General features: G+C 38.5%; 6 protein-coding genes across 11 annotated transcripts; 4 read left to right on the top strand and 2 right to left on the bottom strand.

The window, feature by feature from the left end:
* The first annotated feature begins 83,569 nt into the window (after nucleotides 1-83,569).
* Nucleotides 83,570-227,573, top strand: LOC143358837 (neurotrimin). The gene is made up of 10 exons (XM_076796312.1): nucleotides 83,570-83,573; nucleotides 83,720-83,814; nucleotides 155,459-155,666; nucleotides 202,702-202,860; nucleotides 202,996-203,124; nucleotides 203,405-203,542; nucleotides 211,422-211,571; nucleotides 212,404-212,451; nucleotides 225,983-226,048; nucleotides 227,407-227,573. The coding sequence occupies exons 1-10, from the start codon at nucleotides 83,570-83,572 to the stop codon at nucleotides 227,571-227,573; spliced, it is 1,164 nt and encodes a 387-aa protein (XP_076652427.1).
* Nucleotides 227,574-252,224: 24,651 nt separating this feature from the next.
* Nucleotides 252,225-257,981, top strand: LOC143358745 (uncharacterized). Its single transcript, XM_076796116.1, has 3 exons — nucleotides 252,225-252,251; nucleotides 253,795-253,864; nucleotides 256,627-257,981. Exons 2-3 carry the CDS (start codon nucleotides 253,804-253,806, stop codon nucleotides 257,172-257,174), a joined length of 609 nt encoding a protein of 202 aa, XP_076652231.1. The 5' UTR covers nucleotides 252,225-252,251; nucleotides 253,795-253,803; the 3' UTR covers nucleotides 257,175-257,981.
* An 8,961-nt stretch (nucleotides 257,982-266,942) lies between these two features.
* On the bottom strand, nucleotides 266,943-271,060 carry LOC143359273 (ATP-binding cassette sub-family F member 3). Of its 2 annotated transcripts, none has more exons than XM_076797118.1 (9): nucleotides 270,916-271,060; nucleotides 270,731-270,831; nucleotides 270,179-270,365; nucleotides 269,762-270,096; nucleotides 269,177-269,675; nucleotides 268,845-269,068; nucleotides 268,396-268,757; nucleotides 268,091-268,311; nucleotides 266,943-267,802 (listed from the first exon to the last, which is right to left on the bottom strand). In XM_076797118.1, exons 2-9 carry the CDS (start codon nucleotides 270,796-270,798, stop codon nucleotides 267,656-267,658), a joined length of 2,043 nt encoding a protein of 680 aa, XP_076653233.1. In that variant the 5' UTR covers nucleotides 270,799-270,831; nucleotides 270,916-271,060; the 3' UTR covers nucleotides 266,943-267,655. The 2 variants fall into 2 exon arrangements, with proteins under 2 accessions (XP_076653233.1, XP_076653232.1); XM_076797117.1 differs by having other exon boundaries at nucleotides 266,944-267,802; nucleotides 270,726-270,831; nucleotides 270,916-271,046.
* Nucleotides 271,061-271,215: 155 nt separating this feature from the next.
* On the top strand, nucleotides 271,216-273,288 carry LOC143359294 (uncharacterized). The gene is made up of 3 exons (XM_076797181.1): nucleotides 271,216-271,371; nucleotides 271,499-271,790; nucleotides 271,935-273,288. Exons 2-3 carry the CDS (start codon nucleotides 271,683-271,685, stop codon nucleotides 272,460-272,462), a joined length of 636 nt encoding a protein of 211 aa, XP_076653296.1. The 5' UTR covers nucleotides 271,216-271,371; nucleotides 271,499-271,682; the 3' UTR covers nucleotides 272,463-273,288.
* Nucleotides 273,289-274,960: 1,672 nt separating this feature from the next.
* Nucleotides 274,961-285,543, top strand: Mi-2 (chromodomain-helicase-DNA-binding protein Mi-2 homolog). Of its 4 annotated transcripts, none has more exons than XM_076797090.1 (19): nucleotides 274,961-275,278; nucleotides 277,232-277,323; nucleotides 277,391-277,513; nucleotides 277,606-277,899; nucleotides 277,984-278,277; nucleotides 278,494-278,748; nucleotides 278,844-279,006; nucleotides 279,149-279,898; nucleotides 279,997-280,166; nucleotides 280,265-280,490; nucleotides 280,807-282,351; nucleotides 282,452-282,720; nucleotides 282,816-282,907; nucleotides 282,965-283,169; nucleotides 283,236-283,505; nucleotides 283,632-284,155; nucleotides 284,238-284,523; nucleotides 284,632-284,941; nucleotides 285,095-285,543. In XM_076797090.1, the coding sequence occupies exons 1-19, from the start codon at nucleotides 275,242-275,244 to the stop codon at nucleotides 285,097-285,099; spliced, it is 5,910 nt and encodes a 1,969-aa protein (XP_076653205.1). In that variant the 5' UTR covers nucleotides 274,961-275,241; the 3' UTR covers nucleotides 285,100-285,543. The 4 variants fall into 4 exon arrangements, with proteins under 4 accessions (XP_076653205.1, XP_076653206.1, XP_076653208.1 ...); XM_076797091.1 differs by having other exon boundaries at nucleotides 278,844-278,997; XM_076797093.1 differs by having other exon boundaries at nucleotides 274,962-275,278; nucleotides 282,983-283,169.
* A 1,170-nt stretch (nucleotides 285,544-286,713) lies between these two features.
* On the bottom strand, nucleotides 286,714-287,644 carry Pfdn1 (prefoldin subunit 1). Of its 2 annotated transcripts, none has more exons than XM_076797189.1 (2): nucleotides 287,506-287,644; nucleotides 286,714-287,260 (listed from the first exon to the last, which is right to left on the bottom strand). In XM_076797189.1, the coding sequence occupies exon 2, from the start codon at nucleotides 287,246-287,248 to the stop codon at nucleotides 286,868-286,870; it is 381 nt and encodes a 126-aa protein (XP_076653304.1). In that variant the 5' UTR covers nucleotides 287,249-287,260; nucleotides 287,506-287,644; the 3' UTR covers nucleotides 286,714-286,867. The 2 variants fall into 2 exon arrangements, with proteins under 2 accessions (XP_076653304.1, XP_076653303.1); XM_076797188.1 differs by having other exon boundaries at nucleotides 287,448-287,552.
* Nucleotides 287,645-288,358: the final 714 nt, after the last annotated feature.

A 288,358-nucleotide genomic window follows, 5' to 3' on the forward strand; every position in this document is an offset into this window, starting at 1 on the left:
ATCTAGTATCCAGTTTTATTAGTTGTCCCAGCTCCTTCGTATATGTGACATAACCAAATATTTGCATTCTTGATTAGCTTGATTTCCTCTTATTCCAGTTTTCAAGCGGCGTTTTTTTTTCTTGACGTAGGGGTTCTGTTGATTAAATAATTTGCCATGTACACTGCAGTGCGTCACTCCATATTTCTTTTTCCATTTCAGAATCGAATAAAAGAGCCCTTGTTTTTTTCCATCAGAGTCCTATTCATTCTTTCTGCACTTTCGTTTAACTGGGGCGTATAGGGCACTGTGCAATCCAAGTCAATACCTTTGGCTTTTACCCATTCAAGTGTTTTATTATTTATGTATTCATGACCGTTTTCGCACCTTAATTTTGATACTGGTTTGCACCAACGAGCCTGAGCCCTTTGTACGAATTCCATCAACAGTTCGTGTACCTACGGTTTGTACTTCATCAGCTTATATTTCATTCAATGTGTATTACCGCCCAAAAATCTGACGAAATACCTTTTTCCATCCCAGGTGGATTTTTCAATCGGTCTACACATATCCGTGTGTATTATTTGGAATGGTCTGTTGGCTTTTGCTCTGGTTTTTCGGAAACTAAATCTTGTTTGCCTAGCCTTTATGCACACTTCGAAAATTGTTTCACCGTTTTTCAACTGATTTTTATCTATTTTAAGTTCAGTACATTCCTCAACAATTTTTAGCACATTCTTGTTACTCATGTGCCCTAGTTTTTATGCAATTTCTCTATTGGGTTATATTTATTTATTATTACATTTGACTCACATTTGTTTTCTGGTCTCAGCTTTATTTTCAACAATCCTTCAGGTGATTTCTATCCTTCAAGCGATTGAGTGTTATTTGTATTGACGTTTACACCATTTTTCCAAAAGTTACTGATCCACCAATAGTTGTTCCAAAAGTTACTGATCCACCATTTTGTTTACATGAGCTTGTGTAGCAACACATTCTATGTTAAGTGTATTAATATTCGATTATCTACCGCCATAGTTATTATCTTCTGTATATCATTTAGTATATCGCATTTTCCTTTCACTTTCACTGATGTCTTTATTTGTTACCAGATCAAATAGATGAATATATATAGATCGAACCTGAAACTTCCACATTCGAATATTTTCATGAGCGAAAAATTTCTCCACTTGTCGTCACTCAAGATCGTTTATTTAGAGTCTTATTACTTGAGCGTTCGTATTGACCAGCGTTGAATAAGCATTTGTGAATATTTCAATGCAAAACAATCAGTCTAATTCATGTGTCGTTTTTGTAGTTTTCAACTACCGAACTATCGCGTTTGTCCAATTGCCAAATATTAATTTGGTCGACCAAACCTACAATCATATAATTTACGATCACAGATGGATTTAGAAGAAAATCCGCATGATTAATCGTGACAATGCGTTACACATAGTTTGCCCTTGCAACTCGTAAACTGAGTACCGTTACGATACTTACGAGTTTGTCAACATAGTATTACTTCGTTGTACTTTAAAAGTAGGGGGGTAAATTAACTAAGTAGAGAATAATTTACTTTGTATAATAATTAATTGCGTAATTTAATTTAGTTGGAAATAGTAAAATAAAACAAATTTTATTTTAAGGAGAAATATATTTTGAGGAAATTTTTACGAAGTAATTAACAAAATTGTAAATATACAGGAATACCATTTAGGTAACTTTTCGGCATCTTATAAAATGTGTAATTTACCTTTGAAATGAATATTAATATTTCATACGAAGAATATATAAGTAATATATAATATAGGAGATTTTATCAATATAAAAGGAAATGTAATTAATGTATTTTTAAAAATTGCGTTGCATATTGTTAGTATCCACATAATTCATAAAAGTTACATCAGTTGTACCTCATTAATAGTAACTTCCCGTATAATGCGATCAAAAAATTATTTGGAAGGATGAATTTTTTCATCTCATCACGTTTCACATTTGAATGAAATTTTCAGCATGTGTATAACTAACATAGATCTACAAAACGCATATTTTAAAGTTTCATTACGGCTCAAATAAAAATGTTTTGGAAAGTGTCTTTTTTATTTGTTCTTATAATTGCTAGTAATTGCAATTTTTCGAAATCTTTTTTGCTTGCCATTCGGTAAGCCAATTCTTTTAATTACTGAAAAACAAATCAGGTTATGGGTTTGGTCCAATTTAAAAAAAGTTATACTGTTTTAAAGGACATTTGAATCCTTTTGTGAACCTGTGTATGTATGTCGTGTTGTAGGTCAGAAAGGGGACTCTGTGCAGTAGCAACAGTTTTTTGCAAATATCTCGGAAATGAAGCTCGTCCGGCGGTAGTACGTATGAAAAAGTTGTTCAGAATGATGCCGGCAACGACATATTTCAAGGTCATTGAAATCGGTGAGGAGTGTACCAGTTTACATTGTCGAGAACTAGCAAGTATCTCTACAGAATTATCAAAAATATTCCTGTGGAGTTATCGAATCAAGGGTCTGTCGTACTCTCATGAAATGATCGATTTGTCGTGTAGTAGTCGTGAAAATGGCGACCGGAACAGGAAAATTTTGAACGATGATTGGTCAAGATTTTGCAGAATGTGAAAATCAACGATTCCTTCAGAACGAACTCAATCTAATGAACGGACTGGACTGATTTCGAAGACCAATCGTGCCGATCATGAAGGGAGTGTTGCATGGGTCTCCGTTTATGACGGTATTGTTCAAGGACTCGTAAAGTCGTCAACTGTCTAACGGTACAACGAAACCGACGCACGCGTTAATTAATTCCCGCTCAGATGTTTTGTTCCTAAAACAATATGTTGGACTTTCTGAAACGTGAATAGGAACTGCGAAAGAATGCCAGTTGTTCCTTAGAACAGAACAACCCTGGTTACATCGGTTGCGTAACCGAACAATAAGTCCTCGGTCAAGAATGCATCGGAAGCATAGAAGGGAACGACTTTATACGACGCTTTTTGTGAAAAGTCGACTTTGCAATTTCATTCAATCCACACATATCCAAATTTGCAATTACTGTTAGGTTGACCAAAAATATACGTCTTGGTAAAAACAAAAGAGCAGGACCAGTCAAAATAGTAAGTGCTCACAGTATAACGGCAAACTTAATTTTCTTGAAAACATTGAAAGGGGTAGTTCGACATGAAAAAACAAATCGAAAATAAAGAATAAAATTTTTTCATTTGAGGCTTTGTTTTCGAGAACATCGGGTTTAAAGATTCGTCGGGTTCCCGAGCTTTAGAATATGCATGCAGGAAGTAGAATTGGTTGGTCATGATCAGACGCGTCTGGTGATTCCTATAGAATAACATGTGTATTCGCTGAATATTCAAAGTCGATTTTCTCGAGAACGAAGCCTCAAATGTAAAAATTTCATTCTTTATTTTCGATTTATTTTTCATGTGGAATTACCCCCATTTCGGTTGTACCACCGATGATGGTACACCCTATATACTAGTATATGTAGAACACTCACAATCTGTGTAGATTTAACATAATTAATTCAATCCAATATTCCCTGTATTCTTTTATGACTTAATTTTTAATCAAAAAGCAACATTTTATATTTATTATGAACATCTCAACTATCACTACCGGATTAATAATGATTAAATAATATTTAATAATATTAAAAGAGAAATTATCATCGTCGTAATATTATTGTGACTTATGTTTGTGAAATTGTATACATTTAAAATCGCTGAAGTCTGACACTGTAAAGATAACTGTGGTAACTATTATATTAGCACTATTGTATTAGTATTATTATATTGGTAACTTTTATGTGATATGGTATGAACACAACACTTGAGTTTGATGATGAAAATCATATATTTTTCAATATTTCGGAAACTACTCGTCCAAGAAAAAAAAAACACTTAAGCAAAAGTATAAATATATTATGAATAAGAAATTTAATTATCAGGTGGTTTTAAAAAATACCATGTTCTTCAAATTCATAACTTTCTAATTTTTCATATATTTCATTGTTTTAAACTATTGTTACTTAATTCACAACAGTTTCAATACATATTCCATATTTTTTTCAATTGTTTATCATTTTTCACACGAAAAGTGGGTCACGCGTGAAACGAACAGCTGATCGTAATAGTCGAGTGTATTGCTCACTTACCTAAAATGGGACACGACTTGAATATGTTATTATTACAACGTTAATTTTAGATACGCCATTCTGAGACTACATACTCTCGTTTTGTAGTTAATGCTTTGAGAAATATGTTCAAATTGTTTTTAGTTCTTATTGTTAGATCTCAGTTCTTTAACATTTTATAATATTTAGGAAACAAGAATTTGTTTGTAGTTCTCAACATCAAAAAATTAATTTTTTAACTAAAAACAAAATCATTACAACAGACTACAACTTCCAAATTAATGTCAAAATAAATTGAATTCAGTAAATGGTAAGCAAAACAAACTTTCAAAATATAGCATGTTTTCATATAAATAGGCAAGAATTGTTTAGTTCAAAGATCTACATTTTATAAACAAAGTTGAAATCATAAACAAACATGAATAAAAACAGACTTATTGTCTAATGACTATACATATATAGATTCTAACTTAATTGAAGAGGATGATACTAAAAATTCCACAGCACTTCGTATTGATCGGTAGTTTGTACTGACAAATGTTCACAAATATGGAACAACATTTTGTATGAAAATCATAAAATTAATGGAGAATATTTCATATATATTTTTACACAAGAAGACATTCTGTGAACTGTTTTCGAAATTAAATTGATTAAAAAACAAACGACTGTTGTATCAACAATTTTGGTAAATCAACATTGGTACTAAATATCCGCTTTCTATTAATAACGTACGAATACCATCTGTGAACAATTAAACTTTAATACTCTTGGAATCGTGTATTCTCAAAGGAATATGCTCTGTAATTGTACAGGATTATCCAGCTGGAAAGTAATGACAACCAGTACGGGTAAGTGACAGACGTTTCCACTTTTTTGACACTTCTATATTATCGATTGGCTGCTCGTTAACAACGTACACGCTATTGGGTTTGACCCACTTACTTAATTTGCTCGATTACTCTCACCAACGTTCATGTATTTCTTAGCTTTTTCAAGAAACAAATTCATGTGTTGCATTTAAGTCTATTTTTTGACCGTTCTATTTCTGTTGCAGGTGAGTTGAAATTCGTGATACAATTAGCGGATGAAGCCTGGATCTCAAAAGGTATCAGAGTGTTATTATGGAATAGAATTTTTAATTAGATACTTGAATTTAAAATGAGGAATTTGCAAATAGAATTTATTTGAAAAGTCGAAAGCAACTGAAATTTATCTATGAAATTCAAAATCCAAAATCAAAACCACGAACGGCGTACAATAATAAAAAAAACTTTCCTAAAAGGCCAATTATACACTGAACAATGAATCCCTTTAATGTAAACATATACTAAGTAGATAGCCGCTATGATTTTAAAAAATGAATTTTTTGTATCACTTCTTATAGTTCGTCCTGCACATCTTATACTTTTTTCTATATCTATAGGTCTTATTATTGTTGTCGTTACGAGGTTGAAGTTTAATATTGTATGCAGATATAATATAAAAAGTGTTTTATTATAATGTGTAATTCAATAAAGTTACGAATTGATTTTTAAGGGATGACGCGCGCCAGTTGCTTCAGTAATTTTGTTTAATGTGTTAAGCGAACCATATCGTAATGTAAATGCTGGCATCATATCAATTGCTTCCATTATGTCTAGAATGTAGATAATGCATAAATATTAATATTTTATTTACTTTGTATTTATCATAGATATATACCAAATAATTAACGTCACTCCACGTGAGATCTAATTAATGTACAAAGCACTAATTTGGGAGTTTATATGTTTGACATAGTCAATACCGAAACGATTTATAAATCCAAACATTTTTACGGTATTATTGGCAATAGTACAGAAATATTTTGCCCAAATCAAATGAGACGTAAAATAAACTTTCAAATCGCAAACGGTTTCCTACTGACTCATTTACAACTAAAAGTAAATGAATTCTGTTTACATGTTACTATCATAGTATAATACTTTGACGTTTGAGGTGTTACTGTAGTGTTGGATTGTTAAAGGCAATGGTTTGATGAAAAGCCTAGTATTTTTTACAGTTATGACTATGAAGGATTTTTCTCATAAATACAAAAGTAGTGCGTATAATTATCTGCGTATAATTGATTATCAAACTATAACAAGCACTTACAACTATTAAAAGGTACAGAAAAATATAATTGTTTACATGGATATATAGAGGAAAGTCCCCTCTATCTTTTGACTCAAATCCGAAGTTTCTCGCACGTTTACTATTCACGTAATACCTCATTTTTTGCTAAAAGCCAATACGAATTTTAATAAAAACCGTATATACATATTTCCAAAACTGTGCGTGATAGAGAAATTCTGCTTTCGGATTTGATTTTAGAATGAGGAACTCTATAAGAGTCATCTGGTGAATATTGCAAAATACGAAAAAAATTTTTATTTGTAGGATTGTGTTATTCGTGCTGTAGTTGTAACGCTATTCGGAGAGGGGGGCCAATAGTTCTCCCCATTGGCCTAGGGCGGGTCACCGGGGTGGATTTTGTGGGTATACCTGGGCCCCAGGATCGCCCCACAGTGAGACAAAGTGACGAAGTTTGTGCCAAAAACAAAGAACGTTTGATAGAAATGAGATAGAGCGATGATATTTTTTTTTAGATTAAAGTTAAAATATTGCAGAATAAGGGAAAAATAGAGAAATTATGGTACGAACGTTTTTTAACTTTGCGAATCTGTGTTAAACTTGGAATATAAACTCAGGATTTTGGAAAAGCCGATTTATGTAAAAAGAAACTAATGAAATCACAAATTTTCCGTTGAAATAATTTTATAACCCATTGGTTTGAAGGCACGTTGCATTCCTATATAAATATAGAACACAATGAAAATAAAAATAATGAAATATTTGAACGTTTCAAGTTACTTTGAAAGCAGAAACACTTCACATCTCGTGATCACTTGACGTATCGCTGTCATTATCGCTGGCACTCTATAGGTTGTACGTGGCTGTAATGCAATTTAAATTGGATATCTATTTTCCATGATTATATTTTCATTTATACAGGAAGTAAGGTAAGTATTTAATCTTTTTAACTTACTTCTCATCAACGATTTTTTAAATTTCTGGTGATACATTATTTTCTTTGTACAAATTTAATATCGATTTTGTTATTAATATCATTGAAATTTTCGGATCGGTTAATTCTTTCGGCTATTTAGTCGTGAATGCAGTATGATATTTTTCCTGTACAGTTCACGCTACGGTTCATTTGCATCTGCAGAATAGTAAGCTATCAATAATTGGCACTGTGATTCTTCATTGACGACAAAATAGTCGAAAAAGTGGAATGTTAGACGTTTTTAATCGGGCAATACACTTAACCGATCAGAAAATTTCAATGATATTAATAAAAAAATCGATATCAAATTTATACAAACAAAATAATGTATCACCAGAAATTAAAAAATTTGTTGATGAGAAGTAAGTTAAAAAGATTAACCTCACTTCCTGTGTAAATGAAAATATAATGATGGAAAACATATATCCAATTTAAATTGCATTACAGCCATGCACACTCTACAGAGAGTGCCAGCGATACGTCAAGTGTCCACGAGATGTGAAGTGTTTCATGCTTTTGTTTTTGTTTTCATTGTGTTCTATGTATAGGAATACAATGTACCTTCAAACCAGTGGGTTATCAAATCATTTCAACGGAAAAATTGTGGTTTCATTAGTTTCTTTTCACATAAATTGATTTTTTCCAAAATCCTGATGTGGTAGACAAATTTTGCGACCGAATTTGAAATCAGCGCGATGAAATCTACGGGAAATGATGAAAGAAAGAAAGAAATCAAGAAAGAAATCTAACCGTACATGGTATTGGATAAATCACAATTTTAATGAAATATTCCAAGTTTAACACAGATAAAGTTAAACAACGTTCCTACCATAATCTCTCTATTTTTCCCTTATTCTGCAATATTTTAACTTTAGTCTAAAAAAAAATTATCACTCTATCTCATTATTATCAAAATTTCTTTGATTTTGACACAAACTTCGTCACTTTGTCCCACTGTGTTCCCTTTCGGGGTGTCCGAAGACTGGGAAAGCCCCACATATCCCCTCCTTTCCCCCAGGGGTCGCTGGGAATCCGTAACTTGGATTACCACCTCGCCAAAAAACAAGAAAAAATTGTAACGTTAGCGGTTTGATTCACAATGCAGCATTTCCATAACACATTACATACACCGTACAAATGTTTTATTAGGTACACGGCTTAAAGAAAACTGTAGAAAGGATCAAAAAGAGGGAAAGAGAACAAGAGTTGTGGTATGTGTCATGGAACACTATGCTTAAAAATTAGGATGCTACTTTTCATAATTATGTGTGAGAAGATAGAAATAGGGTAGACGACTGTTTTGTTCAGTGGTTCCATGTTGCTTTCCACCTTGTCCACAATGCTGAGAAGTCGTTAATTATGATGGGAGGGTAGGCTGATATAGTGGGTGGTCGTCAAAGTAATTACTCACAGTTGGTTGGATGCTTCGGTCAAACCCTCGACAGGGAAAATGAACCGGTTTATTGAGAATGAGTGAAATAGAACAAGAAGAAGCACTCGTTTGACATACGACAATGCACCTACACTAAACAAGCAAATCATTGAAATTGTATAATCTTTGTCTTACAATCTTTTCATAGTGTACAATAGAAGTAAGTATACATACGTACAGGGTGTTTGTTTTATCTCAATACAGTGAAATATCTTTTAAGAGAATGATGCTATGAGAAAAAACGTTTCAACGAAGGCATGGAGGTGCACTTTATGTCATATACATATTTTTTTTATATCTGTTATGGTGAGGGAGATTTTAAAATCAATTTAATATTTTCATTTAGAGTACTATACTTTTGTCTAATTAATGTAATAGTACGTTTTTAGATGAATTCAACGAGGTGCCGACAAAGTCATTTTCTTTCGTGGAAAGTCATAAAATTATTAAGAAACATCGAGCGTCGGAACACTAATTGTCAGCCAACGGGTGCTTTTAAAAACATACTAAATAATCAATTACGAAACATTAACTATAAAAATTTACAACTTTAGGAAAATTTTTGCAATAAAAATTAAGAAAAGTAAAAAACATTTAAAAAGTTGTTTAGCCAGAACTTATGCGAAAATTCTAGTCACATAAGATTTCCACCATAAAATTGCAAAGATATATTCTTACTTTAATGGAATTATTATAAAAAATATCAAATTATACAAAAAAGCATATTAACAAAGGCATTACTTTCTGAAACACAGTTATATTTTTTTATAAAAGCGAATTTAGTGCTATTAATTTGGACGAACGTAATTATGTCTAAGAAGTTCCAATATGCAAATTGAAATACATATAGTGTTCATATTCGACGGTGAACATATCTATCAGATATTGTCGTGATGTGGAGTTGGATTTTATAAAGATACAAGTAGTTACGCAATATTAACAAAATAATCTTATCATAACATTTTAACTTTGAATAGGATAATGACCCGCTGAATACTATTCGTATCGAAAAGGAATTGTAATTACAATATATAATAGGTCCCTCACTCTGAATACTTTCACTGAACCATAATACAAATATGGACTAGTAGTATTAAGGAGTAGGAGTAGGAGTAGTAGTATTAATGTAGGTAAATGTACCTCGAAGGTAGTGAATATTATAATACATTAATATAGGGTAGTTATTGCAGGCAAAAGCAGCGAAATATAGATAATTACAAGTATCTAATACAACATAATGAACAGAAATAACACAGGCAATTATGTAGAAGTTTACGAACCTATAAATATTACGAACCTAAAGTTTACGAATTTATCATCCTGGACAACGTTCTTCTATACATAGAATCGCCATTTACAATTAGTCAGTTTTCGAGATATTAATATTTCCTATGTAAATTATCATGCCTGTAAAACATCTATTGTAAGACGTAGTTAATAGTCTACCTGACACAAATTTAACTTAATTTTCGATATAATCTAACCCAGACCTTTATATTATCATGAATTACTTTTCCCTCGCTTTGCAAAATTTTAATATTATTTTCGATTGAGATAACATTTTTCTTCGGTCACAAAACATACAGTCTGATCTTAAATAGTTCTGGACTAGTAAAGTGAATTCTCGATATTAGTCCCTACAAGCCTAACGTTTAAATGTCCCTGAACTACCCACACCACCGCGGGGTTTACTCCGTGAGGGGCCACGAAGCTCGAAAACCGCCACCGCCGAGGAGTGTAACATAACACGGTTGGGTATATCGGTGTGAGACCAGAAGACCACTACTAATCCAATAACAATACGTCTTTAGTTTTCATTATTTTTTTATGGGACTTTCACCAACATATTCGTGGCATTTTTGTAATTAAAATGATATCAAACGCGATATAACTCGGATCATATTTACACTAATTTTCCGTTAATATAATTATAATGGAAAGCAACTGTCATCGCTCATTACAGAAGCAAACATCATCGGAATTATATCATATTTGGTACCATTTTCATTAGAAAAATGCCATGAACATATTGGAGAAAGTCCCATGAAAAAATAATGAAAAATAAAGAAGTTTTGTAATTGGATTAGGAGTGGTCTTCTGATCTCGCACCGATATACCCGATCGTGTTATCTTACGCTCCTCGGCAGCGACGGCTTTCGAGCTTCGCTGTCCTTTTCTACGTGCAACATTGTATCAGAGAAAGACATTTTCTCAGCCTTTTTATCCCTGGCCGTGTATATATCCCATTTTTGGGATATTCATCGAGTAGGATCATTTACGAATCCAGCGTGCAGTGTGTAATTCATATGCAACGTTCGACGCGAATCAAAGATGTCCGCTATATGACCTTCGCCAGAACCGTGCAGTGGACTTATATCGAGAATTCATTGTAATTCGTAGTACCGCGAAGGTTTAGCTTATGTCTAGATTAGATTTAAATAAGGTCTAGGTTAAGTTTGAATTAGAGCGGAGAGTTTGAATTGGGCGTGGTTTACAATGTATCGTGACATGATTTGCTTTTTGACAAAAGACTATTCAAATGAACGTGTATTAATTATTGAAACATGGCAGAAACCATATCTCTTGTGCGAAGCAGAAAACGATGAGAATATCAATCGTAAATTATTAAGACCGATTATTTAACACTAAACCTACCACCGGCGGTCAAAATGACCGGTTCTGAATTTTTTATTTTACAATTACTGAAATTATAAAAATCATTTCGTGGAAATGATTAAATGGATACATTTAATAAATTCAATCTCATCATTTTTATAAAACAACATGTATTAGTTACTTTTAAAGCTCGGTAGGTTTAGTGTTAAGACCGAGCTGTGGTAAGAAGAAAAGAGAAAAATTGTTCAGGAACGGTAACCTTAACAATATACTGTGAAGTCATTGAAATCAGTGAAGGGGGCCGCAACGCTTCTAAATAATTGCCACAATAAATAATAATACATGCATTCAAATATATTTGCGACCCACGAATGAAAGATGCGTTCTTGCATTGGATGTATTACAAAAGGCGTACATGTACACTGCTTAATTATATTCTCATTGTAGTAATACAATTTTAAAACATCCATTTTGAAGATTCAATTTGTACTTTTACGTTTCTATTATTAACAATTGTGAATATAACCATTTGGATACTTTGTACGCGTGTACACTGTAAATGTATATGTGCATCCCTTTAGAAATGCAATCAACTCTCATGTAACACGGTTAAATAGTTCCGTGTTGTATTGAAACCTTGTTAAACGAAACGTAGAAATAATGCGAATAATGGGAATGTGTTCCGTGTTATATTAAAACTGTGTTTTAGAGTATTGCATATTAAACGAATTCTAAAAATAATATGAATGAGGAAAATGCGTTCCGTTTTATTTCGAAACCGTGTCCTCAGAATGCGTTGCTATGATTATATTAATGCACCTGGATTTGGTTTTTAGTAAGAACAGCCACGCACATAATCTGTATTATTAGCAGTGTCGCCAGATTAAGAATTGTCTCCCCACTCTAACTTCCCCTTCTACCGCGCTATTCTCCACGCTTCCGACGCGGCCCGTTCAGGTGACGCGTTTTGTCGCTGTCGTGCACTTAGACCATATATGTGACGTCACAGGTTCCAAAGACGTATAAGCTATGCTCATCGACCCACGGATCATAAGGACAGTGCATACACTTGGCTTATGATGGGGGGGGGGGTCAGATACACACGAAAAGAATGCACAGGATAATTTCAAAGGATTTTGCAATTTATCATAAAATAATCAATATATAAAGTATATTTAAGATACAAATGTTTATTCTATACGTGTTATTAAGGTATTACAATGAAGTATGAAATAACAATTCTATTATGTATTAACTATTTTAGGAATCGATATTTGATTCTGAAGATTGCGGATTCATCAGGATGGTTACCCTACTCATTATTCAAGAATAGCAAGGGATACATTAAATCGAATGTTCCCAAATCGTTAGATAGGGCGAGGTGGCCCCATTTATTTTCCGGCAAGATCACCAGATCTAACGCCCATCGACTTTTTCTTGTGGGGCTACTTAAAAAATAAAGTGTACAATGGCCAATATGAGGGATCGTATCATCAATGAGTGTAACAAAATAACATCAGATACACTACGCAATGTTAGTGAGTCATTAAATTCTCGATTCAGAAAGTGTTCTGATGCAAATGGTCGCCACATTGAACCTTTTCTGTAAAGAGACATTACAATTCAAATATTTCCTAAACTAATGATTTTTTTACACAAATAGATTAATACTTTTTTCTAAAGAATATGAAGGAGCATCAGCTGATGCAATAAAAAGTATATGATTCCATTTAAAAAAAACATTAATGACCTTCATATGTCCTTTACACGTCCACCTACAAAAAAATGTACCATCAGAATGTGCCCCTCTCAAAACCATTCAACTTCATCTGAAGCATTGTTTGCTATGCGTAATAATAATGACGTAAATCTAGATTGCAAAATGTGGCGACCTACCCTGTATATGGTCTAAGGTTGTGCATGTGTCGCAATGTTATGTGACTAATCCGGTACTGGCAGAGAGAGAGGGCGAGAGAGAGAGTGAGGGGGGGGGGGGAACTTTTTCCACCGAATTCCACCATCTGGCGACACTGATTATTAGATGTACAAGGTGAACTTTCTGCTAAATTAGAGGGTTGCCGTAGCCAATTTAATATTCTACACAAAAGGAGGACTACAGAATATGTCCGTAATCAAAAGTAAATGTTGGAAGATTATATTTGAGGTGAACAAGAAGCAGGTAGACTATGAAAGTAACAACTACGGAAAACGTTGATACGGCGAAAGTGAGATGGGTTGAATGAGAGTGGCCGGTGAGGAGGTTCAAGGGGGGTAAAGAAGGCACGAGTTCTCAACGAAATTAAAGCTTAATGCTTCTAACGAATACCACGACTGACGGCGATATAAATCCAGTATGGGCGGAGAATTTGAGAGGGTCGAACGGTAAGAAGGTAGAGGAGAAATAGGGTAGGAAGGATAACGAGGCAGCGAAAGGCAGAAAAAGAGAAGGGAATGAGCGTCGAACGAAAATACTCGTCGAACGTGAAAGAAGTGCGTTTAATTAAACCGGCAAGTAAGTGCGGCTCCGGTATTACCGGCCGTCGCTTCCACATTTTCTGCAGCTGCAGATGCTTTGTGTTTACCGATCCGCTGTCAGGAAGGGGATATAAGTCCGCGCGCTTAAACTACGTTTGAGTTCTCATATTCTCATCGCAATTCCCGATTCCAGGCTAATGAAATTTTCAGCTAATATTCCAGTCGTAACACAAAATCTCAGTAATCTACTACCATGTTTGCCGAAAATGTCTGCAGCACGACTTCGAGGAAACGTACTTGTGTTGAATAGTTTTCGAAATGATGAAAACTTATAGGATGTCAAGATTATTTCTATATATGATTTTACTACACGTGAAGTAATAATGTATATCACCAGCACATTATATTTTATGAAATTACAATGCGAAGTACATGAATTACGTCATAACGTAGTGTAACACGAAACACGGACTTTCTCATTATGTTTACGTACGAATTTAAATAATCGTACACGCATATTCAATTCGTGTACTCGGACCGAGCGTTGAAGACGTCGGAAAAAATAAATGTTATCAGATTTTTATCTTTGTGTATTAAAATATTCGTAGAGAAATTCGTAAAGTGTTGTAGACCTTTAGTAATTATCGTAGAAACCAGGATCATAACTCCTATAACCAAATGAAAAAAGTCATAGGAGAAGAATTATATTTTCGATGAAAATGTTTTTGATTATAAACAATAATTACAATAATACAAGTGACCCCAAATAATCTGTATTGTTGCTGATAGCTATTATCGACGAGAGAAATTGATTTCGGTTTCTCGTAACAGTTATTGGCGAGGGCAATTTATTTCAATTGATCATAACAGTTATCAATGAGAGTAATTGTATTTCGATCGTATACAATGGTTATCGACAAAAATATTGTTCTGATTGCATTTGACCATCTGAATTTTCGGCTTTGTAATTTATGTTATATTGCTGACAAAGGCATCATTTTGGTGTGTATGCAGAGATTTGTTTCGGTCGAATGCAATACAGTACTTTACACTACTATGTTTGTCTGAAATACAATTTTTCCCATCAATAACTTTTATGCGCAACCGAAATAAATTTCTATCGCTGATAACTGTCATGAACAACTGAAATAAAATTCCCTTTATTGATAATGGGTATCGGCAACGACAAAAATGTTCAGTCATTTATAATCGTTATTTATAACCGAAACGCTTAAAAATTGAGATTTATTGAAATATTTCTTTTATACTTTGTGATTGTTAACCTTAACTTAAATAATGAACAAATTTATATTACTAATTTTTTTCTTGAAAATTTCTGGGACAAGTAATTCTTATTGGTAGAAATTATTCGTTTACAAACTAGGAAAAAAATTACTCTGTAATACGATTTCATTTTGCCATATGATTTCAAACTTGTGACCAGTAATATAATTTTGTAATATATTCATCTCAAATCGAGATGTTAAGTTGTAATTAGTAATTTAAATAACTAGTATGTTCCATTTAATAATATGCGACAAAAATCTTATATGGAAACGTTAAATAATTCTTCAAGCCCTTCAAATGTGTATGTAACTAATGACCATCGCAGTCGAGACCGAGCTCAATTAGTTCGCTTTTCTAAATATACCTTCCTTAAGAACATCTCACGGGTCAGGTGACATTATTCTCACCAGAAACAATAATAGAGTTGTATCGTCAGTGCACTTCTAAATTATTAAATACAAATACTTTTATTATTTGTATAAGGTAACACATGCCAGTCATTCTTAGTATTCGGTAGGTATAATGTTAGATGGGACAAAGAGGCCAATTGTTTTACGTGTAAGGAACTTTTCAAAGTGGCCGTGAAGAAGCAGACAGAGCCCTCTCAATTTTTCTTATTGGAATAACATATCAATTGTTTTATAACTCTTACCAAACTGAATAACGATTACTTGAAGTATTTTCTATTATCATGTATAGTTATGATGAGAGGAAGTTCTGTATTCACAAGGAAACAGTACGAAAGGATAATTATCAGAGGTAAACTTAGTTACGCGTGATAAGCCTTCTTTGGATTAAAAATAAAATGAATTTATCAAAACAGTAAGTTTTTACCTTACAATACACCTTTTTTCGCAACTCTTATTCCTTCGAAATATTTTAAATATTATTTTTGAAATACAAAATACAATTTCGATTTGAATAAAATATTTCTAATTATTCAAATATTACTGTTATCAAAATTGTTAGAGACATTCAATTTCATATTTTTAATGCTTTATTCTGATATTGATAACACTCACTGTATTCCTTTTTGTTTATACTTACACGATTCTTATTCTTCTTACACACACCCGTACGGTTACCGTTCGAAGTGTAAATACGCCGTACAATGGTGCCTAACTGCGAAAAATCCATTTTATAAATATTCGATTTTTATAAAAAAAAATTATTTTTGTATGTCCTAATAGTGAGTCATAATGTGCCAAAGTCTGATTTTTTAAAAAATATTTTTTTACGGAGATATACGCATAGTAAATAACCTTCTCTTCTCTCGTGAGAGTTCATCAGTTTTCAGTGATATAGTTACGTAATTATTGCGCCTATAATTGAATACCTCGGGGTGTACAAGTTATATGCGTTATTACAAATAGCTGAAATTATTAGCTGGCAAAAAGATTGTTCAAAAAAGTTGTTTAACATTAAGGAATATGGACTAACCGGAAACCTCTTTACGTTACGCTCATTTTTTATTTATGGAGGAATACAAAAAATCCTTCAAAAGACTTCGATGTGGCACTAATCGTTTTGGCAAGGTGTAAAATTGATCTAACTTTGTGTAAAAAATCTCGAGACAATTCGAGACCTCTTGGCCGCAATTTAAGTTTAAATATCAACTTTAAAAGTGCCAGACTAAAGTCTATTAAAGGTTTTGTTGCATGCTTCCATAAATAAAAAGTGAGCAGAAAACAGAAATTTCCGATTTGACCATATTACTTAATGTTTAATAACTTTTGTAAAAAATTATTTTTGCTAAATAAGCGTTGTACATGTGGCAATTTTTCCACAAATTTTCTAAGAAATTCATTGAATAGTTTTGACCATTTGGCACCACAATGCGCCACGCATTAATTTAATATTATGTTTAATATATTATTAAAATACAGCCCGGTGTGTTTACTTAATGTTTAGAAAGGTTCTCCCTCTCATAAAAATCTATCAAGCAGTCATTTTCTGTACTTTTTTTTTTAAATAATTGTTCGAGATTTTTTATTGAATTCTCATAAAACTAATTTCTTGAATCAACTTTTCCATCTTGAACACTAAAGAAATTTCCAAAATCTAACTTTATGATAATTAAGTGATTGGTAAATTTAATAATACAGCGTGTTCGACTGCAGGTGGGAGAAAATTTAAGGGGTGGTTCTCCATGACAATATAAGACGAAAATAGAGAATAAAAAAATTACGATTTCAGCTTCGTTTTTAGTTATTAACCATTAAATATCCGCCTGAAATGCTGCAACGCGACCAACATACGTTGCCCTATGAGCGGTTACAACAACCACCACAATTTACAATCAGGCCCGCATAAATAATTTACACGTGAGCACTATATAATTGTTTCCATATATTCACTGTGTCCGTAAATATTAAATGAAATTTTCACCAGTGCAAGCATTAACAAAATATGTATTCACGTGAGAGAAAAATTTAAATTGCTCGTGTATTAGCGTGGTAGATGACTTTCCAGGAATTTGTTCAAAACGTTGTGTCAATGCAGGTCTCACGCGAACGCTTCCAAAATGGGGGGATAACTCATGGCCATATATCCGGACAGAAATATGGCCATACATCCGGACAACATTATGGCGCTTTTGATAAAAAGCGTTAGGTTGCTTGTGGAATAACAAATTCGTGTTGAATGATGTGTAGTTTAACGTACCCGGTTATCAATGATGACATTAGCAATAATAAATTAAGTATGCTAAAGAGACTGCAAGAAGTCATTCGAATTTGTGGCTATTAAACTTCTTTTTAAAATCATTTTATGTATATATTAACCAGTCAGCTGTGGCGACCTCTTTCCAGAGCGCGCACCTATGTATGTATGTGTGTCGCGAGAATCAAGCTATGACGGGTATAGTCGTCATGACACAAAATACTGCCATTTCTCCATGACGGACATAGTCGCCAAACACAGCTGACTGGTTAAACAATCAACATATTATACTTTTACCTATCTACCTTAAATTAATTGATTATCAATTTTTGTAGTAGCGATTATTTATTTATCTGCTTCTTAAAACTTTAAAATATATTTTACTAAAACGTGATTAGGACTTCCTTTTCCGGGTGTGTGAGAGGTGGATGTGTGTAAGGTGAGAGAAGGAAAGTTGTGACGGAAAAGTGTGTGAGAGAGGGTGTGAGAAGTGGGAAAGTGGTGGAGGGGTGAGAGAAGGGGATGAGTGAAGGTGTAGAGAAAGGGTGAAGGAATAGAGGAGGTATAGAGGGATTTGGGAGGGAAAGAAGCGCTGGAAAGAGGTTAGGAAACGGGAGGAAGAGAAGTGAGAGCGGGAGAGTAAGGCAGGTGGCGCGGTGAAAGTAGGTTGGGTGGCGCTTTCTGGCGGGAGAAGGAGTAGGTGAGGAAGTGGATAAGGCGGGAAACTTGAAGGAGTTTAAAGAGAAGGGAAGGTGATGATGAGTGGGGAGGATGAAAGGGGAGGGAAAGGGGGGGGGAGAGAAAGTGGAGGGAGAGAGAGGGAAGGAGAAATGGGTAAGGATGGGAGGGGAGAGTGAGGGGAGCAGTGTAGAGGGTATAGGGGGGAAGAGAGGGAGAGAGGAGCTTGGGCAGTGGGTAGAGGGGGACGACGAGGGTGAGAATGAGGAGAAAAGGGTGTACAAGATATTTAGGAGAAGTGTGAAAACAAGGAGGTCTCCGGGGGAGAAGGAGGAGGGTATCAGAAAGGGGGAAAAAGTTAAAGGGGAAGGAGGAAAGGAAGGGTGGGAGGGAATGATAGGGGAGTTGATAAGAGAGGTAAGGGAAATGAAGGTAGTGATGGAGAGGGAGAGGGAGGAGAGGAGAGAGGAGAGTGTGAAATGGGAAGAGGTAAGAAGGGAGGAAAGGGAGGAAAGGAGAAGGGAGAGAGAGAGATGGGAGAAGGAGAGGAGAGAAGATAAGGAGGAGAGGAAAAGGGAGAGAGAGAGGTGGGAGATAGAAAGGAGGGAGAGTAGGGAAGTGAGGGACAGGTTGGGAGAAAGAATGGAGCGGCTGGAAGAAAGGATGGGGAAGGTGGAGAAGGAAGGATGGGGGGAGGGAGGCAAGGACAGGATGGGTGGGTTAGGAGATGAGATATTAGAAGAGAATAGAAGGAGGATAAGGAGGATGGAGATAAAGCAGGATAGGAAGGAGAGGGAGGAAAAAAGGAATAATGTTGTGGTAAGGGGGATAAAGGTGGAGGGAAAGAGCATAGAAGAGGAGGTAGGAGAATTATGGGAGCAGATGGGACTAAAGAAAGAGGGTGTAAAGGATATAAAAAAGCTAGGAGGGGCAGGGAAGGACGGAAGGGGGATGGTGCTGATAAGGTTATCGGATAGGGAGCAAAAGAGGAAGGTGATGGTGGGGAGGAGTAAGTTGAGGGGGAAAAGGGAGAGGATAGATGATGACTTGACGGAGGAGGAGAGGAGGGCGAAATGGAAGATAGAGAGGGAAGCGGAAAAGGAGAGGGGAGAGGGAAAATATGTGCAGGTTGGTTACATGAAAATGTGGGTGAATGGGAGGATGAGAAGGTGGGATGAAGTGGAGGAGAAGTGGGCAGAGGAGCAGGGAAACGGGCAAGGGAGGTAAGGGGAGGGAGGGGAGAGGGAGAAAGGGCGGAGGGGAGGATCAGGGGTATGAAAGTAGTATTCTGGAATGTAGCGGGTATGAAGAACAAGGATGAGGAGTTCTGGAAGGCGTTGGAAGAGTGGGATGTTTTAGTATTGATGGAGACGTGGATAGAGGAGAAAGGGTGGATGCAGGTGAGAAGAAGGTTGCCGAGGGGGTATGTGTGGGAAACACAATGGGCAAGGAGAGAGGAAAGGATGGGGAGGGCGAGAGGTGGAATGGTAATAGGGGTGAGGAAGGAGATAGAGATGGAGGGGGAGAAGCTAGGAGAGAGGGAGGGACTGATGGCGGTGAAAATAAGGTCAGAGGAGGGCTGGTGGTGGGTGGTAGGGGTGTATGTCAATGGGGACATGCAGGATAAGTTGGAGGCGTTGGGGGAGTGGATGGAGGAGAGGGAAAAAGAGGTTAAAGTCATCATAGGGGGAGATTTCAATGCGAGGACAGGGGGAGAAGGGGGAGAAGTGGTGGAGGACGAAGAGGTGGATAGGAAGGGGAGTAGGATATCTAAAGATGGGAAAGTAAACGCGGAGGGGAGGAGATTGTGTAGGTACTTGGAGGAGAGAGGGTGGGGTATATTGAATGGGAATGTAAAGGGTGATGAGGAGGGGGAATGGACGTTCGTAGGGAAGAGGGGAAACTCCGTGATTGACTATATACTGGGGAATGAGGACACGAGGGAAGGGGTAGAGAGGATGGAGGTGGGGGAAAGGGTAGACTCAGACCACATGCCCCTGACGGTGTGGCTGAAGGGGGGGAGAAAGGAGGGAGAGGGGAGAGGTAGGAGGTTGAAGAGGAGAGGGGTAGGGATATGGACGGAAGAGGTAGGAAAGGAGTTCAGGGAGAAATTCGGAAGGAAAGGGGAGGGAGGAAAGGGGGTGGAGGAGGACTGGAGGGAGCTGAGAGAAAGGGTGACAGAGGTGTTAGGGAAAATGGAGAAAAAGAAAAGGGAGGAGAGGAAGGGTTGGTGGGATGAGGAATGTAGGGAAGAAAAAAGGAAAGTGAGGGAGGAGCTGAGGAGATGGAGAAGGTGGGGGGGGGGAGGGGGAGGAGGTTAAGGAGAAGAGAAGAGCATATAGGGAAATGTGTGAGGAGAAGAAGAAAAAAGAGAGGGAAAGATGGGAAAAGGAGATAGAAGCCATAAGGACGGAGGGACAGGTTTGGAGGGTAATAAAAAGGGAGAGGAAGAAAGGTTCTCAATTAAATGAAAAAATAAAGATGGAGGAGTGGGGTGAGTATTTTAGGGATTTACTGGGAGGAGTAGAATGGAGGGTGAAAAAAGGAGGGGTAAAAGATAGGGTGGGGGATGGGGAAGGGGAAATAGAAAGGGGAGAGGTGTGTAAAGTGATAAAAGATCTGAAAGCGGGGAAAGCGGCAGGAGGTGATGGAATCCCCAACGAGGTGTGGAAATATGGTGGGGAGGAAGTGGGGGAGTGGTTACTGAGGATATGCAGGAGGGTATGGAGGGGGGAAGGGTGGCCGGAGGACTGGACGGAGGGGGTGGTGGTGCCAGTAGCCAAAAAAAGGGAGAGCAAAAAGGTAGGGGACTACAGAGGGGTGACACTGACTCAAACGGCATATAAAGTATATGCGGCAGTGCTGACAGAGAGGTTGAGGAAGGAGGTGGAGGAGAATGGTATGTTGCCACCGAGTCAAGTGGGTTTCAGGAAGGGGTTGGGGTGTATAGATAACATATATGTGTTAAACTATCTGATTAACAGGAGAGTGAGAGGGAAAGGGAAAAAGCTGGTTATATTTTTTGTAGATTTGAAGGCGGCTTTTGACTCGGTGGACAGGGAGGTGTTGTTAGAGGCGATGAGGGAAAGGGGGGTGAGAGAGGGGTTGGTGAGGAGGTGTGGGGAGGTGCTGGGGGAGACGAGGGGTAGGGTTAGGGTGGGGGAGGAGGAAGGGGAAAAGTTCTGGACGGCAAGAGGGGTGAGACAGGGGTGTCCGTTGAGCCCGCTCCTGTTCACACTATTGCTGGCGGATGTAGATGAGGTCTTGGAAAGAGGGGGATGGGGAGGGGTAAGGGTGGGGGGGAGGAAAGTGTACACACTGGCTTACGCAGACGATATTGCGATGCTGGCGGAGGATGAAATGGGGATGAAAGGGATGATGAGGGTGTTGGAGAGATATTTGGAGGAGAAGAGGTTGGTGTTGAATGCTGAGAAGTCTAAGGTGATGAGGTGCAGGAGGGGAGGGGGAAGATGGAAGAAGGCGACGTGGAGGTGGAAGGGCAGGATTGTGGAGGAGGTGGGACAGTATAGATATTTAGGGTACGTAATTAAGAGGGATGGAGGGCAAGAAGGGCAGGTGGCGGAGAGGGTGAGTAGGGGTGCGGCGATAATGGGTCAAGTGTGGGGAATAGGGAAGAGGAGGTTTGGGAAAGACTGGGGAAGAAGAATTTGGATGTTTGACAGGTTGGTATGGCCGGTATTGAGCTATGGAGTGGAAATATGGGGATGGAAGGAGAGGGAAGGGTTGGAGAGGGTTCAAGAGAGATTTTTAAGGTGGGTGCTGGGGGTGGAGAGATGTACGCCGGGATACATGGTGAGGGAGGAGGTGCAAAGGGAGCTGTTGAGGGGCAGGGCGGGGTTGAGGGCGTGGGGTTTCGAGAAAAGGCTAGGGGAGGGCAGAGGAGGGGAATTAGCTAGGGTGTGTTGGGAGGAGATGCGGGAGAGAGATAGGAGGGGTGGAGAGGTGGATGGATGGGAGAAGGAAAGAAGGGATTTCTTCCGAGGGAGGGGATGGGGAGTGGAGGAGGTGGAAAGGATGATAGAAAGTGGGGGGGAGAGAGTGAGTGAAGAGTTAGTGAAGAGAGAGAAAGAAAGGCAGAGAGGGGAAAGAAGAGAGAAGTTGAGTGCTTCTAGGTATAACAGATGGTATGGAATGGTGAAGGGAGAGGGGGTGCCGGGATATTTGATGAAAGGGTGGGGGGAGAGTAGGTGGCAGAGGGTAGCTAGGTTTAGATTAGGAAGTGAGATGAGGGGGGGGAAATATTGGATGGAAGAAGAGAAAAGGAAATGCAGAGTGTGTGGTTGGAGGGATGAGAGCTGGGAACATGTATGGGAGGAGTGTATGCGGGTGGATGAGGAAAGAGGATGGCAGGAGAAGATGGGGGAGGTGCTGGATGATGATGGGGGAGGGGAGGAATGGATGAGGAGGGTGGAAGAGTGGAGAATAAAGATGGGAGAGGGAAAGGTGTGAATGGATAGAAAAGTGGAAAAAGGAAAGGAAGTCCATAGGGGAGGTAGAGGAGGAAGGAGGAGAGGAGAGGTGCCTGAATGAAGGAGTGAGAGAGAATGCTGAGAGTGTGAAAGCGTGAATGTATGGTTTTATTTACGTGTTTCTCTGCTTTAGTTATTAACTTTTAATAACGAGAGCTTAGACCGCAGGATTTAGGTCAACTGTAGTGTAATGTTTTGTCTTAGTTTATTTTATTTTATTTTATTTTTATTTTTATTTGTATTTTTATTTTTATTTTTATTGTTTATTTTATTTTTATTTTTATTATTTTATTTTATTTTATATTTTATTTTTTATTTTACTTTGTTTTATTTTAGCTTATTTTATTTTATTTTATTTTATTTTATTTTATTTTATTTTATTTGTTGTTCCGTATTATGGTTATACGGAATTTCTATTTTATTTCTATGGTTTAAGAAATTGTATTAGGGAGGGTATACTTTTATATATATTTATGTTCTGTATATATTTTATATGCTATGCGACCGCTGCGTTTTGTTTTGTGCTTTTTAAGAGATAATGTATGCGTTTTTATTTTAGTTTTAAGTAATTGTAAGGGGACGTTGCGAATTAAACTCTCTCTTTCTCTCTTGCGTGCGGTAGTTTTAGGCTAGTGTTAAGAAATATGTAGAGTTGGGTATAGGATTGTAAACCTAAGGGGAACAAATAAAGATATATAATACTAAAACGTGATTAATACCCACTGTTACTCACGCTTTTGAATATTTGAAAAATACAAACACAGTTTTAGTAATTCTGTAGTAATTGATAAAAGAATATTTTGTTTATGTTTTTTCCTGAACTCTGTAGCTTTGAAATGCTGTGTAAACATCGCTTAGTACGTAGTAGATTTTTAAACTTTATTTTTTCTTATTTTTTGTTTTATAAGGAATTACCTTATACCCATTCGACATATTATTCGGCCGCACCCTGTATTCACTTAGGTAAATATTGCAGAATCGTACAAAATCATTTCCTTTTATGTGTATTATAAGTGAAGTAAAATGTAAATGAAACAGATGAGTGTGGAGAAGAAGAATAAACATTCTTTCATAATGAATTCATTCTTAATGTTTTACACAAATTTTACAATCTACTAAAAGAAAGACGTAAAGTATGAAGTGAGGTACATAGTGAAAGCACAGTGCAGAAAATGAAGTTTACCTGGTAGGATGTTCCTTATTTACCAGAGAACGTATTTCTGCGCTAATAATAAATATAAAGAAAAATACAGGATTTAGAGGATGCGATTGTGTTCCTATTTCCTACTTCCTATTTAGAGGTTTAAAGCGGTTCGAATGTGGCAAGCATTTCGAGACAGCCATAGAACGAAAAAGGCCGGAAGAAATTAGTGTGAAACGAGGTTCCTTTCATTTAGTTTGTATTTAAAACTGGGGATAACTATGCAACTAAATTTCGACAAATCCAGGCCATCCAATCCATTTTGCTATTTCGGCAAAATATTCTGTAGAATTTTAGTCATAATGATATGTGTTGTCGGGATATATTGATCACTGAGCAGTTGCATTTCCTTCGTGGCTCGTAGAATACGATACGCCGCGTCGGAAGGAAGCCAAAGTAATTGCGACCACAAGATAATCTTCTCCATTTTTTACCAGCACTGTCCCTTCAAGTATCACTACAGAAACTGCGTTCATTATTGTATTGCACTTGTGTGTACGTACTTATACATATATGGATTATGATTATATTTCGTGACCACATCCTTTTCGTACAATGCTATAAAAAATTTGTGCGTATTTGTGCTATCTTATAAGATTTCAACTACTTCGATAAATGAGTGGAATTGGTACTAAATAATTTATTTCTATGCACCCGTGTGCTAACCAACGTGACTAGAGCACGATTAATGTTAAAATAAACACACTTTTCATTAGATTTAACAAATACTTCTCGATAATACAAAATTTACATTTCTTTTCTTAAATCTGCACCCTTTTTTATTTTTACAATCAAATTATTTTATTTACAAACGCTTATGATTTACATATTTGTGTATGTTATGAAAATGAGGCTAAGTGAAATTTGATTTCCTGTAGTAATGGTTCTATTAAATTAATGTTGATTTCAAATAATATGTGTCATTTATTTTTGTAAGATTTTGAGTAACATATAGGTAAATGAAAATTCAATATCGATTAATGATTAAGAGCATCTTTTAGTATTTAAATGCTTGATAAACATCACCAACCAAAATCCAAGGTCAGGGTGCATAACCAATGAAAGGAAATAATACCTTTTCTTAATTTAGCACTGCATACAGACACACATATAGGTCATCAGCAGCATTTTCTATTGTTTAACATATTACTTACCTGCGATTATACCATAATTTCGTAGATAATTTGATTTTTTAACGAATTTTTTAATAACAGTGGCAATTTTACTCCTGAACCAACAGGTTTCTCTCAGCAACGTGATCTCTTATGAGATTAATATTTAAAAGTAGATTTTTAAACATCCAGTAGATAAACTGTTAATGATGTTTAAATTAAATGATATCAGTGTTGAATACTTTGGATAAATTCTAGGAGATTGCCAACAATTTTAGTGCTTTGGAAGGCTTCCTTTAGAGCAGGTCCGGGCAACTTCTTCCCCGCTGTTACTTCACGACTCCCACTACCAGTGTACCGGTTCCCCCACTATCTGCGAATATGTATACAGGGTGTCCCACGTAACAGCTTTCACGATTTTTTAAGTACTTGCGATAAACTGACAAAAAATATGTTCAACAAAAGTTGATCAGTTTTCGATTGGCTATATATTGCAATAAAAAGAAGTTCGAAAAACATTTTTTTTTATAGTATTGTCAAGGTCACCATCATTTTTTTAAATGGCACTTTGTATTTTTGACTTAACAGTATTATAGCCTGTGTCAAGACGAATTCAACGACCTAGTATACGATGACCTTGGGATGACATTGAAGGCGAAGAAATGAAAATTTCAACAAAACATGACATAAAAAGTCGTGAAAGCTGTTACGTGGGACACCATGTATATCGTGTATATCTTCACTCCACGGGAATTTGATGGTGGGACCCAGGAGTAGGGAGAAGAGTCATTTGTGGCTCGTGAGCCGCAAGTTGCCCAGGCCCAGTGTCGCCAGATCAAAACTCTTGTTCCACACCATAATTTCCCCTTCTACCGCGCTACTCCCCACGCTTCCTCCACGGCCCGGTCACATGACATGTTCCGTCTCTGTCGTACATATTCCGGTACTGGCAGAGAGAGGGTAACTTTTTCTCCTCAATTCGTGCTCCCTTCCTTCATCTGTCGACACTGCTCAGACCTGCTTTGGAGCCTTGCGGTGAGCAAGGGCGCCCGCTGATGTCCGCGGGCATAGCTGACGTTAGCTGGAAAAAAATAACTATGGTTGGGTGAAGATCTGATTGCCGAAAATAAAGCCCTCGTCACTTCTATCCATAGTGTGTTTAAGATTAGAGAAAGTGATCTTGAACAGGAATGAGTAATCCAGATCCATAAACAGAGCCGTACCACCACACTGGCCGCGGCCACTTGTTTACTGCACACAGTTTACAGTTTCGAGAAAACGGACGAAGTATGTTTGTGTAGGTTACACTACGACTGAAGAAAATCTACAGGGTGTGTCAGCAAAATGTAACCACTTACATGGAAAAGCTTCTCAGAACAAAGTTGTATTATTTCAAGCGGTACATGTAAGGGTGGAAAGAGTATTTTCTCAAAGTCACTGTTTAAAAAAATATCTTCCTCTCAACATCCTTACAAATCGTAAAAAAAACAAATCTAATGATGTTCATAATTGTTATTCTGACAATTTAATCTCGAGATACTTTCGTCACTGGAAACGAACGTCCTAAATACCACACTTTTCAGACCTAACTGTCTTGGGATCAAATAATCGAAAGGGTGTCATTATTAAGGTCACTAAATCTGTGGTTGTAAGGAAGAACACATACTTTCACTTTCCAGATATTGCCGTTTAAAATTATGATCACTAACTCTTTGTACTAGAAATGTTTCCTTGGTGCATTATTTTTTTGACCCTATCGAATTTGTTTTCATGACGTTTTTCTTGTGAATACGTAAATTCTATATATTATGAAGCTCAATTAGTGCACAAACTTGAATTTTTTGAAATTGTGACATGCGGCGTTTTTCCTTGCAGCCACAGAAATTTAGTTGTACATGCTCTACAGCAGAGCTACGGACACGTGACTTAGGGGGGTGGGGGTAGGCCGCAGCACACCCGTAGCTGGCCACAAAGCTGTGACAATGCGTGTGACAAATCCATGCAACCTTGCCCGCATGGGCGTGGCTTCGCGCCTCTGCTCTGTTATGCCCAGGGCAAGAAAATTACTGCCTATTCAGGTAGACACTGAAAAACTCTACTCTACAGGGACATCAAAAGAAAAACACAAGGTTCCATTTAAAAAACACCTATGACCTTTGAATCTTGTCAGAAGCACGAGCTTGATAAGAAAGTCTGCCCGCTAGTATAAGTATCTCTTGAAATAGTACAACTTTGTCCTGAACAGTTTGTTTACACAACAATAAATAAGTCTGATATTTAGGTCATCCGATTTAGCTGAGACACCCTGTAGATTACGTCTAGAACACAAGCCGATACAAACGTTACGACCACTCAAGCCGAACTGAAATTCCATGTTGAAAAACACGTAATTGCCAAAGTTACAAATTTTTATTGTCTCGGGTGACCTGTCTGAAGAGAGCCATTTCCGCGAACAACTGCACTTGGACCATTAGACTTTTGTTAGTTTGTTTGGAAAAACTAATTCAACTAAGAAATTGTAACTAATAAATTTCTGTTCATAACTAGTTAGTCAAAGAAAAAGTAGATTTCGCGGTTGTAGTTATAAACTACAAGGTAATAAAACTATTCGTTTTGTTATAAAGGAAAACGAAGATCAAGACACACAAAATCTTTCTTTGCTCGTTCCAAGACTGATAGAACCAATTTTAAAATATACACTGTTGAAAAATATGTCTTATGTCTTCTATAATACTTGGTTACATTTCAATAATAAGTATTTCGTCACTATCTGAAAAACAAGAATTATCATATTAAAGCCGCGAGTTCGGAGTGTCCACCGCACAGCACCGGAGGGTTAATAGAAATGCAAACGAGTGGTCTGGAACCAGTTTTGCATTCTTCTTTTTCTTATATCGTTATGAAGAATCACTCGTTAAATGTTCTTGCACCTGTTGCCGTATACGCCGTAGATGTATGAAATTGTATAATTTATAATATACATGTGATGTAGGAGTGCAGGAAATTTTGGGAACTTGGGAATTAATATTAATGTTACAATAAAGTCAGTTGCGTTAATGTAACTTTTATAGCACTGGAAAAGTTTACCAAGTTCATTGTGCAAGACAGTAGATTTTCACTTATCTTATTTGCCGATACTGATGAATCTATCTGTTGAACTGTAACGGAACCGTTCGCAGTATAAATTCTCTGCGTCGTGTCGCGTCGCGCTGGTACTTCTTTTTCTCGACAACGATTCTCTACCTTTCCCTTTAAAGGTTATCGTATTACGTAAGTATGTAATGGGATTTGAAGGTATCAATTGCCGTAATCTATCGTCAATATCGTCAAAGTCTATCAAGCGAACAAGTCAATTCTTTCATCTGCGACGATAACGTTATAATGTATGCAAGTTAAACTTTGCTACACTAAATCAATCTACTTCAAGCGTACAACAGGCACTGTATCACGTTGATGCATGATTCGTATTAATTCAATAGACCTATTCCTTGTTTAAAAATAACAATTAACAATTTTAGTTGGTGCTGGAATGCTATAAAGATTAATGATAAATTAAAATTTACCAATAATACTTGTTTTGAAATGCTAGTAGTGAATGAAAGTGTTGAATAATTAAGAGTTGATTATTAAGTGTTTAATAGTCAAATTCTGCGTAAAAATATATTGACCTTCCTATGTCCAAAACCTAATGGTTAACGAGATATTATCGAAATAATTTTCAATGCGTACCTACTACCTGGAAGCTGAGGCGAGTACATATGGTGAGTACATATGGAAAATTATTTCGATAATATCTCGTTAACTATTGGATCTAGAACATACGGTCAATGTGTATTGAAAAATGTAAAAATGTTTTTACGCAGAATTCGATACTCTATCGATTCATGATAAAAAAAGTAGATCTTTCCATTTAAAGATATCAAGATGACCTTGAAATCTCCGAAATGCCAACGCGCATATAAAAGTGTTTACATCACAATATTTCCCCCTCTATACCATGCAACTTTTGTATACAGGTTGAGTCACCTAAGTCTTTCACCGAAAAGATCTCCGTTCTTTTTAGTAATACGAGAAAATGTTTCAGGAAGAAAATGTTTGCTTCAGTGGGTCAACTATTGTGTCGAAGCAGAGGTTCACAGAAGTTCAAGGTCATCGTCGTTTTTCTGAAAGGGACGACGTATTTTCATTAGTGTAACGTTATAGCTAATAAAAAGAAAAGCATTCAACTATGTGTAATATGTTGCCCTTCAAATGACCTTTGAAGAAATTATTCTTCAAAAAGCATAACTTAATGCATGAAGACCATTTTCATACTTACCGTACTCTACTATGGTTGCGTTGATGTTTTTTTGTCACCTGACGAAACGATGAATCAATTTTTTTCGCTGAGGCGCTTCCGTTGCAAGTGCGCGCATTTTAATAAGTACCCATGCATTAAAAATGTGAAGCACATTTAAAAAAAAACATCAATCTTCTCACCATGCAGTAAAAAAAAACAGTTCGCGCTTTGTTTTGCAATTAGTAATACTATGTATGTTTACTTTAGTCATACAAGAAGTCCAATTATATATTTGTGCTTACTTGATAGTTCATTATCATCAAGAGAAAGAAATATTCAATTTTGCATTTAAAAGTATAGATATTGCTGTAGAATTCTAAATAAATCCCTCCAGACTTTCAAATTTATATCCTAGTAAAATAATGGCAAAGTAAAATATAGCTTCCTCCCTCATATTTTCAAAACTTTTCACTATTTATATATTTGCAATCCGTGTCTTGTATACTTTATGTTCTTTCCTCCTCCGATGAATAAAAACACGACTATGGGTCTTCAAATATAGATTAACACAAACACAAAGCAAACTATTTGTTAAATTCCAAATTTTGTATTCTTTTACCGAAGTACCAAACATCTTTAAGTACAAATTATTTTTTAATATAGATGAAATTTTGACTATTTGTTATCAACAAATCGACGAACAAATTTCTTTCGCCTCGAACGTTTCGATTCGAGAACATTTACATTTTTTCCTCAACTTAGTACTGAAAATAGACATGAACAAACATGAAAAAATAAAAACAATTTTTATTCACATATCTTATCTGATAAATCGCAGAAAATTTTTAAATAATATAAACTATTTATCTATAATAAATAAGAAGTGTAAAAATATACATACTTTAATGCTACAAAATTGGGTATACCCGTACAGTTCATTAATATTTACACAAACGTATTAAATGATTTAATTTCCCAATATTTTGTGACACACCCTTTAACACTAATTATTACAACGTAATTATAAATAACGTGTCATAAAATGAATTAAATTTTTAATGAAAGAGGATGAAATATGTAGCGCTTTTATAATTAACTCGTGGGGGCAAGGTTGGAGAAAAATGTTGCACAAGTTCCAATGAATATGGAATATAATTATACAATATGAAAACACGGCTATACATACGGCACGTCCGATAGCTTTCACAGCTCTCCATAAAAGGAAATATCCAGGTTTTGTGGTTAAATAATAGAACGATGAACATGGTGCACAAAAGATATTCATATAAGACGTCTGCACGTATCTATCATAATATGACTATATTATGTCGATTCAACAGTTTTCGACAAAATATTTTGCCACTTTTCTTTCAAGTTTTCTTTAAAATTGATGGACTTAATAATTTTGATTAACTATATTGTACTTTATTATTAATATTATTGGAATATTATACAACAACCACAAATGTACAATATACAATGCTTGAAGTAAATAATATATAGGCATCATCTGTTTTGATCGATCTTCCGCTGAAAGGTCAATGAACTGAAAATAAAGCCGTTCTCGTAAAATTGTCATGCTTGATTTTGATCTTGTTAGATTAGTTTGTAGATCACTTCATAAAATTTTTGAGAGACGTAATCAAGCACTCTGCATATAATCTTGATGTAAACAATAAACCCACGACATTTTTAATTTCTGAGCTGTCTGTTTTAAATTTTTTTGCGAAATTAAAAAATTTTCCATTTTATCTATTATGCCGTGCACATGTTCCATATGTTCAGTTCCATTTTTATTTATGCAGACCCATAACAGTACGGATCCTCCTCCATATTTCATTGGTGGAATTGTATTTCTAATGGTATATTCAGTATTTGGTTGTCCCCAAACAATTTTTTTTCGATCCCAGCCAAAAAGTTTTATTTTGGTTCCGTCAGAGAATATAACATTTTCTGTTGCGGGGAAGACTTCTTGTGATGAGCCCTCTGATAGTAAGCGCAAAAGATACCATTATAAGTTTGAAAAAATTATCCTTCGCGAAGGTTGTCCTTCAGTAGCATATCTTGGTGTAAAATACGGAATTGTGTGTACGCAACGTTAGTCAGAATTATTTTTCATCGCTTAGCGGGTGACCATTATATTTGTTACTTGCAAAACTCATTATTAATAGCATTTAAATATTCGATATCTCAACGAAAACTATTTTGGTAATTATTTAATAATTTAATAATAAGAAATATGTTATTAAGGTCATCATTCTGAACAACTTTTTCCTATACATGTTACTGCAGGACGACCTTGGTTTGCGAGATCTTTGGCGAAATCTATTGGGATGACTATAGCAAACTCTACCTTTTCACTAAACTTCCTCTTTAGGGCAGGGGAGAGGCTCCCCTGACTCCCCCCCCAACCTAACCCAGACCTAACCAAAATTCGTTCCAACTAACTATACAAACTTTAGTTAGGTTTAGTATTTTTATTTTTCTTGGAGTTGCCAAAGACCATGGAGTGTTAGTTTTCTATAACTATTTGAAAAGAATCTTGGTTAGGTCTGGGTTAGGCTTGGCTTTGACTTTTCGGATATCTAAAAATTCGAATAGCGTAATTGCCAATGATCCACCTTAAATATTAAAGAGACAAAGTAATTTTGCTTCTTGCTGACCAGTGTGAATATGTGGTTGACACCTTTTCAAGCGGAATAACTTTTTTAAAATTGGTCCAAATGACTTGATTCTTTTTTAGATGTTAGACCAACTAGTTTGCTAGAGAATGACTAAACAACCATTTTTTTAGATTGCAATTGGTTGGAATGATAAAAAAATGAAAAAATGATGATTTTTCAACTTTTTTATCTGAGCCTATAACGATAATTTAAAAAATGCGTTTTGTTGATTACTGTAACTTACATGCATACTGAAAATTGCATCGAAATCGGTCAACGTTGCAATGAGCTACAAACGTTTCAAGATGAGAGTTTAAGGGTGAAAGTCGCAGATTTTCGACCTTGCCAGGGAATTTCGCCCTTATGTGATCATTTTGAAACGTTTGTAGCCCATTGCAACATTGACCGATTTTTATGAAATTTTTTATTTTTATGAAATTATGAAAGTTTCAGCGAAATCGATCAACTTTGCTATAAAATATAGCTGATTAAAAATAGCAAAAATTGTAAAAAACTGCGATTTAAATCAATCGGAAACCACAAATTCAATGATTTTTACATTTTAATATATGTACAGCTTCTTTATGCGTTAACCGATTCCGATGAAACTTTGTACGTGTGTATAACTTACGTAGATTTAGAAAAGGCATGTTTTAAATTTTCATTATCGACACAGATGAAAAACTTAAACACACGACCTAATAAACTAATTCTTCTAATATCTCAAAAAAATGCAAGTAGTTTGGTCCAGTTTTAAATAAGCTTATTTGTTTTTACAGGTTGTACGAATATTGTTCATACTGACTGTAGTTAGTTCTTGTTAATTTATTAACCAATTAAATAAGATAAACTGAGATTAAAATTCTATGGTATAGGTATACAACAATTGAACGGTTGATTGTGCCGAAAATATCTCGACAGACACACAGTGGGACAAATTATGAGCAATATAGGTCGACAAGAGTCGTGTCAGAAAATAAATATATCTTCTACTTATTCTTGCCCCGTAATGTTTATTGAGACAAATGAGACCCATACAAATTTATTTAGTAAGTCTATAAACATAGAAATTGCACAAACACTTCGAATCGTAACATGATGAAATTATATATTTATTTGTGTTATGAAGCATGTTATAGGAGAACAATTAGTAATTGTCTTTGAACTTTTATCGATTCTGGACTATACTATGCACGAGTAGATAAGTTCTGCAGGCTTGTTTAAATATCGATTTTTTGTGCCGCTAAGTTTTCATTTTAGAAGTGAAGAACTAAAAGATACCAAGAAACGCTACCTTGAAATCTGTATGGTATTAAGTTTAAACTATATGATACACATTTTAGCAAAATTTACTTGCTATTTAATATCTGAAATTCCACCAAATATTGTCATAAATGCGTGCGCATATTTAAACTTTTTTTTTTAAATAATCGTTGCGTAAATGATTTATACACCAATTATAGTTAGGTTTTGTTGAGTAAACCGTAATCTCTTAACACGTTCGTCGCCCAGCATGAATCGGTTGAGTTTCTCGCGAGGCCCAAATCCGATAGTTGGAGTGCAAGAGCGTAAACAGAGTGATTAGTACTGCATTAGTATAGCAAATTAGTTGGAGTTGTGAGTATTCGTGGTGAGACCGTCTCCCGCCATCTAAGTAATACTGTCTTAAATCTTCAAAGATGATTATTAACATTCGTAATACCGCCATCGGCAACGTGTCTTCGTACATTAGCAGCAAATGTGAATATCGAATTAGAGCGGCTTTACACAGCAAATACATTGTTGATATGTTTCGCGTCTACGAGAAATTTATGAACATTACATATTCCAGAGCCATACATATTCCTGTGAAAAGTGTAATATATCTAGGACAGAATTGTATACATTGGGGATGTACGAAATTGGAATGTACGCATATACAGGATGATCACTAGGGTGGACCTTATTTTTATACCAAAAAGTTTTTTTAGTCTCACCCCCCCCCCCCCCTCCCACAGAATTGTGACACTTGGTGAGAAAATGATCTGGAAGAAATTTGGGGTCGATTCGATCATGGGAACCCGAAGCGCATCAAATTTGAAAATTTAGAATTATTTAAATCTTGACATAAATGTAAGTCATGATATATCGTTCATTTTCTCTTCTTTTATCTTTAAGGATATATACATAGCATAGTATGTAAAAAGAAAAGTAAAAAGTTGTAAAAAGACAAAAAATCAATGGTCTTGAAAACTTGAAAAAATGACCTTGAAACAATTTTTTCCTGTCATTATATTCGTTTCCTTATATAATACAACTTTTGTTTGAAGAGTTTTTTCCTATACATATAACTAACGTATATATTAAATAAATTCATTAATACGCTCCAATCTACAAAAGAAAAACAGTTCTAAGATCTAAAAAAAGAAATTATGAATATTATGTAAATTACGAAAAGAGGTGATATCAAACTATTTCGTCTCAGATTTGTTGACGGTTCGTCAGTAGGACCCAGCAGATTCTGTTTCAATTCTTAATACAACATCTTAAAATGCTTGCCTGGAATTTACGGTATCATATAAACTTTTAAATTATGCATACAAATTTCGTAAACGTTTCGTCCCAAATGTGCTTGTGAACGTTCAGTAAGACCAACCAGATCCTGCCCTACACGGGACTGTATTAACCCTTCGGAAGAAATCGTTAGACAAATTCTGTTTTGTGACGTTAAGACACTGATTTCGATATTTCATCACATTTTATAATATGAATTTTTTCTCCTGTTCGTTTCTTGATAATATTATATCTAGGGCAAGATCTGCTTGGTCGTACTGAACGTCCACAAGCAGATCTGGCAGGAAACGTTTACGAAATTTGTATACATAATTTAAAAGTTTATATGATACCGTAAATTCCAGGCAAGCATTTTAAGATGTTGTATTAAGAATTGAGGCAGGATCTGCTGTATATATGAAAAAACTCTTCAAACAAAAGTTGTGGTCTACAGGGTGTTCGACTACAGGTGGGAGAAAATTTAGGGGGTGGTTCTCCATGACAATATAAGGCGATAGTGAAGAATAAAAAATTTGTGATTTCGGCTTCGTCTCTTAGTTATTGATAATTAAAAATCCGCCTAAAATCTGGCAATCCAACCAACAGAGGTGTCCGTCGTGTACGTCATAGAAGCCCGGCAAGTTTTCAAATTCATGGATGTTCTCTCTCGTAACAACTGTTTATGCTATGTTTGTATCCTTAAAGAGAAAAAAGACAAATTCAATGATATAGCATAACGTACATTTATGTCAAGATTCAAAAAAATTAAAAATTTTCAAATTTCGATCGATCCCAAATTGTTTTCCAGATCATTTTCTCAACAAGTGTCACAATCCTAGGGGCAGAGACTAAAAAAAAACTTGAAAATAATTTTCGTCGAGTATAGCTAAGGTCTACTCTAATGATGAAGAATGTCCTCGATGGTTGTAAAAGGGGTATTAATTCGTAATAGTGAATATTATACACTGCGTTTTAGTGTCGTGAGAACAAGCAGCTCATGGAGTTGTTAGTTTGACCGCCACTGTACGTTTCGTTGTGGTAAAATGGCGGTAAACTCGTAATAATGTAGCGGGTGCATTGTGGAATTTAAAAAATAAACAGGGTTATGACTGTGTAATAAACCTTCAGGAAAAATAAACCCACTGTAATTAAACACCATTACATTATCTAAGTAAGCGACATAATATGTAATCTTTTACTTATCCTTAAAGAATCAAACTATATTTGTTTAATTTGCAACTATCGTTACGAGTGTATAACAAGTAGGTATGCTAACTAGCAATACTCAATTGGAATCACAAATCATGTTGATCTCGATCCTCGAATACCTTTATTGTTTTTTTTTATTTTATAAAAACGTTTTGTAAATTATAGTTTGATCACTGAAAGCCATGAATTCTCGAATGATATTACTCAATCTGTTTTAAAATACGTGTTATTTTAACATCCCGGCGTATGCAAACATTTATTTTTGACGTCCGTGTCAGCGTTTCATTATAATATGTCAGTAATCTACATGTTATAGTACTCATTAATTGGTGCGCTGTGTCGTAGAAAGTTCACCGTTCACAACAAGGATAAGCAATGCATAACACAAAAGTCATACATCCGAAATAACTCGAGGACTGTTGTGCCACACAAGGCGACGGTAACCTGCTTCGTGATTTTCTTGAATATTCATCCGCTTCACGCTATACTAAACTAGGTATGAATCTTCGATGAATATTTTAATAAATGCTTACATGCTGATATTTGATGCGCATTCTACAATGCTACAATGAAGAATGTTGTTGTTTATGATATAATTAGTCAAATTATACGTTGTTATTATATATTGTTGCTCGAGATATAATTAGTAAAATCAGAACATAAAAAATTAGTCAGATTGTATCCTAAGTATCTTTACTAGTTGATATAAAATTTTATAATGTTCGCAAATAGGGAAGAAAATTTACTTTAATCTCTACTGAAGTTTGCTTTTTCTATTGTATACTGTCTTGTAATTTGACATTTAACAGAAACGTTTACTGTTATTTCGAATCTTCTCAATTGTGAAATAGTTTGTGTCGAATTAGGGTATATGCATTTATTTAGCATTCATAAAGTGTTGTAGTAAGACGCCACCTAATCAATTCGCAAAACGAGAATGCATTGCTATACTTATTTTATTAATTAACATGTTAACTGAAATTCATTAACCGCTGACAGAACATAACTATCTGGACTAATTAAAATAGCCAGATTACTTTGACAAGCTTTGATTCTAATTGCTCGTGAGAGGCAAATCCTAATTGTTTGAAACTGCCTTGCTTGGAAGAGACTCAAATTCTCACTAAGAGCTCATGGTCCCTGTCTAATGCGCCTTCAGAGGAAGATGAAATAACCGTTTGGTATGGGATTGACGGCAGAACGACAAGCTTGTGGACTTTCCCTAATATTCTCCCCCTCCGGGTTGCAACGGTTGCAGAGAACTGTTATGACCAGTTTCAAAATTATTGCTCCCAAACTTTACGATTTGTGATATGTTTATAGTCACTCAGTACCTGGCATAACTGTATGCAATACTTTGTATTGTATAAGTCGACGTTTCCATTAAATACTAAGGAAATAAATGTAAACATCCATAGTTAAGGGATACACTCGATTTGACTATACTGTATTCTGGATACGAAGGAATTCAATGCTTTCCACTGAAGTCTGCGATTTCTTGTAAGAGTGTTGGTGTCAAAGTGTTTTTACTGTTGGAATTTGTCTTATAGTGGGACAAATGTCCATTCTAGGTGACGAAAAATCAGAAATTGTCTTATATTGTTTAAAGTACGTCGAAATATTATTATAAAACGTGAAACGATGTTTATGTAATTGCCACACAATAAGTGAAAATACAGTGACTCCCATAAATGATCGAACACACTTTAAATGAGAATAACTTTCTTACAAATGCACCAAACGACATCAGTCTTTCAGTAAAACTAGAAGGATTAGCTAAGTAGATGTGTCGGAATCTCGAGAACTTTTTTATCTGAGCCTGTATGGAAAATTTAAGAAGTGTTTTTTATAGGCTCAAATGAATCATACATATATGTACATGCTGAGAATTTCATCGATATTCATTAGTTGGTTTACGGGTTATGAATGGGTTTCATGATTTCCGACTTATAACTGCGATTTTCACCACGTTTAATCGTTTATAACTATATAGTCATAAAGATAAGCTAGAAGTAGATACATACATATGTATCCGTTCCTCCATATGAATTTTATCCGTCGAAAATGCACGCTTTCGTTTCATGGCGTTTCATAGTCTTAGAAAACTTGAAAAAAATATGAAAGCAGAGCAGCAGATATTAAACAGCAGCTAAATTGAGTTAAAATTTGTACCATATGGATTAAACTTAATAGCATATAGATTTCAAGGCGGTATTCCTTTATATTTTTTAGTTCTTCACTTCTAAAGTGAAAACTTAGCGGCACAAAAAATCGACATTTAAATAAGCCTCCAGAACTTATTGTAAAAGGTATCGAGAAACTAATTTTTATACCGGTTTCGAAACATCTACTCGTGTATAATATAAGCATAATCGATAAAAGTTCAAAGACGATTACGTATAATATAGACGTATAATTTCATCATGTTACGATTCGAAGTGTTTGTGGAATTTCAATGTTTATAGACTTACTAAATAAATTCTTATTGGTGTAAGTAAACATTGCGGATCAAGAATGAGTGGAAGATATATCTATTTCCTGACATGACTTTTTCCACCTAAATTTCTTATTTGTCCCACTGTGCAGCGTACCTCTCAAAAAATACACTCACTATGTACCCCTTAAGACCATGCGTTCCTGAAGGTGCGAGGATATGATTTATTTGTGCTCGTTGACAGTTATTTGTCAGAACAGAATTTGTTAAATGTCATCTTGGCGGAGACGTGGGGGCGATATTTTGGATACTTGATTGACCTTGTCGGTCGTACGTTGTATTCACAACTGTTCGCACAGCTGATCTTCAGTAGTCGTATGGTCGAGCAAGAAAGGGTATACAGTGTTTAGACAAAGCAAACTATTGACAAAGCAACGTACTATAGTACGCTATTTACTTATATATTGTCGCTGGATGTAAAAAATTTACAAATAAAGAAGCTGCAAAAATTATAAGAAATGCAATATCATTTTTGACCCATGGTTTCTTTCACAAAGTTGATTCTTATGACCAGTAGAACACGATTAAACAAAAAAAAGTTTGTTTTTTGACCTTGATTTTCAAAGTGAAGGTCAATTTTGCGGGGAGTTTTTTATGTCAATTTCCACCAAATCGTAGGTGTAGAATCACGCTATGGTAGCCGTGACATATAATTTTGTGACACCCTGTACATGTTTGTATCGTTCTGCCCAGGTTAGGGTCTAACATTCTCATCATTAGCTTGTAGAAATCAAAGAAAGAGTTTCAGCTTTATTCTTGACGTTGACGTTGTGTATAAATTGTGTAGGTCCTAGTGAAACAGAAGATACAAACTTTGATTACACATTTGTAAATTTTGATCTATTTCCGAGTTTATGCTAAAATATTTCTGACATTATTCAGAATTTTAGGCTTCTTGTCAATTCAAATGACCTTAAAATATGTTCCAAGATCACTATTTTGAACAACTTCTTTCTACATATGTTACTGCTTACTGTATACAGCACGTGGACACAAAGTTCGCAGAATGATGTTTTTTCTACTACATTGGCAACAACAGCGCAGCTATATCTTCGATTGGAATGTGTAACAGATAGTCTCATCTATCACGAGGTCAAGTTTCAGGACGATACGACTCGTGGTTCGTGTGCAGTAAGAGTTTTAGTACGCCCGTGTTATTAGCCAACGTCATAACTGATACCAGGGAATTCTCTACCACAATAACGCACCGTTCTACACTTCTCTCACCGTTCACGAGTTTTTAGCGCGGTTTCATGTTACAGTACTTGATCATCCGCCCTATTCCCCGGAACTAGCTCCGTGCGACTCCTTTTTATTCTTCGGAATAAAAAATATCATATAGGGCCGCAATTTTGGGATGTAAACACGATAAAATAAGAGAAGTCTATGGCACTAAAGAGCACTTAAAGCAGTGAACTGCAGCATTATTTCATACAATGGAAACGGCGCTGAATTAAATGATCAGGGTGACAGGGTGATTCTACATGAAAAAACAAATCGAAAATAAAGAATAACATTTTTTCCTTTTAGGCTTTGTTTTCAAGAAAATCGAGTTTAAGTGCAGGAAGTAGAATAGGTTGGTCATGATCAAACGCGCAGACGTTTCCTATCGAATAACATGCGTATTCGCTGAGTATTCAGAGTCGATTTTCTCGAGAACGACGCCTCAAAGGAAAAAATTTAATTCTTTATTTTTTATTCGTTTTTTTTTCATGTTGAATCACATCCCCTTCTCGGTTGTACCACTGATTCTCGGACATCCTATATAAGTATACTAAAAGGTAGTAGTTTGAAAGCGATAATGTAAATTTTGACGAAGATACAAATAAATTATTGTGGGATAACAAGCCACAGGATTCCGTGGGTGAGCTCATGAGCTACGAATCGCGAGGTCCGGATTCGAAAATCCCACATTATTTTCATTAATACTTAGTAGACTTAAATGAAAGTGCACGTCCTCTTGTAATAATTTCGATAAGTTCAATAACGTCTAATGTCTTCACAATTTTGTATTTAACTAATTAATCTTTGTCATAAATGCACAAAAACCATAGTCTAGTAATTAAAGTGCACTTTTAGCCCACTCCTCGTATACATATACGTACGAGATCGGAGAGATACACCGATTTGTAAATAATTACCATAATGTCTTTCAAAAATAGTGTAATTGCGTTATTTACACATCACAAAATTACTTTTAGGTGCCTTTTTTTTTTAATTTTAGAGTTGATGCATTAGTGTCGCTAGTATAATGAATAATAACTCATGCAATCGACCATTTTCGGGAAGAGAAGTGGGAGTAAATTTTTGCAGGTTTCGAGTATATCTATAAAATAGGAACCTTCAACATGGAAATTGTAATAATTTTGTTTATAATAGAGAAATGAATGTTGTATCATTAAGAATAATAATCAAATTCTTATTTTATAAATTTTACTTGGGAACTGAGGGTTCCATCATTTTCTTAGAAAATACGGCAACATTAAAACTAAAAGAGATGCTTCCTTCTAAAAAGCTACAAGCGATTATTGAAAAGAGATATCGAAGAGGGGTGGAGGTATTTACTTAAATATTTTGATTTTAAAAATGATGATGTGTTGTAGAAATTTTATTAAATTCAATTTGTGCTGCTAATCCAGAAAGATTTAAAAACGCTGGCATAGACAATACAATATTTTCCTATTGAAACATACGACTTGGTGGCGTGAGTTTGAGCACTGATCGTCAATTTTTCGTTGATCGTAGATTGGACTGCCCACGATCTTCGAAAATATACACATATAAGTGAATAAGAGTGTTCCTCATATAGCTTGGTACATATTTAGTGAATATAGAATACAAGCATGTTTTGTCTCTATTGGCGAAACCATTATGAAATACAGGCGTATTTTTTATTTTCTGAAGCAACTGAATAAAAGTATTTGATAGTTACATAATAATCAAATCAAATATCGAAATACATTTAATAATGTATTCGAATATTTTTTGAAATGCATCTTGTCCATCACAGATTATGATAAATGTCGAAGGATAGGTACACTATGAGCACATGCAGAAAAAAAAATCTTCCAGAGTATTATGTAGTCCGAAATACAAATTGATTCTGAGTAAAGAGCTATAACCTCATGTTTAGCGATTTTTGACTTTCACTGAAAGGCTATTAATTAAGTTCGTATAAGCATGAGCGAACAACTATATTCTTTGAAATGAGTACGCAACTTTTTAAATGGTTGTTTACAAGCTTTTGAAAAATAAAAAGTGACAAGTGTAACAGAAGTTGCACTACAAGCATATTATGTAAACTACATTATATGGAAATGAAGTTATGTATTGGAGTGACCAAAAAGTTCGTTCGATCTCTCCTATAAAATAATTCTGGAAAACTACTTTTTTAGAACCAACCTAATATATTGCTTGTGAAGTACTTTTTATCGAAACAATATTGTGTTTATACTGATATTAAAGAAAAAAATTGTAGATGTAACAACAGAAAACATATTAAGCAGTTCAAGTTTCCCGTAGAAGCTTTTATTACATCTTAAAGTTATTGTCTTTCAGTGGCAAAATAACGAACATAATGAAACAAGTATAATTATCTTGTTTCTAAAAATGTTTAAACTTATAAACACATTTAGGTCTCCAAGAAACCATTAATTGAACGTTAATAAAGATCCTTCTCCTTTGAGGTTCAATATTATTTCTTTGACTCGATTAAGAAGTCTCTGTGTTTTATGAAGACAGATGGCCACTGCAGCATCTTTGAAAGTCAGAATTTTTTAGTCTAATGAATCGCGTTTCAATCAATCTTTCCAGAACAATGAAAAATTATATTAATGTACGCATCTTCTACAACTAGTCGTATGTAAGTATGTCGATGATTATAGAGTAAAATATAAGTTGAACATATAAAAGATTCGTTGAAAATGTATAGAAATGTTAATGTATATAAAAATTTTAATTGTCCGTCAGTAAATCAAGGAGGTCTTTCACAAAAATACTCTAGACTAGCAGAAGTTCTACAACTGTTGCACGCAGCAGAGACGATACAGTATACAGGGTGTCTCATTTCAAGTTTTGCACGCAGCTGTTTCCCAAACTATAGCTCGTTGTTTGGAGGGGGGCATTCTTATGCTGGTCACAAATCCATGCTTCTATTTAAAAACAGCATGCTTTTATTTAGATAAGCGTGTAGCCTGTACTGAAATTCTGACACTTTCGTCTTCCAAGGTCACTCAAGGCCATTTAGTGCCGTTCAAAATTTAGCTTAGCTAGACGGAAGCACGTCCGCCTAGAGAAGATGTGTGACCATCATAAAATGTCTCCCCCGAAACAGAGTAAGTTTTATTTGAAATGTTTTTTACAATGAGCTATAGTTTGGGAAATAATCGAATAAACTTAGAATAACAACATACCTGCTACGAGAAATAATTTTATTTCATCCGCCAAGATTTAAAACATTACTTATTTTATTTACTATAATCTATGTATAAGTCCATAAGCGACCGAAACTGAATCAATGCAATGTTTTAGTGATGCCAATTAATATTTAAAAATCTGATTCCTTTATATCAACTTCATGTGGAAACCAATAGCATTCTGATTTGGTTAGAGACATTAATTGAGCCAAATCTGATTCCTTTATACTGGATTTCATGCAGAAACCAAAATACCATTCTGATTTGATTAAAGACCGATTTGATTGGGCATACCGTGTTACAGATCCATAAATCTTCTATTCCAGTTAGGCAGACGGACAGTAGATGTGTATAAATAGACACTGTGGCCGAAATTAATGCTTGAACACTTTTTACAATACTAAGAGTTCTATTGTGGAGCTAGAAGGATTTGTTTACTAGATGATGCATAAAAGAAATTTTCGTGAATCGTGAAGAAAAGTGTAATAGTTGTTTTTTACAACTTTTTATCTCAGCTTATAATGAGTAATGTAAAACATTAAAAAAAAACGTTGATCACCTTCAGGTGACCTCTACGTGTCTATCTACAGAAAAAAGATTTAGACCAGATTCTGGCCCCCTTGAAACCAATCACTTTTTATCTGAACTATTTTTTTTTATGTAATACACAGTGTACGAGTAATTTACATTTATACGTTGATACCGGTCACCCTCTATATAGATATTATTTTTTTAATGATGACCTCCAAGTTTTTGAAAATTTTTTAAATCATTTGTTTTTGTAGTATACAATAACAATAATGATTAACATCTTTAATAATGGACGGCAGTATCTACATATATTAAGAATCTAAAAATTCGCATTTATTTTATTTTCTTATTATTAATGATATGCTCATACTGACAATGCAACTGAAATTCAAAATATACTCATTGTAATATTGACAATTTTTTAGCATTTTTGTAGCATTTCCACAATCACTTTCGTCAATTTCAAACAATTGATAATACCTACCTTGAAAAAAATTTGTAAGCGATACGTAGAAAGAAAGTTTGAGAACCACGTTACAGGACAAATGAAATAAAACATGTACTGTCAAGTAAAACATTTAGTTATTTTAAAAAAAAATGTTATTATTGTTTGAATACTTTCCAGACTGACTATATTATACATTAAATTATTAAAAATTGTACAGTGTTCATATTAAAAAACGCTTACCGTACAGCTAAAGAACTAAAATGTATGTATAAGAAGTTACTTTGAAAAAAGTAGGTTACTTTGTCAAGTTGTGAAATACCATGTAAAAAATTTAGGTTATCCGTAATTACAATTATGTGAAAATTGGGTTGTTCATTATTAAATGAATCAATATTACGTGTACTTAAACATGCTTATATCTATAGAATTTGTTGTTTTGATTTATGATATTCCACGTTAAGCTTGTATGAAAACTTTTTCGATGTTGCCAACTAAATTCTACGGAAACCTACATAAGTTTGACTTTTACCGTAATTTAGATTCTTTTAGTTACACGGACAGGAGCCGAGCATTATAGTAGGTTTCGTAGAAAATTCTTAATATAATGGAAGGCCATATTTTACTAGTACGATACGAGATAATACTTTGTATACAACGTAGGTGTAATAACCTGTCAACTACTAGGAGGATGGTACAAAGTATAACGTTCAGCATAGCAGGTGCTCGACGAGCTGTGTTATAGCTCTTTAACAGTAATGCCCAACGCACGTGTTATAACTTCTCAAAACTTTATAGCCTTACGTTTCAAATTTTTCATATATCCGCACTGTTTCTTTTACGGATATTCGAATACGATGCCATACATTTTCGCAACATACAGCCTTTAGCTGTAGTAAATCTAAAAATTCTTATATTTTTCAATGCCCTTCACTTGTTTTGATGGAGTTGTGATCACGTATAGAACTGACGTAATCTCACAAAATGTATTGTTTACCTTTGTTACAGGCTTATTGTTACATGAAAAAATTTTAAAACCAATTGCAATTTTTTACCAAACTTCTTTTATACGTCGTCTACAGAACTAATTTATTTGTATATCTTCTCAAAAGAGTCATGTCTTTTGATACAATTATAAAAAGTTAGTAGATTATTACACTTAAGCATTAAATGCATTTTTATTATGCAAACTTTATACAGCTGAGAGTACGCTTAAAAATAACTTATGAATGAAATGTCTGCTTTTTGAATTACAAAGAGTAATATGTTCTACATATTTTATTTGACTATATTTCTTTCAAAATGTACAGTCTTATGTAATGTAAACAACGTGCGTTAGTAATAGCATTCTATTAGCACGTTATACATATTGGTTATCGGCGATCTGGTGATAAAACCCGAAATACGTCAATCTATGTACAGTGTTTACAGAGGAGGACGTTATGTGGTATAACTATTTTTTGATATTTCTTATAGTGACGGAAATTTCAAAATCAATTTAATTTTTCAAATTAGATGTTATTCGACGAGGTGCTAACAAAATATTTCTTTCATAGAAGGTCGTAAAATTGTAAAAAAAAATCAGGTTCGGAACGCAGCATGCAATGACAAAAATCTTATACACAAATGAGATAACGACTTACGTTTCTCACTACGAAAATGGTCTTTCTTTAATCAAATAATTTCAGGTTATTAAATTTTTGTTTGAAACAATCGTAGCTTATCGCGATCTATAAAGAGCTCCCTATGTTGAAATGTACGTTTCTCCTTTGTTATTTACGTGAGAAATATAAATGTGTATTCTCCGTAACTATACGATCCTCTCCAACCTCGCTTACCAGGCAAAGGATAATTTATGAATAAAAATTGCTGTTTCAACTTAATTCTATACGTTTAAGGAATAAAAAATATACTGAATTCGTGAATCGATTACAAGTGTTAAAGATCGATTACAATGTCTAAGCTTTTCTAGCAGTCTGAAGTGAACAATTGTCATAGCATTTTATTACAAATCCAATTTCGCTCTCGACGTTTAAACGATGGGTAGTACTTCATTTATACATATACAGGGTGCTCACGCTATTACTAGCCAGCGTTTTTCTTGTAAATAGTAAAGATTAGAAAAGAATGAAAGAGGAAAAAGTAGTAGTTTTTTTACGCAACACAATGGCGTATGTAATTTTTGGGTTTATATTAATTTGTTAGACATGAAGATGACCTTCAATTTTTTCAATGGAATGCTGTATATTTTTTTATATCACATGAAAGCGTGTGTCTAAACGAATTCATCCGTATACTGCACAGTGACCTTCGAGGTCATGCAAGGTCGGAAATGGAAGAAACATTTGTGTTTACAAGTATTCCATTTTCATACGAATCAGATGATGTTGTCGTTGACTATCAGGGTGTTTACTTTTAGTTTCTACTATGACGAGACAATTTCAGTATTACTTCCGAAACTGATTTGTATCGTTATTCGGTGGACGAGAAGGCGGGTATGGTGTACGCATTCATTACCAGTAAAATGGAAATAAAAGACGAAGTAAATTGAAATACCTAGAAGAATATCCAGAGACAGAGTGCAACCAAATGATAATCAGTTTGCTTTGTTTGCCAAACGTTTGAAGGAAACAAGGTCTATGCAAAATAAGTATCATAATTGGAAATGTCTTCTTTCTGAAGATAAAAAGTTAGAAGTCCTCTTACATTTTGAAGAAAATCCGACAACTTCGGTTTCGAAAGTAATACTGAAATTGTCTCGTCGTAGTAGAAACTAAAAGTAAACACTCTGATAGTGAACGACAGCATCATCTGATTCGTACGAATAAGGAATACTTGTAAACACATTGGTATGAAATATTCAAAATGTATCTTCCATTTCTGACCTTGCATGACCTCGAAGGTCACTGTGCAGTATACTGATGAATTCGTCTAGAAATATGCTTTCATGTGATATAAAAAAATATACAGCATTCCTTTGCAAAAATTGTAGGTCACCTTCATATCTAACAAATTAGTATAAACCCAAAAATTACATACGCCATTGTGTGGTGTGTAAAAAACAATACTACTTCTCCTCTTCTCTCTTCTCTTCTCTTTTCAAATATTTACTATTTACGAGAAAAACGCTGGCTAGTAATAGCGTGAACACCCTGTATATTACTTAGTAAAAGTAGAAATAGAATCCACGCACTTTGTGGATACACACTATTACACGGGGTTTTACGGACCAAGTGGCTGGGCTACGAATCGCGAATTTACCGATTGTTCGGGCGTCAGGCACCGTAGAGATGCAGAATGTCAAATTTGCGCCAAATAACGATGCGACAATGTCCCCAATATCGGACCCCCTAGGAAACAGGAGATGATTGGGAAGCTCATAGGCCAGGAATCGTACGCGGCAGGAGGAGACGAAGATGTCTTCGCGGCAGGACGGACAGTGCGGTTGTAAAGAATACACGGATTTGTTGGGTACGTGTCGTTTTAATGAAGGGGACGGCAACGGCGATTTATAATTCACTGGGGACTACGGTGACGGTTACCCGGTATATGAAGCGGCTAGATGGCGAGATCGTGATCGCCGTGACTTGCTTCGATATTCGACCGCGGGGTTTTCCTCGGCTCGCCGGATGGGCGGGTGCTTGTTACAAAGGTGTCATGCAAAGTCGAGACGAAAGACCAATGGAGAAAGCGGTAGAAACAACGTGCTCAGCGCAGACTAGCGTTGCCAGTACAAGATGTTAATGCTAATGATCTCAATATAACGCGCTATTCTGCGCTCAGAACCAAAGCGTCGCAATGCGAAATCATCTGTGTTGGGGTGTTCTGTCAGTTCATCAAACAACGATCGAATCAGGTAACGCAAATAGCTACTATGAACGATTTACTATGGTCGTGACTTCGTCGACGGCATTTTCGGTACGAAATACTTTAATTCTACTTCGCATGCACTATCTAGCCAAGCGATCAACGTAATAGTGACCTATAGTGCGGGCATCCTCCACTCTTTTTTTTTCTCTCAATTCCACGCGAATCCTAGCCTAATTGCGCACTAAGGACCTCGTTTCCCAGGAATTCCGGATTTCTTTCGGCCATCTTTCGGCGAGATTTGATTGCGGTCGGGATTAACGTTGCCAGAAAAAGTCTGTACGCATCCCTTCTCACCATCAGATTCCCCTCTCGCGACTATCTGCACAAGGCACATACCAGTGACAAGAGGGGATATGTGACGTCATATCATTTCCACTACAAGAAGAATCGAGCCACATTTAGTGGTAGAGTGGAATACACACCGTCTGGTAACGCTGGTTAGGGCGACGACGGAACGATATATTTGGTGGAGGGTTCGCGAAGATGTCCGCTGTCGTTGTCCTCCTACTGCTGCCACCGCAGGACGACGCCATGGGTCGCGGACGGTGATTTGGAGGAAAAGCCCTGGATCCCCATCGAGGTCAGAAATGGTAACCTATAACTGTCGGTCACGCAATTGCGTAACGATTCAACCCAGTAAGTAGTGGTTGTACGGCACTTTAAGGGTTTCCTTAGTGAGAACAGCGCGGTACAGCGGACTGTGCGGACAAATGGCCTATTATTCGGCACGTCTCTAAATTTGATGATTAATGTATATACGTATAGGTAATTCTCCACAGAAAATGAAATTTACCAATATAATTCATAAATTTAACAAAAAATTAACAATTTCTATAAAAAAAATTTATTTTTAAAAACTGACAAATTTAAAATGAAATTAATAATAAATGAACCATATGTAACATTAATAATAGTGAACTTAAACAAATTATAAAAGCAATAAACACAATTAACAAACTTAACAAATCGCTATTCTCTATATGACTCATTCTCCCATTCAATTTCTTTCAAACAATCTTGATCAATCCTTACATTCACATTACTTTTCCAATAGGTATAAAACATATATCAAAAACAAATTAAGAATACATAAAAATGATTGATATATATCATAATTATTGCAGAAATTGTATTATGCATAAAAATGATTATTAATAACAGTTTCTGCACTGTTGTAAATTTCGCACTGTGACTGTGGCGGACAAATGGCAAAATTTTTGACAAAAATCCAAATTTGTTTACGAATGTACACGTATTGTTAATTATTCACAGAAAATGAAATTTAACAATACCCTGGTCGTTCGGCTGAAAACTTGGCACGCTACCGTCGCGCCACACCGATTCTTGAAATTTAACAATACAACTAATATCTTTAAAAAGAAATTAACAAATTTTCCACAATAGATCCTAAAGGAAAGGCATGGGCACTTCTTAAAAAGTTCATAAAATTAAGAGTAGCAGTTATAATAGTTGTAAACAGAACTATAAAATTCTTTAACTATAATAAGTAATATATCCGAATATGTATGAATCTCAGGATATATTTTGCCGTTTTTGTAATATATTGCTTTGAAGTTATATGTATATGCAATTAACAAATAAAACCACCGTTGAAAATATATATAAAAAATAAATCTACTTTATTAAATATAAAAAGAATGCGTATACCTTGATGAGCACTTGCCATTATACAGAATTATTATTGCAACACTCATCTACAATTATCTTACACGTTGAATTTTATTTATTCCATTTTCCTGGGTTGAAGGTCATTTGTAGGTCATATTGTGTTACGTGGATGAATTCGTTATTTTGTCAACTACAACATTACGTTAACGAAGATATATCATTCCATTTAAAAAAACATCGATGACTTTGAAATCTCATTAAAAAATGACCTTGAAAATTTTTTCCCTTACACCGTTACATGTGGCCCTTCAAACAGTGTAACTTTGTCCTAAGAAGTTTTTTTCTACAACGAAAAGTAACGGAGATATTTAGGTGTTCTGTTTCTTCGGACTCACCCTGTATACAGAGTGTCTTAGCTAACTTGATTACCCTGGATAACTATTAAACAATACGTTTTATTACATTTGTAAAACATGGAATTTAAATGACTTCGAGGGCCCACCTCATGCAGTACTTGATTTTTGGTGGGTGAAGGCGTTTTAGAAATTTCAAGATCACCTTTTTTTATGGAATGACCTACTTTTTGTAACGTAAGTCAATAAAGTATCAAATTGTGAGATAAAATGTATTGACCTTAATATGTCGTAAACGTAATATTACTATAGCAATTTTTTTTAACAAACAATTTGAAAATGCAGTGGTTATTCATTGCCTAAAGGTAAATGCATACATTTCATAAATAAGATTTTTGCTATTTTTAAAATTTTTGCAGAATAGTAGAAATAAAACAGAAAATATTCGAATTTAGAACACAATATAAATGAAACATTCAAAATTGACTAGTGCATTCGAGATACTGAATTTAAAAATAATGTAATGCTTGAACGTGGCGAACTGAAGACATCTTGAAATGATACGATGGGAATAAATAAACATTTTTCCGCTTCAAATTTTTCAGTAATGTAGCATCGTAGAAAATAACAGTCTCTCATAACACAGAAATAATCCACTCTGTAGCAGTGTCAGTCGGTCGTTCAAAAGCAGTTACGTTGCTCCTCTTCTTCTCGAACTTTATTTCTTCCCTTCTTCATTGCGTCATCTTACGTTTCATTTTCCTCCCGTTCCATTAAAGTCTGCAAAGCACCAATGACCATTCCTACCTTTTGAACACAACTACCGGTAACATACGTCAACGCTAACACTGACCGCGTCCACAAAACAGACGCTAACGTCACTAATGATGCTAACGGAACTAACACTGACGAAAAAAGGAGCACGAACGCCCACTGGCGCCGATGAAGACGTGTAACTGAATACCCAGAGGTCGTCCGCCTTGCACGTTTTATTACTTTACGTGCTTTGTTTTCTATTTGTGTAACCTGGAATCCCCTTATTGTTACCGATGCTACACTTTTATATTTTCTTGGGATTCTAATCACCTCATCTCTTTATTGGTTACAGGATGTTGTTTAGCCGATGTTGCAGCCTTATAACGTCATTGAAAATTACTATTGTTTACCAATACAACTTATACGTATACATATAGTCAGATATACTCTGCTTTATTGGAATCGGAATGAAGTGATATTATCAAATCACTTACAATCTGAAATACATAAAGCCTAGGACCTAGTCATATATACAGGATTTTGTGTTGCATGTGGGAAGTGCAACATCGGTGAATTCAACGTACACAAATAAACGAAATATCTTATATAAACATATGGTTTACGCGGCTTCATTTCCGAATTAATTTTATATCGCAACAATCTTCTCGACATGTAGCAATTGATATAACGAGGTGGTTGAAAAAGTTAGAGGAAAATATAGAATAAAATATCTTTATCCAAGGCATAGCTTTCGAAAATATCAAGTTTGAAAATTGATTGCTTACGTATGTTATTGCGATTAAGGTACGTTTTGTCGATCAATGTATAACGTGTAATGTATTTGTATCATGCTTTCAATACTTTGCCTAGAAAAGAAGGCAGGATGATGTGTGTGATCTAGATTCTAGATTATTTATATACTTTAAGATTTGTTGACATTGATTTTCTTGAAAACGAATACTTAAACGAAGCAATGTTATTCGTTGTTATAAACGTACGTTGGCTGTATAATCAACCCCAAGTCGTTCGCACTGTAATTTTGGACGTATACAGGATTTTTACGAAATTGCGGAACGAGCACCCGGGTGGTGATTCGACGTGCAAAAACGAGTCGAGTAGAAGGTATAACAATTTTTTGTTAGACTTCGCGTTTCGAGAAAAACGAGTTTGAAAGTCCGTCGAGTTCCTGTGCTATACTATTTACAGAAAGTAGAACCAGTAGGTTATGAAAACGAAGCATCAAACCAAAAAATGGTTCAATTTTTCGAGTTATTTCTGTTTGTAGAATCACCACCCGGCCGCTTATACTATGATTTCGGAAACGTCTAGGATTACAAATAAAGTCAGTTTTTTAAATTATACAAACTTTAACATTGTTTTACAAGAGGACGGTTGAAATTTGACTTCTGGGCTTTTAAAGCTTGTTATCCCTACGACGAGTATAATATGATGCAACACAAAAGTTGAACCTTGAAATTTCAGAACAAGGACAATTTTGCGGTAACCTATTTTTATCGAACCAACACCGGTCGAAAGATATACATTCACGCTGTGGTGTAATTTTCTTCCACCTTCTGCGTGACATTTTACATAGAGAATGATGATAGAAGTCCCCCTAGATCTTTGCCCTATCATGTACCGTTCAGGAGTTATACCAAACGGCACTTACCGTGGGACACCTTGTATAATTGCTTAATAATTTTGTTTTTTTTTTTCATCTCAGGCACGAATTTTTGCAATCATCTAATATATTAACGATAAGACCTGTGCTGAACTAGGGTAGATTAATAATTTTTCTGTTTCTTTTTCTGTTCCGTGTCACACATTTTGAAAAATGTAATCACGGTCTTCGAAAGAAATGGTAGATTTTCTAAACGTTACATTCTATAAACCATGAGAAATCCGGATATTTATTGATTACTGCATTAAAAGATATAACTAGATAGTAAGGATTCAGACAGAACTAGACAGTTGTAGATACTGTCTGATGTATTTGTCACGCAAACAATAATTACCGCATGCAATTAAGAGGATCCTTACTAGTCGAAGATGTACGTAGTAAGGATGGGGATAGTCTGAGAACTTCTGGTTGCATATACATACTACTAAAGCATCGAAACGGAAGGTTTGGTAACGCGTGTCGCCGGATGAAGAGATTTCGACTTGCTTACACTCGATCTTGTTACTGTGTGCCGGAATTACGAGCTTCCTGTAAAATCTGTGTTAGCCTTGATATTCAGTGAACAAATTTTAGCCCATAGAAATGTATCGTGTGATCGACATAATAATCAAAAACTCAATTTTTCAGTTAAGCAATAACATCCTATTAGTATATCCTACGTTTTTTTTTTCAATTTCAACATTACAATATTTTATAACAGTATTTAGTATTCAATATTTTGTAGCGCTCAATACGTTTATATGCAATCGATTTGGTATCTAGTTGACCGTTACCACATCATGTTACAGTAGTGCACGGTTAAATTTACATAAGTTCAGAAGTCAGCAGTGAAAGAACTGACCGGAGCACGGCTCGATGAAATGAAAGAATCAGTATAACGAGCGGAAGCGAAATAAACATAGTACGTCGAAAATCGGCGGTTGAGACTCAGCATTCCAAAGGGGGTGCGGCGGTTGAAAAAAAGTAGCAATAAAGAAAATTTCATTTTCAGTAATTGTTGCCTTACCTTTATAATTGTTGTAACAATGAATAGCCGAGATTCTTTCGATTAAAACAAATCCAAACACGATGTAAATCGGACTATTTCTTGTATAATGAAAACGTAGATTGTTCCATATTAAATTGATAAAATAAGTCCTACTGACCCCATATTTGATCTCATTTTAATCGGAAGAATCTCAACCATATATTGGTGCTACATTTATAAAGGGTAGACGACAATTACTGAAAATGAAATTTTCTTTGTCCCATGTTTAATTTTTTCAGTTGTGGTATTGCATATATTGTATTCATTCTTCCTCCTTGTCTCCTGAGGTAGCTTCGCTGAGCACAAACATATAACATGGTTGGAAGAAGAGTGGGGCTGACTGATGTAAATTTAACCGTGCACTACTGTACATCATTCGTACAATAACTTAATCCCTTAAGTGATCCGCGAAAATCAAGAACGTGGTCCAAAATGTAGATATTATTCGTAAATAACATTTTAAGTATTAAAAATTTGCCTTCATGCGTTACGCAAGCGCATAACTGTCAGGGACTAGTCACTTAAAGGATTAAATGATTCTGCAAAAAACTTCTTAGATACTACAATGCTTGAAAATACTTTGTTTAAAATACGATATTAATTTATTATTATTGTATAATAATTATTTAAATATCAGCATCTATAACTTATGCTTGAAGCTAGTGGACTTATCACACGTAATAAGATATGTTAAAAATATACCAAATGCGTGATCGTTTTACTGTTTGTGCATGTAGTGGTTTAAACAAAATATAAGTATTATAGACTTCGTACACTGAAAAACATTAAAAAGAAATGATTGTATTTATCAATCCGGTTTTTTTAAATGGTGTGGTAGATATTTTTATCTATATTTTGAAAAGGCGTTTCACAATGAATACAGTGACATACTTATGAAGGTCATCAAGGTCGACTATGGTCAACCACAATGGAAAATGAATTGTTTCAAATTGCTCGTTGTAATATTCCTGGTTGTCAGTATAACCTAGGGATGAGCATTTTTGTTTCAATTGAGGCAAAACCGTCCCCACCATAGCGCCCACTGTCCCCTTCCAGTAAGCGCTGTTATGGTAGGACAACAAAGACGCGTGACATTAGCGAACGCGACGAAGGGTTGCGCTGCTTGAAAGAGAAGTTGTAGGGAGAGAGACAAGCGTTTGAGGGGCCCCTATCGTGCCCATCACTAGTATAACCAGAAGGTTTGTACGAAGTTTTATAATCACTACTAAGGGTCATGGAACATAAATATTCAATCACATTGTACGCTTGTCTCTATTCACGAATGCTGTTATTAGTTAAACTAGTGACGGAAGTGCAACTTTGTAGTTTTGAAAATGTGCTGGTTATTACAAATTATTTGTGTCCGGTAAGTAGGACCATCGGATCAAAATTTAGTTAATATTTCTTTCACTTTTTAACACAATCGTCCAAGAAAATGTTACGATACAGATAAAAGGTTGATCATCAACTGTTTATCACAAACAATGCAAAATAAATTACAGAATATCTTCAAATTAACAAAAAGCTTCCAAGTTGTCACTAAATATCTGGTAACTGGTACCTCTACCCTATGCGACGAAACTCCAACTTCTTCTCTCCGTATATTTGCGTATGTACTTCCATCAGGCTCCACAATTAGTTCTACGCTACGGACCGTTAAAGCTTCCAGTCGAAACATTTAAAACATAAACATCAACGGTTGCAGACGCGACGCGACGTTGAGACGTCAACGTACTCAAATTGAGTACTGTGGTATTTTACGTCTAATATTCTGTGTATTTTAAAAAATGTGTCAAATATTCTTGGAACTGCTCAAAAATTGCAAAAACAATTAGCATACAAACAAGTATACGAGTACGTAACGTACAACCTATAAGTCACATTGAATTCGTATTGAAATCGCATACGAAATTAAGCAGTCAAATACACATAGTGCCATTTTAAAAAGTCAAAGTGTCCTTGACTATTCATTGAAGTGATACTTTTTTTAAATTCCTGTGGTGCAATTTGTAGACCATTGAAAACTGATTCATGCTTGTTAAAAACGTTTGTGATCAGACTATCGTAAGTGCCTCAAAAACGACAAAGCCAACAACATCTCGTCATCTCGTCGTCTTGCCAGCGTCGTGTATCGTCCAGGAGACATATCCGAGCCGTGTTATGTTTACACTCCTCGGCGTCCGAGGCCTCTCGAGCTTCGTGGCCCCTTACGGGGTATACCCCGTAGAACTGGGGATAATTCCGCGACGTTTATCGTCCAGGCCTTGGCGACATATACAGAGAATATCGTTTAACCTAATGCCGTTTATTTACTGGCCCATAATTATCGAAAGGATCTTCGCCTTGCGGTAAATTTAGTTATGTACTGTCACGTCGTTTACTGTTTCGTTCCCGTCCGAAGAACGGAAACCTTAGCGACACCAGGGTACTTACAGGCCAAGAGGCCAAGCCGTGCGGTACGTGGTACACCCGGGACCAACGGTTTCTCGCAGGCTCTTCCTCTCGCGAAGAATTGCGAATTTCCTCACCGAATTAGGCGCCAGACACCTGAGGGTGTCATGCAAATGGTAATTCTAATTATAAACGGTAATTATCAAACGGTAATCTTTCTTTAAGAGATCCTATAAATGCTTCGCTATAATTGAAAATTCCCCAATAAACTCGCGAAAATGTGAACAGAGGCCTAAAAAGCTTTATACATTACATATATTCTTATGCTTTGAAAAATTTAACACAGATTTAATAACTCTATCCGTAAGGCGTATATGTAGCCCCCTTTGTAACTAAATATGCAGAAGATTATACCTATAAATCGCGACGGATAATGACCAAGTCATGGGCCGTAGAAGCCTTAAGAAACTCATATCTGCCAGTCAGCCAAACCTAACAATGGCAGAAAATCATCAGAGTCTGCTAGGAGACGCAGGCAGCAGATTTGCAGCGGACGGTTGGTACAGTGCCCCATACGCCATCAAATATCTGTTACATCATCTAGCGACGATTTTGGTAACTGCAACTTCTGTTATTTCAGTTACGATAGAGGGCACGCATATACAATCATACATTTATATGTTTAAGCAGCACTAAAAGCAACTATTTTTCATTACTTTATAGAAAAAACAGAAATGTTCTTATTTAGATTTTTAGAAATTTTTACTACAATGTATGTATTATAATTAAAATAGTCGTCTTTAGTCTTCTTTAAACCTAGATCTCATTTAAATGTATAATTCTACATGCGCGTCCTCTATCATAGAAATTGAAAGTATAGAAATTGCAGATTGACTACCGAGTCACTAAAATGTCGCTAGATGGTGGCATCTGATAAAAATCAGACAGAGAAACAGACTGGTTTGGTCATTTACAGTAACTCAAAGGACGAGATTAGGCTAGGTTAGATTAGCTTAAATTTAGATGAGATCTAGGACTTTGCATATCTTACACTTCATACAATTTATCGTGGTGTGAAATAGTTTTTGAATATCAGCTTATTGCGAATGATGAAATAATAGTGGAAATTCATATACAATATGTCCAGTACGATTAAATTTTTAGCTTTCTAATGCATTAGCTTTCTTTTATTCATTTTTTGCTTTTTTAGCTTTTTAACAGTTTGGCTACACATCCGTTTGTTTGAAACCTGCTCCTAAAACCTGATCATAAATGTTAACAAAATACCAATCATAATCTGAAGTTTAACAAAACTTTGCCCTGATTATCTCAGAATGTAAGCCTGAGTAGTTGTAACACATACAGTACTGTGCAGAAGTTTCAGGCCACCCATGTCAGTGATGCATACTTGTAACGATGATGTAGATTCTAATGTTTCGTTAAGCCGTACATGGTCTATAAAAAACACGTATTTAATGGAAAATATAGTGAAAGAATTATGAGCTGACCACCTCAGAACACAAAGAAAAAGTGAACCAAGAAATGCAGATATAACTGTTTGAGGTGTTATGAACAGAATGGTAATAATAAATTATATGAAAGCTATACGAGAAGATTCGACGCTGTAATTAATTGTAAGATAAAAGGTGGCCATACAAAATATCATATTATATTATTTTATTTATATCATTTTTAATAGTATAGTATAGTATACAATCTAGTATAGTAAAATATACTGAATCAAGTTATTATTTCATGGTAGAGTATAATTTACCTAATAATATTTACCTGAGTGTAAATACTCAAGTAAAATATACTTATACATATACTATACTAGTTCACAAAGAATGAAGCTTCCAATACATAAAAAAAATCTATTTTTTGAAGCTTAAATACTGCTATTCTCCTTTAACGATAAACTAATAAGTATCTACCTAATCTAAATCTAAGATAGTTTGTTTACTTTGTTGCCAAATCATTTTAAGATATCCTCTATATACAATCCGAGTTTCCGGACATTCGTTTATGTGCAAAGCGAGTATTGGAGAAGTGCTTGTACACGACGGAACAGTTTTGTTGCGTCGGAAAAAGGTAATTGTAAACATTTCTAAACTCTTTATGCAGCGTCACGAAATCAGGAAATAAGGAAATCCTTGAATAAACGATGCGGTGTATGTAATCAATTAAAAATCGTTGTCTAGAAATATTGTTCAATAAACTGGTAGTGACTTTGGTTGCTATCCGTTAAACTATGAAATGCCTATGGCTCGGAATAAAGGAATCAAAGAGGAAACGATTTCTCTCGATATGGAGACCGTTCAACCGAATTTAAGTCGTTGGGAGGAAGATATGATGTATTGTAATACTATACGCAGGGGCGCGGGGTATATAACAGATTGTACGTAATATTCGGTATGTATAGATGCAAAGATATAACCAAATCGATTGACATACGTGTTATAGCAGTATCAGTGCACAAGATGTCACGGAAACCATGGTACCATTCAGAGAATTCGTGTAATCTCATTCCTCAAAATTTCAAGCAAACTTCAGTGCAGTTTAAATTCAAATGGTACTGCTGCCATTGAAATTATTAATTTTAGTTGTTGCTGATTAATATTTCTGTCTAATATTCATCACTGCACACCATTTATTTACGAATTTATGAACTTTATGAATGTTTCCAGTGCACATTCGACTGTCTAAACTGTAAAATATGATTTGCAACCGTGCTATTATATCATATTATTGTAGATGAATTGTAGCTTATTAAAACTTTAGTATTCATTTGCATTCCAGATTTGCTAAGAAAGCTACGACACTATTAATCAAATATGTAACTAAACATTTTTAAATAAAACCATGGTTAAGCATAGAATAATTTTACTAAATACATATGTGAACGCATAATTTTTCTGTGAATATCCACTTTTTATCGTTGGTATCGCATGACAACTGCTGTTTATAAACACTGAAGTATTCAACCTAATCATGCAAAAGAACTATATTATATTTTATTGTCTGTAACATCTATATCCTTCTTTTCAGTTTTTGTAATAGATTCAGATTTTGTAATAGAAATCCAGAAATTTTGCTGTTTATAAGGTAAAGGGATATGAAACCATATTTTAAACAAAAGTCGCGTAGTATCAAAGTAGGGTAGTTATGCGGAAATAGATACTTTTATCTGGTACAGAATAACAAAATTATTAAAAGATCGTGTTATTTTTAATTGGTAACATTGGAAAGTTCAATTACTTGACTACATTAATATATGTTAATGATAAGCATTTTTGTATATACAGGATGTTCACGCTATTACTGGTCAGCGTTTTTCTTTCAAATAATAGATATTAGAAAAAAAAAAAATGAAAGAGAAATCTTCAAAATGTTCCTTCCATTTCTGACTTTGTATAACCTTATAGGTCATTGTGTCGTATACAAATGAATTTGTCTTGACGCTTTTATATGATATAAAAAAAATATATAGTATTCGATTTTTAAAAAGTTAAAACTCATTGAAAGTCAGTCATTTTCAAAAAAAATAGTGCAAACAGAAAAAAATGACATACGCCATTACGTTGCTTGCAAAAAACTGTATTTCTTTTTGGTCTTCCAGAATTTTTCTAATATTTATTATTTGCAAGAAAAACGCTGGCTAGTAATAACGTGAACACCCTGCATATCTGTTTTATCTTTTACGTTTTAGAAAAGTGGGTTGTGTACTTTTCCTTATGTAGCTAAGCTGCATTAATTGGGGTACAGATATTTGTGAATAATATTGTACAATGATTAATATTGATATTATTTTGTTAATTACTATTTCTGTAAACTATGGAATAAATAATGTACTAATTTGTTATTCTGAAATTGTTATAACGTCTAATTAGAAAAGATCGATCAATTTTAAATATGAATTGAAAGAGTCTGCATTTAAAAAATGTGGAAAATATCATGACATTATACGTGCAATTAATCAATAATATTATAGTGTACATATAAAGGAAAGTGTTGCATTGTATTGTACTGTGCGTAAATACTTGTAAAGTCATGTATTTAACGAATTTAATTAACAAACTGTCTGGAATTTGTTTCCTCTTTCAAGAAAATAAGAAGTGAGATCTTTTTCACACTCTACGTAAATCCTATATTATAAAACAAATCATCGCTACTGTTGCTTGATGGAATCATTGACGGAATTGTGCATGACATTTTTTCTCGTGTCTATTCTGCAAGCAACTCTCGTTTTACCTGTACTTTATTTTGTATACTTCTTTTGTCAATATATTTATCACATTCTTTGCAAACAACTTATTACATTCCGAAGGTTCTGAAAAAGCATACTTTGTTATTCTTTTATTCCGTAGTTTTAGGAGAACACGGTCAATTTAAAGATTTGTGATGCCCGCTACCTATTTTAAATTATGATTATTTCGCGAGGATTACAAGTTATTCGGATATTCATAACTATTCTGTAACGGACCGTAAATGGATCGAAAAAATGACATTCAGAGACTGCAGACGGCGCGGCGCAGGTGACAGAAACGTAAGGACAATAATGAAAAATTCTCTGACATAAGTGACAGAATTGATGCAGAATATTTACACAATAACTAGTAACAAATGTATTTATGGAACAAATATGAATTCAAACAAGGTTTCATGAAGACAATAATAACAACAACATTCATTGCGCTGCACACATCGATCATACATTATACATAGCATACGTCACTGCTTACATTGATCACACACTTCAGCCAAAAATAAGTAGTATAAGTAGTATAGCATTGAGATACATATACAGGGTGCCCGTCTATAAATGTCAGATCAAATATTTCGTAACTGGTGAAGTTACAAGAAAATTTAATAAGACAAATTTAAACGGTTTTAAGTCTGCTATAAAGTGCATGTAAAACGTTCTTTTTTACTCGTGACTTTTGCGAGTTACGAAGGTCACCATCGTTTTTTTTTAATTCATATCCCCATTTTTTTACTCATTTATGAAGTAGGAGTCATTTGCAGTCAAAATCATATTTGGTAAAAAATTGATATTATGCATTGTTTACGAGATAATCGGCATCTGAGGTATCGAAGAAGTAAACTGGATTGTCAGTATTTTTGAATTTTATTTGGAATGTCAAAGATGTTGAGAAAGTATACAAATAATTTTTTGATGAAAAATTCATACAGGAAGATACAGGAAGACTATCGTTCAAAAAGCTAACCATAGCATGCGTATTGTGTGCTGAAGCAATATCCTGTCAGAAAATATTGTTTTAAATTGATAATGCAGAAGATCGCATAAGTATCTTTGAAAAATTGTGTGCAATTTTCGTATCGATGATCATCGGATTAAGTATGCGTGTTTGTATGTCGACTTTCCATACCATAATTTGGAAAACGAGACTTATTTATGAGATATTGTTTTGATTTGATTTATCAGACATTATTTGTATACTATCTCAACCTCTTTGACATTTCACATCAAAATCAAAAATACTCACAATCCAGTTTACTTCTTCGATACCTCAGATGTATTACCAAATATGATTTTGACTGCAAATGACTCCTACTTCATAAATGTGTAAAACATAGGAGTATAAATTAAAAAAAAAGATAGTGACTTTCATAACCTACAAAGGTCATGAGTAAAAAAATATTTTGCATACAGTTTATAGCAGACTTAAAACCGTGTAAATTTATCTTATTAAACTTTCTTGTAACTTCAATCAGTTACGAAACATTTGCTCTGACATTTATAGACGGACTCCCTGTATATTGTATAATTATCATGGAATACCAAATCGAGAACTTCACTTTTCATTGTTCACAAAATGCTGAAGTTTTCAAACAATAGTATTTACCGTGTTGTGTGCAGTTTTATGTGTTAGCTCAGGAACATTAGCTTTCGAATATTTTAGCTCTTTGTATTTTAGCCCTTTGGCGCACGGTTCCTGTCGCGAAGTCGATCACTTTATTACAAACGTCCTAGCTAAGCTGAAACAGGTTTATTTCGGGCTAGGACTCTGAAAAGTGATTTTACTGCTTGCGCGCAGTTGGCGATCACGTGCATGTTCAATGTCCCAACCTTCAACCGTATAAAACAATTAAAATATAGAGCGCCAGGTCACCAGCAGCACCTCGTCGTGTCCGTTCGCGAGCCTCCCTAACGGGGCTCCCTCCGCAAAAATCCCTCAAGGAAAATTCCGCAATTTTCCATTCGCCTTGGGCCCGTCTGTAGCGAGGGTCCAGTGTCGCCAGATCAAGACTTGTGTCCCCACTCTACTTCCCCTTCTACCGCGCTATTCCCCACGCTTCCACCGCGACCCGTTCACGTGACGCGTTTCGTCTCTGCCGTGCATACTCTGGTACTGGCAGAGAGAGGATAACTTTTTCCCCTCAATTCGTGCTCCCTTCCCTCATCTGGCGACACTAAGTAAGCGTGCCATCTTCTACCGCCACAAGCTTCGTAGTGGGCGGTGGCAACTTCACCAAAAACGACACTACTCAAAAACAATAAAAACACAATTGGACAATTGTAAGTCCTACTTTCGTAATTTTGTTTGTAAGCGCTGTATGTTAAGGACTAAAACGTCCGATTAAACGTAGTGAATATTTTTAGTAATATAAGCATAATCGTCCTTCTTCGTAAAATTCTATTATCTTGAGTTGAGCGTAGTCTAATAGGAAAATGCTTTAAGGAGTAGATATATAGTTAAAAAATAGTCCTTGTACCTAAAACACAGTAGTTCGAACGCACTAATTTACGACAGCCTCAAGTATCTCGCTCGCTTTTCCTTCCTGGGTTTCGCGGTAACGAAAACCAAACGATCATTCAGAACGTTCGAGGCAATATATTTCTCTTACGCCAATTTATTTGTTTTTTTCTTGCAATGATCTGTAGTTTTACACGCATAGATTTACACAAAATCTACCCAGTCATGATTTTACAAGAAACATTTTTTAAAAGCCTACTTTTTTTTATAACATTGCTTAAATAAATTACTTTCTTAATCTTTTACGCAAATCGATCTGTTGTCCAAAGACATACAATTTTGCACTTTAAATGTTTGTACCTTTATTTCCAACAAATGTTTTACATGTTTTCACCTGTAAGTACATATCGGTGTTCTATCTGTGTGCAAAATGTTCGCCAGTTACATAATTGTTCTACGATTAACTTGTTTTCCATAGTTTCTAGACAGTGTACTTCGACCGTTCGCATCTCTAGAGTTAGTCGCCCAAGTGAACTTCGAACTATGACGTGTTGTAGTGGTCAAACCGCCAAAACTGGAAGATTGCAGTTTTAACCACCAAACCAGAACTTGGAGTCGGTCACTGTCAATGTGGTCATGAAAATCACCAAACCAAAACTTTCAAAGTTGTAAGCAAAGTTTACGAGATGCATTACACTCGATGAACTTGTTTATTCGAGAAGAACTAATTTTTTTCTTTGTCTGAAAAAGAAAAATTCTAGCAAAATTCTCATGAAAGTCGTTAGCCGATGTTTCTAGAGGATTATTTTCAAAGTGTATATACGTTGTAACGATTGATTATAACAAAATTCAGGAGGAAAGAAAATTAATTGTTTTGATGGGGCAATTATTTTGATGAATTTCTGTCAAGATTATATTTTTGAAGATTTCAAGATCATCGATGCTTTTTAAATAGTAGCGTACATTTTTATCATCATGGCTTTCCATGGCAATCCAATAGCTTTTACATCTAGGAAAAACAGGAAACCTAGGAAAAATTGTTACACAATTAACTGATCATAAAATATGTGTAAATTGGTCTTTATTTCACAATCATCCATTACACTATGATGATAAAAATATGTACTCATTAAAAAAAACATCAATGATCATAAAATCTTGAAAAATATGACCTTGACAAAAATGGTTGATCGTCATAATAATTTCCCGGTCGAAATATCTTTCCTTCTACAAATTCTTTTCTGTTATCAAAAATAAGAAACATTTTAAGTGATTCAGTTATGTTGTTCACCCTGTATATTGTCAATTTGACTGTTAAGAATGGTGACAAATCGCGCGATGTGGTATGTTTGAGAAATTGTTCAGTATACAAACGGATCTCTTATTTCGTAATTTTTTGACATTCTATTGTACTAGGTATCAAGAAATAATGTGTTCAAACCGTTACAGCGTGATTCTACAACTTACAGTAGAGTCGGCGAAGATCTGTTAAAAATGTTTGGTAAAATTGGCCTTGACCGACTTTTTCAAGGTCAACATTTTTTTATTGCATTCTATAGTACTTGTCGCGAAGAACAAAAGTCTTACAGGAACTATAGGTCGCAAGTCGACTGCTCTCGTAAAAAACAACTTTAAAGTTTCATAAACTATTTCATTCCATGCGTCTACAGGGTGTTCTAAAATGGTACTTGAAATGTTTCGAAAATAAGTTAAAAATATGGTATACATTTTTTCATTTGATGCGTCATTTTTTAGAAAATCGACTTTAAGAATCCCTCAAGTCGTGTTCTTAATTATTATTTCATAACATAATTATAACCATATTTATAAACATAATTATTTTTCTCTTCTCTGAGAGTCGTTGTATGAACTTGACTTTAATACGTACTCTACTTGACACCATGAAAATTTAAGTATTCTGTCTTATGTGTTTCACCCTGTAGGTGACCCATAACCTTTTCAAAGTGACCAAATGTTTTCGAAATTTATAATAAAAAATGAGTAACCTATTGTACTTGATATATTGACGAGTATATTATATATATGCACGCTCTGATTGCTAATATTGCAGCACGTATTTACATTAGTGTCGTTTACTATTTCATTAAGTAATCATTAAATTCGCACGTATATTTAGGACCCACTTACGTAATTTTCAAAGTTGTGACAGTTTCATACTATTTTGTATATATTATTTTGTTATTGTGTAAGCAACAAATTAATGGTATCAACTGTAGACAAATACAAATATACAGGGTGTCTGACCTGATTTTATCATCTTTATTTTCTTGCTATTATTACTTGTAGTTAGTTACTTAAAATTAACTGGTATGCGAAGAAATATACAGGGTGCCCCGCATACCGTCGAAAATCGATTGGGAAGTATTATAATTCCACCAGCAAAAGTGAAGAAAGTATAAAGAAAGAAAGAAAGATAAGTCAAGAACTTTTCTTGATAAGTCAAGAAAGAATAAAAATTTTTTTGTTTGACGCCTCGTTTTCAAGAAAAACGAATTTGAAGATCCGTCGAGTTCGTGTGATTTAGTAATTAGTATATGCAAGAAGTAGAATTGGTAGGCCATGATCGGACGCATCAACCAATTCCTATCTAATAGCATGCGTATTTGCTGAATTTTTCAACTCAATTTACTCGAAAACGAAGCATCGAATGAAAAAATTTTATTTTTTTATTGTATTCTATCTTTTCAGAATTACTTCCCAATCAATTGTCCACGGTGTGCGGTACACCCTGTATTCTAGGGTTACTAGTTCTTTTATCGGTGGATACGTAACGGTTGCATGAATGTCAACCATGTTTTCGTTTTTAATAGAATTGTGTATTTTTACATACACCAATTGATGCAGTCGGACATTCGCTACAAAAAAGTATTAATCTATATATGCCGAAAAGTTAATAGTTTAGAAGATATTCCAATTTTAACAATTCCGACCCATTATTACTCTTGTACGAACAAACAAAAATTCTAAACACTTGACAAATATTTGATCGCAACATTTATTCTTCACTTTGAGATTTGAAAGTCTATAACATGAAATACATAAAACAGGAACAAGTAGACATGGGATCAATTGAGAATTTAAATTACATTGTGAAAGTACTTCTCTTTAATCTGACCTAAGGCGCTCAACCATTTCTTATCAGATGAACGCATGTTCGCAAATAAGCAGAATGTGTTCTTGTGAATCCTTCGACAATCAGTTTGAACACAAAATCTTGTATTATTCTACGACAAAAAATTTGTTCAATTTTTTTCCAAAAATTAAGTTTGGTGCATAATTATGTATAGCTCATTATAACGATAAAATGTAATTCGTATTGTCGGTTATTCGACTTTGGCGAAGTCGCTCGAAGCTAAATACCTGAAAAATAGAAATCGAAGTAATAAGAATATACATATGTATGCCGAATGGCTATTTTCTAACGCTTTTCGAGTCAGATTACTGAACTTGAAAAGAGCCTCTGTCACGAACGAGGTGACAGCGCCTTGAAAACCCAAGTGGCCAAAATAAATAGACCGACACGGACCGGGAAACGTGAGGTCGTTTCTGGTGCATGAAAGTGTAAACCCAGGTAACAAAGTGTGTCTAGGCACGAAATGCAATCTGTTACAAGTATCACATGCTGCTTCTTTGCCAACACATTCTGCCAGCAATAAACAAGGAACGTGGCGACAAGTGATATCGCTTATACGCATGTTCTTTTGCATACGACGTGGTACTCCGGATAATTGATCGACACGACGTTTAACATTCTTCTTGGTAACCGCTTCGGATTCATGTTCCATGCTTTTCAACAATCAATGGCATTTCTTCTGCATGGTAATGCCTTTTTCATTGCCATAGATTTTCAACGCAAATTTTCATTTATAATTATTGTAATTTCTGTAATTTTCATTCAAGTTCGTTGCTTACCATTAATCGAAAATAAACCGAAATATATTACCTCTTTACAGATTACAACTGAATACTTAAAAATATATGTATACAAAACGGCACAAATGAAAATATGTTATCTTTGTTAAATCAAAGTATATCATTTTTACCCATTACGAGGTAAATTGATACTATCGAGGCATATCAGTGATGTAAAACACGTTGGTGTAACATTGTATAACTGATCTTCTTAATTAAAATATATCATTTTAATTCTATAAATATTACAATTTGCACTATTTTTCTGAAGTAGTCGAATAGAATATAGCTTGAAAACATTTCTAAAGTAACCGTGTAGTAAAATCACTTTAATCATTCCTCTTAGTGACAATGAATTTTCCTTTATCAAGACATGGTATTTTTCTGAAATAACTTATGATATTTACTTATCTGTAGTATGAAGTGACATAAATGTAAAATATACATAAAATTAAAGCAATTCATAGGTTTGTTAATATATAATATGTTCTTGTATACGAGCACTCTGCTACATTAGAAATTGAACAAACACTCTTCTATACCTCGTATTAATGGGACAAAATTTCTTTGTGTCAATCTATTCCTATCGAACTAGTCTCCGTTTTATTTACTTCGCGAGTGACATTACATTTTTTCGATATTAATCATCATAAATGTTGCGTCCAAATATATATACATATGTGTTCTACACAGTAAATTTGAAAAGTTACGAGCACACCAATTTGGACTTGGGTGAGGTTAGGGTCGTGACGGAGCGGAACAAACCGTCCGTGAAGCCTACATACAAAAATCCATGCGAAATGTGGAACATTGCAAGCCTAGTTGGGCCAGCCTTCACCGGTCCTTTGTCACGGTAACCCTCACTAATTTCAACTACAGTGAATTTTTGATATATGTCAACAATACGGGTTCTGCCAGCGTCGTGTATCATCCAGGAGACATATTCGAGTCGTGTTATGTTTATACTCCTCAGCGTCCGAGGCCTCTCGAGCTTCCTGTCCCCACAACGGGGTATACCCTGTGGCAGTGGGGATAATTCCGCGACTTTTATCATCTTGGCCTTAGCGACATATATAGAGAAATCACTGTATACCTTGTTTTTGAGATCCTCTATATTCGTTAATAACAAAGTAACTTTCATATGAAGATCATACCTTTTCGACACTGGGTATAATGCCGCCTCTCCCACAAACCCCCTCCCCGCCAAGAAAATTCCAATCACTCATTTAATCATTATTCGGTGACAGCTTGTTCCAAAATAAAGGGTACTTGTAACGTCATCAAAAGTTACTCGGTATGAGAGGGGGCATAACGCGATAAAAACAGTTTTCTTGTCGGTGAAAAAATGGTGGAGATTTCAAGGTCACGTTAGTTTTTTTTAATAAAATGCTGTATTTATGTGTACACGGCATTATAGTACAATTTAATACGAATCCAATGAGGTGCAGTCAAAGTCTTTTCTGTCGACAGAAACGTGAAAATTGGCACGATTAAACGACGATTTTTCGCGGTTCTGTAGACAGAAATTATCATGTTATGTTCCTTTTCATACCAAATAACTTTTGATTAAATATTTTTTTCACTATCTTTCGCAGTTTTTGAAATAGTTTGGATTTCCAGATAAATGGCACACCCTGTGTAGGGAAAAGTTGTACAGAATATGTCACGGTCAAGGTCATTGGAGGTAGATCCTCGGAACGTCATATTTATCATAATATTAATAATAATAGTAACAACCAGAAATCTTAAAATGACAAAAACCACATTTGTTGAAATTTAACATTTTATACAATAGTTTACTTACTAATCGGAAGCATGTTTGCTAGTTGTATTAGTACTTACTAAAATCTATAGAAAGAAATTAATTCACGTATTAATACTTTCTCAGAGATGTAAAAGTCTTTGAATTTTTCCAAAGTTTTACAACACGTTGTCATTATGATACGTATAATGACTTAGACAACGGACATTGCTACGTAATATGCTTGATTACAATCGATGAAGCATTCTCATCCAAGGGACAGTAATAGAATATTATCATATATCTCAAATCAATCTGACATCTGTTAACTGAGTTGCCAATCACATTGTAATAAATTGTATAATATACGAGTGCATGCCACGATGCTCTCGAGCTGATCGCAGGACGTGCACAGAATTCTACACGGAAACGTGCCTGAGTGCATGTTCAAATGAATAGAGGACACATTGGACACGTTCCTTTCAGTGATATTACTGGCAACTTACTCTGTACTGCGAACATCCCAAAAATTGACCGTCCAGGTTTTTTGTAAGTAATTGTTGAAATAACTCTTTTCTTAAAAAAATAATACACATAAACACTTTCAAATCCACTAGACTGCGGACGTTCACGGAAATTTATATTTGTGTGATTGTGTTGTTGAAAATAACTCAAGACTCAATTTTACAACTTCAGTCTTTTCTCGATATATGTCCCAAATGTCTACCCGATAATTGTCCCAGAACTAACCCCACTGCTGCGAGATATACCCCGTGAGGGGCCAAGAAGGTCGAGAGACCTCGGTCGCCAAGGAGTGTAACATAATACAGGTCGGGTATAACCCAATTACTGTGAAACCAATTTAATATCTCTTTTTTAATATTCATTCTGCTTTAAAAAAGTATAATTAATATAGGCACAGTAATTGGTATCCCTACAGTAATTGGATCCCTTACCCTAGTCTTTTATCGTTAATTCTAACTGTATAGGTATAGGAATATGATTGTGATGATTGCCCAAGGACCTGATGTCTCTGTTTTGACACTTCGAAATGTTGTATGAACGAGTCACAAAAAGAAAGTATGTTATTCTACCGTCCTTTTCCGCCTTCTGAAATCTTTGTCAAGACCTGATTTCGCCATAGATTCTTTCCTAGCGTCCTTATCCCTAATCAAAATTCCGCCCATGATATACACACAATATATTATGTTAATGATAATTAACAAAATTTAGATTATTAACGTAACGTAACCGTAACGTAACCGAAAACGATTCTCGTTGTCAATAACAGTTATTTGTAAGCAAAAATGAATTCCGTCATCGATAATAGTTATTAATGATCGGAAAAAATTTTACGTCGTTCAGAATGGTTATTTGTAACCATAACCGATAAATCTTGAAATTTTTTAATCACTTCATTCCTCGAAAAATTTTTGCAATATTTGCTAACACCTGACTTCCATTTGCATAAAAATTGAGATTTTTAAAATGATTTTCTCGGAAAACATTCATAAATAGCTGTTATTTTTGGTCTCTGGTTTAAACAGATCAAATCTTCTTTTTGAGATGAAAAATACTGAAAACTTAGAAATTTGAAAGAACTGCATTTACTTTGGAAGAGAATAGAGATACAGTGATATACCTCGCTATGCGAAAACGTAGCTAGAAATACGGCAGCGAACGTTGCGTCCACTCCGCAGCACGCGACCAACGCTATTCTACATCTCTCACAATTGAATAGTGAAATTCGAAAAGGGCTTAACTCTGAAATTTTTAAATTTGAGGAGCTAAAAAGGAGCTTCATTTTATCCAAAATACTTAAGGATAAAATTGAGATGTTGTAATATTAAATTTAACAATTAACAATTTTAAAAATGAGTCCAACTCCGGTATTTTTTTTTATTTTTTCTGAGATGAGCACTTTCCGAAATGCACGAGACTGTTGAAGGTAATTCAAATAAGTAATTCAAATTGAACAACAAGAAAATTAAATCTTTTATTTATGTTGGATTTCCAACTTGTACATAATAGAATTGGAATAAAAATAAAAAATGTGTTAAGTTTAAAAGTGGAAAACTGAGAGTTCAGTAGTCTTCTTCTGGAGGTTCTGGTATGATGATTGTTGGCCACATCAAGATTTCTCTGAAAAATTCCTGATGCTCTGTGAGGTATTGCTCTAATTTTTTAAAAATCTTCTATTTTTAAATTGTTAATCGAAATCTTTCCTGTGCAGCACTGAAAATAACTAGAATTTGGTATTTCCGTGCAGACTCCTTCCACTTTGGAAAATCCGAAAACTTCTTTCGTCATATTGTTGTCTAGGATCAAGCTCAAATTCATAGAATTTGGAGATTTGGAAAGTGATTTTTTAATTCCTATTTGATAGTGGATTTTTTAAAAGCTTTCTGTGGACCACTTCTTAAAATCAATGATTCCACCATTTCCACCTTTTGTACGTTGAATTTTGCATTTTTTGTCATGATTGCTTGCAAAAACGAACAACAGGAAATGCATAATAAAAATTTAGGTAGTTAGAGAGATATTATCAATGTTACGGCTCACATTCAGGCAGAGGTAAGATCCAAGCCTTTCCCACTTGATACGAATGAAATGGCCCTGAAACATTCCAGTTCCGTAAAAAACGTGAAAATGGCCAAAAATCCGAAGTGAGGCTTTTTCGAATTTCACTATTTAATTAGAGGCCTTCGTTCGATAATCGTAGTGGTAATTCGATAGCACATTATATCTACGAAATGCTCTTGTACAGCCTGTATTAATTGTTAGTTTGTAACTTTTCACGGGTGTTACAGTAGCGAATTAAAGGGATAGTCTGTATTCGTATCTCCCGGATGATTTGGCAAACTATTTTCTGGAACGAGTTTCGAATGAGTTAGCAGTGTACGCATTCGCACGAAGCCGGTCAGAAATGCAGGAGTGTGAAGAGATGGTGGAAAACTAGAGGAAGGGGGTGACTAGAGAAGCTAGGGGTGGGGGTGGGGGCAAGTTACTGGAACCAAGTGCGAAGTGATTTCAGAGGGTCGAGATATTTCAAGCTCGAGGAATGGTGAAATAAAGCGGCCGCGTGTTGTGCTGTTTATGGCTCATTATTATGCTATATGGCGTGTCCTCGGAGGTACTGAGGTTCTTGTCGTAATGGAAATGTGAAGAGGGACAACGCAGCAATGTTACGAGGAAGAAAGATAAATGTTCGGATGAAAAGCACAGCGCTGTTGCGATAGTGAGAAGCAAACGAAGGTTTAACGGCGACGAAGGAAACTGACAATGTGGACTAAGTTTATCTCAGAAGGAATTGAATGAAACGATCGAACGGACAAATGTACGTGACGTGGATATTGGATGAAGCACGAATCTGCAAGGAATTCCCCATAGAATGACAAGTTTATTCTGAAATATATGTACACAAGAGCACAATACGACAGATGGAGAATGATCGACATTCTAGTTATATTAACAATAATATTCTCGTTATTCATATATTATCGTTTTTCTATCAGAATTTCCTATGACAAACTAAACAAAATATGAATTTGGGAGCATGTAAATATATCTAAATGAAATTTATGGTATAACAATGAATCTCTTGTTGTTCTGGCATTAAGTTGTAGAATTAATTGCAATGATTTATGACCTTTTTCTATATAATGTTTGTAGCGTCGTGTAATATTATTGCCAGATTTATTTTGTAGCATGGCGTACAATTTCTTGGTCTAATAAGGAACTTAATACTTTTGAATGTTTCCAGACCACCAGAAAAAGCAAGTTTCTGGCCGTAAATTAGCACAAAACAATAACACAGATTTCTATCAATAGAGGAATTGTACATATCAATAAAAATTCATACAATCGTTTGTATTCGTGTTTCTTTTGTTCATTACAAACACATTTTTTCAAATACCATTCATCTATTCTGTAATTCACACTATACATTGTCTTTGTTATAGTTACATTTACTCGGAATTGCATAGTATGTATATTATGTTGGTTATATTCTCTACGGTCTCTATCGTTCTGTCTCGGATATTTCTTTACTGTGCGCAGAGCAAAAACGTGAAGCAGAATAGTTGAATAAGCCATCAGCTACTGTAAGGCAATCATGGTATTTCGATTTATTGCTTGTGCTACTGTATATCGATACACGTCCCAATGTATCGAACAATAGACTGCGAGGCACCATTGATTGTTGATGTCGTCAAAAAACCAACAATCGTCGATTCGCCGCGCAGCAAACGCATTGTGAAGCTGTCTCAGATGCGAGGCGTGTCCAGACATCGCGAGACAGTTTTGATACGCGTCACGTTTGGCATTTTTATTACCACTTTCAATCTATCACTTATGGCATGTATATAACTGTATCTGGCCTCAAGGTATTAATTCGTTGTTCGGCTTATTTGTATACAAATATTTAAGTTAAAAACTGCAGTACTTCATGATTAAAAATATAATATCAATAATGCTTTAAAATGTTCCTATTTTACCTCTTTATTACTTATCTTGCAATTAATAGTATAGAGCGCATTTTAAGTAGTTTCGTGGAATTATAATGTAACAAGTCTACGTAAACAAATAATAAATACACGAATCCTTTTTATTAGATTTGAACATGTTCATGTTAGTAATGTTCATATTATAAAAATGAGTGTTTCAGTTTGTAGTTTTCATGGTATTATTTCACTTATTAACCATACATGCATACGTTGGGTGAGTCAGTAAAAATTACAACCAGAAATAACTCATTATTTATTGACTTTATCAAAAATGTTTAAAATGAAACTCATTGTATCCGAGGGGGCTCATTAGAAAAACACAATTCTTTTTTTTAAGGCCTTATATTTTCTGAGATATCAAGGTGACCTTGAGTTACTTAAATGACACTGTATATTTTTTATTGCTACAATGTAGTCCTTAAAAAAACGAATTCAACGACCTATAACAAAGAACCTTCAATTGACCTTGAAGCTCAACACAAAACATTGAAAATAAGTAATGCAGTTACATACTCTCCACACCTTTCCGCTTCGTTTTGAAGGTTAAGTAACTCGCCGATGAGTTGTTTATACGAACAATGTTGGAGAACTGGATGTACATAATATGAAGCATACATTACTCTTTTGATTTTTATTGAATTCGTGTATTTATAGAATCACGAAAAAAATAAATACTGCACAAATCTGACATTGGAAACCTTATTTCGAAAAATATTAATTAGAGAACAAATTTTAATGTAGATACAATTTATGCGTTTTAGAGTTGTAAACTTGAACAGATTTATTCAAACTATTTTGTTGAAAAATATGTAGACAGTAGCACATAATGTTTTGTGCCTTATAGGTATACATAAGTGAAACTTATGTAGAAGCCACGTTTAATTAGATATTATAATTATATTTAAATCATTTTCTTTTGACAGAACAGGGTATGGTTGGAAGTCGCCAAAAATAATGATACGCACAATTGCATTCGCGCTGAGAAAAATATTTTAATATTATAGAAAAATTACGGGATAACACAACTGTTAAAAACATCGTTCCCCAAAAAAGGGCGTTGATTGCAGACTCCATGAATTCCATCATCTTGAAATACTTTTTTAATCTTGAAAGCAGTGCTATTTCTTAATCATTTAAAAAAGGAATGGTCCAAGCGATTCCCACTTCACGCTTATATCGTAACTAAGTCGAAATTGAAAGAATGAATGCGCGAAGGCGTGGATGCGTAACTTTTCTTCCATTACCGTCCCACCACCGCAAGATTGGGCAAAGAGAGCTGAAGAAGAAAATACTTCGCGACTCGAGGATCGAGCCATGCATATTTGCCAGCAGCTGGCGTAAAAAGTTCAAGATACTGTCGTCATAAATAGGGATGTAAGTACCCGCGGGACTAAGTAGACGAAACTCTTATTATTTTGCAGCATTATAAAGGGGGAAGACGCCCGACGTCGGCGACGCCACACTGGTGATTTCAATCTATTCCGGCGAAAATAATCTTACGAAAGCACGTAAATCTGATTTTCACACATTTTGTTCCGTAAGACTTTTGCATTTTAAGTTACATATTTTATAAGTTATTTTTTCCACCGTTGTATCCACAGTTATCATATTAATAGATCAATACGCATGAAATTTCATCTTTTTCTTTACGAAATTGTTTAAAACTTTTCGTTATTAACCTCTGATAAATAGTTACAAATATTTAAATTTATTAGGAAAATAATATTTCTATCCTCACGAGACATCAGTTATTTTAGGATAATTCAGATCCCAATAGTAATTTCAATATTCATATTGACAAAATACATTCGACAGATTAAATAATAAATTACCTTTGAAACAACAAAAACCAAAATATGTTTTATGAGGAATTCAGTGTTATTCAGTGATTGCTATGAATTCGCTATGCTTCGGTGCAGATATGAAACAGTTCTGTGCATTTACCATAGCTATATCAATAATAACAGGAAAACAATACAACAATAGTCCATTTTGTTACACAACCCTTGCTACGCATACTGCTGGCAGAAACTTTGAAATGAGATCAGTAACGAACACTGCAAGTTTCTTTAAAATTATATATAGTTAGAACTTTTCATTTTTACATAAGACAAAAATATTGTGGTATGGTCCTCGTAATGCAGCATTTAGTTGTATAAAGTTATTCTTATTATTTCCCCTTATATGAAAATGTAATTTGTATGGTCTTCCAAAAGAATATAATAGAGTTTATAATAAGTAAATCACGTTAATATATCTAACAAATTAAATAAAGTACAAAAGGAAGTCTGATTATTAAAAAGTGAATTAAAAATAAAGAATAATTTTTGAATGAAATTGAGAGAAATGACTGGAAAGGATTAAAAATAAATAGTAATGAAAGTAAGTTTAATATTTTCCACCCACATCAAGGTCTGTCCGTAATTGTACAAATGTATTCAATTGTACGGCATGTAGGGTGAGAACGTTGAGGATATCTTTCCGCGTATTTACTAAACCTGGCAATGATAAATAAACGCTTCAGGACGATATCGCAGGACATCAATAATAAGAATGGTAAGATTAGTATCATCGTATCATTCGTATCAAGCGATTGTAAACGATATTGTATTCTTTCGAAGAACAAACCGATATGCTTCTCATTTACGGAGAATGCCATCAAAATTCAGTGAGAGCTACAAATTTATACGCTGAATACGTTCTCACCCTACACGCCGTACAATTGAATTTGTACAATAAATTGTTCCAACATGTGCTTCGATAAGTGCCGAAGTGATAAGAAATACTACTCAATCCGTGATAAGAAGATTGCAGCATTGCTTTGATACCAATGACAATCGCTTTGAACACCTTCTGTAAATGCAAGTTTATTTCGACTTTTTTGTCATAAATGACCTTTAAGGTCTTTGAAGATCAGCAATGTTGCACCTCGTTGGATTCGTCTCAATAGCCGCTATCAGAAGACAGGAAACAAAACGTAGCATTCCATTTAAAAAAACAAAGGTGACCTTCACATTTCTGAAGCGACTCCACCTAGGAAAAAAAGATTAACGCCATATTACAGCCCCTGTTGTCCCATACATCTTTTGTTCCGAAAACTTTTCTGCTACTATCATACCTCGGAGTTATTGTAGGTGGCAATAGTGCCTCACCCTGTAATATACGAAAAACTGCGTGTTCCACAGCCGGCATTAGATAATAGACGTGGTGTATTATTGCTTCACAATAATGCTAGGCCACATATTGCAAAACAAACTGTAAAGAAATTAGTAGAGTTGAAGTGTGAAGTTCTCCGTCACGCTCCTTATTCGCGTGACCTGTCACTTACTGATTACCATTTTTCTAGATGGTTTTTTGAATGGAAAAATATTCAAAGAAGAATGTGCTGTAAAAACCGCGTTTGATGAATTTATTGCCTCACGTTTATTAGATTTCTACGAGAAAGGCATTGTGGCACTTGTATCACGATGGAAGAAGTGCATTGATGTCGATGGAAATTATTTCAATTAATGGAATATGAATAAAGTTCGTAAAATAAAAGTTTATGTTAAAGATTCAAAAACGGCCATTTCATTTGCAATAACCTAATACATAGCGTGACTTTATGCTGCACTGAGTGGTCTACTATCACTGTCACGGTTCGACATTGTTCAGTCGCAACGATACTGCTCAACAACGTGCGAGTATTGAAATGTTTTCCAAAAAATGTTCATCAAAGAATACATTTACATTCGATAAATATTGAAATAAGTTTCGCAGTTCTTCGCAATTTGTATACGAACGATGACGTTGCAGTTTAATGCTTCTTAACAAATTCCCTATATCTTTTTTTATTGTATGTACGTGTACATGTAGTTTATTGTACAATTGACTGAGGTTTATAAATGTAGGGCAGGAAACCAATCTGCAATTTTCGAGCATTAATATTTTGGGAATGAGGTTTCAATTTGAAAAACAGTAAAAAATTGTTCGTTTTCAATGTGCATCATAAATATGTATGTTTCGACTGGTTCCATATTTTTTCGACAACCTAAATAAAAAGAAAAATGGATTCTAACAATGTATGATTGCAACAAAAAAGAATTTATATTTACAAGTACAAAATTTCTGTAGATAAAAATTCTAGATGTGAAGGCAAAAATGTTTAGAGTTTGTCAGTTGTGAAGATTAGTTAAACAATTTCAAAGTTAACAAACTCCTAATTCAGTCCTTACCTCTTTTATTTACGCATGAGTTACAAAGGAAGTGCATAGTAACGCCTCTATTTGTTCTATATGCACAGTGCTGGATAAACGAATGGAACACTTTATATATTTATATATTTTGTACATTTAAGGGTAAGAAATGTGCATTTTGTACACACTGCATTTTGCTCAGTATTTCCAGAGTAAATACACAATATCTCGGATTTTTATGACGTGTAACAGAAAAGTTATAGAAAGGATAGAAAGAACTTTATAAGAAAGGAAACACACTAAACGTAAAAGATGAAAGCAAAGGCTTTCCATAACTGAGAACCCTAAAGCAGCACGATTGAAGTTCGCCGGGGAACAGGTTTACAGGGAACAAAATAGAGAAACGTCATTTTTTGTGATGAAGAAAATTCAATTTGGATGGTCCTGATGGATGGAATTCCCTTTCCCTTTTTGCATGATTTGAGTAAACAAGAATTGCATCTAACAATAAGCCGTCGTCAAATGGATGGCGATAACATTATGGTATGGGGGTAATACATATAAGTATGCAGATCGTGTTACAGACGGGGACTATTTTTTTTTTTCAACGCGATAATACTACAAACTGAGAAGCAAAACCTTTGCAGCAATTATTTTATTTAAAAAATATCGAAGTTTTAGAATAGATCCGACCTAAACTATATTGAGAATGTTTGGAAAAAGTCCAGACAAGTTTACACAAATAAAAGACAATAGAATAATGTGAACGATTTAAAGAACAGTAAGAATTAAAATTGGAGACATTTTAGCCAAACATCGAACAAACAAATTATTTAAATCGATCTGAAAATATTTACTATATGTAATACAATTAAAACGAAATATAACAAAATACTGATACAATATTTTATATTGTGTTTCCATTAAATAAATGAAATTTTTGTGCTACTGTCTTATACTTTTGTCCAACCGATATTCGTTCATTTTTACAGTTCTTTATGTAATTGTTTTGTTACATATAAAAACCCAAGACTTTTTGTATTTTCTTTGGAGATGATATGCGATATACATACAGAGTGTATAAAGTACACCTTTCTTACTTGTGAATATACGAGAAATATAGATATGTAAAGTGTCCTATTATTTTGTGCAACACTGTATATGTATTGTATACATACAATAAACTTAGCGTGAATACATCGATAGGGTCGTAGGATGCAAACCATTAAGATCCGTTGAGATCGAGTAAGTAGATCGAAAAACCTCATCGGTCAAAGGCCATTGGTGTCCCTCACGAATGTACGGTTAGTTGCACAGAAATAATTTGCGGAGAACATAAAATGGCGAAGGGTGTCGTTAAGGGCGCGGAAAGAAGGAAAGGTGCGGCAGATATAACACAGAACATAGATGGCTTAGTAATGGGAGCATAGGGGAACCATAATTCCATCGTACGTGCCTATCCATCGAGAGCGCGTACGGGTAAGGGGTAGCTCTCGCGGGAAATGCGAACGTATTAAGAGTCTCGATCTAGGCGGATTTGATGGAGCGGCTGCTTCGAAATGGTTGCCGACTCCAGTGTCATTTTAAGTTGCAATTCTCAGAAATATATCTCGGAATCTATCTGTATTCAGCGTTTTCCTTTCCAATTATATCTATTATATAATCATTGAATTCATACTTCGTGTTAAATTGAATTCGGTAAAACATTTTTTAACACCTGTTCAGTTTTCGTTGTTATTAAATTGTCATCAAACTTTGTACACTCCTACATCTCCAAATGTAAGTGAACAAAATAAATAACTTTTGGGGAAATGTATTTTATTACATTTGAAGCATTTCTATTATAGAAATCAAATTTGCAAAGTTGAGTAACATGTTTGAAATATTGTAGCATAGCTTAAGTTTTTATTTTCTTAATGTTTACAGTATTTACAGAAGGCGTAAATAAAAATACTAAAAACTACCTTATGCTATCGGGGTTATATGAAGTTAGAGCTGTGTTGGGTTCGTCGCTTCATATCACTATTCTTGATTGTATTGCATTAAGAGTTATTCGATGATTGTTTTAATGTCAGTCTTGTCGTTCGATTATGTTTGGTAACAGGTAAAGAAAAGAAAAAAGAACCGGTTGAATATTTATTGTGTACGGGGGGAAGTATGTGTGTGTGCCTGTGTGCGTGCGCGCGCGCGTGTGTGTGTATGTATGTATGTATGCGGATGAGGAGGGGGGACTGCTCCTGTAATTATTATTAATAATATGGGACTATTATTGTAGATTAATCTTATTGCACTATTTTTAACGACTGGTGTTATACAAACTTATACTTAATGGAACAATGGTACGGCGCACTTATTCTATATTATATGTATATTGCACAGGTTATTGCACTCTTTTGCGTCTCCTTAACTCGTCTATGAATTTAGCATCATCTGTTAGCTACCAGTATTTCTCGTCTAGTCGGTGGAAATCGGTTAATGTCGGGAGGTTTGTGGAATAGTTGTACTTGATCGTTTTATCTGCTCTGTGTCTGGCTACGTTTTAGATTATTGGTTGGTTTGTGTTGTCTTGTATTAGTTCTAGTTTATCAAGATATAGAAATGCTTGTGGCGCTGTGTATCCTGCTATTAGGTTAAGTTCTATGCTGTTTGTGCTCGCGTCTACTAGGTCTATCATTAAGCTGTTTTCAGTATTCGGGATATTGGCAAAATAGTCACGAGTTAATTTAATTAGGTGGTTGTCAATGCGGGGGACGTCAGCCATGTTGTAGAGTGTTTTGTTGCTTATGTAGTATTAAAAAAATCAACATAATTAGAAAGGTTCCAATCTTTTGCTTCGCCTACATTAGTGTGAGCGTACTTACCGTTTGTTTGGTTCCAAGAGAATCGTCTCACAGTGGTGGGAATAACATTTTGACAGTTGAAATAGACATCTCTGCGACAGTTACGACGATAATACTGTATTTTGTTAACAAATTTCATTCAGTTTGAAACGAAGTATTTTTCCAAGCCTCTTGGAAGACAGGCGAAAAGGTACCCAGTTTAGCCGGGCTCACGACTCATGTTTCACATGAGAAATTATAACAATTTGCGAAAGCAATGTTCAATGAAATGAACCTTCGATAAGCACAAGATGGATTGAATAACTCGAACTATACACTGTAGTTACGTAAGAGGGCGGAGGACGTTCCCCACGGCGGAAGAGGTCTGAGTTAGATCGAATGAAGGTATCGAACTTCGATTGGCTTCAAGGTGTTTAATCAATGATATAAAATCAAGTGAGCTACCGCAGATGGTAGCACTCTAGCCAAAGCGCAACGGTCTAAACGTCTTAACGATTGGCAACGAGAGGACGGAGTCGCTGCTGGCGCGCTACAATTTCATTACTTCAAATCGCGCGAACGTTAGTGCGTGAACGACGAAAACGCATTCTTTTGCGCGACACGCGAACGTCATTGTCGGATGCAAAGCGCAATGTATTTCCTTCGTGCGTGCTTTGTAACGATCGTGCTCGATCTTTGTAACGAAGTGCTCTTCGGGTTAATTGTGATTTTCGATATATTCCCCAAATCACAAGAAACACTCGTTTAATGATATTCTAATCACCATGACATGTCAACAGACAATTTTTATCAAGCACATTCCATATATAATTGACAAACTGCATCGGAGGGTTTTAGATCATGAACCCTACAATCGAAAAGTTTCAAAAGGATTCAATCGTATAAAATGATGCAGTGTAGACCTAATCGTTTTTTCTGCACTTCATGGAAATATAAGAATTTTAATGAATATTTTTCGTATTGCACGACCATTTATTTATAGTTAGTAGTATGTTTTTAACCGAATCAAGTCGTTATCTGCAGATCCAATTGCGAACCTTGGTAGCCTAGTTAGTCACTACAGAAAATCATCCCTGTCCCCATTGTATTTTCTACAGCATATATAAGTTTTCCCGAAAAAAGTAAAAAAGAGATTGAAGTTTCAATCATCGGGACATCATCATTTCTAAATTCAAGTCACTAGTTATTAAATGTTCATAAAATTTAAACCGAAAATTTACGAAAGATGACAAATAAAACATATCTGTAGTGATAGGTACTTTATTCGTTTCCGCTCCGATTCTAACATTTGCATAGAATAAAAAGTGAAGAAATGTTATATCTGTAGAAGTTTCATTGGAACTTGCTCCCGCAGTAACATTAAAAATTTCGAAATTCAGGACTTCAAAGGTTACGATTGTTTCTGAATAAAAATAATGGTACAAAATTACTAAAAATGATTCAAAATTAAATTTCGATATTTTTTACAAATTTCTTATATCTGCTTTAATTGATTTCTATCGATTGATATGTATAATTAATGAGATATTGCACATATACAATTATTTTCAATGTGTAATGAAATTAGGAAACCCAGTATTTGGGAAAAGGGTGTCCAAAATCATTTTCCATAGCATTATTATTTTGTAATGGTATTAAAACAAACTCTATTGAAACAGTCTTTATTGATACCATTTAATTCTATATAAACTATAGAAGTTATGTTCTATTGACTTTACAGACTTTTCATAAACGAAGTAAGGCTTCAATTCTGAATATCTCGAAACACGATTTTGGCAGATACACCGTCGTTTCAAATAACTCCTTAATTTTAGTAATCCTGGAGATGTATAATTGAACACGGGTGTTCGAAGATACGACTATTACGATCTACGTTACAATCGAATTTCGCCTTATTACGGTACGATCGTATCCTACGTCGACACCCCCCTCCCCCGCCACCCTATCAAGGCAATTTGTACGTCCACCATGGTGTAGAGTGTAGAGAAACGCATTCTTTTCCACAAATGGGGCTAGAAACATCAAATGTGAAACGGTGAACGTGAAATTTTGATAGAAGAATTACAAACTCTACTCGAACCGCCAAAAAAATGAGTAGTTAATGTTAATATTGATGACCTACTATCACATATTCGGAAAAAGATGTTGTTCGTATCTCAAGCTATGTTCAAACTAAAGCAACATCGAACGACTTTTTGTCGCCTCCATTTGCTTTCTTCTTCTTTTATCCGACAAAAGCGGCGACTTTATCAAGATGAATACTCTACACCAGTGATAGGCACGGTAGGGGCCCCTCAAACCCCTGCTTCTCCCACCAACCTCTCTTTCATGCAGCGCGCACCTTCGTCATCTTGGCTGGTGTCTACTAGACACTGTCTAGTGTTCCTTCTCGAGAATTCCTCGAGAAATTTTATAATTGATTATTTCTCGAGAAATTTAAATCTAGGAAAATTCTTATGAATCTCATTTATTTTATAACATATAAATTCTTAAATTCTCTTAAATTCTTATTTAAAACTTTAGAAAAACTGAATACTGAATTGAGTAATGAGTTTCTTGTTGTTATTACAGAAGAAATATCTAAAAGAAGAGACAAGATTGTTGTATCCCTTATAAAGTATCTGCATAATCCAGAATCTCTGCAAAAAGATTCAGAAGATACATTTTTTTATTTAACATCCAAGGCAGATATGTATAAAATGGCAAAAAAAATTCTAAGCAGACTTTTTGGAAAATATTACAATGATTCTTATGAAAATAGTGAAAAACTTTCAGATTCTCAGAACGAGAAACTATCACTGGAAAAACAGTTAGAATTAGAAATTGCAGATAGCCTTCAAGAATTTAGTGTCAAGAGTTTAGCGGCAGAAGAAAATAAATTCCGGACTCTAACAAAGGAATTCCAAATTTTTGAGTCCACTGAAAAAAAGACACCCAATCTTCAGCAACTTTGGGATGTTCTGTATACGATGAAGCCAACATCCACACAAAATGAAAAAACTTTTTCTACGGCTACAAATTTTGTTAAAAAAAAGAAGGAAGTAGATTGTCTGATTCTACATTAGACGCATTATGCTTCTTAAGCGAAGTCATTTCAAAACAAAACCGTAATGTTTCACTTTATAAAAATTTGGTAAAAGTTTCCCAATATTTTTTTATTTCATTAAAAAATTCTCGAGAATTCTCGACCATTTTCGTATGTATAGTATGAAAAAATATATATAGAAGCGAAATATTCTAGGTCGGAAGAAATGTTTCGTTTTAGAGTTAAAATGGCTTCGACTACAAAGGGTTAATACGTGCTGACTCTTGCGCTTTCTTTGTTAGTTATACAAATTATATTAGTTATGCAAATCAAAAGTCGATGTAAATGGGTTCTATATCGGCCCCTCGTCGGCGTCTCTGGGTTGTTTGGCCCGTGTGTAGTCAGCTCCTTTTTATTTCCCTACAGGGAATTTTGGCGAGCAGCAAACGCGACAAGATGGTCCCTGAATCATGGCAGCAGTACTTAAATGTTCCGAAAGAAGGTGACCGGACTCTTTCGACTGGGTACAATTCTGATCAGTTTCGTGCGGTTTCGCGTAACGCGTAATTTTGTTAGTTTCTACCCCAGTTAGTCTGAAGTTCCTTAGAACCAATAGTAGTAAGTAGAAATTGTATCATTTATTTTTCTTGCTATTTGATGTGTCCCTGGAAAATTATTTTAAAGCAGACACGTAAAAAATGCTTTTAATAATTAAAAAATCAAAATGTAACTGCAATCGCGATTTTTTAATTTTTTACTTTTGTCTTATTATCTTGAAGAATCGTTGCTTAGATGTAGTGTACTAAATATATAGAAATATATTCTTAATAATGTATATTGTATTGTAAAATGTTCCGTTCAAGGTAAAAGGCAGTGGAGCATCCTCTAATGATCGTAAATTACCAATGAAAATCAAAGTTGATGGAATTGAGTTGGAGGCTTCGTTTTCGAGAAAAATACATTTCAAAATCAGTCGCATACTAATAATCGAACTAATAATAATTACCGATACTAATTGCACTGCAGATTGCTGCTGTGACTGTCGTCGTATCCGATACGATGTCTATGTTTATTTACATTTATTTACGTTTATATTTTTCTATCTATTATATGGGTTTGAACTATTGCTTTATTAGCCGTCACATTTATAATTAGCTAATCTTAGGAATCTACATGATGGGTTTGCACTAATCAAGATGTTTCGAAGGGTGTGTTAACGCGACAGCATGGATAAAATGTAATCAGTAATTGAAGTTATTTAAAGTAAACTTGATGTGAATTATCAGTTCCGAGAAAATTATACAATCGCATTTGTATTCTTTTCAGATCCTAATTTCAAGGAGCCCATTGCCAATGTAACAGCATCAGTAGGAAGGGAAGCAATTTTAACCTGTGTTGTTCAAGATTTGGCTGGATACAGGGTAAGTAATTAAGAGTAAAGAACCTATAATAACGTTAAAATTTGAATAACATAACGGTACCCCTAATAAATTTTTATACTTACTATTTACGTTTCTCTGTAGTCCGATGCGTGTAAAGTGGTGTAACAAATCCATTCTACTAGATAGATGTATACAGTAACGTCGCCAATAAGTTTGGTACAAAGTTAAGGGAACCTAAAAACAGATAGGTACATATGCGCGGAACCAATGCTACACCTACTTTTTTTAAGTACGTCTTAACATTTTTTAAATGTTGTGACTATCATCTTCTGCTGCAACATTTGTCATTCCTTTATCTCATATCAAATCTCCTAATCAATTAACGACTTTGACCATACCTCGTAAACTTTAAAATCAACGAATCATGAACTACAGCTAAATGATGTACTACATTTAAGCCTACGTTATAACTGGGATCATTTTGCCATTCTGAAGGTTCCTTATTTATCAAATCTAGGGAAATTGAAAATCTTTTTAAAAAATTTAAAATTTTTTTATAAATAAAAGCTGCAATGTTGCTTGCAACGTACTCATTTACATTATTGGAATTAACTACTAATCTTTTTACATCATTATCATTAAAGGTATCTAAAGCTACAACCATTTGTTTTTTATATGATGAGGAATATTGAGGTCAAAAAAGGCTAGCGTTACTGTTTCGAGTGATACAAAATCATTAGAACAAATGATTACAAAATTTCCGTAGTGCTACACGACTTAGGTACATGGTCATTGATGGCACTATACGCGTATTGATTTTATAAAAACTCATGGTATTGGAGCTTCTGCGGAAATTAGAGCTTGATACTGACAAAAATACAAATCTGACGTATTCTATTTTCTTCAAAGAATATTTGTAAAAATATGCAATAGCCTTAGCCATCCATCGAGCATGATGAAATGCTCCTTGTGCTCGAAAAGAAAATTATGGAACGTTTTTTTTTTAAACAATGATTACTACTTCAAGAAACTCTCGATAGTCTTCGTGTGGTTGTTTCACTTCCAAACTGTACGATGCAAACTGTATTATTTCGAGTAACCTTTAACTACTTAATTTTCAACTTCCGATTTAAAATTAAGTTTATTTATTTGAGTCCAGAATCCTTGAAACCATTTAAATATAGAAATGTTAGGTCCAGAAGATTTAAACATGTGGTGTAGTTGTAAATGGGAGGTCACAATCTTTAAGTTTATGGTATTTTTGATCGCGAATATAATGTCTGAAAAAATTTCTGAAAAAGATATTTGTATTACATGTAATTTTTTAAAAATAAAGTAACATCAACTTACCACTCGACTGTTAATATAAAGGAATTATTAAGAAAAATGAACTTAAGAGCGCAATTTGAATGCCCTGTGACATTTAATCCAGTAGCGTCTTAGAACTATTGTAAAATTTGAGACAAATGTTGATTTTCAGTATTTTGTAATTCATTTTGTAAATAAGTTACAAGAATTTGCCGATTTTTTGTCGTAGTTGACTGTATTATTCCTAATTTTTGCAGGAGAAGTACCATATCGCATCGTGTTATGGCAGTTTCACGATCTACCAAAAAAATTATTTCCCATAAAATGGCAACTAAAGACAAAAAATTTTCGAATTTATATCAAGTATAAGAATGTTACTATCGCCTAAAAATAGTTTCAATTAGTAACATTTGGTAACTTGGGCTTCGTACTCTACAAAACCTGAAATAGCTTACAAGAAACGAACACTATGAATGTCAAGATTTCCCGAAATATAAACAATAATCTGAACAACCAAAATCAAATAAATCTGCAGTACTCACTTTCAACTGCTGAATTCATGTTATTATGAATATAAACATCTTTTATAACAGCCAGATAATCACAACACACGTTCTGACACTTAATACTTCGCAGCAAACGTTCGAGAAACGTAAAACAATAACGCGACGCAGCATTTGCCTTCATCATTTGTATCATTGTTGATAATGCTAATACCAGAGGTCATTTTACGTCTCATTTATAGTACATAAAACATTCACCAATATTTACATTTGTTTACCTTCAATTTCGGACTTTTTTCCTCCTAATTATACAATCTGGCCCCCTGTGCGTCGTTCTCACTAGTATTACGCTCCGCGAAAACGGACTTGTTAGCGGGAAGGTAGCGCACAGAAATTAGACAAGTCAATTAATGTGAAATAATCTTTATTCGTACAAAGTAAATTTTCAGTGTACTCTTTACATTTAGCGTGCTGTTATTTCTATTTCAAAACTTCACACTCAACATGCCACGTCTTCTCGACGTCCAATTGATCTCAAACTTTGTACATATCATTTTTTCATAAAACGGAACAAGTTTAGGGCGCGACGTGTTCAAAAGTTCATAGTTGAAAAATAAAGCACACCCTAGTATACACATAACATATTGATTTTTAATTACATATTTCTCGAAAGCGAAATAGTCAACGTGATTTCGTTACTCTTGATTTTTGTCCTATTTTGATTCACACTATCTCCCAGCTGCATTTGTGCCCTGAATTTTGGGCTTGTATAAACGTTCATCTGCATGTGAAAGCTGTGTTCAGTTGCAAACAATGAATGTGTGTGTATATGTTTGGACGCATGCATTCGAATGCAATCAAGCTAGACGTGCGACTATCGATGCAGTTATCGATATGTTACCAATACTTTGATATATCAATAATATCGTTAAAATTTCGTAAAAGCGAATAGACAGGCGTATTTTATCATTTAAATTTATCATTTATCATTTAAATTTATTTATTTTTGTTTGAACTGATTACACACAACGTGTTTACTTTCGGCTGTAATCTGGCTCTACTGTCCAGCTGTTTGTAATATCGTGTGGATTGCTTCCAAAAAGTATAGCATGTATATGTTTGCATTATATTGATATTCACATGCAATATATTGTACGAAAAATATGTGATGATTTTAATAATTAATTTAATATGAGCCCCTCTTTAATTTACTTTAATTAAAAACTATCTATGAATTAGGAAATATCTACGTTTTTTCGTCATTTGAAAATACCCTGATCAGGGTCCTACGTGGAGCGAAACGTGTACGAATGTGTGATTTCAACTATGTGCATGTTATTTTCTCGAAAAAATGTCTAGACTGCGATATGTTTCTACCTGTCTGAAATGTCAGGTATGAGCGTTTCACTGTTTGTATAGTCGCAAGCCCCTTTCAAAAATCTTTGCGCAAACATGTGGATGCTCTAAAGCAGTGCTCCGCAACCTTTTATCTTCCACGGCACACCAACATTTTTTCGACAGTTCCGCGGCACACCACAAGTAAAAGCTTGCAAGTACATAAATTACAATAATACGTATATGTTTTTATTAGATAAGAATCACAATAAAATAGCACTATGTATATAGATCAGCTCTAAAGTCACTGTCTATTAGACCATGATTGAAAGAAACATTTTCTCCATTCGTTTTTATTGCAATTGTCACTAACGTAATACTATTCTATAATTTCCTAATCTTTTTCCTTACAACGGAAAACGTCTTATACCGATTCCATTGCTTGTAGAAAAGCTGACTATGCTCCAGCTGAATGCAGTCGATGCAAAGCATGATTCAGTAAATTTTCAGATTCAGAGACTAATTCCGTAAGATTCCCTTATATGGAAATTTTAAAAAAGCATTCCTACTCACTTTTTATAGTATAGATATATAAACCCTTGAATTCAAACTGCCTTTGGACAGCACGAGAAGTACAAGCGGACAATATACTGTGTTACGTATGGATAAGTTTCTCCGCGTTTATTTCGATTAGAATTTTTCTAATCTCTTTTCTGAGAACGAAAAACGTCCCAACCGACCCCTTTGTTTTTAGAAACGATGACTACGCTTCGGCTGGGCGCAGCCGGCACGAGGCATGATTCAGTAACAATACCGTACGATTTCCTAATATGGAAATCTTGAACACATTCCCTTCAGGAATCTGTCACGATTATCTTTGACAGGAAGCATCCTGGCTAACCCTTCGTCTAACCCTATAAACAGAGATCCAGTTCCAAACCTTCAACTCATTGGAAATAACAAATACGAGTACGCGACCCTAGATTAAAAACAGATAGCCCTTCTCCAAAGTCCCTAAAGTTTCCCTAAAGTCCCCTTCGAATCAAGTTAACCTTATAGATTCCCTTTTTCGCTAATAATTATATTTTAGTGCGCCAACATCGTGAACCTTAGGTAACAATATTTTTACTGTACACTTACGCTCAATTCAATCGCGACATCAACACTTGTAATACACATTCAAATCAGAATATATCTGTGTTGTTTGGTAGATCGTGCATTCTATAAAACCCTCAATTATTGTCCAATATCCTAATCTAGTAATTGAACTTACGATTCAATCTCACCACTCGGATTGTATCAATTAAATTATAAAATTTACAAGGCCTATTAACTATCCTAGCGACTCCCTGATTTCGCATCAGGTTTGTTCGCGACATACATACCACAGTCCAAACAGAGATTTCTCCAACCTAGTGGCTCCCCAATTTCTCATTGGGTTTGTCCACGAAAACTATACCATCCTAGCGGCTCCCTGATGTCGCATCAGGTTCGTCCGCACCCTACAGCTCCTTGATTTTGCATCAGATTCGTCTGTGAGTCATCCAACCTCCCAGAGGCTACCCAATGTCGCATTGAGTTCGTCCGCACTGTTATGCAATCTCTTAGAAGCTCCCCGGTTTCGCACTGGATTCGTCCGCGTACCTAACTAACAAATTGAAACTATATTCCTGGGGTAATAACCCTCCGCCGGTCTCTCGCGGTGCTCGCGGCCCTGGCTCGTAACAACTACATACGTCGTGACAATGTTAAGGTTCGTGTTAGGGCGGTTGTATTTAGTGAGATTGAGATCGGGCCAAGTTTCCCTTTCGAATCAAGTATGCTGATAAGTTTATAAGTTTCGCAAGTTCAGTTATTATTCTTTTTCATAAACTCATGAATCGCTTTGAGTCCCGCATTATCAGTGCATCACCGAACAGGCAGTAGTACACTGCGTCCATCAGAAGATGGTAATGAGAAACTTGTAGGTACCACGTAATATCCCTACTTTGCGCTACACATCTTCCGCTATTGACCGAATCGCTTGACGAAGGCAGCAAAGCACGCTTTTGATTGGATTGTGTCTGGAACAGAGCGATGTAGTGACGCTGAAAATCTATATCGACCGCTCCCGTCGAAGCCTAAGAGTAAGAGACGGGTTCGTCACCTGACGTCGAGAATGGGGTCTCGCAAATCCTCCTGCGCCCCACTGTCGAAATCACTGCCATCTCCTGATGGACGATCAATAGTTACATAGATAATTACAAAATACTCCGTACACAAATTCTGACCACGACACTACAATCGTAACAATGTCTTGTACACACAATTTAGTCAATGGTAATTTGAGGGTTCAACTTTAACTTAGAGGACCACAAATTTTGGACCTTTTTTTTGTAATCCTGTAGATTTTAACAAAAAATGCCAAAAATCCCAGTTGTAACGTTAGGAATTCACTGGTTCACAAGTTATGCGTGTTTAAACCTGATTGGTTTCAAGCATTTTTGACAGGTAAGGGCGCCGCCATGTTGATATGTACTCAACGTCGCGCATGGTCTAGTGAGCGGAGTCGTTATATGGTACCATGTAGGGTGTATGGCGCCACCATCACCATTCCCCTGTTTTGCCTAGGCCGTTCCGATTGCCCGAGATGGCAGTCTTGCTCCCGCCATGCGATCATTGTACGGGCAAGACACAACTCGTTCTCTTTTCGGTTTGTTTTCCGCTGCGATCGGACGTATCCTCAGTAACCGGTATTTCTAGTCTGTGTATTTCGAGTTATCCTCGGACGTATTCAATAAACTGTGCTAACGGGTTCTCATAGAACCGAAATTGGGAGTTTTCTCTTCGGTACCTAACCACGTGGTTCCCTAACCTTAAACATTATACATAGAGTAGGCTACGTGCCTCGCGATCCCTCCCGAGGCTTGGGATATCCTCCGCGGGTGTTCCTACACATTAACCTACAACCACAAGCGCGCTGTGATGTCGATAACGTAGATTTGCAAACGTAGTCTGGCCTTCTCCATCCCCTTATGCGAACCAAACTCCAACCGACTTTCTCGCGGCACCGCTCATTGAACGATGTCTGAGCACATACCAATATGGCGGTGCCTTAACTGTCAAAAAAACTTCAAATCGCTCGACTTTAAACACGCATAACTTTTGAACTAGTGAATTCCTAACGTTAAAACTTGAATTTTTGGCATTTTCTCGCCAAAATCTACCGGATTATATAAAAAAATCTGAAATTTGTTGTCCCTAAGTGAAAGTTTAGCCAAACCTTTTTTCTATATTTCGAGATGCCAGCCTTAGGAGATTAACATGAGACAGTCCGTAAAAAAATACTCGATAATAAGTATCCAATGAGATGTAATATATGGGTAATTATTTACAATAGGGGACACCTCACCGATTTCAATGGCCTTTAAATATGTTGTTAGGTGCATAAATCTAAATAACTTTTTCCGTTTCTCGTTTCCGAGATATTTGCAAAACACTTGCTACTACATAGAGTCTGTTTTCTAACCTACAACACGACATATGTACACATCTCTCGTATACGTTATATTACTCTCTTTCCTGTCATCGCGAGTTATGGTCTTATACTAATTGTGGTTTCTACGCGATGATATGGCTGAATTGGGATGGGAGGACAAGAAGGACAATATATTAGTTTAAATAATTACCTACATTTAACTAGAACGATCTAATAGCTGGCGCACCGTAGTTCATACTATCCCGATCATTGCAAGGAAATTAGTCGAATGTATGCCCAAGTGCCTTTTAAGGGGGGCGGACCGACCGAACCTGACTCCGAAAAATAATGATTGTCACGCTATGAAAGAACGGCCGCTAGAAGAAGCTAAATAGTAACATTTCTGTCCAGTAGGGGAGCTAGGAATGTTTTCCACAGTTCAGTATCAATAAAATAAAACAAAAAGTTCAGTATCGAGCAACATACTGTATTGGTAAAACAGAAAGGCCAAAGCCAAACCTAACCCACACCTAAGATTCTAAGATTCCATACCTAACTAAAATCTAACTCTCTGTGGTCTTTGGCAAGACCAACAAAAATTAAAATACTTAACGTAACCAAAGTTTGGATAATCATATTGAAGGAATTTTGGTAAGGTCTGGATAGGTTTGGGGTTCGGGGGGAGGGGGTCCGCCCCTACCTTGCCCTAAAGAAGAGAATTAGTCATTGGAAAAGATTGTTTTCTATAGTCATCCCAGCGGTTTTTCGCAAACATCTCACAAACCAAGGTCGTCCGACGGTAACATGTATAAGAAAAAGTTGTTCACAATGATGACCTTAATAACATATCTCAAGGTCGTTAACTCGGTGAGGAATCCCCTATTGTAAATAATTTCCAATAAGTGTTCTAGTCATATAATCTAAACATGTTTTAATGAATGGGATCTAATAAATATTATCGCGAAACCTGTTTTATAGTATAGCGTAAAAAGTATATCGCAATGAAAAACTGCTTTGTGATGAACAGTCCCTATGGAATAGTAACAGAAAGAAATTGCCGAGAAACTAAATTATACTAACTGACAATCGATCCCTGAGTGTTGTTAGGGAAGAACCCGGTACACGTACATATACTACGGAACAATTGTAAATGAATGTAAATAAATAACCGAATAAGTGAACAAAGTGTTCATTGAAACATGAAACGAAAATTGGCAAACAATATTATACAGGATTTCTCGGGACAAATGATATAAACATACGTGGGGCGAGTCTACATGCAAAAAATGGAAAAAATACTAATAACATTTTTTCGTTTCGAGTTTGAAATTAGTGATTGTAAAGTGCACAGCAAAGAAATTTTCTTTATGTTAAAATACTTATTTACTATTTATTAATTTCGTTGGCTGAGGTGAAGTGTGTGATCAATATAAGCAATGACGTACGCTAAGTATGATGTATGATCAATGTGTGCAGCGCAATGAATGTAGTAATGTATGTATAATTGAAATATCGTTATTTTCTCTTATTTTATTCCTTTCTTCGTCTTCATGAAACCTTGTTCGCATTTATATTTGTTCTATAAATATATTTGTTATAAGTAGACATCGGATGTTTATGCAAATGCATATTTCGATAGAAAGTAAGTAAAGTTATTGGACCCGGACAGAAATTTACGTTGTTTATAGAGGATTTTAGAAATATAGTTTTTATTTTGCACATTCTGCATATTGCATATATTTTACACATTGCATATTTTTCGCATATATTGCATATTTTTCGCATATATTGCATATTTTTTACATATTTTGTATTTAATGCTACATATATGTGTGCGTGTATATATAATGGTAAAGAACCGTTACGCGATATGAATTATATCGTATCATTTGATTCTCGGACGAAACAGCAGTTGCCTTGAGGTGTGTAAACACCGACTTGATGTATCAATATCACAACTCAGACAGTTTCGTTCTAACGTTTCTGCTGGAAAGTTGAAATCGCGGAAAGATGCCGAAATTAGCTAAGCAAAACTCTATGGTGGAGAAATGGATATCTGAAGTTGCAGATAAGCATTTTATTATCAGTGGGGATAAAGTTATTTGCAACGTATGTCATAAGCAGGTATGTTCTAGAAATGTAGATTAGTTTCTTACCTCATTTTTTATAATCTTTTTTATTTATGCATTAGTTATATCAATTACCAATGATAATTTATTATATTCTCTGATTATACTGTACTTTAGATTATTTGTGAACGAAAATCGCAGTTAACGCAGCATAAAAATACTGCTTCGCATAAACCATAAATAAATATAAGAAATATATTTATGCATAAATAAATATGAGAAATAGTGAAGAAAATTTGACAGTCGCATCTGATGATGTACGATGTAATACTGTTTCGAAGAAGAGTAATTTTTATGCTGACATGTGTAAAGCAATGGTGGCTGCAAATATACCATGGAAATGTTTAGATAATTTCGTATTTAAAAGTTTTATTAAAAAATATACTGGTGAAACTATTCCCGATGAATCTACGCTTAGGAAAAATTATTTACCAGTCTGTTACAATGAAGTCATACGAGATATCCGCATTGACATTGGTGAAAATAATATTTGGGTGTCAGTAGATGAAACCACAGATAAAGTTGGTCGTTGTATAGCCAACATGGTTATCGGTAAAATGTGTGAAAGAGGAACAATGAAACCGCGTTTACTTTCATGTCAACAATTAGAGAAAACTAATCACGCCACAATTGCACGATTCTGGAATACAGGAATAAGAAAATTATGGCCGAATGGTGGTGATGACAGGGTATTGTTACTTGTAACAGATGCTGCCCCTTATATGCTGAAAGCTGGTAGGCATTTACGATTATTTTATCCGAACATGTTACATGTAACATGTTTAGCACATGGCTTGCACAGGGTAGCAGAGGAAATACGATTGCACTTTCCAATAGTTAACCAATTAATAGCTTCCATAAAACAAGTATTGTTGAAAAGCTACCAAATGTTCCATTGCCATCGGAACCTATTCTAACAAGATGGGGGACATGGCCAGAAGCGGCAATATTGTGTTAATAAACTGCGTCAATTCTGTCAGATTATGGGCCCAGGTCACATTATAAATCGTGATTTGTAATTGAATAATTAAATATATGGAAACGAAAAGAAATTTTGTTAGGAAAAATGGTTAGGATTTATGGTCACTGGTTGATGGTTCTGTAGAAAGACCACAAGATAGAATTTGAACGTAAAGCAGAACTATTAGAGGCGGTTGGCATCAAACTACCGGATAATTTATTGTCAATCATGTTATTAGCTTCATTGCCATCGGAATATGAAAATTTCAGCGTTGCGATCGAATCTCGAGATGATGTACGTACTGACACTCGAATACCTTAAAACAAAAAGAAGGAAGAAGAAGCGAGGCAGAGTGAATGAGACGCAAGAAAGCATGATTGTATCGTGTGATTGTTGTTTTCGATCGCGAGAGCTTTTCGCGTCGGATCTGCGGTTGTTGGTGATCCGGCTTTGAAAAGACTTGGAACTGAATGTTTCACGTCTGAGTAAAACTCGAGAGTGAGTTTGATTTTTAGTTCTTCCGTCTCGTGAGGCTCCTCTATGTATTGAGAGGGCGGTCCTCATGGAAGAGGAAGTGCACTGATTGGTTCTGCTGAATGTTGCGTTACCCAATCAGCGCATCCTTGACTGATTGTCACCCTGTTTAGGTGAGCTGAATGGGCCTTGCCCTGGAGATCGTAAGCTGATGCCGGTCGCTCAACAAGGCTGTCCCTCGACACTTTTGAACAGTGCCTTTTTGTTTGGTTAATTTATGACGTCCCTTAACCGTAGGAAGTGAAAACAAACGAAAGGCAGGCTGTGACTTGAATGGTCGTCACATGTTGCGCCATGCCTAATCGTTGAAAGTGATCACTTACTCACGGGCGTATCATAAATAATTGTCTGAAGGCAAGCACCACTTGAATCGTTCCTTGCGACGGAACATTGCGAATGCTAGATATTGAAGGGCAATATCTGGCCAGATATTGCATTTGCTACGGGCTCCGGGAGAGATTGGCTTGTAGTCAGCTGCCACCTCGTCGATGGTTCAGAGGCCTTCCTCGACGTCGAGGTACTGGGGGTCTTTCTTGGCTGGCGGGGGCGGTGGGTGTGGCGGACGTCGTCCTTCCTGGGACGTCGTGGGAGGTTGGTGGAGGCGCGGTCTTTTGCGCTGGTGGTCGGGCCAGAGGATTTGCTCCTTTGTTGCAGATCCGGGTGATCCGAGCAATACGCGATCAGGGTCCGTGTGGCTCCTTGGACGTCTGTGGGAGATATGGCTTCTCGGTGGAATTGGCATCGGTCGGGTCCTTTCCTCTCGACGGTGGCCGGAGTCGATTCGGTGGTCCGCGTCGGATGGGCGGTACGGTTGTTGGCGGGGGGCGGCGGCCCGAAATTGGTGAGATTATGCTTCCATCGGCTAGACGATTCCGTGCCTGTGCTTCCAGCGGCCGGCGAGTCGGGTTTCCTCGTAGGGTAATCGTTGCGGCACTGCTGGCAGACGGAGATCGATCTTCGCTCCTCGGCACCGTGATCAGAAGTGCCTTCTCTAGCGGGTTCGTCGCCTTTTATCATGCTCTTGTCGCACCTCGTACCTCAGCGCAGTTCGTGAATTTGTACCGCAAGCGCGATATCCCTGGCTGGTTCGGGGAAGAAAAACATCTGCCCGGCCGATGCTGCATGGTTGCTTGTACTACAGGGAGCTGAGGCAGTGCTACATGTAGTGGGAGACGTCGCGGTGCATCCTGGGCCAAAAGTATCATTGGCCGAGGTGGCCAGCGGTGGAGTTGTCGTGCATCTGTTGTAAGATATCGGCACGTACGGCGCGGCGGTCGAGATATAGCGCTTCGATTTCCACTGGGGCTAGAATCCGACGTCGTCGGGAATGTGTCGGTAGAGCTGGCCTTGGTGAAATTGGTACACGGGGTACTTCTTGGTGTATATCTCGATGGCAGTTCGGAAGCGCTTATACCAGGGCTCCTTCGGCTGCTCAAGGAGCCCGTCTTCTTCCGGCCAGCGCGAAAGCCACCAGGTGCTGTAGGATTTATGGCTAGGAAATCACTAGGCTGCGGCCTACTACCGTTGGGAAACCAGAAACAGTGTGGAAATCACCACTAAGTGTACATACCAGATACAAATTTTATTTAACGTGTTGCTTTAACCAAGGCTTCTACAGAATTGCTAAAAGGCGGGAAATCCGCCTGGACTCTTCGACTACGCAGAGTCTAGAGAGGCGACACTCTCTTGCCGCTCGAATGCGGCTAATGCCGGCAGCACTAGCGCCACGGTAAGGCGCGGAAGCACATGTAGCCCCTACAGTTCTGCTCGCTTCCGAAATAGCGTACGTCGAAATTGTAAGGTAAACGTCCCAGTGGCTGACCATGTTCGAGAATCCGGACAGTAATACAAATTTAATTAATTTTTTACCTTACTTCTCAATATAATTGAAAACAAAAATTAGTAGCATAAAGTAGAAACAGTCATTAATATAAAGTAAAATAATACATTATACAATAATAAAACTTATTAGTTAAAAATTATTATTTTGAAACATGTGTCATATCTGTAACAGATCTTGAAGAATTTCTTAAGCTCTTACTAAGAAATCTCGCTAATTTATGTAAGGGAATATTTCACTATGTCTGTTATTTTATGTTACGAGAATGCATTAATGTAATAATATGTACTTTACCTTAATCAACCTTAATCAACAGTGAAATAATAGATAATATGCCAATCATAACAGAAGAAGATTACAAATAGTTGAGATACAAGATTTTATACAAGTTACAGAGATACAAAATAATATCTTCCATCTTGTATGTAATGAAGATAGTTGTAAGGTCCTTAAAACAGCAATAGAATAGAAATTAATAATATAATTAATAATGATCCTCCAGGTAAGTACCTTAGTTTATTGAAAAATCTACAGATCAAAATAATAATGAGAAAGTATATCTTCTAGTCGAAGAGAGAATATCTTCAGCTTTTACAAATTGCCATTTTGGAAAAAAAGTACTAAAAAACTACTAACAAATCAAATTTAAGAAAAAAGAGAACAGAGAAAGTTCCTTTCGTGGCCACTTCTGATGAATGGATAGAACATTTTACAAAAAAAAGATGACGAAAGAGTTAAACTTGAGCAGGGAAAGGTCAAAAGAAAGGGGAAAGATCCCAAAATTATTATAATTTCAATTTTCTGTATATACATTTAATTAAAAATTCTATTACAATTATGAGATATTTAATAAATAACGGAATAGTTCTGATTTCTCATAACTTTTTAATTTTTGTATAACAATTTAATTCTATCTTTAAGCAATTTTAAAATTGTAATTTTTGTAATGAAAAATATATTCAAATTTAGAAATTTATTCTCAAATACACTCCTCAAAAAAATTAATGGATCACCTCTACAAACCCGAGAAATTGGGTCAATTTCAAGTGATCATAACTCCGACAAAAATTGTTGTATCGATATCGTTAATAAATCATTCGAAAGTTTGACGTCTCTACTTTCACATGCTTTTTTAAATTTTCAGCTACATTGCTTTTTAACACAGTTATAGCGTTATAAACAAGACTTTGACAGTTACAAAAAATTGTGTTCAACTTCCAGACATCACATGGGGAGAGATACATTTTTTTTATAAATTGCGTTACCGTCATTTGAAAGCGCCTGTATTCCTATGCAAAAAACCTGGTTGTCGAATATAGAGCGATTTTTTTTTGTTCGAGTTGTACAACATTGAAGCTGAAATGGTCTTTTTAACTTTAACTGGCTCTAGAAAGCGAAAAAATCATCGTAGAATCTTGTGCAAAAAAGCACTAGAAAGAGCATTTCTTTCTCTTGAAGGTATTTCTTTTGTTTTTGCAATTTAATTAACATTTCGATATATCAGATCTTTCTGAAAATATCTCAGCAAGAAATGATTGCAATACCCACATCTTAAGGTCAAATTGAAGCTGAAATTCTGCCGATTCGATTGAGCACCTGATGAACCCGCTACGACAATTTTCACGGTTCGTATAATATGCTGCTAATAGCACTAGTTTGTCACGTTAACGTTCGGCTCAAGCGTGCTCTCTCATTCGCATTCGCACCTACCGACGGAAGTGACGAAAACACCCGAAGACGAACCGAGGCTTATAGCAAACAGCAATGGGCGTACCTCGCCTCGCCTTAGTGTTATTACTGAGTTTTAATATTGATTCTTGCTTCCTTTATGGCTTTTTTCACTACACCTAAATGAGGTACCATTTTCACGTCTAGACATCATACAGGTCCTATGCATGTGTCCTTTTTCTACATTTGTAGTGCATACATAGTTCACTTGTGATGTATACGTATGCAGTTAATACCATACTTAATTACAATTTCAAATCATTGCGATCCTGATTGGTTGTATCGATAACATACATACGTACTTACTTATTCTATTATTCCGTCTTCATTAAATGATTCAATGTTTCCAAAAATGATGTTTTTGTAGAAATAGTATACTCGATTCTTTATCAGGCTGTCACATTTTTTCTAAATTGCTTTCGAAGTATCAGTTTACTTTGTCAATAGTCCAATAATTAGCACATTTGAAGCACAGTTTGATTTAAGATCATTTCAAAATGTTCAGAGCGAAAATTATGCTAGGCAAGTATCTTGCCTTTTAGACGAGTTCCAATCAATATTTTCGCCACGTCGGCATTTACTGGTACGATGAAACTAATAATTTCACTTGCTGTTCTCAATTTCGAAATGAACCAGCCCGTCTGATCCATCAGCATTGTCTAAAACATTCCAGACTGCTTTTAACCAGTTAAGCGCGTTCGACGTGTATACACGTCAATCCGAAACTCTATTGCGGTGCAGTTAACGTTAATGAATTGTTAATTTCTTCTCAAATAAAAACGTAATTCTTTCTCATTTTGTTTTACTGTTTTGTAAAATATATAATAGTGTAAAATATATAATAGAGGCATTTGGCTTGCGTTCGACGTATATACATTCCTCATTGCTTGATTTTAATTCCGCGCCGTGAGGGATTTTTCAAATTAAACTTCACAGTTAAGTGGTTAAACTAATTTTGGATTGTGCTTTGGCAACATAGTAGTAGTGAACTTATTAAATGTTCCTTATTTTATATATGGGTAACCGTGTGAAACAAACATCTAATTTGTATATTACTGTACGGTTAAATACGGGGTGTTCCTTTTAAACCGAACGCTGTTAATATGAAAAGTAAGAAAGAAAATGACAAAGGTGGGTTTGATGGTTTGAATCTGCAAAAAAAATGTGGATGACCTTGAAAAGACCTTCAATATGACCTTCCGAGAATTTTTTTGATCTGTACTGAATGCATTGATAGCCTTGAAACAAAAACCATTGAAACCCATCTTTGTCATTCTTTCTTACCTTCAATAGTCTTAACGCGTGTACCGATGGTCGCCTTGCCGACACCTCAATACCAGTAGTGTCAAACAATAAAAATCCATTCAAATTCTTTGCGCGACTGTGAACAATAGCAGACATCATCACACATCAACAGACCGACCAATCGGCCCAAACCGTTACCGTAAGAACTTGCCGTTTATAACACTTGCTTCGAAATGTCCATGTTCATCCATATTCTATGGCAGGGGTGTCGAACTGGCTCACGAGCGAAATGCGTAGGAGGACTCGTAGGTGGATGACTTCCTACGTTCACTGTAGCCGCGCTCTAATTGGTCCATGATTTTCGTTAATAATTCGAAAATAAAGCGTTTCAGCGGGAATTAAGACAAAGGATGCTTAGAATCACCCCTGGAATCACCTCTTTCTTTTTCCGACACTATTTCTGGGACACCCTGCATAGTCGGTCTAAGGAGAGCAGTTAGAGTAGATAGATAAACATCGACGTACTTCTTTGGTTAACTATGTGCAAAATATGATTCTTACTCTGTCGTACTCAAGTGGTTACCACGTGTGCTTGTTCAACCTTACTAATTCGGCTCGTTGGAATATAGTTTATTGTTTTGCTGGTGTTAACACCATTACCTACTACTTGGCTGTATGATTCGCTTTGCGACAGCTGCTTTTGTTGATGTTTTTAGCCTTACTTTCTAATTGCTTGATAATTTCGTAATCATTAAAAACTCCAGGCCAAGACCTGATAAGATCCCAAATGATTTGAGTACATACCAATATGGCGGCGCCCTTACCTATCAAAAACTCTGAAAATCGCCCATTTTTACACGCGAACAACTACTGATCTCCTAAAATTAAAACTTCGATTTTCGACATTTTATTTCCAAAATTTACAGTATTACCTAAAAAAAAAAGGTACAAAATTTGTGGTTTCTTGAAGTAAAGTTTAATCGCCTATGTTATATTTTTTGACCATCCTGCGCAAAGGAAGGTGGTCCTTTTAGTTCAGTAGTAATTGGTAATCATAAATTTATTCGGCACACGACGCACGACATAAAGACGGCCAAAATCTGAAGGATTAAAAATTCTGTCACGGACTGCAACACTGATTATTTTAGAACAGATGAAGACCTTTTAATTTGATGTTAGAATGTTCAATTAATAACTGTTATGGCTAATTGTTTTCAGTTCTTTGTACGTCGGGTTGGATCGTGTCGATTGACACTGTAGGATAGTGATTTGTTAGTATCTAAGCAATACCTAAATACTGTCTATGATATGATGCAAAATGCTTACACATGATATTTTCCTGCATACTTGCAGGCATTTCTTTTCCTTTTTTTACACAAGCATAGTTTTGAAATTTAACTATTCTTTTTATATCCACAGTAAAATTAACCTCTTACACACTCTTGAACACGTTTTAATATTCGTTTTAATGTACAGTAAAAAGAAATGAATGCTATCCTGCGAGGAAATGTCCTCATGTATAATGATACGTTTCCTTTCATTTTTACGTGTGTCGGGCAGATATTTTAAAGTTTTTCTAAAATCCTGTTAGATTCTGCGGGTAGAATTCGATCGGAAACACACTTTCGATAAGGAGGAATCGAGATTGAAACGCACATAGAAATTTACGGGAACTGCAATTCCATTGAAGTGAACACTCTGGCCATTTGCGTTAACGATGAAGATATTCAAAGATCTGCAATTTATAGATCGCCATAAATCCGGATTGGCAAGATCATCCGATTGGAGTTAGGAAGATCGACGCGCCTTGTTTTCAAAAGGGCAAACACTTGAAGCTTATCGGATTCCATTGAGACCGCATTCTTACTCTCCCTATCTCATTCCCTAATTAGCGGCTTCTAAGGAAACACTGCAACGGAACATTTTCGTTAAAGTCACTCCGTCTGATTCGTCAGGTTCACAGTACTACATATATAGACACAATAAAATTGACCAGTCCACTTCAGACAAATATACGTTTCTTCTGTGTTCGTGTAATTTTGCTAATTAATTAACTGATTCGGTCACGGACGCAGGAGACTCTTGAAACTCGAGATACTAGGATATAAGAGACAGAGAGAGAGAGAGAGAGAGAGAGAGAGAGAGAGAGAGAGAGAGAGAGAGAGAGAGACCAGTGTAGTGAGAGGGGAGGGGGTAGAAATGGGATGAAACAGAGAGAAATTCACTTAACTTTTTCGTGAGCGGTTAACGAGGTCAACGGGTTAAACAACCTTACTGGATGTCCATGCTCTAGATTTCTTTTTGCTCCTCAGTACTTTCAGTAATATCTATCTGCGCTGAGGAAGCTTCAGTTACGTTTTAAAATATCAGTAGCTGGTTTTAAGTAATGGACTTCAATTAAAGCGAGATAAAATGTCAAGAAACCGTGGAAATCTATCAAAGAGACTCATTTCTTGCCCCCGAACAATAAGATTCTTTTACCTGATGGAGAACACTAGACCGACGGGAAAAATTACTCACCGTAAGCCGTTCTCGTTAAAAAATGACAGCGCTTTTTAGTGTAAAACGTTAATTGCCTTTATTTTAAAACAGGGGCAATTTCTTTTAAGAAAACCTCGTCGCAGAAGAAAAACTGCAACGAAAGATTATGAAAGCTTGACCTCCTTGGAAGACGTTAAACAGAACAATGAAAACGTTGTAAGAGAAATTAAATGAATTTAAAGGAAATATTCTCCTGTGAAATACGATCTCAATTATGTATCTTATCAGAAAATTGCGCTTCTAATGAGTTCTGATCGCAGAATTTTGTTATTATAAAAATCCGGTTTTAATGCACCACGACGAAATTACACGATTCCTATTCGTGTTTGCTTTATACAGCTTAATTCCAAGCTCATCAAAATACTATAAACCTAATAAACTTGTATTTTATAAAGCGATTACTGAGATACAAATAACGAAGTTTTATTAACAAATGTTTATTACAATGTTACGCCGCTTCTCTTAAGAAATTAAATCAACGCTTTGTAAATAATGCTATTTAAGATTTAAAATTTTTAATAAACGGAAAACCTTATTATATTCAACTCGAAACGAACAGTTTCCAAAATGTTCGAGCGAATTACTTTTCGACAAATGTAGCCTTTTATTATAACAGACGTACCTTTTGCACCAGATGCTTTGAAGCTGACTAATATGATCTCCAGCTGTTTCAGCTAATTTCACATATCCTACGGAATCTCCACCTCCTCATTCCACATTCATACGTAAGACCGTTAAATTCGTGGTAAATGAATAACGAGGGTGTGGTGAGCTGAAAACATATCAACTGACATACGAATATTAGATAACAATTTTACAGATTTCAAATCAGAAGCGTTAAATGTAACACAATGAAAGCAATCGAACGAATTTATAATCATGGATTTTTATTAAAATTGGATGCAAGCATGTCAAAAGTGATCTGTGCATTACACAAATATTTTTATTTCTTTTAATAATACGGTTTTCTACTTAAACCGTCTGTACAAATGTCAAGAATTCTGTTTCGGTAAAGGTTATTGGAATAAAATAAGATACACTTCTATATTTTTGTTATAGTGGATTAAACATATTTAATACGTAAAAAGAATACGGTTGAATTGTACATGTAGCGAGTAGAATGCAGAACTTCTATTTTACAAATTATATATCCCAGAATTTTATAAAAGACTTACTTTGATTTTCGTATTTATTCCATACGTATAAATATAATGATTATTGTACGTTTCATATGAATATATGAATATTGATATGAATATTGAAAGAAACACATATGAATATTGTTTTACAATACATTTTTCATATGTATGATCATGTAACATATTAATACTTCATCTGAATTACAAGTTTTAATGAAGAATTTCAATTTAATTGAATTATTATAGCTTATTGTCCATAAATGTTTTAATGAAGAGACTTGGTCTATTGTAAAAATATCTCTTGTAATAACCAAATCTTACTTTGTAAGCTTCTCTTTACAAGGTACGTGTTCGAATATTTTAAAAAGTAATGTATATAATGCTAATAAGCCACTAACACCAGAGTTTATGTAATGATTGTATATAATTTTTTGTCAAAGAAACTCATTTTTTTCATTTTTTATTGAAAAAACTGTTATTAGCCGATACGAAAGAGGTGTATAGTGCACACCACGCGTTGTCGGTGTGGTGTAGTTAAATTATGGCTCAGACTTTTACTTTTAAAATACAGATTAAAAAGTGTTTGGAAAGAATTTTTGCGTTCACGGTGCACCACTTGGTTCAACCATTGTTTAAAAATATCTAAATGTTTAAAATGTTTGAAATATACAAATATTTCGGAGAAAATCTTGCAGTCATTCTACTTACACGGAAACATACCAAACCTATTAAGACACATTGATTTTGATAATTTTTTTGTTTTCTCGGGGAAATATTTAACACATTTTCTTTTATCGATAAAAACAGCCTTTAAAGAGTAACAAAGAGTAACAAGTACATTTTGTGAAATAACTCCAGAACTGGATGGTACAAAACGAATTTCTTTTTATATTACGTGGTATCAAATCTCAAATCCAGCTATGTAAAAAAAGTTTTTTAATGTCATCTGTTCAAAAAATGTACTTAAGAATTTATCTTTTTGCAGTTTTTGTTACTAAGTAATCTATTTTCATGGAAACTCGTAAGTATGTTCTACGAATCAAAATAACGGATAAGGAGAGTTCTCCTAGCACCGGACACCTAAGGTTTTTTCTTAAATAAGTGAGAAAAAAGATATGCAATACTTTGCTTTGCGCCATCTATGTTTTATTCTGAGTTATTTATAAATTAACAATATCTGAAACCAAATTAAAGTGAAAAATAATCAACATTTCCGTAATAATTAACTTTAATTAACATTGTATTTTGGTTATATGATTTCAAGAAATCATGAAGTCTCTCCTAATACTAGATACAGTAAAAGTTACTAATAATAATTTGCAACGATCGCAAATATAATGGTGAAAACATTTTGGGGTATTGTCACAAGGCTCGTGGACCAATTTTTGGCAGCTGAATGTCTCCTGGTTTGAGTCAACTGTTCTCTTAAAAAACAACTTAAAAGTTTTGTAAACTATTTTGTTCCATATGTCTATAGGGTGTCCCAAAATGGTATGAACGTGGAGGGGATGATTTTACATAAAAAAAGGTCGAAAATATAGAATCAATTTTTTTCATTAGACTTCATTTGATTTCATTTACTTCGTGTTACTACAATTTTGCATGGTTTTAGTGTCATGTAAATGTTATGAAATATTCTGAAGTGATTGGAGTAATTGTTTGAAAACTACGTTCAGTGAGGAAAGATTATTCCATATTTCTGATAGTATGCTGTGTCTTGAAAATGAGTCACTCCAGCTGCGAATTAGCTGGCATGCATCTTACCTATCGACTTGCAGAATGTAATTCTGTAGGAGCTAGAGAACTGCTAGCTCCTATCATTTCATAGTAAGCAGGTACTTCATTATATTTGCATGACACCCGAACCATGCTGAAAAACAGTCTATTAACGTCCAATTCTGTCGTATCTACGCGAGAGATTGTTGAACACAAAAATAACCTGTAATTCGAAAACGGGGTCATATCGGAATTACGTTTATAGGAACTTCTCTCTTTGTTTGAATTTACTGATTCAGCACCTGCTGTACTTCCCACATGTTTTGACATACCTTGTACAACTTGTTAGCATTCTTTTTCAGACATTTTAAGATATCTGTATACATTCATATATATGTACATATCCTTTTAATAAAATGCAAATTATCGCGTCCTGGCACCGATATGTTTCGCACACCATAAGCAATTTCATTGTAAAAACGATATTTTCTGTATGCAACTTGGCACTTCTTCTAACCTGTAATTCATTCACTTGATCTGCAAATATTCCGTTATTCCGAATTCCAAATAGTCCGTTTCCAAAAAAAAAACAAGAATACTTATTTTATACAAATTCTACCCTTGTGATCTTGTTTTTCACGCTAATTTTCTATGTGACAAAAATCTTGTTTGAATTATTTTTGACATTTAACAGTTTTCTTAAAATTTTCTTTGATGCAGAATATAGTTGTTACTTTCCTTGGTTTGTCTAAAATGCTTGTTTCATTTTTTATTTAAATGCTCTTTTGTTGTTATATTGGAATGATTAAAAACACATTTCTTAGTTTAATAGACAGTCAAACATTAAAGATGGACAATTTTTGGCCTAATCTGCTGTTCATGAATGTCACTAAATATACGATATTTCATCACCGTAATATTTTGGAGGAGTGTTTCTGCGTTTGTTATGAATGTAGCACGTGTACGTTGTTTTTGTACGTTGATTTTTAGCGCGAGCTAATATATATGACCCTTGGTTGACAGCATAAGTCCAAAATTCGAAAATGTTATTTGCTATTGAATAGAAAGCCTTGTGAATGCTTAATTTATTTATTAACTCAACTTACTTATATTTCGTGTTTTTGTTCATAAAAAGTAAAGTTCAATTTTAGAAATAGTGGCTTAAATCCAATGTTTTGGACTTGTGCGATTTTTATTTCAAATTACACTATCATAAATACTACATTTTCAATTTATTTTCTTACAATACAGCTACATTCTGCTCCTAATTTTTGGTAATGTTATTACATAAAAGTGCCTATATTACGAAAGTGGACTCAGTTCACTTGTCAGCTACGAGGCTTCTATGCATCTGTTTAAAATCAGCGCATTCCAAAAAGGTTAGAAGGGTTAAGAAAAAGAAAGGAATTGGAAAATATTCTAGCAGTCGAATCGAGTCGAGTCGCGTCGCGCGTCGTATGAAATTCAAATAGACGTATTTACAGAGGCCAGTAGGCTAACCAGCAGCCAACATTACCCTCTTCTGAACGAAGGAGATACCGTAGCATAGCTAAGGGAGGAGACATTGGAAAGGGGCAGATAGGTCAGGTTAGAATAATCGCGCCGTTTATAAGCTGCTGGTGCGTCGCTCAGTCTTCCGGTTATGCATTAAGATGACGAACAACGGCTGCTACTATGCCGGAAAACTGCCAGCATCACAATCCAGAGATAAAACAATGCCTCTTTAACCCTGTTTCATCGGGTTAAACGCGCTACATAATGAACGTGTTAAGAGCGCGTTTATTATACATACAAAAAAATGTACTTTCATAACGTGGTACACAATCAACGACAGATTCAATTTCCTTTAATTTCGTATTAAAAACATAGTAATATTAATTAACAAAATATTAACGTAATATTAATTACTATTTATTTTTTAACGTGTTTACTAGTTATTTTTTTAACGTAATATTAATTAACAAAAATCCTCCAAAAAGGTAGCTACGTTTCATAACGCATTGCTATGGTTTAAAGTAAAACAATTATTGCTCTTTGCTTCTACTTTTTTTAGTTCTACATAGCTTCAATTAACCGCGATTTTGTTCTATTTCTAAGCAAACTAACTAAGCGTGAAATATATAATATTCAATCCTGTACTTAAAGGGCTAATTAGGCTTCAATTATTTCTATGAACCTACTTATAAATTAATTTCTAAGGAAATGGAGATACGTAAACGATTTCAGTATATGATAGATGTTCTCATATTAAAATTATTTCTCATATCATCTAACGAAACATGATCTAACGTGATCAATGTAATTGGAAAATTGAAGTAGTAATTAAGTTGGCAGAAAGTTCGAAAGTAACTTGATAACGGGATAAAAAAAATGCTACATTTTAAATGTCAAAAATTTCACATACTTGAGGCTCTTATTTACGTCGTTTAATTTATTTGAATGGACAACGAGGTGAATACATACATGAATCAATGTGTAAGATATTCAAATAAATTTTAGATCGGATGATTATTAAAATTAATCTTTCATTTGACAATAATTTGTTTTAAGAGGGGACTATGGATTTCTATATGATTTATAATAGAGATGAATATTGGAATTAGGAAAAGACGGAGACTGTCGCTGTTACAAACTATAATGGTCACTCTGCTGGTCATAGCTTTTCTCGAGGTTTACGGCTGCGTCTGAGAGGTATCATCGTGTTTTGAATTTTAATTACAAAGTTCAGGAGTACCTTTGGGCCCAAGCTTTCAGTGAATAGAGAGTGTTGACTATGGTTTCGCTTAATTCGGCAATACGTTATACATGACTTAGAAGTTAGTTTCTTGGTTATCGTTTGCCCACCAACTGTTATATCGAACGTTTCACAAAATGAGGACACAACTGCATATAGACATGAACGTAGTGTCTACCACATCGAATTGGAGGAAGAATTTAATCCCTTAATATGAACTTTGATTATTACACACGCATGTATTACACACAAAATAAATTCATAAAATAAAATAAATAAAAAAAATAAATTTGGCCAAGGAGATGAAATTCACTATATGATAATTGTCGGAATAGAATAGCCCGCAAACAGATTGTATATACTGTCATAACAACACTACAGAATATTAACTTTTCTATACCTAGCTCATTTTACGTTAAACTTTTCGACTATCGTTATTAGTACATCATGTCAGACTTAAACAATTAAAGCTAATTTGAATAATTTTTAGGTAACAATTGTAAACTAAATAGAAAGGTTGTATGAAATCCTTTTGTGTAATGTTTTAAAAAACGTTGTGTTGTGATGCAACAGTTTTGTGATGGCTAGTTTTGAGGGTGTGAACTAAACAAAAAGTAAAAAGTTTCCATTTCTATATGAGACTAATTAATAAAATGTATAAAGGTTGTTAAGGACTGAGTTAATTATTATGTTCTGTGTTAATTCTTATATAAGTTAATTTCTATGTTCGAGTTGAGAGTTAATTGGAAGATGGAAAGTATACTCTGTTAGTGTGGAACCCCGCGACAAATATGCAGGGGTAGGGGTAGATTAAATAGAAGAAACCACGAGAAAACGGGAGAGTCGTGCTAGTAGAAGGCAAATGGAATGGTCGCTTTCTGTGAGTAGTCACCGACTTCCGTCAATATCGTCAGGTATGAAAGAGTTCCAAGAGATCGTGGGTCGGACCATCACTCAGTGATCACCTTGGGTCATAAAAGGAGTATGGTCGACATTTGGGAAACTAAATGTGTAGTGAGCGACCCATGATGGGGAACTATTACCTGAGCCCGAACAGGTAGAATAATACACCGTCAACAATAGTGAGCCGGACCGTCACTCAGTGACCACCTTGGGTCACAAAAGGAGTACGGTTGCCATATGGGAAACTGTATGTGCGGTAGGCGGCTCACAATAGTTGGCGATACCTGAGTCGGACCGTCACTCAGTGATCACCTTGGATCATGAAAGGAGTACGGTTAACATATGGGAAACCATATGTACCCCAGACGACTCAGGAAGGTTGCTGCTACCTGAGCTTGCGAAAGGGAAACGATATACGGTGACTCGGGAAAGTGACCTGCCTATAATTAGCAACAAAGGTACTTAAAGATTGGGATTCTTTTTTAAATTACGAATATTTGAAACACATTTTGCCATTTTGTAAATTAAAAGAAAAATACTATTAAGACTTTTCTTTGGGCAGCCTTACTGTAATAGGTCGAATCTGTAATATGCGTGTAGTATGTATTTCTTTTTTGGCACACATTTTTAGAATACCATATAGAATCAATATGTGTATTATAGGAAGAGGATAACAAATACTCTTTACTAAACCTTATTTTGTTCTGAACACGCGCATTATTGGCGGCTCAATCACGGACTTTGCTTTTATTCTGTTTCTAATAGCACTGGTACCTTTTGTTTATTTACAAATGGTTTTTCTTTGAAATATTACGAATAATAAGTAGCACCTCATTCTTGGTTTAGTCTCGTTTGCAATTAAAGGGTATAGCCGGATAAGGTAGTCAAAGATGTCTTCGGAAAACAGATTGTGTAAAATTTAAACCTTACCATATATCTCGACCGAAGGCTAGTTACGAAGTACTCTTACTACATTCCTGTTACGGGGTATTTTTACATTTCATGTATTTTATAAGTATATTAGTAGTGTTTAACATTCTAAAGATTTTAATTTTACATAAGTTTTTCGCGGGATAATCATCGAAAAAAACGTGTTTCATTTCCTATTTACCACGGCGTATCTCACCAAAAAATGTGGAAAAATTCACTAACAATAGTTATACTACGAAAGTATAAATGATGTTTTTAAATTTCAAGGTGAAATCTGCATTTTTCCGATTGTTTTAAGATTTTTCATTTTTTACAACCAAGATTTTGAACTTAAAAATCTTAAATAACTGCATGTATCTGGGTATTTGGCATCTGTTCGATTTTTTCAGAATTTTGCATCTGACTAAATAGGGAAAGTAGACCAGAAACGAATTCTTTCAAAGCATGTGCGTTGAAAATGTTGTTCTATAATTATCTTTTCTTTTATAGCATTTGCATTAATTAATTAAAGACAAGAGCATTATTTTCATAGTGGAGCGACGCTTCAATCCAAGCAGAATACATTTTCTCTGTCTGTGACCTTAAATGACCTTGAGTAATTACAATCACTGGATTCCTAATGAAAGGGACTATCACCGTAGGTGTTTAAAAAGTGGTGGTCCCGTTTAAAAAATCAAGGTGACCTTGAGATCTTCGAGCCCTTCGAGAATCGCGACACGGTAACGGAGACGCGAACGGACCCAAGGTTCGGACACGGGAATGACGGGGACAGCCCTCACGGCAGGGCGGATATCGCAGGTCAAACTAAGATTCACGATATTGGCTCTAGTTCTTTAATCTGTGAGTCAAAGGGTTTACAAAGCGCGCGGCCACGTGACCGCACCCGAGAGCTCACGCTCTTCATACAAGATTGGCGAATAGGTGGAATTTCGCAGCGCGTGGTTATCGGGAAGTAAAACTCCGCACTCGTACGGTAGTTCGGTACGTTACAAAGCTCTCATCGAGACGAGATTTCGCGGAACACAGATGGAAGCTTCCTCTCGGCAGTACGCTATTACTTGATCGCATTTGCAACTCATGGCTGCGCCAGGCCTGTTACTATCCGTGATCGCCGCCGAACCCGAACTCCCCCGACCACGACCGACGGATACCGAGATCCGCCGGTACCCGCGAACGTCCTCCGCGACCCCCGCGTTGCCGAACCGATCTTGGCGGTAAACGGAAACCGCCATGATGCAAAACCGCCCCGCCGGATGCGCGACGCCGCCGGAAAATCCGCCGCGAACCACCTCGCGCCGCACCCCCTCGCCCAGCGAAGAGGTAAGGACGAGCAGGCCGTCGGCTCTCTTCGTTTTCCGACCTCACGGTACGCGGATGTGCCGAACGCGCCAGAGTACGCAGCCGAATAGTTTTCTTTACTACCGCCCGCCGAACGAGCCCCGGGAAGTACGCGTGCGTTTTCGGGTGCCACTGCCGCGCAGTTTCCACGCCGTCGCGATCCGCGAAATCCGCGTCCGCCGCCGAGAACACTGCTGAGGCCATGGACCCCGCCGTGATACGTTCCCCCGCGTGGGACCTGGGCCGAAAAACCGCGATCCGCGAATGACCATGAACAAACAGTGAGCCGCATGCAAAACACGTGTTGTTGACCGCCCGTTCCCCGCCGCGAACCTCGCGTTATCCCGCCGCGAGGACCCGTTGTACGAGATCCGCGGTAATCGGACTCGTTACATGGCGCCCGAACAAGGACCTGTTTAACCACGTGGGACCGGCAGGATTTCGCCCACGTGGAATTTTCGAGGTTAAGTGTGCCGTGAAGTGAAGTGAGACGCGCGTGCGCCACCCAGTGCCGATACACGCGCGCCGCCTGCCGCCGCCGCGACGAAGCAGGACCGCTGACCGAACGTCGGGCGGGCGCGAAAGTTTGAATCGCCGCCCGGAGGAAACCCACGTGGATGCCCCGAGGGACACTCACGAAGAGCCGCACCAGAAGAACCGCCGACGGACCACCATCCCCCGAGACACCGGACAAGCGGAGACGACGGTGGGCCGAATGCATTAGCCGCCTGACGAATGATCTGTACGCGATGACGGAGCCCGGCGTACAGACGAGAAAGATGTTGTCCGCCGCCGCGACGGCTGAGAGACCGGACCCGATTCGTAACGTTGACCGGATCCGGAAAACGGGATGTACCACCGACGGGAAGGATCCGCACGCGTTCCTGGAACGCGTGGCGGAGATCCAAGCGTCCTATGCAATTCCGGACGAGGACGTGCTCCGAGCCGCGCCTAAGATGCTTCGTGGAAGAGCACACGCCTGGTACCGTAACGAGCGGGAGGAGATCTCGACCTGGGACGAATTTAAGCGGGCCTTCCTCGGAGCACATACGTCGTCGCAGTCCCGATACCAGCACGAGCGCGCCGCCCGCGACCGACGGCAACGACGCGACGAGAAATTCGCGGAGTTCGTGACCGATATCACTACGCTCATGCGGCGAGCGCAGATCCCTCCGACCGAACGGCTCGATCTGCTCCATGAGAACATGAGGACGAAATTCCGGTACCTCATCCCCCGAGGATTCGTGCCCGATGTGAAGACCCTCCGCGAGAGAGTCCAGGAGCTGGAGCGCGTCGAGGAGCAGGAGGAACGACCGCGCCGAACCCCGACCTATGCCGCCGAACCGGCCATAACGACCGCGGACCGCGCTCCGCCGACGGAAACATACGATGCCGACACGCACTGCTGGAGATGCAAACAGCGTGGGCACACCCGGTTCGAGTGCCGGAACGCGTACCGGAAATTCTGCTCGCGCTGCGGTCGCGACGGAGTGTTGACACGGGAGTGTCACCCGCCGGGAAACGGAGCACGGGCCCCGCCACCGAAGAACGAACGCCGGGCCCGTTAAATAACCTAACGAATAAAATCCGTTACACGCCGCGTCCCGTGATACCGATCCGAATACTCGGTCGGAAACTCGAAGCCCTCCTCGATACGGGCTCGCAGCTCTCCTGCGTCAACGAGGAAGTACTTGCGTGGGCGCACGAGCAGGGTAGACTCCCCTCGACGAGCACCGACCTCGTCAATCTAGCCGACGGAACCGACATGCGCCCGACGGGCCGCATTTACCTGCCATTCCGAGCCGGGAAATGGGAAAAAACCGTGGAATTCACCGTGCTGCCGAGGATGGGCACGCCGGTGCTCCTGGGCATACACGCCATCGCCGCCCTGCGCCTGGAAATTAAACCGCCCCCCGAAATCGCCGCCCGGACCAAGGAATACCACGCCGAGCCGTGCCTCCAACTCGGATTACGACCGTTGCCGGAAGACGAGCGAGAAGCGTTCGACCAGTTTCTCGAAACCGAGCTGGAGCGATTCAACGCCGTGACTGGCCGTACGACGCTCATACGTCACCGGATAAAACTCGTCGACGAGACGCCGGTCAAACAGCGGTACCGCCCCAGGAATCCGGCCATGCTGACCATTATTAACAAGAAGGTCGCGCAGATGCTGAACGACGGAGTTATCGAGCCATCCAGTAGCCCGTGGAGCTCGCCCGTCGTCGTGGTGAAAAAGAAAGACGGCCGACCACGATTCTGCGTGGACTTTCGCAAACTGAACGAGCGATCGGAGAAGGATGCATATCCGTTGCCGCATATCCAGGCCACGCTGGACAAATTGCGAGGGGCCAGATTTCTCACGACGTTGGACCTGAAGAACGGATACTGGCAGGTGCCTCTGGAAACCGCTAGCCGACCGCTCACCGCCTTTGCCGTCCCGGGGCTCGGCCTATTCCAGTTCACGGTCATGCCCTTTGGCCTGCACTCCGCTCCGACGACCTTCCAGCGCCTCCTGGACCGCGTGATCGGCCCGGAGCTCGAACCGCACGCGTTCGCCTACCTTGACGACATTATTGTCGTCAGCCGGACCGTAGCCGACCACCGACGTCATCTCCACGACGTTTTCCGGCGCCTGCGTGCGGCCGGACTGAAGCTGAACTCGGAAAAATGCCGATTCTGTGTCGACAGCCTCCGGTATTTAGGCCATATCGTCGACCAGCAGGGCATCCGGACCGACCCGCAGAAAACCGCGGCCATTGCCCAGATCCCGACGCCGAAGACGATCAAGGACATCCGCAGATTCCATGGGATGGCCTCGTGGTACCGGCGATTCGTCCCGAACTTCGCAGAAGTCATCGAGCCGTTGACCCGCCTGACCCGTAAAAACGCCAAATGGCAATGGACCTCCGCCGAGGACACGGCGTTCCAGACGATGAAGGAGCGCCTCGTAGCCGCCCCGGTGCTGGCATGCCCGGATTTCGAACGGCCGTTCACCCTCCAGACCGATGCCAGCGACTACGGGCTGGGAGACGTCCTCACGCAGGGCCCTGAGGACGACGAGAGGGTGATCGCCTACGTCAGCCACACGATGAGCGAGACCGAGCGCAAATACAGCGCCACCGAAAAGGAGTGTTTCGCCGTGGTCTGGGGCATCAGGAAAATGCGACCGTACCTGGAAGGGTATCATTTCACAGTCATTACTGACCATCAAGCTCTCAAATGGTTCCGCCAACTCGACAGCCCGACCGGTCGTCTGGCGAGATGGGCCTTAGAGCTGCAGCAGTATGACTTTGAAGTCCGTTACCGCCCCGGAAAACATAACCACGTGGCGGACACGCTGTCCCGAATCCCGCCGCCGCCCGGCGTGAACTTGCTCCGACCGAAACAGCGCACCGACACGTGGTACCAGAAAAAACTAGCCGCCGTCCAGACCGATCCAGCCGCCCAACCAGAATTTCAGATGCGAGAGGGACGCCTCTACAAACGCATCCCGCACCAGCTCCATTACAACGAGCCCGAGCCGAGCACAGCGTGGAAGCTGTGCGTACCGAGAGAAGACCGCCCGGCTACCCTGGCCAAGTACCACGACGACCCCACGGCAGGCCACCTGGGGGTCGCCAAAACAATAGTACGCCTGGCACAACGATTTTACTGGCCGGGCATGTTCCGAGACGCCGCCCGATACGTCCGCAGTTGCAAGAACTGCCTGCAGTACAAGGTCCCGCCGCACCCGTTACCAGGACAGCTGCACGCTAACCCGGGGACCGAACCATAGCACACTGTCTCCGCCGACCTGATCGGACCGCTGCCGCGATCTCGGCAGGGTCACATTTGGTTACTGTTGGCCATGGACCGTTTCACGAAGTGGGTCGAGCTCACCCCGCTCCGGAAAGCCACCAGTACCGCCGTCGCAGCTGCGATCCAGAGGGAGGTAATCCTGCGACACGGAGCTCCGCGAATTTTGATTTCAGATAACGGCCGCCAGTTCATCGGGGAGCCTGTGACCGCCCTGCTGAAGGCCGCCGGGATCGAGCACCGCCGGACCCCGCCGTACGCGCACCAGTGCAATCCGGTGGAACGAGCCAACAAGGTCGTGAAGACCATGCTCGCCCAATACACCGGCAGCCGACACAACCGCTGGGACGAGAAACTGGACGAGGCCAGATTCGCTATCAACACCGCGTGGCACGAAGCAACCGGGTACAGTCCGGCGTACCTTAACCAGGGACGAGAACTCCGGCCACCGGGACCGACAACCCCTGAAGAAGCCGCCGCACCGCCGCAGCAGCGGTGGAAGAATCTCCGGGAGGCCCAGCAACTGGCCCGAGTACACTTGGCACGGGCGTTCGACCGACAGGCCAAGTACTACAACCTGCGCCGTCGAGATTGGAGGCCTGCCCTGGGGGACACCGTCTGGAAGAGGGAGCACACGCTGTCCAACAAGGAAGAAGGCGTCGCCGCCAAACTCGCGCCGAAGTTTAGCGGCCCGTACACCGTCGGGCGCATCGTGTCGCCGGTCATCGTGGACCTTCGCGACCAGACCAGGCGATGGCTTCGCCACACCCATGTCCGGGACCTCAAACCCGCCGCCGGCTCCGCCGACGACCCAGAGCACCCTCCGGGGGAAAGCACCGAGCGCGAGCGCCGACTTTCTCCCGCGGGAAGCCCCCAGCCGCCCGCACCCGCCCCCGCTGCTAGCCCAGCTCCCAGGCGAAGAGGCCGTCCCCGAAGACTAATTTCCCCCGTTCACTTTTGCAACAGGGAAAAATCCAGCAACCCGGAAGCCGGCCGAAATGGATACCAGCTGGGGCCTTGCGGCCCTGTTTGACGACTCCGAGCCGAGCCACGGATCGTCGACACCGGACGCCACACCGGAAGGAAGCTGCCGCCGCAGCAATCAGCCGTCCCCGCCCGACAACCCGATCGCCGGAGAACCTGCGCCGCGAGGCGGCCCACTCCTTCGGAATTGGGACTCGCTGACTGGGACTCGTCCGCGTCCGACGACCCGATCCCCCAGCACGCCCGCGCCTTCAAGGTGGACACAACCGTGCGAGTGATGAGTGAAGTGCGCGAGGACGTGGCCCCACGGGGCACCCGCGACTTCACCCCGGCGGGGGTGAACGGACGCCGTAACGTAGGTTAGGATAGGTTAAGTAGCGTTAAGTGTAGTGTTAAGTGTAGTGTTAAGTGTAAAGTTAAGCGTAGGTTAAGTCCCCGTAGGTTAAGTTACTTTAAACTAGGAATAAGCACGCGTGCGAGTAGAGTAAGATAGGGTTAAGCTAGTTTAAGTTTAGCCGAGTAAATGACGGCACGCCGAAAGCCGTCCCGCAATGCGTAAACCGGAAACACCGAACCGGTATCAACTCTGTACCTAATTAGCGCCTGTACAGGACTACGTGTAACGTGTGATACTGTTGTAATAAACCGGCTCACTGTCTCGCGTCCGCCGCCGCGACGTAAGGGGGGGGGCAGCCAGGCCTGTTACTAGCCGTGATCGCCGCCGAACCCGAACTCCCCCGACCACGACCGACGGATACCGAGATCCGCCGGTACCCGCGAACGTCCCCCGCGACCCCCGCGTTGCCGAACCGATCTTGGCGGTAAACGGAAACCGCCATGATGCAAAACCACCCCGCCGGATGCGCGACGCCGCCGGAAAATCCGCCGCGAACCACCCCGCGCCGCACCCCCTCGCCCAGCGAACAGGTAAGGACGAGCAGGCCGTCGGCTCTCTTCGTTTTCTGACCTCACGGTACGCGGATGTGCCGAACGCGCCAGAGTACGCAGCCGAAAAGTTTTCTTTACTACCGCCCGCCGAACGAGCCTCGGGAAGTACGCGTGCGTTTTCGGGTGCCACTGCCGCGCAGTTTCCACGCCGTCGCGATCCGCGAAATCCGCGTCCGCCGCCGAGAACACTACTGAGGCCATGGACCCCGCCGTGATACGTTCCCCCGCGTGGGACCCGGGCCGAAAATCCGCGATCCACCGCTCCGCGAGCCGTGACCCGCGAACCGCGACTGCCGCGAACCGCGAATGACCATGAACGAACAGTGAGCCGCATGCAAAACACGTGTTGTTGACCGCCCGTTCCCGACCGCCCGTTCCCCGCTGCAAACCTCGCGTTATCCCGCCGCGAACCTTGGCACGGCGAGCCAAATCCGGCCGTGAGGACCCGTTGTACGAGATTCGCGGTAATCGGACTCGTTACAGATATAAATAGGAAACTCGACTACTCGATACGGGAGCTCACACAACAGTGATACTCGGATTTTCGGTAACGCGACGTGTCGATCCTTATTTTGACCCACCCTACGCCTTATCCGCTACTTGCCTAATGGGACGCGCTTCGCACGCGAAATCCTAAATCGCAGGACCGTACCCTCGAGTAGTCCTCGGGTCCGGGACCATATTGTGAAATACCATAACGGCCGCGCCTCGCGACCGGGGGAGGTTCAAAACCTCCCCAGTGTACGACCGCACCACCCACGGGATGAGGCGGTGGCAGGACCGCAAAAGTGTCGGATGTTCGAAAGGAGGTTTTCGTCCCGCGACGGCGCGACGCACAGTGGTGCCAAATGGCCAAAAAGCGGCAAAAAATCTGTAAAAACGAAACTATCCAACGAATTTGTGTGAAAATTTGTGGAGAGATTGCCACAGGTACAACGCTTATTTGGCAAAAAAAAATTTTGTAAAATTTGTTAACATTAAGTAATATGGGCTAATCGAAAATCTCTGTTTTCTGCCCATTTTTTATTTATGGAAGCATACAACAAATCCTTTAATAGATTTTGGTCTGGAACTAATCGTTTTGGCAAGGTGTAATATTGATCTAACTTTGTGCAAAAAATCATGAGACCCTTCGAGACCCTTTCGCCACAATTTAAGTTTAAATATCAACTTTCAGAATTTCCAAAAGTGAATCGTGCGGAAGTTACGATTATTTGATGTTCCAGGAGAAATTTTTTAGGAATATTTCTAAATAGTAAAGAAAAATGTGAAGTGCATATGATTTATTAATTTTTTATGTATAAAAAAATATTTAATAACAATTTTTTTTATCTTACATAAATTATTTTTATAGCGTTCAATGGAGCACTACCAAAAAATACCTGTTGCATTTTTGCGACAGTGGTCCAGTGAACGAAAACTTTGTTTATTTAACATAAATAATTGGTATTAAATATTTTTTTATATGTACAAATGTCACATTTTTTTTATTATCTGATATGTATCCCTTAAAAATTTCACCTGAAACATCAAATAATCGTGACTTCAGCGCGATTCATTCCTGAAAATTCCGAAAGTTGATATTTAAACTTAAATTGTGGCGAAAGCATCTCGAAGTATCTCATGAAATTTTGCACAAAGCTAGATCAATATTATAACTTGCCAAAACGATTAGTTCCAGATCGAAGCTATTCAAAGGATTTTTTGTATTCCTCCATAAATAAAAAATGAGCGTAACGCAAAGGGGCTTCAGGTTAGTCCATATTACTTAATGTTAAACAACTTTTTTTGAAAAATTTTTTTTGCCAGTTAATAGTTGAAACCATTTGCAATAACCTATATGATTTGTAGACCCCTAAGTATTCAATTATAGACGGAGTAATTACATAACTATCGCACTGAAAACTGATGAGTTCCCAGGAGCGAGGAAATGGTTATTTACCATGCGTATATCTCCGTAAAAAATTTTTTTTTCTAAAATCTGACTTTGGCACATCATGCACGCACTATTAGGCTATTCAAAAATAATTTTTTTTTATAAAATTCGAAAATTTATAAAATGGATTTTTTGCCGCCTTGGCACCACTGTGCGACGCCTCCAGGTTGTCTGGCCCATGTGCAGTGGTCCCATTTCCAAATTACCCGTGCGCACTGGATGTTTCCACAAAATGGCCATGGTTTTGTCGTCGGGCGGTCCCACGAAGCGAGGCGCCCTTTGGCGTTGATGTAAGGGTCGGTGGTGCGCGCAGCACGTCTCTGAAACTTGGCCGTGCTTGGTGCGCGCAAAATTCGTCAGGAATCGATCGATAATCGATACGGAAGTTCCTCGGCGACCGCTCCTTAAATCTGTGAGCGATCGTTCGACTCGAAAGAGGGCGGTCCGGTCCCTATGGCAGATCGTTATGGACAAAGAAGTGACGCCGCAATTTTTGCAATGTCACAATATATATAATTGATTTAGAAAATATATTTGAAAACATTTCAAATACCTTTTCATTTTTTAACCTTTGTTTCCAAAGTCTATATCCTTTTATGGTTATTATAATTTTCTACGCATTTCTGATAAACTGATAAAAAAATTTTCAAACAAAAATTAGTCCGTAATCATTTGACAACAAATTACAATTGAAGAAATTGCCAGAAACTTTTTAAACAATAAAAAATTAAGGTCACCTGAATTGTTTCGTAATGAAATTGTATTGTGTATCTATATCAATCGAAACATCTTTGTATCCTCTTTAAAAAAGTATTAGAGATCTTACAATCTTGTTAGGTCGAAAATGGATTAGTTTAGAAGTTACAATTTTGTCCCGAACGTCCATATGCTCGTGACACTGTGAAATGAACGGGTACATGGGATTATGGTTTACTGCTTAGTGTTTGCTGTTAGAAGTGATAATCGTTTTGCTATTTCTACAGCCCATGGCGTATAAGAGCGTTAGATACATGAGAGATTTTTAAATAAATGAACATTTTTTAATTTTTTCTACAGATTTTTACTGATTTTGAAGTGTAAAATAATCTCTGCAGTCATAATTATTAATGTGATCAAATATTGAATTTACAAGGTAAACTTTTTCGAAAAATGCGGGATAAAGTAGTATTTATATGTTCTGTTTTGCATGTATTATTATTTTTTGTTTTTGGAGATGTAAACTCCACGGTTAGATGCAGTTTATAGAAAACTTCAATAGTATTTTTATTTATTGATGGTATGGAATATTCATGGTGTCGGGAAAACCTGGTGCATTAGTATAATCATGTTCGAATAAGTAACAAAGTTAGAAGTTTTCTTGTATAAGTTTCTATAGAATAAGCAAGCTTGTTGGGGACGAAACACGTTCCATGCAGCAGATACCCACATAGTAGCCTCGCGATCGGGTAATTAACCATAGTAATTTTTAAGTTACCGAAGTGCAATAGAGCCAACAAAAATTTCAGTGGAATACTGTAGCATATAAATACTACATTATACATTAAATGCTACATTATAAAATGGGATTATGAAATAACGCAATCCCATAATGCATTATCGAATTATGCTCCCTTTAAGGAGCTCGGATCTTAATGTTAATAATGCAATGAACTGGCAATGGCAGAAAATCAGCAGAGTCTGCGAGGAGACGCAGGCGGCAGATTTGCAGCGGGCGGCTCGATTTTAGTACCTGCAATTCCTGCCATTTCAGTTACAACGACAGAGGGCACGCATATACAATTATACATTTAAATGTTTAAAGAGCACCAAAAGTTACAATTTTTCATTACTTCATAAAAAAGACAGAAATGTATTTATACTGATTTTTAGCAATGTTTACTACAATGTATGTATTATAATTAAAATAGTCGTCTTTAGTCTTCTTTAAACCTAATTCTATATGCGCGTTCTCTATCATAGAAATTGAAAGTATAGAAATTGCAGATGACTAGCCACTAAAATGTCGCTAGATGGTGGCATCTGATAAAAATCTGCTGCTAGCAGGTTCTGCTGCCAATATTGCGCTAGGTTGCGGAAACAGATTGGTAGACCAACCGCGGTCGTGTTGCGCTAATCTTGCACCATGGTGGTAAAATTTGGCTGACTGGGTGTTTCTTTTTCATAGAAATATTTCATGCGACGTGGAGTAACCTTACCTAATACCTCGAAATCTTCGTCTCGAGCCTAACTCGATGTTATAGTACAGGAGGTTAATTTGTGAGTCTCTAATCCATAGATTTTGCTGATTAAATTATTCTGTCAGAACCATTCCCGCCGCGAGTAATATTCATCGCTCTTCTACGTAAAATCTTTCGCCCAAGTTCGGATTATCCAGTTATTTCGGAATTCTAGATGATTTCTGACATTATCCGATTGTGAGTGTCTGTCGCCCGAAACAGAATTCTGATTAGTTTCTATTGGTGTCAAGAACCTTCTAGACCTAGACAATCCTCTTTATCTCGGATGGACTACGTACCGACGTCCGCGTATGACAGAGTCTTAACGCCTAGAAAAATCCGGTGCTGGTTAATAACTTTTATCATTTCATTCCAACTAGTTTCGTATTTAATCGACCATTCTTGGATATCATCATATAATTTTACTGTATCTGAATAATTTGGTAACTGGCAAACAAAATAACATATTTATACTTCTACTATATTAATGTAGTAAAAAATATATTAGTATTGTAGTTTATGATCTATATTTTTTTATCATATGATCATATCACTGTGGAGTAAAAGAGAAAAGTTGTTCATCATAATTTACTTTAACTTACACAGTGTACCTTAAGGGGTATATATTTTTAAACATTTGAAAAATAAGAGAAATTCAACAAAATTTGTTGTATGTAAAATTATCTTTTGAAAAATTAATATGGACATCTTATTACGGCATCTTCTTCTATATGGTTTTCTTTCTAGAATGGAACAGAAGTCGAATTTAACTCTTGGACGGCCGCTGCCACGTATACATGATTTCACAAACCATTACGGTTACCAGCCGCTATCACGTATACGTGATTTCGTGGACCCGTCCGGTATTAGCCACTGTCACACTCACATGATTATACTATGAAATATCGATAAAAGATCATTCTAGCGCATTTGCCCCCTCAGAAATCCTACTTTTGTGAATCTAGTAAATCTAAAGTCTATGCTAAGACAATTTTTAATAGTATACAATTGTGCGTAGTGTAACAGAATGTGAAATTGCATATTATTCGCATTTTCATGCTATGAAAATCAGAAATTGATAGTCCCAAATGCATATTTTCAAATTAATATTCTTCATAGTAATAGATAATCAGCTAATTAATCTTATAGTCTTATGTGGTTCATTTATATTGTATGTCAATTTAGAGAAATGTTCCAAATTCTTGGAACGAAGTCCATTTACTAATAGGAAGAATCGTTTACCAAGCCGCTGACCAAGTTATAATTAACATGAAGACGTAAAAAGAATAGAAATTTTGAACCTCCAATAATTATGGTTACTGTATGGTTAATGGAACTTCGTTTCTTATACTCATGAGACTATTATGCATTTAGATCCAACATTACTGGAGAAATTAACTGATCTTTATCCTCTTGAAATTATCCTCAAGCGGAAATACGCCACTGTCCGAGAGATACAGAAAATAGGTAACGGTATATTGCATATACATATGTATATATACCTATAGGTACTCGTAATGGAAGTTTGAAGCAGTTTGAATCAAAATTGTCATAATTTCATATGTTTATGTTAATCTCATTTATTTTATAAATTTCATTTAGACAATTCGTTAGTATATTCTACAAATTTTTATTGTACCTTACAAGTAAAAGTACAGTAAGGCATCTTGTTAATGAATTAGTGGAAGGTATTTTCATATATAAAGAAATCGTTGCCTAGCAAAAAAATTACTTTCCAGATAATAAAACTTTAACTTCTTCAACTAATGGTCAAAGAAGTAGATTCGGTTACTCATTTCTGCTGCATTGCTAAAAACTAAAATCGTACCGTTGACCTAATTCCTTCAGCATCCAGATTCGGTGACCGTTTGCCCCTTTCAACTAGATCCACCTCCCGTTGGAAAAGTCACTGTTTAGACATTTTGCTGAAACCCCGTTTTAAATGAAAACTTCCAGACTACTAAAAGTGGAAGCAGCGCAGTGTATGGAATACACTGCTCTCGCCGTTACCGGTTTCCGAGTGAAAACTTGAAAATGAGAGTCTGTTGAATTCATGCGTTTGGGTTGGCGATATAGTCAGTGTTAGGATTCCATTTTTTCAAGACATCTGAAAATTTTATGATTGACTTTTTCCAACTCACGTGATGGTCTTACGTTGCATCGAAGAGCACGCGAAAAACAATTTTAGGTTCGTTCTCATCGGTTTGTTTTTTCAATTTGCGTAAAGAAACTTTCACGTCGTAGGCACAAGCAGAAGTTCATAATAATTTTCATTGACCACAATGTATTGAAATCTAAAACTATAAACTGTTTGAAAATCCCGTTGAAAGGGTTGTGCCTAGATGAGAAGGTTTTCAAATTGTGTATATGAAGATGAGGCAAAATTTATTTTACAATGCTACACCAATGTAAACTTCATATGACACTTACAGTTATAAACAATTTATACGGTTCTTGCGTGTTTGTCCGTTTCTTAGGATTTCATTTATATACCTACTATTGTTATTCATAAACGAATAAAGACATTTGCATTCAACTAATCTTATGCAATATTTATGCATTACACGATCATTTTTGAATAGCTAAAACGAAGAAATATGCCGTTTCTTGTGAGCTTAACTATGCAGAGAATAGAGGAAACAAGAAAAGCGTCTGTTCCTCAGACTCAAAACAAACGAATTTTTTAAGATAAATATGGAAGTCATATTGAACATGATGTGTAGTCTAATTATGTTGCAGTTGCGACACACTAATAAATATAATGTTACAAAACGTTAAATCTACATATTTCTCTTATTCTTGACCTTGTATGACCTTGGAAGTCATTGTATATATCAATTAATTCGTCTCGATCCACGCCTTCATATGGCATTAAAAAACACATAGGTAAATATAAAAAATTGATATGTTATTGTTTTGCCAGTAAGATACACTGTAAGTTCTTCCTCTTCTAGTTTTTAAAATTTTTACTGTTTTCGAGAACAACGCTGGTCCAATTCACCACGAACACCCCGTATGTTTGAATTGTACCAGATTTTACAGTAGTTTGGTGTTTTCCATTTTTATTATTCATTTTAATACATGTTTAGAGTTCAGTATTCATTCTGATATTATTAGAAAGAACAAAGCTTTAACTTTAACATAAAAAACAGTTAGCTGCTATTGAGCTACCTACAACGATTTGTATTAGCAGTGAAGAAGCACCATTAGATGTGTTTTCTGATGAAAATTAATGATAAGATTAACGTATTAAAAACATGTCTTTTCCCCATAAAAGGTGATCTATGTGTTATATGCTTTCATAAACTAATAAATGAAGGACTTTTCGCTAGACGTCGATCACATGTGCAAACAGTGTCACCAGACGAGGGGAGGGAGCATGAATTAAGGGGAAGAAGTTATCCTCTCTCTGCCAGTACCGGAGTGTGCACGTGACATTGTGACACATGGAAGCATGAGGGAATAGCGCAGTAGAAGGGGAAATTAAAGTGGGGTAACAAGTCTTGATCTGGCGACTCTGTGTGTAAAAGATGTCAGTTTCAAGCAAACGGTCTCACGCGAACCATTATACATTAGTATTATCTTGTTTGTAATTTTTATCAGCTTTTAACAACATTCTTGACAGCATTAGTGAATATATTCTCACAAAACCATATACTAAAAAGATAAGTTTTGGCAAATTTCAAAATTTATTATATTTTACAAAATTAGAAGACTAAAATTTAATCGCTTATATTTACGAAAATTATAAAAATTTTAAATGTATTAATATGTGTATCACGGTTTACGTATTTATACTTACTTTGAACTATGTCTTTGAACCTTTTTATAAAAACGCTATTTAACACCATAATTGACTATAATCGACTATAATTGAATAATATTTGAATTACTTATCGAAATTAAATTAATGATAATACTTAAATAAATATTTCAATTATTAATTATTTGGTGAAGAGTAGGTATAGGTATAATTTACACAGTATCATGTAATGTAGAACACTATTTTAGAACAATATCTTCACTTATTACTCTTTTGGGAGAATGAATACTGCATGACGCAGTCCTATGAAAAAATACGCGCTATCACCATAAAAATAGTTCTACTACAGATTTCGTTGTTACTTCCCGATTTCGTTGTTAGCGAATGAAATACATATGCGCATTCGTATTACGAAACAGCACATCAGTGCTGTTTGATCTTTGCCCTTTTGTGCGTAACTGGAACGAGAAGACATAGATAGACTCTAGATACAGGCTGCTTTGACTCAGGGTTTGCTGAAGAGGAAAAGGGAGAGTGGTGAAGAGGATTACCAGGACCACCTGCCCGACTTCTCTATGACATTTTGTACTGATATTTCGGAAGATTCCTTTGGGATTGTAACTAATGCTCTGCCACCCGTAGATCACTTTGAAGATCGTAACGAACTTAATATCCTTGTTAACATATCAAGTTATCGTGTCTCGTGTCTCGTGTAGTAATCTCTTATTCTAATCGAGTCACAGATTTTATGACACATTAATTCATTAATACATACTTTGAGGACGTAACTTCGATATTATCATGTGCATTCTAATTAGTACGTACATATACAGACATATAGACAAATTAAGGACGTATAATACTGTAATGGTCTGCAAAGCAGGAGTATTTTCAGTTCACTTTCCTTAACCAAACGATGCAACTAAATTTGCCAATTGCTTCTTGTAGCTAATGTTATGCATCTTCGACAGTTCAAAAGATTAAACAGAATTAGCCAAATTGATGAATCCACTTTTGGTATAACCCTCGTTAACATATAAGGTGAGGCACCCAAGACTTTCACCGAAAATATCTCTGTTGTTTTTAGTAATACGAAAAAGATTTCAGGAAGGAAATGTTTGGTTGAGTGGGGCAATTATTGTGACGGAGAAGTTTTTTTCTCTGGGTCATATTTTCCGATGTTTCAAGGTCATCGTCGTTCAAGGTCATCTGCCGCGTTCGAAATATTTTGTAATGACGCGCTTCCCTCGACTTGTTCAATGTCGGTCTGTTAGCCGGTAGCCGCACGAATTTGCGAATAAACGTCTTCGAGCTTCAGAAGAAATCAATTTTCAATGGTCTCAATTTTTTCTCGAGGTCCCTTCCCGCCGCGGGAAACGTCCCGTCCGATCCAGCGTAGAATCCTGCGCTCGTACCGACCTAATCCAGCCTTCGCGGCCATGCCCTCGGAGGCTTCGTGTTAAATTCTGAATTTTCGTGTAACACCAGTTGGTGTCTGGCGCCCGAGAAACAGAAACGATCCTTCACCGTGCTGTCGAAGCCTCCGAGCCCACGTTTTATCCCGCTTTTTTTTTTAGAACGCCTGTAAAACCCCGAAGTCTCCTATGGTTCCGCCCTTCCGTCCGAGGCCAGGAAAAATAAACGACGTGATAATATGTTACTAAGTGATACTTATGGTATCACTAAACAGTATCTTAAAATTAATCAAATGCAAAGCTAAAAGGAAAGAAAGCATTGACAGCAATGTGAACAAAGCCGTTCCACCACCATTTTATTCCACTATTCTCTTCTTCTGAATAAATTTGATGTTATTTATGCTTGAAACATATTTTTGTCTTCATTATAATTTTATTATTTGTATTATTTTATTTCCTGTGTTTGTCTTCAATTCTATATTTTCGTAGTTGCGAAATTACAATAATGAGGCTGAGAAAAACTAAAATTAGGCTGGAAATTAAAAAGACAAATGTTAATTTGCACTAAAAGGAAACTAAAGTAAAACTAACTAATTGAAAATATCGATTTTTATGCTATTGCAAAGTGTAATCTACCAATGTAAAGCATTTACCTGTCGTTAATGAAGTTATAGCTGAGGCAAGTTTCAAAGTAGCTCAGTACAGTTATCGAGCAACTTAAGAGTGGTTCCCGTAAACGAGAATCGACCCTGGAAAGTTGAGGGCGCGACGGTTAGGATGACTTGGTAGTGGTTAGTGGTTTTGCTAACTTTATTTCAATGCAGACGGAACGAAGTAAAACGTCTACCCAACCTGATGAAAGCTTCGATTCAAAATTCGTTTCTGCCACTCAAATTAATGTTTAAATGTGAAAGAGCTGCGAATCTTAATTTGTGTAATGCGAACAAATAATTCAAATAACGTGAAAGGTATTATAATAGTACTTTATTAAATCATATTTTTAATTATAGTAGAAGATATTTTATAATTGATTATTTCTCATTTCTCGAAAAATTTCAGTATTTTTCGAGAAATTTAAATCTAGGAAAATTCTTATGAATCTCATTTATTTTATAACATATAAATTCTTATTTAAAACTTTAGAAAAACTGAATACTGAATTGAGTAATGAGTTTCTTGTTGTTATTAAAGAAGAAATATCTAAAAGAAGAATAAAATATCTGCATAATCCAGAATCTCTGCAAAAAGATTCAGAAGATACATTTTTTTATTTAACATCCAAGGCAGATATGTATAAAATGGCAAAAAAAATTCTAAGCAGACTTTTTGGAAAATATTACAATGATTCTTATGAAAATAGTGAAAAACTTTCAGATTCTCAGAACGAGAAACTATCACTGGAAAAACAGTTAGAATTAGAAATTGCAGATAGCCTTCAAGAATTTAGTGTCAAGAGTTTAGCGGCAGAAGAATATAAATTCCGGACTCTAACAAAGGAATTCCAAATTTTTGAGTCCACTGAAAAAAAGACACCCAATCTTCAGCAACTTTGGGATGTTCTGTATACGATGAAGCCAACATCCACACAAAATGAAAAAACTTTTTCTACGGCTACAAATTTTGTTAAAAAAAAAAAGAAGTAGATTGTCTGATTCTACATTAGACGCATTATGCTTATTAAGAAGTCATTTCAAAAGAAAAGCATAATGTTTTACTTCATAAAAGTTTGGTAAAAGTTTCCCAATACATAATAATTCCCAATATACATATATCTCGAGAATTATCGAGAAATATAGTCTTATTTCTCATTTCTCGAGAAATGAAAAATGTTGAGAAATCAGGAACACTAGAATGGCGTAAGATGTAAAATCTCCGTACACTTGTTGCACGTTTTCCACGGCTTAGCATGCGGCAGACGGAACAATACAACATTTTCGAAACTCGTACATCACATGACGAAAATTCATGTGACTTACGCTCATGCTTAATAATGATTTTTATGGCGAAAACGCTATAAGAACAACCTAAACCTACTGTCAAAAAACTACTGGAGGTGTACTCTATCGAATGATTGTATATGTTTATTGAAATCGGAGAAGAGGTAGAGCACATTAACAAGGACCGCCAAAAACTTTAAAGGGAAATTGTTGGAAATGGCTTTATATGCGTATGCTATTCTATTAAACGACATAGTGTTTTCGCGTCTCCCGTATTGAATGTGCAAATAACGTGCAAATAATGTACAATGTTGCGATCTGCTCAAGCTAGCTGCTTTCACTGGACCGACATCGCGAAGGTACTGACATCGTTTCCCCTCCTGAGAATTTTTGTTCTTGGGAAAAACTGCCCCTTAATACTAAACCTTTATACCTAAGACGCTATGCTATCGTTGAATCCCAACAGAAATGTTGCTCAGAATGGTGATTTTGACAACATATTTCAAGGTCCTTGAAGTCGGAGAGAACGTAGCACTTCGAGAATTTTACCTTAAATCAATGCTTCTAACTGATCAGAAATAGTTAAATTTTCTTAATAGTCCAATTTTAAAAAAGTTATTCTGATTTAAAGGGCGTTCTAATACTTTCGCGGGCTATTGTATATTAGATGTGGTGTCGCGTCGATCCCGGAATTGGGGAGAATCGGCTCGCGACTGGGTAATGGTTTAACGGCGAATGAGTGTAAATTCAAACTCCGGAGAACTAGTCTTTATTTCTAAAATGCAAGACTCGGCTTGCCTTCGGTAACTTCTAAACAGCTCGGTGCTTGAAGGAATTCGGTTCTCGATAGTTCTAGACAGCTCGGTGTACTAGTCAGTTCGGTGTATCAGACAGTTCTGTTGTTGTTACAATATTTTGGAATAAGGTAGGCTCGGATGTGGGTGTGGTCTTAGGAAGTTGTCTATGATTGGTTGAAGGATGTGTTTGGAAGTGGTGGAAAATTAGGAAGAGTGGGAGTGGAAGATACATTTGGTTACAGGCGGCTACGGCTATAAAACTATAAATTTCGGTACGCTAACGGTTCGCAGGCCAACATGTGATCGTCAGCTGAGGTTGTTCGGATTTTTGACTACGCCAAACTACGGTAGGTTTTTTATGGCGGTCATGGTCATTATGTCGCGGGTGGTTAGTTTAACTGACCTTCACGGTTGTACTGACGTCCCTTTGCAGAGGGTTTTTACGACGGAACATTAGAGAAACACTCAACGGTTGATGGTGCTGATATTAACAACAAACTTATTTATAACTACTGAAATGTTTATGCACGGTATTATCGTGTCAGAAGTACGATGCGATTATTTACCCTACACTTCACTATAATACGAACTAGGGGTGTGCGCATACCCGAGTCCTCGGGTCGGGTTTTTGAGAAGTCGGGCAGGCATGGGCGGATACCCGACATTTTCGGGTAACCCGATACTTTCGGACAACCCGACATTTTCGGGAATCCCGATTCTGTGCCCAGAAATGTTTAACTTTCTTATATAATCCTGAAAATTTTGACGAGAAAATGCTGAAATCCAAGTTTTAATATTAGGAATTCACTAGTTCAAAAGTTATGCGTGTTTAAATTTGAGCGATTTTGTGCGTTTTTGACAAGCGAACTTCACAATCGGTCCTCTCTCTATCTCTCGATGTTTGTGAACGAACACAATCTGTACACCAACATGGCGGCGGCCTTACCTGTCAAACACGCTTAATACCGCTCAACTTTAATCACGCATAACTTTTGAACCTAATTTCTAACATTATAACTTAGATTTTTGGCATTTTGTCGTAAAAATCTACAGGATCATATAAAAATGTTAAAAATTATTACCCGAAAATGTCGGGTACCCGCCCGAGCCCGACCGATTTTTTCCGTCCGACCCGAACCCGAAATCTCGGGTACCCGCACACCCCTAATACGGACGCATATGGAGATCTTTGTTCCTCGCGCCGAGTTCTAAAGAATGAAATAAGAAACATGTGAGCTTGAATTTCGAGGTCACTCTTTCGGCATATAGTTTTAACTGACCTCTACTGTCACGATATTTATTTTTTATACGCCTTGTGCTTCGTGAATTCTTATCTAGAACACTACATGTTAAAGGCTCGTCTTGTGTGTAGCACAGCAATAATGTCGCTATTGTAAAATATTCAATACTGTTCGAAATATACGATCTAAGATGGACTTCTCGTGTACAACTATAAAATTCGTCTTTACTTTTCTGATACCTCGCAACGCTGATAACGTTCGCTTCTGCAACAGCTTCTACATGAAGCAGATATTGTAAATCATGCGTAGTCCTAATAGAAAAGGAGTGCACCTCTTAAAATATAATAATATATCTCATCTAATGTTACTATCTTGATTTATGTAACCATCATTATCCATAATGAGGTATACTTGTCAATTGGTATTCATGTCATTACATAGTCAACTTGGTTTTTTTTTAATAGAATTGTAGCGCCACATAGGTTACAGCAATAATTACTAATAGTTAGCGACAATGCCTTGTAAATGTCAAAGCTAAAGTTAAAAATCAAACTGTTTATCACTTCTTTGTCTATCACTGTTTATCACGCTCATAGTTACCACTTAATACTTTTTAAGAGAGGATATTGAGCTACATCGATTTTCGTACTAAAAAACGTGTGATTCCACTTAAAAACGACTTGTTCTTAACATGTCATTTATGCATTCATTTAAAAAAAAGTTAGTAACATCAGAATATACCCACCTCAAAACCATTTTATTTACCACATTTCACGTTGCAAATATTATTAATGACATAAATCAGAATGATAATGTTAAATTTGACACTTTGTGTGCAGTCTTATTTTCCAATTTTACTCTTTGCATCGATATTTACGTGATGCTTCAAAACTGTCGAACAGAAAATGGATTCTCAGAAGTAGAAATTAAAGGAACTGAAATTATATTCCGGATATCAAAAAAGTTAGCAACTCGCGAAAGGAAAGATGCTGGTTTCAATTTACGTAGGTAAGCCTGTCTCCCAGAAGTGAAAAACTTTTTTTGCAAGAAAATAATTGTGCAAGAATATATACGTTCTACAATAAGTTTTACGTATTAAAATGATAATATGTAAAGTAATCCCCTCCCAGAACTGATGAAAGAAGGGTAATTATTATTTCGATTTCATCACACAGTGATAAGTAGCTAAAGAAATATTTATTTTAATATCATCACAAAATTCTCCCAAAATGCATCTTACTACTTACCAAAAATATTGCAAAAATTAATTTCATTTAATATGCAACAATAAATGAAAACACTTTGGAGTATTGTACGTACACTAGAATGCAGAAAGAATTTTTTAACTGTAATACCAACTTCTCGCCAGTTTCAATGAAATTGTTCGATAATAAACCTACATATATCTACATATATCTCGCGTTTGAGAAAAATACGTGAAAAGTTTAGTCAAACTGCATAGTCAGGTATATTTCTGTGTTAAAGGACTTCTCAACAACTTTTATAGTGGAAAATGGTACTGTAAGCGTGGAGTAGGGAATCAATATTCAATATTTTGTGCTGAGTTCAATTCCGTTAAAATCTACATTTCCATAATATTTATTGTAATTTTTCCAAACAGAAAAATTCTCCTCAAAGGAGTTATGCAATATTACATCGTCATGTATAATTATGTATAATATATTATGTTATGAAACTACGTCCGATCTAATTCTCAAGAACCAACATTTAAACATGTATATATGAATACATATATATGTATAGATCGTGAAACTGTGTCAACCTAAAAAACTCGTAAGATTATAAATTTCTTTATGGAGTCTAAAAAAAAATTAATTTGAATTTGTTGCTTTTCGACTTTGAATCACCGGTATCCCTGAAAATGGTAATCTATAAATAATTCATCGTGTGATTTCATACTTTATTTCTCACTCTCACTGAAAATAAATAAATTGTCTATATCATCTTCTCCGAAAATGGAGATTGAAAATAAAAAGACAGGGCATACAGGGTGTTACATTTAAATATGAATAGGACAACATCTCGCGACGGATTAAACCTATCAAAAAAGTGTGCCTACTTGTTTGACATAAATTGACAAGTTGGATAGAACCAAATAGAACCTGAAACTGAATATAGGACTTGAAAGATTAGCTTTGTATTTACCTTGAAATGATGTGTAATAAACCTGTAGATTATAATGTTATTTCTTAATTAAAACACTTCATAACATTTGCATTCTGAAATCGAACTTTTCATATCCAACAACCTAACAGTATTAAAAATATCTAATTAAGAACAGGTAACTGTACCTTTGCAGCTCATGACTAGACTGCAAATTGTTATGTAAAATAAAATTTGTCCAAGTTAATTATAAGAAACTAAAATTAAATGAAAATATGTTTTCTCTTTTAATCGTCTTAAAAGGTCGTAAATAATATAACAATACCCTTAAACTCATCTAATGTCTTTTCAGTTTTGAATTTGATCTATTCATTTTTTTGTTATGAACGTATAAAATCCACAGTTTAGTCATGACTTTTCAGTTAAGCTTGGCGGAAATTTATCCCTATGCTAATAATAGTTACAAAGTTTTTCAGTTGTTGATAATAACAATAATGAGTCGATAATTAAGTATATTAACAAAACAAAGACTCGTATCTTACATTTATTATTTCAAAATTTAGTGAAGTACAATTATTTCGTAATGTAAATTTTACAATAACGCCGTATTAAATAATCTTTCCTAAGATATAGTAGTACGTAGACAATTTTTGTTAATTTTAATTTAGAGAATCTGTGCTCTACAGAGGCAGTAGTGATTGGAATACATAGTTAGTAATATTCTTAAAGCAGCATAGAAAAGAAATGAATCTTTAATTTTATGTATCACATTTAATAATTGCATTGGTGTTGCACTCGATGAATTTTCTCAGCATACATATGTCATAAAATATTTTAATCTCTTGATTCTGTAGAATATAGTTTAAAAACTTATATTTTTCAAATTGCATTTTACAGCACGTCCCAGTTCTATTGATATAATTTCCAACTTACATTTACCACAAAAATAATGAAACCACGTAACTACGTTAAAAGTAAAATAAGTACGTTAAAAAATTGGATGCCTCGGCCATTCCAATTTCACTTATTTACTTTTTATCATATGTGGAAGTAACTAACAATAAGTGCGGGGCCCTGTAGGTGAGGGGCAACCTCTATGTATGGCCAGAACGAGAAGACACGCCGAGAAATGGGAAGGAGTTACAGTTGTTGCTCGATAAGTAAACAAGTTAGGGGCTTTAGAGGTGGACATTTTAATGACACGTGGGTCTCATCACCGCCCATTTTCTTCACTTGCCGTCTCGCAACGGTTATGGAATGCTAGGGCTGATTATATATTTTTACCTGAATCTATATTTTTAATCAACACCATACGCACACTAAGACACTATTATACATTTTTTGAAGGTCATACTGCGACTTGCTATCGACCCCTTTCTTCTAAATACGTACATATATACATACATACCGTCATGCATACATGCATACATACATACATACATACATACATACATACGTATTATATTCATACATAACATGTATGTATGTACATATTCATTGCATTACGATGCCATAGATCATAAACGAGTTATGTTGAGTATGCATGTAATTAATACATCCGCGTATTACTCCGACAATATCAAATGTATATCGATTCTATACTATACTGGCCAGAAGCTGCACGGTTCGCAAGAGTACTCCATGAAAGTGGCATCGAGTCCAGTAACATGATACTACTTTCATCAATGGCAAGTGCAGTGCATTCGACGATGCATTCATAATACTCGAATATACATACATGCCTAACTTCGGCAACTTACGCCACATACGACATGATGTCTGTGTTTCGAACACGATTCTCTTTCACTGCAGTATTTTATGAAATGTTTAAAATGTCATTCCGATAGACTTTAAAATGTAAAACATTAAATTCGTTCATCTAAAATATCAAGATGATAAGCCGTTTCTATATTATTATCGCCTTGTTTTTTCAAGCATTCACATAAGTACTACGATAATATAAAATTCCACGATTTTCTGATAATCGAATCTGACAATTCTTATACTTGTGAAACTTTGTGGAACCAAATTGAAATTCCAAGAGGTATTGAACTTGGCGAGGAACATTGTCTTTGTTGTAATTTTACTAAAAGAGAAACTAATAAATATGTACATATATAAGACGAATTCGTATAGGGCAAAGTTTAATTCTCCATAAATCAAGGAAGCATAAATCAGGAATAATATTTTATTATAAGTAAGTGCATACACAACATAACAATCTGTTTTTGTAGAACTATTAAATTTTTGATAGGTTCTCCAAAAGAAAAAACTTTTTATTGGAAGTTCTTCTCGATCTTGTACAAATTAATACATTTTTAATAAATTCAAAAATGTTGTAGGCGATTGGTTTAGTGATTATATGTTTTTAATTAACTCAATGCAGTTTGTGAATTCCGTGGAATATTCGTCGATTAATGAAAAATCAATATTTTGAAGCAAAATATTTTATTTTTCACTGTCTTAACCTGATGGATACAACAATCTTTATATGAATTATATGTTTCGATAAATCATTAGATGCTTAACCCCTTGTAGTCGGATGTCCCCTCTAACAGGACATTATGAGACTAGAATCGATGGTTCCGAGTGGAAAGGGTTAGTTAGATATCACATAGTTATCATCAGATACTGAGTGATTTTTAGAATATTGCGAATACATATTTACAAAGAAAACGAAATTAACCTCTCCCAAATGGAAAGTGCAGCCGACACGCTGACAGATAGCTGACTGGAAACAAGAGTTTCCAACAGTGACATTTGACGCGCTACACTTGAGGATCCGCCCCAAACTATTATTCATGCTTCTCTCTTTTTTTTTTTATAACGTGGCTGTTGGATTTCATAAGTTGATAGTACTCAAAACAATTCGATTTCACCAACATATGTTGAAGCACCCCTTTTAACAATGTAACTTTTATATAGTGATTGAGTTAGAAGGATTAATTTACTAGTGTCTGTATGAAAAGAAATTTTGAAAAAATTGCAATCGTTTGGTATTGAAGTGAAAATATTCATGATCGTTTTTACAACTTTTTTTATCCTGGGCCTGTATTGATAAATTGAAAAGAATGTTGTGTAGAATTGTGTCAGTTATGCTTGATGTCCTAGTTAAAGCAGACCACCTATATATTTCCTTCCTCTTTTTATAACATAAAAAATATTTGTGACAACGTTAGTGGTTCGAAACGGGGAGTAACATGGAAAAAGAATTTTTTGTTCGGATCACCTTTTTCAGTATGTTCGAATATTATTCAAGCAAAATGACACTATTTACATGTAAAGTCACTTAAAAAAGGTTATTTCAAGGTCATAAGTGAAATATCCTCATTTGTATTTTTCGTCGGATACAATATGTAATGAAAAAAAACGTGTTTCCCACATAAAAAATAATAGTGACCTTAAAAAAACCAAGAAATTCTTTTTTTCAGATTATTTGCCTCAACCCACTAATCTAGTGCCATGTCAACAATATTTTTTGTCATTAAAAGGAAGGAAACATTTAGGTGACCTACTTCGGCTGGGAGACGCCATAGAAGTGGGTTAAAGTGGTTAATAGTTTCAAATGTTAAAAATTGCAATTTCTTGCGATTTTTGGTCTTTAACTGTAATGAATATTACTATTATCTATTCTACTCTATTATCGATTCCTATTATCTATTCCTGCATGAACCAATTTTGATACAATTCTCAAAATGTACGTGACTACAAATCTACAAAGCACGTTTTGAAAATTTTTAATACGAGCAAAGATATAAAAGTTGTAGAACGTAGTCTTCAGTATTTTCTTCGTAATTCCGAGCAATCGCAATTTTTACAAAATTCGTTTTCATCCAGTAAAGCCATCTTTTTAATTACTAAAAAAAAAATGATAGACATTTGGTCCAATTTGTAAAAAGTTATGTTGCTTTCAATGATGCGTGTTCAAATACTAAGGCGAGTTACGGTAATTTACTAGACTGTGAATTGCATGCATTTATAATAAAAATGGATCGGTCAAATTCAAAACTGTAAGGACAATTATTCTCAATTTCTTAAAATTATTAGAAGTGGAAATACATCTTTATTTACATTCAGCTTCCTACAATTGACGTGACAACTTTTATTTTGCATAAAGATTCAATACTTTAAGACGCAAAGATCTATTTATACCCAAACGTGCATAATCTCATGCTAAACTACATAGCATAATAATATAATATGTGTACGATGCAAATTAATTAAATTTATTTATTCATTTGTATTCACTTTATATAATAAGAATTTGTTAAGCTGTTACAATATACATACATATACAGGGTGTCCCATTTTATTCAATGAATGCGATTATCTCCAAAAGTGTGCGTTATTAGAAAAAATGTTTCATACGAAACTTTTTCTGTTTCGAGGAGGATGTAATCTAGTGCCGCTATTTTGTTTGCAACGGTGCGCATGAAATCTCTACCCAAGTAATAGCTTTTTGACATAAATAGGTTAATACATTTTTATTCAGAATACCGAGATGCATCAAAAATAGTGCATAAAAATTATATGGTTCCACTAAAAGAGATACAGATGACCTTCATGTGTCTTTTTTAATGGAACCATATAGTTTTAATACACTATGCGATGCATCTCAATATTTTAAATAAAAATTTATTAACATATTTATGTCAAAAAAACTATTACTTAGGTAAACATTTCATGCGCCCCTTACAAACAAAATAGCGACACCGGATTACATCCCCCTCGAAACAGAAAAAGTTTTGTATAGAAGATATTTTCCAATAAGGAACACTTCTGAAGATAATCGCATTTATTGATTAAAATAGGACACCCTGTATACATGGTATCAGGAATTCTTTCCTTTATTTTACTAAGCCAAAATAAATATGTTGCTTATAGGGTTTTCCTATAACTCAACTTTATATGTAGTATACCTTCATCAATTTAAGGTTCACAGAAATACACTTATTTCATGATTCATATGAGATGGAATTTATTGTTGTGATTGAAAATTACATCGATACTAATGTCGAAAATGGTACTACCGGATTACAATAATTAAAGGCATGCTTCTTCCATATCCTCTATTTTTTATAGCTGCGCATTGATAAATAGGTGATAGATAAAAACTGGTGGAAAATCAGTCACATTTTGTATAGTATTTTCAGATGTTCAATTTAGAGTAATATTATGCATTACCGGTTCAAGTGAATATATAAAAAATATTCTATATGAAATGCAAAAGTACGCACCTGAAAACTGCGAATGTGAATGAAAACTGTGCGAGGAAGAAAGACTGTAACCTGTAACCAAGGAGTAGGTAAACTCGACATTAAAAACAACAAATGACACATAGTTGCGGACGCGTAGTTGGTATGCCGGTGTCTCCGTAAATTACTGAAATTCGTAGGAGAAGCCGTAAATACTTGGTTATCATACTTGACGGAAGCATGGGGGGGCATTATACCTACATTCGCGTACATCGTGGCCAGAGATGGCGCTAACCATGGATATGGCTTCAACGTTTCCATTCATCGGAGTGGATATCAAATGCAATAGTTCATGGTGCGCTTCCGACTAGGTGGTCGACCAGTCCTCGACCTCTACCTCCTAATCCAACCACCCACCGTTTCACACCGGTCTCTGGCAGATTTACAGGCGCGAGGTTTGATATCTGCATCCGAGAGTCCTGGACTAGTTCCACCTGTCCCGGATCTCTGTATACTTTCCGTCAAGTTGCGATTTCGCGAGGACATCTCTAAGATAAATCAACCAAATAAACTATTGCCCTAATCAGAGAACCTTCAGATTTCGTTTCAAACGGTTTATTTGCGTTTCTGTGCATCATTAGTGAATGCTAACGTACATATTTTCTTTGTCAGTGTATCCACAAATATGTACTAATATACAGTACTAATATCTATCAAATCATATGTTGTCACACTGTACTTTTAACCAACGAAGGCAAACATCTTACATATACAGGGTGTCCCATTTTAATCAATAAATGCGATTATCTTCAGAACTATTCTCTATTTGAAAAAATGTTCCATACGAAACTTTTTCTGTTTCGAAGGAGATGTAATCCAGTGCCGCTATTTTCTTTGTAAGTGTACGCGTGAAGGACACATGAAGGTCATCTTTCTTCTTTTTTAAATGATATTACGTTTATTCTTGTACTATTGTGTTCAACGAAATGATCGTAGTTTCAATATCGAAGACTTCTCCAGAATTCGATATTCAGTGTTAAAATATTTTCTGTATGCACTATATAGATGGTATTTTCAATTTCAACTTTTACATGCGAGGAATGTCAGGCCTTTTCCCTTACATCGAAGATCTGTTACCGCCTTCATCCAGGGGCGCCCAGTAAATCTGACGCCAAATCCTTCACGAGGAAATAAAGAGACAATCGACCCCAGGATGTACATTCTGGAGGCGCCGGCGAGAAATCATGTGGCCCTTATTGTTAGAAGAACAATTATCTCCGTCCCGTCGACGCGACGCGCGACGTCTCATCCAAAATTGGTCCTTTTTTTCAGCGAAAATTGGTCCTTTTGCCGCATGCCGGTGCGGCTCGAATTATCCATTATTATGGAATGTTTTAGAAGAGGCCTAAGCAACTAGTACTTCGAGAGTCAATGACGTAGAATCGGCTACCCCCGCTGTCGCGCTCCAGTCGCCCGCCCGGCCTATCGCGGCAGGCCGATTCGCCGACTCGCATGAGCGCGAGAGGGGAATACGAGTTCGCTTTAACTGCCTTAGGGATAGGAGCGCGATAGTGGAGTAGCCGATTCTACGTCATCGACTTTCGGAGCGACAGGCGGCCATATACTTACGTACAGTTAATAAAATTAAATATTATTTCCTGTATACTTATACGTTAAACAAGTATACGAAAATCGATTGTATTTTTTATAAGTTTACAATATATGTAATAAGATATGAAAATAAAATTTTCTGAAGTGTAAAATTTTCTGCGGACACATAGTTAAGTACACATCGAAACACCTATATTTTCACATGTTTCTTTAACTCATAATTATAATACATCAATATTTCGTATGTAGACCCTTATTTTTGATAACTGCGACACATCTTCGCGGCATGGATTCGATAAGTCTATCACATCTGCTAGCAGGTATCGAATTTCATGCTTCCTGTACAATAGTGTACAATTCATCAATATTTTTCGGTTTTTGTTTATTTATATGTTTGTCGACATCAATCCACAGCATCTCGATTGGATTCAGATCCGGAAATTGTGCTGGCCACTTCGTTACGTGAATATTATTGTCACTCAAGAAAGTCTTGACGACTTTTGCGGAATGTTTCGAATCATTATCCGCTTGATATATCCATTCTTTTGGTATGTATTCTTTGGCGAATGGTAGCAATATATTTTTTACAATATCCAAATACACGTATCTGTCCATGATTTCAATTATCCGATGAATAGGACCTGTACCTTTCACTGCCATAGCCCCACAAACGAGTACCGAGCTACCACCACCTTTTACAGTCGGTTTAATTCAATTTTTATGAAATTCTTCTCCTTTGCGACGTCTCACGTATACTTTACCATCAGATGCAAATCGAATAAATTTCGATTCGTCTGTAAAAATTACTCTGCACCATTTCTGGGGCGTCCAGTTTAAATGTTCTTTCGCGAAAGCAATCCTAGCCCGACGATTTTTTTCTGAAATGAGCGGTTTCTTTCTGGCAACGCGTCCGTATAGTTGAAACTCATTAAGTCTTCGCTGGACAGTTCTAACACTTATTTTTTCATGGAGATCTATTGATATTTCATTGTGGATGGCAACTGCAGTTTTGAATCTGTCCGCTTCAAACAATCGGTGAATCTTGCGATCAGTTCTTTGATCAGTTTTTCGAGATCTCGTTTTACGAGGGACGTTGTCTGGTGTTCCATGAAGTTTAATATGTTGTATAGAATGATGGCAAGCCATAACGAATATTTCTAATTTTGCGGAAATCTTTCGGTAGGACATTCCATCCTTCCGAAGCTGTCGCACTAATCGCCGCTGTTCTGGCGTGATATTTCTTCCTTTACTCATCACAGCACAATTGTAATACATCTAACTGTAAACACTGCTCAACAGATACTAGTAAATATTGTTTACATTTGACTTAGCTGTGCGATACACCAGCGTACGTAAGTAGTTGTCCGCTACAAAACCGACAGATCTCAACAAAATATTTACAAAATACTTATTTTCTCGAAATAAGTCAAAGTTCTACTGCAGATATGTACACCAGGGTCTAACACTCTTAGAAATAAATTGTTGATACTACTATCTGAGTTCCGTAGAAATAAGTCAGGTTTTAAAGTTAAAATATGAAGTATACGTAAGTATATGGCCGCCACTGTAGGTACGGGACAGGTAGTGTGGGGGTTCACGCAGCCTGAAGAAAGGGCCGGGCAATACCCACTAAACCCCCACCCCCAGTGCTGTCACTAACCCTTACTCGCACCTTCTGTCCGAGCATAAAGTGACTCCAGTGACCCGTTATCCGCATTACTATCGAAGCCATTGCGCCCACGGATAAGACTAATTGACCTGGCCTGTTTTAAGACATTCTCGGTCGCGAATAACGGCTGTTAGGGATTTTTGCGACCCGCCTATCTCAGGGGCCCTACCGTAGGGTCAGTTTCTGCGTAGCGATCCAATTGCTGGGGGCGGTAGATAGTAGGAGGAAAAGATGAGGAAAGTGGAGGCCGCTGCGCTTTCGGGTTACCGAGCCACAGCTATTAGAGAATCACTGTTGCGTTAGCCGTAGTCGCGAGTGGGCAAAATGTAAAGTGAGTTCCTAAATTTGAGAGTTCTTCCTGCCAAGCCCCATGGAGGCACAGGGACTCAATTTTGATAAGCCAACTTAATTCCCGTATTTTTGCGATGGCTCGAGTAACAATTCAGCGGAAGGAACGGCTGCCAGACTCAATCACCTCGTCGCGTATTATGAATTTAGCGCTTTGGCTTCATTATACTGTAGTCGTGCTCGACTGCAAAAATTTTTATATCAAACGACGACTCTAAGCCACGTATTTGCTGATTCGCTTATCCTGCGAAAACCTTTCCCGCCGCACAGTGTTTCCAAATCGCGAAATCATAGGCAAAACCTGAAAACATCAACACGCTTCAATGTGGACAAAAATGGATATATTGGAGATTTTGGGACCTCTGATTGCGAATCTGAACTTAAAATTTTTAAAACAAAATGGCAAATCCAGTATGACGGATTTGTATTTAATAAATTATTGATTCTGCTCGAAAATTGATATGGCAGTGTTTTTGGGGTGACTGATTACAAATCTGAACATAAAAGATTTTTTAACAAAATGGCAAAATTTGTACAGTATTGTTTTTAGGTCACTAGTTATGAATTAAAATCTACTTTCGTAATTTAAAAGTTTTGTAAATTTAAACATTTAGAAAATGCAAAACTATTACGAATAAAAAAATTTTTTAATGATAAAATGATGTAAAACTGTAAAATATTTATTTGAAGAATTTTTCATATTTTCTAGACTTTCCGAGAAAATACACTTGACGTTGTTTAATAGCTATGTTATTCTGCATCATACAAAATGATCTTACAAATAACTGTGACTCTTAATGACACCCAAATTTTGCAAATACTGAAAGATGACAGTATCAACTACAAGTTCTAACAAGCGTGATAATGGTGATATACAACTTTTACCCTAAAATATTTGTCATTATCAATATTTGTCAATATTAATCATTCCAGCTATCTCCAGGAACATCATCCGTTTTACAGAATTGTACAATGAAACGGCAACAAATTTTTTTAATTTCACTTTTACGGATTTTTCGCTAACATTTGGTCAAAAACCGTAGCCTAAAGAGTAAAAACTTTGTTCATTTAACATAAAGTTATTGTTATTCAATTTTTTTACTGAAAAAATTAATAAATTATGTGCATTTCACATTTTTCTTTCTTATTTATGATATATCCTCACAAAATTTCACGCAAAACATCAAATACACCGCAACCTGCGCGCGATTCATTCTTGGAAGTTCTGAAAGGTGATATTTAAACTTAAATTGCAACCAAGAGTGGCCGAAGGCGGCCGAAATTTTTTACAGAAAGTTAGTTCAATAATACACCTTGCCAGAACGATCACTGCCAGACCGAAGTCTCTTAACAGATTTAAGATTTAGGTACTTCCATAAATAAGAAATTAGCGCAACGCAAAGAGGCATCCGATTAGTCCATATTACTTAATGTTAAACAACTTTTTTGAAAAATTATTTTTGCCAGTTAATAGTTTAAGCTATGTGTAACAACCCATATAATTTGTAGACCCGTACTTATTCAATTATAAGCAGAAAAATTACAGAACTATCGCACTGAAAATCGATGAATTTCCAGAAAGGAAGAAATATATCATGCGTATATCTCAGTATAAAATTTTTTTTTAAACTGACTTTAGCACATTGTGTACTTACTATTAGGCAATACAAAGATAACTTTTTTCATAAAAATCGAAAATTTATAAAATTGTTTTTTGCCTTCTCGGCATCACTGTGTGTCGCCCCTTTGCGGGGTAGAAAAATTCCATACGAAGGTGTTCTGCGACTTGGTCTGGGTTAAGTTTTGTATAAATAATATAACTACACTTTTTATTAAATATTACTCGCAATTAGTATTAATAGAAATAGGAAAAATTTCTGCCATTATGTCCAAAAATCCAACTATTCTTGTATTAAAGTCGTATTGGCTTTCGTTTTCGAGATATTTACGAAAAACTACGGACATTCGCTACAGCGAATTCTGCCCTGTTTAACACTAAACCTACCACGGCCGGTCAAATTGGCTTTTCAAACTTCTGCGTACAATTTCTCTTATCTTAAAGTATGTATACAATGTCTTTTTCATTATTTACAGTGGCTCACGAAAGTATTCGAACGCTTACGTTTACAAATTTTAATGGATAAAATAAGATGTACTAAACTAATCTGTATAGAACAATTTGGTATCTATAGTAAGGGGGAAGTCTCAAGATTATGTCAGTAAAATTTGAGAAGGATTCAACAACGTAGGCAGAAGTTATGATATATTTATTAGAAACACGCATAATAAGAGACTAACAAAAGTATTCGAACGCTACATATATTATTACATTATTTAATGTTAATATTTTGTTGGACCACCTTTAGCAGTAACGATGTGTCTCAATCGACGTTCCATACTATAAACCAATGATTTTGTATGAGTACACTCAATGGAATTCCATACTTCTATGATTTTTTGTTTCAATACCTCCTTTGAAGTTATTTGAATTTATTTAATCTTTTTCCGATTTAAGCTCATAAATTTTCAATTGGATTTATGTCTGGACTTTGCGGTGGAGTAGTTAACATATGTAGTGTGTTATATATGATCCATTCTTTCACAATTCCTGCAGTATGCTTGGGATTGTTATCTTGTTGGAAATGGAAGTCTTCCAATAATCCTAACTTACGGGCACTTTTCTTTAAGGTTGTTCCTTAAAATATTTAAATACTTATATTTATCGTGTATTCCATCAATGAATACCAAACTTCCGGTGCCACTTGCTGCCATGCACCCCCACACCATAACCAATCCACCTCCGTGTTTCACTGTTTGGTGTAAATTTTTAATTTCCAATTCTGTATTTGGTTTTCTCCAAACATAATTTTGACCATCTGAGGCATCGATGTTAAATTTAGATTCATCCGAAAAGATGACTTTATCCCAAAAAAAATGATGTTTATTGAGATATGCTTTTGCAAAAGCCAGGCTTTTTTCGAGTTACCGCATTAATATATGGCTTCTTTCGTGGTACACTGCCATGAAAATCATTATTTCGTAAGATTCGTCGACACAGTTCGGGATGAACTTCTTTATGAAACATATCAGCTACCAATATTTATGAGTTTAGGAGCGGATATAGTAGGATCTTTTTTTATTTCGCGTATGATAATTTTCTGTTCTCTTTCAGTTAATTTCTTTCGTCGACCTGATCGAGCGTTGTTTGCAATTATTACTTCATTTTTTGATTTTTTAATAATGTATTGCATTGTAGACTTACTTCTGTTTATAATTTCTGCAATCTCGTTATATGCTTTTCCATCCTTATGCAATCGAAGTATCATTTCTCGTTCACACTTTTGTGTTTCTGACTTTTTAGTCTTCATTTTATAACTACTACTATGCATAGTTGTACGTTGCTGTTACGGAAACGATGCCTTAACATCAACTGAACCTACCAATGTTTTCATTTAGTAGTAATGTGTACATTCCTTTCTAAGAAAGATGAAAACATATCAACAGCGTTACAGCGTTCGAATACTTTTGTGAGTCACTTATTACGCGCGTTTCTAATAAATATATCATAACTTCTGCCTACGCTGATGAATCCTTTTCAAATTTTACTGACATAATCTTGAGACTTCCCCCTTACTACAGATACCAAATTGTTCTATACAGATTGTAATATTCCCTATACTTGTATAATGGGAAATTGGGTGAAATATTAAACACTCTCGTATCCTTATACTTTCGGGTTCTGTGTTTACTGTCTGAACGTTTCGTCTCGACTGACTTGTATACAACTCCGACCCCGCTAGGACACCCATTGCCGCGGGTCCCGCGGCAACGTTCAGAGCGTACACACTACACAGATTAGTTTAGTACATCTTATTTTATCCATTAAAATTTGTAAACGTAAGCGTTCGAATACTTTCGTGAGCCACTGTATATCTCGTTTTATTTTTTTTTTCCAAGAAATATTTGTAACCTGTCCTACCAACCGCGACCGGTCAATTTGACCGCACGAGATAATATGGTACTTAAATAGCTCTTCTATTTTAATAGCTCTTCTAAACCTAAAGAATCAGTATAAAAGAAAGCCTATTCTCAATGTAGCATGGCCAACTCAAAATAAATGAGCCGCCTTATTGAATGAGACTGTTCCGTCGCAAGGAACGGTTCAAGTGGGGTTTGCCTTCGGACGATTATTTATGATACGCTCGTGACTAAGTGATCACCTTCAACGATTAGGCACGGTGCAACATGTGGCGACCATTCAAGTCACAGCCTGCCTTTCGTTTGTTTTCACTTCCTATGGTTACGAGACGTCATAAATTAAGTCCTTACGAAGGATCACCCAACCAAAAGGCACTGTTCTGAAGTGTCGAGAGTCAGCCTTGTTGAGAGACCGGTATCAGCTTACGCTCTCCAGGGTAAGACCCACTTAGCTCACCTAGACAGGCTGACAATCATTCAAGGATGCGCTGATTGGGTAATGCAGCATTCAGTAGAACCAATCAATGCACTTCCTCTTTCATGAGGACCGCCCTCTCAATACATAGAGGAGCCTCACGAGACGGAAGAACTGAAAATCGACATCACTCTCGAGTTTTACTCAAACCGTGATACATTCAGTTCTGAGTCTACTCGCAAACGGATCTCAGTCAGTCAAGATCCGACGCGAAACGCTCTCACAATCGTACACACACAACGAATCACACGAGAGGAGAACTGACGCATATAAGGCAGGGTCTGCTAGATCAGCCTTATTGACGAATCCTCTAGCAGGTCTGGGATGTAACCCGCTTCCTAATCAATCCAATCATTCGAATATTGAAACGGCTGTTCAATATTAATTTGGCGGACAGTAAATATCGGCGGTATCGGGAGTGACGCGTCCGCGATCCAACCGGGCCCAAGATTTACAACCTTGAACAGAGACGCTATCAAGTTACGCACATGTCATGGCAAATACATCCAAACCGCAAAGGTGGATGACACAGTACAATTTTGTAAATCGAGGAGGGAACATCTCAGTATTTTTTATATAATTGAAATTATATAAAAATAAATTTGTATCTTCATTTTATGGAAGTTGTTCATCTACTAATTCATTCAGCAACAAATTGAGTATTATCTACGTTTAATTATATTAACAATAACTTTTTTAAGGACCGGTCATTTTAACCGCGCACGGTAGGAATAGGTATAGAAGAATTGTTGGTAGGTTTAGTGTTAATTGACGGAACACGTGTTTTACGGTGAGGTGTGACGAAGCCCCTCTACCTACACCCGCCCTACCTCAAGCCTAGCCCAGAGCTAACCAAAATTCGTTTAAAATTGTGGAATTCGCTGTAATGGTATTAACAGTTTTATGCAAATGTCCAAAAAACTAGGACCGAGCGTCGGTAACATGTATGTATAGGGAAAAGTTGTTCAGAATCATGACCCTGACAACATATTTTAAGGTTATCAAAATCGGTAAGGAGGATCCTTTTCTAAATAATCACAAAGTAGTAAAGAAACTGGGTGGACAAAAGTAAGTTTAATTCTACAATTTTGTGATTATAATTTTGGTATTCAAACATTTTGTTAGCTTTATTACATCGTTGGACCTCCGTTGTTATCTATGTATTAGGTACGGAATACAACTTATAGCCTGTTTGGTGGAATTGCAATTAACCTCTTGCCGTACGATTATACTTATGACAACCATAATTAGAACTTCCTTTTCTGTAATAATTTCACGGAAGAAAGAAGAAAATTTATATTTATTGTATATCTACATTTACTTTAATGCTCCAAAATTGCTTAGAATAGAATACAATTCTATTTCATTTTAAAAGAAAAACATAACATTGATATCGAATAGATTTTGTTTGAAGTTTTTTTAAGTGTTTCCAAAACGATGCTTTCATTATTAGTACGAGCACTTAAAAGAATATGCTCATCTAAAATTGTCCAGAGATTTCGAATGGGATTGAGATCTGGTTTTAAATTTTTTGTTTAAATTCGGTGCCACCTTTGGAGCGTGCTAGGGATCGATATTTTGCTGAAAAATAAACGACCCGAATTTCGTATGTGTTGTTAAGGATACAGATGTTAGTTAAAATCGGTATACTCACATACAAGAAGCGAAATATCAACAAGTGTGTATCATATGTACCGAGTTGTTAATATTATTACACTGCAAAAGACTTTAACTTTACTTTTGTACGCTGCACGTGTCGAACAACATTGATTGTTAACGCTACATGTGAAAGCAGACGAATAAACAAAAGAAGTTTGATGTGGTATAGTGTGGTAAGGATACCCTAAATTAGATTAATGGTATCAACATTTGAGAAATTGTCTAGTACTAAAGTTATTAATCCTCATACACAAAAATTTCAGTTCTAAACTTCCTTTTGTTCGCCACTGTATCTGTAAAGTATCCTATTTTTGGTTTGTAGTTCGTTTGTTCAAAAAAAAATCTGTTTTAAATAATACATAGATTATTTTCAATTTTGAAAATATCTCTTTAACAGTAATATTTATGCTGGCGAGTCTTATATAATATTAGTCAGTAAAGTTTTTTTAATAAGATAATGTAATCTAGTAATACATTATGAACACATCGATATATTCAGACACCTTAAATGTGTAAATTTCTGAGAATATTTTCAAATTAATTTCAAGTATGAAAAATGTAGAAGGAATGTAATTATGCCACACGATGAAGTCGACTTCACGATTTACAAAAGTCGTCAAGAAAAATTAAATATTATATTCCGTTCTCAATAATGAAACGAAATAGTTTGAAAAAATGAGCGGCACCGGCAATGATTCTTGACATTCGGAAGTTCTATTGAGCTATAGTGAACAGAACAAGAAACGACCTCCGCACCGTGTAAACTGTAAACGTTTCGTATCCAGGCCGGCGTCATTCAATTTGTCAAACTATTTCGTTTTTATATTGAAAACGAAACATGATTTCCAACTTGTGTTCACGGCTTCTGCAGCTCAAAGGCTCGCTTCATCGCACGGTGTAATTAGATTTTCTTGTATAGATTTAGTTTTTAAAATAATATGGAAAATGTCCGAAGCGATTGATTTATTTATAGTATCTTCTCGTTTTACTAATTGTTTGAACGTATTTAAACGTTCGTAATAAATTATCATCTTATTGAGAAAAATTTATAGTATATACTATATACACTTTGGGACAAAAAGACAGCACATCTTAAAAGTTTTGTATTAAAAACTGGTAAAAATTCATTTTTCATGTTATTACTCATTTTTAGCATGCCTGTTCCTGTAGTATGCTCAATATTGTCCACAATACGAATTTCAACAAAATGATACGGATGTTCTTCTGTCTGTAACCTTGAATGACCTTGAGTAGTTATAGTCACTGTATTTCTGTTGAAAGGAATTATCATCGTGGATGTTTAAAAAGAGGCGGCCCCGTTTAAAAGAATGAAGGAGTCCTTGAGATCCCTCAACAAAGTAACACAAAACCAAATATTTTTATGGCATCGTGTGAGCCCTATTGAACCATTCAACTTTGTCCTTAAGATATTTAATGTATTTTTAAAATCAACAAAGATATTTGTTCCAATATATACAGGGTGGGTCGCCACATTTTGCCATCTAGATTTATGTCATTATTATTATGCATAGCAAACAATGTTTCAGATGAAGTTGAATGGTTTTGAGAGTGGCACATTCTGATGGTACATTTTTTTTGTAGGTGGACGTATAAAGGACATATGAAGGTCATTAATGTTTTTTTAAATGGAATCATATATTTTTTATTGCATCAGTTGATGCTCCTTCATATTTTTTACAAAAAAGTATTAATCTATTTGTGTAAAAAAATTATTAGTTTAGGAGATATTTTAATTCTAATTTGTTAGGAAATCTCGACTTTCTGGTCAATATTATGAATTCAATGTGATAATGTAGTAGGAGAGCAAGAATTATCAATGTAAATATTTACATTTTCTGTGTTGATAATTCTTACTCTCCTACTTATTGTGAAATTTAGACTTCTGACTCTATGGACATTTTTAGATGATTTACCATTACATACACGACAAATAATGTGGATTCAACAGGATGGTTTCCCTGCTCATTATTCAAGAATAGCAAGGGATACATTAAATCGAATGTTCCCAAATCGTTGGATAGGGCGAGGTGGCCCCATTCATTTTCCGGCAAGATCACCAGATCTAACGCCCCTCGACTTTTTCTTGTGGGGCTACTTAAAAAATAAAGTGTACGCTGAGTCTCCGACTACAATGGCCAATATGAGGGATCGTATCATCAATGAGTGTAACAAAATAACATCAGATACACTACGCAATGTTAGTGAGTCATTAACTTCTCGATTCAGAAAGCGTTCTGATGCAAATGGTCGCCACATTGAACCTTTTCTGTAAAGAGACATTACAATTAAAATATCTCCTAAACTAATGATTTTTTTACACATAGATTAATACTTTTTTGTAAAAAATATAAAGGAACATCAGCTGATACAATAAAAAATATATGATTCCATTTTAAAAAACATTAATGACCTTCATATGTCCTTATACGTCCACCTACAAAAAAAAATGTACCATCAGAATGTGCCCCTCTCAAAACCATTCAACTTTATCTGAAACATTGTTTGCTATGCATAATAATAATGACGTAAATCTAGATGGCAAAATGTGACGACCCACCCTGTATAGCATGTATACATATTCTGTTAACACATTCAATGCAAAGTCAATGCAATAAACAACCCCTAGAAAAATAACAGAAGAAGAGGAATTCTTAAAAACCATTACATTATCTGACAATTAGAAAGTCCATCAGTGGCCACGATCCGAGTCAGTAAATTATGCTATCATTATTGAATATAAACATATATTCCTGTGAAAGTATACAATTATTCATAGGTATTTAAAGAATCATGGAAGCCAAAGGTACGGTTGAAATAAACCAGACCCCCCCCCTCTCTCTCTCTCTCTCTTTCTCTCTCTCTCTTCTCAAAGAAGTACAACATTTTTGGGACACCCTGTATACATGTTTTTGTATGATATTCAAGATACCGTGCGTTTTTACACTCTTAAAGACACCACTGGTATTCCAATATTAAAATTCTGAAAATCTATTGAACTCTGTGATTAAATTAATAAGATACAGCTAATTTAGTTTGTTTACGATATATTTACAAATATTTACACTCGATATTGTATAATTGTTTTGAACGAAACGGTTAAGCGCAAGATAATCTTCTAATAATGTGATCCAATAAATTGATTTGGAACGTGTAATTAAAATGTGATGTTAAATTGATAGGTATTCTCTGCGTTTCTAAATACTCGAATCAGGAGCAACTTCTGAGACGTGCATGTAAATATGTACATATTTTCAGCGTCTCACGAGAAGAGACTCGGAAGAAATGCGAATCAAGCACACATGCTGGCACAATTGAGTCACGCGCATACTTTCTATTCGATGAGTAGGTTACAACTACTAACTTCAAATCTATAGTATAGTATTATCTCTGTAACTGTCGCAAAGGTGTCTGGTCCCCTTGGAACCAGTCAAGCGGTAAAGGTAAACACGCTTGACAACCGAGCCAGCGAGGGGTCGAATATCGGTGAGACTTGCACTAGTGCAAGCAAAGCAAAAGATTGAAACTATTCTAATTTTTTATCTTTTTTTATGAAACTTTTACCATTATATTCGTCTCTTTTTTCTAATTAAAAGGATACCAAACACGACATACATACGAAAAGAAAGAGAAGCAGAGGGTCAACCTCAGTCCCTCTGTCTTTTTCAATCGCTATCCTTTTCTGTGGTCGGCACACTAAAACAAAGAATATAGCACGTCTACTAGAACTGTCGCTCGGCAGACCCGACGAAACGACATAGTTTATTTGATCCCGACTATAGTGTGATTAAATACAGTGTACCTGGTAAACGGTATTTAGTCCATGATGAAATCAAACGGTTATCATACGGTCAAATCAAAACGATATATAAATGTTATCATGGTGGAATTAAATATACAACACACTGTGACGTGGCAAAATTACCACGGTTCCTCCATAGCTAAAGAGGAATCTCTAGCATTTAATTACGAAGGACCAGACCGCACGACGTTAGAAGAAAATAAGAAGCGAGGTAATAACGCATTTCGTGCGTCGCGCTCAATCGCGCGACGAAAAGTTTCAGGACCGTAGCTCTAGCCCAGGGGACCCAGATGTCATGGGGGGAGCTTCTCTCACCCCGGGATGGGGTCGTCAGGATTCCGAGATCCCGACCACCTCCCAATTAGCTCAGGGAGGCCACCGTGGGGTTTAGTAGGTATACCCGGCACTGCGTACACCGCCTGGGAGTCCCACATACCCCCGGTCCTCTTGGGAGGGGTAAACGTAATGCATTACCCTCACGAAAAAAAAGGGGGCCCAGATGCCTTTTCTCCATTATGTAGGAATATTTTAAAGGAACTTTATTCCCTCTTAACAACTCGATACTCGATACTTCGTCAACGCACTCGCTCATAACTCTTGCTCTTCTGACTGTCGCTCTTCTGACACACCATTCCTCGCATTCGTCCCTTTTATCTAAGACCCACTTTCATTCTTCCTCTCTCGCACTCTCATTCTCTCTCTATCAGTCTCACATCCATTCGGAAAACCCAATCAGTCACATACGCCCTGCGCTTGGCGCCCCTGAACACTTCACTCCTATCACCGAGATCCAAACACTCTTCTTTCACACTTTGGCCCAAACAGACTCCCTTTCACGCCGGACCCAAACACGTTGGCGCCACGATGTCGCGTCCACAGTTATTCTACACAATCATTCTAACACAGTGTCACATTCATAACCCTACGAATATAACATCCTCTCCTGCCGCAACTTGGGGACACCTCCATCGCCTGACCACCGGAAATCTCCCCGGCGAGAAACGAAAAGTTCTGGAATGCCTCCGGACATTCCCGGTCGTGGGAACGCGATCGTTAGGGAAATTGGGAGACAAGTACGGTCAGGGGCCCTCCCGTCGCACAGTGGGGTATTTGGCCCGATAAGCCGGAAAAAATTATTTAAGCGTTATGTACAGGCTCAATGCCATAATGTAGTAGGTCATTCAATTCGTCTTAACATCAGCTATAACATTATGAAATCAAAAATATATCTTAACAGTTAAGAAATTAAATTGATCCTCACTTTTTATAAAAAAAAATTTTTTTCCGAAGTTTTATGTATTGAAATTTGTAAACATCTGAATACTGTTAATCTTTTGTTCGAACCTTTTTTTCCTCAATTATCGGAAACCCTTGAAAAAATCGTGGCGATTGTGGAGTACGTGCACCGAAAAGATGGAAAAAGTATTTTTACATATTTTGTAACAACGCGTTTCGCTCGACTTGTTAGCTGTCTGCCTGTTAGCCGGCAGTCCGACGAATTTGCTAATGAACATCTTCGAGCTTCAGAAATCGGTCTCAATTTCTTTACGAAGTCGAAGCCTCCGAGCCCACGTTTTATCCTGGGTGAACTATGCCCCGCGCGGCCGCGCGTAGGCTGGCCACAACGCCTGTAAAATCCCGGAGTCGCCTAATGTTCCGTCCTTCCATCCGAGGCCCGCAAAAATAAACAGCGTGATCACATATGTAGGGTGCTACAGAAAAGTGTTCTTACAAAAATTATTTTATATAAATGCACAATATTTTACAGTGCAAATAGTGGTGAGGTAATGGAAGCGATTTGGAAGCCAAAGTATTGGAGTATTTCTAAATATCACTCATATTATTTCACTCGTTCGAGCGGCTGCCAAGACGAATTTAATGAGGTTCTATAAAGGGTGTTCCAGTATTCTGGTACAACCATGGAGGGGGCGATTCTATACGAGAAAATAAGTAGAAAATACGGAATAAATTTTTTTCGTTTGAGGCTTTGTTTTCGAGAAAATCGAGTTTAAGGGCCAAGACTCCGTAAATTCACGACAAGGTAGAGTGACCACGTTACCGACAAAAATAGGCGAAAAATGGTTTCACGTACCTCAACTTTTCGTTCTTATATGAGAATATTTTTCGCTGGGAAAGGGCTCATTCGAAAGAGGAAGGTTCAATCTAGCGCGCGCTGGTTATGAGCTGACGAGATTATGCAGATATTTGGTAATATAAGCGTTAAAAGTAGGCTAAAAATTGACGAAGTGCATGCCGTAGAATCCAAGCATTTTTGTGCCATTGGATGAGTTTTCTGGATTAAATCGAGAGTAGCGCGCGCTAGAAAATATCTCCAGCTACAAATTGAGCTATATTTTAACTTGATTCTTTGCGAAATAAAGCCAAAAACTTGAAGTACGTTTCTGGCATCAGAATTTATAATATCCATAATACAGAGCAAAAAATATGACAAGTTTAGTCACAGATTTAAGACTTAAGTCTGTGTCTGAAGGCTGTGAACGGAAATTATACAGCAGTTACCGACCTGCTGACTCTGAAAAAGTCACGTGACCACCCTTGGCTTTTAAAGAATTGTCGGGTTAGCGTGCTTTAGTGTATGCAGGAAGTAGAATTGGTTGGTCATGATCAGACGCGTCAGAATAACATGCGTATTCGCTGCATTTTCAAACTCGATTTTCTCGAAAACAGAGCTTCGGATGAAAAAGTTTTAATCTATAATTTCGACTTATTTTCTTATGTAAAATCACCCCCTTCACACGTCCCCCACAAATGTGTTAATGTGCTGCCGTAACAATTATTACTGTTTCTACTTCTATACACTTGTGTTCATTTCAATAAATATGCAAATCATTTCAATCAACATCATAAACATCTTGATTGAAACATATAATTATGTTTTACGGCTACGGAACGTTACCGACATTATTAGCCATAAAGTCCTGTACGGTGCGGCGGTTCATTCGTAGCTGTGAACCATATTCTGTTCATGATTGTAAACTTTGTGCGTTAGTTGGTTTATTCGTTGTGCCCGTTTTACTTAAATTCACATACTGTCGTCTGAAGATGCCTCAGTTCTGACAATCTATGAATATTTTCGCTATCTTCTATAAGATATGCAAGCCAAGAGAATGATAACCAACAAGTTGTACGTTTTTTCCATATTTGGTACGCACCGGCATCGCAGGTAAGCCGTGGATGCACTCGATCAAGAATTTGGGAAACATCGTAGATACACATATTAGATAATAGGCACATATTATACATATTACAGCATATAACACACTATTATAGTTCGAAACATTGCAAAGGTTAATATTACAAGTTTGAACACTTTTCTTCACATAAAGTTGACAAATATTATACATTGTTAAATATCATATATTTTTTTATCCCTAACTATGAGGAGTGTTTTCAGCCCCAAGACTGGGATCATTGCAGATAAAAAAATGTGTCAAATATTTTTTAGCAAACTGTGTCCTAGGTATATAAATTGGTATATATAGTGACGTTTTTTGTTATGGGGAATGACCGAGTTTCCTATTCGAATTAAGTTAAATCGGCAATTATTTACTTCAGCGATTCCTCGTGGATTTCAATGACCTTGAAATGTGTTGTTAAGGTCATCATTCTGAAAAACTTTTCCTTATACATGTTATCGACGCTCAGCCTTAGTTATTTAGATATTCAGTGAATTCCGTTTTTTTCCATTGACCAAATTTGTCTTTCAGGGTGGGGGAGAGGCTCCATCACTCTCTACTTCCTCTTCCTCCCAAGAAATTAAACTCACACATAACCAAAATTCATTTAAAAGCTGTACACACCTAACCCTCCGTGGGGTAACAATCTATAAACGGGGTTTCCACTACATTACTTTACTACATGCCAACTCCGTCATTTTAAGGTTAAATCTGAGTTAGGTTTGTTGGGTTGGGGGTGCAGGGGGAGAGACTTCGCCCTGAGACACCTGTTTGGTCAATTAAAGAAGGCAGAATCAGCTGTAGTGGTTGTCCGTACTTGTTTGCGAATATCTAAAAAACTGAGATCGAGTGGCGTTAACATGTATAGGAAAAGATTATTCAGAGTGATGACCTTGACAACATAATTCAAAGACATCAAATTCGTTATGGAATCGCTAATGTATATAATTACCAATGAAATTCATACTATTAATAAATTTGAATACGTTTGGTTCTTGGAAAAAAAAATTTTAATGTAAGAAATTATCTTTCGTTACGCCACTAAAGATTGGTTCGCGTTGTACAAGCTGCAGTCACAGACACGGCATTCTAGAAATTATAGGTTAACAGATAACTGGAACAAATGTTTGCCTACCGAAATGGCAATTCCATTATCCTTCGCCTTTGAACGTAAATATACGGGCCGCGAACGAAAATATTGCTACCACCAATACCGAAGCGTTTGTGCATATGAGCGTGGAAAATACGCGATCGCATGCTACATAGTATCCGCGACACAAAAGCGAGCCGGAAATACAGACGTACGCGGACGATTCAGCATCGGCAGACGGAACAACCTCAATGCGGTCCCCGTGTGAATAGTTCTTGCTACTTTCAGGTTTCTTTTTGCAAACGGATCACATTTTCTTAACAGCTTGATTTACTTCAAGCCAACAGCTACGCTTTTATGCCAACATACGTGGGCCTTTTAGATTTCTACCCCGTCCCCACCCTCATTCCTTTCTCTTTTCTTCGTCGACCAGTGCCAAAGTGTAGCTAGGAAAGAGAAAGTTTACTCTTACTTCCTTTCCACCGTTTCTCCTTTTTCCCCATTTTCCCCTTTTTCCACGTGGTTAGACCGATTTACCGACGTAACCGAGGCTCTTTCTAGAAGAGCAAGGCTGCTCTGATAATTCCAGAGTAAGAAACATTTTCATTATTTAAATACTTTCGTTTGTGTAACAATCGTTGAACATAATTATTATGAAAATTATTATAATGAAAATCTACTTTCAGAATTACTGTATTCTAAGAATGTTTACAATCTATGACGTATGTTTAAATTGTAACAATTTTTATCAATTTATTTTATTTTTAATCAATTTTTATTCGACACTGAAAATAAAAATATTAACAAGTTTATACGGCGAAAAATCGACTTTTCCGAGTGAGAAATAAAACAGAACCCCAAAAGATATGGAACAAACAGTCATTTTGAATGAAATAAAATTTTTAAACTTGCGGAACATCAAGTACATAATTTGATACATATATTTTTGACGTAGTCGCTTCTAACAATCAAGTCCCCGTTTCAAAAACTAATAAGTTGTTTTGGAAAAATTATTACTTCAGAATTAGAGCATTTCTTACTACTTTTTTATACTACTGCAAGCTCATAGCTCGCCATTACAGCATAATTACTTTTCCACAATACTGTTATATGTGTGTAATAGGATACATTAAATATGTTCTAGGTGGCATGGCTGCGCGTAGACACACAAACAATACTGACAATATCTACTCATGTTATTACGAAGAACCATCGAATATCCGTCTCTCACAGCGATCATCGTACCTGGTTTCTTCACATACGAGAAGTAAGGGAATCTGACAGGGGATGGTATATGTGTCAGATTAATACGGATCCAATGAAGAGTCAAACTGGTTACCTGGAAGTTGTCGGTGAGTAGAACCGGATCTTTTCGAATTAGCTGACCGTCCATTTAGCTGATATTGTAAAAGATATATCAGAACCCCTGGGGGTTATAAGGGCGCAGAATACTATTTGAACTTAATATTGTATTTCATAAAATTTTGTTACAGTTATTGTTTTTAAAATATTATAGACATTATTCAAATTTTTGTTGAAACTTGTGTTTAATTGTGTCTATGTGTTAGAATAACAAAAGCAATCTTTCCTACTTTTCTATCCTCCCTTCAACCTACTCAATTTAATATTTGATTATCATAGAAACGGATTATGATGAGTTCATGACACCAATCAATAATAAAAATATAAATAAATTTGGCTATTAATTCTAAGTGATAACATATATTAAAGATTTCAGTAAATATGCTTTTAAATGGATTGTTTTTATTGTTGTCAATGTAAATAATCACGTACTTCGTTTACTTTTAAAACTTTATTATATAAAACTGTCATAAAGTGCGCCAATAACTCATACACACACATAACCACGAACTATTCGCACACATCAATTGCGCGGTCAATTATCCCTCAGTTAACATTTATAGTAAAATATTGTTTAATAGGTGTAGATACACAACTAATCAGTAGCACTATCATAAACATATTTTAATGAGTTTTTATCGTGAATTCATAACAGATTACACTGGCAAAACTAACAATTGTCTGTCTGATCATTCGTAGAATTAGGATTAGATCAATGGTTGAACGGGAAGGGGAGAATACCATACTATACAGTTATCGATAACATTCGTAATAGCTCTTGTAACATCGATTACGTCGTGTTAGCGTTGGATACTGATATGCGGATGTAATTCGCAGTATTTTAATCAACCATGACAACCTGTGAGAATCTGATCCTGATTCAACTCCCATTTTAGTCTTAGGCAAATGATATGAGTCAATTGAACAAAGCGCCTATAGTTAGTTTATATATGTATTCATAATAATGATGAACTTAAACACGAAGCTGGTGAACAGTTTATTTTTTCTCATAAAATAATAATTTATTTAATATAAAATTTAAGTAGATTTTGCTGAAAAATACAAATTTTATTAAAATAAAATACAATAGCAACATCTTTGAAATCTTACTAAAACATATTATGGAAATTAAAATTATTTAAAAAATTGTAAAACGAAACACAAACGGAAATATACATATATGTACATATGTATGTATTATATCAGTAGAAAGCAGACTATGAATATTTGTATAAATCTAATAAATTGTGAATTAAAAGATGATCGTTCACTGTTATGTAGGAATTGTTTATGTTATGTAAAAAAATTTGGTTTATTGTAAAAATACACAAAAAATTATATTGAAAGTTTTAGTGATACACGTTACTTTTAATCTAAAATATATAGATGAACAGCTTTCAATTATGAAAACCAGGTATTGTAAAAAATGTTGTTCATAGTTTCTAAAATGTATTGGGTCGTCCGGAAAGTCGTGCCGTTTTTCTGTAGGTGGCATTAGGATAGGTCTGAATGTGTCAGAATGATTGAAAACAAATGTTATGTGTACATAGTCTAAAAAAGTGATCTTTTAGGTATTTTTAGAAAAAAGTTTGATTAGGATACATAAATTTTTGTTAGTTTTATACGCTCTTAAATATAGAAGGAAACAGAGTGAATTATAGGCATTTGATGCTTTTTTCTTCCAAAAGCTGTTGGAGCTTGGTTGGGATGTGCTACCCCATTTATCCTATTAAACAGACATTACACCCTCAGATTTTCATCCCTTTAGGTCAATACAAAATTCCTATAATGACAAAAACTTTAACTCTTTGATCGACATAAAATATCATATTTAAAAGTTTTCGCCGAAAAGCGCAAGTTGCATGAAAGATGGAGAAAAATTATGGAACAAAATGGCACTTATAATAATTCAATAAATGTATATCGAAATTTAAATGTACTACGTTTGAGTTACCCTTAAAAATCGGCACGAACTTTCCGGACAACCCAATATATGTATAATCCAACGAATTAAGTACATTTACTTTTCAGATACGATAAATAATAGTTACTTTGGTGTTCAATTAATTTATAACAATGTATATATTAGCTGTACTTTTTCCATTAATTCCCTCATTTACTTTCTTCTAAGAGCTGTATTAGAAGTTGTACAGAAGAAACACCAATCCCGTAATTTTATCGTTAATATTTCCTGATTCATATCGATAGCAATCATTTTTAAAACTTTTCTGTTTATTACATTTTGTAAATTTGCTAAAATGTAATTAAAATTCGCGTCTTTTGGATTGTGCTGACAAATGAGGTTAAATAAATGCTACATCTTATGCAGAATCCATTGTAAACGATCAAGTACAGTAATACCCCTGCTAATATTCATTTTTATAAAACATTCATGAAAATCAAAAAAGGTTCGAGTAAAGATGTCATGATTGTGACGAGAAAGGTTCTTCCTGATTTGATATTTTTTGTTTTTTTGTGACGAAGTCATCTAAAGTCGTTTTCCTGTTTCGTTCTGCAAGCAGTCAGCTTCATTTGCACACATATATGACAAGTACCAATACCATGTTCGATTTCGGGGAATCCAAATACTACCGCGTAATACTGAAACAGCGTTAAGCGGAGCAGCATTAAGCGGGATCTTACTGTATTGGGTCACTACTGTCTGACACTATTGAAAAATGTTGAAAAATGTTGAAAATATTGCACTCAACGATATCCAAGAATGTTACCCAATTTCTTAAGCCGATAAAACATTAATCTCTTCATAAAAATAGTTTATGTACTCATAAATAAATTGTATTAATTAAACTGGCTTATATTAGTAAAAACTGATGACACAAAATACAGATACACATACTTTTACGTATCATTCAAGCAACACTGTTCCCGCTATTGAAATTTATAGTTTTACCTTATTCAAACTGTTGTTTTCATAGAAATTGGCAGATATTTATGTCGTAATTTGTTAGTACATTCCTGAAAAAATACTAAAGTATAAAGAATTATTCAATATTCAATAGGGTATATGTATACGGGTGTCCTGCATACCGTGGACAATCGATTGCGAAGTAATTCTGTACGCAAAAGTAAGTCGAAAAAAAGAATAACATTTTTTGGATAACATTTATATATATAGGGTGTTCGATTACAGGTGGAAGAAAATTTAGGGGGTGGTTCTCCATGACAAAATAAGACCAAAATGAAGAATAAAAGAATTACGATTTCAGCTTCATTTTTTATTTATTAACAATTAAAAATCCGCCTAAAATGCGGCAACCCGATCAACAGAGGTGTACGTTGCGTATGTACGTCACAAATCGATCGTGCACTACCAGTTCGCGTTTGATGCACGTTTTGACTTTTGCACACAGAAAATAAAATGTTACAAAAAATGAGAAGGAATGTTACTTTTAGCTAAAACTAATAAAACTATTGATAATTAAAGTAAAACAAAAATAATATGTAACTGAAAAATTTTATTCGCTCTATCTGGCACATGAGATATTTGGCGGCGACAGTCAGAATGAGAAAGAAACGAGAAGTTCGTTAAAATAAGGCACACAATGTATTAGCAGCACGCGATGATTGGACGAGAGTTTGCCGTAAATCGACATTTGTTTTATCGATCAGACATTGACCGCATCACCTGTTTTGAATCAGTGTTGCATACAGACGCGAGCATGTGTGGATGATTATTCTTGTACAAACACATTTTCTTAAAACGTTCTTAGTGTAACATTTTTTACGTGTTTTTACGTGGGTACACTTAAAGACTTTACATTAATTTCATTGACCTTTTACTTGCTGTGTGCGAAAGTCAAATTTACTGTCACCGAACGCGAATTAAGACCGATTTATACTACCATCGCAGACACGTAACATATCCGTAACAGCACCGTTTCGACACAGATAGTAGTATAAATATTATTCGTCCAATCACCGACAGTTGACCGACAGTCAACCGTCATTTACCATCGAGGCACCGACACACAGTGGGTTGAAACGCGAAAAACGCGGACAACTATTTTTGAAGTCATTGTTGAGCTGAAATTAGTACAAACATGTGATTTTATAGATTTTGACGTGCAGAATTCGAATTAATAATCAGAGTTGACCTGATTCGAGACATATAAAAGTTATAACATTAAATTTGTTTTTGAAAGCGTTAATTATGAATTTAACAAGATTTATTATTCAATATATCATTTTATAATTTATATATTATACTTATATACTATATTAACCCTTTGCACTCGAAGCCATTTTAACTCTAAAACGAAACATTTCTCCCGTCCTACAATATTTCCCTTCTATATATATTTTTTCATGCTATACATACGAAAATGGTGCAATTTACTCCTATAGTACTGAAATGTTTAGTAATTTATTAAAAAATATTTTGGATAATTACAGGAATTTTTAGTGGCGCCGTACAGTCGCCATACGAGTGCTAAGGGTTAATATAAAATCTGTATAGTTTGCTTGATTTTAATGATATTAAATTCACTATTATCAATCATATTATTAATTGGTACAAATTCTATAACTTTTATTTGAAACATTTTCGAGTATTGTTTACAATAACGAAGGTATTTTGTCCCACGAACTCTGTCCACTTGAATATCTTGGTTATTTCAAACAATACGAGAAAATGTTACTTACAGAAGTCGTAGAGTTTAAGAAACTACATAATATGGTATAAATAGCAAGCATAAAAAATTGGACATTCCATTATAAAAAAAAAAAAACAAAGATGACCTCTATATCTTCTCTACGCCTCCACTTGCAAGAATATCATTTATCCTATATTATGTAGTTTCTTAAACCCTACAACTTCTGTAAGTAACATTTTCTCGTATTGTTTGCAATAACCAAGATATTCAAATGGACATAGTTCGTGGGATACACTGTATATGGGTAATAGAATTCGTTTGCTATGACGACTTATGTGTGACTACAAAGAAGACTACTCGTAGTAAACATTGGTAACAATTAAAGAAATGTGCCTCGCATGTTTCTTTAATGAAGTTATTTATCCATACTGTCGCAGGTCTGAATCTAGTTTGGTTAAACGAGTATCGTCATAATTCCTTATTGTAATAATCGTGCATCGTCAGGAAAGATCAAGCTTCAGTAGTTAAACGAACGTAAAGCCACGCAAAAGACCTTTCGCTTCTACTTAATTTGCAAGGCATTAACCTTATTATTATGGAGCAATATGGTCGCGAGTTTGCGAGAACGCCGTATAGAGGGTTGCACGCGAGCAATCTTTACAGCCCTTCTCGGAAATGAAACCTCGTGTATGCCCTTTCACAACTGCACGCTCCCCCTTTGCTTTATTCCTTTAATTCTTCTAGTCCCGGTATACCTACCCTTCTTGTTGTATGGATAGTGGAATCCTGCAGTGTTTCTTTCCTCTGTGTTTATAAAAGTCACATCTAAAACAAGAAATTAAAAAAGATTTAACAAGCCAAATTAATTTTACAACTTCTATTGTTGGCAGACATATATACAATAAGTACAAAATGAACGTGTAAAGATGTGCGACAAATATTACTTAGAAATCAAATTCTTATTGTTGTCTGCTTTTACAATGATAGCTCGATAATGTGCATACTTTGTTATTGTCTCCATGCATTCCCTCCTATTCAGAAATGGTAAATATTACGTTTAGTTGATCCAGCTGCAATGAATTTGACCTTGACATGTTGTCAAAGACGTCATTTTGAACACCTTTGAAACAGCAAAATGATTTACAAAAAACAAAATGGCGGATTCAATATGGCCGACGGGTATGTGAAAAAATGATTTGATTTCCATAAATATTTGGTAATAGAATGTTTTCGATAACTATGATTACGAATCTGAACTGAAAATTTCAAAAAACAAAACGATTTCAATTTTTAATTAATTCTTTTTAAATTTTCAAGTTAAAATTTTGGTAATAAAATGATTTACCGAAATTTGATTAAATGTTTCGTAAAGTTAGTTTTGTGTGGTTTATATGCAATGGAGGTTATACATGAAAATGTTTTTGTTAAATTAAAACTAAGGGATGCTATTATAACTAACAAAATGAATCTTAAAATAATGGTTAAAAAATTATATTAAATGAAGGATAAAGAATAGAAAAATATGTTGAAACTAATAATAAGTTTATTAACAAAATCATACAATGCTTATTGAACAAATTTTATTATTTCTTCTAAATTTCTCAAGAAAACATGCTTGTAACTAGTACCATGCTACCCCTGCGTCAGAAAAATTGATCGCACGACCAAAGTGGTACGTAGTGGCAGCTACTTTTTCAAAATAATATAAGACAAAAGTATTAACTACAAGTCTAACCAAAAATTTGTGGAGAATATTGTGGAATGTACAACTTTTAGTATATACCTTTAAAATCTGTGAATCAAACTTTATCTTGGTCTTTATACATTATAAACACTAATTGATATAAGTTTAATATTATTATTATGCATAGTACTTACTTCCAGGAACAGCATCCATTGTACACAGAAAAAATTCAATTTTCTTGAAATTATAAGCTTCACCCTTTCTTTTTGACACCGTAGTTCACTGCACAAAAACAGTGAAACGTAAACAGTAAAACGTTTTTACCGTGGTTTTCCCATATAGTCATTACCTGAGTACCCAGTAAGGCAAGAGCCATACGCCTACGGGAAAATTTATTTTTGGCATTTTGGCCACATTGTAGCATTTTCCGACCACTTTGGCTGCGGCCCGCGGGCCACATTTGTCCCGTTCTCCCACTTCTTAATTCCGGTAAGGTGGGTAGTGACGTTGCCCTACTATTTGACACGGTCGTATCGCCATAAGCGCATGGCATTTGTTTCTATCGCGGACCTATTCCTATCGTATATCGTATAACATAAGAAAGAACTTTTGGGGGAACGACAGATTGGACGTGTGGCCCGCGACGAAGAATTGTTGGACAGGCCTGAATTAGGCTATCGTTTCGATAATAGTATAGGACGATATATTTCTCCTGTGTATACGGCTCCAATGATTCGGCATTGTAGGCAAAGCTGGGTAAAATACTATTTCCAATAGTAAATAGTAAATAGTGGTTGAAGCCCGTAGCCTTAAAATACTTGTCAACAAACTATCTGAAACAGCGTGCATAATTAACTACCCGACGCGACGCAGCAATTATCAAGGCACCATTACTGGGAAAAACCCAATAGGACCGTAATAAATAGCTACCGTAGTCAATACAACGATCGCTGATTGGCGAGAAACTTAGTCCGACAATTAATACATGAGTAGATCAAACCATTCCAACGTAGCCAGTCAGAATGAAAAACAAACCGAATTTCTGTACATTAGAATTATATACTGTAAAACACTTCAAACAACGCAACTCGGTCTATCGAATTATTCCATACAAACATTACCTCAACTTGGCTTTAAGTCAGTATCCTGATAACAAAGCTACCTCGAGGACAACGTAACAAGGATCCGACAATCGAGACGGTGCTCAACAATAGTAAATAGTCTATTTTATTTGAAATCATACGTGCACTTTTAAATCTGAAATGTCATAATTGTTAGAAAAAGTTTTTTAAATAGTAGTTACTTAAAATAGTATTTTAGGCAATTATTTACAATAGGGGATTCCTCATCGATTTCAATGACCTTGTGAACAACTTGAATTCTGAACAACTTTTCCAGTTATTTAATTTGTTGGCTATGAAGTGCCTTTCAATACATAAGTATAGTATAGTGTAGTGCCTTTTTTATGCATATCAACAAATGTAATTTATACAGTCCTTAACTTGTTTAAGGTCTTAAATTATACTGTTAGCATTTTTTCTGTAACCTTGAACCAATAATATCGAATAGGTTAAATACTTATCGTATTTTCTTAATTCATTTGGTTTATCAACAATACGGTTTATCATATTAATGTTTGTGGAATGATGCATAAATACATTTCGGTAATTTCTGCTGCAGTCAAATCCTATATGCAAGTTATTTAGAATGTTAATCTAGTACAAGCTTAATATCATATCAAGGAATGAAATGGCATGAATTCAATACTTTGAAGGAACCTGCGAGAAATTACCTACTTGGCAGAGATTAGATTCTTCTGTAAATTTGTAGATTATTCCGAGCACACAGTGCCATATATGTGTGTGTGTGTGGATATGTGTTCGTAAGCAGAACTTCGATAGGATCCAATAATTGGAACGTGAAAACATTTTCTGTCGACTCATCGAATTATCGGCGATGCCGCGGGACGCACTTTAATTAAATGCGATTAAGTTAAATCTGGCAGCGTAAACGTGCAACGATCGAAGTCCACTATCAAATCATGAGGAATTATGTGAATCAAATAATTCATAATCGATACTTCGATCAATTGAATAACATATGATATTTATTGAATCGATATCTTATCCACCAGAGGATCGTACGATAAATGAATTTTTTATTTGGTGCATTTAAGAAATCATGTAGGATGGACCAAATTATATAATTATTATCATTATAAGTAACCACAAGATTCCTATTCTTTTAAACTTTGCAGATTTGCCGAAAACTTTACTACAAGTATCAAATACTTTTTCTCCTTGTTATTTTTTGCTTCGTTAAGATGAAAAGTTTTCACAAATGTTCTGTAAATTATAATTGTTAAAACTTTAATACTGTGTTGTGCGTGTCTTTAGTCTACTAACGAATGATAGAACATGCACATAACTATTATAAATTAAGACACAAAGATAGTTTTCGCTACTTTGATTTCTATCAACTATTTCACGCTTTGCCTCGCGTGACCGCGTGACCGCGTGACCGCGTGACTGCGAATATATGCGTGTGCATTTTTACTCCACAGGAGTTTAGTGGGGGGGGGGCAGGAGTAAGAAGAGGAGTCGTCTGTGGCTCACGAGCCGCAAGTTGCCCAGGCCTGCTCTAAATCATCGAATCTGTTTGTCAGATATCTCTAGTTAATTTAGCATGAGAAGATACAAAACTTCATTGTTACTTTTGTTTGCTACTCCAATATATGTATACTAGCGAATTCTTTGTTGCTAAGAAGTCGTTCAATTACAGTCTCATTACAATTATTACATTCTAATATTCTATTTATCGTAACAACAGAATTTTCCACATTATTGAACTTCCAATGATCTTCTTTATTCCTTAAATATCTTCAATTTCATTCCATAAAAATGTTGATCACGCTCCTTCAAATATTCAATTTTTAATGTTGAACCAAGCATTCGTCATTATGCAATATTTTTAATTTTTTATTTTCAGATGATCTATCACTTCCTTCATCAGTAACATAATATTTGTGGTTTTAGCTTTTAAACATCATTTTTACTGAGTTTGCTGCACTTTCAACCCTTTTAATTATTTCATATTTTGATTCCGTAGTTAAATTTGTACGTTTTCGCTTAGTTGCAATTGCTACTCTCAACACTTTCGGTTTCACACTACATACATTGATATGATTTGAATTTCCTCTATCAAATAATCAAATTTACACTTCACGGTAATAATATTATAATATATGAAACAGATGAAGATACTCTTGTTGCTAAATATTATGTTCGAGTAAAAGACTATTCGAATATGAGAACTCTACTCTATTTAAAATTTTAAATATCAGAACTCTTCATGCAAAATTACATCGCATATACTTGTATTAACAATAATCGATAAATCTGGAAAATTCAAATATTTCGTTTTCCAATCACATGTTTTAAAGTTCCTTTCGTTTACCGAAAGAAGACAATGAATGATAAACAAATTAATTTTGGGACGACTTTGCATCTTCACATACAATTTAAAAAATTCTAGAGAGATTCTAAGCAGAGTTTATTTCTTTTACACATCATTAAATCAAAGCCGAAACACTCAATACAAATATTAAAGAATAATTAATATCTTGAATTTAAAATATGCATATGCATATTGGCTTTATATTAATCAATCTCAGAAGACCAAATGGGGGTAACTAAGTTATGTAACTGAATTCAATAAATTTAATTCAGAATATTTGTATGCCAAACATTTCAAGAGTTAAAAACGCACATGTTACGGAATTGGAGAAATGGAGTGATTTTTTCTTCAACAAATACGTTGAATCAACGTTTGTTTATGAAGAGGAAAACGGTTTGTCCGGAACGTCCTATGCAAATTAACCTGAGAGAGACCACAATTCTAGGTTTTTCTAAAAAACACTGTTTTTTGCGATTTAATAAGATTCATTTTACATTGGTATTATAGAATATTCATAAAATATCTACATACCTTCTCTATAAGTTGGTCATAATACAATTAATAAATTTAAAACTTTATCAAACAATGACTAGCAGGAAATTCAAAAAATCCACGTTCAGTCGTGTAAGAATATTAAATGAAGCAATATTAGTATTGTTTATTCTTTAGTGCGATTTATTGTTGATTTATTTTCTGCAGTTTTAAATATCTACTAGAAAATCGAATACGTTTAGATCTGTCTTGGTAATGAAATAGAATTTCATTAATAATATATTAATTCTTTATAAACAAACTCTTTTATAAATATCATTAATACTTCCTATATGACATAAACACTTATGTATATAAATCTTAATACAAACATAGGTACATACAATACTTAAGATTAAATGATAATATTATTTGTTTATGCCAACAATAGTAATTTATTCATATTGTACCATACATCTGCAAAGATTGGGACAAGATTATGTTTGATAATTCAATAGTACTTTTTTCTGAAAGTTGAGCTTAAAACAATGAAACTTGCCATGATCGACATCTATTTGTATATTATATTGGTTGCAACAGAATATATGAGTGTAATTTCAATAGTACATTTACCACATTAAAATAAAAAACTATGCCATACCTATAATATCTTATATGTATTGTAAGTACCATATATGAGCTTGTGACGATAAAAATTCTTCGATAATGAATCCGCCATAAATTGATATTACGATGGAGATATTGCTTTATTTCTGATATGACAGTTTCCATCCTTTTTTGGTTCACAGCCCCCTTCTTTTTTTTTTGTTTTAATAACTTCTCTTTCGAACAAACTATTTATATTCTGAAAATTTCTAAAAATAATTGTGTGCGTGCACCTTTTTTCATTTTCTAAAGTCAGATCGACAATCAATAAAATCTCCTCGACGTTCGCGTTGTAAAACTGTAATGAGCGATATGCTTAATCGAATAAATAAATTCGCAACAACAATCGCTGGTGAGAGTTTCATATTTCAGTTTGCGTTAATGAAAAAAATAGTTGTTTTGGATTGGCGATCGAGATCTCTCGATCTCGAAGTGTAGATATATTAAAATGAAAGGTAGTTTAACATTAGTACAGAGTTAAACATGTCTATTGAACAGAAGTGAACTCAAATCCATATAAATATCTGAAAAAATATATATACAGGGTGTTCACGCTAACTCTAGTCAGCGTTTTTCTTGCAAATAGGAAACATTAGAAAGAATTGAAAAAGGAAACAGTTATACTGTTTTTTGCTAGCAATGTAATGGAATCTGTGATTTTTTTATCTGCATTATTCTTTTAGAAATGAAGGTGACTTTCAATTTTTTAACTGTAATGCTATGTATTTTTTTAGACCATATGGAAGCGTATGCCAAAACGAATTCATTCGTATACGACATTATGACCTTTAAGATCACACAAGCTCAGAAATGAACGAAATGTTTTGAACATTTCGCACGTAATATTTCTTACAAATATCGTTTACGATACACCGCGCTCCGCCCAGAGATGTAAAAACGACTTGAGAAGCAAAATAACGCAAGCTTGAGTATCACGGAAAACACAAGCAAAAGCTACTGAAACTGTAACTAGCAGAGCCGAAATGTGCATTCATACACAAGGAAATCATATTCAACATTTACTATAGCCTCGTCAATAAAGAGTACTTGTAACACATTGGCACGAGGTATTCAAAGTATTTCTTAACAAGTGGTTAAAAAGTAGTGAAAATCGTAGTTTTTTTTACATCTTTTGGCCAGTTCCTGCTTAAAATTCACAGATTTTTCGGTGGGTATCGTTTTTTTTTTTTCTATGTCAACCGATTACGATGAAATTTTCAACATGTGTATAACCAACATAGATCTAGAAAACGCATTATTAAAAAAGTTTTAAAAAATGCGTTTCTTATCTTTTCATGTACCAACATACTAATTGCAATTTTTTGAAAATTTTTTCTACACGTCATTTAGAAAACCCATGCTTCTAATTGCTAAAAAAAGTCAGACAAATGACAGTCTTTTTTCCTACTCCATTTTAATTCAAGGTCATTTGCCCGTAACTTTGCCCTCGCCTATGCCCGCGAGCATCGGCGGGCGTGTGCTCATTGCCCACCACAAGGCTTGCTGAACAGCACTGGTCTGGACGATTCCAGTAACGCTTGAACACTGTTTTCTTCATGGTCGAGGTAAACACAGGATTGAAAAGTAGACTGTCGATCCAGTCGTTCGAATGGATTGTTTGCTGGAATGCACTGTATATACTGGTATGGAAATACTGTTTACATTATTACTTCGCCATTAAGTCGAAGTTCACCTAATCCATGAACATTAACAATTAAGATTTAACGTCTTTTAGAGTAAAAGTTTTGATGTATGGTTATTAATAATAACTTATTATAGATCACATTGACACAGCTAGTTTTTGTTAATGTGAAAATGAATTTTGTGCATCTAATTATGTCATTAAGTATTATCAAAGCATATAATTTAAATATAAAGAAATACTGCGGTCACTGAATAAAACATGCGGTAGCAGAAACAAAGATACACAACATAACTATGTTCAAATCCATAACAATGAATTCGTAAAGATATCGCACGAAGACGTAACGTGCAATAGGAAATTGGTAGAACAGTTCTCGTCATGTTACACAACAATGCAAGATAATTCATTGCTGGTTCCTTAAGTAGATTCATCTTCTGCTCCCTCTGCAATGGAGGATAGTAGTTCCGGCAGTCCGGTTTCCGTACCAACAAGTAAGGATCGTTGGGGACGTTTATTGTATACTTTACGAGCTTCCGACTCCGTTTCCGGCGTTCATAGCGAAATCAAATTGGCATTCTCGAGATACGTGGAGCAGTTGCGTCCCATCTGCAGCTATGTATATGATCCCGTCAAATTTATTCACGTAAATTCGCCCACTCTGTTTTGGTTTCGTATGACGGCCCTTCATCAAACCGAAACACCATTCTTTTTAATGCACAACGCTCATGAGATACATTTAGATCTACTAATGAAACCATTTTTAGGTCATTCTACGCAAAATCGGGCACTTTTTGAATTACTATTTCAGATTTTGTTCAAATTTGGATACGTTTCAGTCTTCAGTGATATTTAAACGTATCTCAAAGCAATTTTTGAAATCTTAAAAATTGTTGATGTTACAAACGAGTTAAAATGATAAAACGATAAAAATGAGTTTTTGGGTACTTATGTCGAAACAATAAAGGTATTTGATAAAAATTGTTTTCACCATTTATTCTGAGATTGTTTTAAACAAATGCAATGCTACCATAGCAGGGCAAAATTGAAAAATTTGAAGAAAGTCAAGATATTGCCGCAAGTGTTCCCTTTCGAAGTCCGTTTTTAAAAATGGACCATTTTAAAATTGGCAACATGAAAATTACGAGCAACACCACAGGATTTAATACCGTTGCAAACTGTTGAGAAAATAGCTCTTATCAGCTCTTTATCAGTGATATTGATTGTTGGAAACATTTACTATTACTGCTCAATGAACATCACGAGAAAGTGATGAAATACGAAAGTGCTGTAATACGTTCCATTGGGGAATGATAGGATAGAGAATTGTGATGGAAGTAGATTAAAGACTTAATGTTTCGTTGTATTATGATTATATTAATTAATTAGTGTATTAATATTAATTATTGTATTATTATGATTAAATAATTTTACATGATTATTTAATTCATAATGGATACAATTTTTTATTTTTCACTGTACGAGTTTATTTAGCAGTTGATCAAACGCGTACGGTTCAGGTTCAAATGCATTAAAAACGCGTTGAAACAGGTAAGACGATCAGTATTCGCCGCGTACCGAAAATCATATCGAATACATATGACCTTAGACGCAGAAAGTTTGCACGATGAAGAACGACGCAAACTATCCATTTCAAAAACTAGTTTCGATACAGCATCCTGATGACAGGGATGAGATAACCAGTCCACGAAATCGAGTTTCTTGCGAAACCTGACCAATCGATTTGAAGCTATTCCTAAAGCTTAGTTTCAGGTATCTTAAGTGGTTCAGTTGAATGATAGAAGCAAGTTGAATTAGTTATGCAACTTGTTTGGAAATACAGATCGATTTAGGGCCAAATTAAACAGTACGTTTGCGATAATACCTTCAAAGTATGTATGTAATTCGAAAATTATACACATGTGAAAGAATTGTATCCATTCTGTGCACAGAGACACGCATAATATAAGTACGTTGAAGCGACTACAAGATCAGTTAAATATTTCATATAGATGTATTTTTCACAGAATAGTAAAGCTTACAATGCGATTTAATTAAATTATAATATATCGCTTATTTACAGTGATTCAATTAAATTTTAGTGTGGATAATAATTGTTAAAATTGATGATACTCCAGAGAATATTAGTGTGAGTCGTGAGATTTCAAATATATCGTTCGATTAATAAGTTTTATTATTTTCTTCTCTTAATACTTCTTCGTAAATAATCGAGTTTTTCCACTGGTATTCCGAAGATTCTGCTTTTAAGATCTCCACAAGAAAAAGTCATGCAAAAGTACTGCAAAACAATAAAGCGTTCCATTTAAAAATATTAATTTGATTTCGATATTTCCCTCATTACAACAAGTATTTACAGGAAAAGCATATGAACACTGTTAACATCCCCTATATCTGTGGCTCGTAAGGAAAACGGCGCATGTCACAATTTCAAAAAGTTTAAGTTTATGCATTAATTGAGCTTTATAATATAGGATTTACGTATTTACCAGAAAACAATCACGAAAACAAATTCGATAGGCACAAAAGAATAATGCAATTTAACCGAAGTCTTATGTTCAATTCATACGCTAGAGCAAAATAACGGAAGTCTTCAATATTTTGAGATTACGGCAATTACTCGTATCTTTCCGTTGCAATTGCTGTTTTTTTTCTATTCTTATTAATCTGCTTATACTAAATTTTTATTATACCAAAAATAGCACAGTATTTCATAAAAGTGATTCATGGACTGTATGTTAGACTTATATGAGTAGGTATGTAGGTATGTAGTATGTATGTATGCATGTATGTATGTATGTATGTATGTAAAAACAAGAAAATAAAGAAATGACAGAAAATCATTTCATTTTTTTTTAAAAAGCTCATGTTTCGTTAAATATAAAAGACTATTGCTTTCTTAATGTAAATTATTGTTAGCATCACACGTTTCTTGAACAATATCTTGAAAAAAACAATATGTATATTACTTTATGTATGCAATTACACTATAACTCTACATAATGATAAAAACATTTTATGTTTTATTTGCAGATAAGTTCTTATACTTATTAGACTTTAGGATGTGTATAATGTGAAGCTGTAATATTATGGTTAAAACATACCTTCAGAAGATAGATCCGTATCTGAAGAATAGTGGACAATGAGATCCATTTTCACATATTTTATTGCATTTTACTATATAATTGTATAATAATATTATATTGTTGCGGAGGCTTCGCCTCCGCATCGCCGGCGAACACATCCCTCAACCAAACAACAACACCGAACACTACCAACAACTAAATAACTATTTATTGGCTGTCAACGGACAATGTTACAAGATGCGATACAGGTGCGTGCTCTCGCTTCGACGACTCGAGAGATTCTGTCGTCTGTCTTCTTCTTAACAACAACCCCGTTGGCCGGATACCACAATATCGATACGACGGCCAACTTCTCTCGATCGCCGCAATCGATAGCTTCCATCGTAACAATATAATAGCGAAGCGACAGAAATATACACTTATATTATGAAAAGAAAACAAGGAAACATTACTAGTACAAAGAATTAGTGATCACAACTGTAAACGGCAATATCTCGAAGATGAAAGTATGTGACATGCGGCGTTCTTCATTACAACCACAGATATACCAAATAAAATTTTAATGTAGGATTTTATAAAATATAATTTATTATTATTAAAGGAGATATACAATCGATGTTATTCCTCTTACAAACTGTTTAACATTCATCAGATAGATGCTTGGTAACAACCGTACATTGTACAGTAACTGTTGCATTAAGAATATTCTTTGATAAATCCAAATCTTCGTGAGACATTCTACTGTTTCTATTTCCGTTTTCTACCCATGTTTCTTTAATAATATTTCAGCCACGACCTAAAGTTAATTCATTGCACTAACTTTCCAAACCGTTTCACAAATGTTCACAGAACAATAAAATATTAATGAAGGATTGCAAGACTAATATTTTATAGCTCTTTCTTGGAAAGAAATCAGTTATTGGATTAAAACCATTTGAAATATCTAAGAGCATTCAGTATGGTTAAGTGAGTTCCCTTAGAGTGAATAGAAATGTATTTATACTGATTTGTAGCAGTGTTTACAACAATGTATGTATTATAATTAAAATAGTCGTCTTTAGTCTTCTTTAATCCTAGAGCTCACTTAAATGTATAATTCTATATGAGCACCCTCTATCGTAGAAATTGAAAGTATAGAAATTGCAGATTGACTAACGTGTCACTAAAATCTGCTGCTAGCAGGCTATGCTGCCAATATCGCGCATAGTTGCGGAAACAGCTGACCGGTAGACGACGGTCGTGTTTTGCAAATCTTGTACAATGTTGACGGAATTTGACTGATTGGGATTGATAAGATAAATTTGAATTAAGCGTTTTTCATAATTTTTGACGGATACGAACGAAATCGTAAGTAGGTATGTCACACTCGATTTGCACCACATACTATTTTGCTCAACCGTTTTCTCAATATGTAACTGAAACTACGTTACTGAATATTGAAAGCACAAAGTCCATTGAAATCCTACATAGGTTATGTCAACAATTTAGGAATGAACTGCATCGTTGCATAGACAGCTAGGTAAAATAGAATTTTTAATAGTAAATAGTAAATAATCCTATTTATTTTAATGTATGCGTACAACTTTGAAAATAAAATATTTTATTTGATGCAATAAGTCTTTAAAATAGTATTTCAAACTAGTATCTTATTTGAAGAATATTAAAAATATTTGGATTTCATCTCGAAATACTTTATTCCTTTTATTTTAAATATTCTTGCTGAAAATAATGGTGCGTATTCAATATAAGTATTTTATTTTATGCCAGATTATTGAAATAAAATATTATATTTCGTGGTTTAGATTGTCAAAATATAAATATTTTGCTAAAATATTTTACTGTAAAATATTAAATAGTACTTCAAATATTTATTTCGTCAAATATTGCCCACCTCTGGCGACGTCAAAGAACAATTCAAGTCGTTGGGAAGCAAATCGAACAGTCGGTTGAACACAAGGAAAAATTGGAAAACTTCATCGGACTACTCTTGAACTCTTGTAGCAATTGGAATTGGCTTTGAACCAAACCTTTTAATTTCTATGAAACTGAAGTTACAAAATTACTAATACGGTAGCAAAAGTATGTATGTATGATTATAGCGAAATACGCATAGAAAAATAACTTATTTGTATTTTTTTTTAAATCCATTTAACTAGAAAATGAGAGAAAAAGCCTGTTTTATACTTGACTGATTCTTATACTATAAATTCCTTTGAGGGTCCATTTACTTTATTATAAGAATTAAGGTTGACCCAGCCCATCAAAGAAATACGCTATTCCTTTGCAGTCCAATTCCTGTATTCGCAAACTGAAAAGTGGCTTTTGACTGTTGTTGAAAAGCAGTTACCAAGCACTCGTAGATACTAAAAGATTTGGTTGTGTATTGCCGCTAGAATGCACTCAAAAGTAGATTATGAAGCTAACAGAGTCGTTTCAGTCGTTCCGTCATTAAAGAAACCTCCTTTCGAGTTCCAAACAGTCAACTTCGTCCTCCACTCACTCGACTCTCGTATTCTTTTAATGTAAAAATTTGTGGAATTGTGACCTCTCACGGTTTTTCGATTGGCACACGTTTGCATAAAGGAGTTGAAATATTATGCCGCGAATATTTTTCTCTGTAACGTTATCTACGACATTGTTAGTAACATTGATAAACATAATTCTCGTATTTAAATAAATACATACATAAAATATCCACAATCAGTCTATATATTTTAATCTACTTAAAAAATGAGCGAAACAAAAACAAAACCCTTGATCGAGCAGTATTGGTCTGGTAGATATATTACTTAAAAATTCTAATATAACGCTGCTTTGAAATATGTCTATACTCAAATGAATAAATTTTTATTTTTATTTTAAAATATACAAGCATACAAACTGTATTTTATTCTTTAATTGTATTAAAGTGTTTCGAATTTTTGTGGTTTGAATTTTTCTAAATCCACGTAAACTACATTAGATTTTCATTTTTCTACAATTTCCGACACAGTTACAAAAAATTATAACACGTTTCATCATTTCTGTACCATAGTAAACTTCATAGAATTTACCACAAACAATATCGAAACTTAATTTAAAAAATTAATGAATATATTTGTATGAAAACAATGAATTTGTATAAATCAGAATGAATATCTTTAAAATTCGGGCATACGCATACTGTAGAATCGATAAAATTAAAATATCATTTAAAATGCTTATAAGTATTAAATTTTATAGATATTAATATTTAGTTTGATGTCCAATCTACATACATGCAGCGACGCATTTAAGTATTCGTTCAATCTTTAAAAGAGAATATGTCAACGTTAATTTTGATATAAGCTCCAAACAGGTAAAGATGATAAAAATCGCCGTTTTTCACGATATTCGGCGTTTTTCGAATGCCTATCATTTTCTCCTAGAAAGACCGATTTCGATGAAATTTTCAAAACGTGTATAATTGACATATGTTTACAAAACACATTTTTTAAACTTTCAATACAGGTATAGATAAAAAGATTTTGGAAAGCAACTTTTAGTATTTTCTCCGCAACTCCGACCGATTGCAATTATTTTCGAAATCTCTTTTTCACGTCATCCAATAAATTAATTATTTTAACTTCTCGAAAAAGTCCAAGTCGTTGGGTCCAGTTCTAGAAGGGCACATATTCCCTTTTAAATACTGTACGAATACTTGTGCGAGGCACTGTATGTAACAGTGGCCGCTCGTTAAATGACAGTTCTTCTTAAGATCTTGCAACTTTCCTCTACTACACGTATTAGTCACACATTTAAACGTCCTATCGCGTTTTACTCGTAAATCTCCAATCAGAGAAAGTACGAGACTTTTTCAATGGTACTATTTTTATTATATTAATTCCTCCGAACATTCTATTTATAATGAATCAAGTATTAACACTTTATCGACCGCTAACCTATTAATCGGCTTTACATTCTAAAGAATTATTAAAAATTGAATTACTATTACCTTGAATATATTCTATGTATATTAGTTTGTAAGGCCCTTTATTATATAAAATAAATGCAAAATAAAGTATAAATATCAATAGAATTACATTCCTTTGAAACAAAAGCAATAAGAACAACACAATGAATAGCGAAAATTTAGCCGGTACTGGGAGCTGGTCCTTACTGAGTGGCAGCCTCAACCACGACCGGTCGATAAAGTGACATAATTGTTGGAAAATTTATAATTCACAAGATATTTTAATTGTATTGAATTTGTAATCGCATTGCTTGGTAAGTGTTATTTTTAATTTCTATCAATCTGTCCCTGACTACATTTTAGTATTTGTATCGCTGTAGTGGGTGTCCGTAGTTTTTTTGCGAATATCTAAAAAACTAATACCGAGCGGCGGTAGCATGTATAGGAAAAAATTGTTCAGAATGATGACCCTGACAACATATTTCAAAGTCATTAAAATCGGTGGGATGTGTCCTTTTCTGTATAATTACCAAAAAGAAAATATAGAAACAGTTAGTAAAAGAACATGACAGAATACAAGCATTCTAGTATAGACGATCAAAATACTGAACAAATAAAACTATGTAGGAATATATTAATATGAAATATGAATATAAATATGAACATTTAATAGACAATTTTTTATTTCTGTAATTTCTTTCATTGTATATTAAAATACTAATAGGTAACTTTAAAACAATTTAAAAAGTATATTTCGATCAAGAATATAATAAGCTTCATGTTTTCCTCTTGACTTTTATAATACTTAACTCGACACGCAGTTTTTCTGGAGTTAAACAACTGCGAACATTTTCATTATCGATATACGGAATACCATGCGTTATTACATCATATTCTATGGTAATTTCACTGAAAAGCCTGTTAATAACAGGAAAAAATAGTAAAAAGTAGTATTAAAAATGGTCAATAAAATATTTGTTCCATCTAGAACTTTGATTGAAGCTGATAAACTATCGGACATTGGATACTTATATTCCTGACGTTAGCAGAAGATAAATAGAAGGAAAAGTAAATAGATTCAGTAAATCAAGCGTAATATGATGGATATTTCATCTGCATAAATTTCATCCCTTTCTATATTCGCTTCAGTAAACATAACATAGCAAAGATTGGGAGGAACAGATTCACGGTAAACAATGGAAATTAGGGTAATTTGAAATCAATGAAAAACTTTCCTGATACTATTATACATGTTTCACTAATTGGGTTATTCCTCTGTTATATAAACGTGATATAAGGACAGTAGATGTACTTTTGTGATAATTAAAAAACCTTAGAAATTATAAATCGTATTGTCTTACTTTTGAGTTCAAAACTATCAATAAGCGTAAAGTCTATGTGTTATCTTCTCTCCGATTTCAATGACCTCGAAATACGTTGTAGAGATCACCATTCTGAACAACATTTTCGTTTAATGTTTTTGGCAGTCGACTTTAGTTTACGAGATATTCGCAAAAAACTTTGCAAAACTTCCCATGATTCGAAACGGAAGTTCTCTTAATCATTTTGTTATAACGCACGTATTATAGTATGTAAAAACTAAAAAGGCGAGATCAGAATATTTTTTAAGTTTGAGTTAGTTCTGGATTAGTTTAGCATAAAAAGTATAATTGCACTTTTTATTAAATATTATTCTCAATTATTATTAACAGAAACTAGAAAAATTTCAGGCATTATGTCGAAAAATCCTTATATCCGTAAAATTATTTGTTTTCCAATTCTACGTGATACGGAACAGAATTATTTGAGCTGATGTTACGGACACAATTTAAAATTTAACAAAGCTGTGTTAACACAGGAAACTATACAACTTATAAGTACAATGCGATCTTAAGCCATAATATGTTAAACATTTATGAAGCAAAAATGAAAGAACTCAATATTTCCGAGACACTATATTCGCTTAGTAAAAGTTTCAAAATATCACGCTACATTGTCTACGAATTCATATACTTACCTTATAAATATCAAAGATATTTCGCATATGTACGTGTTATATATTTTTTTTTCCCTACTACAAAGTGCCCCCCAAAAATGTATGTAATCTTTGGATCATTAAAAATGTAGTATATTGGAGTATTTGTTCAAATCGATGATTGTTCTGGTCCAGACATTGCTGATAACGTGACGCAATGGATTCTCAAACATAACGAATGATTTGGTTTGACGGGTCAATTAATCATCGCAATTGCAGCTACTGGACATTTGAGAATCCACATGTTATGGAGAAACATCAAACTAATTTACTAGGAACTGTAGTCTGGTATTAATTGTCAGCATTTTGACCTGTCTTTTTTACAATACTGTGACTCGTACTGTTTATTTACTGTTTACTTGTGTAGAAATGTTTACCTGTAGAAATTTTTAGTGCCACAAGCACGCGTGAATTGTTCAGGGATGAAGAGAACTTTCATTTCCAACAATATTATGCGCCTCCTCACTGCAATTCCAATGTAAAAACCAATTTTCATGAAAATTTTCCAAACAGATGAATACAGAGATGGACATAGAGATAGCATTGAATAACCCCCGCACTCCACAGTTGATACGTGATAGTACGAAACCTGCAGCAGATCATGAATTGAGAGCATCCATTGAAAGAAACTGTGTTCAAATCATGCTCAATCAAATCATTTGTTATGATTACGATTTTATTGTTTCATGTCCTCAGAAATTTCTGAACTAGTAGGACCACATTCTATACCTTCTTCGATAATTTGAATCTTAAATATATCTTCATAAATACTATAATCGTTTAAAACGAGTTTACATTTTTTTTGACACCCTGTGTAACTCATAACTAGACAGCGGATCTTTATGCGAAATAAAAACTTTCCAAGTCAATTGCAGCGAACAGAAGTTCAATTAAAATGTATTCCCTCTTTTAATAATCTTAATAAGTGGAAAACAATACAATAACATTTTACTGTTTAATGTGTTCATGGTTTTATATCTTACCTATTCATCTTTGCTATAAATGCATAAAATACAATATTCTAAGTCTCTCTCCGTAGTCTACTCATAATTACAATATTCTACTAGTAAAAAAGCAGAAGATAAAGCTTACATATGTTAAGCAGTTGAGGAGTAAATATGTTACTATCATACAGAACGAGAACTGTAGTTAATTATAAAAATTTAACCGCGCAGTCCCCCAATTACCGTATGTCATAATGTCGGCATACCCTCGGTTCGTCTTCTGGTGTTTCCGTCACTTGCGTTAGTAGGTGCGGATGCAAATAAGAGAGCACGCTTGAGCCGAACGCCAACGTGACGAACTAGCGCTATTAGCCTCGTGTTATGCGAATCGGTAAATTTAAACACATTTTCCTTACGTGAAAAATTGTCGCAGCGGGTTCATGAGGTGCTCAATCGAATCAGCAGAATCTCAACTTCAATCTGACCTTAAGATGTGGGTATTGCGGTCATTTCTCGCCGAGATATAGCGAGTTGAATGAAAAATGTAAATTATGCAAATTTTAAGCATATTTTCAGAAATACCCGGTATATCGAAATGTTAATTAAATTGGAAAAACAAAAGAAGCGCCTTCAAGAGAAAGAAATGCTCAGTCTATTGCTTTTTCACAGGACTCTACGAAGATTTTTTCGCTTTCTAGAGCCAGTTAAAGTTAAAAAGACCATTTTTGCTGTAATGTTGCATAACTCGAACAAAAAAAAAATCGCACTTCATATGTTCGACAACCAGGTATTTTGCACACTTTTTCATTAATCAAAAAATGTATCTCTCCCCATGTGATGTCTGGAAGTTGAACAAAATTTTTTGTAACTGTCAAAGTCTTCTTTATAACGCTATAACTATGTTAAAAAGTAATGTAGCTGAAAATTTGTAGAAAGTGTCTGAAAGTAGAGACTTCAAGCTTTCAAATTATTTTTTAACGATATCGATACAACAATTGTTGCCGGAGTTATGATCACTTGACATTGACCCAATTTCTCAGGTTCATAGAGATGATTTTATAATTTTTTTAAAAGTGTATCAGTCAAATTGCATCTTACACACTATTAAAGATACAAATAAATTCTTAAGTTGTAGTTACATGGTACGAAAGGACATATCTGTTATGCAACTTTTTTAATTAATGAGTTCTAAACTGTTACAAGAATATGTATGAACTGTGCCAATATTCCGTCCAATATTAGTTGATAATAAAGTAAATTATTATTAACTAATTAAATTAGTTTAATTATTAGAATTGCATGTGCTAATGTCAGTGAGCAAGTTGTAGGGAACGCCAGAGACTCGTTCATTAATCGTTTAGAAAAATGTATTAAAGCTGCTGGACAACATTTTCAGTACTTGTTAAAATAAAATTTCATTCATTAATCTTTCTACCAGAGTTCTTTCACTATTTTCATTAATTGCCTATTGTTTATGAACTTTTTGTATTCAAGGTCACGGGAAGGTCATAGTACTGTAGGTGGTTAGATACGTTTTGACCCCAGCTATCGAATCGTGATTGTGAAAATATGTTGTTCCGTTAAAAAAACTCCGATTACCTTGAAATCTCGAAAAATATTACAATCTTTATCCCATCGGAGTATTTATCCCTTCGAACAAAATAATGTTTTCATTTGACATTTTTCCCAATCATAAAATATAAGCTATATATATAGAAATTAAGATTAAAGCGGGGGTGAGTGTGGAAGGACATGGTATGAATGTTTGATGTTAGGGAAAAATGATTGTAAACCGAGTCCCTGTTCATGACCGAGAGGCTGAAAAATAAATATATTATTATTACTATTTAAAACAGAAGCGAAGTCTCATTTTTTTAAATGAAATTATATACTTTTTGTTACATTATTTCATAGTTCATTTTAATACAAATTCAACAACCTATGAAATGTATAATACATTTGATTTCAACTAGTTTTTGGATATATTAAGCGTGTATTATGTTCGTACAAGGTAATATTTATGTACTATTCTAAACTTTCGCTCTATCATAATCATAACACAGTGCTGTCCAAAGTTGTCTCCCAGGAGACAAACGCCGTCTCTGCCATCGTTCATCTACACCTACACTAGAACACAGGGACGCAGCTGTGTCGGTAATGTGTTTTGATTTCTCAAGTCTTCCAACACGTGATTAATACTTTATACTAATTTACTAATTGATCCCCACTTGCAATATGTTAGCCATAAAAAGACAAGACCCATTAATAGACAGTATTATTTACACTTTCGAATACTTGAAAAATCAAAACACGTTACCGAGAGTTTAGGCATCTGTAATTAGACAGGCACGCCTGCACACACGACAGCGATGCATTTAGTTTCTGTAATTGATAAAATAAAATTTTGTAGAGTTGTACAGTAAATTAAAGGTCTGGTAAATTAAACTTCCATTTGTCGACTGATGTGTCTTTACAAAATTCGACCTTATTGCTGTAATTTTTGTGGGCGTTAACATGGTTGCAAGGAATTTTGTAAGATCATTAAATGTTATTATACATTGAAAACTTATAAACTGATTACTTTCCGTACTCGCGTATAGTCCGTATTGTACCGGTTTCAGCCAAGACATGCTAATTAAACATTGTAAATGGGGAAGAGAGTATTTAGTCGGAAGTTCTTCCCCTAGTTGGTAGCAAACACTTCATACCGTTGTTATTCATTACATAACTTGTGGAAGGTTAAGCTGCACGTTAACCACTTCGTCTCATCCTTCGTGTTGTTGATCCGGCCTCTTCAGACGTTACCTTCACCTCAGGCTACTTTCTTACGCTGTGCTACTCAGTGCTATTACTTTCCCTCTAATTTTGCGAAATGCTAGCAATATGGAACACCACTCAAGCAACCAGGAAACTCCCCCGATTTTCTGCTCCACGGTAAAGTAATCAGGGCCGAGAAGAATCTCTGAATTAGTCGTTTTAAAGGTGCAAACGTCACGCTTCGACTGCAACCGTCATGTCGTTAATTCACCAGAAATACTATTTTCAAAACTTCTTCGTACAGGTAGCCCTCCTTCAATACGGCATCTTATAACACGTTTTCACTATAACACGATTCATAAATTGCGGGAACCCTCCTACAACACGGCATCCTATAACACGGTTTCCTTTCAAAAAAACCTTTGTACAACACTGTATGTAATATTTTTTGTTTTGTATTGTAGATACATTTATATTTTTAATAAAAATTAAGTTGATTATGTAGAATTAAAAAAATATTTGTTTTTAATAAGTTTTCGGATCGTAACCTTTTTGTACTGGCTCTGGGTCTCATACAACACGGCATTTTCTAGGAACCTATCTATCGTGTTATAGGAGGGTTACCTGTACTTCAAAGTAGGCTTGGGCATTATCGAAATAGATTATTTGAAAAATAATCGTTCAAATAGTATGTTATCTTATTTGGCTACATGCCATTTGAAATAATCATACGTTAGATTATTTGAACAGTCAAATAATTTTTTAAAAATCATTTTACTATTTGAACTTCAAATGAAATCCAAATAATTTTTCATTGCATCTTATATTTCATCAAATATTTCATACTCCCCAAAATTTTATTTATTTCATGTACTAAAGTATTATTTTTAAATCGAATGCAGCTAAACTTTAATCATTAAACTACAAAATTTAGCATATGTAAATTTAATAGTTAATTTAGTTACTTCAATAACCTCCTATTGAGATGAAATTATTTATTATTTTATTTGAACAATATAATTGGAATAAAAAATTATTTAAATAAAACAGTAGTTGAAACTAATTTATTTGATTTAGATGTCAAATGAAAATTAATTGTTTATGTTGTTTGTAAAATGTAAATAGTAAAGTATTTAAAATAATTCATTACTTCAAATGATTATTTGTTATTTTATTTCAATTGAAATGTAAAGACGGTAGAGTACAGTCAAAAGTTTGTCTTTCATGGTATTTCTCTTTCAATATGATTTAAATTGTGCCATAAACATTTTCTACATCACTAAAAGCAAAGGAAGTATTTAAATTTAAATCGCTTTTTCCAGCTAAGAGACCCTGAATAATATACATACGAGATACCTTCGACTTTCCGTGCCACACTTAAAGATTACCAACTTTCTAAAGTCTATACCAGAAATAGCCGACATGCGATAACTGCATAACAACAATTTAAGTTGCCAGTCATCATTTGGAGTTTGTTCATTGTGCCCCCTGTTCTCTTATAAGTTACGTGAAGTAGCAAAGGCAAACTGTCCTCGATTTGTTTCAAAAATAAGCTATCGCCATACAATATATGTACACCTCCGTCTGTAGAAATTACACTTGACGTATGTTTCTACAAAATGATTACAGGGAAATGGGAAAAATTTAATTGTACATTTCATGTATCATATTATGCTGATATTGAAGAGAACTGAATCTTATTTTACAAATTCGATAGAAGTCATGGAAACCACTCGGAATTATATGTATACGTACTTGAATCTATCTTATTACTCTATAGAGTCTGCATCATTCTGTTTAAAAAATGTTTCATAATAATATAATTTCTAAAAACATATATATCGATATGTAATATTATTACTCTCAAGCATTTGGTAATTTACAGCTAGTCGTATACCTGTAAATAAAAATATAAATAAATGAAAGTGCCAATAATTACAGTTGAATTAATTAAAATGTTTTAAATATGAGATTGATTAAAATTTTTTTAGATATGTACTAGCAAATATGTATCTGATAACATAGAAAAAATTAATTTAATCACTATATGTCTCTCATATGCAACTTACCTACTAGATAACCAATATCATATTATGTTCTTTCGAAATTGTTTAACCTGCGTCTGAAATACTTATCGACATTATAAAATATCTGGTTGACATTTGCGGGAATCAATTTAAAAGTTTCATCTTTCCATTCTATTTATTTCGGTAACACAATATGTTTAATTTTACTGTAAATCTTTATACATGTAACCCTTATGTAATTGAGCGTATAAAAATATACATACGAGGTTGAATAAATATACAAATTTCTAGTGTCCTCTGTATGATTAGAAATTCGGATGTAGGGGAGAATAGAGTAATGGAAAAGTAAACATGAATAAAATGAAAGTATCGGGTGAAATATTTATTTAGAGATATGTTATATAAACTTACATTATTCATTTATTCGTATAATAAAAAAAAATAGTTTCATATTCATCTTAGTAGTCAAACTACCACTGCTCATGCCTCTGGGCAATAGTGATAATTTTGCAGGCAATTTTGCAGGAAATAATATGAATATAATATTATTCATCCCACCCGAGATATTCCGTGTGGGTCCAAAGTTCAAAAGCGGTACACCGCACATTTTGTCTGCATATCGCTATCATCATTCTTACAAAGATTTAATCTTTTAGTTTTTCTTCCTTCCACCTTAATCTGTTTATAAGTTTTTTGGAACCAAACACGATTAATTTAGAGTGTTTAAACAATTTAAACAAACTTGCGTCTACAAAATCTCCAAATGAAAATAATTACTTTTACTTGTAGCATTTCATTTTAATTGCTAATGTTTAATATTTTGTTTTCCTGAATTTTTTAATTTCTGTGATTATGAACCGCATAGTAATCTTTACTTCTACTGAATAATAAAAATGTTTAGTTCATTGTAAAATAAAGATCATATAAGTTTATTATAAAATATGAGAAAATTGTTGTGTAACTTTATTTCCAAGTATTGTATGTATATTTGCTCTCTTCTAATACAATAAAAATTAAACATAATCTTATCCTAATCTATACCAGACCTGTCTTTATGTTTATGTTTATATTTCTTATTACCCTCGGACAGCCGGACGGTTCTGGCTGCAAGACAGCGTAGGGCCTTTTAAATAGTCCTTTTCTACGTCTTGGCGAGGCGGCGTACAGTGGTACCAAGGCGGCAAGAAATCCATTTTATAAATTTTCGATTTTTATAAAAAAAAATTATTTTTGTACAGTCTAATAGTGCGTGCATGATGTGCCAAAGTCAGATTTTTGAAAAAAAAATTTTTTACGGATATATACGCATGGTAAATAACCATTTCTTCGCTTCTGGGAATTCATCAGTTTTCAGTGCGATAGTTGTGTAATTACTCCGCCTATAATTGAATACTTAGGGGTCTACAAATCATATGGGTTACTCAAATGGCTTCAACTATTAACTGGCAAAAAAAATTTTTCCAAAAAAGGTTGTTTAACATTAAGTAATATGAACTAACCTGAAGCTCCTTTACGTTACGGTCATTTTTTATTTATGGAGGAATACAAAAAGTCCTTTGAATAGCTTCGATCTAGAACTAATGGTTTTGCCAAGTTATAATATTGACCTAGCCTTGTGCAAAATTGCATGAGATACTTCGAGATGCTTTCGCCGCAATTCAAGTTTAGATATCAACTTTCGGAATTTCCAAGAATGAATCGCGCGGAAGTCACGATTATTTGATGTTTCAGGTGAAATTTTTAAGGGATACATATCAGATAATAAAAAAAAATGTGGCATTCTTTATGTTAAATAAACAAAGTTTTCGTTCACTGGACCACTGTCACAAAAATGCAACAGGTATTTTTTGGTAGTGCTCCAATGAACGCTATAAAAATAATTTATGTAAGATAAAAAAAATTGTTATTAAATATTTTTTTATACATAAAAAATTGATAAATCATATGCACTTCACATTTTTCTTTATTATTTAGAAATTTTCCTGAAAAATTTCACCTGGAACATCAAATAATCGTAACTTCCGTACGATTCACTCTTGGAAAATCTGCATTCCTCTTTCTATGAGCATACGTTTGAATTCGTTTAGGTAAACGTAAACGTAAACTCCGATTATTTGAACGAGAAGTCGTAAGTAGGTAGTGGAGATATTCAGTAGACTGCTACTATGTAAACATCTCAGTGATATGAACTTCTGTACTCCCGACAAGGTTACATAAACAGAGCTCTACTATACTATTTGAATTGATTTATAGATCTCATCATCATCTTAAATTCTTTTTAAGAATATTAAGAATACCTTTCCATGGATATTTATTCTTTAAATTATTTTGTACAATCGACAAGTTGTGTCGGACAGTATGGGATACGTAGGATATTGCATAAAAGTTACTTATTTAACAACTCTTCTATTGTATGCAGACCTACAACACACGGACGCGTCAGTTACCATGAAAACAATTGCGGTAGGATTTTGCTAAAATTTCTGAGCTCGTGGACAATTTTAATATCAAATGTATGAATAAATATCCCAAAAATGGCGCTATATCTCTCGTCCGTAGTGTAAAACCAAACACGCGTGGAGACAATTTTAGACAAGAGTAAATGCTTACATTTACGCATGTCGAACACACGTTGCAACGATCCCAGCAGTTTCCAGCAGTGTACCGAATTGTTCTGTAGATCGTGTGTCTCGTGAAGTGATCTATTGCTCTCTCAATTCGATGTTCGATTCAGGTGTCGAACTTTCCATGTTTCTTCTGTACCCCGATACAAAGAGACATTTGCAGTCTCTTCCCTTCTCCCCTTTTTTCAGTTTCCTTATTTTCGTTTCTTTTCTCCCTTCCCGTGATCCGCAGCGGATAACAGGATAGCAACGAACCGTGACAGAAAATATCTTCCAACGGAGAAAATTGTCCAGAACTCGTCACGGAAAACACAAGGAATACTTGAGAGCAAATACCGGAGGAGAAACAGAAAGCACAAGGAGCGGAGAGACAGAGAATTTCCCTTGTTATCTACCAACATCGCCTGAACATAATATACCGCCAAATACATAATAAAGAGATCTACGATAGTCTTTTCTTCTCTTTTCTTCTTCAAAGAAGTGTCAAAACTCTACTCCAACCAACAAACATACTACATACTGTATACGATACATATATTGATAAGTTAGAAAATTATAAAGTCGTTGTAACTTTTTCAGAATTAGATAAAAATCTTCAAAATTTCTCGTTTTATTTTCAATAGAACGTTTTTGTTTTTAATATTTTTCGATCGAGAACTTATTATTTTATTTGAACTTTTCTACTGTTACATCCTTCTATTTACGAGAAGAAGAGCAGAACAATTTTGGAAGCGTAATCGTCAGGAACAATTCAAAACGCGCATCAGTAAAGAACAATCCTAACCACGCACGTCTGTATTAAGAAGGTCTTAATTTATGGAGTACAAAATTTTTTAAAGTTTTTCCATTCAATATTTCATACCCAACAAAATTATATTAGCTATTTCTCTAATAAGGTGTCTAAAGCAACCAAATTCTTTGGAACGTACTTCTTTTGTGGGAATACTGTTTTCCTTTCCATAGAAATATTTGAAATATTTTACTATACTTACTGAATAAAGGAGATACAAGGTGGCATATATGTACTACATTATACTTTCACGCTTAAAACATTGAAACGATTGAATTTTAATTTTCTTTTCGATTGCGACGAACTTTATCCGCAATACATACGAAAAATAAATTTCTTCTCGTTCATTTAGATTAAAATGCTTCTAATCTCGCTTCTGTAAAGAAAGAAAGAACGGTCTACTTACACAGAGAGAATAACTAAATTCCAACTTAATGTAGCCAGCACAAAAGCGTAATTCAGTAAAGAGGCTATTGAAGATTTCAAGATATTCCCTCGTATGGAAATATTCAGAGCATCCTCGCTCATTTTCTATAGCATACAAGTCTTCGAAATTAAATCCTTGTTGGACAGTATGGAAAGTACAAACGGACAGTAGACATCGTTACGCTGAATCACGTTTTGAAGTAGTCGTATTCAGTGAGATTGAGCTAAGGTTCCCTTAGATTCTGTGGTTTCGGTAATTATTCTATGTTGGTATTTTCTTCAACTATTAGAAGTCCCCGTTTTAATGGTGCGTTAACACGTAACAATAGATATTATGTCTCGTACTACACAATTTAGTCAACAGTACATTGAGTAACGTTTCATTTTCATCAAAAATTAAAAGCAACAATTCTTGTTTTGCTATTTTTACAAGATTAATCACACTAATGTAATGTAATTAAAGTTACCAGAGTGTTACAAACATTGTCGTATAACTACCTGATCTCGTATCGGAGTCATTTATACATCATAATATCATAATAATCGTAAGTAATTGATTCCATCCTTAGATGGTTTATGATTTCGCATGAGGTTCGTTCGTGCGCCCACTAACAAATTGATTTCCTAAACACAGCTCACATGCTACAAAGATAAAAAATTACACAGCATTATTAGAAGGAAACATTGCGAAATACTTTCTCGCGTTGAATATCAAATATTATGATTCGATACGAAATTCATTTTCTGCAGGAACACATTAAGCTATGAGTTTTCGTTACAAGAAGAGGAAGAATTAACAGTTGGAGAATTTTGGATTTCTGATCAAACCGAATTTAAAACTATTTCTGAAAAGGAGATTAAAATTTTATTACGATTCTCAACATCGTACTTAGGCGAGCTTCGTTTTTCAACATTAACGAATACTAAGACAAAGAATAAGAGTAGCTATTTCACGCACAAGACCAGATATTGAAAATATTTGTAAAAGTTTCCAGGCCCAAGTATCCCATTAAAAAAATGGTGACAATTTTCTTTTTTCATAATTTCATTTACTGATTGTTATTTGCTATTTACTATTTAAGCTGTTATGTATGTGATTTTATATATTATGCAATATAAAGTATGGCTCTATAATAATATGTTTTTGTTATAATTTCTTAAGAATAAACGCGCTATCTTTTCAGGTCTTATACGTTTCCTGTGTCTGTGACTTTGAAAAACCTTGTGTAATTATATACACTGAATTCCTAATGGAAAGGAATCGTATGCGTATAAAAAGGAGTGGTCCCGTTTAGAAAAGATAATGCTGACCTTGAGATCTCTAAAAGAAATAACCATTTAACTTTGTCCTTGAGACATTTGACGTATCTTCTAAAAACAACAAAGATATTTAAGTTGCAAACGTTAGGTGACTCACCTTGTATACATATACGCGAGCGTCGAAAAAAAACTCGCCTCTGAGAAACGCACTTTGCAGCACTACCCAACAACGACATGATAGTTAAGTCGATGAATTTATTCCATGTAGAAAAATGTTAAGTAGAGCAATAATACAGCCCATAAATGATTAGAGGCCGAAAGTACACCAAAAATATTTTTCCGAAAAAAATAACAGTCAAATATCTCAGCAACAGTAAGTTTTAGTACAAATACACTTTACTACTTTTATACTCAGAATACGCCAATCTATCGAAATCGACCAGAAAAATTCGACATTCCACTTAAAAAAACGTAGGTGACCTCCATATCTTCTCTACGCCTCCACTTGCAAGAATATGATTTATGCCATATTATGTAGATTCTTAAAGCCTACAACTTCTGCAAGTAACATTTTCTCGTATTGTTTGAAATCACCAAGCTATTCAAGTGAACAGAGTTCATGGGACACACTGTATGATCCAAAAAGCCTGGCGACGAATGTCCCTTTAACCCTTTGCACTCCGAATTTTATTTCAATTTCGTTACCAGCAGTTCCCAACGCTTCTCACTACTGCTAGAAAATTTCCTCACTCGTTTACGCCTACGACACAAACATGGTTCCGAGTCTGTATCGAAATCTTGACTTATATTGACCTCTGAGATACCTCTAGCAAGATCATTCGTATTATCCTCTTCCTCGAATATATTGTACTCAAAATCTACTCCTTGCACATAGTCATCACTATCACTACTATCAATGTCCTTATTTATTTCGCGCCTTTCACTCATCGTAAATATTTAGAGGGTGACAGTTATACAGTTTTCAAACTCTGAGCAGGTTGATGTAAGTTACGCAAGTTTTCTCTCGCTTAATAATAATAATAACAATAAACCGGGTCGGTAAGAGCGTCGGTAACGTGTGCGCGACATCTATTTATTTGGACATGAAATAATGTCGAGTGTGACTCGACAATGGAGCTCCTGAGATAAAAACTAATGTCGAGTCTAACTCGACATAGGAGTGTAAAGGGTTAAATGTCGTTTGTCTCTGGGCATGCACACGATTCTGTTCTGTCTCATCGACACGGCCAGGTGGACTGTAGTAGTAGGCTTTTGTCTATACGTATAACTCCACACAATCAAATTTTGCGAAAACTTTAACAGCTTATATCTCAATAACTATTTGTTTGTGACTAGTGTTCCTGATTTCTCAACATTTTTCATTTCTCGAGAAATGAGAAATAAGACTATGTTTCTCGATAATTCTCGAGCATTCTCGAGAATTTTTAATAAAATAAAAAAATATTCGAAAACTTATAATATTTAGAATATCGTTAATAATATTTATCGAAAGGGCGAAAAAACTTTAACTCAGTGTTTATTCCTGTCCAATATGTACATAACTTTAAAAACAAGAAAAAAATAGACGCTAAATATAACCGATAAATTTATTTATTTAAAACCAAACTTTTATAAAGTGAAACATTACGCTTTCGTTTTGAAATGACTTCTGCGTCTAATGTAGAATCAGACAATCTACTTCTTTGTTTTTCACTCTTTTAAAACTGTGAACACCTTCAAGATGCCTACGAAGATCTATGGTTGCCAATCCTTTGCATGAAAGCTGTTTTTCACAAATTTCGCAGGTAGCAGACTCTTTGTTTTTATTTTTTCGAAAATATTCCTAGCAATCTTTGTATGTCTTATTCATACTGACAGGCTAAAATATTATGATTAACCAGATTATACAAATAATAAATAGATAAAAATTACAACAAATAAATTATAGTAACAATAACTAACTTGACACCAACTATGCACAAACATACACAAGAACTAAACCTTCGTCTTTGGAATTCAATCGTAGACTTCCTGTTTGTTCACGCAAAACAGAGAATCACGAGTAACGCAATCGCCACTTTTCCGAAGTTTCATCGGTGCCGCCTAAACATTGTATCACATTGTGTCGTGCAGCGAACATTAAAGCACCAAGTGCATTACCTCACATCGACATGCATTCGCAACAATTATTATAAATTTTCACATTGCAAACATGCATACGTAGACATTGATATGCTGCCTGTAGATATGCTTGTACGTACGCGATTGATTAGTAATATGCAATTTGATTTAACTAAAAATTCATTTCCGAAAATATGTTATAAAATAAATGAGATTCATAAGAATTTTCCTAGATTTAAATTTCTCGATAAATTCTCGAGAAAGAATTCTCGAGAAGGAACACTATTTGCGACATATGTTTCCTTTCAAGCTTTTTCTCTTCTCGATGAGCAGAAGGTGTTGATGTAAAAAAGCTTTAACAACAATTTTTTTGTTATAAACAATTTTGCGGCAAGTTTCTTTTACAAATGTCCACCGATCCAGAGGTGTAAATTCACCCCTAGGACGGATGGCCATTACTTTTTATACACCCTGTACGTGAATAAAAACGCAAATTATATATGTTGATGATTAATTAATAGCTTTCACAATTTTCGAAATGTTAAATAATGTGAAAGGAATGTTAAATAATGAATTAAAAATAAAAGATTTAAATGCAAGTAATCACGCACTTGGAAAAACAGTCGAGAGGAAACAATCAATAGGAGAAATGTTAGTTTAACCCAAAAAAACAATATATTAATACCATAATTGAAAAAGGTATGAAAAGTGAAACCGGCGCGTACTCCTCTTGAGCCAAATTCAAAACTTAATAAAAGCATGAAATCTCGGTCACAAGAAGAAATACAAGAAATGGTGACAAAGAAAATTGATAGGTGGATGAATATATCTAGCGACTAGAACACGTTCTATCAGTCTATACTGCCAGTACTTTAAGTAGGTTTACTGCAAATGGTCAAGTGATGGTACAATTTCTGTTATGAATGTAAGAAATTTGTGTAACTACAAAAAAATTTACTCTGATGTGTGAAATAAGTATTTACAATAGCGATGCATAACATTGATCCATACTCCTTGGTTAAAAAGAAGATAGAAAAGGGCAAGACACTGTTGTGACATTCTGGTCAAAAATAAAATTAGGCTAAAAAATATTGGTATTTCCGTATGTGATTTCAAAATTACTCAGAACTACATGTAGAGGATTAAACAGAACCAGTGCTTATTAAATTAGGTATAAGAAACCAGATAAAACGTCCACATAAGACTGGAAAGGTAATATAGAGGATAAGAAGTTATGTTTTAGAAATTTAATAATGACACCAATGGTGTCAATGATAGAAGCCGAGTACATGGTAGAAATTATTGGAGAGATAGTATTATGCAGAGAGCGTCGGAAATCGTAGTACACGTAGATAGGGAGTGATTCTACATAAAAAATAAGAAAAAGTTCCAGTATAACATTTTTTCATCCGGAGCTTTATTTGCGAGAAAATCGAGTTTGCAAATGCCGCGAACACGCGTGCTATTAGATGGAAATCGTTTGACGCGTCTGATCATGGCCAATCAATTCTACTTCCTGGATATATTAAATGACTAAAACGTGCAAATCTGACGGATCTACGAATTCGATTTTCTCGGATACAAGGAGTCAAACAAAAAAATTTTATTCCTTTTTATCAATTTATTTTCACATGTAAAATCACCCCCTATCCGCTTATACTACGATTTCCGGCCCACCCTGTATATTTCAGAAGATTGTTTACGCGTGTGAGCATGAGTAGTATACTTGAAGGTCCTATAGTCGGTGGACAAACTTGAGTGGAAAACCTTTAAAAACTAATAACTTTTTAAAAATTGCACAAAACGACTTGATATTTTTTGAGATGTCAGAAAGATTAGTTTCTTAGATAAAGTATAAAAAATTTTTTGATATTGCTATCACTCAGAATTTCGAAGACAAAAGTGATGTTTACGATTTTATCTGTGCCTATAATGACAATTTAGAATATGCCTTTTCTAGGGCTTAACTTCATCTTGGCAACACAGGAATTTTTTACTTTTTTCTATATAGTCCTGTAGATTTTAACGAGAAAGTGCCAAAAATCCAAGTTTTTATGCGGGTTTAAAGTTGAGCGATAGTAAGCGTTTATGACAGATAATGGCGTCGCCATATTGTTATGTACTCAGTACTCACACATCGTCCAATGAGCGGAACCACGAGGAGGTTGGTCAGGGTTACACTACACTTGGAAATCTGCGTTATCGACATTACCGCCTGCTTCTGGTGCCACCTAGCGACTCCGCTCGTTAGACGACGCGCGACACATAACTTTTGAACCAGTGAATTCCTAAAATTAAAACTTGGATTTTTGGAATTTTCTCGTCAAAATCTACAAGATTATATTAAAAGAAGTTAAAAATTTCTAGGTTGCCAAGGTGAAGTTTAACCCAGGATCCATTTGAGGGATTTCAAATTATTTGCAATGTGATCATTCAAAAAATTTTGACTTGAATGTTAAGAATTGATGCATATAGAAAAGTGATCGATGAAAAATTCTGTAAACTTTTAAGTAATACAAGAGTAACATACAACTTCCTAACATTCAATCAAATAACGATCAGAGCCATCAAATATTTAATTGTTTGAAATCCAAATTTTTACATTACACGACCTAATAAATCTTCCTAAGAGTGGAATCATTTAAATCTCAAGTAATACTTATTATTAATGGAGATTGCTTGTATAGTTCCGTATCCTCTAATCCAAGAAACGCAATGCATGGTGTGTGAGGAATGTCTCCATTATTTTATTAAACCCCGGTAGTTACAATTATCACTTTTTTCAATTTAACGAATGAATATTTCCATTTAACCGCGTACATTTACAGTAACAATCAGATAATTTAATTATTCAATCGTTTAATATCACTTTGTATCGTATTCGTACCAGTGACTGAAAATTTTCAACATTATAGGCAATGATTCGTTCAGTGAAATACCGTTCAATTGATGTATCATGAAAATACGATTCATCTGTCCATGACGCACATCTGCATGATCGAACAACGAATCAGATTAGCTGCACACCACTGCAGGATACGTTGATTGCATTTCTCTGTACGACGACATAGAAATGTAGCTTTTGTCTTTCACATTGTATTTATAAGTCCGTAAAAATTATATAAGAAATGCTTTATAGATAAATTATTGAACTCAAAGACTGCACACGAAATGAGAATATTTACGCGAGAAGATTTAAAAACACATTATTAAACATGACAATAAATATATGGAATCCGAAGAAAATAGCGAATTTGTTACCTACACTCCAAAAAAAGGCAACACACGTCTGTTATACTTCATTCCTCATGCTGTAAATAATATAACGCGAATAGTTCAAATGCTACATGAATATTATTTCGGATAAACATAAACATACCTTGTGGTTAATATATCATAACTTCAATGGGTCCCCTTAAAAAATAACTAATAAGATTACAGTAATTCTTGTTTTGAAGGAGCAGAATTTTAGTAGTATAATTTTTAAAAAAGGAAAGTAGTAGATCAGTTGTATAGTACCGACACATGCTTCAAGCAAGCATAGCACGATATGACGCAACTCTTTCAAGATGAAATACAGCAAAAGAAATCGCTCGCAATATTGGAGCGAATACCAGCACAAAATTATAACGAAATCATTATTATAACCAACACATAAAATAGATCGTGACTTATTTGTGAACACTCAAAGGAGACCTGTAGAAGAAACATTTTTACGGATAACAAAAGATTTACTATACTTCTTAAAAAAATTAAAGGATCACCTCTACGAACTCGAGAAATTGGGTCAATGTAAAGTGACCAGAACTCCGGCAAAAATTGTTGTATCGATATCGTTAAAAATTTTCAGCTACATTGCTTTTTAACACACTTATAGCGTTATAAAGAAGACTTTGACAGTTACAAAAAATTCTGTTCAACTTCCAAACATCACATTACCTTATGTTATAATGTCGGCGTACCTCGGTTCGTTTGTGTATTATAATTAGCCCAGATGGGCTTACTATCATGATAATCTTTTTTAAAGAGCAATATTTTTTATACTTGCGCGATCAAAATGACCGGTCCTTAGAAAAAGTTATTGTTACTATAATTAAACGTAGATAATACTCAATTTGTTGCTGAATGAATTCGTAGATTAACAATTTCCATAAAATGACAATACAAATTTATTTTTATATAATTTCAATTATATACAAAATACTGCGATGCTCTCTACTCAATTTACAAAATTGTACTGTATCGTCCACCTTTGCGGTTTGGATGTATTTGCCATGAAACGTATGTAACTTGATAGCGTCTCATTCAATAAGGCGGCTCATTTATTTTGAGTTGGCCATGTCACATTGTGAATCGCCTTTCTTTTATACTGATTGTTTAGGTTTAGAAGAGCTATTTAATTACCATATTATCTCGTGCGGTCAAATTGACCGGCCGCGGTAGGTAGAACAGGCTACAAATATTTCTTGAAAAAAAAATAAAACGAGAAATAAATGCTGGAAAATACATTTTATACATACTTTAAGAAAAGTCGTAAAGATAAATAGCGACGTGATCATGTTGTACGTATGAAATTGTACGCAGAAGTTTGAAAAGATCAATTTGACTGGCCGTAGTAGGTTTAGTGTTAAATACCTGAGAATTTAATCATTTTAATCTGTTGACAACTAATATCATTGTCTTCGTCTGGCACATTTCCAATTGTTTCTGTTAATTCTTTGTATGGCCACTGGTTAATTCGTCTTTTAACACAATACAGTAATCTAACGATGCATTGCATAAAACACCCCCATATCATGGGTGCATTGGCATCAAATTTTACAGTCTCTCTTATCTGCCAGTTTTGTAATTTTTTCCTCGTCAAATCTAACATCAATTTCGTCCAAATCTGTTAATTTTCAATTCACCTGACCACATAACTTTTGTTTGTCCGAAGAAAATGAAAAGTGACTGAAATGTTTACAAATTAGTGTGTAAAGCTGCAAGTGAGAATTAAGGTAATACAGTGCTGCTACCGTGTTCTGGTCGTAATTGACAAGTTTCCACAGTCCGTTATACGCAGTAAAACTTTGCGTGAATTGTTGATAAATGGTATAGAAATAAAGTTGAATTGGATGTTGTTGTAGGCATTGTTTTGCCAGTATTAGCGCCTGCGGCTGATCCCTTAAAGATCGGTCAGGCTTTGTTGCGTTTACACATGGTGTGCCGACTGAATGTATTCTAACGGTGCTAGATTTGCTCACTACCTTATATAGTGACCCTTTCACCACCCGGCTGTCGCTACAAACATAAATGTATTTGTTCCTGTATCCTTTGTTCAGGTTTAACTTGACACACACCAGAATGGCAAACACCTCAGCCTGGAAACTGATGCGTGGGGCCCCAGTGGGTGCCAGTTCCTATTGAGGCCCCGGCCCTTTACAACATCCCTCCCTTGGCTGTGACTATGGCCTGCGCCTGGCCAGGGGCTGGGCCTTCGAGAGCAATCCTTGCTCTTTAGACATTTTTCCTGGCCGCACCTTTGATTTTTTATTTCTAGACTTCCCTTGCGGGTGGCAAGGTCTGCCCGGTCTCCTTCTCCACAACTTCCAAAATATTTTTGAGATTATCCATAAGAAATCCCAGGAGCAGACAGGAAAGGGTGGTCCGCCACGCAGAGCCTGACTTGTAGGGGCAAGACTAGTATACCACTGGGAATCGCCCGGTTCGCCGTGGGCAACGTTCAAGGCACCTGTAACCCCGGTGCCATACAGCCCTCAGCATGATAGCTCTCACCTTGGCTTTGAGGAGTTCATCCGCGGCAGGTCCTTCGTTCACTCAACTGACAACTTCTACGACGTTTCCATAACGGTGTGCTGTAAATTATGTTACATTTGGTAAAATGATAATAGCACTTCATGTTCAAGTAGCCACAAAAGGGTTTCTTCACAATACTTGTGTCGATATTTCGGAATACTTTAATAAGTATATGTGTCATTATTGTAATCTTTTTTGGAGCTGTACTCCGTTAAGTTATATATTCTTGGTATCTCTGGCACGAGGTGTTGACCATTAATTAAGGTAAAATAAATAAGAAAGTAATTTCGGCACAAGGAAGGAAATTCGTAATAATAAGCACTTGCAGGTGCAACGAATACTTTTATCATATTATGTATTATATGGGGTCTCAGACTTGCGCCCTTTTCCTTGCGCGTAATTTTTCAAATTGTGCTCCAAGCGTTCTTCAATTGTCTTGGCACAAGGAAAAGGCCACGCTTGACCAACGCAGTCATCTAGCCGTTGCCAAGGAACCACTTATATACTATAGTATACTTATTAGGTTGGACCTTACTTCCTGAACATCGAATTTTTCGGGACACCCCGTAGGATTGTGATAGTGGCTAAAACAACAATCTATGCAAAATTTTAGATCATTCGAATAACGGGAACCCGTGTTTCAAACAACTTGAAAATTTTTTATTTTTGAAACTTGGTCTTCTCCATTGAAGTATATCGTAAATATACATCTTTATACGTCGCTGAATTGTCTTACCCTGGTCGATAACTATACAGAAAGAAAATACAAGCGAAGGCAAAAACTCGAAGTGCGATCCGTGTAGTGCACGAAGCGGAATTTCTGCGAGCAGTGAGCGTTCGGTGTTTGCGCTGCGCTATTTAACTGGTCGGGAGCCATCGGTTAGGCTAGCAAAGGGAGTGGGGAATTTGAAATTGCAAGGGCGCGGCAGCATCGTGCGTTTGTTGGCAAGTAGAGCTGTAACTTATGAAATACCCGGGTACTCGGGTAAGCCATGAGACACTCGGGTAAACGAAAATTACCCGAGTGCCCGGGTATCTCATGAGATAGTCGGCTACCCGAGTACTCGGTTATCTCATGAGATACTCAGGAACTCGGGTATCTCACGTACTCGGGTAAAGGTACTAGCTCTATTGGCAAGGCGAGGGCAGTGCTCTAGGGAGACTGCTCGAGGGAGACAATGGAAATTAGATAATGGATTTGGCATTTGGAAGATTGGAAACGATGGCTCCTGTGACAAATACATAATACTTCCCGCATGCGCAGTGTCGCCAGATCAAGACTTGTGTCCCCGTTCTAACTTTCCCTTCTACCGCGCTATTCTCCACACTTCTGCTGCGGCCCGGTCACTGCAAGGTGTGAGGCTGTTTGCATATTCGGGCTCGATGCAACCGGCAAAAACTGTTTCGCGACGCGACTGTTTTTATCGCGGCATATATTTACAAAGATATTGACAATTATTTACGTATACAATGTACTATATATTTATGTACAAAAAACTCTGTTTTACAATCGAAAAGAAATATTTAGAGAAGAAAAATGAAAACATCCTTATGAATCAAATATATCCTTTTAAAAGGTGCGTTAAAATATTTTGTATATCTTTTGATAATGTTTGTTTTTTTTTGTATGTGAAAACTGTTTTGTATTTTCGGCGACAATTTGTAGTATATGTTGCTTTTCCTCCGTATTTTTAGTTAATATTTAAATATATTCGTGCATAGTCTGACACCACGTACAGTTATGTATATTGAAGAATCAAATAATCAATATCTCTGTGAATGTAGATTTCTACATCATAAGGAACGATTTCCAATCTTTTGCAAGATTCGTCTGTTTCAATATTAATCGCCTCCACCATTCGTAGTTTCGTGCTGTGTTCCTCGATTTTGTCAAAACTTTATCACCTCGAATAAAGTCTAAGTTTTGCGTTGTACAAAAAAACTATTTCTACAGATATTGCATGGTATCAAGGGGACATGGTATGGTGCACATGACTTTTTTATACAGTGGAGGTGATTTGAAGGTCAACTTTGGTTTTTTAAATGGAACCGTATATTTTCTTATGCACCAATCGGCACAATCGTGCAGCTTTGTATTCTCTATAAAAAAAAATATTAACCAATGATTGTGATGTAGATATCTACATTCACAGAGATATTGATTATTTCATTTCCCAATAGATTCGTATAAATTATCTACATGTTGTAAATTTCATCGAAATTTATTAATTGGTTTATGAGCTATAAACGATTAAACATGATGAAAATTACAAATTCTCACGATTTTCACCACTTTTAATCGTTTATAACTCGTAAATCATATAATTTATATATATCTATAAAACACATTTAAAAAATTTTCATTATAAGCCCAAATAAAAAAGTTATGAAAAGAAACTTTTACCATTATTTAATGACTTAGGCTAAACGCAATTTTTCCAAAATATTTATCATGTGTCATCTAGCAAACTAATCCACTTAAATAGACAGAGTTACTGCGGTCGGTTGGTCCATTTACAAAAAAAGTTATTCTGATTTAAAGTTTGTTGCATCAATTATGAGACCGACTGTACGTCACAGTTGAAATCAAAGAATAAATGTATAAACTGAAGTACACTGATTCTCAATAATAAAGTAAGTAAAAAAACTGTGTGCCGAGTGCCAACTGAGACGAGCATAAGGCGTATGATAAGCGTCGATGGGCTACAAGTAGGAGGATATCGATAGACTAACCGGGTGGCTTTGACCTGCCAATTCAGCATCACCCATGCGGGTACTCAACCGCAAATCGAGTTCCAGCCGTAGGGCAGAATAAAATAGACCTCATCTAACCCTTCCCCTGTTCCCTGCTGCCACCCCCTTTCTTATTGGTCATACTAGCTGCTGGCTGCCGACCGATTCACATGTAAGCGAACGCGGTAAGACATTACTCGGGAGCGACGCGTTTCTTAAAAGTTCAAGATGGGAGGGAATGCTAGAGGAGTCACTTGGCAGAGAAAATCTAGTTGGCTGTAATGAACATGGTCAACTGGAAAAATCTAATCGTGAGATATTAAAAATACTTGACGAATATACATATGTACTTACATAAGCCATTTCACGCCAAATGATCATACTTTACATCAGAGATGACTCACCCTGTTAAGTGACTCACCCTGTATACACAGAACGGCGGGCACAAAGCCGCGCCCCTGTGGGCAAGGCTCCATGTATTTGTCACACGCATCATCATAGCTACGAGACCAGCTACGGTTGTGCTACGACCTACCCCCACTTCGTTAAGTCACCTGGTCCTAACTTCGCCCACGGGCATCGGCGGGTATATATACAGGGTGAGTCACCTAACGTTTGCACCTCAAATATCTTTGTTGTTTCTAAAGATACGTAAAATAAGGTAAGGACAAAGTTGAATGATACAATGGGGCTGACACGATGCCAAAAAAAATTTTGTTTTTATGTCATTTTTTTAGAGATATCAAGGTGACCTTCACTTTTTTAAATGGAACCACCCTTTTTTAAACACCTACAATGATAGTCCCTTTCATTAGGAATTCAGTGGCAATAATTATTCCAAGGTCATTCAAGGTCACAGACAGAGAAACGCATTTTACAAACAGAAACTCTAGGAGATTGTGCATTGCTATTGTTTTCTTACCAGAATTATCCACATCTTTCAACCATTATATGCAAATAAATTTCCGGCTTCGTTTCATGAACTTTGCAATTTCTTAAATTGATAAGTTTCATTTTCTTAATTATTTAAATTTTCCCATTATTCAGTTTCTTCCTGCGATCCATTATTAAAAGTATTATAAATATAGAAGAAAGTAGAAAGTATTATAAATATAAGTGTGCTATTATAAATTTCATCTTTCACAATTCGATGTCATATTACTCAAAACAAAAATATTATTTATAACAATTTGGAAGCTGCGTTCGAAATTTTACCATTTTTTACAGTAAATCTTAAAATGTCACGTAAAAGATGCTGTTTACTTTCTACTAATATTTGTGATATCGAGTTATATATTTTTTCGTTAAGGAGGTATTCGAGTGTGAACATTTGAAACAGTCGATCTATTTCGTTTTGTATTTTCTTAAAGAATAAAATTTTTAGAAATGTATGTGTAAAATCCTATATCAGAATTTCTAAAATTAACAGACTCCTGATGTACGTTTATTTTTTCACGACGTTGTTTGACAGAAATTTTAAAAATGCAGGACTTTTCTTAGGAAGAGGAATGCCCGCTTTATGGTTTTGGGCCGTCATAAATATATTTTTATTGTACATGTACATATGGTAAATGGACCATATTGTTATCAGCTTATAAAGCTTTAAACAATTGGCTTAAAATTGTATATACATCTAAAAATACATGTATCACTATAGCCTGAACTAGAATTATTTTAAAGAATTTCTTTTTTCTATTCTTTTTAAACCTCTCACCGCTAGTGACGTACGGGAGAGTCGGTCGCGGCGATACAGTTGAAGTTGAAATGCATTGAATTCAATTGACGGTTCCGCACGATAAACAACTTTCTTGGCGGCCAGGCAACGACGTGCATGAAATGAGTGTCGATACAGAAAAGTTCAATTTCAATTTTAGAAATTGCATCCCGAAGTGCGATGCGAGAAATCTTAAAAACTTTATCTGTTAATAATTAAGCAAATGAGACATTAAAAAAGCAGAATGGGAGGAAATTGTTCATATATTTGAATTTGATGGTGCTTTAGAACAAGAAAAGAGGAAGCCTGTTTGACGATCTGCGCGACTCTGACAACTTTTGAAGACTCATGTCAAGGGACACGGTGTCCCCCCCTTAGCCGCTTGTTTGGACCACGGTTTTCGCCTCTGGGAGAGGTGGGAACGGGGGGCGATGTCCCGTCCCTGGCCATGGAATGAGGTCGCCGCGAGGGGGTCATTGGTGGCGTGTTCCGGCACGCCCGGAAATCCTCCACCCTTCCTTAATGACGCCCTAGACGGGGCGGGCCAAATTAGTAAACCAGCCCTGCTGGTGCGGCAAAACCGCTCCGGGGTAGGCCCAATACAGGAGTCACCCCCAGCGGCGGTGGTTCGGGCATTAGCCCTTCCTACCACCGCCACCTTTCACGCCTTTCACTAAAGGTCTTCGGTCTCTCGGGGGGGGGGGGGGAATACTTGGATTCCGTAGCATGCACATCATCAATTTTTGACTTCTAACACTTATTTTAAAAAATATCTGCATAATAAATATCTCGTCAGCTCATGACCAGTGCACGCTCCATTGAACCTTTCCCTTTCGAATGAGCCCTTTCTTAGTGAAAAATATTCTCAGGACGAAAAGTTGAGGCACGTGAAACCATTTTTCGCCTATTTTTGTCGGTAACATGGTCACTCTACCTTATCGCGAATAAGGTAGAGTGACTGCATTACGATCAAAAAATGGTTTTACATGCCTCAAGTTTTCGTCCTTATATAAGAATATTTTGTCGCTGGTAAAGGGCTCATTCGAAAGAGGACGGTTCAATCTAGTGCGCGCTGGTTAGGAACTGACCAGATTATGCAGATATTCGGTAATGTAAGCGTTAGAAGTAGGCCAAAAATTGACTATGCGCATGCCGTGAAATCCAAGCATTTTTATGTGACATTGGATGTGTTTTCTGGATGAAATCGAGAGCAGCGCACACTAGAAAATATCTCCAGCTACAAATTGAGCTATATTTTGTCTTGATTCTCTGCGAAATAAAGCCAAAAACTTGAAGCACGTTTCTGGCGTTAGAATTCATAATATCGATAATACAGACCAAAAAATGTGACAAGTTTAGTCACAGACTTAAGACCCGTCGGATTAAGACCAAGACGGAGCTTAAGACTATGTCTGAAGGCTGTGAATAGAAATTATTAATTAAAAAGTCACGTGACTATTCCGGGCCCTTAAGCAAGTTGACCAGCTTCCTTGTGGAAAACGTGGGATAGAAAAAGTCTTACTTATAAGCAGCTTGATTTAATTTGGTCCGCATTAAGTTGTCAAGCGGCTTGATAGCGTGCTAGTTTGGTCACCGCACAGTCAGTCCGGATCAAGTTGGTAAGTGCTTGATGACCTGCTGGATTTGGTTCAATTTGTTCCTTGATGTCATGAATATTGAAGCTTTAGTATCATTGGATACGAAAATTTTTATGCTGCTACGCATGATAAGTACGTACGTAATGTTTGTGAAAGTAACATTTTCATTATAATAATCGCGTTATACTAAACGAAATCGTAAGACAAGTACAAAAAGCTGAACCAGATAAAAAAATGTTAGCTTTGCGAAGTCGTTCGAGGAATATGTATATTCTATTTACCAATACGCACAGTATAAATATTCAATGCGTAGTGATTCAGGAAAGATCATCGACAGCCACAAGTCCAAGATCATTTTTTAACCTTGGGACTATAATGCGAGGGAGGGGTGTAAACATTTACATTATGTTTATTACATTCTTATGATTGGGAGTTTAACTTCCAGATCAAGCTCGTCTACTCGGCGCAGGTTAATTTCTCTGCGCCTTACAATACATTTCACACTTCATTATACATTAATAATACTTTAATTTTAATTAATAGAAAAAATTAATATAATTCATAAATTAATATAATTAAAGATTTTATTAACGATTTATAACATATTTCTGTACTTCTGTTTATCTTTAACAGTTCCGCCGGATATTTTGGATTACCAAACAAGTACAGACATGGTAGTACAAGAAGGTAGCAATGTAACATTGCATTGTGCAGCAACAGGATCACCGGAACCTACCATTACCTGGCGACGCGAAGATAGTCAATTAATACTTTTGCCAAATGGAGATGAAGGTAAGTCGGAACTCTTATAGGAATTCATATATGTACATTCTGTATTAATGTCGTAGTCCAAATAAAACTTTAAGACTTTTTAAATTTACGTTTCTGATTTTATTGCTCTCGACTGTATGCTAATTATAATTACAGTTGTCAGCGTTGAAGGACCAAGTTTCAATATTACTAAAGTAAATCGATTACACATGGGATCGTACCTTTGCATCGCATCTAACCATGTTCCACCATCGGTTAGTAAAAGAATTATGCTGATTGTACATTGTAAGTATTATTTAATGTTCATTATGAATATTTTTGTCGCTTCTTTATATACTGTCGCAACTTTAATCGATTCTTTATATACGTAGTGATAATAGATAATTTCAGCATTTATTTTACTATCATTCTAACATGCTTCAATATTAATTGAAATATTTTGGATAACAATAGACAGGCATATACATATTGCATTAGATACCACTTTATTATTTTTTGGCAAATCTTCTGGCGAACCGCATGTTTTAATGTAATGAAAGACGGACATTTTTACTGTTTCTTCCAGTTCCACCCATGATTTGGATACCAAATCAATTGGTAGGCGCTCGAGAAGGACAACAATTGACTTTGGAGTGTCATTCAGAAGCTTATCCTAAATCAATCAATTATTGGACAAGAGATAAAGACGAAATAGTACCACAAGGTAGATTAAAACAATTAATTAATTAAATAAAGTAGAATTATATATATGAATATCGGAACATAAAAGTATTCAAGGGGCGATATAATACTCTGTTGTAATTACAATTTCCAGCAGATTATAACTTTTTCAAATTTCTTTTATTATATTTTAAATATTATTTATTTATAATTTTCCTAAATGTTTATAATAGATCTACGAGAACAGAAGACAAACATGTGATTTTTTCTTAATTCTCGTGTATCGTTTTCAAGAACTGATTTCGAAAATTGAAAAGAAAAATTAAAATTTTCAACTTCGAAGACGTCTTGTACATACTTTCACAATCACGATTATACAATTATAATTTCAATACTAATATTCTGTTCAATTTCCTGAGTAAGGAGATATAGTTAAATACTACAGTGTGAGTACCAAACATCTTTAAGCAATGGTCAAAATTAAAAACGCGCTTAAAAAAGTGCTAATATTTGCGAATATTATTCAATTTATATGAAAAAAAATAAACATGCAGAAGAAAATCAAATGATTCTACACAATCGAGCGCCTTTTTATTCTGGAGATGGCATTGATAGAATTTATAAATTTTGTTTCGTTTACAAAATAGAAACGAAATAGTTGGTAACGATTACATTCCGTGCGCGAAACTCTCCCGGGTCTGCCTGCATAGGGGTCCCCCGTCCCTAATGGGTCCGCGCTTAGCGATGCGTCCGCAAGATGGCCACGAGCTGCGAGAACCTGTGGGCTCGCCTTTACCCCCGACCGATGGTGGGGTACCGCGCCTGTGCGCTCCCCATATTTAGGCATATTCTGCGAGCCATGCGGAATGCTCGCCCCTTCCGTTCTGTACTCTCGAACGAGTCGCACGTTTCTATCGGCGCTCAAATATATCACGTTTCGTGTCAGTTAAGTAATATCGTACTCGCGAAAGCTCCGGGCATCGCTTAGATACGTTATTTTCAATTCTGTATTGCTCGATATCTCTCGCTGCACTTTGAGCGGGGAAGTGACGTGAATAAACCAAGATCGTGGTGAATCTCCTTGTGGTGTTTTTATGACCATTGAACACGTGGAGAGGATGTAGGCTCTCCATTCTCCTTCTGTTTTCCACATTGGGCATCGACTATATCCTACATTGGTGACCCGAATTCCTACAAACCTGTAGGTTTAGGGACGGTATATCTCTCGCGGGAGAATATACGAAGCTTCGGGAAGGTTTCGAAGCACGTAGCCTACTCTACGTTACAGGAACACGTGGTTAGGAACTTTCATAAATTCACTCTATTTGTAGTTCAACGAGAACCATTTACTGAGTTTATTGGAAAAACTATAACAACGTCCGTCGTATCGGTACGACGGAGACTCTGTGCAAAGAGGTAAGCCTCGAGGCGCAATACAAACTGGAGGAGTTCGGGTACGTCCGACAGCGGAGAATAATTATCACGAACTGTACGAGGGAAGCCTCGTGTAACGGTTGCTCCGAGAGACCGTTGGGAGTAGGACTGCCAACTCCCTAACTGAAATCTCCCTACACTCTGCCCTACGAGAGAATGGTACCGCGAGAGAACCGATTTTCGTCCGTCGTTGCGCATCTTCGCCCTGATTGGTCCCTTCCCAATGCACAGCGCATGTGCGTAGTGACGCCACGCGCTGCAGTGCTGCACGTGGCCTCATTCGTAGCCATACCGGGTGTTCATACGGTATTCATAGTGCTCAGAGTTCGTAGTGTTCTTCCATCGTGTTCGTAGTGTTCGCAGTGTTTTTTTGAAATGGAAGATCAAGTTCCTGAGCCGTCGCATACATCTCCAGCGAAGAAAAATCCGAGGGGAAAGGTAAGCTTATATTATACATAATTATTTATCATGCATTTCGCTACTATAAGCTTATTTCTTTTTTTAAGAAATTATAGTTTCTATTTTACTAAACTTTTTTTTTACTAAACTTTTTTTTTACTGAACTTTTTTTTTACTAAACTTTTCTCCGTTTCTAGTTTGTCCGATCCGCACAAAAACAGATTATTATTAATCCGTATAAAAGCGTGATAGCGGAAAACCCGGGAATAAAATATAAGTCGCTAATTCTAATGCTTGTGCAAAAGACAGGCATTGGAAGAGTCACCGTCAGCAAAACCCTGGCGGAATACAAATCTACAGGAAAAGTGACATCGCCAAATAAAAAAAAGCGGCGCCTCAATATTTTAGAAAAAACTTCGGAAGCCGATATATTAGCAATAAGAAGAAAAGTTCACAGCTTCTGGCTCAATCGAGAATTTCCAACCCTAAAAAAAATTCTGGCTGCTGTGAACAACGACGAAAATTTGCCGTCGTTTAGTGAAAGTACACTCCATCGACTATTGCAACGTATGGAGTTTAAATTTATTCAGCGAAAACGCAACAGCGCCCTGATCGATCAACCCCATATCATCTCCTGGCGGCAAAAGTAAGTGACAATCTACATTCAAAAATGTTTTTTTCCAAAAACTCAGTTTCTATCCTCGTTTCTTACAAAAATTTATTTTTTACTACTTTGTAGGTACCTCGAACAAATCGAAAGTTTTCGTTCGGAAGGGCGGTCTATTTACTACCTGGACGAGACATGGATCAACGCCGGCGATACCAAGTCCAGGCAGTGGGTAGACACCAGCGTGATCTGCCCGAGGAACGCCGAAGAAAGGGGCTGGACAACGAGGATACCTGCTCCCACGGGAAAAGGAAAGCGGCTAATTATTACTCACATCGGGTCAGCAGACGGGTTTGTACCAGGGGCCCTCCTTTGCTTCGAGGCAAAAAAAAGAACGGCCGATTATCACGAAGAAATGAATGGAGATACAATTTTTGAATGGTTCAAGAAAATTTTGCCCATGCTGCCAGATAGGTCAGTCATCGTGATGGATAACGCCCCTTACCACAGCGTCAAAAAGGAAAAATATCCTTCCTTGAGGTGGAAAAGGGACGATATCATCACGTGGCTGGAGGGTAAGGGGGAAACGGTGAATCCACGGCTCGTCAAGATTCGATTAATGGAGTTGGTTACAAAATATAAACAACCAGAAAATAATTACGTAATTGACGAATACGCCAGAGAAAATGGACGTGCCGTGCTACGCCTTCCCCCTTACCACTGCGAGTTAAACCCTATCGAGTTGGCATGGGCACAAGTAAAACTATTCATAAGGGCGCGAAATACATCGTACAAATTGGCAGATGTCCGCCAATTTGTAGATGCAGCAGTCGAAAATGTGTCTCCCGAAAACTGGAAAAATTTTATCCGGCATACGCTGAAGGAGGAAAGGAGGCTGTATGAACTCGACCACGTTACAGATTCAGTGTCAGAGGGAAGCCCCGAATGGTTGAAGTCGTCTGATGACTCGGACATCGATGTGAGTCATACATAAGCTGCTTATTGTAAATAGTTGTAAATAGTCTGTAAATAGTTGTAAGTTTTTTGTAAATAGTTGTAAGTTTTTTGTAAATAGTTGTAAGTTTTTTGTAAATAGTTGTAAGTTTTTTGTAAATAGTTGTAAGTTTTTTGTAAATAGTTGTAAGTTTTTTGTAAATAGTTGTGTCATTTTGTAAATAGTTGTAAGTTTTTTGTAAATAGTTGTGTCACTTTGTAAATAGTTGTGTTTTTTGTAAATATAAATATGTGAATGTAAGAGAGTACTAAGAAGATAGATAACGTGATATCGTTAAATTAAATAAATGTGGGCGTATTACAAAATACTATGAATCTTTATTCGCGACAACCGTACACGACAACCGTCAGAATAATTCCTGCTGTCCCAAAAATCCTCGGCCGTGAGAAAGCCTTCGACAGTATGCCTCTTTGTTTATGACACCCCCAAGCCCATGGGTTTATGACTTTCCCTTAGGGAGGGACAACGCGCTGACAAAAAACACATGGCCTGCCTCGACCGTTTGCTTACTTCGATTTTTCTAACATGAATATAAATAATAATATCTGTACATAATCAATGAACCTGTACAGAACCAATGAAATAAACTTTCAAAATAAATAATTAAATTAAATTTATCATTCATTATTGTGGGATGAATGGGTTCCTTGTGCGTGCGGACGACTGGATCATGTTGCGACGGTCCGGCGCCGGTATGTTTGGAAAACTCGAGTGACTGAAGAGGTGTGAATGAAAAGTGTTTAGGACTAGGCGATAGGAGAGTTTGTTTGTTTCTAAGAATGAAAGCGATGGATGCAAGAAACAGAGTGCAAGGGGGTGAAAGAGTATAAAGCGTGGATGCAAATGGTCACGATTTCCTATACCCTATACTTCCATGCTAATTCGTTTCAATACGGTACGCCGCGTATATGAAACTCGCAGTGGGGAGTGGGAGTTGAGAGGTTCGCAGCGCCTTCCGCGGCCAGTCAAGCTGCGCGAAACGGTACCATTCTCTCGTGGGGCAGAGTGTAGGTGCGACCTAGGGGAATGGCGACACCAGCGCCATACTCCCTACAAACCTGTAGGAATATTGGCGCTGCTGCGCTATTCTCTACCGCCATTTTCTACCACTCTATTTCGGACCATCACGGTGTATGGTCGTGTTCTCTCGACAAGCTGCGCAAACGCTCATTTGGTGCCGTTGCAGCTCACCCTGAGCTGCTGGTAAAATATACGTTTTTGTAAGTTTGAAAGTGTGTCCTTCTTTACATTTTCCACGGGTTCCTGCAGAGTAGGCTGCAATATGCGAGTCGTGTACTAATTGCCGCGCTATTCGTAGTTTTTATTTCTCGCGTCGAAACCTTAACACGTTGGTCGCCACGTCACCCATATCTGGGTGACGAGTATGCTTCCGTGGGGGCCTGTCACCCAAATATGGGTGACGCTCTTCTTGTTCGAGTTAATTAAATATAGGATATTATATATAGGATATACAACATAAAAATATTAAAAACACATTATATCATATTTTTTGTTAATTTATATTCTGGATAAAATATTACATTATGCTATGTCGCATGGTATTCGTTAGAACATTCCAAACACACTTGGGGTGATTTTGGACACTTCGAACAATATGTTGTAATTTTTTTTCGTTTCGTAAACTTATCGCTTTCTCTATTTCGGAAGTAAATAATCTTTTCTTTACAATGGATCGAAGGCGATAAGCAACAAATTTTCGCTTATCGCTCTGTTTACGTTCTGCGTATCGACCGGAAACAGCCGAATTACGCTGGGCGACCGACGTGTTAAACCTAGAATTGGTGACTCCGACGTCATCCACGATTCTCCTAATCCTACAAGCCTTCTCGCGAAACTAATTGCGCAGCCTAATTAACGCTGCGGCCACAGGCCGCACGCGTTTCTCGCTACTAAAGACCATCGGGGATGAGATATAAGCCTTCCCACAATGTGAGTCGAGAGGGATGGGATATCGCGTGGTTTTATCGTGCTTGCTCGTCCAAAATCACTAACGTATCTATATTGTGGAGAAAAAGGTAGTAAGTGGGGTACTATTACATATAGTAAATTATTATTATTAATATTTTAGAGACATTACATTATTGGTCACCACCAAGGAATTCTATTGTAGCCAAACTTTTGTACTTTATCGACACTAAAAACGTCGCGCATGCGCGAAAAACCTACGCAATATCCAATCACTAGCCTAGAAGCAAGCGAGGCGGTATACGCAACAGCGCGCTAGTCCTGGGCTCGGACCTCCAGCTGTAGCCACCGGTTCGCCGGGCTACCGTGCCGGGCCGAAAACCCACCGTTCAGCATTTTTATACACAGCCGTACTAGCCGTAATCCGTAATTATAGATCCTGTAAATAGCCGTAGATTTAATAAAGTAGAGATAAGCAAAACAAACTCCGGGCTATTCATTTGAGGTTCCGAAACTCTGGTATAGCGATTGAGTCGGCATTGCTTATCACAATACTCCATTATAACTCCATCCAACGCAAATTTTGCCGTTCAATAATCGATAGGTGATTTTTTAAAGAATGTATGTATGTATTTATATTTCGAGCCCCGTTCTCTATATTACCGATGTACAGGATGTATAAAAATTAAAATGGTCAACCGTCCTAGGGGTAAATCTACATCCTTCATCGATGGACATTTGTTAAAGTTTTTTACATCAACACCTTTTATTCGTCGATAAGAGAAAAAATTTTAAAGGAACCATATATGACAAACAAATAGTTATTCAGACATAAACTGTTAAAGTTTTTGCAACATTTGATTGGATGGAGTTATATGTATAAACAAAAGCCTACTACTACAATCCACCTGACCATGACGATGAGACAAGTGCGTGCCTCGAGCAAACGAAATTTAAAGGGACATTCGTCGCTAGGCCCGTATCAAGTCATTGTCCTCAAGTCTCATTCAGATCATAAATTTAAAGTTGTAAAATATGAGAGAAAACATTCATTGTTATACGAATACTAATCCCTCACTATAAAATACTAATATAAAGTATACTTATAAATTTTTCCAAATAAGAGGTAGAAATGTCAGGTCCGCGTGGCGTTTAAGAGTCCTACACCATTGTCCTATACCTCTCTTAAGAAACTTTCTAAAAGGACAGACGATGCTTTCGAACAGTTACTCATCGACTCTGTGTACCAATCTGCAGGAGAACCGAAACATGTCATTTCTTATTAATATTTTTCACATTTCGTGGACCCTCAGGGGAATACCCTGCACTAGTGGGGATAATTTCGCGACATTTATCATGCAAGTATTAGCGACATGTATAGAGATATCACTGTACCGGCTATGGTACGCCCCTGAGCTGGCTCGAGAACTAGGACCGCCACGGGGAGCGAGAAGCGCGGTCGAGTCGAGGAGCCGTAACCTTCGAAAATCATTTTTGAGAAAGCCGTTAGTCGTCTTAGCAGTTTTTGTTATGGCACGTATTGCCCATTAGATTTTTACCATCGGCCTCAACAGCTCGTACGGATACCGTAAACCTTGAGTTTTCGAAGGGACCCGGAAGCTAGGCAGGTAGGCAACAGCCGGCCACGTCATGCACCGCGGGCCCGTCGGAAATCCCGCTGCATTACCGAAATTACGGGGTCGCCCCCAAATTTAGAGAGACCGCGTCAAGGTTGCAAGGAGTCCTCGAAGAAGTACCTGATTGGCTAAAGAGGCTAATTCAGCCCCGGCCAATAGGATGATTCGGGGAATAGTTAAAAAGCCCCGTAAGCTTCACGTTAGAGCCTTAGATACGATTAGACCAGAGTGAGTCGAGCGGAGATTCTGAGTCGCGTCGAGTCGTAGCATAACACAGCGCTGTAAACTCTGAGAAAATAAAACCATCCTGCCTAGACCAAACACGTTGGGGAGATTCAATATACAGTACCCCAATCCTTTACAGGTATGACTTTAATTAATAACAAGGAGTCTCTATATTTTTTATAAACACAAGCGGCATTGGGAATTTCGGGCTAGATCGGGCGAATAAAGTAGACCCTGTTGTCTAAGTGCACGCGTACCTAACGAATTTTCAAACTGGATTTTCTGGAAATTGAAGCTTCGTATGAAAAATAACTATATTCCTTATTGTCGACTAGATTTTATGTGAGGAATCATCCCCTTGTCGGTTTTATCACGATTTCCCAAACACCCTGTATAAGATAGAAGAAATTAGTTTACCATATGAATCGATACTAGTGGAAACCAAAATGTCACTATTAAAAATAGTGATTTCTTATAAATACACAGCCGTTTCATTGTATTCTTGTATCTCGTACACTCTAAGAAAGAAACAGTTTTAAAATTTATAGAAATCGTGTAATGAATTTTTGAAATTCCTTTATGAATTTCTATTGTACTATAATAACACCTGATGTCTAGAATAAAATATATTACTTGTTTCAATTTTCTTAAATTTTATCAAAATTTATATGTTTTTCAGGAGGGAAATATGAACCCATATCACTAGAAAATGCATACAAAGTCGACATGAAACTAACTATAAATTCTGTCAGCCCGTCGGATTTTGGTTCGTATAAATGTGTCTCCAGAAACTCATTAGGAGACACTGATGGCAGCATCAAAGTGTACCGTAAGTATTACTATTAAGTATTAAGTAATAAAATATTAGATCTAACAGTATACAAATTATACTACCAATGTATATGTATACAAATATACATATACACTATACATTCATACTATTCATTCGATGTTAGTTGTATCAACTATAGAAAATACATAGTGAGTCGTACAAAGCGTTTCAAGTTGCATTTTTTTAAATACTGTGGATATACATATGTATAGGGTTTAACAAAATTATTTGGAGCGGTGTTCCAGTATAGTCCAGAACAAATCTTTAACATTTTGTAGTGTTAGTGTAGCTGTATGAGGCCGGGCGTTGTCGTAAACCAGGATAACGTGTCGAATTGGAAATGCGCGTCTTTTCTGTCGTAGCTTATTCCGACATCAGAAGCAATTTCAGCAACTGTTATATAAGGCGACTAACGAATTGTCTCCTCTGTCACGTTGGTCCTCGAGTGACATTAGTGGTTTTAATTTTCAACACTATCTCGTCCTTCTAAAAATTGTTTATGATTTTTAAGGGTGTTGTTACCGAACTATGCCTTGAACCTTTTCAAAATTCCGGACGGTTTTACGCCTTCTTTCGTGGGAAATTTGATAATGATCCGTTGCGCAACGGGCACGGGTGCCGCATGCTCTAACATCGTGCGACTGATTGAAGCCGCAGTAAGATGCAGCACCTACGCGGGAAATCCCATATAGACATACCAACCAACACCTCTACAAAGCCATAATTCCGGTTTATATTTGATCAATCACGTATAAATCATAAATATAATTCGAATACTTTACTTTATGACGATGACTCTTTCTAATATATTTTCTTTTATACGTTTCAGGAATAACGTCAAATACAAATTCGAGTAATAGCAACACGAGATACAAAGGTAAAATGCTATGAATCTTTTTTATTATAGTATAAGAGCATGAATTTCCGAAGCTTATCGATTAGCCCGAAGCTTTACTGCGGGGGGACCCAGGAACTCTTTACAAATATCGTCTGGTATCCCCCGCGCCTTTATGGCCATAACGTTGTCAACTATGTTTTCCTCATCCCTGGGCCACTAGATGGAAGGCCGAATTCAGCTCGACCTCCCGATGGCTCCGGTCACCCCGTCGCTCGTCCATACCGGAGAAACTTACGCCAGGGACTCCCTCCGACGATGCGGCCGAGGGGGTCGCTGATCGCGGTAAGGGTCCGTCCCTCGGAGGGGTGCATTTCGCACACCTCGCGGGACCAGCTCCCCATCTCGGTGAGCGCGGTTAGTGCCGGCACTGTCACGCCCACAGTCCTCTTCGGCAATTCGGGCAAACTCGATTCGTGGGACGAGGATCTTCCCCATGTCGACCCCACCTTAAGGGGTGGGCCTCTTACCCAACCTCCATTGGAGGAGACATGACCTGCGTGGCTGTGGCCTTAAGGGCCTCACCTCCTTTCGCACGGGTTGACCCAGGACCCGTGCACGTGGCCGCCCGGTAATTCTCTTCTCCGCACCGGTAGCAGCGACCGATCCAGTTTACCGCCTCATGTGGCCACATTTCGACCATGTGTATTCCCGCAATTGGCAACGGAAACACTGGAGTGGTCGCTGCTCCAGGAGTTTCACCCTTGTCGAGGAACACCTGACGGTTACACGGCCGACTCCGGCCACCTTGCTCACCGCGCTAAGAAAGAGTCAGGCCCATATGGTCCCGGGCGCGTTGCCCGGCGGCGGTCTCCGAACTGCCCGTATCGTCACCTCCTTAGGTAGACACGCTCCCGTGCCCGCGAGCGCCACTTGCACCGCCTCCAGGTTGACCGTGGCGTCAATACTTCGGAGACGGAACTCGACCTTCTTTTTCCGTGAGGTCCTCCTTCACTCGGGCCGCCAGAGCTGCAGCCTTGTCCCTACTACACTTCCCGCGGACCATCAACATGATGGCTACGGTTTGGGCAGTAGAGATGGTCAGCCCGTCGGTGATGCCGACCTCTATGGAGAAGGCGTACATCCCCTTTTGCATGGCGTACCATAGGGACACCACACCTCCTACTGACACTGTTACCACTACTACCGCCGTCTTCGGCTGCCTAGGCGCCGTCGTTGTCTCCTTCGTGGGGTGGGGACCCTCCCTCTACTTGGGGGAGGTCTTCCCATGCGATACTGTGCCTCCAGTACCCCCTCTGGGTGGGTTAATGGAGGGGTTCCCCTTGGAGGAATGCGCTGCGGCCAATGTGGCTCCCGCGTTGCCTTCCTGGAGGCCACCCCCACCCACGCCTCGCTTCTGACGACGGACACTGCTGGGGTAGTCCGGCTGGCCGCCGAGCTCGTTGTGCGGACCCGTTGGGGCCTCTGCTCCCTCTTCTTGGTCTCCTTTTTGAGGACCATGCCTTTTACTGAGAGGCCTAACAGCTTCTCTCGTGCAGTGGTCAGCACCTCCTCGTGCGCGTGCGGGAGGAGCGCCACCATTAGACGGCACTCCAGCGCTGCACTTTTGTCCTTGATCAGGCGCTCAACACGGTTTAGGACATCTCCCCCCCCCCCCACCCCTTGTTGTCCACGATCCCCGAGCCCTGGCTGGAGCTCGTGGGGGTGGGCGCGGTACCTCTTCCGGGGCAAGCCCCGGCTGTCCCTTTCTCTGGGTCAGCTGTATCTTCGCCAACTTTTTTGTGGGAACCCCTCAAAGATCGCCCGAGAAGGTCATCCCCCTCGTTTTTCATGCGATGCAAGGGCCCCTCCATATCACACAATTGCTCCTGGACCTCCTCGACATCCTGCCTGTCTGCATTTTTCCCTGTGGCATACCGCGCGCGCTCCGTGTCCTTCACCCTCGCGCAGGCGGTAGACCAGGTGTCCACCACCTGCGCGGCCTGCTAAACGATATCAAGGAGATCATAGGTTGCAGATGTTCTGCATTGCTATGTTAGCTCCTCAGCAAGGGACAATCCCGCTCGCGATGATCGCGCAAAGTGAGCCAATTCCGGCCCACTTTATACGTTCGGGGGAGGAGACGGACCTTTGGTCGTCCTCCATGAAGCTAGAGGAGATGGAGACCACCGACCCCCGTCCAAGTCCCCGTTCTCTGCCTTCTCCGCCTGTACCGGCGTCAGTGGCTTCGTCAACAAGAATAGGGACCATTATTAAGCCTGGGGTCAATGGCATTTCCAACGTCCCCGAGGATGTCGCGGACCCCTCCGCACGACCTTCGGTCCGTACACCCAACCTGGCAATCACCAAGGTCACTCCACCGGCGGAGGATACCTCCCCTGCTCCGTCGCTCTTACCTCCGTAAACCTCGCCAAGCCATCTCTCTTTTCTACCACGACGTCGCGCCCATCCCCCCTTTATCTTCAAATATCTTCGTAAAATCCATAGAAGCCCCACGTGTGTGGTACGAAACCCCAGTCCTTACTTGGATAAGCCCTGCATACTCTGGGGTACGGGCAGGTACCCCAGAAGTGGTACGCTAGAGACCGCTGCACTCACTGGTCCATACCCCTGTGTTAAAACCAAGGATTCCATTTTAACGGTTACAATACGGTTACAAAGCGTCGGCGTTGCGAACAACTACGTCCAAACTTTCCGTAAGTTTTACTAATTTGCCAAGCACCTCTAACCGTGCGCGAACATGAAGTTATCTCGGATGTTAATAAAATTTGGACAATACAATTAAAAATTATTTTAAAAATTTATCTTCCGAATTTATTTTCCAAATTTCTTTTCTACAACTGTTGTCCGAAATTATCGTGCGACATAGTGGAATAGGCCTACGGAGGATACCACTGACAAAAAAAACGCATTGACAATAGTACATCGACGGTAATGTGGAAAGCTATTGATACGGGTATCGCCCTAATGCGCCACGAATATCGCCTATGGTACGCGCCTGAGCTGGTTTGAGAACTCCACGGGGAGTGAGACACGTGGCCGGGTCGAGGGGGCGTAGCCATCGAAAATCGGCCGTTGTGTGTCACTAATTCCGAGGCCTTTTTTTCGTGAGGAAATGCTTTTCGCATACCCCGGCTCCCTGGGGAGAGCCGGGGTTATGTAGGACTATCTCTGGGGGGAACCCCCAGAGACTACCCACTAAAACCTCACGCCCACCTCAGTTATAGGGGAGATGCCTGGATCAAACGAGTACTCAACAGGACACCTCCCAGCTAACATCATACCCCAAGGAGGGGGTTAGCCTCCCCCATTGCCTACACTATAAGACCCCGGGCGGAGGGACCCGCCCGGTGTCCCCATCCCAGGAGCCTTCGGATTGGGCTTCCCCAAGCCCCAGCTCGGTCCACCCACAGGTCCCAGAGTCTTCGTGCCCCGCTCGGAGCCGGTATCCCGAAGGAACCAGTCCCGGCCGAGGCAAGAAGACACCGGAAGGAAGGGCCGTCGGAAGCGCGATCCGGCAGGCCCCGACCCTTTTTACCCAAAACCGCTCACGGATCTCCCTCCCCTAGGGGAGGGACGGACCGACACTCCCCCCCCCCCCCCACACCGCGAATACCCCCAAATCCTCCGCCCCCAATGGTGAGGGCACATCATGGCGCGGGGAGTCCCCCGCGCCCTCCCCTCCCTCACCACTCTCCCTCGTGGGGGGCACACGTCGGCGCGGGGGTCGTCCCCGCGCCCAAACTCTCCTGGCTGAACCCAGGTCACGCTCCCGAGCCCGCTCGGCGGCCTCCTTCTGCGACATTATATGTCCATGTGAACATATATGGACATATATTATATACCATGTGGTCGACCACGGCCGCCAGCGAGAGGTCCCACCCGCCCACTGCGGCTCTAAGGACACGGCGCGGCTCTGCCCAAGCAGGGCACTCCTCCAAGGTATGCCGCGCCGTGTCCACATCTTCGCCGCAGTGGTAGCACTGCGCAGTCGGCACCCGCCCCATCTTATGCAGGTACTCTCCGAAGCAACCATGGCCGGAGAGCACTTGCGTAAGGCGCAAGGTCAACCTTCCCCGCCTCCTGCACCATATATCGAATATGGGCAGGAGGGCCCGGACAGTCGGACGTCTGGAGGACGCCAACAGAGCACCCTCCACTCCGAAAATACTTCCGTCCGGGCCTGGCGATTCTGGCCCTCGAGCTCCTCCTCCTCCCCGCGCGTGAGATCCACCCCCGACAGGCGGTGGAAGGTGCGAGCGATGTGGTATAGCTTCGCCCGCTCCGCCGCCACCACATTGAAGGGTGAAACCACGGCGAGGAGTCCCGCCGCCTCGGCGGAGATGGTGCGGTGACCCCGTATGGCCCGCAGAACCAGCCGGCACCGCACCCTTTCCAAGAGTGCTTGGCTGCGCCGGCTGGCCCCGAGCGAGCGGTGCCATACGGGTGACTAATTCTGAGGCCTGCCCTAGACACTATTTTCATTAGATACTCTTATGTTTTAACTATAAGCTGTTAAAAACTCATTTTCATCGTTTTGTAAAATCAAAAATTTTTAAGATATCAAGAAATCCTTTGAGATTCATTGATAGATCACTAAAGACTACACGTATTCAAATTTTTACATAATCCGAAACACTAATCAGAAAAGTGTCCGAGTTCGCGTGGAATGACCCAATTTTAACAGTGCCTATATCATTTCTCATGGCTGAAACGATTTTACCTGGTTGAAAAAGTGAATATAATAGGTCTTTTTTACATAATTGTTAGAAAGTGTTACTTCGATGTTTTCTCTTTGAAATTTCGTTTTTTAATTTGTGGAGCTTCAAACATTGCGGTCAGGTAAGACCGGGAAAAAATGCGGCGTCCGGCGATTCAGATAGCTAATTGTAAGTGCACCAACTGATCGACCGCTGTCCATTCATAGTAGTGGCCCCAACAACGTCGAAAAAAACTATTGGAACAAAGACCGCTGTTCATTCAACAAAATTTCTGTACCCTGTTTTTGAATCTAGCGGCTATATGCATTCGGCGTCTGACCCATCTTGTTTAATCCGACTCTAATTCGTTGCTCACTAGGTTGTCGGACGTCCCAGGAAGAGCGCCCGCGACTACTCCGTTCGCATCGGTCCTGCCAGAGGGCGTCCTGGTCTTTCGTCTGTAGGTTTACGGTCTGGGGGATTTCCAAACTGCGGCCTACTACCGCCGGGAAACCGGAACTGGATGGAAGGCAGTGTTGCGTGTTGTAGTACAGAGAACTTTATTGCGACTTAACTCGACGAAGGCTGATACAGAAGAGCGAGATTACGAATCTCAACGGCGGCAAATCCGTTTTGGGTCGTCGGACACGCAGAGTCTAGAGGGGCGACTCACTCTTGCCGCCCGCACGCGGCTAGTGCCGGCGACGCTAGCGCTGCGGCAAGGTGCGGAAACACACGTAGCCCCTACACACTCCCCCCAAGGAAGAACGGCAGCGAACAAACAAACAAGATATTTCGCTTTGAGGCTACATAAAATTACAAACGACTCTTATAACCTACGACTTACATGCTACGCGTATATTTACAAAACCTTAACCTAATGTACGGAGTCCGCAAAGGTGACTCTTTTTCGCGAGTAGGTGCGCACAGGCACGCTCGGCAACGACGGGGCACCGCTCGATACTGGGACCGCAAGTCCCTCACAAACGCTATGCGTGGGTTTCAACAGCTCTACAGAGACGCTGCGCGGTAAACCGTTGACCTCGATTGAATACACTTGTTCGGAAATACGCTGGAGCACCCGATGGGGTCCCGTGTAAGGCCGTTCTAACGGTCTACGCACGGATTTAACAAGCATAAATACATGCGAACATGATCCGAGATCTTTGTACACAAAGGCTTTAACGCTACGCTTGTGTGCTACGGGCACAGGCTTGACGGCACGCATATACTGTCGGAATTCCTCGAGGAATGGCTGCGGATCAGGGCTAAAATTATGTAACAGGAAAAATTCGCCCGGCAGACGCAACGAGGTTTCGTAAACGTAATCGGCAGGAGAAGCGTTGGTATCGAGACGGATATGGGTACGCAACCCTAACAGTACAATAGGTAAGACGCGCGACCATTGCTGATTGGCGTGACACATGATTGCTGCCTTCAAGACGCGGTGCCAGCGCTCAACCATGCCGTTAGACGCGGGGTGATACGCGGTGGTTCTTTTTCTCCGGCAGCCAACGAGCGCCAGAAGGGCTGAAAAAAGCTGTGACTCGAATTGCGGACCTTGATCACTCGTCAAAAATGCAGGAGCGCCGAAACGTGACACCCAATGCTCGAAAAAGGCGCGGCCGACCGTCTGAGCGGGCGTCTCCTTCAGGGGAAAGGCCTCAGCCCAGCGAGAGAATCTGTCGATCATGGTAAGGCAATATTGTAAACCTTCGCTGACCGGCAGCGGACCGACAAGGTCGATGTGTACGTGAGTAAAACGTCCGTCGGGCGCGACGAACTGGGACGGAGTCAGCTTGACGTGTCGAGAAATTTTAGATTGTTGGCAATCAACACACGACTTACACTGGCGAGCTATGTTGCGGTGCATGTCGGGCCAGACATATCGCTGTCGTATGAGTCGGTCAGTGACTTTTGCGCTCGGATGTGCGGGAGAATGAAAGAGCTTGAACAATCGCTCGCGCAAGGAGGCGGGGATATACGGACGGATGCACTCCTCATATACGCTGCAATACACAGGAGAGTAATCTGTGCCCCACGTGAGCCTCTTAAGAGCAAGAGAGTGGTCGGGCGATGCAAGAATTTCCTTAAGCTCGGGGTCGTTTTCCTGCTCGCGGGAGAGCTCATTCAAATCGAATTGCGTCGGCAGACGAATTGCCTCGGTACGCGAAAGCGAATCGGCAACGACGTTTTCATTGCCGGGCAAGAAGAGAATTTTCGACATAAATTGTGCTATGTAGCACAACTGCCGACTCTGCCGAGGAGACGCACGCTCAGAGTTCTGCGCGAAGGCGTAGATGAGCGGTTTGTGGTCGGTGTAGATATTGAATTCGCGACCTTCTAGGAAGTGGCGAAAGTGGCGCACAGCTTCGTATGCTGCAGTAAGCTCACGGTCGTACGTGCTGTATTTGCACTGAGTCGGGGAAAACTTACGCGAGAAAAAGGCGAGCGGTCTCCAACTGTCGCCACACAGCTGCTCGAGAACTGCACCCATGGCCACGTCGGAGGCGTCTGAGACAAGGCGCACGGTGGCCGATTCGCAGGGGTGCGTTATAAGGGCAGCGTTCGCAAGATCATTCTTGCATTTAACAAAAGCCGCTTCGGCTTCGGGCGTCCATACAATGGGTCGCTTATCACGTTTACGCGCGTCCTGCATGTACGCGTTCAACGGAGCTTGAGTGGCGGCAGCGTGAGGGATACAGCGCCGATAAAAATTTACCATTCCTAGAAAACGACGCAGGTCGTCGATCGTGCGCGGTTTGGGGAAACGACTAATAGCCTCGACCTTCTCTGGAGTGGGTTTAAACCCCTCAGAGTTAACTAGGTGTCCCAAAAAAACTAACTCGGATACGCCGAAACGACATTTATCGAGGTTCACGCGCAGATGAAAGTCACGTAAACGCTCCAGGACGATCGCCAGATGAGTCTCATGTTCTTCCGGAGAGGAAGAGGCGATGAGGATGTCATCGAGAAACGTGAAAACGAAATCGAGATCGCTGAGAGCACGGTTTATATATCATTGAAAGGTTTGCCCCGCGTTGCGGAGGCCAAAGGTCATCGCACAGTATTTTGAATATCTTCAGCGGCTACGGGTATCTGATGAGACGCTCTGTACAGGTCTAGCGCCGTGAAAATGGTCTTGCCGTGAAGGTTAGCCGGGAAATCGTGCAGGTGAGGCACGGGGTAACGATCGGGTATCGTCACGCTATTCAAACGGCGGTAATCTCCGCCTACCCGCCATTCACCGGACTTCTTTTTGACTAAGTGGATGGGACTAGCCCAAGGGCTGCTAGAAGGCCTGCATATCATGTGATGATACACACCGCGCGACTCGAGAGGAGTCGGTTGCTCGAGTCCGATGACTTGCGGAAAACGAGCTAATATACCAGAGTACTTGAACGACGGTCCAAGGACGTTCACGCATGAAGAGGGAGAGCTCGCGATACCGGCCAAAACAAACAAACCGGTAGCAGAATCTATCAGGCGACGCCTCTTCAAATCTACCGTGAGACCATGATGCGTCAGCAGGTCGGCTCCTATGATGGGATACGGGACTGTTGCTACGCAAAAATTCCACTCGATCGGGCGACGCAATCCGAAATCGAGGGCAACGCGAATATCGCCATACGTATCGATACGGGTGTCGTTCGCGGCAAACAATTTAAACGCGCTGGGACGCGCACGCGACGCAGCTGAAACCGGCAGCAAAGACAGGTCCGAACCTGTGTCTACGAGAAAGGTACGGCCTGACTTACGGTCGCGTATGTGGAGACGTTTCGAGGACGCATAACACTCTCCAACAGTCTCCGAGGAGGAGGGTGGCCTCAGTTTTCCGACGCTCTAGGAGGACTGCAGACGGCAGAGACCGGAAGGGTCACGACTCTGGGACCTATTCCGCGTTCTCGAAGCGACATTTCTCCCGGAGCTGCGCTGGTGTGTCCGCGAGACACGCTCGATCGCGGTATTCAATCTAGCTACCTCACGGAAGAGTTTGTCCAACTGCTCCTGCACGGAGCCCGGCCGCGATACATCGGCAGCTGCTGCGAGGACAGAAGCGCTCGCTGGCTGTATCGTCTCGACGATCTTATCGGCCAGAAGGGCCATCTCCTGCAGGTCGTCATGCTTGGACGCAACTAGGATCGCGCGACACTGCTCGGGCAGCAGGTCGAAAAAAATCGATTTAAGCACATTATCCGCGCAAGCACCATTGTTTAAATTACGCATGAGCGACAAGATATGCGAAGGTTTGCCATGTGACGCCACCTGCCCCTTGAGGAGCTGCCGGAGTTTCGTTTCGGCCGAAGTGGAGAGCGTGGAAATAATGCGCTCTTTGATCCGATTATACGGCGCGACGGGATCCGGTGACAATATGAGATCGGATATAACCGACGCGGTATCCGCATCCAGGCCGGCGATTACGGTGTCGGCCATTGTGGTCTGGCTCGTAATTCGTGCGTTTCGAAACGACGCCTCGACCTGTCCGAACCATAGCGCAGGGTCGTTCTTGAAAAATACGGGGAGTTTCGGCGCACGATAACTATCTACGCGGTTCGCGAACGCGTCGGCATCCGATGCAGAACGGGCGTTTAAAAGTTCGCGCGCGGCCTCGAGCTCCGCCTCTAACCGTGCGATTCTATCTTCGGGCGTGGGTTGCGACATTTTTCACACGCGAGACTAGAACTAAAACGGAACTAAAAACGACTTAAAAAATACGCTCACTTCACCACGATGGCAGCTTTCCACGGCTTCGGCAACGGCGTCAGCAACGGTACCCACGTGGCGGCAGCAATGGCGGCGATAATGGTACCCTTCTGGCGGCAGCAATGGCGGCGACGGTGGTACCCACGTGGCGTCGATGGCTTCACGCTCGGCGGCTACAACGTGCAGCGAGCGGCCTGCTCGCCGCCTGGAAACAGGAACGGCGGATTGCAGCGAGCGGATTGCTCGCCGCCAGGAAACCTCTTCCTCGACGGATCTCCGAACAACGTGCACGGGTTCCGAGCACGTGCAGCCAGGCTTTTCGGTACGAAAAGCACGTCGGCGGCTGTACAACGGCAGCAACAGGCGATGTCCGTTCCACGAAGCGTCGTTTGCCTCGTCACAGTTTCGAAAATTTTCCGAAAACACGACTATGACGTCGGCGACGATCACGTCGGGGTCACCAAATGTAGGTTTACGGTCTGGGGGATTTCCAGACTGCGGCCTACTACCGCCGGGAAACCGGAACTGGATGGAAGGCACTGTTGCGTGTTGTAGTACAGAGAACTGTATTGCGACTTAACTCGACGAAGGCTGATACAGAAGAGCGAGATTACGAATCTCAACGGCGGCAAATCCGCTATGGGTCGTCGGACACGCAGAGTCTAGAGGGGCGACTCACTCTTGCCGCCCGCACGCGGCTAGTGCCGGCGACGCTAGCGCTGCGGCAATGTGCGGAAAAACACGTAGCCCCTACACGTCATGTAGGGATATTGGCGCTGCCACGCGATTCCCCTAGACACGCTAATAGAAAATATGCTCCGACGAAGTTTGCAGTGCCAACCTACGGCAAAGCAGGCCAGAGAATCGTCATCGATTCAGTGTCGCCAAGTACTACCCAAACAGGAAGATTTTTCCATTTCTCATTTCCGCTTCCACTATCACATTCCAACACCATATTTTTTCCGTGAAAAAATGCGTTGCGTATACCCCGACTCCCTGGGGGAAGCCGGGGTTATGTGGGACTATACCCGGGAAGAGTCTCCGGAGTCTACCCACTAAAAAACGCATGCCCACCTAAGCTAAAGGGGAGGTGCCTGGATCACGCGAGTACTCCACAGGACACCTCCCAGCTATCATACTACCCGGGGGAGGGGTAAGCCTCCCCCACTGCCTAGTCTATAAGAACCCGGGCGGAGGGACCCGCCTGGTGTCCCCATCCCTGGCGCCTTCGGATTGGGCTTCCCCAAGCCCCAGCTCGGTCCACCCACAGGTCCCGGCGCCTCAGTGCCCCGCCGGAGCAGACAGCCCGAAGGTCCCCGGCTCGACCAAGGCAAGAAGACGCCGCCACCGGTAAGGAAAGGTCGTCGGAGGCGCAATCCGGTACGCCCCGACCCTTCCCACACCACCTCCCACGCATTCCCCTCAAACAGCGCTGGTAAGGTGGACGGATTAACCCCCCCCCCCCCCATACCGAGAATTAACTCGGTCGGCGTCGACCCGTCCCGGAAGAAGCTATGCTCCCCCCCGGGGGCCAGGGTCAGCTCACACCCCGACCCTCCCGCCCCCCGAATTCACCGCCCTCCTCTCGAGCAAACGTCGACGCGGGGGAACTCGCCGCGCAGACCGACGCGGGAGTGTCCCCGCGCCCACACCCTCCTAGAGCCCAGGTCTCTCTCCCGGGCCCGCTCGGCGGCCTCCTTCTGCGCCACTATGATTTCGCAAAAGGAGGCACCGCCATCCACGACCGCTCACTCGCGGCCATGTGTGTGGCCACGGCCGCGAGCGAGAGATTCCACCCTTCCACTGCGGCTCTCAAGACACGGCGGAGCTCGGACCAGGCCGGGCACTCCTCTAACATGTGCCGCGCCGTGTCAACATCTTCGTCGCACAGGGGGTACTGCACCGCCAGCTCCCACCTCATCCTATGCATCCTGTGCACTCCCCGAAGCACCCATGACCAGAGAGCACCTGCGTGAGGCGGAAGGTCAACCTTCCCTGCCTCCTGCACCATATATCAAATATTGGCAGGAGGGCCCGATCGGTCGTACGTGCCGAGGGGGCGAGCAGTCGCCTTCATTTGGCAAACGTGTCCACCCGGGCCTGGTATTTCAGAGCCCCTAGCTCTTCATCCTCCCTGCGCGTAAGTTCCACCCGCAGGGGCGGTGGGACGAGCAGACGACGTGGTATAGACTCGTCCGTTTCGCCGCCATCAAATGGAACGGTGAATCCACGGCGAGGAGGCGCGCCACCTCAGCGGAGATGGTGCGGTACCCCCGTCTAACCCGCAAGTCCAGCCGGCACCGCACTCTTTCCAAGAGCACTTGGCTGTGCCGGCTGGCCTCAAGCAAGCGGTGCCACAGGACGGACTTTCAACTTCAATTTTTTTTTTGTCTTTTTGGGTGCCAATCATTACAAAAGATTATAAAAATACGAGTTATATTCACATTTCATTGTGGAAATGCTTAAGAAAGAAAATTGAATACAAAAACTTACCTATTTCTGCATTTCCACAATGAAATCTGAATATAACTCGTATTTTTATAATCTTTTGCAATGATTGGCACCCAAAAAGACAACAAAAAAATGTATTTAATTAAGCATAGTAAGCAAAGACATACTTGAGTGGTACCAACATCGACTACGCATAGCGACGGCCCTGGCGAGTCGCGAAAAGGCTGCAATGGCCGTCTGGCGCGAACGCGTCGCGCACACGCTGTCAATTAACATTTTCTGATCCTTCTCGTACATTAAGGGAACCAAATACTTTTCGTGAATGGTTTCTTTACCAGAAATGTCTGTAGAATGCATTCCTGTGTAGTAAATTCCTGCTAGATAAAGGATTTTTCACATAAATACAAAAATAGAGCGTACAAAGTACCCGCGGCGGCACATTTTCAAACTTTAACAACCATTTACAACTATTAGGAAGTACATAAAAATATAATTGACTATATGAATATGTAGAGGAGAGTCCCCTCTATCTCTTGACTCAAATTTGAACTTTCTCGCGTGTTTAGTTTTTGCGTAACACGTCGTTTCGTATCAAAATCGGGCATTTTTACAAAAACCAAAATTTTTCGAAAACGTTGCGTGATGGAGCAATTCTACTTTCAGATTCGGTTTTAGGATGAGAAAGTGTATAAGAATCACCCAACAGGTATTGCAAAACTCGAAAAAAGTTTAATTTTGTTGGACAGTGTTATTCCTTCGAACAGCTTGCCCGCCTCGTCGAGTAAACAAACCGGCCGGTATGCAGAAGGAGACTTTGTGGGTTTTCCCTCCTTGTGGAGTAGAAACAGGCATGCATTTTTCCATATCCTGGGGAAGATTCCCCAGATCAGGCTCGCGTCCAGGACGCTCCTGAAGGCCAGGGCGAGGACGGTTAGAGCCAAGGCCGTTATACCACTCAGAACTCCATCTCGGCCGGAGCTTTCTTTCCCTTAGCCCGGAGCTAGCAAACGGCCCGGTAATCCCATTCCACCACCATGAGCACACTCCAACATGCCCCACTAAGACCGTAGACTGGTCACGTGACGTGCCGCGTGGTACGACTGAGGCGACACTTGGCGGTGACAGTGGCATCTAGAAGTGTCTCCCATTCGCCCCACTCACCTCCGTCGCGCACGCGAAACGTGTCACATATTACTCTGCTCATCAGGGAGGGGGTACGTTGTATTCCTCTCGATTTTCTCGACCTGGCGACACCGCATCGATCCTCTCTCGCTGCATGATCATCGATCAGTGTCGCAATAGTTCTCTCGATTCGCTATCGAATAAAGTTGTTACGTTTCACTCACGTGTTCAGAAATTAATAATACGTCTCCTAGTGTTTAACTGCAGAGTAGGCTGCATCGTAGTTCAGTATGTATCCACAGGACTCTTCAGCCTACAGCTATCGATTCGGAGGGACGTTGGAAAATTTTCCATATCGCAACGTATAACTCCACACAATCGAATTCTGTACAAATTTTAACAGCTTCTGGTTGACATATGTGTGCTTGACATATGGTCCCTTTCAAACTTTCTCTTCTCGATGAGTAGAAGGTGAAATTTTTCGTGATCAGTAATGATATATTATGTATAACACTGTGTGCAATTTAATCACACTAACAACGATGACTAATAATTTTATTCTATTGTTATTGCAGGAAAATTAAGACATAATTCGGGCAATGACATTTTTGAAGGAAATCAAGACATGCTCAAGGAACGAGGTGCGTATCACTCGTGAATTTGATGTATATATATATATGGTGGGCAGTAATCTAGAACAATCGGAGAGTGGGATTACTTTACTTGAAAAAATGAAAACAAAATTGTGTATTACAATTTTTTCCTCCAAGGTTTTCCTTTTGAGAGAATTGATTTTTAAGATCGAAAAAATTCGCAAACCAAACACAACTTGGCTATCGTGTCATTTATGATATTATTAGTTGTTTCTGTCTGAGCCAGTATTTATGAATGTTTGCCGGCATACAAAATGTTTTTTATGTCATGACAACTGAAGGATATATTTATGTTGCTACCTTTAAGTGGGCCATTCAGTGTACACATATAATCCCCAGTAATGCAAAATACATTTACAACTACATTTGCAGATGATACTGTAATTTTAACTACACACGAAGACCTCTAAGTTACCTCCGATCTATTACAAAACAGCTTACCGTCATCGAAAGATGATTAAAGCTAATGAAAACAAATCAGTACATGTACCCTTCACACTGAGAAAGAAAATCTCCTCTGGTAACACTAAACAATACCACACTCCCACAAACTAACACGGTTAATTATCTTGGTATGCATTTAGATCGGATGCTCACATGGGGGACTATATTTGGCAAAAGAGGAAACAGCTTGGAACTCAGTCACGTAAAATGTACTGGTTATTAGGACTCAATTCCAAGCTTTCACTAAACAGCTAACTAACAAATACCAAATGTAGTTGAAATTATCGAAATACAAATATTTGTTTATCACAAGACGTTACTGGCAATGGTAGATGGCAATGTCTGCATTGCAGATTCATTGACGATGGAAAAATCTCACAGAAATGTTGGTAAAAGTTCTGTGGAAAACGAATGACAAATAAAAAACTTTTCGATTTGCATTGATATTGTAATCGATACGCAGCCTTTTAAACTGTGCCGCGTACCTCGACCCTTAATGCCTCTTTGTGGTCTACTCGCTCTCTTTTGTGTTCGGTGAACTTCAAATAACGTAGTACCTACCGATACGATCATTGATACTCCAGAGATCCGAGGTTTTATCACTCTTGGAGGCAATGTCAAGACGAGTGTCCTCACTCTAACTTCCCCTTCTACTGCACTATTTCCCACGCTGCCGCGGCCCGGTCATGTGACGCATTGCGTCTCTGTCGTGCATGTGTCACGATGTCACGTGACTAATCCGGCACTGGCGGAGAGAGATGACAAAGAGATTTTTATTTTCACTGTGAGAGGAATATAACGTGTTCATGAATACATCGAATGATCACATGTTTTTAAAATGCCACTTAATTTTATAGCGACAAATACTGACATAATAGTAACTTTATAAATTTCTTTTCCAGACTTGAAATTACGTGGTCGTAAGGAGACCGATGGCGACGATGTCGACGATTACGATGATTCTGGAGTGATGACAAAGGACAACCCTTTTATCCTGATTTTAATTTTAGTTTCATTTACTATCTATCTCCATCATCAGCCACAGTTGAGAACGTTCTATTCGGTTTAAAAAATTTGCCACCGCAGTGATAGTATATCATCGAATTCTCTTTTCGATCGCAACCCATTGAAAATTTGTAAATCCATTTAGAACTTCATCGCTCAGGGACTCCATTCGAGGATAAGTTTCATGAAATGCGCTGACCACATATACTTTATTGTATAATAACATCCTAACGTGTAATGATGTTAGATATTGTAAATTATTCGTAAACAATAATGAAATAGTCTGAAAGTGGAACGTCATTCCTTGCCGTGGAACTAACGCATAGCGATAAATAATAATTAATGTAGTATAAACGATGAAAGACGCGAGAGGATCCTGTAGTAAAAACAATTGGATTTGTAAACTTGCACGATGAGTACAGGGAGCCTTGATCACGCTTAATTACAATCGATGATGATATTTGAAACTAGTCAATCACCAGACGAATTCCTCGCTAATTCTAGTGTAGACATTTATGTTAAGCTGGTTAAAAAATTTACTAGAGAACGCATACGCTACTGGTAACGTATCTGTGTATTTTGCAATTTAGTATTGATACTGTAGACGGTTTAGTTTATAACTTATTACGGCTTCAATTACAGCAAATGACCGATTTATTTGCTACTGCACTAACAAGGGACGTTCTCGAAGTGACATCTGCAGGTCTTAATTGAACAGGTCTTTTGGAAGAGTCCAGTTTTTACAAAAATTTGGACATATATTTTTTAACGACTATCGGTCATACTCAGGGATGAAAACTGCCCTCAATGTTTGGGATCGGAACCGTATTTGGTCGCATATCTCGGCAACTGTTTGAACTAGAGGAGTTGTTTAAATGGAAAATGTAAGAAATCATGCCGGTTGATTTATAACAATGCAAGGGTACAGTTCAATCAGCGTATATGTCCTATTAGGATGAAATAATCACGTGTGATGCAATAGAATGCTCGGTGTCGATCTCGAGTAAAGCAACATCTGAGCGGTTCGAAAATTCAGAGAAGAGTGCCGAGTCGACTCTTGTCCTCGCAGGATAGATGCTCCTCATCGATCCCCACCCCTGCAGGAACGTGGGTATTTTCTTGGGTTTTGCCGGAGAAAGCGGCCTCGTCTCAAGTGCTTGTCTTTCATCGCAACCACCACATTTGCAAGCCATCCGCGGTGCTTTCGGCGCTGGGACTTGAGGACACCACATCTGGATAGTGTCGTTGTTTTCAGGCACTTGAAATGCCAGGGTGGCGAGGGAAAGTTTCTTCCTTTGTCTTCATTTCGTGCCGTTTGTTACACAAAGTTGTGTATTTTTTAATAAGAAATTTGGCCGCACAATCCGATTTTAGATATTTTAATTTGATTAAGAAATATTAAGTTTCACTGTCAAATTTAATTTTTTTCCACACTTATAAGATTAAATTGTTATAATCATTACGTATTTCCAAAAATTCATATAACTTCATATTACTTGTAATAAGGCACTTAGCAATCACTGTGCCAGAATAATAATCATAATCTCACTGTAAACACCGAACAGACTTATGAAATACATTACCAGTGGCTATTTACAAACACTCTATCTTGTAAAACCTCAATCGTAGTATTTATCCTATTTTAACTTTGTAAAAATCTCAGTTACGGATACCCTAACAACCCCAGGGGAGGTAGAACAGGGTTATGTGGAACTCTCCCGATGGTATTTGGAAATCAGGCATAACCACTAACTCTCTCACGACAAGCAAACCTAGGCTACGGAGGATTAGCAGGATCCGCAAGTAATTCCACACTGACATCTTCCCCACCTACATGATCTCTCCGAGGAGGAGGAGCGCCCCCTCCCCTCCTCTTCCCTAATATATTTCAGACTATATAGACTATATTCAGTCTATATTCAGAATATATTTCGTGGGCCACCCGTTGGATGTCTGGGGCCCCCGCCCAAGACACCCGATGGCCCCCAGAACCGCCCTTGCTGCTCAGAAGAAAATGAACATGTTCCCCGTTCCAACCCAAGTGGACGGTTCCGCCCACGCTATTAGAAGAACCCCATCGGAAGTATGCGATCCGCACGCGCCGTGGGTCTCCTCTCCCCCTGCGGCTGGTATCGAGACTATGTTCCCGATCCCGTTCCGCTGCCTCTTTCTGTGACATCAGTCCACAGAGAAACGCAGACGCCGTTCATGACCCTCGATCCTCGATGATCGCTGCAAGGATTACCGAGGATGCTGCAGATTGTGCTGCGCCATGTCATACGCGTCTCCACAGTGGCGACACCGTGCCGCACAGTGGTACCATTTGACCAAAAAGCAGCAAAAAATCCATAAAAACGATACTATCCAACGAGTTTGTTTGAAAATCTGTGGAAAGTATGCCATAGGTATAACGCTTATTGGGCAAAAATTATTTTTTAAAAAGTTATTAAACATTAGTAGTATGGGTTAATCGGAAATGCGAGCATATAAAAAATCTGTTAAGAAATTTTAGTCTGGCACTGATCGTTTTGGCAAGGTGTAATATTAAAGTAAATGTGTGTAAATCTCGGCAACCTTCGGCCACTCTTGGTTGCAATTTAAGTTTAAGCATCAACTTTCAGAATTTCCAAGAATAAATCTTGCGGAGGTTACGGTGTTTTTGATGTTTTAGCCGAATTTTTTTAAGAATATATCTAAATAATAAAGAAAATTATTAATTAAATTAAGTATACTCAGCATCGTGGCACTACAAGCAAGTGTAGTTGAGCGGTCTGACGGCCGGTCCGTAAACCTCCTCGTGGTATATCTTACGTTACTCTAATCCCGGCGGTAGACTTTTCATTTAATGTATGATAAAACAGCAACAAATTTGTTGGATAGTTTTACCCGTATTGAGTGAATATTTGCGTCCAATAGATAGGACATTTCTTTTTTTTTTTTTAGGTGAGGAAATGCTTTACGCACTGGCTACCGGCTAGATGTTAGATGTTAGTCGCCAGTGATTGTGGAATACCCGCTAAAACCCCACCCCATTTCTTGGGCCCATTTTTGGCCTGTTCCGGCAGTACCCTCTCTGTAGCGTTACTGCTGCCTTCCCAGGTCTTTTGTGATTGCCCTTCCTATGTCCTCGAGTCTAACTCCTGTCCCTCTTTCCTTTACCTCTAGTCTCCTACCTCTAGTCTTCTGTATGCCCCCCCCCCTATCCTCACCCCAGTTTATGTCCGGTCATCCCGCGTCCTAGTCTGGACACTCCATAACGTTGTTGCTCCTCTTCTTTCGTTTTGAGTAGTTCCTTCTGTTTAAAACTTGGCTCACGAATTCTTTAAAAGACTTCCTCCGCTCCCTGTCCTTAAGTATTTCTACGACCCCCTCCGGAATAATTGGACCCAGTTTCCCTTCTGTGTCCCTTCTCTCCTGTCCCCAGTGGAAACACTGGAGGGAGGTGTATTCCACACACTGTCCCCTCGTTCCCAGCACATTTTACAAGTGTCGCTCTTTTCTTTTGCGATTTTGTGCAAAAGTTTGGAACAGTATTCCATGACCAGTGAGGAATGGAGGCAGCCACTAGTTCAGAGTGGATGGTCCCAATTTCATCCACTCCGTCTGCCACATTTTAAGGGTACATTCTCGCTTTTCCTCCTTGATGTCCCGCCCTTCCATCTGTCTGCCATCTAGGTGTCCAATGCTTTGCAGTTTGAGGTAAATTCTCTTTCTTTCGCCGGCCAGGAGAGTTGGGGAGAATCTTCGATAGGAGCCCTGCTAAATTAGTAGCCCTCTCTGCCCTCTCTCAATGTGTTCTCTATATACGCGGTTTCCTGCTATCTTAAGGCCTAAGTATTTTACGACCTGAGTTGTACTAAGGTCAAGGTTGTCAAATTTATCTTTTCCCCGGCCAGTGTCAGATTTTGTCCCTCAAACCATGATTTTAGTCGGTTTAGGGCCTCAGTGGCTTTTTGTGTCAGTTTATCCAGGTCTTTCGTACGTACCATCATCGCAACCACCTTTTTTGGGATTAGAAATAGTCTCCCCGCTTTCTAGTCCTTGGGAAAATACCGAAGTTGGAAGCAGTGGTTGTATAATGAGATGAGATGAGGTCCCGTTACCCAGCGTTCATACCACTTTGGTCGGTATCTCATCCGGGCCTAAGGCTTTCTCCTTGACGGATTTTGCTGCCCTAGTAACCTTCTTTGCCGTGACTGGGTAGTCCCCCTATTCCAAGAACTTTGCCCATGGGTTAACGAACTTCCGGCTTTTAACCGTTTTTTGAGTGGCGAAGATATCTCTTGCCACTCTGACCATGTCGTCCTGGTCTAGGAATGTAGGGGCCGGGGGGGTCTTTGTAATAGTGTTGAGCACCCATTTATATGGCTTACCCCATGGGTCTTCGCCTACCCTGTCTACCAGATCCTGCCAGGCCCTCGCCTTCGCAATTCTTATACCCTTGTTCAATGCTTTTTTAAAGTCTTCGTACACACTTTGGAAGGGTACGGTTTCATTTTTTGATTCCAATAATTTCGCTCGCAATAAGATCCTGTGAGGCCTTATGGCTTATCCCCTCAGGACCTTCACTTCTTCGTAGCACCACGAGGCTTTTGCTTTACGTCCCGCCAGGGGTCGGACTGGGGTAGTTGATTTGTCGACTAAATCCCCGACCACCTCTATGAATTCATTCACCCCTTCCTTCGTATCCCCCATACGGTCGATGGCCTCCGGGGCCTACCAATAGATGGGCCTATCTCAAATCCATCCCAGACTTATGCGACCGCCGCTCTGTGAAACAAAGGCCAAACGGCGGCTTAATTCTTAAAATGAATAATTACCGACATCTAAAATCAGGTTATGCAGCTGGATTCCTGATTAAAAAATACACAACTTTGTCATTTGAACCGTCCCTCTAGCTTTAACAGATCCCGATACATTCGACCCTAAACTTCGCAGGCTGTTGTTACTCCCTGAATATGAACAATGGTTGTTTAAAAAAGTGTGTTTAATATTTTTGCAAGAATTACGTCCTACTGAAGATTTATTATGATCTGGATATGTATTTTGGGATCGTCCCTTGCAATTATTATTATTTACGAAACAGCAGCGAATGTGTCCAAGTATTTTTAATAACTAAGAGTATTATTTACTATTTATGTTTCGTATGACGTAGAAAAGTACTATTTAAAAGAGCTAATAAGAACATATAGGGACAATAGTACAATAAAGAGAATCGTAACACGACAATGTAAAATTTAGCATTTTGAATATTTTCCACATAATTCGTTTATAAATAAAAGATTTTATCTCCGGGACAGACCACTTACAGTCGCCATGAAAAATGAGTTACCGTTTAAATTTTCAAAGAGATTGCTGTCTTGTATAATTACAAATTTTTAAACTCTTATCAACTATCTAGTTTATACGTTAATATGGAAACTAATTATCATTTATCGTTCATTTTTCACAATAGTTTGATGGTAACATTAACTTATTTTTCAAGGCGACTTCTATTCATAAGTAACTTCAACCAGTCTTAATTGTGAAAAATGTAATTATAATGCTTATTTGTTCATATTAGAATTTACTAATTAGGGTGTGTTGTACTATAAATTTTAGTATATAGGGTGGTCCATATAAAGGGTTCTATTTTTTCTTAGAATATTGAAATATATTAACGAAACTCTGTGTTTACATATACCTAAAAGTAATATATATGAGTTTATAAAATTGCGAATTATAATAATGTTTATCCGTTTTATTGCGAATGAGTAGGATAACAGTCCCTACACATTATACTAAATGAAGATAGCAATGCGCATGTCTTGCGTTTCCTAAAATCGCTACAAATTTTGATGACACATTTATTAATTATATTACCTCCGAAAACGCATTCAGTTTTGGAAGAATTTACAAACCTAGTATACGATTAACATCTTTATTTCCAATAGTGATTACAATTAGTCGACAACTAACACTCGTTGCGTTGTAAAAAACCCGTTTCTTAAATCGAAAGTGCAGAATATTCTTGCATCCTGCAACGCATCGAGTTGCTCTTCTACAATAGCGAATATCTATCTTTCATGATTTTTTAATTTACTTTCCGATAGTCTACGCACAGTCGTTTTCAACTAGCTTTCGTATTGACTAAAACAATCGGACTCAAGTATTCTGACAGCTACGCACGATGGCTGTACGCACCCGTAAACCGGCTGTTCGTTCTTACAGGATACGCATCTCGTTTGCCCCTATTCGCCCGACACTACGTGCACCGTGATAAAATACAAGCAGCCGACGATAGCAATATCTGTTATGAAGCTACCGGACGTCTGTATAATTCCAGAACCGATTGTACGGAAAGTTAGTCCGCTCTTCCGGAATCCTGACTCACCCATTCTGAAGTAACATTTGGCTCTCATGACTGCCAGGTCGTTACCTGTTCCAATGGGGGCAGTTGTAAACACCTCGGCGCGATGTGACCATGCTTTTTGGCGGTGGCGGCAGGAGAGGGTTTTGAGGTCTAATAATGCCTAGAAGGACCCCAATCCTGCTCGAGAATCTGAACCACTCGCGCCGGACCCAGAAACTCCTGGTGCAGGGCCTGGCTGAGCAGCGGATCGGGCTGGCCGTTGTCACGGAGCCCTACAATGTCCCAGACCACCTTGTTTGGGCGGGGAACGTTGGGGCTCCGTGACGATTCTCCCATGCCCATTTGACCTCGCAATAACCCATTTGGATCATAAGGAAATATGAAAAAAAGGCCTTTATCACCAAACTTCTTTTTATTATATTTAAGTACAAAAATGACTACAAGTAAAAGGATTTCATATTTCAGTATTATAAGACAAAATAAGAATTACTACTTTCATCTCCAACAACACCCTCCATTTCTATTTTTTAGCTGATAAATAATGATAGTGACCAACAAAGTTGAGCGTATATATACGCTAATGATGCAAATGGGTTAATTTATCAATCACTCTACACCTACAAATATACCTAGAACATACTTACATCCACTCTGCTCCACATACTCTTTCACCTTTACCCAAGCAGTCTCGGTTGATCGGCCCGAGATCGCGCTTGACGCCGCCTTTCGAGAAAGGGCGGCGATGAGGTAAGAGTAGCCGATCTGTCCAGCGAGTACAGGTCGGCAAGTATGACTCTGCAACGAGCAATCGCTGCCACCAAGCTCAAGACCTGGAATCAGCTCCTGGATACCGTGCATAGGGATTCATGGGACCGCCCGCATAAGGCGGTGCTTAGGAAGCTCCGCCCCTGGGCGCCCCCTATGAGCAAGCATCTCCACCCCGAATTGTTGGGCAGAGGTCACCTGTCAAATGCATTACGCATCCCCCGATCCCCCTGGGAGGGGAACGGGAGGTATGTGGGACTCCCCGGCAGTGTGTGCAGTGCCGGGTATACCCACTAAACCCCACGGTGGCCTCCCTGAGGTAATTGGGAGGTGTTCAGGATCTCAGAATCGAATGCAACCGACAACCCCCCTAGCCATGTCAACTATGACCCCATTCCGAGGGAAAGAAGCTCCCCCACTTGATCCTGCCCTAGTAGGACCACGCGCGGGCCACCTACACGGAGTCCCCCCACCCTAGAGCCGCTCGACTGGGCGGCACGAGTCGTTCGTGTCGCCATCGCCCCCCGGAGAAAACCTCTTTCGCTCACGGGGTGAAGAAACACAGAGGATCTCCCCACCCGGCCGAGGGATGAGGTCTCCGAGGAGAGTTCCGGCTCCCACCCCCACCCCCCACCCCCCCGCCGTGACGCCCGGTACGGAGGATGACCGGCCATTCGCATTGGCGGACGAGACCAGGGGGTGCAAGCTGCCGTGTTATAAAAGTGACCAGTATTTTAGCGCTGTCTAGTGCTCGGGGCCCGAACTAATAACAGTATATATATGTAGATACAAACGCTACTCACTCACACACAGATACTCGCGTGACTCACACAACTCTATTGTAGCTATATGTACTTTCATGTACACGCGTACAATTAATCTTTTAAGTGGAAAGGGTAGAAATTTATACAGCTTGAAATATATAAAAATAAATATTTATTATAAATCCATTTATTTTCTTCTACAATGTTTCTTATAATAGGTACGCGCTATCTCAAACAAAGGTGATTCCGTTTGTTGAATATTTTTCAACTTTCCGGTTAATATATTATTGACATGTTTCATGTACATATTGAAAATGTAATTAAATATATTTTGGAAAATATTGTATTGTAATGTAGTGGCATGCTCGGTATGTGTTGTGTTGAAACTTACATTTTCTTGTAAATATTTTATAGCTTTTTCTTTAATATTAGTTTCACAAATATGATTCATCATGATCACCTCCCGTTTCGATACATGAAAAATGATCCAGCGGAACTTCAATAGGATCTGCGAATATAAAGACAAGATATATTATCGCACATGTTTATACCATTATTTCTTAACTATATTTATTTATAAATAAATAATATATAAATACCTGGTAAACATAAAGTTGGTACAGCAGACAGAGAGAGGCCTCGCCCCCCAATATATTTGGCCTCAAAGTGTAAATTGCATACTGCCCGCTGCAAAAGTAGTTTCTCGGGCAAATGCAATAATTTTTTGTTCCCAGTCGCAGAGAGCCACTTAGAAATCCTTTTATCATATTTCCTGTCCGAAGGAAATTTGTATAAACGGCTATAATTGCCGGGACAATTAAGTACAACGCACAATTTAGCAACCATAGCTACTCTTTCACTTGGACCAACTTCGACTCGCTTTGAACAATTCCAGTGAATTACAGTATGGATGCTACAGGACTGTACAGGACGCTTGGACGCTAGGTTAGCGTCGGTTAGCGTTAGCGTCAGTCAGAGCAAAGCAAGCGTTCTGCGCATGTGCCCCCATCACGTGATGGGGAACACCAACGCCGCCTAGTGCTCGGGGCCAGCAACTTAGTGGTTAAATTATTTGCATTTCAGCTTATGCCCCCTGGACGAGACGAAACTGCAGTCGGTCTACCCCTGGGGGAGAGGTCTTGTAATAGTCCCCCCCATGGCGGCGATGGGAGTATTAGCTAATCCCAACACCGCCATCACGTCTGCGAGCCCTAACAGGGGGCCGCCACTCTCCTGCCGGAGAGGAGGAGAGAGACATCCGCCTCCGGAGAACACCTGTATAAAGCGGTAGGTTAGTCTTCCCCGCCTCTCGCACCATTATCCCAGAATGGGCAGGAGGGCCCGGACAATAGGCCGGCCCGAGTCGGCGGCGACTGCGGGCCAGCATGTCCTGCCAGGCCGAGCTCACCTCGGCGGATGGAGCAGGCAATCCGATATCAGGTTGCCCGCCATGAACTGGAGGAGAGCCATACCCCCCAGGAGGCACGCCGCCTCAGCGGAGATGGTGCAATATCCCCATATGGTCCGCAAGACCAGCCGGCGTTGCACATGATTCGTGTGCAACAAACTCCGCCGACTGGCCATTAATTGTTCGCACCCCAGGGGGACCCCATATAGGATATGCTCTTGGAGTGCAACATCCCCGCGTAAAGGCGACGTATCGGCACATCGGGCATCCGATATTAGGCAGTAGTTGCGCAAGGACGAACGCCACCTTCTCGACTCGGGGGGAGTCGAAGTGCCTCTCGAAGCGCCAGCGGCTGTCGAGGGTCAGGCCGAGATAACCCATCTTCTCCTTCACCTCGGCAGTGGCATCACCCACTCGGATTCAGAGCTGGGGCGCCCGCCGGCTCCAAGGCAATGCGTGCAGTCACATCGCCTCCGTTTTGCCGGCGGAAAAAATGGTCCCCAGCCTCCGGATCCCACCGACGACACAGCCCACCACAGCCTGCGCCAGGCCCACGGTCCTACCCCATGTCTCTCCCCGGTGACCTCCAGCGTGTCATCTGCACATTTGATGACGCTGGCGCCAAGGTGGAGAGAGGTTCGCAGTACCGCATCATATGTGAGATTCCACAGGAGCGGCCCAAGGACCGAACCACCTGTCCCTCAGGTAATCCCGAATTACAGTCCCGCGGTAGGGGAACACCTTTTTTTTCCCAGGAGGTAATCTCGTTACGGATACCCGGCCCCTCCTGGGGGGGGGGAGAGGACCGGGTTATGTGGGACTCCTCGGCTGGTGGGTGCAAGGCCGAGTATACCCACTAACTCCTCCCCGTCCGTCCTTGGCTCCTGGGGGCACCCGTATTCCGCGCGCGCATTACAATCCGGTGTGCCCCCGCCTTAACATTCCTCCCTGGGTGGTGACGCGGCCCCCTCCCGTTCCTACTCTATCCGAAGGCACCCCGCAACGGACGACGCGGTGCCTTCCCCCTCTATTGGGCCGCCCGATGGGCATCCGGGCCCCCGCCCAGGATGCCCGACGGCCCCTGGGGACGCCGTTGGCAACCGAGTATAAGGGGACCATCGGTCCCCCGCCTCGAGATCACCAAGGGCGCCCCTGCCGCCGTTAGAAGCGCCGCAACGGAGGCACGCCGTCGGGGCGTGCCCTGCGTCGCCTCCTTCCCCCCTTCGGCCGGGATCGTGATTACGTTCACGGCCCCGTTCCGCAGCCTCCTGCTGCAGCATTACCTGCTCACAGAAGGAGCGAACCCCCTCCATGCCCCCTCGCCACCCGCCGCCGCCGAAACGACAGCCGGGAGCGAGCGGTAGGGGAACACCTGGAAGTATTCTAGGGTCCCCACTATCTCATTCCAGAGATAGACTCACCACCAACAACACCCCGCCCCGAGCGACAGCCTCAGCCCGAAGTGTGGCGAGAAGACCGAACGCATCGATCGTCGAAGGCGCCCCCCCCCCCCCTGAATCCGAACTGGCTGTCGCTCAGATCGGGACCACCATGGGACAGGTGCTCGACGAGGCGGTCCGTGAGAATCTTCTCGAAGATCCTTCCTACCTCGTCGTGAAGACACAGAGGCCGGTAAGCAGAGGGAGAATCCGCGGGCCTTCCAGCCTTACGGAGGAGGACGACAGAAGTTAGCGAACAGCCAGCACATCCTTGCGCACGCGAATCGTGCACAAAGGTGGCTGGCCCTGCGGACCATACGGGGTACCGCACCATTTCTGCGGAGGTGGCGTTCCTCCTCGCAGACATAGCTCCCCTCCAATTTTTGGCGAAGAAGAAGATGACCAGATACCGGATCGCCTGCTCCATGTGGCAGGGGCAGTTTGACCAGGACGGGGCGGAGCTTGAAGTGAGGAACCACCAGACCCGAATGTACAGGCTGGCCCACGGGCGGCAACAGGTCTAATTGTCCGGGCCGTCCTGCCCATTTTGGAAGAATGGTGCAGGAGAACGCGGTTGCTTCAGGGAGTACCTGTATCGGATCAAGAAGAAACCGACGGCGCAGTACCACCACTTCGGAGAGGCCCAAGACACGGTGCAGCATACGGTGGAAGAGTGCCCAGCGTGATCGGGTCCGCGCCGTGTCCTTAGGGGCATTATCGGTTGAGACCTCTCTCTCTGCCGGTTGTGGTCGTCCACATGGTCGGCAGCGAGGAATCGTGGAATGCGATGGCCTCCTTCTGCGAGAAAGTAGTGTCACAGAAGGAGGCGGCGGAGGCCCCCACTCCGGAAAGGGGGATACCGGGTGGATGACCCGTGCGGTGTCCATCCGTGATTTGGAATGAGGGTGGAAGTTTCTATTCCTCCGGGGTGTCATTGTTGGGGAGGGGGCGACAAGTTGTTTTCGATACGAGTTCCTCGCCGTCTCATGTTAGCTCAGGAAGGTCACCGTAATGGAGTTAATCCATTTGCATCATTAGCGTATATATACGCTCAATTTTCCTGGTCACTATCACCGGAGCCGTATGCATACACTCAACTTTGTTGGTTACTATCATTATTCGTTATCTAAAAAATAGAAATAGAGGGTGTTGTTGGAGATGAAAGTAGTAATTCTGATTTTTTCTTATAATGCTGAAATATGAAGTTCTTTTACTTGTAGTCACTTTTCATATTTCCTTATGATGCAAATGGGTTAATGGGTATACCACTTCGGAGGGGAATCCCACAAATGCTTGTCTCCCCCCAAGGAGAGCAGGGAATCCGTAATTCGATTACCACCACGTAAAAACAAAAAAAGGTCGATTGTCGTGAGGGAATTAGTTGGTATGTCCGGCTTGCATCACCCACCGTAAGAGTCGCGCATAAGCCCATTTTCCTCCCGTCGGAGGAGGGTGGGGAATCCGTAATTGAGATTGCCCTCACGTTAAAAAAAAAGACATCCAAAATCCCGAATCCGGCTTGAAGGACCAATATTACGTACCATGTTCGTGCAGAACTGGACGGATGTTGCAATATAGCACGCACAAATAAGCTGGTGTGAATCAATAGTGAGGGGAGAGAGTACTTAGAGAACTGCTTATTTCTCCGTTTATTCAACTCTGACAGTGACAGCATTTCAGCGTCTTTCGATAGTAATGCTAAGACTCCTCCCCGTTTATACAAAAATGTATGGATTGTATATGTTACCGTGAATGACCGAAATTGGAGAATGTCGACTTTCACCGGTGAATGTCAACAGATACCAAATACGTCGGTGAAAGATCGAATATTTTATTACATTGTTGTATATTCGGACCCTGTCCGGTGTATGTCGACAATCACAGATATGCTCTGGTGGAGGCCCAAAACAGAAGAGTAAAAAAACAAGCGACTGACTCTCTCCCGCCAAATCCTTTGTTCTGCTCGGAGTCAATCAGCTTTGTCAGTCTTATGCAAGCTTTGATAACGCGAGCAACGTTTTATTATTTTCTTTTCTCATGTAGAATGTACTGTGTATTTTAAATTCTTGGTCATTCCTTTCCTATTCAAAAGTCGATTCGCCACCCCTTTGCCCTCCCCAAATTTATTTTCGCCTCCTCTAAAAATCGTTGCATCTCCTAAACCGAGCGTCGTAGGAAGAAAATAACAAAATTTTGGGAGGATTTACCAGGGGCATACCACCCTTACCTAATCCCGTAGTTCTACTCGAAAGTCGATTTACCCCCTTCTACCCCCAAGTGATTCCCTAATCCTAACCCTAACCCTAACCCTAAACCTTTTTTATGAGGAAATGTAACGTAACGCACATAACCCGAAATTAATCACGACTTGGCGTGACGTTTTATAGCGACTGAATTACGGAGAAGAAAATATAAATCTCCAACATGTTCAACATTCACCATTAGTGCATGGTGAATGTCAACATTTACCGGTGTAAGTCAGAAATAAGGGTATTTAGCAAATATTTCGGACATACACCAAGCGACTATGTGAATGTTGACATTCACCGGTGAAAGTCGACATTCTCCAGATTTCGGTGTTTCACTGTAACATATACATAAATTGTGTCAAGCTAGGGACCAATGAGCGGACGAAAAGATTCCTGGCCAGGTATTTAGCTACTGACTTGCTCGTAAATAGCCAGCGCAGTACGTAGGGGTGGTTCGTTCTCATAAAATGCACGTGCACCTCGGCTATGCTCCTCTGGTGGCATCGCTGGCTGTGGGTATTGCCGCTGTCCCATACCGTGGGACCCGGGGCGGAAAGGGGGCAAGGGGAGCGAATTTTATCGTCACGTGATTTGATACACCTGAAGTAGTGTTGTAATCTTCTCAGCGAATACGGATGTGTCTGACTCAACTGTGTGCGGCGCTGTGTGTGCAATCAGATGGTTTCTTTGTGAATTCTTTCGCATTCCTTCCGAGTACCACGTAACGAAACATCGACGATACGTCGCTAGCCTTTACAGGCAGACCTAGGTTACGTGTAACCTTGTCAAATAGTATTTTTAAGACGGAACATCAAGTTTGCGATGTTTTATTATTTATTTTATAGGAGAAATAAAAAATGTAAAACTGATGATTATATTTATAGGTTTAAAGAAAAATCGTAAAAATAAAATAAGTATCTCATAGAAAGTTTTGTTTACAAACTAATGTTAGTATACCATAAAAATATATCTAAATAAATACAATATAAATACAATAACATATACCTAATACATATGTATACTTAAATGCAATGATAAATATATACAAGACTATGGAGGTGGCGCGTGTGCGTGAAGATGAACAGAAGAGAATCATGAAAAAGAGAGATGAAAAAGAGAATAAATGTTTACTAAATAACTTCTGTATAAAACTGAAGTGTTCTGCCCGTGGAAGACTTGTGAAAAATAAAATTTGGCAAAAATATAACTTGAAAATGGACGGAGTATACTTTATTAACTGAACTCTGAGTGCAGACTCTACGATTCCAGAATAAAATCTGCTTCGTCGAGAAGTTTGAATCTGCTTCCAGCTTTTTCGTTCCTATATTCCTTCCCTTAGCCAACAGGAAAAGTAGGCCCTTTCAGCTGTCGGATGATTCGTCGAGTGACCCTTCTACCGGTTGCAGCTTGATGGTGATTGGTGGTGGAGGCGCCTCGGTAGCGTGCACACGACGGAGGAGGCATGTGGGAATAAGTTACCGCGTGAAGGTAAAAGCCCGCCAAAACAAAAAAGTAAGGAATAACAAGAGAACGGTCCGAGGGTGTTCAAAAAGGTCCCCGACTGAGAATTTGTGATTTTGTAGTTTACATGAAGTTGGGGAAACTCTTTCAAGAGGATTTTGGAGAAACTCTTTCTATCTGACCTTGTATAGAACCATTGTATAGAACCTATTGTATTACACAATAGTAACAAATTATTTTTTTATCTTTTATTCGCTGTTTGAAATGTCTATTTCAATAAAAATTTGCTCATCTTTGCTCCTACAATTATATTATTTTATATATATTAATTCATCCACGCGATTCTCTCTCAAAACTCTACATTATTCGGAATAGTACGTTAAATAAACGCTACTCTGGTTTTCAACGTATTTCTGTTCCCACAGATCGATCCTTGGAACAATTATCTATAAAAAAAAGTGTAAGGAAATAATGCTTGTTCATGAAACATTTTTAAATTACAAATTAAGGTATCTCATATGAAATTTGAAGTAGAAATTGATTTTCCTAAAATTATGCTTTAACACTTTCTTACGAAAAATATTTCTACGAATTTTTTGTCCTTGATATCAGTTTTACTTTCAATATTTTAAATCTTAAAAAGCAACACTAAAAAAAATATCTGTTTAATTAGAATACGTTCGTCGGAGAATGTAACATTTCATAATCGATATGGTTCCGTGATGATTCACCTTCTCACCGACGAGAATTTCCTTAGTGGTCTTCTGCACCGACGAGATACCGTCGTTGTGGCCTTCTGTTTCTTACTCCAGTCAAAATCTATCCTAGAGGGCGGTAGAAAACACCGTATGTAGGGGCTACGTATGCTGCCGTACCTTGCCGCAGCGCTAGCATCGCCGGCATCAGCCGCGTGCAAGCGGCAAGAGCGAGTCGCCGCTCTCGACTCTACGTGTCCGACGACCCAAGGCGGATTTGCCGCCGCCGAGATTACACAATCTCTCTCTTGTAACAACCTTCGTCGTGATAAGACGTAATAAAGTTTTCTGTACTACAACACGCAACAGTGCCTTCCATCCAGTTTCCGGTTTCCCGGCGGTAGTAGGCCGCAGTCTGGAAATTCCCCAGACCGTAAACCTACATCTGGTGACCCCGACGTGATCGCTGCCGACTGATAGTCGTGTTTTCGGAAAATTTTCGAAACTGTGACGAGGCATTGGACGCCTCATGGAACGGACATTGCCTGTTGCTGCCGTTGTACCTCCGCCGACGTGCTTTTCGTACCGAAAAGCCTGGCTGCACGTGCTCGGAAACCGTGCACGTTGTTCGGAGATCCGACGAAGAAGAGGTTTCCTGGCGGCGAGCAATCCGCTCGCTGCAATCCGCCGTTCCTGTTTCCAGGCGGCGAGCAGGCCGCTCGCTGCACGCTGCAGCCGCCGAGCGTGAAGCCACCGACGCCACGTGGGTACCACCGTCGCCGCCATTGCTGCCGCTACGAGGGTACCATTATCGCTGCCGTTGCTGCCGCCACGTGGGTACCGTTGCCGACGCCGCTGCCGAAGCCGTGAAAAGCTGCCGTCGTGGTGAAGTGAGCGTTTTTTTTTAAGTCGTTTTCGTTCCGTTTTAATTCTAGTCTCGCGTGTGAAAAATGTCGCAACCCACGCCGGAAGATAGAATCGCACGGTTAGAGGCGGAGCTCGAGGCCGCGCGCGAACTTTTAAACGCCCGTTCTGCATCGGATGCCGACGCGTTCGCGAACCGCGTAGATAGTTATCGTGCGCCGAAACTCCCCGCATTTTTCAAGAACGACCCTGCGCTATGGTTCGGACAGGTCGAGGCGTCGTTTCGAAACGCACGAATTACGAGCCAGACTACAATGGCCGACACCGTAATTGCCGGCCTGGATGCGGATACCGCGTCGGTTATATCCGATCTCATATTGTCGCCGGATCCCGTCGCGCCGTATAATCGAATCAAAGAGCGCATTATTTCCACTCTCTCCACTTCGGCCGAAACGAAACTCCGGCAGCTCCTCAAGGGGCAGGTAGCGTCACATGGCAAACCTTCGCATATCTTGTCACTTATGCGTAATTTAAACAATGGTGCTTGCGCAGATAATGTGCTTAAATCGATTTTTTTCGACCTGCTGCCCGAGCAGTGCCGCGCAATTCTAGTCGCGTCCAAGCACGACGACCTGCAGGAGATGGCCCTTCTGGCCGACAAGATCGTCGAGACGATACAGCCAGCGAGCGCTTCTGTCCTCGCAGCAGCTGCCGACGTATCACGGCCGGGCTCCATGCAAGAGCAGTTGGACAAACTCTTCCGTGAGGTAGCTAGATTGAATACCGCGATCGAGCGTGTCTCGCGGACACGCCAGCGTAGCCCCGGGAGAAATGTCGCTTCGAGAACGCGGAATAGGTCCCAGAGTCGTGACCCTTCCGGTCTCTGCCGTCTGCATGCGAAGTTCGGCGAACGCGCGTTTCGTTGCATTAAGCCGTGCGCGTGGCCCAGTCCTCCTGGAGCGTCGGAAAACTGAGGCCACCCTCCTCCTCGGAGACTGTTGGAGAGTGTTATGCGTCCTCGAAACGTCTCCACATACGCGACCGTAAGTCAGGCCGTACCTTTCTCGTAGACACAGGTTCGGATTTGTCTTTGCTGCCGGTTTCAGCTGCGTCGCGTGCGCGTCCCAGCGCGTTTAAATTGTTTGCCGCGAACGACACCCGTATCGATACGTATGGCGATATTCGCGTTGCCCTCGATTTCGGATTGCGCCGCCCGATAGAGTGGAATTTTTGCGTAGCAGCAGTCCCGTATCCCATCATAGGAGCCGACCTGCTTACGCATCATGGTCTCACGGTAGATTTGAAGAGGCGTCGCCTGATAGATTCTGCTACCGGTTTGTTTGTTTTGGCCGGTATCGCGAGCTCTCCCTCTTCATGCGTGAACGTCCTTGGACCGTCGTTCAAGTACTCTAGTATATTAGCTCGTTTCCCGCAAGTCATCGGACTCGAGCAACCGACTCCTCTCGAGTCGCGCGGTGTGTATCATCACATTTCCACCACCGGCCCCCCCGTCGCGGAGCGTGCTCGGCGTCTATCGCCTGAAAAACTCAAGGCCGCGAAGGCCGAGTTTAAACACCTGATCGAGGCAGGAATTTGCAGGCCTTCTAGCAGCCCTTGGGCTAGTCCGATCCACTTAGTCAAAAAGAAGTCCGGTGAATGGCGGGTATGCGGAGATTACCGCCGTTTGAATAGCGTGACGATACCCGATCGTTACCCCGTGCCTCACCTGCACGACTTCCCGGCTAACCTTCACGGCAAGACCATTTTCACGGCGCTAGACCTGTACAAAGCGTATCATCAGATACCCGTAGCTGCCGAAGATATTCAAAAAACTGCCGTCATCACTCCCTTCGGCCTTTTTGAATACTGTGCAATGACCTTTGGCCTCCGCAACGCAGGGCAAACTTTTCAGAGATATATAAACCGTGCTCTCGGCGATCTCGATTTCGTTTTCACGTTTCTCGATGACATCCTCATCGCCTCTTCCTCTCCGGAAGAGCATGAGACCCATCTGGCGATCGTCCTAGAGCGTTTACGTGACTTTCATCTGCGCGTGAACCTGGATAAATGCCGTTTCGGCGTATCCGAGTTAGTTTTTTTGGGACACCTAGTTAACTCTGAGGGGTTTAAACCCACTCCAGAGAAGGTTGAGGCTATTAGTCGTTTCCCCAAACCGCGCACGATCGACGACCTGCGTCGTTTTCTAGGAATGGTAAATTTTTACCGGCGCTGTATTCCTCACGCTGCCGCCACTCAAGCTCCGTTGAACGCGTACATGCAGGACGCGCGCAAACGTGATAAGCGACTCATCGTATGGACGCCCGAAGCCGAAGCGGCTTTCGTTAAATGCAAGGATGATCTTGCGAACGCTGCCCTTATAACGCACCCCTGCGAATCGGCCACCGTGCGCCTTGTCTCAGACGCTTCCGACGTGGCCATGGGTGCAGTTCTCGAGCAGCTGTGTGGCGATAGTTGGAGACCGCTCGCCTTTTTCTCGCGAAAGTTTTCCCCGGCTCAGTGCAAATACAGCACATACGACCGTGAGCTTACCGCAGCTTACGAAGCTGTGCGCCACTTTCGCCACTTCCTAGAAGGTCGCGAATTCATTATCTACACCGACCACAAACCGCTCATCTACGCCTTTGCGCAGAACTCTGAGCGTGCGTCTCCTCGGCAGACTCGGCAGTTGTGCTATATAGCGCAATTTACGTCGAAGATTCTCTTCTTGCCCGGAAATGAAAACGTCGTTGCCGATTCGCTCTCGCGTACCGAGGCAATCCGTCTGCCGACGCAATTCGATTTGAATGAGCTCTCTCGCGAGCAGGAAAACGACCCCGAGCTCAGGGAAATTCTTGCATCGCCAGACCACTCTCTCGCCCTTAAGAGGCTCACGTGGGGCACAGATCACTCTCCTGTGTATTGCAGCGTATCCGAGGAGTGCATCCGTCCGTATATCCCCGCCTCCATGCGCGAGCGGTTGTTCAAGCTCTTTCATTCTCCCGCACATCCGAGCGCGAAAGTCACTGACCGACTCATACGACAGCGATATGTCTGGCCCGACATGCACCGCGACATAGCTCGCCAGTGTAAGTCGTGTGTTGATTGCCAGCAATCCAAAATTTCTCGACACGTCAAGCTGACTCCATCCCAGTTCGTCGCGCCCGACGGACGTTTTACTCACGTACACATCGACCTTGTCGGTCCGCTGCCGGTCAGCGAAGGCTTTCAATACTGCCTTACCATGATCGACAGATTCTCTCGCTGGGCTGAGGCCGTTCCCCTGAAGGAGACGTCCGCTCAGACGGTCGGCCGCGCCTTTTTTGAGCATTGGGTGTCACGTTTCGGCGCTCCTGCATTTTTGACGAGTGATCAAGGTCCGCAATTCGAGTCACAGCTTTTCTCAGCCCTCCTGGCGCTCGTTGGCTGCCGGAGAAAGAGAACCACCGCGTATCACCCCGCGTCTAACGGCATGGTTGAGCGCTGGCACCGCGTCTTGAAGGCAGCAATTATGTGTCACGCCAATCAGCAATGGTCGCGCGTCTTACCTATTGTACTGTTAGGGTTGCGTACTCATATCCGTCTCGATACTAACGCTTCTCCTGCCGATTACGTTTACGGAACCTCGTTGCGTCTGCCGGGCGAATTTTTCCTATTAGATAATTTTAGCCCTGATCCGCAGCCATTCCTCGAGGAATTCCGACAGTATATGCGTGCCGTCAAGCCTGTGCCCGTAGCGCACAAGCGTAGCGTTAAAACCTTTGTATACAAAGATCTCGGATCATGTTCGCATGTATTTATGCTTGTTAAATCCGTGCGTAGACCGTTGGAACGGCCTTACACGGGACCCCATCGGGTGCTTCAGCGTATTTCCGAACAAGTGTATTCAATCGAGGTCAACGGTTTACCGCGCAACGTCTCCGTAGAGCTGTTGAAACCCGCGCATAGCGTTTGCGAGGGACTTGCAGTCCCAGTATCGAGCGGTGCCCCGTCGCTGCCGAGCGTGCCTGTGCGCACCTACTCGCGTAAAAGAGTCACTTTTGCGGACTCCGTACATTAGGTTAAGGTTTTGTAAATATACGCGTAGCATGTAAGTCGTAGTTTATAAGAGTCGTTTGTAATTCTATGTAGCCTTTAAGCAAAGTATCTGTTGTTCGCTGCCGCTTTTCCTTGGGGGGGAGTGTGTAGGGGCTACGTATGCTGCCGTACCTTGCCGCAGCGCTAGCATCGCCGGCATCAGCCGCGTGCAAGCGGCAAGAGCGAGTCGCCGCTCTCGACTCTACGTGTCCGACGACCCAAGGCGGATTTGCCGCCGCCGAGATTACACAATCTCTCTCTTGTAACAACCTTCGTCGTGATAAGACGTAATAAAGTTTTCTGTACTACAACACGCAACAGTGCCTTCCATCCAGTTTCCGGTTTCCCGGCGGTAGTAGGCCGCAGTCTGGAAATTCCCCAGACCGTAAACCTACACGTATTTTTCGAGCGACACATTCTCCAGTAAGGCTGGCAGTCTTTCTAAATATCTCGTCGGTGACACGGTTCTGTGTCATGCTAAAAGACGACCCGGTTCCGTTCCAGAAAAGACGACACGGTTTTGTGCCATGCTAAAGCGGCGATGTCACGAAAGTGGAAACGCCGAAACCCCGGGCGTGAGCACTCTCCTATCCTCTCTGCCTATACCTCGTCTGTGTGTGTGTGTGTGTGTGTGTGTGTGTGTGTGTGTGTGTGCGTGCGCGTGTGCGTGCGCGTGTGCGTGTGCGTGTGCGTGTGCGTGTGCGTGTGCGTGTGCGTGTGCGTGTGCGTGTGCGTGTGCGTGTGAGTGTGCGTGCGTGTGTGTGTGTGTGTGTGTGTGTATATATATAGTGAAAGTGACGAAGTTTGTGTTAAAATCAAAGAATTTTTTATAGAAATGAGAATGAACGATGATTTGTTTTTTTTTTAGATTATTGTTAAAATGACACACAAATGATACACAGAGAGACATCGAAAGCCTACCAATGTTTACATTTAACGTAGCGAGCATATCCTTAAATACGTTCCATAATGAAAGTAATAGAATGAAAACGGTCAAATATCTCAACAACGATAGGGTTTGGGACAAATGCACTTTAGTACTTTTATACTCAGAATACGCTAATCTATCGAAATCGAGAATAAACAATTGGACCATCCATTTAAAAAAACAAAGGTGACCTCTATATTTTCTCTACGCCTCCACTCGCAAGAATATCATTTATACCATATTATGTAGTTTTTGAAACCCTACAACTTCTATAAGTAACATTTTCTCATATTGTTTCAATTAACCAAGATATTCAAGTGGACAGAGTTCGTGGGACACACTGTATATACGAATACAGTCAACCAATCGACGCTATCAGTTTATGCCCGTGGTAGATCTTCGGTGATCTTTCAGGCTTATGATGATTTCGCACTGCGAGGTGCCTGCTAATTAACTATTGCTAAGCTCGAAGGACCACCTTCCAATGGTCGGAAGGAAATAAAAAGAAATGCAAGATTGTGTCAATAACTATAATTCGAAACTAGAAGGTGAGAAAGCTGCTGGAAGGAGCCAAATCACGTCGAGGCTACAAACTATGTATCTAGTGGAACTATTCTAAGCTAGTTGAACTTCCAGAGCGATCTGCTGGGGAGAACGCGCGTTACAAATAATCTAAACTCGGTTCTCCCCACTACTCTAGAGTTTTAACCCTGCTTCGGGGGTTTGGTGGGAGGATCTAGGGGCTGGGTGCTTGAAGCAGGCCCAGGGTGTGCCAAGGCTGGAAGTGGTGCTGTCTATAGCCCTGTATGGGGCCCCCGTATGGCACCGCTCGCTCGAGGCCAGCACACCCAGCCGCAAACTCTTAGAAAGAGTGCGGCGGTGGCTGGCCTTGCGGGTCATACGGGGGTACCGCACCATCTCCACCGAGGCGGCGGGACTCCTCGCCGTGATTCCACCTTCACTGTGGTGGCGGCGGAGCGGGCGAAGTTATACCAGATCGCCCGCTCCTTCCGCCGCCCGCCGGGGTGGAACTCACGCGCAGGGAGGAGTTGGAGCTCGAGGGCCAGAATCGCCAGGCCCGGACGGAAAGTTTTTCGGAGTGGAGGGCGCTGTTAACGCCCTCCACACGTCCGATTGTCCTTCCGGTTGACCTTCCGCCTCACGCAGGTGCTCTCCGGCCACGGTTGCTTCGGAGAGTACCTGCACAGAATGGGGCGGGAGCCGACTGCGCAGTGCCACCACTGCGGCGAAGATGTCGTTAGGGTGTCCTAAGGTGTCCTTAGAGCCGCGGTGGAAGGGTGGGACCTCTCACTGTCGACCGTGGTCGACCACATGGTCGACAGCGTGAGGTCGTGGAAGGCGGTGGCCTCCTTCTGTGAAGTCGTAATGACCCAGAAGGAGGCCGCCGAGCGGGCCCGGGAGAGGGACCCGGGCTCCGCGAGGAGTGTGTTGGCGCGGAGACGACCCCCGCGTCGACGTGTGCCCCCCACGAGGGGGGTGGCGAGGGTCGGGAGGGCGCGGGGGTCTTCCCCGCGTCAACGTGTGCCCCCAGTGGTGGGGGGCGGAGTGGGGTGGCGCGGGGAGTTTTCCCGCGCCCTGTTATGCCCCCACCATTGGGGGCGGCGAACTTGGGGGCCCGGGGCGTGAGCTGACCCGGGCCCCCGGGGGGGAGCATAGCTCCACCCGTGATAGGCCGACACCCCCCGGGTTAGTTTCCCGATGTGGGGGGGTGTCGGTCCGTCCTTCCCCAATTGGGGAGGGGGATCCGTGGGGTGTTTTGGGGAAAGGAAGGGTCGGGGCGTGCCGGATCGCGCCTCCGACGGCCCTCCCTTCCGGTGGCGGCGTCTTCCTGCCTCGGCCGGGGCTGGTTCCTTCGGGATACCGGCTCCGAGCAGGGCACAAAGACTCCGGGAGCTGTGGGTGGACCGAGCTGGGGCTCGGGAAGCCCAATCCGAAGGCTTCAAGGATGGGGACACCGGGCGGGTCCCTCAGCCCGGGGTCTTACAGCGTAGGCAGTGGGGGAGGTTAACCCCTCCCCCGGGGTATGATGATAGCTGGGAGGTGTCCTGTTGAGTACTCGCGTGATCCAGGCACCTCCCCTTTAGCTTAGGTGGGCGTGGGTTTTTAGTGGGTAGCCTTTGGGGATTTCCCCCAAGGGCAGTCCCACATAACCCCGACTCTCCCCAGGGATTCGGGGTATGCGTAAAGCATTTTCCCACGGAAAAGAAGGGTGTGCCAAGGCCACACACGCTTGGCGACCGAACCTTGGGCTTTTCCAAACATCTGCAAACTATTCAAACTGCAGTTTGAAGCACCCGGATGCGCTGAGCCTAAGGGGCGAACGGTTTCGAGTGTTTTATGACAAGGGATGCATTGACAGGACCCAGGCACGGACGGTAACATTACCAGCTAAGTGGCGATGACAGGCCCATTGCCGTAGCCAAACTACGAAAAGTCACGAACTGGGTCTGCTGGCAAATGTCAAGGCCCCTACCATAAAACCGTCGCCCAACGCGAGCCCCTACACTATCAATGATGTGATATATATGTGATGTATATATGGCATATTTTCGTTGTTCGAAGTTTTAATAGCAAGCATTTAAATGGTTTCGTGAGCTACTGTACAGAGATACGCTACTGCGAATGGCAATTTCGAGCGCGCATGCTCAAAAAGCCCGTCTCACATCTCACGTCACTGATAGCGTCAATTGGTTGACGATATTCGTATTATTGAAGTGTAATTCAACAGCGACACCGGTACTTTCCCAGCTGTGCGTATAAATATTTTTATTTCTTAGACTTCTAAGTTAGCCGACGTCGACAAGTCCCATAAAAAAAACAATCAACAATAAAAAAGTTTAATTTTTGATTTAGTGACTTGAGCTCACGCCAGTCTTTCATCTTTCCCGAACGTTTCGACTCTCCGCGTCTATTTCTTTCCCATACGCTGTCCTTCTTTGTGTTCGAAACTTTAATCGTTCATTACACAAGTAACTATCATCGCAATCATACCATATTTGGTTTCATTTTAATCAGATAAATGCCACGAATATGTTGGTGATAGTCCCATAAAAAAATAATGAAAAATAACGAATTTTTCGAGCTTCGCTGTCTTTTTCTACATTTGGAACTTAATCAAAGAATAGTGCTCCGAGCACGACAAGACCCGAGCTTCTGACATATAAAGCGGATTCACTGTATTCACGAAAAAATTGCTCCACTTTAATGCGATGCCAGATGATCCCATGTAATGTTTCGCTTCGTTTTTTTCTTAAATTAAAGAGAAGGTTTTTAAATTGAAGACGAGATAAAAAATCATGTCTTTTATTAGTAATTAATGTAAATACTCTGCTTTAAAAATAATGATGAATGTAGTAAGAAGAATTTGCGAAATTCTTTATATTAAGAGATTATATCTTTTATGTTCCACCGAGTTTCGATTTACAAAAAATTAGAATATTTTCAGTTCATCTTATACATAATCATACAAGAACCATTTACCCCTGCGTTCTACTCTTTAAATTATTAATGTTTAAAGTTGTCAACGGTTAGTCCGTCCGTATAGTTTTACTTTCACCTACGGTTCGCATCCATCACTCCATTTCTGCGGATAGAAGAAAAAAAACTCTTCGGAGAAATTGTTGCTGATATGATATATAGATATCTTTCCAATAGACCTTTGATATTCCGGCATTATTCAGTTGATACAGAACCGTTTGAACGTGCATAGTGAATCATCGAGAGTAAGTTTCATAACTTTTTTTATAGATTTTCTTATTAGTTATAGTTTTATATATATATACTATTTTGAATTTCTGTTACATAATTCCATTATACTTTTTTCTTTAGTAAGCATGAAAACACTTAAAGGTTTATTTCGTGAGTTGTTTACTATATTTAAAATTACCTTGGCTGCTATTCGGATTTCATTTATTTAATGAAAATGGCAGGTTTTTCTACGAATAAAAATTTATTCTTTATACTACGAAATGCTAAAAAAGGTATGAGTGACCACTTATATCTAGAGGAGAAAATATGCGATAGATTTTATATTTCTCCTGAAAAATTAGAAGCATTAAGAATTAGTTTAAAGAACTCTGCTGTAAAGTTAAAGTAAAAATGGATTAAGTGTAGCTACGCAGAAAGCATAATGATTGGTTACAAAAAGGTTTATATAATAATCATAAAACAAAGCTTAGTGAATAAAGGAACTTTGAACGATGAACTTGGTATATAATATACCATATGTATATATGTGTGTGTGTATATACATATGTAAATTTATATATATATATATATACATATATATAGCATGAGAATAAAATCATGTCCAAAATAAAATTAAAAATTTAGATCTCGTAGCTAGGGAGTTAATAATTAAATAATAAAAGATATGTTATAATTATAATAATAGTGTTAAATAAATTTCTTTTCATTTTTTCTTTAACATATTTGTAACCCAACATTAATATAAAAATTGATTCGAAGTTTCGTGTCAATATTATTTACGGTACAAAAGTTATATAAAAATGTCATTAAATTTTCCGTTCCGGACCCCTACACCGTGCGGTCCAATCACATGAGGCGTTTCGTCACTGTCATGAATGTGTCACAATGTAACGTGACTAATCCGGTACTAGCAGAGAGAGGGTAAATTTTTCTCTTCAATTCGAGTCAAGTCCCCTGGTTTGTCGATACTGCCCCGAAAATAACTGGCTGCCTATGTCTCTACGCTACGGTATCCCGAAACTATCCGAAATGTCAGTGTACAGTGTCTACAGGGACAATTATCGGCTACAAGATATTATTCTTTAATCCACTGCCGAACGTAGAAAAGAATAGCGAAGCTCGAGAGGCTCCTAACGGGGTATATGTACCCCGCGGTAGTGGCTAAAGTTCTGGGACAATTATAGGCTAGATATGTAGGACATTTATCGAGTAGAGACTGTATATATAAATTTATAATTTACTTTAAATTGGATGTTACTTTGTCTTGCATCAATGGCGTGCCGTTGACTGTCAATTCCTCGGACACATGATTCGTGCCTCAAGAGTGCAGCTCTTCATTTTATCTGCTTTGAACATTCATTATTGACATTGACTCAGTCCTCAGTTGACATTGACTCACTTTTTCAGTTGAACTTCCACTTGATCTCATGTGGATAAGGACAATTGCATACATAATTGTACAATACAAATTTCAGTTAATATTTGACTGATCCTCGTATATTTGTATTAAATATATTTAAAGTAGCTGATGTGTCTTTATTATTTACATGGTTCCAGAAGCAGAAAATGGAAATCCATGATATGTCTTTACAAAGGATGAGTCACGACCGAAATGGCAGAGCATCTGGTAAGTTTAATACGATATCCTCGTTCAGCAGTGAAAACAAAATGTTTTGATAATGTGGGATTAGAATAACGGTTCACGTTGGAGGAAGATACTGAAAAGAACACTTTTAAAATAAACGTAATATTTATTTGATAAGTAGCAAATCAACTACACGTTGTCGCGATACTTGTCCCGCTCGGATTTTTTTTTAAGAATCGATCCCTTGCCGAAGAATCGGTCTGATTCTTACAAGGGAAATTACCAAACCCGCGAATTCAAAAAATTATGAAACTTTGCACGCAAGTACAGTAAGTTACGCCTACTACAAACCTATTTTTTCGTGCTACTTCTGGTATTAAAGGGATAAACTCAGCCCTTAAAAAAATTTCAATATTTTCTATTTGGTGAAATATCTGAAGAACAACAAATGATATTTAGAAAAGTTGAAACGAAAATTGCATGGTATTATTGTGTCTACCAAACTGTGCAAAACATTGTTTAAAATGCAATTCTTTTGAAAACCGCTTCCTCTTCCCCCTCACCTTTTAAAAAAGTGGTTAAACTATACGTGCTGAAATACCTCCGGGCACCTTCCATACCTGTTAACGATTTTTGTAATACAATTTTTTTTATGTATACAAGGTGTTCGACTACAAGTGGGAGAAAATTTAAGGAGTGGGTTTCCATGACAATATAAGACGAAAATGAAGAATAAAAAATCGCGATTGCGGCTTCATTTTTTAGTTATTAATAATTAAAAATCCGCCTAAACTGCGGCAACTCGACCAACAGAGGTGTATGTTATACACGTCATAGAAGCGTACGGCAGTCACGTATCAAATTACAGATACATTCTTACCTTGGTTCTCATTTGGGGCCCCAGCGAGGTGAAAATGCTTTGAAGATTGACCTTAGCTATACTTGGTGACATTTTTTTGCGTGATTTTTTCACGTCTATCCCCAAAATTGTGCCATTGGGTAAGAAAAGAATTCCTGCAAAAGATGAAATTGATCGGCTAAGGGGAAGACGTGGCACATTGACGTTGTAGTTACGATAAACATGAAGAATAGGAATATTTGACAGACGAAGTCGCGCACACGCTGTCAATTAATATTTTCTGAACCTTCTCGTATATTAAGGGAACCAAATACTTTTCGTGAATGGTTTCTTTACCAGAAATGTCTGTAGAATGCATTCCTGTATAGTAAATTCCTGCTAGATAAAGGATTTTTCACATAAATACAAAAATAGAGCGTACAAAGTACCCGCGTCGGCACATTTTCAAACTTTAACAACCATTTACAACTATTAGGAAGTACATAAAAATATAATTGACTATATGAATATGTATAGGAGAGTCCCCTCTATCGCTTGACTCAAATTTGAACTTTCTTGCGTGTTTAGTTTTTGCGTAACACGTCATTTTTTTATCAAAATCGTGCATTTTTACAAAAATCAATATTTTTCGAAAACGTTGCGTGATGGAGCAATTCTGCTTTCAGATTTGGTTTTAGGATGACAAAGTGTATAAGAATCACCCAACACGTATTGCAAAACTCGAAAAAAGTTTGATTTTGTTGGACAGTGTAATTAGAGTTATCTACATTAAAAAAATTGTATTACAGATGTCTTGTATAGTCTTGTTACGTATGGAGAAGTTCTCTCCACGTTCATTTCGATTACAAGTTCTAATCTCTTTTCTGAGAACGAAAAGCGTCCGAACAGGCCCCCTTTTATTAATGGAAGATACAGTATGACTTATTTATATGAAAAGTCTTGAGAACATTCCCTTCTGGCTTGTAAGAGTCTTAGCGGCTCCCTGATTTTGTATCACATTTGACCGCGCACAAAACTAATGAAATCGAACCATATTATCAGGGTAATAACTAGTTCCGGTACCCAAAATTTCGGGTTCGGATCGGGTCGGGAAATTTGCTTGGAATCGGGTCGGGATCCCGAAAGTTTGTAATGTTCGAGTGGTAGTCGGGTCAGGTCGAGTCGAGTCGTGGTCCCAAGCGAACGATTATTTTCCGACGTTGGAAATATTGTTATAGCCACGAGGACAAGACTTGTATCGGAGAAAGTAGAGCAATTATGTTTCCTGCACGCAAATTTAAAATAGAACACAACAATTTCACACAATATATGATATTAAAAAATTTTTTTCTTGTGGAGTTTGGTAACTGATTATACTAAAGATATGAAAATCATTCTGAACCTGCCAGTTAAAATACAAAATTCGACTAAAAAATCATGAATCAATGTCATACTTATGTGAATACAAACTTTCGGGATTCAGACTTGTTGCAACTGTAGCTTCGGATACCCGAACATTACAAACTTTCAGGAGCCCGACTCGTCCCGACTCCACCACTACTTCAGGTACCTACCCGAAATCGCAGGGAACCGAACTTTGCAAATTTTGAGATCCCGCCCCGACCCGACCCGTTGGCTGCCCGATCCGACCCGAGGCAAAATTTCGGGTACCCGCACACCTCTAGTAGTAAACCTTCCTCCGGCTTCCCACGTTGCTCACGGCCCTGGCTCGTAACCCAGCCAAAATAGTAATAATAGGCTCTACTGTGTTTCATAAAATCGAGTTCCATCTTCGACGTGTTCTGGAATTTCAAAATATCCATTCGAGGATATGTTGTTTATATTTCTGATTATCGGAATATATTGGAAAAATATTTTATACACTTGCGAAACGAGGATACTTTTGTATGTAAGAATAAAGTATATACTTTTAATATTACATACGTAATTAATAATCATTTTTCAGGTCTATGTGCAAGATTGCTTAACCCTACTGTTTCTAAGTACTTACGTACAGGAGCAAAAGTAAGCGATCTAATTTCCGATAGTTGGCTAATGATAAAAGCTTTGCAAGAGGATATGGACATATACCCGAGTAATGCTGACGATATAATTGAAGAGTTGCAAGATGAAATTGAAGAGCTCGAAGAGAAACTTCGAAAGAGCAAGAGTTCAAAGAGGAGACAAGATATAAGAGAGCGTATAGAATTTGCGAAAGGTCTGATAATAGATGTGAAGCGAATAAAAAGGGGTGTGCCAGCGAAGACGATTAGAGCATCTTCGAAGGTATTGGGTAAAGTTGTTGTTGGTGCAGCGTCAGGCTACATAGGGGTATGGGCTGGAGCACAAACAGGCGCTGCAGTTGGCCTTTGCTTTGGTCCAGCTGGTGCAGTTTTGGGCGCTGGTATTGGTGCTGTAGTTGCCGGATATGCAACGCAAAGGGCCGGTGAAGAGATCGGAGATTGGGCTGGAGAAACAATTAGTGACGATATGATGAATCGTTACTATGACTGAGAAATCTTCGACATACAGTGTCTACTCGATATATGTTCAAAACACAGGTCTGGCGAGGAACATATATCGGCTAAAAGATACTATTCTTTGATACACGTAGAAAAGGTGCCAAACGTAGAAAAAGACAGCGAAGTTCGAGTGGTCTCGGTCGCCACGGAGTGGCGTATGGGTCCGGTGTATGGGCGTGAGACCACTACTAATCCAATAAGAAAACTTCTTTATTTTTCATTATTTTATGGAAATTTCACCAACGTGGCATTTTTCGAATGAAAATGATACAAAATATGATATAATTCCTATGATATTTACATATGTAATGAACGATGAAAGTTTCGGAAGCAAAGAAACTTTTCTACCTATGCCGTCTATCTTCTAGACAGCATTTGTCGCTGCCAGACTGTGTCTTTGACATGTAGGGTATAGGACGAATATGTTTACAATCCTCGGCGACGAAGGCCTCGGCGGCGAGCATCGCTGTCCTTTTCTACATTCGGCGCGAATTAAAGAGTAGTGTTCTTGAACGATAAACGACACCGAGACCAATTTTGCTGAAATATATCGAGAAATCACTGTAGTTGTACAGTAGCGTAGTTGTAGTAACACTGTAGTTGTCGTCAACACTGTAGTAACACTGTAATAACTTGTAGTAACACTGTAGTAACTTGAAGTAACACTGTAGTCATCGCATACGTCTTGAAAAAATGTAATTTCGTTTTTTTTTCCTTTTATTGTAAACAGTGTTCAAAATTCGTTCATATATGTAAATCTAATAAAGATCGTACAAAATTGTGCCACATAAACTGCCAATATAAACATGTGTTGAGGGGTTATGTGGAAATAATTATACAGGAAGACGGTGGAAGAAATATATTTAATCGGAAGAAGCCGTTGTCGGAGGTGTCTACAAGACGGGCGCACAGTTAGAACTAATGCCCAAACGCGAGGGTGGCGATGCGTACCTTCATACCTTAAGGTAGGACGACCTTCAATAAAATGAACCAGGTATTTCCCAATAACCTTAGGATGTGGGGTTTTCCACAGGGTACGGTAAAAGGCCTAACGTTTTACTTTAACACTCCTCCTAAAACTCTACATCCTTATTTTATAAAAAAAATTAACTCAGTAATCTCTTTCTTACTTGTAAGGCCTAATTTTTGACTTAAATAAATAGATCTCGGTTTCGCTAATGCTTTCGTGAATATGTCGGCTATTTGTTCCTCACTTTTAACATACGTAACATCAATTTCACCTTTTTCATATTGTAGGAACAGGATTTTTATAGATAAAAAGTATCTGCCCTTTATTTGTAGAAGTGTCGAAAATTACAATAATATCGCGAGAGAAGAACAATAAAACGTATCCGTATTCGTGGTCCTTAAACGTAAGCCGTAAATCGTAATCGTAATCGTTAATCCTTTATCGTAAGCCGTGAGTTGTAATCGTTCTAATCGTTAATCGCGTTCTCGTGGTACTATCGTTGATCGCGTTTTCGTGGTACTGTCGTTTATGGCGTTTCCGTGGTTCCGACCGTATCGTCGCGTTTTTCCAAAAGACGTCCGGCATTCGACGATCGGGCGCGCGACGCTTGTTTTTGACGCGAGGGCAACAACCCGGTCAGCTGATGGCCTTCACAGCTGATGCGATCATTCCCACACTCGGCCGTCCTGCATCGATATCTGCCCTCAGATATCTTCCTCTCCTTCGCCCTCGTCTTCTCCGCTTTCGTCGTCTGCGCTCATCCGCCTCTTCATGTGGTCCGCCGAGGTTGAGGTTTGCCGGGGTCCTTCGTGCTCTCCGATTTTAGTCACCAAGTAACGGTCGTTTCGTAGCACGCGCGTCACCTCGTACCGTCCCAGGAACTTCCCGGCCAATTTCAGCCCTGGTCCGGCCTGGGTGCGTTGTACGGAGACCAAGTCTCCCTCCTGGTACACGTTGGACTTTTTCCGTCGCCGATCGTACTGCCGTTGGTTCTCCTGCTGGATACGTTGCAGCTTTTCCTTGGCTTGCTGGCGTATTTCGTCCCGGTCTGTCTGAAACATAACTGTCAGCTCGGAATCGATGATTTCACGCACCTGAGGGTCATCTTTCAGGTGCATCTGCGTTCCGAAAAGCAGCGTGAACGGCGATACCCCTGTGCTTCGATGGAGCGTGGCGTTGAGCAGCATTTGGGCCCTCTTGAGGTGCTTGTACCATTCGGTGACGTTTGGTGCGGATATTTTCGTTAGCAACGGGATTAGGGTTCGGTTCACTCGTTCCACCTGCCCGTTGCCTCGTGGTACGCCAGTGGTGATGAGGGAATGTTCGATTCCTTCATCGCTGCAGTAGTCCCTGAAGGCGAGAGGACGTGAAGGCCGTGCCTCTATCGGAGATTATCCTCCGGGGGTTCCCAAAGACCTCTGCCTGCTTACGCAGGCGGTCCATGACCTCTTCCGTGCTCGTGGTCTTCGTGGCGTACAGCCATACAAATTTAGTGAACGCGTCCACCACGACGAAGATGTGGCGATACTGTTTGCGCGTCGACGGAAGAGGACCGAGGTGGTCGACGTGGTACGTTTCGAGCGGCCGGTCTCCCTTCTCGATCGCGTGTAAGAACCCTTCTTGTCGTCCCTTTTTCCGTTCCGCGAGGATGCAGTCGATGCAATTATCGATTACCCTGTCGACTTTCGCTCGCATGGAAGGGAACCAGTAGTCGCGTTTGAGCAACGCCTCGGTTTTTACGGCCGAAAAATGCCCGTTTTCGTGTGCTTTCCGTGTGACCTGCGTTTGCATTTCCCGAGGCACGACGATACGTCACCGTCTACTTCTCGCATTAGCAGCCCCCGTCGTAGCACGTATCCGTCGACCCCTTGTTCCTTGATTCCCGTTATTATTTTTCGCAGGGCGTCGTCGCGCTCCTGCGCCCGGCGGACTCGCGCTGTAACGCTTTCCTCGCTCTCGATCGCAAGGCATGTTGACACGGGGTTACGACTGAGCGCGTCGACGTGTTGCATCGTGCTCCCTGGACGATGCTCGATCGAGTACTGGAATTCCTCCAGCAGCAGTGCCCAGGGCGCGACCCGAACGCAGAGATCTTTTTTTCGCATCGTCAGCGCGAATGCCCTACAATCCGTGACGACTTTGAACGGTATGCCGAGCAAGTAAACCCTGAACTTCCGGAGGGACCTCATAATCGCCAGGACTTCTAACTCGTAGCTCGGGTACCGTTGTTCCGCCGCCGTCGTCATACCGCTCGCGTAATATACCGGGTGAAACGCGCCGTCCTCGCTATCGCGTTGTAACAACATCGCTCCGTATCCGAGCATCGACGCGTCGGTGTGCAGCTCGGTTTCTCGCTCGCGCTGGTACAGTTGCAATACCGGTCCCTTGGTCAGAGCCTCCTTGAGGAGTGCGAGCGCGTTCCGTTCTTCCGCTTCGAATTGGAAGGGCACGTCTGCCTTCAGGAGGCGTGTCAAGGGTCGTGCTATCGTAGAGTAGTTCGGGATGAATTTCCGGAAGTACCCGGACAACCCGAGAAAGCTCTGTACCTGCTTAACCGTGGTCGGTGTTGGAAACCAAGCTACCGCTTTGGTTTTATTTTCCGAGGGGCGCACGGTGCCTCCCTCCACTATGTGCCCGAGATATTCTACGCGTGTCCTAAGGAACTCGCATTTGGCCCAGTTAATTCGTAGCCCGCATTCTGCCGCGCGCTTGAGAACCGCTATGAGCCGTCGTGTGCCGTTTTCGTGGTCCGTCGCGGGTATGACTAGGTCGTCTATGTACGTTAGTACCGTTTTTTTCGTGATCAGGTCCCTGAACGCAACGTTTATGAATCGCTGAAAGACCGCCGGCGAATTGCAGAGGCCGAACGGGACCTTCAGGAACTCGTATTGACCGTCGGGTACGATGAAAGACGTGTATTTCCGGCTCTCCTGTTCTACCGGTACGTGGAAAAACGCGTTCTGCAGGTCGATCGTACTATACACCGAGGCGCCTTGCAGCAAATCGAGCTGGTCCTCGATTAGCGGGAGGGGGTACCGATCTCGAACTATCTTCGCGTTCAGTTGCCGATAGTCTACGCACAGGCGGATGGAGTTGTCCTTCTTCTTGACCAGGACGACTGGGCTCCGAGAAGGCTCTCTCCCGCTGGTAAACCGGCTCGTTATCTTTTAAGATAATCCGCATTGTGACTCCGACCTCCCGAATCGCGTTAGGCTTATAGTCGCGTACGGCCGTTTCTATTTCGTCGCGTAACTCCGTATTATCGACGTGTGAGACGTCGACCGCGTCGCGTGAGGGTTCGTGCCGTATGTGCAGGATTTCGGGGATGCTGTCTACTGCTCGTGACCGCGTCGCCAACGTCATCACGCCGCTCTTCACCGTCCATTCCGCGGCGTCGATGAAGTCGAAACCGAGCAACACGCCGTATTCCAGGACCATGTTCTCCACGACGTGCAGCGTTGCCTCACGTATTTCCCCGTCGACGATTATTTTGGCTCCGAATTTCCCCAACGTGCCGCAGCGTTCCGCGCCTATCCCGCGTAGGTACAGTTCTTCGCGTGTTAACGTGGGTGCCCCGACTTCGCGGTATATATCCTCGCGGATCAGCGACACGTCGCTCCCGGTGTCGAGCACGGCGACCGCGGCGCATCCGTTGACGCGGACGTCCTTGCGGTATTTGCTCGCGGTGGACGCCGCGACGGCGAGGACGTCTCTCGCGGGCGTTTTCTTGAGACATTCGCGCGAGATGTGACCGTAGTCGTTGCAGTTGAAACACTTACGACCTTTGCTTTGGGCTGGACAGCTCGCTGCGGGATGTCCTCGACCGCCGCAGTTGATGCATCGCCTCGGCGTGGCGCTCGCTGCACTGGCGGGCCGGGGTGCTGGCGTTACAGTTGCCCTCTTGGGCGGCGCGTTCGTAGCCGTCGTCCGGATTGCGATCTTCCCGAATGCCTCCGATAGATCCGTCTTCGTCCGGAACCGCTGCAGCCGGGCCTGGTCTTGTAGGACGGGATCGGGTATCCCGTCTATGACGCAGTCGATCAGCTCCTCTTCCTCTATGGACACGCGGGTTGCCAGGATCACCTTCTGGTGGAGGTAATCGGCGAAGGACTCCCCTCGTTGCCATGTCCTTCCCTCGAAGAGTCGCCTTGCCTGCAGCCGGTTGGGCCTGGAGTAGAACATGGAGCCCATCTGCTCCAGCAGCGTGTCGATCGGCATCCCCATGTGTTCCGGTCTGGAGTGGAACCAGTCCAGTACCTTTCCCCGGAGCCTGGAGACTATCAGGATGCGGCACGTGTCGTCTCGCAACCCGTAGGTGTCGCGCAGCAGCCGGAGTTGCCTCGTCCACGTCTCGAAGGTGCCTTCCGTCGCGTCAAAGTAGCTGAGAAAATCCGCGATGGCCGTGATGCCCATGCGGAGGGGCTCCGTTACCGTGCCTGCTGTCGTGGGCTGCTGTTCGCTGCAGCCCTGCGTTTGCCGTAGAAATTCCAGCTCACGTCTGGCCAGCTCGGCTTCCCTGACAGCCATCTCCTTCTCCCTTTCCAACAGCCCGAGCCGAAGCTGCAGGAGTTGCATCTCGGTGGCTGGCGTATGCACGTCGGGCGTCGGCGTAGATTTGCTGTCTCCGGTGCCCGGCGGGTCGTACGGCCCGAAGACGTCGTCCTCTCCAATTCCGTGCCCCAGCAGCCTTGCCACTAGCTCGTTCTTCGTACCGCTCGTGGACAGCACGCGCCTCCTCAGAATCTCCTTCAGTTGCACCGTGGTGAGGCCTTGTAGCGTTCGGTCGTCCATCTCGTCTCGAACTGGCACACACTCGCGACTCTAATCCCGATACCGTTTCGCGATCTACTGCACTTTCCGACACTTATTCACCGGTCGCTGTTTATCCCGGACGAGCCCCCAATTGTAGGAACAGGATTTTTATAGATAAAAAGTATCTGCCCTTTATTTGTAGAAGTGTCGAAAATTACAATAATATCGCGAGAGAAGAACAATAAAACGTATCCGTATTCGTGGTCCTTAAACGTAAGCCGTAAATCGTAATCGTAATCGTTAATCCTTTATCGTAAGCCGTGAGTTGTAATCGTTCTAATCGTTAATCGCGTTCTCGTGGTACTATCGTTGATCGCGTTTTCGTGGTACTGTCGTTTATCGCGTTTCCGTGGTTCCGACCGTATCGTCGCGTTTTTCCAAAAGACGTCCGGCATTCGACGATCGGGCGCGCGACGCTTGTTTTTGATGCGAGGGCAACAACCCGGTCAGCTGATGGCCTTCACAGCTGATGCGATCACTCCCACAATATAAATCAACCACAAAATGATACTTAATATCTATATGCTTGCTTCTTTGATGGAATTCCGGATTTTTAATCAATTTTAACGCACTCATGTTATCTACATACAACGTACAATCAACAATATTCGTTTTACACTCGTTAAACAACTTTTTCAACCATACGATTTCTTTTTCCGCTGACGCTGCGCTTACATATTCGGCTTCAGTCGTTGATAACGATACGCATTGTTGTCGCTTACTTTGCCACACAATTGATGCATTCCCAAATTTACACACCAAACCAGATATTGATTTTCGGGTCCCCTTATCCCCTCAAAAATCAGCATCACTGTAAGCTTCGAAATCCCCATCTTTACTATAAAGTAATCCTACGTCTGCGGTGCCTTTAAAAAATCTTATTATCCGTTTCACGAGTAGCCAATGTGCAGTAGTTGGTTTATCTAAAACTCTCGATGCTATATTTTCTGCAAAACTTATATCCGGTCTAGTTATTGTTTGTAAAAACATTAAATTACCCACGGCTTCGCGATACGGTACATCACGGCAGTTGTCTTTAATGAAATCACTCGCATCCCAACCAACCTTTACTGGAGTTGATACATTATTCGCGTCTGTTAAATTAAATTTTTGAACAATATGTTCAATATATTTGCTCTGGCTGATGAAAATTGATCCGTTTCTCAGTCTGCAAATTTCTATTCCAAGGAAATTCGTTACATTTTTCGTGCATGTTATTTTTAAATCCTTAGCTAATTCAAAAAACAGTTTATCTATTAGGTGCTCGTGCGACGCTGCCAGAAGCCCATCATCAACATAAATCGCTAGAAACATTTTTCCATCGTTTTTATCATAAATATAAAGACACGAATCGGCTGAGCTTTTATTAAATCCGAATTTTATAATAAAATTGCTAAAATGTTTGGTCCAGCATCTCGGAGCTTGTTTTAGCCCATACAAACTTTTCAATAACTTGCAGACACTCGCTGTTCCATCATGAAACCCTTCAGGTTGTTTCATATATATGTCTTCGTTTAAATTTCCATACAAGAACGCGGTCTTTATGTCAAACTGACCCAAACTCAATCCATTACGCGCAGCGATACTTAACAGAAATCTCACGGTATCATATCGAACTACCAGGCTGAACGTTTCTTTATAATCGAGTCCTTGTATTTGCGAACATCCCTTTATTACTAATCGCGCTTTAAATCGTTCTGTATTATCAGGATTCGTTTTCTTCGTGTAAACCCAGCGACTATTAATAATTTTGCGATTTACCAGCTTTTCAACTAAAGTCCAAGTTTGATTTTCACGTAAGGCATCCACCTCTTCATTCATAGCATTCATCCAAAAATCTTTCTCATTACAGTTAATTGCTTCATTATAATCGCAAGGTAACTTTTCTGCACGAAAAGTAATCGGACAACCGTAAAATTCCGTTTGTTTGATCGTTCGTCTATCACGGAGCTGTCTTACGTTGCCATTCTCGATTGAAGATTGCAAAGGCTGCTGTACTTGATCGTTACTGATATTAGTTTCGACATCGACCGTTGTATTTTCAAAACTATCTGTATTCTCATGAGTAGTTAAATTTCCTCCGATTTCGTCGGGATTTTTAAAGGTATCTACATCAACGTTATTTGCCGTTAGTTTCTCTGGTTTGAATAGTACATCACGGCTCAAAACTACGTCTCGTAAACTCGGCATGTAGACACGGCTTTGCAATTTTCAATGTATCCCACTAAATACCCTTTTACAGCTTTTCTTGCGAGCTTTCTTCTTTTTTGAGGGGGTATATGGACAAAACATTCTGTCCCGAAAATTTTCAAATTTTCTATATTCGTCCCTTTGCCGTACCATAAACCATAGGGATTCTGACCTGGCTGTTTTGACGGTCCCGATCGGTTAATGACGTATGCAGCTGTGTTCATCGCTTCAGCCCATAGGGACAAAGCGAATGGAGGGGATTTTCCTGGTGAAAATGAGGTCAAATTCGAGTGTAATCGAACAAGTTTCACTGATACGTAATGTTACGATAAAAATTACAATCTCATTAAAGACAGTCCAAATGATGTTGTGTTTGGATTCATTTTGATCGGGATGAGATCTACAACTCATTCGTATTAACAGTATTGTCCTGATTAAAAACATAAAAGCATTAATTGCCAATAATGCTGGATTCTCCATCTGCTTACATTGTAGGCTGTTGGTCGGTCTTTAAAAAAAAATCTTTCTTCGTCGAATAAATTCATTACGTGTGGAATAGAAATAACATAATTATTTTTATTTGACGCGTAACAAATCATTTTTTTATCTTTTATTCGCTGTTTGAAATGTCTATTTCAATAAAAATTTGCCCATCTTTGCTCCTACAATTATATTATTTTATATTATATTAATTTATCTACGTGATTCTCTCTCAAACTCTATACTATTCGGAATAGTACGTTAAATAAACGCTACTCTGGTTTTCAACATATTTCTGTTCCCACAGATCGATTCTTGGAACAATTATCTATAAAAAAAGTGTAAGGAAATAATGCTTGTTCATGAAATATTTTTAAATTACAAATTGAGGTATTTCATATGAAATTTGAAGTAGAAATTGATTTTCCTAAAATTATGCTTTAACACTTTCTTACGAAAAATATTTCTACGAATTTTTTGTCCTTGATATCAGTTTTACTTTCAATATTTTAAATCTTAAAAAGCAACACTAAAAAAAAATATCTGTTTAATTAGAATACGTTCGACGAAGAATGTAACATTTGATAATCGATATGGTTCCGTGATGATTCACCTTCTCACCGACGAGAATTTCCTTCGTGGTCCTCTGCACCCACGAGATACCGTCGTTGGCCTTCTGTTTCTTACTCCAGGCAAAATCTATCCTAGAGGGCGGTAGACAACACCGTATTTTTCGAGCGACACATTCTCCCGTAAGGCTGGCAGTCTTTATATATATCTCGTCGGTGGCCCGGTTCTGTTCCAGGAAAGACGACACGGTTCTGTGCCATGCTAAAGCGGCGATGTCACGAAAGTGGGAACGCCGAAACCCCGGGCGTGAGCACTCTCCTATCCTCTCTGATGAAACTGAAGAATTGAAGAATTTCAATTATATTTACATATATCTATTATTGCGAGTTATGATCACTTATTAAGTAAGTAAATATAATCGAAATTATGCCGTGTTTAGACTCATTTTAATCAGAAAAATCTCGCAAATATGTTGATAAAAGTTCTGTAAAAAAAAAGAATCAAAAATAAAAAACTTTTCTATTTGCATTGACACTGTAATCATTACAATATAATGGATACGTAGACTTTTCAACTTGTGCCGGACGCCTCGACCCTCAGCAACCCTCAGTCCCTCTTTGTCATCTGTATGTTCTTCTCTATGTTCGATAAACTTCAAAAAACGTAGTGAAAAAGAAACAAAAATAAAATGTTAATTATATGAATCATAGTTTTACTGTATAGTTATACGACAAAACTTTTGTGTTTTACAAGAAGAAAAAAGTTTTTTTTTTCATTTTTTTCACAAATATCATTGTTGTTGTACAAGACTGCATTAAAATTTAACATCATAATAGTGTCTTAAAATATGTACATTTACATAAAAACTGTATGATACAATTATATGGTATTTCCGAGAGCAATGAAGAAATTGCAATAATAATACGCTAATCGATCGTGTCTATTTATCAATGTAAATTTCTAACGGTTTTTACAAGAAAAACAAAGAATGTTATATACTTTTATTTATAACAACGACCTTTTATTATTTACTAATGTACAATATTAAATATCAGAAATTTTTAGATGTAGTTATTGTATCTGGCAGTGAAACAATGTGATACTTTACTAATCCTACTTGTGAATCCAAACTCAGTCTATCTCATAGTATTTTATTGTTGACAATGAAATATATATATATACATATACACACGTATATGATATATGAAGTATACCTTCAACGAATGCAATTAATTTTCCTTAAAATAGGCAGTATAATATTTTCACAGTTGTCGATAAATATCTACATCGATGAACAACTTAGAGTATGCCCTGCTCCGGAATAAGAAGAAACATCTTTTAACGAACGTTCTTCCTTCCTTGTATTTATTTAAATCAATAAACATATTTGTATCGGTAACTTGACTCGGGACAATGAAAGAATGATAAAGCGATCAAAATCGAAACGATATTCAAATCTCGAGTTCTTTTTCGATGATCTTACGATACTCGTCGAAACCTCCTTCGATGCATCGTACAGAACCCTCTCCGCATACCCAGAGTTCAGTACATACCATGCGAATTAATCTTTCGTCGTGCGAGACTAGTATCACACCAGCCTGAAATTATTGCAATCTAATTAACACTTTTCTTTTTTAAAAATATGTCTTACATAGAATAGAGCTCTTTACTATCCGAGTATCCGGATACGATATTTCAAGTTGACCCTGAAAATGTACAGGATGTCTCAGTTAAATGAGTGGATCACCTAAATATGTATATTATCTGGCTGAGACAGCCTGTATTCGGGTATTCGCGTATATCGAACGAGTATCCGAATACTCGAATCCCAAATAATAATAAAAGCTCCAATGTAGAATAAAAACAAATTGAGGAGAAAATTTTACTTGACAGGTATTCAGAGCTTTGCCCAAAGCTTCGATCGACTCGATATCAAGATGATTCGTGGGTTCGTCCAGAACCAAGAAATTTGGCATGGCCGCGCACATTAATGCGAATGCAACTCTCGACTTTTGCCCGCCGGACAGAGAATTGATAGTTTGCAAAGCTAAATTACCACTAATGCCAAAACTTCCCAGCATTCTCCTATATTCCTCGACAGGCTTCCCTGTTACACAAAGCAACAAAGTAATATTTCTAATAACTAACAATAGCTAACAATAGCTGATTCGTTTCCGAAAGCGATTCATACCTGGGAAATGATTCTGCAGTAATTCGACTGGACAAACTCGCATATCGAGTTGATCAACGTGGTGTTGACTGAAGTATCCGAACTTTAAGTTTCGATGAACGTGCACCGTGCCTTTGGTCGGACTTAAAGAACCTGTTATTATTTTCAAAAGTGTCGTTTTACCTGCGCCATTCTCTCCTACAATGCAAATACGAGATTGCAAACTAGCTGTAAGATTTACGCCAGTGAATATCGTATTTTCGCTTCCTGCCACATAACTGAAAGATACTTCGTTGAGTTGTAATATCGGAGGACTTAGTGGTTCGACATCCGGGAATCGAAGTGTCACTTCCCCCTCTTTCTCCATTGGCTTCAATTCCGGTCTATTAATAGTAGAATAAGATTTTTACTTGAAAATTCTGCCGTCAATTCTTTCTAGACCATGTATCATCGAATAGCGTTCAACTTACAGTTTCTCCAGCATCTTTATCTTACTCTGTACGCTAGAAGCACGATTGGCATTATATCGAAACCGATCAATGAACTCCTGCACGTGTGCCCTTTTCGCTTGTTGAGCTTCGTATTCTCTTTGCTGATTTCTCTCGCGTTCTCCTTTGGTCTTCGAGAACTGTTCGTAATTGCCTCGATATGCTTCTATTTTCTGTCCGCGCAAGTATAGTATATCGGTGGGTACCTAACGCAAAATATATTTTTTATACTACTCCATTTGATTCTGTTCCGTCGTATTGTGTTGTGTTCTGTTCACAGTCAACAACAGCATTTGTTCAAGAAGTTAATATACCGTGTCCAAAAAGTTTCGGTCGTGTGAAACAACCAGTAATGTGGTCGGCCACGATTGCAAATACTTTTCCAACCAAAGAATCGCTTTGATATCAAGCATGTTCGTCGGCTCGTCGAGTAACAAAAGGTCTGGTCTGGAGAACAACGCTCTCGCGAGAGCAAGTCTCATCCTCCAGCCACCGGAGAAAGATTTAGTTGGCCACGATTGTCTTTCAACAGAAAATCCAAGACCCGATAAAATAGCGCTCGCTCGAGCGGGAGCTTTGTCTACTTCGGCCATTTGCATTGCTTCGTATACTCTAGCTAATTCCTCGCCTAAAACGTCCCCCGTCTTTCCACCATCTCTCTCTATCGCTGCCTGCAACTCTGTTTCTTTGCTGAGCAATGTACTTCGTTCATGATCACATTGTAACACAGAGTTGAGCGCGGATGTATCGTCACCAGCAACTTCTTGTTCGACGTGTAACACTCGTATATGAGACGGTATTCTCAACTGTTTGCTACGAATCAAACGAGACAGCGATATTAAATCTAGTCGGCTCATTTTCTACAATAGAAATCATACTACAGTAGAGGAGTTTAATACCTAGATATCATTCTCAATAAAGTAGTTTTACCAAGACCATTTCTACCGATAAGACCGTAACGTCTACCAAACGCTAGGGTTAAATCTGCCCCTTGTAACAAGATTCTGTCTCCGTACGCTACATCGAAATTCTCTATCCTAATGTCCTGAGTTTTATTTACACCACCCTTGGTCTCCATGCGACTATCCTTTTTACTTGTCATCTGACTGGCACTCGCGGATTCTATACTTTGAATGACATTGTTAATACGTCCAGCTGACTCGTTGTTGACACGCTTTTCTTGTTTCTGTTGTAATTTTGCTTCTGCCTTCTCCAACTTCTTTGCATCTACTTTCTGATGAATAGACACAAACGCGATGACGTAAAAACATAATATTTCTTATTGTTCATTTAACGATCAATGACTAATGACTCACCATAGCGTCGTCTCGAGTGGTAACCCATATACTCTTAATTTGTTCCACCTGAGCTTCTAAAGTAGCAGCCATTGTACCCAAATGAACAGGTGCATTTAATACCTTGTTTACCCCATTCTTTCTCTTTTCGACGATTTCATCGTTTGAACCACCCTTTAATATTTCCAATAATTTCACGCATATTTGCCTGCGTATAAAAATTTCTGAATTCAACATTACATGGGCCAAAATCGTACGAAGATAGAGCAGAATTACGAAATAAATAGAACAAATACAATTGACCATTAATAATGACAAATTTAATACTGTCTGTGTGATTCAACTGGTCTGTGGATGTTCATGTAAATACAGATTTTTCCATACAAAAAGTGATCAAACCAAAATTTGATCAGACTCCAAATGCAATAAAAATTCGGTAAATTTTTACAGGTTTCTTTCGGTATTGAATTTAAAATAATTAGATTCGCTACAAATACATAAACATGCACAGTTTGGTTGTAATCATTGTAAACATAGAAAAGTGACAAATGTGAACACGTTTACAGACCTAACCTCATTCTCTGGTTTTTGCGCGACTTCGTGTAACACTTCTCCAATGGCCTCGTACACTTCATCGGCATCCTCGAAATCGTCTTTCGAACTGTCTAGGATACCTTTACGCGACGAAACATTACATATTTCAGTTGAACAACACGAACTAGATGTATAATTTACAGGTTAGGTTTTTCGTTACATACCTTCCACATATTGATACAAATCATCGTCTATCGTTGGAAATTGACTGCGAATGTATTCGCCACAGACTGCCATGCCAGTTAAACTAGTGATCGAATATATTGAAGGGAATCCGTTTGAAATACTTGAAAAAACGACCGCAGTTGACAGAATGGACGTCAAAGTTCTCTTGAACACTGTGAACACATGTTTACGCCATTTTGAAATATAGTACAACCGCAGTCGAGTCCGAACGGTACATTTGAATTTAAAGAAATTTTTAACTCGTACGACTCGTGTACGGTTTTGAACATTGTTCTTCTCTTTTTATTTTTTTAGGATCGTGCATCGACATCTTACGAAATTTCTGAAAGATGCACACATTTTCCTGTTCCGTGTTACATCCAAAAGCGAAGTAGCCATGTTGAAGCTGTCAAAAGTGATTCTTGCTGTTTGATTGTGTGTGCGGTATACGCTTTGTACGTATTCTGACAATCGGTGTCGATTACTGTTTAGTTTTTCTATTTTTCAATAGTTCAAGTACAAAAAATCTACATAATTGCCAATGTTAATGCAATTTAACAACTAATTTCGAATTTTTAACAGGCGTTTAATGCTCCTAGAGAAATGGTGAAGGGTGCCGAAAGCGCTACTAATTTTCACGACGAAATTCTTAATTATCTATTAACGCCTGTCCAATAATATTTCTGTAAGATCCAATTAATATATTTTCGATCATTTGAAAAAGCAAATTTCGGTTGGAAGCATTCTTGTATAGAAAATTCGAAAAATGGCGACCGACATCGAGGAATCTGACATTGATGATCACGAAAGACCTGCTCCACCGAAACGACAATGTACACGATTTATCAAAGTCAACGAGACAGTCTGGGAAGAGGTAATTACGCGGTGTGATCGAAGTAATTAATACAACAATTAATTAAATTACTATTGTTAATCCACGCGTATATCGTTTGCTTTTCTCGATCTCTTCTCTCAGTATTATTTTATGCGATACTAATTAGTCAAAATATGTTTACAGAATAAAAATTTAGATTCAAAGGAAGGCACGATACAAGACTCGGAAAACATTGAATACGACGAAGCAGAGCGATACACAAGAGAAAGATTAACGCAATGGCAGATGTGTCAGGTGGCCAAGGGATTCCTAGATAATACTATTAACAAAGTATTGGAGAATTATATTATGGGAGCACCCTCTTCTTATCCCCTAGAGGAATCCAGATTTCAAACGATCAGAGGGAACGACATGGAAGATACTGCGGTTTTAATGGCAATTCGTAGTCACGGTTTAGCTCGATCCATGGAGCTTGTATCTCAGTCTAATGGATTTTACAGTGGAAATTTTGGAAATTTTGGAAACTCTATCGCCGCTACATCTACAGATTCCATAAGGTTGAACAATTCAAGCGACATGGAAGAATACAACGACTGGGATTTGGACAAAGTTGATGACAATGACCAACAGGAAAACTTTTTAGAACGAGCTGTGGCAGAAGCTATTAAGAAAAAAGGACTTATCGCGCTTAGTAATAGTTTAAAATATTAAAATAGTAATAGTTGAGAAAAAGTATAACGCATATAATTTTTTATCTTTGCAAATCTATTTCGATTTGTCCAATCGATTTCCTAGATGATATTCATCAGAAGTTATTCAAATAATTCTAATCGTGGAATTGCAGTTTGCTAAGGAGAGAAAATTTCTGATGATTATCTATTTCTTTGGCTCTCGAATACAGATCAATTTAGCTACACACGTAGAGGTGCGACAACGCATATACGTTATAGTAAAGTATCTATTGAAGTGCTGGATTTCATTGATATGTAATAACGAATGAATGTAGTACAAAATTTTGTTGACTGAAATCTATGAAATCAAAAATTATAATTTTTGGTCATAGAGGAAAATGATGCTTATTTTATCTAGTTTACTAAGAGAAGTATTATAAATGCAATTATAAAGAAACTGCAGTCTTCAGTTGATGCTAACCACTGCAGATTCTCCAGTGAATAACTAAATGATACAAAAATTATATATTAGCGAGACGATTAGTTGTGTTTCTATGTATCGTTCGGTGGTCCTACTTCATTCCGAGCAGCATTCTATTGCTTTCGTCCATTCCTGAAGATGTATTGCTTACATCCTTCTGTAAATTGTAACTTATGTGTAATACATCAAACACATTTATCTTTTAGAATTAGCGACATGTAATGTATGTATATCTCTCTTTTAGAACGAAGGAGGAAGGTCGTATGTAAGAATACTATAGGATTATTTTTCCCTTTTGTATGCAACATCTTCGTAATATGTGTATCTCATATTTGTAAATAGATTGTTACGTATAAATCATATAAATAAATTTTCATTTATGTTACACACCAGTATGTATCTCTATACAAGACATGTAATACATTCTCGATAATTCGTAATTTCTGGTAATTATAAATAAAGAAATAAAACTATGATATCGTGAGGTTCTTTGAGAGATTTCCATGCTTTTCCAGGGTTCAGGGTTCCATGATTCTAGGGTTCCAGGCATCTCGCACCTGGCACCTGGCACAAAGTAAAATTCAACAAAGCGAGACAATTGGCAGTCGGCGACTAGGGCGATAGTCAGAACAATTGAAAGGTTTTCGCGGTACGATTTTTGGTAGGTAGAAACCAGGACCTTCTAGAAGCTGTATTTGCGTGCTGTAAGAAAGACCAACTTTATGCGGCGCGTACAAATTCTGCTAGAAACGGTAGAAAGTATATATATCTATGTATACATATAGCTATCAATTACATTTCAACGATTTAAACGTTATCAGCCGTATCCTATATTGAGATGTACGTACGAAAACGCATATCACCAGGTGTTTTAATATATCATAAACAACGTGCGGTAATAATTCATGTATTTAATCATGATAATTCCAGCTTTCTTTTGATCATCGAACTTGTATTGCGTTATCAATACTGGTGTATCGACAACTCGAGAATGTCGAACACGCAAAATCAATAATACATATGCATATTACGGCAATTTCTTAAATGAAGAATAAGCGGTGCATTCCGAAAAAAGTGATGCGCATCGATTACGTTCGGTTATCTTGTCGTTATCGAAAAGGCTGACACACGAGCTTGAAATGTGCGTGCGTATAGATTATATTATAGATGGTCAGCTATTAATTGCATCGCAAATTCGTACACGCACACCGCGGCAAGCTGCAACTCTCGCGATTTACATCGAGCTAAAATGGAGGAATTCTCCGAATAATAAATCGTCAGCGTCATGATTGAAATGACATTATTTTTACAGCGAGACGATCTGCGTTCGATAATGTTTCTACCTATATGTATAAACAGATTCAGCAACTTTTATTTCTCCAATAACGTAACGATAAAATCGATAATTATTTAAAATAAATTACGAAAAATTAATTCCATATACCAGGGATTCTCAACCTTTCTGCGCGATCAGTTCTTTCCAAAAATTACGATACGATACGAACGGTTCGTCGAGTTTCCTGAAAATCGTACATTTTCGAACTATTGGTCAAACAATACTTGAAGGAGGATCGCGTTTAGAACAACAAAAAGAAACTGGAAAGGGGGAGACGCGTGAATAAAATCAAGAAAGATAGTACAATATAGAGTTAATGTAACGAGCGACTCCATAGCTCAGAAGTCCATTGAGATTGATGAAAGAAAGGAAAGAGAGGAAAGATAAAACAGAGAGAAAGAGAAAGAGAAAAGCAGAGAGAGAGAGAGAGAAGGCGAATCATTTTGAAAAAACTAAAAAGCATTTTCTGAAGATGCAGTAGAGCAGAGAGCGAGCCGAGGGCTAAGGAAGGGTAGGCGGCTTCAGAAAAAGAAATAAATGCAACACGGTGGAGCCATTCGCGTACATTCAACGATTCAGTTACAGAACATGTTGTAACGGAGAGAGAAGGAGCATGAGCACGGGACAGAACGAAACAAGGGGTAGAGAGGAGAAGAGGAGAAGAGAAGAAACGAACTCGAACTCTCTCGCACGAGCAGAGAGGGGAATTGAAATCGGAAAATAGTGGGGGAAAGAACGAGGAGAACCGACGAATAGCGCGAGAGAAGAAACGTTACGGCAGTAGGTGCACATCGGTGCACGTACGCGATAGACGAAGCGCGACCGCACGCCGAAAATCGAAAGAAACGGCGAGAAAGAAAGCGTCGAGTGATCATCGCCGACGAAATCGAGCCTCGTTTAATGTCGTTTTCGTTTACAAGGTGTATTTCTTTCACGTGAGAATCGTTACTCTCGACCGGCCTTTCCGAAGCGGCAATTTTCATCAATCCGTGGCTTTAGAGCATGGCGTCCGACGAGGAGGTGGACGAGAGCTACGCGGGTAAGTGCACGGCCACGCTCGCTCATGAATACTACCGGAAAGTTATGTGTCTTCGTAGCACGCAGGACGCGCGCTTTTCGTACGATGGCTGCCATGTCAATCGGTTCCCATGTTACTTTTCCTTACGTTTGTCGTCTCTATGGCATTTATCACCAGTTCCTCATTCTATTTTACCCTTTCGTTATTTCCTATTTCTCGATCATACTTTCCGTGTCCAGTCGCATCAATTATTCCAAGTATTGCTCGACCTCCCTTCGACGAATATCAATCTACTATTCAACGAAAATCAAACTAATCCTCGAATTGTCAAATAATTATCGGTCTCTGATCATCGGGTAAACGCGACGCGTTCCCACCTCGTGTATGTATATGTAGAAACACAGAGTGGAATCATCAGCAGTTATAGGTTATTGTTTACATCCAACAGTTGCACGGAAATATTGGAAATCGCATGGTTTACCGTATCCCGGCAGTCTCGAGTCGTTGTCAGCGTTAGAACGTATTTCTATATAGGTAGATGTTGTTCGCCCAAATAACGTTCCTATTGTTTGCTAAGAATTTTCGTGAAACTATCTCGAATGCTTCGCATCGTTTTCAAAGTGCATCGTGTACGACTCACGTTGGAACGAATAATTTTACGTTAGGCCAATGAATCGCACAAGTAGCTTTGATTTTTTGACTAGAAGCAAATCTCTCATCTTCTCGGTGTGTACGTATGGTGAAAAATTGGGAGGCACGCGCCCTTTGAACGCGCGGCGCGTGTCTAGTACGATCACAATCTACTTTGGTTGTTTTGCTCGCAAATAATTATTATCGATGCTCGCAAAAATTCTGTTCGATATTGAAACGTTTCGATCTTTTAACCGAATCAAATTTGAAAGTTATCTTGCACCTATTGCTTTAATTTTTCAATCATTCGATATGCCTTTACGTATAGACGAACCGTCGTGCACGCATACATACACACACGCGCGCGCGCGCGACCACCCGTACATTTGGTCTGCTTTTATATACAGGCTCACTTTTATATACATGTACATCGCACGAGCGAGCGTGTAGAGAGAGAGAGAGAGAGAGAGGGAAAAAAAGAAAGAAAGAAAGAGATTCCGTGTTCTGAAACTTTTTAATAATTTCGAAAATGTTGTGTGATCGAAAAGAATCGCTTTGCTCTCTCACGATTCATTCTTGTAACGAAAAAGTAATATTTATTAATTTTGAGTTCCGCTATAGTGTTGAACATGAATTATAGACAGCCAATGTGGTGTGAGCCCTTTTGAAGAAAATGGCGGACGCACATTCGCACAAAGCATTCACCGATCTAGCGAATTAGTTCGAAATAATTTATATCTTCGAATTCATTCAATTCCCCTACCGATATTTCCTCCTAATGATGTTCGATCATGCATACTTTATTGTCTTTATCGAAAACTCTTGCGATTATTCCGTTTTTACCAGGTTGATCGATCTTTATGAATAAAAAAGAATTCGTTTTTTGCAAACCTTGCTATTGATTTAGCGATTATTAATATGACGTTGTTCGGCGCACAACACTTTGACGACACAAAAGTTTCGATGATTACTGGCTCATTTTCTTTGCCATTACTAGCATTTTTACTTTATTTTCATTTATATTTATTAAGCAAATATTGCTTTCAGAATAGAATTCAAGGTCAAATTATTATGAATTTGATATTTACTACAATTTTTTGCCAAATTGTTAGTGCCAAAATTTAAGTAATGCATTTTAATGAAAATGTATACAAAATTTTTATGTACATATATATTGTAATATTATTGGATAACATATTATTAGATAACAATGTATGAACAACAGTATTAACAGCTCTGTAACGAATGCATAGTAGTAAACTAAAAATATCAAATTTTGCAAGGCCCTCAAGCATTACGTGGTACCCAGTATTCGATATTTATTCTTGTATATATTACTTTCAGGTGAAGATGATTTAGATGAAACTGGGGGTCAAGTTTCGAATGTTGGCCAGCCAGTGGATGGATCGTCCGATGCGGAAGAATCTCAGAGATTAGTCAGTGAAAGTTTAATACTCGATTTTAGTAGACTAAGCGATTGTGTAACAATAATTTTGAATATAGGAAGAAGACGACGATTATGAGCCCGAAGAGAGAAAGAAGAAGAAAGGAAAGAAACGAAAAGCACGTAGCGAAGACAAGAAAGGAAAGAAAAAGAAGAAGAAGAAAAAATCTGATTCCGGAGATGTAACTATTTTACTTAGAAGTTTGTTGGCATTGTAGGAATCATGTTGGTAACGTACACTGGTGATTTGTGGGTTTTCTTATTGAAATTACAGGAAAGCGACTTTGGAGGAGGCGGTGAGACAGGTGATGTGGGTGGAGATGACAGTGACTATGCAGGGAATAGAAAAAGCAGAAAATCTTCGTCGAGAAAATCATCTAGTCACACCACACCAGCTCCTCCGAGTCAGGAGCCTACCACGGGCATGCCAACTATCGAAGAAGTTTGTAACACTTTTGGATTGACAGATGTACAGATCGAATACACAGACGCAGAGTTCCAGAATTTAACAACGTATAAATTATTCCAACAACACGTCAGACCTCTTCTAGCTAAGGAAAATCCAAAAGTAAATATCGTCTCGTCAAGATCAGACGTAAGATTACATACTCTTAGAATTATTTAATCGCCGCTCTGTTGCTCTACGATATAGGTACCAATGTCGAAGCTTATGATGTTGGTAGCCGCGAAATGGCGAGATTTTTCCGAATTGAATCCTCACACTCAACCCGATGCGGACGTTTCGTCCGCTAATGTGGACGAAGATAATAGAAATTCGAGGTCGAATCGCGGCGGCACGGTACAAGAAGGTGAAGACGAAGAGGATGACGACGAAGACAGCGATAGAAAACGAAAATCGAGAGGATCGAGGGCTAAGAAGGGAAAGAAAGCTTCTAAAGTACCCACGTTGAAAATCAAACTTGGAAAGCGTAAACGAGGAAGCTCGGTAAAGAAAATTTCCCACTCTTCTTAACATTGTACTAAAAAAAGGAGAAATCTTTGAAATAATAACGCCAAAGCAAAGTGATTAGGTCGCGTTGCTCGGGATAAAAAGTTTGTCGATTCGAAATATTGAATGTTGACAATTGAATTTGTTATTGCTATGTTTCGTAAAGTTAATATGTTAATCGGGGAATCGCTTATTTGTTACGTCGTCGTTTAGGACGAGGAAGCAGAAGGCAGCGCAGCCGGTACCGACAGAGATTCCGATATGGAGTTCGAGCAAATGTTGGCCGATGCCGAAGAGCCATCTGGAGTGGACGGGGTGAGTAAAGGGGCTGCCGAAGAGAGCGGTGTCGAACCCCCGGCAGAGCCACCCGTCCGCAGGAAGGCAAAAACTAAAATTGGAAACAAGACAAAGAAAAAGAAAAAAACGAAAACCACCTCCAAGTTTCCGGATGGGGAAGAGGGCCTCCAGGTACGGTCGCAAACGGTTTTTATTAGGCGCTCGCACTATTGCATTCTATTTCCTTTCATTTTCCCGTAACGGTAATGATTTTTTTTTCTATACAGACGGATCATCAGGACTATTGCGAAGTATGTCAACAAGGCGGCGAAATTATATTGTGCGACACATGTCCCAGAGCGTACCATCTAGTGTGTTTGGAGCCCGAGTTGGAGGAAACACCCGAAGGAAAATGGAGTTGTCCTCATTGCGAAGGAGAAGGTATTGCAGGTACCTCCCTGAGAGCCCTACTCCTAGCATCCTTTCCCACGTGATGGTCTAGCGTCTAACCGTCTAGCGTTTAACGTTTAACGTCTAACGTTTAACGTGAATCGATCGGTGGACCGAGGTTTTATGCGTAAATCTGTTTTAGGCGCAGCAGAGGATGACGACGAACACATGGAGTTCTGTAGAATATGTAAAGACGGCGGTGAATTGCTGTGCTGCGATAGTTGCACCAGCGCGTATCACACGCACTGTTTAAATCCACCGCTCTCCGAAATTCCTGACGGTGACTGGAAATGTCCGAGATGTTCTTGTCCACCTCTATGCGGCAAAGTCGCCAAGATTTTGACGTGGAGGTGGAAAGAATGCTCGGAAACGCCGTCGGAGGAGCCTTCGACGAGTAAGGCTGCTCCGAAACAACGGAAAATACGGGAATTCTTCGTGAAATGGGCTGACATGTCGTACTGGCACTGTGACTGGATCACAGAGTTACAGCTAGACGTTTTCCATCCGCTCATGTTTCGAAATTACTCACGAAAGTACGATATGGACGAACCACCGAAGCTGGAAGAGCCGTTGGACGAGAGCGATTCTCGTGTGAAACGATTGAAGGAACAGGACGGTGCTACGAACAGAGACGAGTATAATTTAGAAGAACGGTTCTATCGTTACGGGGTCCGGCCAGAGTGGCTCGTGGTGCATCGAGTAATTAATCATCGGCTATCGAGAGACGGCCGCGCGACCTATCTAGTTAAGTGGAGAGAGCTGGGATACGATCAAGCCACCTGGGAAGACGAACACGAGGACATTCCGGGCTTGAAACAGGCGATCGAGTATTACTTGGATCTTAGGGCAGCGAATTGTTGCGACGGCAGTTCCTCCCGCAAAGGCAAAAAGGGTGAGAACAGTCGTTTGATCTATCTTTCTTTCTTTTTTCTTCATTGGGATCGGCTTCGGTTGTCGAACTAATCGTGTACGTTGTTTTACGTTTGCCAGGCAAAGGTAAAAAGTCGAAGACTCGTGAACTTATCGACGACGAGGAAAGAACACCTAAAAGATATACTCCGCCGCCCGAGAAGCCTACTACCGATCTCAAAAAGAAGTACGAGCGGCAGCCAGAATATTTGGATCAGACGGGAATGCAGTTGCATCCTTATCAATTGGAGGTAAGTATGGTCGTCCGAGTAATCGATGCAGTATTCGAAACCGTTTCGATATCGTTCCTCGACGATTTCGTAATCTTGTTATTTACTCTGTACCGTAGGGTTTGAATTGGTTGAGATATTCGTGGGGTCAAGGAATAGACACTATTTTGGCGGACGAGATGGGTCTTGGTAAAACCATTCAAACCATAACTTTTCTGTACTCGCTGTACAAGGAAGGCCATTGCAAAGGACCGTTCTTGGTTTCCGTTCCTCTGTCAACCATCATCAATTGGGAGCGTGAATTTGAAACCTGGGCGCCTGACTTCTACTGCGTTACATACGTCGGTTGGTAACCGTAGATGTCGTATACGCATCATTTCTATAAATTAACACTAGAACGACCGAGCAATAAATGCGACTGACGTATATTGCTTTGTAACAGTGACAAGACTGTGCCCATTCAGACTTCATACAACTTTTATTGTAATATGTGCTTCAATGAAGAGGTTCATTAAAACATTTCCGATGAAAACATTTTTACAATTTCAGTAATTGTAAAAGAAAAAATTAGGAAGCAGTCATTTTGACTGCTCCGGTCGTTCTAGTGTTAAACACGCTATAAATAATCGATAATTAACGATTGTGGATTTTGTGGTTGCAGGTGACAAGGACAGTCGTATAGTGATCCGCGAGAATGAATTGTCCTTCGAAGAGGGCGCTGTACGCGGTGGTAGAGCGTCGAAAATCCGCTCGTCTCAGATAAAGTTCAACGTGTTGCTTACCAGTTACGAACTAATTTCTATCGACTCGGCGTGTTTGGGATCCATAGATTGGGCCGTGTTGGTGGTAGACGAGGCGCACAGGTTGAAATCTAATCAGTCCAAGTTCTTCAGGCTTTTGGCGTCGTACAATATCGCGTACAAGTTGCTGTTGACCGGTACTCCGTTGCAGAACAACCTCGAAGAGTTGTTCCATCTGCTGAACTTTTTGTGCCGCGACAAATTCAACGACCTGGCCGCGTTTCAGAACGAATTCGCGGACATTTCGAAGGAGGAGCAGGTGAAAAAGTTGCACGAATTGCTCGGCCCTCACATGTTGAGGCGATTGAAGGCCGACGTGCTAAAGAACATGCCGAGCAAGTCGGAGTTTATCGTCCGCGTGGAGCTGTCGCCGATGCAGAAGAAGTATTACAAGTACATTCTGACGAAAAACTTCGAGGCATTGAACCCGAAGGGAGGCGGTCAACAAGTGTCGTTGTTGAACATCATGATGGACTTGAAGAAATGCTGCAACCATCCTTACTTGTTCCCATCGGCGTCTCAAGAGGCGCCGACCGCGCCGAACGGTAGCTACGAAACGTCCGCGTTGATCAAAGCGGCCGGCAAGCTGGTGCTGCTCAGCAAAATGTTGAAGAAACTGAGGGACGACGGCCACAGAGTACTGATATTCTCGCAGATGACGAAAATGTTGGACATCCTCGAGGACTATCTCGAAGGAGAAGGTTACAAGTACGAGAGAATCGACGGTAACATTACGGGCGCCCAGCGACAAGAGGCTATAGACAGATTCAATGCTCCCGGCGCCCAACAGTTCGTTTTCTTGCTCTCTACTCGCGCGGGTGGTCTGGGTATCAACTTGGCCACGGCCGACACTGTGATCATATACGATTCCGATTGGAATCCGCACAACGATATCCAGGCGTTCAGCAGAGCCCACAGGATCGGCCAAGCGAACAAGGTGATGATCTACCGATTCGTCACTCGTAATTCCGTGGAGGAGCGGGTCACTCAAGTAGCCAAACGGAAAATGATGCTGACGCATTTGGTCGTTAGACCCGGAATGGGCGGGAAGGGCGCCAATTTCAGCAAACAAGAACTGGATGACATCTTGCGATTCGGCACGGAGGAACTGTTCAAGGAGGAGGAGGGTAAAGAAGACGAGGCCATTCACTATGATGACAAGGCTGTCGCTGAACTGTTGGACAGAAGCAAGGAGGGTATCGAGCAGAAGGAGAACTGGGCAAACGAATACTTGAGCTCTTTCAAAGTCGCATCGTACGTGACCAAGGAAGGTGAGACGGAAGAGGAGGCGGACACGGAGATTATTAAGCAGGAAGCCGAGAACACGGATCCTGCTTATTGGATCAAGCTTCTGAGGCACCATTACGAACAACAGCAAGAAGACATTGCGAGAACCCTCGGAAAAGGTGAGCGTAAAAAATGGACGATAATGTTCGCCAGCAGGTGTATCGTTTGTCATTTATCGTTTATCGTTCTAAACGGTTTTCGGGTTTTAATTCGTTTCAGGCAAACGAGTACGCAAACAGGTCAACTACAACGATGGAGTCGTAACCGGGGAACAAGGGACAAGGGACGATCAACCCTGGCAAGAGAATCTGTCCGACTATAACAGCGACTTCAGCGCGCCGAGCGACGACGACAAAGAAGACGACGACTTCGATGAGAAGGGCGACGGAGATCTATTGTCTCGCAGGAGCAGACGAAGATTGGAGAGGAGGGACGAGAAGGATCGACCTCTGCCACCATTGCTCGCTAGAGTCAACGGAAATATCGAAGTACGTCGATTTATTCGAACTGACTGACTGACTCTATTCTCTAATCGAACCGATTACGCTAAAATACGAACGCTAACGCTACCCGTTTCCTTTAGGTGTTGGGCTTCAACGCCAGACAGAGGAAAGCATTCCTAAACGCGATCATGCGTTACGGCATGCCGCCACAGGATGCGTTTAACTCTCAGTGGTTAGTCACTCGCACAGAATACAATTCTCAGTCAGTTAATTTAAAGTACTGTTAAAGTATATTGTCGCATTTTAGGCTGGTGAGAGACTTGCGAGGTAAATCGGAGAAAAACTTCAAAGCTTATGTGTCGCTGTTCATGCGACATCTCTGCGAGCCTGGCGCCGACAACGCCGAGGCGTTCGCGGACGGCGTACCGAGAGAAGGTCTCAGCAGACAACACGTCTTGACGAGAATCGGCGTAATGTCATTGATCAGAAAGAAGGTAAGAGTCTTTAATAGCATACATCGTGCCGAGGTTCTTTCGTTTTATGAAACCGTCGATTCGTAGGTTCAAGAGTTTGAGCACATCAACGGTTACTACTCGATGCCCGAGATGATTCGGAAGCCGGTCGAACCGGTGAAAATGGAACCCGGTGGTGATGCAGCAACCGGGACCAGTAGCACCAGTGCCACACCAGCCACATCGAATGCCCCTAGTCCAAGCCCTGCTGCAACTCCCACCCCCATGTCCGCACCCGGAACCACCGCGGATGTTGCCAAAACAAATTCTGATGCGGTTGAACCGAAGGAGATTAAGGAAGAGCAGAAGGATAAGGAGGTTCGTCGTACAGCGTCGTGTTGTGTCGCGTTGTTGAGAATAGTTATCAATTTGATTCTATAATATTGTAATATACGATAATTCCGACAAGAATCTTGCAATAATAGAGAGGATATTATGTTTTAGAGTCCAGAAGCGAAAGATCTGAAGGACGAGTCCAAAGATTCCAAGGAAGACGAAGAGAGTAACACCGAAAAGGACAAGGAAGACGTAAAGAAGGAGGAAAAGGACACGGAGACGGAAACCTTGGACAAAGAGAAAGATAAAACGGAGACCAAGGACGAGAAATCCACAATGAAAGAAGAGAAATCCGAGGGTAACGAGGGTAACAAACCCAAACAAGACTCCGAGGAGGATGTGGTAATCGTAAAAGACGACGAAGAAGAGACCGAAAAGCGCGATGACAAGGACAATAAGGAAAAAGACATAAAGGATTGTGATACGGAGGTGTTGAAGCCCAAACGAAAGTTTATGTTTAACATCGCCGACGGTGGGTTCACGGAATTGCACACGTTATGGTTAAACGAAGAGAAGGCTGCGGTGCCTGGTCGCGAGTACGAGATATGGCATCGGAGACATGACTATTGGCTCCTGGCCGGTATAGTTACCCACGGCTACGGTCGTTGGCAGGACATCCAGAATGATATCAGGTATTACGAGGTTCTACGATGAAAGTGTACGTGTCTACGTGTTAGCTTGACATATCTCTTGTTTAACACCTTCCTTTCGCAGGTTCGCCATAATTAACGAACCCTTCAAGATGGACGTAGGCAAGGGAAACTTCTTAGAAATAAAAAATAAGTTCTTGGCTCGACGGTTTAAGTTGCTGGAGCAAGCGTTGGTGATAGAGGAACAGTTAAGAAGAGCCGCGTACCTGAACCTAACGCAGGATCCTAATCACCCTGCGATGAGTCTAAACGCGAGATTCGCTGAAGTCGAGTGCCTTGCCGAATCCCATCAACATCTTAGCAAAGAGAGTCTTGCCGGCAATAAGCCAGCAAACGCTGTGTTGCATAAGGTGAGTTGAATCCATAGTTACATACAAAAGATATGAGATAGATTGTTGACCGCAATCGGTCAATCGGTTATTGTCGAATTAATCGTATGACTGCGCCGTTTCGTGCAGGTACTGAACCAATTGGAGGAACTGTTGTCCGATATGAAGTCGGACGTGAGTCGCCTACCGGCGACTCTGGCTCGCATTCCACCTGTTGCACAGAGACTTCAAATGTCCGAAAGATCGATATTGAGCCGTTTGGCCGCGACTGCACCCGGTGGTAGTAGTTCCCAGTCTGGACAAGCAGCTCTATTAGCACAGCAATATCCTGCAGGTTTCTCTAGCGGTCAGTTGCCAGCCACTTTCGCGGGGCCAGCCAATTTCGGCAATTTCCGACCACAATACTCAGTACCGGGTCAACCACCGCAAGGATTCACAGGTTCGTTCAAAATGAGACACGAGAAACCTAATATTTGTTACCTGTTACCTGTTACCTGTTACCTGTTACCTGTTACCTGTCGCGTTGTTATTTGTTGGAAACGTGTTTTAGCAAGAGGCGATTACTTATCGGCACAATCAATTTTTGTTTCAGCTTGAAGAGTGAACGGTTGACGAACAGTGGCTCAATCCGAATAACACGAGGTAGCACGGAACGGGACGCTGCTTACCTTTACACGAAATCGTCGTGTACACTGTATTATTTTTCGTAAATTACGATTTCTAGCTGAATTTTCATTGGAGATGCTACGATTGCAAAGGAAACGTAATAGGCGACACGTATTACACAAGACACGGGTGGACGCGTAATATCTTAACATCTAAATTACATTGATTCTTGTATTTATTACAAGCGTTTAGCACCGAGGGTTTCATGTCTTTTTCCTTTTGTTGTATTTATACGTACGGTCTCTGCAGAAAGACGCGTAAATTATTTTCTTCGGATCAATCAAGAGCATAATTTATATTTCTTCACGGACCGGTGTATCGTCAACCTTAACGATAACGATACCGTTTTACTTATGTAAGAGGAAAAAAAAACAACTTATTTAAGAGACGAATAGTTTTCACGATTCGCGGAAGTCTTAAGTGTGCTGCGGTTTATAATAAGATGCGCTAATTTAAACGGTCGTTTGCATAATTTATTCGCAGCGTTCTGTTTGTTTCATCGACGATTTAATTTTGGGATCACATGCTCGTACAAAATGGCGAGAACCAATGACAGAGTACAATGGCAATCATTTTAGTTAAGACTGACGTTGCAAATTGTATCCGAAAGAAACAAGAAAAAAACTCATTTCGTATGCCGCATACCGACTGCTATAATGCATGGGTTTATAAAATATGAACGAGAACTCGGTCAAGCTCATTACCCCCCCCCCCCCCCCCCCCCATTTCTTTTAATTCTCTAATATTCTAGCGAATCGCGAACCATGAAGGTGTCAGAGACCCAAAAAGAATCCGTTTGATACTTAAATGTAACAATGCACATGGTGTATGAATCAATATATTATACATATAGAGACTATAAACATACTATACATTTGACATCGCAGGAAAGGATTCTTTTCCTCGGAATGCACGAGAGTAGACACACAGCGAAGTAAATAGGTTTTACATAATCTTTGTACATACTGTCGTTACATTCTATTTGCACCGTATGTCGATACACGCATACGTTCACACATAAATACATACACACACACAGAGTATCATATAGTAATCGATAAGTAAAAAGCGAAAGCGCGTGTCATGCCCCATGCATTATGTTAGTATTACGAACGATTAAATGTAATTAACGACGCGAAACTACGTAAACTGGTCTTTGAGCAAGCATATTAATTGTTCGATCTTTTCTACCCCGGGGTGCGGAAAATATTAGAGCATTTTTTAATTTCTTTTTTGTGTTAATCAATTCTGCCAAATTACTGCGTTGGCATATAATACGTTTTTAAGGGTAACTTTAGGTCTCATCTAGTTAAGAAATTCAAACGAGAGCGTGAACAAGAATGAGAGCGAAAGAGAAGAGTGACTGATTAAGTATAAAGTAAATCAAACTACGGAAAATGTTGTATGTATTAATTCTGCTGGAATAAATGAATAACAATTAGAAACGAACCGCTTGCAGTTTTGTCATTTAAAACCGTCTATGTCTATACGGTTTATATGTCATTTGTACGACCAAATAAAATCCCATACATATTGTCAAATGTCTATGTTTAAATGCAGAGTCATTTTATTAATTTATTATATTACAAATAATGTAAAACCAACTTGTTGCGATTACAATTAACGAATCTATGAAAGGATGCAGATCTATTGTAAAGTACTTTCAAAATAAATAACGACAGTACAAAGAAACCGACCATTAACCAGACGTATCTTTATTCTGCTTTTGATGGATCATTTCTCTAATGTTGTTCTCACATTCTTTAAAGTTCTTCTGCAAGTATATTTTGTTGTTCACTAGGGTCTCCATCTTCTCATCTGCTGTCTTCGTTTGCTTATCCAAACCAGCTTTAATATTCTCAACATCATCTAGGAGAAACATTCTACCTACGGATTCGTATGTCTTGGTATTCTCTGGATATGAGGTTATCTCTTTGAGCGTAAGGTCAGCGAACAGTTTCGATCGTTTTAATTTTTCTATCTGCATATCCGCTAATTTTAACTTTTGAGTGGTATCGATCATTTTTTCTTGAAGCTGAGAGAACGCCTTCCTTAATCCCTCATCCGGTTCCCTTGCCATTTTCTTTCAATCCTACAATACCGAGATATAGGTTAGCATACAGAAATACAGAGATCATTGATAATATCTATAATAATATTATTCAGTGTAATAAACAAATGTATGTGTACGTCAAATTAGCTTCGACTGATTCTATTCGATGTAATGCAATGTGAGAAGCAAATTTAAAAGATTACAAACAAATAAAAATACCTTCTACCTTACGATATATGTAGCGTGTCGACGACAGAAGACAGAACTTGGTATGAGTTACTTACTTGGTAGATGTACGATGTATTTATATGTATCCCTAAGGAAATATATAAGTATCTATCTGTTTACTACAACCTATCCTTGTATGGAATTGCGATCGGTTTTAACGCAAGCAGCAAATATACTATCTTGCAATAGCAATTTCGTACAATTTTATTTATACCCGTAGTTTCGACGACACGCCTGTCAACGATAAATCTATAACAATTTCAAATATATCTGTCGAATTTCATTAGTGTAAGAATAAGTATACCTCTAGCCTGATTATGTTTTTCTAATATCGCGTTTCACAGTTTTTTTTTTATACTTGTCGTTATACTAGGAAAATACAAAGCAAAAATATCTTTTAGAAAATATAGGTGGCAATTTTTAACAGGAAACCGAGCTCTTTTATTGTCATATTCTCCTAATCCAATATTCCAATTTTGGCGCTAAATTGTCCAAACTAATAGAATATAGATTGCTAAAAGAAATGTCTGTGGCTCGTGATGGCCCACTATGGCCAGAAGACAGAGCAAGACAGAGACTGCTCATGCCTTGGATTTCGGTGTTCCCTAGTTCCCTCTTGTTCAGTTCCGTCATCTCACAGAGCAGAGAGGATAGTATCTATCCTCTCTTACTATCCTCTCTGATAGTATATAGCTATTTTTAATTTTAATTCCTACCACTAACGACGCTGTCAGCATATTTTAGTTCCAGTTGGTAATACAGGATGTGACACGAAAATGGTAATGGGGTTACGTGACCCCAAAAACGTTGGACACGAAAATGCATTGGATGATAGGTCTATCCTTATACCTCGTCTGTGGTACAGCTTAATTGTTTTATATGAAATATCTAACTAACATGTAAATCTTG

This window comes from Halictus rubicundus, chromosome 11 (assembly GCF_050948215.1).
Source record: "Halictus rubicundus isolate RS-2024b chromosome 11, iyHalRubi1_principal, whole genome shotgun sequence".
Lineage (NCBI taxonomy): Eukaryota > Metazoa > Arthropoda > Insecta > Hymenoptera > Halictidae > Halictus > Halictus rubicundus.

Coding starts and splice junctions, on each gene's coding strand:
- LOC143358837 (XM_076796312.1), top strand. Junction 203,125..203,404: donor AATTATGCTGATTGTACATT/GTAAGTATTATT, acceptor TGTTTCTTCCAG/TTCCACCCATGATTTGGATA. Junction 211,572..212,403: donor TGGCAGCATCAAAGTGTACC/GTAAGTATTACT, acceptor TATACGTTTCAG/GAATAACGTCAAATACAAAT.
- LOC143358745 (XM_076796116.1), top strand. CDS start 253,804: ATGGAAATCCATGATATGTCTTTACAAAGGATGAGTCACGACCGAAAT. Junction 253,865..256,626: donor CCGAAATGGCAGAGCATCTG/GTAAGTTTAATA, acceptor ATCATTTTTCAG/GTCTATGTGCAAGATTGCTT.
- LOC143359273 (XM_076797117.1), bottom strand. CDS start 270,988: ATGGCAGTCTGTGGCGAATACATTCGCAGTCAATTTCCAACGATAGAC. Junction 270,832..270,915: donor TTTGTATCAATATGTGGAAG/GTATGTAACGAA, acceptor CGTCGCGTAAAG/GTATCCTAGACAGTTCGAAA. Junction 269,676..269,761: donor TTATTGAGAATGATATCTAG/GTATTAAACTCC, acceptor TTTGATTCGTAG/CAAACAGTTGAGAATACCGT.
- LOC143359294 (XM_076797181.1), top strand. CDS start 271,683: ATGGCGACCGACATCGAGGAATCTGACATTGATGATCACGAAAGACCT. Junction 271,791..271,934: donor ACGAGACAGTCTGGGAAGAG/GTAATTACGCGG, acceptor ATATGTTTACAG/AATAAAAATTTAGATTCAAA.
- Mi-2 (XM_076797090.1), top strand. CDS start 275,242: ATGGCGTCCGACGAGGAGGTGGACGAGAGCTACGCGG. Junction 275,279..277,231: donor GGTGGACGAGAGCTACGCGG/GTAAGTGCACGG, acceptor TATTACTTTCAG/GTGAAGATGATTTAGATGAA. Junction 280,167..280,264: donor TGCATCCTTATCAATTGGAG/GTAAGTATGGTC, acceptor TCTGTACCGTAG/GGTTTGAATTGGTTGAGATA.
- Pfdn1 (XM_076797189.1), bottom strand. CDS start 287,248: ATGGCAAGGGAACCGGATGAGGGATTAAGGAAGGCGTTCTCTCAGCTT.